At 45.4% G+C, this 288,358-nt stretch overlaps 1 pseudogene; it reads right to left on the bottom strand.

Annotated features, from left to right (window-relative positions):
• Positions 1-51,760: 51,760 nt before the first annotated feature.
• On the bottom strand, positions 51,761-51,870 carry LOC143934655 (U2 spliceosomal RNA; annotated as a pseudogene).
• Between the last annotated feature and the right edge of the window lie 236,488 nt (positions 51,871-288,358).

Here is a 288,358-nt window from a genome sequence, read left to right as displayed (position 1 = left end):
TGGCCTCTATTTTGCTGTGTATCATAGCCTGGGTGACCCTATTCCTAACTTCCGCAATATGCAGAAATGGGGACTTCCATGCCTTCGCAATTGTCTGCTTGCCAGCTGTAGTGAGTTGCAGAAAGAGACGCAGTTGTGATTTAGTAAAGTCTCGGGGTGGAAGATTAAGTAGGGCCAAAGACGGGTCGGGAGGGAGGGTCACATCAAATAAAGTTGAAACCATATGGAATATTGTCGCCCAGAAGCGTTGCACCACAGGACATGTCCACCAAATATGCAAGTGGGTGCCACCTGTGTCGCAACCACGAAAGCAATTGGGGGAGTACGATGGTAGATATTTAGCTATCCTGGTAGGAACCAGGTACCATCTCATGAGGACTTTATAACTGGCCTCTAGCGCAACAACATTCTGTGAGGAAAGCTTAGTAGTTGCCCATATCATTGACCAATCGCTATCATCCAGGTCCAAGGATAGGTCCTTGGACCAAGCAGAAACATACGAGGGAGGCAGGGGTGAGGGGGACGTGAGATACGCGTAGAGACTGGAGATTATGCCCGGGGCATGGGGATCTGAGTCACATATATTCTCAAAGAGAGACAATTTGTTCATCACCCTTTGGGAGCCCAAGAGGGTTTGGATAAAGTGGGAAATTTGGAGGTACCTAAAGCACTCCCGGGAGGGGAGGTGTGAATGGGCTTGTATAGATGGAAAGGGTTTCAGGACACCATTCGAGAGGAAGTCCTTCACGCGTTCCAGTCCGGCACGAGACCAGGCCAGGAAAGAGGCAGGCTGAGAAAATGCGGGAGGGAATAGTGGGTGGCCAAGAAGAGATAGTAGGGGTAGGTGTGGGGAAGTCAGTTTAAAAGGTCTGCGTAATTTGTCCCAGATTTTCATAGAATGTAGGGTTATAGGATTAGAAATAGGACCCCGGGCTGTGGGGGGGAGCCATAAAAGATTAGTGATATGTATGGGGTGTAGATCTATTGCCTCCAGAGCTACCCAGAGAGGGATCTCCGTTTTCGCGTGGTAAAGGGTCAACTGAGCAAGTTGAGCTGCATGAAAGTAACGGAGAAAATTGGGAACACCAAGACCCCCATTGAGCTTACTGCGGAGCAAGGTTGAACGTGAGACTCGGGGGGCCCGGGTGCCCCAAATATATTTGTATACCCGACTCTGGATCGCCCTGTGGAAATATGGCGGAATCGCGACCGGGAGGACTCTATACAGGTACAACAGCTTCGGCAACAATGACATCTTCACAGCCGCGATCCGCCCCAGCCATGAAACGTGTAAAGGTAGCCACGTGTCAAGCATGGAGGACAAGTGTTTAAACATTGGGAGATAATTGGAACGAAATAAATGGGCGGGGTCACTAGTTAGTTTGATACCCAAGTAGGAAATGGAGGAGGAGGACCATTGAAAGGGGAAATTACTTTTTATAAGGTCGAGGACCGCTGGAGGGAGTGACACGTTGAGAGCTTTGGATTTCTCTTGATTTACCTCTAATCCAGATATTCTTGCAAATTTAGACAGGAGTTGTAGAAGGTTGGGCAGGGAGACATGGGGAGATGTAACAAATAACAGGGCGTCATCTGCGAAAAGGCATATTTTGTGAGATGTAGAAGCGACCTCTATACCATGAATATTGGGATCAGATCTAATCAAGGCAGCAAGGGGTTCAATTACTAAGGCAAATATTAACGGGGATAAGGGACAGCCCTGCCTTGTCCCTCTACTAATTGGGAAACACTCTGAACTGAAGCCCGAGTACTTAACATATGCCTGTGGATGAGTATACAGGGCACTTACCCATTGCAAGAAGTTGGGGCCAAAACCCCAACGTCCCAAAATGTAGTGAAGATAGGGCCATGAGACCGTATCAAAAGCTTTCCTAATATCAAGGGATAAAAGATGCATGGGAATCTTACGAGACATAGCTATGTGTTGTAGAAGGACCACCCGACGGATGTTGTCGGCAGCCTGGCGGCGAGGAATGAATCCTACTTGATCCTTATGTATCAGGCCTCCAATGATCGGGTTGAGTCTTAGGGCAAGGATTTTGGCTAGTAGTTTCACATCTACGTTTAAAAGGGATATGGGCCTATAGTTGGACCAGAGGGTGTGGTCAGTATTGGGCTTAGGGATCATGGCAATAATGGCAGTCAGCGAGTCTCGGCCAAGGGATTGTTGCTTGAGCAGGGCGTTGAAGGATTTAGAAAGAAGTGGGGCAAGAGTGGATGCGAATTTCTTGTAATATACAGCAGGAAGACCATCCGGGCCAGGGCGTTTATGAGGTTTAAGTGATTTAATAGCGCCAAGGACCTCCTCAACCGAGACGAAGGTATAGGTAAATCTTGGAAGAGCATCTCCGCCTCAGAAGAGGGAAGAGACCCCCTCGATTCATACAGGTTAGCAAGACGCTTACGGAACTCAGAGAGTACCTTAACAGGGTTGCTAGTATGAGTGCCATTAGCCAGCCGGAGTCTAATAGGTTTATGTATACGGTCTGGTCGCCGAAGACTCAGCGCTAGTAAAGTGTCCGGCTTGTTGGCCTTAGTATAGATCTTGTGGCCGGACCGGCGGAGAGCTTTCTCCGCAGATTCAGCCAAGAGCAGATCCAGTTCCAACCTGGTCACCTCAAGCTGTTTCTTATTATCATTAGAAGGGGTCGCTTGAAATTGTAGAAACTGGCGTTGGAAGTCAGCCTCCAACCGTTGTAATTTGAGTCTTTTGTCTCGCTTCAGATAAGTGGCAACCGAGATACATGTACCTCTGATCACCGGTTTGTGCGCTTCCCAGAGGAGGGTCGGCGAAATGTCTGGACTAGCATTAAATTGAAGATAGTCATTAAGGGCAGTTTGAATATCGAGACAATAAGACTGGTTAGTAAGGAGGGCCTCATTCATACACCAGGATTTGTTGTCAGGGCGGGGTATTAATGACGAGATCGTAGTTACAACAGCGCAGTGATCTGACCACGAGATGGGTTGTATGGAGGATTTCAGCAAAATTGGGGAGGATGCGATTGGTACAAGGATATGGTCTATTCTAGAAAACGAATTATGCGGGGGGGAATAGTAAGTATAATTTTTCTTCAATGGGTTACACTCTCTCCAGGAATCTAAATGGGAGTGTTGTTGCAACAATCTGCGAAGTTGTGAGGCAGGGGAATAATGATCTGGGGAGTAGGGAGACTTATCCAGATGTGGATGAAGTACCAAGTTTGAATCGCCGCACATAAATAACGTGCCTTTGGTGTGTGTCTTAACTACCCGCAAGAGGTGGGTGAAAAAGGGGATCGGGTTGACGTTTGGGGCATAATAGGAGACAAACGTAGTTTCCACTTCCTGTAAAAGGCCCACCAATATAATATAGCGGCCTGAGGGGTCCTTGATCTCCGTTTGTAATGTGAAGGGCAGGGAGTGGCGGAAAGCAAGTAAAACACCTCTGTGTTTAGTATCTGCAGAGGCGGTATACACTAACGGGAGCTAAAATATTTGGGGGTGTTGCGGACAGTGAAATGAGTTTCCTGGAGGGCAACAATGTCGGCCCCCAAGGAAACAAAGGTGCGGAAGGCCTTTGTTCTCTTATGAGGGGAGTTAAGTCCCTTAACATTAAGGGAAATTATATTTAAAGGGGGCATCTATGCGAGCGGGGAAGGGTAAATATATATAAAAAAAGTGGGTGAAGAGAGGAGGGTGAGCCACCTGGCCAGAAAGGGAGAGAAAAAAGAAGGAAAGAAGCAAGAAGGAAGCGCAAAGGAGAAAAAGGACAGCAGGGGGAGAAGAAAAGAGGGGAAGTAGTGTACAAAACGTAGGGCATCACAATGATTTAAAAAAAACTGAACAAAGTATCTGTAGTGCCCAACCAAATAGTGCGCTAGCTCTTCAGCCAGAGAAGACCGACCGAAGAGGGAGAGCACTGGAGGTGGGGGAGCAGTGACAACTCCCCACTGCAAGCGGATCTAACAATGAAAACCATACAATTAAAGTTAGGACAACATCTTAAGCAAAAGTAACATAAACTAAACAGGAGATAAACGGCAGTGACCATAGCCTTCTAAATATAAGGGATTTGCAACTATCGCAGGTCGGAGGGGGGGATAAAGAAAGGATCAGAGGGAAGGGAGGCAAGGGGAATGGGCGGGTGTGGGGAAAGCAAGGGAAGGGTGAGGGGAGGAGGAGAAAGGGAGGGGGGGGGGGGATGAGGAAATAGGAGGAGAGGAAAAAGATGGGGAAGCAGGGGAGGGTAAAAGGAGGGGGAATAAGGGAGAGAAATAGCCAGCCCACGAGTAGCCTAAATGGAAGCAGGCTGAAAAACATACATCACTCTTGATTAAGTGGAGTGCTGGAGGAGGTGCGAAAGGAGATATCAAATGAAAAAGGGAGGGGCAGGGCGCCGGGACGAGAGGAGGGGAGACGAGCAAGTCACATCCCCAACTCCCGCCCAGCCCCCCCCCCCCTCGCCTCCCCCAGCAGACCAACCAAAAAAGAAACAAACATAAATAAAAACAGGAGAGAGAAAAAAAAGCACAAAAAAATATTCGTGGAAATGGTATGCATACAGATGAAGTCAATGAAGTATATAGCAATATACATATGTAAAATAGGAATAACTGAACCAGAGCTATATCCCCATTGGGGGACGTAGAGACCTCGTGTGACACCTAAGTAAGGGCGTCGCAAGCACACCCAGCTATTGTCACCCAGATAGCAGCACATTGTCAATTAAGAACAAAAGGAAAAAAACAAAAATGGAAAATAAAAATGAAAATGTGGAGAACGAAAAAATGAGAAAAAAGGGCAAAAATGGAGAAACAAAACAAAAAAGTATACAAAACACGAGGTGACAAACAGAAAAAAATTAACAATAAAGGAAGTGCTGCAACAGCAGGGCTACAATGGAGGTCCAGAGGTCGGGACCACAAGGAGGTACTCTGAGAGTACTGAGGGAAAAAAAGGGAGCACCCTCAGGTATATCAGCGAGGCGTGCGGGACTTTGGGCTGAGAAAGGCATCTTCCGGACGACGTGAAGGTGTCCCCTTACGGATAGATGTTGGGTCCAGCGGGTTGCGCTTCGGTGTAGCCGAATATGGATGAGCCGTGGATCGAGCCGGGGTGCGGGGTAGCGCAGTCTCCGAGACTTGAACCGGCAAGGTCAGACGAAGGGATTCCAGCAAATGTTGTAAGGATTCCGGAGTTGAGCACGAATGCTGCTGGCCCTGGTGTGTAAATTGCAAGGCGAAGGGGAACCTCCAAGTGTACTTGAGCTGGTGCTGCATTAAAACTTGAAGTTGAGGCTTCATGGCACGGCGTTTAGCTATAGTCAGCGGAGCCAGGTCGGAGAAAAGCTGATATTTATGTGTTTGGAAGAGCAGTTCTTCTTTCTTACGGGCATCATTCAGTAACTGCTCTTTCGTGCGAAAGAAATGTAGTTTCACAATAATGTCCCGAGGGGGACCGTCCGTTTGGCGGCGTGTGAGGGCACGATGAATCCTGTCGAACTCCAGCCGTTCGATTGGAATGGAAGGTGAGAGTTCCTGGAACAGTGCGGTCGTAAAAGATTGCACATCTTCCACAGATTCTGGGATGCCGCGTAAGCGCAGGTTGGACCTGCGGGAGCGATTTTCGGCATCCTCCAAACGGGAGAGTAAGGTGGCATTCTCCTCTTTCAACACAGAAAAGTTTTGAGAGTGTTCTTGAAGAGTGAGCTCCATGTCATCAACTCTTGTCTCCAGGTCAGCCGTACGCTGACCTATTTCACGGATTTCCCGTGATAGCCTGTCCGTTATTTGTTCCGATGTAGTCTTGAGAGCCTTTTGGAGCATAGTCTCCATGTGTTTCAAAAAGGCAGTTTGAGACATACCTGAGGAGGGTAGAGGTGGGGAACCACCAAGGTTAGAGTCCGATTCATCCTCATCGCCGCTGTCCGCTTGGTCGGAGGCCGCAGGAGAGGCAGCGTGGTGTTTAGCTAAGGCCTTAGCCGCCATTTTGGAGGAAGCCCGGGCCAGGGCTTCTTTAATGGGTTTCATGTTATTCTTGCCCTTCGGTCCCGTGAGTACCATCCCGAGAGACGCCAGTGTTGTCTCAAAGGTGATCCGGGTGATATCGTGGCGAAATGCGGGTTCAGACGGTTGATATTGATCCGATCTTGCAGCGAGGAGCGCGGAGCTCTAAGGGAGAGCGTCTGCCATGTCGAGCTTCGCGCATGCGCCCCCCCAACTGGTACATTTTTAAAGTGTAGCTCCAGTCAAAAAAACTATCTTTAAGCTTTTTGGAAAACATAGGGAAGGGTTATCACCCCTGTATAATTTGTTTTGTCGTCCATCTTTTTTCATCTCACTTGCTGCTGTCTGATGTTTGTAAGTTGGATGTTTAAAAGTAGGGGCCTGCCCTATATGCTCTGCAGAAATGGCGGAACAAGGTGTTGGTTTTGCCACAACATTGTAAGCCCTCAAAGTGACTCTTGGTGGCCGCTGGAGCGCCCTGCTGTGAACGATTATATCAAGAATTGTAATTACATGCCATTGTTGAACAGTGGTAGAAAAATTGACCTTTGGTGGTTGTGGTGCTGGTGCCACAACACTATAAGTCCTCACCGTTACTCTGGGTGGGCACAGGAAGGGGCCCTCCTGTGAAATATTATATCAAGAATTGTAATTACATGTCCCTGTTAAACAGGGGCAGAAAAATTTGGCCTTAGGCACTGCTGCTGGTGCCACCACACTGCAACCTCTTCCATATACTCTAGTTTTTTTGCTGGAATTAGCCCTGCTGCAAAGCATTGCATCAAAAATTGTACTTAAACGCCCCTGTTAAACAGGGGCAGAAAAATTGGGCCTTAGGCTGAGGTGAATATCGCGGTGTATACTGCGGTCAGGGCACGCAGACAATAACCAGAAAACAGCAGAGATAAAGGGGTATATACAGATGTATACTGTGCTGTGCTGTAGGCACACACAACTTCCAATAACTCCTGCAGATGGCAATTGGGCTCAAATAGAGAACAGCTATGTAGGTGGATTATAGCGGTATGTACTGGGTACAGAGCACGCAGACAGCACGCACTATCTCCTAACACTACTGACTGCAAGCTCTATTATTAAAGATAGATCACTAGCTATATAGGTGAGGTGAATATAGTGGTGTATACTGCGGTCAGGGCACAGACAATAACCACTACACAAGAGCAAAATAGGAAATCAGCCAAAAACGATCGGTGTGTACTGTGTTGAAGGTACACAGAACACCCACTGCTTCAGATGCCAACACACTACACGAGGCCGCTTCAAAGGCGGCCTTATATAGTGTGGGGCGTGCACTACACAGCCTGAGCTATGATTGGCCACAGGCATCCTGCCTGTGGCCAATCATGGCTCTCCTCGCTGCTGGCGCTGCGATTGGCCAAGCATGCGGGGTCACAGTGCATGCTTGGCCAATCATGAGCCAGCAATGCACTGCGTCATCGCAGTGCATTGTGGGCCGTGCGCGCCACACGAATTTTGACGCGAACGGACCAAGAGTTGGGATTTCGCCGAACGGACGAACAGCCAATGTTCGAGTCGAACGTACGTTCGACTCGAACACGAAGCTCATCCCTAATGCCAGGTATATCAAATTCTGATTCCACAGGATCCGGTGATGTGTCTGCTGGGCGCACTGGAGATCCCCTCTCTCTCGCCCAGTGGCCACACCGCAGTTCTACGGTTACTATATCTTTCACGCAAAGCGATTGCGTGGTTCTGGATAAAGTGCCAAAAGGGAAAGGATGGGTCGAATTGGTAAATACTATGCGGCACAAAGAGTAAACCGCGCTAGTCAAACAAAAAAATTATATAAATATCCTATAAGCAGCAACCCTAATCGTAATACTCCGATATCAAACTAAATAGGTGAACAAAGTGAGCTGCGCTAAAAACAAAAAATTATATTCCTAAAACCTAATCAAAAACCATATCAATAATCATGAGAAAAAAACAATTTTTTGTGACAAAAATACAAATAATAAAATTATATATGTGAATAATGTCGTGTCATCATATAAGTGAAAAAAGTGTATACTAAATCAGAACCAATAATGAAATTAGCATAAATAGTATTCAAAAACAACAAAGAATTTATATATATTGAAACAAGAATTGTCCAAAGAATAGTGTTGGTTCTTCCAAGGTGATGTTAAGGTGTAAACACCCACAAATTCATGTGTGAAAAACAATCCAAACAATCCTCCACCAGTGAGAAGAGGGGCCGCTTACCAGAGTTATAGATCCCAGTGTTAATGAGATCAGCAAAGCAACAGCACAGAAGTTCTGGATGAACCGTCACAGGCACCACACTGCTTCTATCTCCAATACGAAGCCTCCAGTCAGGAAACGAGGGTATCGTGGATCATATAAAAAAATTCAAAAGGCACTCGCATAGCGTAAAACCACTTAGTTTAATCGTATCGTATAAATCGTATAAATCGTATAAAAAAACGAGCCGGCCGGACTTGTGTGCCGCCCGCACTTCCTAGTTGGGCGTAGAACGCGGAGACGTCAGAACGCCTACCTCCCTATGCGTGTTTCGTCACGAACGGACGTGTTCACGGGATGCGGGACGGCGTTCTGACGCACCGCCTATATACCAAATCATAAACAGACAGCCTCGGTCTGAGCTCCATGTTGTCTCTCAATCCACCATATTAGGTGAGGGAAAAAGGACTGGAATGCCCATATTGTCACCTAGTCCACCATTTTACATGAGGGAAAAAGGATGAAAATTGCCCTACTACTACATAGAGCCAGACCTATACCCATAACCATCGAAGTTATCTGAGAACCATGGATTAAAAACACAAAAATATCATAAAAATTCATTGAATATGAAAATTCAATGAATATATAAAAAAGAGGGGGAAAAAAACAAAAAGGAGGGGAAAGGGGAGTAGAAAGACCAAAAAAAGGGGGGAGAAAAAAAGGGGGTAGGAAGACCATCCCCAAAAAATGTATATTAAAAAAATAATATTAATTAAAATAATATTTAATAGAATAATAAAATAATATTAAATGTGAGTCGACACAGGCAGAACAATCCAAGTGAATAGACAAGGGGGCTTATATGGCAAGGATATATAATGTTTTGTATGTCCGAATATTGATACATTATTAATTTTAAAAAAATGCCAGCACCATAAAGAAAATATATAATGGTACCCCAAATACAGAAACAATAAAGGTAAAAATCCCTTATCGGAGACTCATGGAACTTACACCAAGTTTACAGTATGTAGGGCGGACCAAACGTGCCTTACATGTGCGTTTGAATGAACATATTGGGAATATCCGTAGAGGGTATACCCAACATTCGGTCTCCAAACATTACCTGTTGGCACATAACAAAGACCCTACCAACACAATTTTTTGGGGAATTGACAAGTTCAATCCCCATTGGAGGGGAACCCATTTGGTGAGAAGCATTTCAAAGCTTGAAATGATGTGGATACACAAATTAAAAAGCTACATCCCTCATGGCCTTAATATTGAAGTAGACGTAAATGCGTTTATTGACAATGCTTGAACAATATATAATTGGTTGGAATAGCTTATATAGCTTAGACTTCCTGTTGTTTTTTAGGATTGTAAACCGTTTCAGATTCCCTAGAGAGGTTTTCTGATCTCCCTCCAGAACAAATTGATTTTATTATGAGACTCTTAGACTATGCGGCTACGCATAATTTTTTCTGGTTTGGAGGGGACTATTTTCGCCAGATCAAGGGAGTTGCCATGGGGGCGAAATATGCCCCCAGTTTGGCGAACCTTTTTATGGCGAGATGGGAGGAGGATGTTGTCTATGCCCGGGTCAGGCCGCAGCTGACCTTCTGGGCTAGGTACATAGACGACATCCTCCTCCTATGGGATGGTAGTGAATCAGACCTTTCCCTGTTCATGAGTGAGCTTAACTCTAACACCAGGGGTATACACCTGACTTATGAAGCTAGTCCTACTAAGATTAATTTCTTAGATCTTACCATCACGATTAAAGGAGAGCGTTTTATCACATCAACTTTCTTTAAAACCACCGATAGGAACTCCTTTATACCTACCACTAGCTGCCACCACCCATCTTGGCTCAAATCAGTACCTAGAAGCCAACTTTTGAGGTTGAGACGCAACTGTACAGAACAGGATGTTTTTATACAACAGGCCCGTGTTCTTACCCAGAGGTTCATCGATAAAGGTTACCCGTCTGAACCCTTGACACATTTGGTAGATGAGATCAGCCATGTTGAAAGATCTGAGTTATTAAAGGAACGAGAAGGGGGTCGCCAAAACAATTTTCGCCACCCCTTCATTACTAATTATTCTTGCCAACACACCAGGATCAAACATATACTTAAAAAACATTGGCATATACTTAGGAATGACTCAGTATTGGGAACTATTTTGCCTGATAGACCCCAAGTAGTTTATAGAGGCGTGACATCTCTGAGGGATAGGGTGGCTCCTAATGCCTTAGACCCACCCACTAACCGCCCGCATTTCTTCTCAAACCTTACTGGGTATTATCAATGCAGGAAGTGCCCGGTATGTAGCATAAATGGCTGTCGGTCTAGGAGAAGTACCACCTTTAGATCTACTGTTACTTCTAAGTCTTACACCATAGAGCCTTTCATCACCTGTTGTTCGGAGGCGGTGGTCTACATGCTGGAGTGCCCTTGTGGCCTCCAGTATGTAGGGCGGACCAAACGTGCCTTACATGTGCGTTTGAATGAACATATTGGGAATATCCGTAGAGGGTATACCCAACATTCGGTCTCCAAACATTACCTGTTGGCACATAACAGAGACCCTACCAACACAATTTTTTTGGGAATTGACAAGTTCAATCTCCATTGGAGGGGAACCCATTTGGTGAGAAGCATTTCAAAGCTTGAAATGATGTGGATACACAAATTAAAAAGCTACATCCCTCATGGCCTTAATATTGAAGTAGACGTAAATGCGTTTATTGACAATGCTTGAACAATATATAATTGGTTGGAATAGCTTATATAGCTTAGACTTCCTGTTGTTTTTTAGGATTGTAAACTTGGTGTGAGTTCCATGAGTCTCTGATAAGGGATTTTTACCTTTATTGTTTCTGTATTTGGGGTACCATTATATATTTTCTTCATGGTGCTGGCATTTTTTTAAAATTAATAATGTATCAATATTCGGACATACAAAACATTATATATCCTTGCCATATAAGCCCCCTTGTCTATTCACTTGGATTGTTCTGCCTGTGTCGACTCACATTTAATATTATTTTATTATTCTATTAAATATTATTTTAATTAATATTATTTTTTTAATATAAATTTTTTGGGGATGGTCTTCCTACCCCCTTTTTTTCTCCCCCCTTTTTTTGGTCTTTCTACTCCCCTTTCCCCTCCTTTTTGTTTTTTTCCCCCTCTTTTTTATATATTCATTGAATTTTCATATTCAATGAATTTTTATGATATTTTTGTGTTTTTAATCCATGGTTCTCAGATAACTTCGATGGTTATGGGTATAGGTCTGGCTCTATGTAGTAGTAGGGCAATTTTCATCCTTTTTCCCTCATGTAAAATGGTGGACTAGGTGACAATATGGGCATTCCAGTCCTTTTTCCCTCACCTAATATGGTGGATTGAGAGACAACATGGAGCTCAGACCGAGGCTGTCTGTTTATGATTTGGTATATAGGCGGTGCGTCAGAACGCCGTCCCGCATCCCGTGAACACGTCTGTTCGTGACGAAACGCGCGTAGGGAGGTAGGCGTTCTGACGTCTCCGCGTTCTACGCCCAACTAGGAAGTGCGGGCGGCACACGAGTCCGGCCGGCTCGTTTTTTTATACAATCGTTTTCTTCTATACACATGTGAGTGCAACAATTTACATTTTATTCCATTAAACTAAGTGGTTTTACGCTATGCGAGTGCCTTTTGAATTTTTTATATGATCCACGATACCCTCGTTTCCTGACTAGAGGCTTCGTATTGGAGATAGAAGCAGTGTGGTGCCTGTGACGGTTCATCCAGAACTTCTGTGCTGTTGCTTTGCTGATCTCATTAACACTGGGATCTATAACTCTGGTAAGCGGCCCCTCTTCTCACTGGTGGAGGATTGTTTGGATTGTTTTTCACACATGAATTTGTGGGTGTTTACACCTTAACATCACCTTGGAAGAACCAACACTATTCTTTGGACAATTCTTGTTTCAATATATATAAATTCTTTGTTGTTTTTGAATACTATTTATGCTAATTTCATTATTGGTTCTGATTTAGTATACACTTTTTTCACTTATATGATGACACGACATTATTCACATATATAATTTTATTATTTGTATTTTTGTCACAAAAAATTGTTTTTTTCTCATGATTATTGATATGGTTTTTGATTAGGTTTTAGGAATATAATTTTTTGTTTTTAGCGCAGCTCACTTTGTTCACCTATTTGGTAAATACTATGCTTATATGTGAAAAATGTACTTACCAACATAGAAACGTTCTTAAAATTTTTTATGCGATGTGGCAACCCTGGTTGGACACACCTGGATTGGCTCCCGCTCAACTAATTATGGATAGGCTTCTGCAGATATGATGGGCCGGTGAATAGGCTATGTGAGGGTAATCCGCTTATTTAAGAAATAGCTGTACCTATGTCTAGAGGATCATGGCATACAACTATAAATGCATAACGAGTACGATGAGGAAGTTAATTTCTTTTATTTTTCTTTGTTTAATGTGGTTTGTTTGGTTTGACCATTATATGCACCCTGAGATTTTTATGCTCTTTTAAAATAAATGCAGACCTAGAGGAAGAGACCTCCTGCAGGTCACGTTAGCCCTGATAGGGAAAGGTATAAAAATCTGCTAACCCATTGGTTTTCGGTACATACGGCAACATTACTACTATACCTACGCATACACTATGCATATAAAAGTTAATCCTGTAGACACGATAGCAGGTTACATGTTATATGCTATATGTAGTGATTACTCCCCATCCTGTACTTGTAACAACATGAATATGCCTATGTATGTAATGCTATCAGGTTTGCCAATAAACTTCTTTTCTGATTTAAAAAAAAAAAACAACAAAATGTGTCCACTCCCTCCAGGAGAGATGGAAACCTAACCTAGGGAAAAGGTGAAACCAAATCCATGGAGTAGGGAGAGGCATGGCAAAACTGCCATGGTCTCGCATGCAAAATAACAACTGCAAAAGATCGCTAAGGTATGGGGGACCATTTGGTCCGAGGCACATGGTCCAGGGGGGCTCGTCTCTTCTGCCAATTGGGGAAGAATCCAAACCCCCCCCGGGGAGGTGTCCCAGAAATTCAGGATCCCAGCACAGAGTGGATCAATGGGTTTACCCAAACAGAGTAATAAAAAAGAAGTGTTCAGGCAACAAAGTTCTAATTTGTGAAAAGTCAAAAACAGCTGAGATAAGCTAGGAACTAGGGAGTAGTAAAAGTAAAGTAGAAGAAGAAGTAAAAAGGTCTACCTGCCCTGTGACCTCCTGGTCTTGGCAAGAAAAAAAATGGCATTGGTGTCAGGGTTGGGTTTGGGGCCTGGGACATCAGAGGGGTTTAGTTTCCTTGGAGCGTTTAGGTTTAGGTTTGTTCCAGACATTCATCAGGGTGCTCGTGGGAGAAGGGCGCTTGGCTGATCCGGAGCTGGAATTAGCAAAGTCCATTTCCGCTTATTGCGAAATGAGACATAGGTCCAGGAGGAGACGTTCACCATCCTGGAAGCTGTGGAAGGAATGGCTTTGAAGTCGAACTTTATAGCAAAGGGGAAGGCCCATCTGTACTTGATGCCACGTTGAGATAACACTGTTAGAAGGGGTTTCAAAGTTCTCAGTTTTTGAATTGTGGTCGGCGAGATGTGAGCAAAAAACTTTATGGCATGCATTCGGCAAGTTAGGGGAGATTGGAAGTGACACAGCTTCATCAGTTCTTCCTTGATGAAGAAGAAATGGGGTTTCACCACTATGTCTCTGGGGGAGCCATCTTTTCTTGGAGGGCCCAGGGTCCTGTGGGCCCAGTCTATCTCCAATTTGTGTAGAGGGATGTTGGGAAACAATTGTTTGAGGAAATCTTGCATGCCAGACATAGTGTCAGTGATCGATTCAGGGAGGCCTCTGATATGGAAATTATGTCTCCTGGACCTATTTTCCAGGTTGTCAATCCTGGATAAGGCTGTATCCAGTTGATCCTGGAGAACCTGAATGTGGTCAGAGTTCTGTATAATTTAAGCGACAGTTATGTCCAGCTTATTTTCTATATCTTCCATCCTGGATCCCAGGTTCTGGAAGTCCTTCTGGATATTACCTGTGATTTGGCTGCTGTTTTGCTAGTCCCCTGTCCAGCAGGTCTGACAGTTTCATGAGAGGGTCAGGAGCTGTGAAAATGGAATTAGGGGACAGGTCAGATGGAGAAGGCATATCTGTTGACCAAACAGGGTGAGGCTCCAGAGGATAGTCCAGGAGATCCTCCATAGAGTGTTCAATGAGGGCCACAGTCTAGTGGTTACTCAAGTGGGTCCCCGTGGTGAAGATTAGGGTAGCTGGAGCCAGGGTTTGCCTGAGTCTGGAAAGCTCCTCTGTGCCTGGAATGTGTGGCTGCGCAACACCTGCCATCTTGGATTTGCCAAGCGGCTGTGGTGTTGAATGGCGGCCCCAGGTTTCTCTGGACCAAGCCCACTGACATGTGTCCCTTCCCGGGGCTTTACGCCATTGGATGGTGCAACTGTGGTGGATCCCGGGACCCTGTGTCCCCTGCTAGGTGTGTCGTATGGCCTTGGCAGTGCGGAGCTCCTGGCTTAAGTAGCTATCTTGGAGATTTCCATGCATGCGCCTCCTTCTTTTAAAATAAAGGAATTGTCAAAAACTGTCTTTTGTGGTTTTTACCTTTTGACACTTTTTTGGTGAATGGGCAGAGGTACAATGTACCTGATACCCATTCACATGGGGGGGCGGGATCTAGGGGCCCCCTTGTTAAAGGGGGCTTCCAGATTCTGATAAGCCCTCCTGCCCACAGATCCTGACAACCAATGGCTAGAGTTGTCGGGAAGAGGCTCTTGTCCCCATCAACATGGGGACAAGGTACTTTGGGGGAACCCCAAGCACCCTCCCCATGTTGATGGAAAGCAGCCTGACATGGTTCAGGAAGAGGGGGGGGGCACTCGCTCATCCCCCCTTTCCTGGCCTAACAAGCTGCTTGCTCAGATAAGGGTCTGCCATTTTTTTTTATTTTAGCATGGAGTTTCCCTTAATATCTATGCCAGACCCAAAGTGCCTGGTATGGATTTTTGGGGGGACCCTACGCTGTTTTTTTTTAAAAAGTTGGCATGGAGTTCCCCTTGAAATCTATGACAGACCCAAAGGGCTTGGTATGGATTTTTGGGGGGACTCCATGCTGTTTTTTCCTTAATTCTGTCATAGGGTTCCCCTAACCACTTCAATGCACTGTATTATATACTGTACACTGCCTGCACGGTATATATAGTCTACACTGGATGCACTGAATATGTATATATATATATATATATATATATATATATATATATATATATATATATATATAGATATACTAAACTGCCCGCACACCACTAACTAACCTGCCTCAATCTCCTCCACGTATTTCAATACATACGGCCGCTAGGGATGAGCTTCGTGTTCGAGTCGAACATACGTTCGACTCGAACATCGGCTGTTCGCCCGTTCGGTGAATTACGAAAGTTATGGGCCGTTCGCGCCAAATTCGTGTGGCGCTCACGGCCCACAATGCACTGCGTCATTGCAGTGCATTGCTGGCTCATGATTGGCCAAGCATGCACTGTGACCCCACATGCTTTGCCAATCACAGCGCCAGCAGCGAGGAGAGCCATGATTGGCCACAGGCAGGATGCCTGTGGCCAATCATAGCTCAGGCTGTGTAGTACACGCCCCACACTATATAAGGCCGCCAGCGCGGCGGCCTAGTGTAGTGTGTTGGCGTCTGAAGCAGTTAGTGGGTGTTCTGTGTACCTTCAACACAGTACACACCGATCGTTATCGGCCGATTTTCGATCTTGCTCTTCTGTAGTGGTTGTTGTCTGCTTGCCCTGACCGCAGTATACACCGCTATATTCACCTCACCTATATAGCTAGTGATCTATCTTTTATAATAGAGCTTGCAGTCAGTAGTGTTAGGAGCTTGTGCGTGCTGTCTGCGTGCTCTGTACCCAGTACACACCGCTATATCCACCTACATAGCTCTTCTCTATTTGAGCCCACTTGCCATCTGCAGGAGTTATTGGAAGTTGTGTGTGCCTCCAGCACAGCACAGTATACATCTGTATATACCCCTTTATCTCTGGTGTTCTATAAAAAAGGCATCTGCAGGAGTTAGTGGGTTTTTTGTGCCTCCAGCACAATATACACCTGTATCTACCCTTTATTGCTGTTCTCTAATAGAGGCATCTGCAGGGCTTAGTGGGTGTTGTGTGACTCAATTACAGTATACCCCTTTATCTCTGGTGTTCTATAATAAAGGCATCTGCAGGAGTTAGTGGGTGTTGTGTGACTCCAGCACAATATACACCTGTATCTACCGTTTATTGTTGTTCTCTAATAGAGCCATCTGCAGGGCTTACTGGGTGTTGTGTGACTCCATTACACTGTTGTTTTACCCAACTCCCTTCAGGCCATTACCATGTCTGGAAGGCCAGCAAGGAGAGGCAGACAGGCGCGAGCCGATAAAAGAGGGCAAGCAGGCTCTGTGTCTAGAGACAACAGTGCTGGTCGTGGACGCGGTGCATTGTCATCAGCACGTGGCCATGGGACACGCTTGTCCTTCTTTTCGGCAGCTGGACATGTTGAACCGCAACATGCCAACGACTTGGTAGAGTGGATGACCAAGCCCTCTTCATCCTCCTCATCCTCTCTCACCCAGTCTCAGGGTACTAGCAAAGCAGCTGCCAACGCATCGTCTTCCCTCCTCTCAATGTCATCATCAGTGACTCCTTCCCTAGACCCACCACGTCCTCCTGAGGAGTCTCCTGAACTCTTTGAGCACAGTGTTGGGTACATGCTCCAGGAGGATGCCCAGTGTTTTGTATGCTCTGATGATGACACTCAGCTAGAGGAAGGCAGTAGCGTGAGTGCAGAGAGAGGGGATGATCAAGAAGGGCAGCAATCTGGCAGTCATGTTCCACAAGCTGCAGCATACTGCCAGGTTTGCTACAGCGATGAAGAGGGAGGGGATGATGAGGGCACTGACTCCACGTGGGTGCCTGGCAGGAGAGAGGAGGAGGAGGAGGAGGAGGTGCATGTCCAATGAGGCAGGATGCCCTCCGGGGGCCAGCATAGGGGCAGAACACCGACTGAATCACACCGCAGAGCTCCGCCTGTGCAGGGCGCTGCCTCTGCGCGTTATTCTAAAAGTTCTTTGGTGTGGGCCTTTTTTGAGACGAGTGCATCAGATCGCACCGCTGCTATTTGCAACATATGTCTCAAGCGTATCTCGCGTGGCGAAAACATCAGCCGCTTGGGCACCACATGCTTGACCAGACATATGTTGACCTGCCATGCAGCTCGTTGGCAAGCGTACCTCAAAGACCCACACCAAAGAACAAAGCGGACCTCTCCTTGCTCCTCATCAGCTGGCATCTCCAACCCCACTAGACCTTCAGTCCTCTCTGAAACCTGCTCTGAGAGGAATGAAGGTGTAGAATTAGGTGTGTCACAGCCAAGTGCTTCCGGGCACTCTGCTAGCAGTACACCCACGTCCGATTATAGCAGGCAAATGTCCCTGCCCCAGCTGCTGGACCGGCGAAAGAAGTTCACTCAAAGCCATCCACATGCCCAGCGGTTGAATGCTAGCTTGGCTAAATTGCTAGCACTTCAACTGCTGCCTTTTCAGTTGGTAGACTCGGCCCCCTTCCGTGAGTTTGTACAATGTGCAGTTCCTCAGTGGCAGGTCCCCAAACGCCACTTTTTCTCACGGAAGGCGATTCCGGCTCTCTACCGGCATGTGGAAGGCAATGTCCTTGCCTCGCTGGACAGGGCGGTCAGCGGTAAGGGGCATATTACCGCTGACTCATGGTCCAGCAGGCATGGACGGGGACGTTACCTGTCTTTCACGGCCCATTGGGTCACTCTTCTGGCAGCTGGGAAGGATGCAGGACCAGGTGCAGTAGTGTTGGAGGTTGTTCCGCCACCACGCCTCCAAAATGCTACTATTGGTTGTGACACACCTCTCTCCTCCACCCCCTCCTTTTCTTCTTCCTCCATGGCCTCTTCCAGTGCTCTGTCCTCAGAACCAGCGGTGCTCCGTAGGCGTTCCAGGGGCTACGCAAGTATGCAGGCAAAACAATGCCATGCCGTGCTTGCGCTGGTTTGTTTGGGGGACAGGAGCCACACTGGGGCGGATGTTTTGTCAGCTCTGCAGGGGCAGGCCAAGAAGTGGTTGACGCCACGCCAGCTTAAGCCAGGAATGGTGGTTTGTGACAATGGCACCAACCTCCTCTCCGCCCTCTGACAGGGACAACTGACCCATGTGCCCTGTGTAGCTCACGTCCTTAACCTGGTGGTGCAGCAGTTCTTGGGCAGTTACCCCAGCTTACAGGATGTCCTGAAGCAGGCCAGGAAAGTCTGTGTGCATTTCCGCCGATCATTTAATGCCTGTGCTCGGCTGGCTGAGCTCCAAAAGGAGTTGAACCTGCCCAAGAACTGCCTTATATATGACATGCCCACCAGGTGGAACTCAACGTTGGCCATGCTGCAGCGGCTGCACACGCAGCAGAGGGCCATCAATGAGTACCTGTGCGACTACGGCACCAGGACAGGGTCAGGGGAGCTCTGTATTTTCTCACCACACCAGTGGGGCATGATCAGGGATGCATGCACTGTCCTGTCACCGTTTGAGGAGGCCACAAGGATGGTGAGCAGTGACAGTGCATGCATCAGTGACACTGTACCTCTTGTCCACCTGTTGGAGCATACGCTGCGTGGAATAATGGACAGGGCACTTGAGGCAGAACAGAGGCAGGAAGAGGAGGACTTCCTTGCCTCTCAAGGCCCCCTTTATCCATACAGTGTTCCTGCTGTGCCACCCATCACACAGGAAGAGGATGAGGAGGAGGAAGAGGAGGAGGAGGATGATTGTGTCAGCATGGAGGTGGAGGCTTCAGCATCAGCAGCAGCAGTCTTGTAGGGATGATTTACAGTCCCAAGAAACACGTGGACTTGTACGTGGCTGGGAGGAGGTAGCTGCGGATCATGTTGCCCTTAGTGACCCAGAGGACTCCGGACCGAATGCCTCAGCTAACCTACGCTGCATGGCCTCCCTGATCCTGCAAAGCCTGCGGAAGGATCCTCGTATTCTTCGGATCAAGGAGAGGGACCATTACTGGCTGGCCACTCTCCTTGATCCACGGTACAAGGGTAAGGTTGCCGACCTTATCTTGCCATCGCAGAGGGAGCAGAGGATGAGACATCTCCGGGAGGCCTTGCAGAAAGGTCTGTGCAACGCGTTCCCAGAGACTGGGAGGTTACAAACTCCTGGTCCTGGACAACGTGTTGCTGAGGCATCGGTCAGAAGGAGCGGTGGAGAAGGTGGCCGTCTGACTGATGCTTTCAGACAATTTTTTAGTCCGCAGCCCCAAGGTATGATCGGTTCCAGCAACCATCGCCAGCGTCTGATTTACATGGTGCAGGAATACCTAGGGGCAAGGTCAGACTTGGACACCTTTCCCACCGAAAATCCTCTGGCTTACTGGGTCTTGAGGATGGATCACTGGCCAGAGCTTGCACAGTATGCAATTGAGCTACTGGCCTGTCCTGCATCCAGCGTTCTTTTCGGAACGCACCTTCAGTGCTGCTGGTGGCTTTGTTACCGATCACAGGGTGCGCCTGTCCACCGAATCAGTTGATCGACTGACCTTCATCAAGATGAATCTTTCTTGGATCACCCACAGCTACCAAGCACCTGAAGCTGATGTAACCGAATAATTTTTTTTGAAATATCACATCCCTTCAAGACTGCCTATGCTGATGCTGAGTGACTGTCCTGTTATGGTGATTGTCTATCCTCTTCCTCCTCTGCTGATATGTTGGAAGAACATTTCTGGTTCTGGGTGATGCCATCAGCTCAATTTTTCTGCCCCTGTCTAACAGGGGCGTTTAAGTACAATTTTTGATGCAATGCTTTGCAGCAGGGCTAATTCCTGCAATAAAACTAGAGAATATGGGAGAGGTTGCAGTGTGGTGGCACCAGCACCAGTGCCTAAGGCCCAATTTTTCTGCCCCTGTTTAACAGGGGCGTTTAAGTACAATTTTTGATGCAATGCTTTGCAGCAGGGCTAATTCCTGCAATAAAACTAGAGTATATGGGAGAGGTTGCAGTGTGGTGGCACCAGCACCAGTGCCTAAGGCCCAATTTTTCTGCCCCTGTTTAACAGGGACATGTAATTACAATTCTTGATATAATATTTCACTGTGAGGACTTATAGTGTTGTGGCACCAGCACCACAACCACCAAAGGTCAATTTTTCTACCACTGTTCAACAATGGCATGTAATTACAATTCTTGATATAATCGTTCACAGCAGGGCGCTCCAGCGCCCAGCAAGAGTCACTTTGAGGGCTTACAATGTTGTGGCAAAACCAACACCTTGTTCCACCATTTCTGCAGAGCATATAGGGCAGGCCCCTACTTTCAAACATCCAACTTACAAACATCTCCTACTTGCAAACGGAAGGAGACAACAGCAAGTGAGATGAAAAAAGATGGACGACAAAACAAATTATACAGGGGTGATAATCCTTCCCTATGTTTTCCAAAAAGCTTAAAAATAGTTTTTTTGACTGGAGCTACACTTTAAAAATGTACCAGTTGAAAATTACAAACAGATTCAACTGAACACAACAAACCTACACAGTCCCTGTCTTGTTTGCACCGCCTGTATACTGCTGTTCTGAGTATATAGGGCCTGGGGGCCACACGCATTTCCTTTTTTTTAATATGGGTACAGGGTTCGCCTTGATATGCGTACAAGACCCAAAGGGGCTGGTAATGGGCAGGGAGGGCTACCCATGCCATTTTTCTCAATGGTTTTCAACCATATTGCAGGAACCAGATATAACATTAAAACCGCAAGCAGTTTTCAATGATGTTATTTCTGTTTAAAGTCATTTTGTGCAGGGAGTGTTCTAAACACAGGAAACACGTGGCACTTCACAGGCATACTACAGACACCCCCCAGGCACCATATTTAAAGGAATATTTCAATTTTTTTCACTTTAATCATCATTAAAATCAGTGCTCCCGCCAAAACGGCCATTTTTAAAAACATTTTAGGCATTGACCCATGTCCCCTGGGGCAGGAGCCAGGTCCCCAAACCCTTTTTAGGACAGTATCTTGCATATTAGCCGTTAAAATTAGCACTTTTAATTTAGAACGTTCGAGTCCCATAGACTTCAATGGGGTTCTAAAGTTCGTTCGAATTTGGGGTCCGTTCGAAAGTTCTGGTGCGAACCGAACCGGGGGGTGTTCGGCTCATCCCTAACGGCCGCCATGCAAGCAGCCTTATATAGTGTGGGGCATGGACCCCCTGAGCATGGCCCCTTACTCCGATCTGTGATCAGCCGAGACTCATTGACTCGCTGATCATGGATCGAGCCTCACATGCCCCGCAGGGGATTGCGCAGGCAGCTCATGCATGAGAGGCCATACATGGATGCCCTCCCAGCAATTTAGGCCCATGCTGTAGCTATCTTTCAGCTGTAGCACGGGCAGGAAGAGGTTAAGTCATGTGTGGTTTCATTATAATTCATTCACCTGCTGTTGCTAAAATATACTTCACTCACCCTTTTAATATTCTCTGAGGAACCAAGGTTAATTGTCTCCTAGTAGCTAGGACTTGTAAAGACTGGGCTTACATCTATAAAGGGTTAGATTTTGGATCATTGTGTTGTAGTAGAAAGTAATATTTTTCTGTGTTTTAGTCACTGAAGTCTCTGAAGTGAGAGAAGAAATAGACAAAGGTTTAGATCACAGGACATCGGGTACACACAAAGCAGTCACAACAATATGTTTCTTTTTCTAAAATGCTGCTTGACTGAGGCTGTGGGGCCTCCTGGAAGCTTCTATTTTTCATCTGACTGTAGGATAGCTTTCCAGTAATTAAAGTGGCAAAAAATGTACATCTACAAGGCAGAGCAGTCACTTTTGTGCCAACCAATAACTGGAGAGAACGGACATAACACATGCTGCTTTCAATGTCCTCCTTCAAAAATGTCCTCCAGTATCTTAGTCCAGGGTCCAGGGCTGTCTTAATGCATGGGCACCGCAGGGGTCCCAGGTGCATGGGGAGCCATGATAATCTTATATTGGGCTCTGCCACTTAAAGCTAACAGGAGATGTCATTTACTACTCCTGTCAGCAGGAGCAATAACAGCAACAGTAGCACCTAGTCTTGAAAAGTGCGGACAGGCAGAGGAAGGCAGATGCTATTTTTTTTGTAGTATTCTAGTACAGCCTTGACAGCTAACTGTCTTTAATAAACACTGAACTGCAGAACAGGAGAAGGCAGTGATGGGCAGAGCTGTGCATTGGGAAAGCTGCTTCCTGAGTCCTGACCTGCCCCGGCTTCCTACCATGCAGTACTGTGTACACATCTTACTCTGTGGTGCAGGCGCCGAACTCTGGTTAGCAAAATTTAGTAAGCTGTGGTTTTGTGGCTATGTATGTACTGTATGTATGTGAGTGCATATGTATGTTTGTAATCGGAGTCTTCAAGTGGGAAATGCAATATTATTTAAGAAACAAGGCCTGAGGTGTGCCATGGCCTGGATGGTCAGTATGTATGAAAAGAGGGCATACCCTGAATGTAAGAATAAGAAAAATACTATGAGTATGAGTGAATAACCTGGGGGAAACGGGTGGGTGGGCACCTAGAAAACCCCAACCCTGGCCCTGACAGAGGAGGAGGGTTATATAGTCTCCGACTCCTCCCACAAATACAGGCTGGCCTACAGCCAGCCTTCTAACTTGTAATCGGAGTCTTCAAGTGGGAAATGCAATATTATTTAAGAAACAAGGCCTGAGGTGTGCCATGGCCTGGATGGTCAGTATGCCTGAAAAGAGGGCAAAAAGACACCAGTTTAGGTGGGAGAGGGAAGGTAGAGATCCCATCCCTAAAATGACGTATGCCCAAACGCCAACCGTAAGTAACCGGTAAGTATCCGCTGTGAGAGTAGAACCCATCGACTCCAGACCTGGAGATGAGAAGGAACCTCCTTAGAGCCTGCAAGCTACACAAACCAAATTGAACGTCCCGTGAAGGATAGGATGAGCCTGATGCCCAAGGTGACCCGGACATGAGAATGAACTGCTATGAATGAGAGGATACGTGGGGAAAAGAGAGCAAGGGCTGACCCGAAGAACCCCTACAACACACACCAGAAGAAGCACCGTGAAAACACCCCTTCCCATACCTGGTAAGAGGATGTGAGAGGGTGAGTGGCAAAAATACCAGTGATAGGAGAGGAAAACCTGGCTGCCTGATGGATGTGATGGAGTAGATGCCATGGCAAGCATCATCAACATGGCGACACCAAGACAAACTGGTCCCACCGGATGTGAGCAGGTCATGCTACTGCCCGAGACCTCCCAACCGAGACCGAATCCTGAACCGAGGAAGGAGAAACAGACTCCAACCCAGGGGAATAAGTCCCATAGCATGAACCAGCCATGCCCAAAGTGACTAAAGCACCCCCCTCCCCACCTGGAACAAACCGGGGAGGAGCAAAGATGACTGGACCGACGTCCCTGAGCAGTACTCCAGGCAACCTCCTAGACAAGAGATCGGAGCGGAGAGTGGAATCCAGAATGGTGATGACGTCGCCCAACCTACCACCTAAGGACCGTGGCTTGGACACACCCTGAGAGTATGAATCCCAGGGCGGTAACCAGGGCCTCTATGCAACAGGATGTCCACTAAAGAAAATTGTTGTCTGCTTCCAACCTGAGGGTGCGCCCAGTGGCGAAAAGACATCTGTACGTGAGTGCAGGCATGGTTGATATTGGTATGGATGCCAAGACGGCCCAACCTGAAAACGTAACTAGAAGGAAAGACAGACAACCAGACATGAGAACAACAAAAACGCCCCTCTGCCTACCTAAGAATGAGAACATGGCAGGAAAGTCAAGACCACAGCGCATGAATGAACCTAATGATGAACCCCCCGTGTGTGAGTTGAGAAATAGTGAGTTAACCCGAGTAACCTGCAGCGCAGAGACAGGTAATTAACAGAAACTCAGGCCTAGAGTACCCACAGACCGTGGTGGGTAGACGTACAGGTGTGGTGAATGAACATGCATCGTATGACGTATGGTATACAGGCGAGAAGATTGTGGTCAACAATCATTAATAACGAAACCTCAGCCCGTATGGATCTGTAGACGTGACAGATCCCGATGTGCGAGCCCTAGCTAACTGACCCCGGTACAAACATGAACACAGATACGATAAGACATGACAATGAATGCAGACAACCTAACCAGAATATGTCATAAGTGAACGCCCTTCTGCGAACTCTGAAGCCAAACACAGAGGTTGAAACACCATGACAGAACCACTGAACAGAAACACTCTGACAGAAATACTGACAGAAAAATGTCACGACAATGCCATGACAGAAATGCTAAAAGTTAACCTAGGTAGAACAATGACTGAAATCCCGGGGCAGAACGCTATGACAGACATGCTGGCAGGACGCTATGACAGAACTCCAGGGGCAGAACACTGACAGATAACCTGGGGCGGAACACTATGACAGACATGCCGGGCAGAATGATATGACAGGAACCCAGGGGCAAACCACTATGACCGCCATGCTGGACAGGGCGCTTATGACGGAAATACTGGACCGAACGCTATGACGGAAATACTGGACCGAACGCTATGACGGAAATACTGGACTAAATGCTGTGACCGAACCTGGACAGAACGCTATGACAGGAAAGCTAGAAAGAATGCTATGACCGAGAATGCTGGACCAATCGCTATGACAGAATTGCTGGGCCGAACATTATGACAGAAAATGCTGGGCCGAACGTATGACAGAAAATGCTGGGCCGAACGTATGACAGAAAATGCTGGGCCGAACGTATGACAGAAAATGCTGGGCCGAACGTATGACAGAAAATGCTGGGCCGAACGTATGACAGAAAATGCTGGGCCGAACGTATGACAGAAAATGCTGGGCCGAACGTATGACAGAAAATGCTGGGCCGAACGTATGACAGAAAATGCTGGGCCGAACGTATGACAGAAAATGCTGGGCCGAACGTATGACAGAAAACGCTGGGCCGAACGTATGACAGAAAACGCTGGGCCGAACGTATGACAGAAAACGATGGGCCGAACGTATGACAGAAAACGATGGGCCGAACGTATGACAGAAAATGCTGGGCCGAACGTATGACAGAAAACGCTGGGCCGAACGTATGACAGAAAATGCTGGGCCGAACGTATGACAGAAAATGCTGGGCCGAACGTAATGACAGAAAATGCTGGGCCGAACGTAATGACAGAAAATGCTGAGCCGAACGTAATGACAGAAGATGCTGAACAGAACGCTGTGACAGAAAACTGGACTAAATGCTATAACCAAAACCTGGACAGAACGCTATGACAGAAATGCTGGACTGAACGCTGTGACAGAAATGCTGGACAGAACGCTATGACAGAAAATGCTGGGCAGAACGCTATGACAGAAAATGCTGAACAGAACGCTGTGACAGAAAACTGGACCGAATGCTATGACCGAAACCTGGACAGAACGCTGTGACAGAAATGCTGGACAGAACGCTATGACAGGAAAGCTAGATAGGATGCCGTGACAGAAAAAGCGGGGCCGAATGTTGTGACAGAAAATGCTGGGCTGAATGTTGTGACAGAAAATGCTGGGCAGAACGCTGCGACAGAAAATGCTGGGCAGAACGCTGCGACAGAAAATGCTGGGCAGAACGCTGCGACAGAAAATACTGGGCAGAACGCTGCGACAGAAAATGCTGGGCAGAACGCTGCGACAGAAAATGCTGGGCAGAACGCTGTGACAGAAAATGCTGGGCAGAAAATGCAGGACAGAACGTTGTGACAGAAATGCTGGATAGCCCGTTGTGACAGAAATGCTGGATGGAACGTTGTGACAGAAATGCTGGATGGAACGTTGTGACAGAAAATGCTGGGCCGAACGCTCTGACAGAAAATGCTGGGCCGAACGCTCTGACAGAAAATGCTGGGCCGAACGCTCTGACAGAAAATGCTGGGCCGAACGCTCTGACAGAAAATGCTGGGCCGAACGCTCTGACAGAAAATGCTGGGCCGAACGCTCTGACAGAAAATGCTGGGCCGAACGCTCTGACAGAAAATGCTGGGCCGAGCGCTGTGACAGCAAAAAGCTGAGCCGAGCGCTGTGACAGAAAATGCTGGGCAGAACGCTGTGACAGAAATGCTGGGCAGAACGCTGTGACAGAAATGCTGGGCCGAACGTTGTGACAGGAATGCTGAGCCGAACGCTATGACAGAAATGCTGGGTCGAACGTTATGACAGAAAATGCTGGGCCCAACGCTGTGACAGAAAATCGCAGGCAGAGCGCTGTGACAGAAAATCGCAGGCAGAGCGCTGTGACAGAAAATCGCAGGCAGAGCGATGTGACAGAAAATCGCAGGCAGAACGCTGTGACAGAAAATCGCAGGCAGAACGCTGTGACAGAAAATCGCAGGCAGAACGCTGTGACAGAAAATCGCAGGCAGAACGCTGTGACAGAAAAAACGCAGGCAGAACATCGCAAGCAGAACGCTATGACAGAAATACGCAGGCAGAAAAACGCTGGCAGAATGCTATGACAGAAACAAGCTGGCAGAACGCTATGGAGGAAAACGCTGGCAGCACGCTATGACAGAAAAGCAATGACTAAAGCAGCATCAATGAAAACATAATGCAGCTTGTGTGCCTTAGTGTCACACGTATCCCCAGATACTGTACACTGTGTGTAGGATGCCTATGGTTTTCATTCTGCTACAGTCTCCACAAAGATAAGAAAAAGCTGCAGCTTTTTTATAAAGCAAGGAGTATTTGGAACGAAAATGCCCATGCGAGGGGACGGGGGGGGGGGCACAAGCCGGCGGCGGCCGATTACCTCCCCCCCCTCGCCAGGAGAATCGGCGAGTGCACTGCATATGTGGGGGGGGGGGGGGGGCGGCGCCAGCCGACTACCCCCCCCTCCCCCGCAAGGAGAATCGGCGGGTGTACTGCATATGTGGGGGGGGGGGGCGGCGGCAGCCGACTACCCCCCCTCCCCCGCAAGGAGAATCGGCGGGTGTACTGCATATGTGGGGGGGGGGGTGGCCTCTACCACCACACTCTCCTGCCCCCCCCCAGTGCTCTCCTCCACCACCGCACTCTCCTGCCCCCCCCCCAGTGCTCTCCTCCACCACCGCACTCTCCTGCCCCCCCAGTGCTCTCCTCCACCACCACACTCTCCTGCCCCCCCCCCCAGTGCTCTCTTCCACCACCACACTCTCCTGCCCCCCCAGTGCTCTCCTCCACCACCACACTCTCCTGCCCCCCAGTGCTCTCCTCCACCACCGCACTCTCCTCCCCCCAGTGCTCTCCTCCACCACCGCACTCTCCCCCCCCAGTGCTCTCCTCCACCACCACACTCTCCTGCCCCCCCCAGTGCTCTCCTCCACCACCGCACTCTCCTGCCCCCCCCCCAGTGCTCTCCTCCACCACTACACTCTCCTGCCCCCCCCAGTGCTCTCTTCCACCACCACACTCTCCTGCCCCCCCCCAGTGCTCTCCTCCACCACCACACTCTCCTGTCCCCCAGTGCTCTCCTCCACCACCGCACTCTCCTCCCCCCCCCAGTGCTCTCCTCCACCACCACACTCTCCTGCCCCCCAGTGCTCTCCTCCACCACCGCACTCTCCTCCCCCCCAGTGCTCTCCTCCACCACCGCACTCTCCCCCCCCAGTGCTCTCCTCCACCACCACACTCTCCTGCCCCCCCAGTGCTCTCCTCCACCACTGCACTCACCTGCCCCCCCCAGTGCTCTCCTCCACCACCACACTCTCCTGCCCCCCCCCCCCCCAGTGCTCTCCTCCACCACCACACTCTCCTGCCCCCCAGTGCTCTCCTCCACCACCACACTCTCCTGCCACCCCCTCCAGTGCTCTCCTTCACCACACTCTCCTGCCCCCCTCCCACAGTGCTCTCCTCCACCACCACACTCTCCTGCCACCCCCCCCCCCCCCAGTTTTCTCCTCCCCTGTTCTTGCTGCTCTCCAGCTCTCCCCATCCTTCTCTAGCCACCATCCCAGTGCTCTCCCCCCCAGTGCTCTCCCCCCTGTTCTCCCCCCTGTTCCCCCCAGTGCTCTCCACTCCGCCCAGTGCTCCCCCCTGTTCTCCCCCCCCCCCCACAGTGCTCTCCACTCCCCCCAGTCCTCTCCCCTCCGTGCTCTCCTCCCGTTCTCCTCCCCAGTGCTCTCCCCCCTGTTCTCCCCCCAGTGCTCCCCCCCTGTTCTTCCCCCCCCCCCAGTGCTCTTCACTCCCTCCAGTGCTCTCCCCCCCCCTAGTGCCCTCCACTCCCCCCAGTGCTCTCCCCCAGTGCTTTCCCCCCACGCTCTCCTCTCTCCCCCTGTTCTTTCCCCCCCCAGTGCTCTCCCCTCAGTGCTCTCCACTCCCCCCAGTGCTCTCCCCCCTGTTCTTTCTGCTCCCCCCAGTGCTCTTCAGCTCTCCCCATCACTCTCCAGCCCCCACCCCGTGCTCTCCAGCCCCCCATTCTCCCCACCCCTGTTCTTTCTGCCCCCCTGGTGCTCTCCAGCCCCCCCCCCAGTGCTCTCTACCCTCCGTGCTCTCCACCCCTGTTCTTTTTGGCTCCCCCCCCAGCACTCTCCACTCCCCATCCCTGTACTCTCCACTCCCCCTGCATTTTGCCCCCACCCATGTGTTCTCCACCCCCCATAGTGCTCTCCAGTCCCCCGTGCTTTCCACCCCTGTTCTTTCTGGCCCCCACTGGTGCTCTCAAGCTCCCCCCATTGCTCTCCACTCCCCCTGCTCTTTGTACCCCCCCAGTACTCTCCAGCCTCCATGCTCTCCACCCCTGTTTTTCTTCCCCCCCCAGTGCTCTTCACCACCCCACACTCTTAGCCCCCCCCCAGTGCTCTCCACCACCCCACACTCTTAGCCCCCCCAGTGCTCTCAGCCTACCGTGCTCTCTACCCCTGTTCTTGTTGGCCCCCCAGTACTCTCAAGTTCCCCCCCAGCGCTCTCCGCTCCCCACCCCTGTGATCTCCACCCCCCCTCGCTCTTTGCCCCCACCCATGTGTTCTCCAACCCCGCCAGTACTCTTTGCACCCCCTTCTCTCCAACTCCCACTCAGTGCTCTCCACTTCCCCAGGACCAGAGGGCAGGCTGATTGGGGCCTGAAAATGAGGACAGCTAAAGGTGCAGGTGGCCAAGGACCACTCCATCTCACAGCAGACAGATCCTCTGGAAGGAGCACCGTCCCCATCCAAAGCGAGAACAGACCCTGCCTGCTGCTGGCCGTCATGGATATCCTGCTGGCATGCAAGGTTCCGTACCAAGCATCAACAACACACCTTCCCACAGACAGGGCCTGCAGACTGGGACATGGGGCACAGGAGGGGCTGCAATGATGGGCACAGTGAGACTGTATTCACTTCACAGTAAAGCTGCATTTGATGGACATGGTGAGGCTGCATTTGATGGACACGGTGAGGCTGCATTTGATGGACACGGTGAGGCTGCATTTGATGGACACGGTGAGGCTGAATTTTGCAGTCTCTGACCATCTCCTGTAGCATGTCTGCAGTCTCTGAGGGAGTCTGGAGAGGAATCAAGAGTGGGAGCACCGCCAGGATGGGTGTCATGGGAGAAGTCAGACTTGTGTGGACTGATACTATAGGATAAAACCAGAGCCACCAAGCACAGTAAAGCTGCATTTGATGGGCACAGTGAGGCTGCATTTGATGGGCACAGTGAGGCCCAGTGCATAAAGTCTGCAGTCTCTGTCCATCTCCTGTAGCATGTCTGCAGTCTCTGAGGGAGTCTGGAGAGGAGTCAAGAGTGGGAGCAACGCCGGGATGGGGGTCATGGGAGAAGTCAGACTTGTGTGGACTGTGGACAGGAGACTATAGGATAAAACCTCCAAGCTGGAGCCGACTGACTGAGCCCTGCACAGTGCACCTGAGAGGAGGGCAGTGCAAGCACCGCCAGGCCAGTCGGGGGTCACTGATGTAAGGGGGGAGTGAATACGATAATGTAAGGGGCACTGATATAAAGGGTTTCCTCCTTATATTAGTAACCCACCCCCCTTACCTTAGAGTATTCTTTCTGCTGAAGGTGGTCCCCCCCCACGTTCTGAGTTTCTGGGGCCCCCCTTGATGATTGATCACTTACCACTATTAACTGGAATTTGAAATATATATATATATATATATATATATATATATATATATATATATATATAGAGCCCTATGTGATTTCATATCTATATCTAATACTCTCTTCATCAAATGTGCTTTAAAATGCATGGTTTTTCCCTTTCATGAACAAGAAAATAATGACATTCTGCTGTTGGGCTGGTATAATAATGCTGTGAGGCTGGTATGAAATTTTTTGAAAGCATGGGCGTCCACAAGGTTACTCAGGTGGCTGGGTACCATGCCCATATACAGTGGTGTGAAAAAGTGTTTGCCCCTTCCTCATTTCCTGTTCCTTTGCATGTTTGTCACACTTAAGTGTTTCGGAACATCAAACCAATTTAAACAATAGTCAAGGACAACACAAGTAAACACAAAATGCAATTTGTAAATGAAGGTGTTTATTATTAAAGGTGAAAAAAAATCCAAACCATCATGGCCCTGTGTGAAAAAGTGATTGCCCCCCTTGTTAAAACATACTATAACTGTGGTTGTCCACACCTGAGTTCAATTTCTCTAGCCACACCCAGGCCTGATTATTGCCACACCTGTTCACAATCAAGGCATCACTTAAATAGGAGCTGCTTGACACAGTAAGGTCCACCAGAAGATCCTTAAAAGCTACACATCATGCCGAGACCCAAAGAAATTCAGGAACAATTGAGAAAGAAAGTAATTGAGATCTATCAGTCTGGAAAGGGTTATAAAGCCATTTCCAAAGCTTTGGGAATCCAGCGAACCACAGTGAGAGCCATTATCCACAAATGGCGAAGACATGGAACAGTGGTGAACCTTCCCAGGAGTGGCCGGCCGCCCAAAATTACCCCAAGAGCGCAGCGATGACTCATCCAAGAGGTCACAAAAGACCCCACAACAACGTCCAAGGAACTGCAGGCCTCACTTGCCTCAGTTAAGGTCAGCCTTCATGCCTCCACCATCAGGAAAAGACTGGGCAAAAATGGCCTGCATGGCAGAGTTCCAAGGAGAAAACCACTGCTGAGCAAAAAGAACATCAAAGCTCGTCTCAATTTCTCCACAACACATCTTGATGATCCCCAAGACTTTTGGGACAACATTCTGTGGACCGATGAGACAAAAGTGGAACTCTTTGGAAGGTGTGTGTCCAAGTATATCTGGCGTAGAAGGAACACTGCATTTCATAAAAAGAACATTATACCAACAGTAAAATATGGTTGTGGTAGTGTGATGGTCTGGGGCTGTTTTGCTGCTTCAGGACCTGGAAGACTTGCCGTGATAAAAGGAACTATGAATTCTGCTGTCTACCAAGAGATCCTGAAGGAGAATGTCCGACCATCTGTTCGTGTACTCAAGCTGAAACGAACTTGGGTTCTGCAGCAGGACAATGATCCTAAACACACCAGCAAGTCCACCACCGAATGGCTGAAGAAAAACAAAATGAAGACTTTGGAGTGGCCTAGCCAAAGTCCTGACCTGAATCCTATTGAGATGTTGTGGTATGACCTTAAAAAGGCCGTTCATGCTCGAAAACCCTCTAATGTAACTGAATTAGGACAATTCTGCAAAGATGAGTGGGCCAAAATTCCTCCAGGACGCTGTAAAAGCCTCATTGCACGTTATCGCAAACGCTTGGTTGCAGTTGTTGCTGCTAAGGGTGGCCCAACCAGTTATTAGGTTTAGGGGGCAATCACTTTTTCACACAGGGCCATGATGGTTTGGATTTTTTTTCACCTTTAATAATAAACACCTTCATTTACAAATTGCATTTTGTGTTTACTTGTGTTGTCCTTGACTTTTGTTTAAATTGGTTTGATGTTCCGAAACACTTAAGTGTGACAAACATGCAAAGGAACAGGAAATGAGGAAGGGGGCAAACACTTTTTCACACCACTGTAGCCTAGAGAATGTACATCTTTTTACATTGCAATACATCTGTTGTGGCCATATTTTTATCTTGATGAAAACAGCCAATACAGTGACAGTATGAGATCAAAATATGGCCACAACAGCAGTGGCGGCTGGTGATAAAAAATGTTGGGGGGGCGCAAACCCCTCCAGGTCCCTATCTACCCATCCTCTGCTGTCATGGCTCCGAATACCCGAATACATACACAGAGCGCACAGTACATACAGAGCACACAATGCATACACAACAGATACAATACACACAGTACATACACAACACATACAATACACACGGTATATTCACAGAACGCACAGTGCATACACAGAACACACAGTACATACAGAACATACAATACACACACAGTACATACAATACATACACAGAACACACACAGGACGCACAGTACACACAATACATACACGAAACACACAGTACATACACAGTACATACAATACACACACACAGAACACACAGTACATACAGAACATACAATACACACACAGTACATACAGTACATACACAGAACACACACAGGACGCACAGTACACACAGTACACACAATACACAGCACATACAATACATATGATACACACACACAGAACACACAGTACATACAATACACACACAGTACATACACAGAACACACATAGTACATTACACACACACCACACAGTACATACAATACATACACAGAACACACACAGGACGCACAGTACACACAATACATACACAGAACACACACTACATACGATACACACACACAGAACACACAGTACATACAACACACACACACACAGAACACACACAGGACGCACAGTACACACAATACATACACAGAACACACACTACATACGATACACACACACAGAACACACAGTACATACAGCACACACACACACAGAACACACAGTACATATAATACACACACAGTACATAATATACACACAGTACATACACAGAACACACACAGTACATACAATACACACACATACACAGAACACACTTCTTCCCAGCCTGAATGTTCGTTTTGAGTTTTCCACATTTTAAAACAACCTGTTGCTGTGAAGCTTCCCCATCTTATCACAGAGTCCCACAAAGTAGCTGGCAGCTGCCATGTAGTGATGGGAAGTCCGGATCTTTTAACTGAATCGGTTCATTTCGAACTACTCAGTGAAATGAACCGATTCAATGAACCGATTCTTCGGTTCTTCGGTTCACTTGCTGAGTCTACTGACAAGCAAGTGAACCGAAGCTCTGACTCAGCCTTCTTAAATGATTAGAATCAAAAGAATGATTCTTCTCAGAAGGCTGGCAGGTCCTGGGAGGTTTATTTGCATTTAGTTCCTTGCTAGTAGCACAATCCTATTATTCTGTCAGATCAGCCGCGTCATCAATTTTGGTGACACATAAAGCTGTGAAAATGAAAAGCGGATTTTTGTGCATATGATGGGCTAACTACACAGTTAACATTGCTAGACATATTTTTCCGTTCTCTTTACAGCGCATTCACAGGAAAAATGATTGTATTTTACTTCCGCGTGCAGGCGAAGTGTCCACGGTAGTAAAATCCAATCGTTAGGCTCCTTTCACACTTGTGCGACTTGAAAGTCATGCAATTTTTGCCACGATTTTTACCGTGACTTTGATGCGATTTTGATGTGACTTGAAGGAATACTTATGTAATCTTGAGGTCTCTGCCTCAAGTCGCATCAAAATCGTACCAAAGTAGTGCAGTAACTACTTTGAAGTCGCTGTGACTGGAAGACCCACAGATATGAACGGTACTCATTGGAAATCTTGGGGTACGACTTGTCATGCGACTTTGTAGTCCCAAGTTGCATGAAAAGTCACACAAGTGTAAAAGGAGCCTCATTATGCACTGTAAAGACTATGGACAAATCTGATAGCTAGCAATCTTACCTGTGAAGTTGGCCCATCAGAATGCAGAAAATACACACAAAAACACGCTTTTCATTTACACGACTGTTTGTGCATCACCGAAAGTCGCAATATTGGCTGCTCCTATAGATCGCTTGATCTGACAGAACACCTGCTACCCAGGTCACTGAGCACAATCCTATACTCATATAATCATATACCAGACCCCATATGCAATAAAGAGAACCTGTCACTTCAACAAACGATCACATAGGGGCTTGTTAAGTGAAAAATTTATAAAATAAAAACTAAAACCATCCCCACCAACCCCGATATCTGCATGTGAATAAATGTTTTTTTTTATCGTAATTATTCCAGTACTTTCAAATAGTTTTATATTGTTCTATTAAAAACTGTTGATTTTTTTCCTATTTTGTCTGTTATTTTTTATACCACTATTTAAAAAATGGTCATGGTTGGAGGAATTAAAAAAAAAAAATAATAATCTAAGGATCCAGGGGGCATAGAAATCTCAGGACCAGAACGCAGAAAAATATTACCATAAAGCAGGATAAAATGTATTTTTGTGTTATAAAAATTAGACAGCTCTCTCATTCAGTTATATAGCTACTAAATTAGACACATGTCCCAGAAGGCATTCCTGTCCTTCTTAACATGAATATCTTCTTTAGCATAAACCAACTAAATATTAAAGGGTTAAATAATTAATCTGAATGAGGATATCTTCTTATCCTGACTCTGTCCTCTCTGTCTATAAAGCAGTCTGTAAGTGTACTACTGCTAGCTGATCATTGATTTAGTGTAGTGTTCTCTACTGGTGGTGACTCATGGTTCTTTTAGTGTACTGTGTTCTAAAAACTGATATGATTCTTTCACTCGGTAACTCGGTAACTTGTACGATTCTTTAACTCGGTGTACTGTTCGATTCTTTAACTCGGTAACAAGTACGATTCTTTAACTCGGTGTACTGTTCGATTCTTTAACTCGGTGTACTGTGTACTCCTGGCTCTTGTTTTAAGTTTGTATCCAGTTCCTGAGTGTCACTGTGCTTAGAGTCAGCTAATTGGTTGCAGGGAGGGGCCGAGCTCTCTCACTCTAGGATCATATTACCACTGCCAGCTCTGCTGCTCTGCTATGTACTGAGTGCAGAGTGAACTGTTTCAAACGAATCAGTTCACTGAAAAGAATCGATTCATCCAGTTCACTAAAAAGAACCGGTTCAAAAGAACGATTCGTTCATGAACTGGACATCACTACTGCCATGCCATGAGTTACTGTATCCGGAGCAGTCTACCTGAAGGGGGGTGAAGAGCAGAGTGACATACAGAGTTCTGATGATATCAGCCGATTTGTGAGCAAAATTTAGTGGAGTAAATGCAGGAGGGTTATAATCACACTTGGATTCAATTTTTTGGAATGTGTAGTGAAAAGGGGGGGGGGGGGGGATCTAATCTGGCTTCACCAACAGCTGAATAGATGAAAAGTAAAAGCAATCCTCGGGTGACATAAAAATGTGATATTTCCACACAAGCAGGCTTACAGGCAAAACACTCACTTGCCTTTGCATGGACAGGAATCTCCACAATAAAATTCTCCTGGTGGGAGTGAGGACAGCTTCGTAAAGAAGTATAAGAATTGAAGGCATAATTAGCAGGGTCAGACAAGAATGCAAGGGCAGTAAACTAAGGCACTACAATTACACATCAGCTAGGCAGCTGAGCATGCAAATGTTCCTCAGCACACAGTACTAACAAAATGCCTCAGGGCTGGCTGCAAGGCACTTACCTTGCTTCCAGCTCCGCTCGGGCCATGCAAAGAATGGAGCTCTGAGGTCACTTCCGGTTTTCGTAAAACCCGGAAGTAACCTCTAAATTAAACAACAATGCTCCTGCCCATAGTGATTCTATGGGCGGAAGCGAATTGGCACTTTCATTTGCGCCACAAGGCGGGTTAAAATCCCGCAAATGAAGCTCCACGTCTGAAATCTCATGATTGCATTGACATGGTGTTTCCCATACTGCACTGCGCCCGGCGCCCGGACACAGTGCACTTAAGGACCTTCTTTCAATTTTTTTTTTTTTTTTTTTAAAGGGCCAGTTTTAAAAAAAAAAAAATTTTTTTTCATTTTTTTTTCTTTGATGACTGGGGGGGGGGCGGCGCCCAGGCGCCCCCTATGGACGGGCCGCCACTGCACAACAGATGTATTGCAATGTAAAAAGATGTACATTCTCTAGGCTATATGGGCATGGAACACAGCTGCCAGAGCAACTTCCAATACAAGGTGAAGATGAATTATCTGTTATATAACACATATGTATTACCAGTGGAAAGATTTTCATGAGATTGTCGAAAAGGGGCGGAGCATGAGTGGCCTTGAAATTATACCCCCCCCTTGGAAAAAGTTCTGCGGACGCCCATGGTGGTGGCAGCATCATGTTGTGGGGATGCTTTTCTTTATCAGGGACAGGAAAGCTGGTCATAGTTGATGGGAAGATGGATAGAGCCAAATACAGGGCAATCTTCGAAGAAAACCTGTTAGAGTCTGCAAAAGACTTGAGACTGGGATGGAGGTTCAGTTTAAAAGAAGTGGGTAATGAGGGGAGTGGCTTAGCAATGGGGGCGTGAGTACGCTTAGTCTGGAGCTCTGCACGGACCTGAACCGAGAGTAGACAGACAGCCAGTACAGACGAGCCGCTTCCTAATGTAAAGATTAAGGATGAGCCAAACACCCCCCCGGTTCGGTTCACACCAGAACCTGCGAACAGACCTAAACTTCGTGTGAACTTTAGAACCCTATTAAAGTCTATGGGACTCGAATGTTCAAAATCTAAAGTGCTAATTTTAAAGGCTCATATGCAACTTATTGTCCTCAAAAGTGTTTGGGGACCTGGGTCCTGCCCAATGCAAAAAAAAGTTTTAAAAACGGCCATTTTTTTCGGGGACCAGCGATTTTAATAATGTTTAAAGTGAAACAATAAAAGTGTAATATTCCTTTAAATTACGTACCTGGGGATGTCTATAGTATGCCTGTAAAGGGACGCATGTTTCCCGTGCTTAGAACTGCCCCTGCACAAAGTGTCATTTCTGCAGGAAAAACAGTCATTTAAAATCACTCGCGGCTATAAGGAATTATCGGCTCCCGTAATACAGAGAACAGTCATTGAAAGTCATTGATAAAAACAAAAAGCGTGGGGTTCCCCCAAATTCAATTACCAGGCCCTTCAGGTCTGGAATGGATATTAAGGGGAACCCCGCATCAAATTTAAAAAAAAATAACGTGGGGTTCCCCCTAAAGTTCCATACCAGACCCTTCAGGTCTGGTATGGATTTTAAGGGGCACTCCACGCCAAATTTAAAAAGACAATGGCGTGGAGTTCCCCCTAAAAATCCATACTAGACCCTTTATCTGAGCACGCAACCTGGCAGGCCGCAGGAAAAGAGGGGGGGACGAGAGAGCGCCCCCCCCGAACTGTACCAGGCCACATGCTCTCAACATTGGGAGGATGCTTTGGGGGTCTGTGACCCCTCAAAGTACCTTGTCCCCATGTTGATGAGGATAAGGGCCTCATCCCCACAACCCTGGCTGGTGGTTGTGGGGGTCTGCGGGCTTATCAGAATCTGGAAGCCCCCTTTAACAAGGGGACCCTCAGATCCCAGCCCCCCCTGTTTGAAATGGTAAGGGGGTACAAAAGTACCCCTACCATTTCACAAAGAAAGTGTAAAAGAATGTTAAAAAAGACACACACCGTTGAAAAAGTCCTTTATTAAAAAAAATGTTTTCTTTTAAAAAGATTCCAGCAGGTGGTAATCCACTCTTGCTATCCAGCGACGGATGATCATTTCTCTGGGGTCCAGCGATGGCTGATCTGATCCAGTGACGGGTGATCTCTCCATCTAGCGCAGCGCAGTCCATCCATCCTCTGTCTCCACTAGCGGAGACACTGCGGAGATCCCAGCAGCCTGACTTTTCTTATATGAGGAGGGCGGAGCCACCTGTCACCTGACCCCGCCCCCCTCTGATGCACGTGGGGAAGCCTGGCTTCCCCAATTACGTGTGAGGGACCCCGCCCCCTCTGATGTAACGCAGGTTTCTGTTATATCAGAGGGGGTGGGATCACCCACATATCATTAGGGAAAGTCAGGCTTCCCCACTTGCGTCAGAGGGGGTCGGGGTCAGGTGACGGGTGTCCTCCTCATATAAGAAATGTCAGTCTGCCAGGATGCCCGCAGTGTCTCCGCCAGTGGAGGCAGAGGATGGATGGACTGCGCTGCGCTGGACGGAGAGATCACCCGTCACTGGATCATATCAGCCATCGCTGGACCCCGGAGAGATGATCATCAGTTGCTGGATAGCAAGAGTGGATTACCACCACTGGAATATTTTTAAATTTTTTATTTTTTTAATAAAGGACTTTTTCCAACGGTGTGTGTGTCTGTCTTTTTTAACATTCTTTTACACTTTCTTTGTGAAATGGTAGGGGTACAAAAGTACCCTCTTACCATTTCAAACAGGGAGGGGGATCTGGGGGTCCCCTTGTTAAAGGGGCTTCCAGATTCTGATAAGCCCCCCGCCCGCAGACCCCCACAACCACCGGCCAGGGTTGTGGGGATGAGGCCCTTGTCCTCATCAACATGGGGACAAGGTGCTTTGAGGGGTCACAAACCCCCAAAGCATCCTCCCAACCAGTGGCCTGGTAAGGTTCAGGAGGGGGGGTGCTCTCTCGTCCCCCCCTCTTTTCCTGCAGCCTGCCAGGTTGCGTGTTCAGTTAAAGGATCTGGTATGGATTTTTAGGGGGAACTCCATGCCATTTTTTAAAAAAAAATTGCCATGGAGTTCCCCTTAAAATCCATACCAGACTTGAAGGGTCTGGTATGGATATTTAGGGGGAACCCCACGTCATTTATTTTTTATTTGACGTGGAGTTCCCCTTAATATCCATAACAGACCTGAAGGGCCTGGTAATTGAATTTGGGGGAACCCCACCCTTTTTTTTATTTATTTTTTATCAATGACTTTCAATGACTGTTCTCAATTCATTATAGCCACGAGTGATTTTAAATGACTTTTTTTCCTGCAGAAATTACACTTTGTGCAGGGACAGTTTTAAGCACGGGAAACATGCACCCCTTCACAGGCATACTATAGACACCCTCCCGGGTAGGAAATTTAAAGGAATATTACACTTTTATTGCTTTACTTTAAACATTATTAAAATCACTGCTTCCGAAAAAACTGTCGTTTTTAAAACTTTTTTTTGCATTGATACATGTCCCCTGGGGCAGGACCCAGGTCCGCAAACACTTTTTAGGACAATAACGTGCATATTAGCCTTTAAAATGAGCACTTTATATTTCTTCCATAGACTTATACAGGGTGTTCTGCGGCTCTTCGAATTTGCCACGAACACCCCAAATTGTTCACTGTTCGCCGAACAGGCGAGCAGGCAATGATTGAGTCGAACATGAGTTTGTCTCAAACTAGAAGCTCATCCCTAGTAAAGAGATTGCAGATACCCGCCAGGTTCTGGGGACCCAAGGGGAGCCGAGATAACCCACTATTTTTTCTGGCAGTGGGCCACTCCATCTCCCACAACCCTGACTAAGATGGCACCCCTGCTACTACAAGTAAGAACACCACAAAGTAGGAGGCCCAGGTTGCAGGGGACTCAGCTGACCTCAAGCTTGACAGGGTCTATCATGTGCTAGGCCTCAGAGCGCCTTCTTTATCTCAACAAGGCCAGGCTTTCCTAGCTATGCCATGGGGTGTCCTTTGCAGGGTTAATTTTTTTACTATCAAGGAGGAGATTCTACACCTAGCTTGGCCAAAGGGCCCTATAGACTTTGATGGTGCCTCTATTCAGATTTACCCTGTTGTATCCAGACAAACGCGAGCAATGCGGGGGCTTACACGCCCACTTCTCAACATCATCCTTGAGGCTGAGGCAACATACAGATGGGACCACCCTTTTCATTTAATCGTGAGGAAACAGGGAACTGAATTTTACCTATGCTCCTCAGACCAACTCACCGATCTCTTCAGCTTTCTGGATAAGCCCGCTGTTAGTGTCACTGACTGGTTTGATCATATCCTCACTCAGGAGACCTTTGGCCCACCAGTAAAACGGCTTCAGCGAGTCAGACGACCTTGATCGCGCGCCTCTAGTCGGAAGGCTCCCAGATCTGCCCTGGATGCTCCTGAGACCTGACTGTATAATGCACCAGGAAACTGACCTCTGCGGAACCTATTAGTGCAGGGGGTTTCTACAGGAATCTTCAGCTGTTTCTGCACGTTATACTCAAGTGTTATATTTCTGCTTCTGAGTCCTCCTGGAGTTTGGTTATTGGCACACACCTGATGGATAAACTCAGCATCTCTCCCTGTGTGCCTATAGGGAAGGGCGACTGACTACAGGGTCCTGCCTCCAGTCCTCCTTGGCTTTTGGAATCACTGTGTTCTGCCAAGGATGTTACCCCCCCCCCCCCCTCCATAACAGACCTGAAGGGCCTGGTAATTGAATTTGGGGGAACCCCACCCTTTTTTTTATTTTTTTTTATCAATGACTTTCAATGACTGTTCTCAATTCATTATAGCCGCGAGTGATTTTAAATGACTTTTTTTCCTGCAGAAATTACACTTTGTGCAGGGACAGTTTTAAGCACGGGAAACATGCACCCCTTCACAGGCATACTATAGACACCCCCCCGGGTAGGAAATTTAAAGGAATATTACACTTTTATTGCTTCACTTTAAACATTATTAAAATCACTGCTTGCGAAAAAACTGTCGTTTTTAAAACTTTTTTTTGCATTGATACATGTCCCCTGGGGCAGGACCCAGGTCCGCAAACACTTTTTAGGACAATAACGTGCATATTAGCCTTTAAAATGAGCACTTTATATTTCTTCCATAGACTTATACAGGGTGTTCTGCGGCTCTTCGAATTTGCCACGAACACCCCAAATTGTTCACTGTTCGCCGAACAGGCGAGCAGGCAATGATTGAGTCGAACATGAGTTTGTCTCAAACTAGAAGCTCATCCCTAGTAAAGGAGTTGCAGATACCCGTCAGGTTCTGGGGACCCAAGGGGAGCCGAGATAACCCACTATTTTTTCTGGCAGTGGGCCACTCCATCTCCCACAACCGTGACTAAGATGGCACCCCTGCTACTACAAGTAAGAACACCACAAAGTAGGAGGCCCAGGTTGCAGGGGACTCAGCTGACCTCAAGCTTGACAGGGTCTATCATGTGCTAGGCCTCAGAGCGCCTTCTTTATCTCAACAAGGCCAGGCTTTCCTAGCTATGCCGTGGGGTGTCCTTTGCAGGGTTCATTTTTTTACTATCAAGGAGGAGATTCTACACCTAGCTTGGCCAAAGGGCCCTATAGACTTTGATGGTGCCTCTATTCAGATTTACCCTGTTGTATCCAGACAAACGCGAGCAATGCGGGGGCTTACACGCCCACTTCTCAACATCATCCTTGAGGCTGAGGCAACATACCGATGGGACCACCCTTTTCATTTAATCGTGAGGAAACAGGGAACTGAATTTTACCTATGCTCCTCAGACCAACTCACCGATCTCTTCAGCTTTCTGGATAAGCCCGCTGTTAGTGTCACTGACTGGTTTGATCATATCCTCACTCAGGAGACCTTTGACCAACCAGTAAAACGGCTTCAGCGAGTCAGACGACCTTGATCGCGCGCCTCTAGTCGGAAGGCTCCCAGATCTGCCCTGGATGCTCCTGAGACCTGACTGTATAATGCACCAGGAAACTGACCTCTGCAGAACCTATTAGTGCAGGGGGTTTCTACAGGAATCTTCAGCTGTTTCTGCACGTTATACTCAAGTGTTATATTTCTGCTTCTGAGTCCTCCTGGAGTTTGGTTATTGGCACACACCTGATGGATAAACTCAGCATCTCTCCCTGTGTGCCTATAGGGAAGGGCGACTGACTACAGGGCCCTGCCTCCAGTCCTCCTTGGCTTTTGGAATCACTGTGTTCTGCCAAGGATGTTACCCCCCCCCCCCCCGCTTGTTGACATCCTCCTTTTCAGCATGCTGATGGGCGAACGTTTGTTCTGACGGTTCCTAGTCTGTGGAGATAGACTCCATGCCCCTCCATCCACATTTTACTTAAGCCACTCTTGGCCTCTATTCACCTCATGGAGGTCTTCCAAAATAGAGACCCCACAGATGGAGCGTGATCTGTAGTTTACGGCCATTCTCCCTTTACATGAGCTGTTACCCCTCACTTGCGGTGGGGCTATGGGGCCTGTCCTCTGACCATTTTAATGTAAGACATTACATGACCCGGAACCCTGTAGACCTTTTGGTCCATTGCTGTGACTTTATGGATTAAGTGTCCTTGGCTTTAAATTTAGATTAGCATGTGCTCTACCGCCATGGTGTCCCGGGGCTGGATTTGGAGGATATACATATATTTTCCCTCCCCTCTATGTATAATGTTGTTGGGACTCTGTCAAAAGATACGCCCACCTTGGCATACCATGGCAGCTCTGCTTATGATCTGTTGTTTATTTTAATATAGGTGGCTGTTCTTAGTTATTTTGTTTCTCACTGCTACCACTCCGTGCATCTCCAACCATGTTGTATTATTGAATTGTGCTGCTTGTTTTAGGCCGCTAATTAGCGACCCCAGTTAGGGCGGACCCTTGTGTGAGTGCTATTTTGGTGCTCTACCAAGGTCTTTAGAGTAACGGTATTGTAGACTGATCATTCCTTATTCTCCTCCTGTTCCTTTCCACCCTTCTCTCCTCTTACCTCCCCCAACTTTATTTCCCCTCTCCCTCTCTCTCTCCCTCCTTTCCGCCCAGGGAATATTAGTGGAGAATCTACCCCTCACCTCTGCGTGACCACCTGTAGGTCACCATGGGTCTCCTTAAGATCCCCTCCCTCAATGTGAAAAGTCTAAGTGCCCCTGAGAAGCGCTCTCGGCTGCTGGCCGATTTGAGGAAATGCAAAACCCAAGTTGCCTTTCTGCAGGAAACGCATTTCCAAGGTGATTGGATCCCTGAATTGACTAATAAGGCATTTCTGACAGCGTACCATGGCCCCTTCTCGATCTCCAAGTCTAAGAGGGTTAGCATCCTGATAGCCAAGTTGGTTCCATGGACATTTGAGGCATTACGTGCAGACACTCAGGGTCACTTTCTCCTCCTGAAGGGGAGGTTGGGAAACATACAGGTCACCTTTGCCAACGTTTACTTCCCGAATGTGGATCACCCGCAGTTTCTGCGGACACTCCTCCAAGTGCTCATGGAGTTCATGGAGGGGCTTCTTGTCTTTGAGGGTGGCCTACATTTTGATATGGATCTTGCCATCGCGAGGCTCTTCTCACTTCTCTTTCTCCCGCCTCAAATGTTTGGTGTAGTGGTTAGCACTCTCACCTAGCAGTAAAAAGTGTCGCTTGTTCGGATCCCAAACACTGGAGTTTGCATGTTCTCCCTATGCCTGTGTGGGTTTCCTCCCACACTCCAAAGACATGCTAGTAGGTTAATTGGCTTTTGCCCAAAAGTGGCCCTAGTATATGAATGGGGACCTTGGATTGTGGGCTACCTTGAGGGTAGGGACCGATGTGAGTGTGAAATGTACAGGGATAGGGACAATTGTAGACACTCACTCATGTTGAACTGGATGGCTTGCTGTCTTTATTCAACCCTACTAAATATGTAACTGTGTAACTATAGGCACTCGCCTCAAAAGGGAGGAGTCCCATCGTATGGATGAACTCCTGTCCAAACTGCATAGCTTGGAATGCTCTCATAAAGCTAGCCTGGCGCATTCCATGTACCAGGAGCTCCTTGGAGTCCATGAGGAGCTCCGCTCTCTTCTGTTTCACAAAATGAAAAAAAAAGCTGGCATGGGTACATCGTACTATGTAATCAAATATGTGTATTTGGACACATCGTACTATGTACTCAAATAAACTGGGTACATTGCTGGCCCAAGCCCTGCATGTTCTTGTACTAAAACCTACATTTCTCACATCATTGACTCCTCTGGCCAAAAGCTAACTACCTCGTCTATGATGGTGGTGGAGTTTAGATCCTTCTATGAGGATTACAACTTACAACCTTGCCCCCCCCCCCCCCCTTCATTGGGCTCCACTTCAGATGTAAACTCACCCATACAGTCATATCTTGCCTCCTCTGGTATGTCGTCACTTCCAGCTGGGGTTAGAGAGGAGTTGAGGAACATTGGCCCATTCTAAGCCAAAAAAATGCCCTCGGCCCAGATGGCTTTACTACGGCTTACTACAAAGCTTTCTATGAGATGTTATCAGCCCCCTTGGTCTCCGCTTTAAACTCCATCACAGAGGGGCAGTCCTTTCCAATGGAAACCCTTAGGGCATACATTTCCCTTATTCCAAAGGAGGGGAAGGACCCCTTGCAATGTGGGAATTATCGCCCAATTGCTCTCCTGAATACAGACTTGAAATGATTTGCTTGTCAGGGCTGGGCTCAGCCCTTCCTTCTCTGAGCTGGCCATTCAGCTGTTGGCTAATTGCCAGCTCCTAGCTCTCCACAATGACTCACCTGTTGATGATATCCTGCTCATCAGTGCGGCCTACTTAAGCCATCCAGCCCAGATGATCTCTGGCTTCGTCTTGGTCAACATCACAGAGATCTCCTTCATTCCTGTTAAAGAGTTGCTTGGCCGACATTTCTTCTGGCTCCAGATCCGGCTCGCTGTTCCACTATGCTGTTTCCTTGCTTCCTGACTTTCTTGCTTGTCTGACTATTAGTTCCGGTTACTGAACTTTGGCTATGTTTTGACTACGTTTGTTCTATTTACTTTTATTATTAAACAAGTGTGATTTACCTGTACTTTTGTCTCTGTCTGATTCATGGTTTCTGACATTGCCAAAATTCTGCCCATATGGTTGCTCTCTCATATCCCAAGTCTTATTCACAAAGATCAGGCAGGGTTTGTACCGCTCCGAGAGCCTCAGGATAACACAGTTTGGGTGGGGAACCTGATCCATGCAGCCAGGACATCAAAACAGCCCCTTCTCTTGTTCTCAATGGACGCAGAGAAAGCCTTTGATCAGGTGAATTGGACATTCATGCGGGCCACCCTAGAACACATCGGACTCAGATCCCCCATGTGAGGTAGATTCTATCCCTTTATTCCAACCACCCCTCAGCCGCAGTCAAAGTCAACGAGACAAGATCTGACTTTTTTAACATTCACAATGGCACAAGGCATGGTTGCCCCTTATCTCCCTGATCTTCATACTCTCCTTGTTTTTTGAAATTTTTGTGCATGATAAGGGCAGACCTTGGCATTGCTGGATGTTGAAAGGCATTAGGGTCAAATAAAGTAGCCGCTTTTGTGGACATTCTGATTTTCTTCCTCACAGACCCGCTTGCGTCTCTTCCAAAATGACTTCAGTCTTTACAGGATTATGGCACCCTCTCCTTCTTCCAATTTAAGTTGTCCAAATCATATGTTCTGGACATCATGATAGACGATGTAATGGCTTCGTCCTTGCGATCTTCGTTCTCTCTGTGGTGGGCGGCTGCCTCCATCCATTATCTGGGAGTCGACATTACTCCTGACCCCTCTGCTCTCTATCTGGCCAACTTTGCTCCTCTGCTCTTCTGTCTTAAAACTGATTTTCTTCACTGGCATTTACTCACTCTGACCTGGTGTGGGAGCTGTAATGCCCTTAAAATTACCATGTTGCCTAGGGTGTTGTATCTGTTGCAGGAATTGCCTATCTGCCTTCCCCTGTTTTTTTTTTTAAGCGGATGAGCTCTATGTTCAGAAAATTTGTATGGTTCCACCGGAGACCTTGCCTCTAGCTTCAACTCCTTCATCTCCCGAGGCATTGGGGGGAGTTGGTCTCCCAGACGTAGGGGCTTATTACAAGTTGTTACATCTTACCAGGATAGTGGACTGGCATTGCCATGCTGAAGCGATATAAAAGAGCATGGATCACCTTACCCCTGCCGAGAGCCCTTAGGGACCACCCCACTCTTAACAGCATGCTGTTGGTTGTGAGGGATGCTTTCAGGCACTCTTAAATATCACCAATATCTTCCCCCATGGTGCCTATACTGGGCAATCTGGAATTGGTACCAGGTCTCCAACACTCCCTTTTTCAGCAACTGGATTCCAATGGCCGCCTCCATTTTTGTGATTATCTGGGGCCAGGTGGACAACTATCCCCCTCTGCCTCAGCAACGGCTGTGGACCCCGCTTTGGATTTCTGGAGCTGTGCAATTTCCTCCGTAAGTGCCTATGCTCATCAGGCATTTCTCACCAGCTCACAGAAATAGAGCACATCTGCCACAGGCAGGAGCCCACCCGTCACTGTCTCTCGCTGATTTATGCCTCCCTGATCCAACCAGAGACTGGGCATATTCCCAGGCTCCTTTCTAAATGAGAAGCAGATCTTGAAACCCAATTCACGGACCAGCAGAGGGAAAAGATTCTTCACTTTGCCCAGAAGTCGTCATTGGCCACTAGAATACAAGAGACTGGCTACAAAATTCTAACCCGCTGGTACAGTGGGCCCTCTACTCTGCACCGCTTTTTTCACCAAGTCCCTAGTTGATGTTGGCAGTGTGACACTGCAGAGGGAATGATGCTCCATATCTTTTGGGATTGTCCCAAACTTAGACCCTTCTGGCGGGGGGTGATTGATACTGTCAAACACCTGACCAATGTTCACCTGGAGGGAAATCCTGCGGCCTGCCTGTTGCATCTCTCAAACTGTCCCATTAATAAAAATACGTCTTCCCTCAGTATTCAGTTTCTGAATGCGACAAAGGCTTGCATCCCCCTGTGCTGGAGATCTGAGAATCCTCTGTCAAAATCCTTGTGGTTTTCTAAAGTGAATGAATGTAGGGACATGGAGGACAGAGCTACTTTGCACAACCAAGAGGAGACCTTCCGTGACACATAGAGACCATGGCAACACTTTGTGTACACGGATGCTTATCTGCAAGAGGTTTCATGACCTGGCTGACCTCCTGGATTTAGTCCTCTTCCCTGGGCGAGAGGCTATATCTTTCTCTTCTTAAAACCTGTTCTTCTCCTTCTATACAAAGGACGTTTGATCCAGTACTTGTACCCTTCATGACTAGCTCCTTTTCTCCCTCCTCCCCCTCCCTCTTCTCTCCACTTCCCACCTCATTTACCTAACTCAGTTTGAGGCTCTATTTTTTGTACAGATTTGTGAATATCCTGATATGCATTAGCTCAATCTCTCTGCTCTTGTTCTGGGTCTAATTGGCCACCCGGAGGCATTCCTCCTGGTACAAAAGTATAATTTTGATTAAATATAGTTGAATAGCTTCAAGCATATGGGTCTGTTACTGGTTTCTCTTACTTCTACTCTACCTACCAAACAGCTGTGTACATTGCATCCATTTCCATATTCAGTTTGCCTTATTTGACCATTTATACTATACTATGGCCGATTGACATGTGTTATTCAGCACATTATACATACAGCGTTGGACGCAAGTGCATTAGGATCTTCACATCAAGCATGGTGGTGGATAGCCTCGGATGTGCTGCCAGGATATGGGCAGCTAGGTTGAACGTCCATGGCTCCCCCTTCCCCTGTCAGGATCTTGAGGTGAATATAGGAGTGCAGTCACAGTGGAATCCTTATGCTGTAGGATGGTTAGTGTTTGGCTGAAGCAATTTATTATCTATCAAGTATGTTTACTCTTTTTAAATCATAAGGGCAACAGAAACTACCAAATTACCCTGATCAAAAGTGTACATACTCTGGTGATTTCAGCAGATAACATGCACACAAGTTAACACAAAGAAAGTTTAAATGGCTATTAAAGGTAACCATTTTCACCTGTGATCTGTTTGCTTGTAATTATCATGTGTGTATAAAAGGTTAATGAGTTTTTGGACTCCTGACAGACCCTTGCATCTTTCATCTAGTGCTGCACTGAGATTTCTGGATTCTGAGTCATGGGGAAAGCAAAATAATTGTCAAAGGATCTGTGGGAAAAGGTAGTTGAACCATATAGAACAGGAAAGGGATATAAGAGGATATCCAAGTAATTGAGAATGCCTTACAATATGCCAAACAGCACAGAGACAAGCCTCAAACCTTCTGGCACAAAGTCATTTGGAGCTATGAGACCAAAATGGAGCTTTTTGGCCACAACCATAATGGCTACATTTGGAGAGGAGTCAACAAGGCTTATGATGAAAGGTACGGAGGTGGATGGCTGATGTATTGGGGATGTGGGAGCTACAAAGGCTACAAAGGCACAGGAAATTTGGTCAAAATTGTTGGCAAGATGAACGCAGTATTTTATAAAAAAATACTGGAGGAAAATTTGCACTTGGACATTCCAACATGACAATGATCCAAAACAAAAAAGGCCAAGTCGACCTGTCATTGGCTACAGCAGAGTAAAATGAAGGTTCTGGAGTGGCCATCTCAGTCTGCGTTGAGTTGCACTTTATTGCTTGTAATGTAATCATGCTAAATTGAAAACAGTTTGGACTTAAGATCCAAGGTTTGCTGGCAAATATATTCTTTGTGGCACTGGCATTCAAGATCCAGTCTCCAGCTGGCGGTTTCTACAGCACCCATTATCATAAAGCTTTCCCCAGGTATGTGTGTGATGGGAATATGGACTATTGCTTATGTTTTTACAGCATCCTGAAGATCGCTGAGTCTGAGGAGGGCTGCATCTTGGAAACAATTGGCTGCCATAGTCTTTTTGGGAAGTGCTTTGGACTGAGCTCTAGATTTTTTAAAATTTATTTGCCATGTACATACATTACATAGTTACATAGTAGGTGAGGTTGAAAAAAGACACAAGTCCATCAAGTCCAACCTATGTGTGTGATTATATGTCAGTATTACATTGTATATCCCTGTATGTTGTGATCGTTCTGGTGCTTATCTAATTTTTTTTTTTTAAACTATCGATGCTACCCGATGAGACCACCGCCTGTGGAATGGGATTTTACATCCTTGCCACTCTTACAGTAAATCATTTTTTACAGGAAGGATTTTTTTCCCTTGCTGTAACAAATTGGATCATGCTTTGCTGGGGTTTTTTGCCTTCCTCTGGATCAACTGTGGGTGAAAGATTGTGTATATGGGATTTTATGATTTTATTTTTTCATTGATTGTACTGGATGGACTTGCATCTTTTTTCAACCTAACTATGTAACTATGTCCTAGGATGAGAACACTGGGCAAACAACCACCCACCCCAGTTTGGCCTATGGCAGTGCTCTGCTCCCCTGAGCCCACCCTTTTTTGAAGCCTATTAGAGCCCCTGGCTCTAATCACGTGCCTAAAAAAAAAAAAACACCCCATTAGAATCCATGGTCCGGCACCCTATATGTTGATTAGGGGGCTGGACACATGGATGGGGGGTGCCATTGCCTGCCACGGCTGTCAATCAAAGTCAGTTAGCCAATCGGGGGAGAGAGGGGGTGTGGCCAGGCTCCTTGTCTGACTATATACACAGAGCTCTGACTCGGCTCGGGTGCCCCCATAGCAAGCTGCTGGTCTATGGGGGCACTAGTCAGGAGGGAGGGGCCAGGAGCAGTGAAGAGGAGGATATGAGCTGCTCTGTGCTAATCCACTACAACAGAGCAGGTAAGTATAACATGTTTGTTATTTATTTTTATTTTTTTAAACCAAGACTTAACAATCAGTTTAAATTTTATTTGCCAGATCAATATGTAGCAAAACAAAAGAAGTCCTTTATTAGGGTTTAATAATTTGAAAATGTTTCCCAGATCTGTGACAGATTACCATTACAATATGTTTAGATATAGTTTCTAATTTTCTCTTTAAAAATAATTTTGATTTATTTGGCAATAAATATTCCAAAATTACCAATCGTATTGTAACAATGGTTGTAAGCACATTGTGTCTTAAATACCCTATTCCCTATGCAGTCAAATGTCGATTTAATGTAGCTATATTATTTGAAAAGCTGAAGCAATCAGAGATGACCCAAGGGAGAGATTCAGTGAGATGTGGCAACCAAGGATCTTTAAATCGATCTCTAAAGTGATTGTCTGCTTCTCAGATGCATTGTAATATGGAAACTGCTTTCATGTACTATATGGTACTGTGTATGAATATGTTCTTTATGTATCTTTCCCATTTAATTATACATTTCCAGTTACTTTTAGCATTTTTAACCTTCCTGTTATTTCTGCTTATTATGTCCTGTACTCATTTGCCTTAAAGGAGACGTATGGGGGGGGTTTGTATTTTTTTGGAATCATACTTACCTAGCTGGATGCAACATTGATCCAGTGCTGCATCTGTCCCCCCGTAACCTCTAAGACTGAGAACACAGTGATCAAACAACAGCAATCGCTCTGTCCTTAGAGCTCCATGAGCATAGAACTAGTGACTGTCAGATTGTTTTTTTTTAAAGCTCATGGCGTATGAAACACACTCAAAAACTTCACCCGTTGTCAAAAAAATGTTTACACACATAAAGAGTGAAACACAAAAAAGTGCAATGGGTACACAAGCCTGAAGTCAGAGGGCCTTGCCCTGAATCCCCCTGGGCGTTAGGCTCCTGACAGGGACAAGGGTACTTGTAAAATATGGTCTATCTGGCCGAAACAAGACAGACCCCTTTCTCTGGAAGGTCTGCGGAAACAGACCCACGAGTACTAGGAAGGGCTCCCCTGAAGGGAGACCCTATGAGAGAGGATGAACTAAGCCAGAAGGCCATGTTCACCCCCTCCCTAGACTTTCAGGGTAGGCCCAAGGACCTGCTACCCTACTCATCACACAGTGCAAAACAGTGTACATAACATAAAAATACAAGTGGGGGAGAAGGAAATAGAGGAGGGGGAAAAGGTGGCCATTGTGCAATACAATGGCCAGCCCCTCTGGACAGAAGTACAAAAATTTCCTCCAGTCCTAGCCAAATGGCCCGGCCTAAGAGGCAGGTGCTAAAAAAGCTTGTATATGGCGCAGTGACCGTGGTGCCTCAAATCAAAGTGACCCTCACTCACAGTGATTTTTTCGGCATCCCTGGACAGCCACTCCAGGGGCATATACACCATAGGCTTTCAGGACCAAATCTGGCCAACAACCCAGACCACAGCAGCCCCCACTCTGGTCAGGAAGGCATGGAGTTCAGGGAGCTTGGTGAGAGACCGTACCTCAACAAGCTCAACCCTCGTTCCCATCACTCCTACCTAATTACATTCAGAGATACTAAGCGTTCCTCCCCTGCATGCAGAAGAGGACCCAGTGTTCTCTCATGAAAAACTGTCCAGAGATAGAGCTACCCCAATCTAGGCCAGAAGGCCAGGGATTCGACCCTCTGGGGTCAGACCGCATGCAGCACCCATCCCCATCAGAAGCACCCTTCCAGTTGGCTCGGACTCGGCTCCGTTGACACCATCATGAGTGCCCAGACAAAGGCACTGCCAAACCGGCCTTCCAGGTCCAGTGACACTATTGGATTTGCATGTGTCCTACCCACACTCAGGAGTAACACAGCACCTCCTCTGGAAACTGATAAGAACAGATACTACACTTGATCTTAGCCAAAAGGCCGAGAAGTGACTGGTGACTGTCAGATAACGCTGTCAGCTCTGCTCCCCCCCATGCTCAATGGAGCACTGAGTTGTGGAGGGTCGCAGGAGCGGTCGACTCAGGCTCTCGGTAGCTTGTTGAGAGGCTGAGCCAGGTGCCGGTCCAGGAATATGGGTAGATCCCAACCATATGGTCGTGATCTTTCCTGAACCTGGACCGGCTCTGTGACCTCAGCGGTCAGCCTACTGTCAGCTGAACATGGGTCACAGGAGTGAACTGCACTCCTGTGATCCACAGGAGAAGTACAGTCAAACCAGCTTTGGCTGTATTTCTCCTGTAAAGAGTTTTTCCACTTTTGCGTCCACCAAACACCCAAATTTTCAGAGCAATTGCCAGGATGTTTGTCCTTTGAGCACACAGTGAATAGTTGCTGGTTGTTAAGGAACAGGCTGGAAAGCTAGCCACCACATCCTTAACAATGGATGAGTCATCAGTTGTCAGTGGGCTTCCCTCCACCAGGTGACATTGCCAGGTGCCCCCCCTGCCCATTAAGAACTGTCAGATGGCAGAACAGGCAGTCGGCAAATAGCCTTCGTCATGGATGGAGGCTTTTTTTTTTCAGGGTGGGAGGTGCAGCCAGCATCTTGATTGACATTAGATCCGCATCGGGGGGCCCCATGTTGAGGCCTTGTGCCCCCCCCCCAGCCTGCCAGGCTGCATGTTCAAATAAGGGTCTGGTGTGTAACCTAAGGGTCTGGTTTGGATTATGGGGAGGACCCCATGCCATTAAAATAAATAAATAATTGGCATGGATTAAGGTTTTTTTCAATTTTTTTATTGCCGGCAATGTATTTTTGTCATTCAGCTGTCAGCGGGGAAGCCTGGAAAATCTATTTAAATGTCTTTTTTTTTCTTCATAAATGTCATTTTTTACTGCAGCAGGTTCAATACATGGTACAGATGTGCCACTTTACAGACAGACTAAGGGACCCCCCCCCCCCCCCTACAGTCAGTATAATTAAAGGAATTGTTCTTTTTGTTTTTGCTTAATTTTAAGCTTTATTAAAATCACTGCTCTGAAAAATGTTTACATTGATACATGTCCCCCAGAGCCATGACCAGTCCCCATACCTTGTTTATGGCCAATAACTTGCGTATAAGCATTCAAAATAGGGACTTTTGATTTCTCAAGTTCTAGTCCCATAGACTTTAATAGGTTTGTGGTTCAGGTCCAAACTTTTTCCATGTTTGGGAGTTCTGGTGCGAACCGAACTGGGGGTGTTTGGCCCATCACTACCCACAAGTTGCTTGTTAAAGTGTTTGTTAAGGCTGAGGGTGTTTTCCCTTCATGCATTCTATGTATGAAGGTAAACAAACTTTCTCTATGTAGCAGCCTCCAAAGACCTCCCTAATACTTACCTGCATGAGAGCCTTGGCTCTCCAGGGGTCTCTCCCTCCTTATTGGCTAAGACAACAACAAGAGCCAATGGCTTCCGCTACTGTCAATCACAGCCAGTGAGCCAATGAGGAGAGAGAGGGGCCTGGGGCCGAGCCATGGGCACCTACTTGGGCCCCGCCACAAACTGATTGCTTTTGGAGCACTTGGCAGGAGAAAGAGGCCAGGCAGGGGACCTGAGAAGAGGAGGATTAGGTCTGCTCTGTACAAAACCACTGGACAGGGCAGCTAAGTATGATTTTAATATCACTTTAATACTATACAGGCATTGTCAAGCTTTAATGCACTGTTTTAAACATCTGTATGCAGAAACCCTGGCAGAGAAAAGGGGTGTCACCCTCTGAGATTGCTGTCAGGAAGAGCTCTATGAATCACAAAAAGTGACTGAACATAATTACAAATCATTTTACAGATAAGTAAAGCTCTCATATATTTGTTCAATGTGTATTTAGCTGGTGTTCTATTTTATGTTCATGGGGACCTCCAAATACCATTGCATACATACAAAACATCCTCGAAAGGTGGTTGTGAAAGATAAAGAAATGGTACAGGAATGGTTGCAGAGCTTTAGCCAATAATCATAACTAACAGGTGCACTAATAATGAATTTCCCATCAGGCAAGTAATCATAAATAATTTTCTTTGGTTCATTTTTACTGACACTTCCTTGCAAACTAGCTCTAAACCTAATAATTCTGAAAAGGGGGAGGAAGGGGAACTGAAAACAAATTAGCGATGATTCTAATTAATGGCTAGTATAATGGCTTATTGACGACAAAATTGAGCTCACTGTCTCTTCAGGAATGCACAAATTAGATTGCAGAGCATGAACCAGCAACAATTTGACAAATCTATTTGTTCAATTCTAATTACAATGAATTGATAATGTTAATTTTTATTCTATGGTACTGCATCATACTAGCTGCACAAATGCTACATTCATGTTCTGTTTCGTGCTTGCAAAGAAAGACTTTAAATTCTCTTTCATATTGGTGCAAGTAAAATGTATGTAAGAATTCTAAACATTATATTGAGGCTGATTTTGGTTGTATTCGAATTTCTCACACTTTAAAAAATGGAAATAATCATGTGCAAGGTTTAGTAGCCTATAGTAAGACCTTTCATAGCGGTAATTGACTGTACACACTTGTACTTGTGTAAACACTGATGCTCTTGTGCATCTGATTTTACCTATATGCATGGCCATCCGCAGGTAGGGGCAAGGGGGTTAAGTGCCCCCCCCCCCTCAGAATCAGATCTTAAATTAAGCAGAGTTGGGTTGCTATCAGGGTGTGGGTGGCCTGCACCTGGGTGCCACCCGCCAGTGGGGTGACACCATTAAGGTGCTGTCAAGCTCCCCCATCAGTGTAGTGTGACTTGGGCTCTTTTCCCTGCTCAGTCCAGCAGGGAACTCGGCAGAGCTGTGACAGGAGAAAGGTGAGCTGCAGGCTATCAGAGGTTTCACCCCGCTCGCCCCACCCATTCTTCTGTCAGGGAGAAGAGACGGTGGCTCTCACCAGGTTCCCCACCAAGCTTCCTGCCCACTCCGTTCCCTCCCTAATGGCCATAACTGAGGGCCAATCAAAGGAGACTAGGAGAGGAGAGCACCATGAGACAGGTAGTCCCAAAGATTGGTGGCCCCATTTTCCACAGCTCGATCAAGAGAGAGATTGCGAGACTGCAGCCTGGAAAAAAGCTGAGGGAGAGAGTGCTACAGGAAAAAGAATGAGGAGTGTGCTGGGCAGAAGCCAGAGAGAGAGCCAAACTGCCCAGCGCCACCAGAGAGCGAAAGACTGAGCCTCTACCAGGGTACAGATATGATACACTACTGATCAGCGTCGCCCCCGGCGAACCCAGAGTGACCGATCATCCAGCCAGAGGAATCACTGCTGTAGTTTCTCTGGATCTGGCAAGAGGGCCTGTTGACCATTATCCGTTACTTATCCTAGGGACTGTACTACCTCAGCAGTATCTGAGCATGATAATGTCGGTGCATGGGTGACCCTAAAATTATGCCCCCCCCCGAAAAAAGTTCTGTGGACACCCATGCCTATACGTGTGTGTATGATGTATTTCCCAAACTCAAAACGTCTATGTTCAGGAAATACATCACACACACATGTACATGTAAACACGGCTGTAAAAGGGCAGTGGTGGGTACAAGCCTGTACGGTCATTAATTTCTATGGCTGGTTCTACATGCCTTCTGCACTAGAGGACATTTTCTCTTGCAAACATCAGTGTGCAAAGCATTTTTTTCTAGATGAAGGTTAAATCCTCCATCAGATTATTTTTTGCTGCAAGCAAAAATTATATATTTTTTTCTCATCTATTGCTCTATTGATGAAATACTTTTTTGGCAAAAATGGTTGTGATTAGAGATGGCGTTCATTTACATTGTGAAGAACTTTGACTCATGACACATCCATCATGGGGTACAGGACAGTCAATTGAGACATTTCAGCACATGGACATACCCCCTAGACCTGATCTGACGGCCATTTTACATTCTGTCTTTTGTCAGTGTAGGAAAAGGACGCTGTGTGGAGCAGGGACAGTCAGTCTGTTACTATTAGGTCCACGGAAGTCCTTTTAAGGACTGGTATAGGTGTACAGTATATAGGGTTGTAATACACTTATAATCTACTTTCTTTCAAATATAGAAAGCATATTATAGTGCATTGCAGTGCTGCTGACCGATTCTGTAGCTGTCGTTTCTCAGTGTAGGGACAGTTTGGTGTTTGGAGCAGGGACAGTCTGCAATTCATTAGCTACTAGCTAGCTACTATTAGGTCCACAAAGGTCCTTTTAAGGACTGGTATAGGTGTACTATTTGGTGTGCAGTATATAGGGGTGTAATATACGTATAAAATACTTATAGAATATAGAAAGCATAGTATAGTGCATTTCCACTGTGCAGCATTGTGACTGCTGAGCGGTTCTGCAGCAATACTACAAAGAGTGACAAACGCAATTAGAAAAAAGTATTATAACTGGTGTGATAGACCAGTGGCCCCCCAAAACGACAAATTGAAGCGGGTGTTATATACCTTCTTCCACATATACTGCACTTCTCTAGAGACTTTTGTTATAAGGTCACTTAAAAAATGACAGGCAGAGGAAGAGGCAGGCCCTTCCACAGGGGTGGTAGGGGTAGGGCAGGAGCAACAGGCTTGAGCCAAAGTGGCAAATTGCAGAAGGTGCGTTCGATTACGTCAAAGGATGCACCAGACTTGGTTGAGTGGCTCACTCAGCCTTACTCTTCTGCACCCTCCTCATCCTCTCGATCTGCACCCTCTTCACTCTCTGCTGTGTGCACCCCCAAAGACACTACCACCAACACCACCACCACCATATACCCTCCACTTGAGTCACAGGAATTATTTTCCGATCCATCACAAGACATTGCCGATGAGCAGTCATTCTTGGCATTGGATCAGGAAGAGGAGGTAGCAACAACTGCCACTCAGCAGTCTGACGACAGTACCTGGATCAGCCCAAGGAGGTTGGTCCCCGGTGTTGCTGCCTACTCCGAGATCTCTAATTATAGCGGTGGGGAAGATGATGTCGATGATGACGTGTCTAGTGATGTCATGTGCGTGCCCACAAGAGAGGAAGAGGAGGGGAGTTCAGAGGGAGATATGGAGGAAGAGAAGCAGGCAAAACTTACATTGCACAGGAGGGACAAACCAGACTGCTAATGTATCAGGAGCGAGGCATCAACCATGTACGGTAACATCTGGCTCTCCCGGGACGCAAATGGCTCCGCAGTGTGGGCTTTTTTTAACATGTCCGCTGCTGACTATAGTGTTACCATCTGCAGCCTTTGCAGTCAACGCATAAGTCGAGGTAAGCCCAACACTCACCTAGGGACGACCGCCTTAAGAAGGCACATGAGCTGCCATCACTGAGCCCAGTGGGAGCAACGGAACCCATAAAGCCACACTCCAGGCTCTCACCATCCAGCCTCTTCTACTTCTCCTTCTCCTCTCTCCTCAGAATTGTCCTCCACTCCACCTTCCATCATGCCATCCTCACATTTTTCTGGAAAAAGGCAGGCTTCCGTGGGCCAAATGTTAGAGCGTAAAAAAATGATGATGCCGGATAACCCTCTTGCCCAACGGTTGACCGCTGGCTTGTCAGAACTGTTAGCCCGCCAACCACTGCCATATAAACTGGTGGACTCGGAGGCCTTTCGAAAATTTGTGGCCAATGGAACACCACAATGGAAGGTCCCAGTAAGGAAGTATTTCTCCCAGAAGGGCATCCCAGAGCTATATGACCATGTTCAGCGGCAAGTGAATGTATCTCTGGCACACAGTGTTGGTGCCAAGATACATGTGACCACAGACACGTGGTCTAGCAAACACGGGTAGGGAAGGTATATAACTTTTACTGCCCACTGGGTGAACCTTCTGACGGCCTTCAAGCATGTAACCCCTGGCACCCGTGTAGATTTGGTCTTACCGCCACGTATTGCATGTAGGCCTGGCTCTTCTTCTCCTCCTTCTACTCCATCCTCCCTCTCCTCCTCGGCTGACTCCTCCTTTTCCACTGCTAGCATCTCTTCCGCTGAACCACCCAAGATCCACAGAATCTATTTGACATGCCAGGTGAGACATTGCCATGCTGTGCTGCGTCTGTTGTGCCTGGAAGCCAAGAGCCACGCTGGCCCTGCACTCCTTTCAGCTTTGCGTTCACAGGCAGATCAGTGGCTAACACTGCTCAATTTGACAGTTGCTAAAGTGGTGTGTGACAACGGTGCCAATCTGCTTAGCGCATTGAAACAGGGCAAAATTACACACGTGCTATGCATGGCACACGTCTTAAACTTGGTCGTGCAGTGATTTGTTGTCAAATACACTGGGGTCCAGGACATCTTGCGGCAGGCAAGGAAAATCTCGGCCCATTTCAGAAGATCTTACACGGCCATGGCTCGCCTTGCTGACATTCAGCGGCGACACAATCTGCCAGTCAGACGTCTTATTTGCGATTGCCCGACACGATGGAACTCAACCTTCTATATGCTTGATAGGCTGCTCCAGCAGAAACGTGCAGTTAAAGACTACCTGTACGAACTCTGCGGCAGAACAGGTTCTGGGGAGCTTTTTCACCGCGCCGGTGGCTGCTCATGTGCGACGAATGCAGACTTAAGCGGCCATTTGATGAGATCACCAAACTGGTCAGTCGCAGCCATGGCACCATCAGTGATATCGTACCTTATGCCTTCTTTATGGAGTGTGCATTGCGTCGTGTCATTGATCAAGCCGTGGAGGAGCAGGAGCAGGAAGATGAGGAATGCTGGAAGAATTCCCAGGGGGGGCTACTCTATCTGAGACAAGTAAACAACAGGAGTCTAAAGAGGAGTCTGTCATGAAAAGGTCCACCCGTTGGTGGCGCTGTTGATCTTTTGGATTGCAGTACCAGTGTCCACCAGCGGGTGTCTTCTAACACCCAGGGCCTGTAATAAGAGGACCTACCTCTTGGTGGCACTATTTGATCCCTGGACTGTAGTATCGGCGCTCACCAGCGGGTGTACTCCGGCAGTGTGGAGCAGACAGCATCTGCTCCGATCAGCTGTTACATGAGGGTAATCATCAGTCTTATATATACCCGGCAAGCGCTAACATGCTTTGCCTTGGTATCTCTCTCTGCAAGTGCCCTGACCGCTGGAACCCGAACCCGAACCCGAACCCGAACCCGAACCCGAACCCGAACCCTGTACCTTGTACCCTGTACCCTGTATCTACCTGACCTGTCCCTTTCCAATCCTGAGCCCATCCATCCGTCCTTACCCATCGACTGATTCCCCGGTGTATGACCTCGGCCTGGCTTTCATTAACGTCTCCGGTAGTTCCTATTTATTGTATATATATTTCTTGCTGTTGTGGTTGGTTGTGCACTGTATGTTTTCACTTTCCTTTTATTTATAATAAACACTTGTTATTTTCACGCACATTCGTTCTGGGTTTCCTCTGTGCAGTCCACACAGTCTGGTCTAATAATTCCCTGACAGTATACCAAGGCCATCCCTGACCAGACGTGGCTGCATTGAGGAACCATCCCGACCTGTTAGTCGGCCAATATGGATTTCAATGAAATCTCGTATTATTCTCTGCTGGCAGAAGAGGATGGTGAATATTGTCGCCAGCTTCTAAAAGGGTGGACTAGTGACCAGCTGATGGAAACCATCCGATCAGCTCATTCCCTGGTGGATCAGGGCTACATGTCATTTGAGGATGTACAGCCCTTGATCCAGTTATGTGCAAAGCCAGCCCTGTCATGTTTTCCCGAAGGAAGTGATGATTTTTCTCCCCCCTTCAATTTGGGCCAAGTTGAATCTCTGGTATGGTTGTTAGAGGATGATCCAGCCTATTTCATGGAATGTTATTCCTCTTGTCCATGGCAGGTGTTGTCTGATTGCATCTATTCAGTGCAATCTCTGGTTAGTCAGGCTGTGTGTGAATCAGTGTTTGTTCAACCTGTACTACAAGCATGGTCAGATCTCCTGCGTTTAGCCAAGCCACAACCTTCCAGCCCTGTCATTAACCACCTGCCTTCCCAAGTAACTATCTCCCCATTGCCTACGGCAACCTCAGCTACAGCCCAGTCTACTCCACTTCCTACCAAATACTATTATCCTGTCACCAAGTGTTGCACCTATCCTGCCTTCAATCCACCTGCCTCTTCTCCTCCACCTGTAACAATCCCACAGAACCCTCCTCCTGCCACTGTTCCTTGGTCTTCCTTTTGCCCAGATACTTTCTTTTCTTACAGCCCTGCACCTACCTACAAAGCTGCAGTGGCTAAGTCAAAAAAGAAACGAAAGTTCTTTCCGACCCGCACAATCCTGCCAGTAACCCAACCTGCCTCCGCACCAACCAACCCAGTCCCAGCCACCCAGCCTGACGTCCCAGTTTCTGCTACCCAGCCTGACGTCCCAGTTTCTGCTACCCAGCCTGATGTCCCGGCTACCCAGCCTGATGTCCCGGCTACCCAGCCTGACGTCCCGGCTACCCTGCCTGACGTCTCGGCTACCCAGCCTGACGTCCTGCTGCCTACCTTCCAGTCCAACGTGACAGCCTTCCAGTCTGATGTTGTGCCGCCTGCCTTCCAGTCTGATGTTATGCCGCCTGCCTTCCAGTCTGATGTTGTGCCGCCTGCCTTTCAGTCTGATGTCTTGCCACCTGCCTTTCAGTCTGATGTCGTGCCACCTGCCTTTCAACCTGATGTCGTGCCACCTGCCTTTCAGTCTGATGTCGTGCCACCTGCCTTTCAGTCTGATGTCGTGCCACCTGCCTTTCAGTCTGATGTCGTGCCACCTGCCTTTCAGTCTGATGTCGTGCCACCTGCCTTTCAGTCTGATGTCGTGCCACCTGCCTTTCAGTCTGATGTCGTGCCACCTGCCTTTCAGTCTGATGTCGTGCCACCTGCCTTTCAGTCTGATGTCGTGCCACCTGCCTTCCAGTCTGATGTCGTGCCACCTGCCTTCCAGCCTGATGTCCCGGCCTTCCAGCCTGACGCCCTCCAGCCTGATGTCCCGGCCTTCCAGCCTGACGCCCTCCAGCCTGATGTCCCGGCCTTCCAGCCTGACGCCCTCCAGCCTGATGTCCCGGCCTTCCAGCCTGACGCCCTCCAGCCTGATGTCCCGGCCTTCCAGCCTGACGCCCTCCAGCCTGATGTCCCGGCCTTCCAGCCTGATGTCCCGGCCTTGCAGCCTGATGTCCCGGCCTTGCAGCCTGATGTCCTGGCCTTGCAGCCTGATGTCCCGGCCTTGCAGCCTGATGCCTTGAAGCCTGATGTCCCGGCCTTGCAGCCTGATGCCTTGCAGCCCGATGTCCCGGCCTTGCAGCCTGATGCCTTGCAGCCCAATGTCCCGGCCTTGCAGCCTGATGCCTTGCAGCCTGATGTCCCGGCCTTGCAGCCTGATGCCTTGCAGCCTGATGTCCCGGCCTTGCAGCCTGATGCCTTGCAGCCTGATGTCCCGGCCTTGCAGCCTGATGCCTTGCAGCCTGATGTCCCGGCCTTGCAGCCTGATGCCTTGCAGCCTGATGTCCCGGCCTTGCAGCCTGATGCCTTGCAGCCTGATGTCCCGGCCTTGCAGCCTGATGCCTTGCAGCCTGATGTCCCGGCCTTTCAGTCTGATGTCTTGCAGTCTGATGTCCCGGCCTTCCAGCCTGACGCCTTGCAGTCTGATGTCCCGGCCTTGCAGTCTGATGTCCCGGCCTTGCAGCCTGATGTCTTGCAGCCTGATGTCTTGCAGTCTGATGTCCCGGCCTTCCAGTCTGATGTCTTGCAGTCTGATGTCCCGGCCTTCCAGTCTGATGCTTTGCAGTCTGATGTCCCGGCCTTCCAGTCTGATATCTTGCAGTCTGATGTCCCGGTCTTCCAGTCTGATGCCTTCCAGCCTGATGTCCTGGCCTTCCAGCCTGATGTCCCGGCCTTGCAGCCTGATGTCCCGGCCTTCCAGCCTGACGCCTTGCAGTCTGATGTCCCGGCCTTGCAGTCTGATGTCTTGCAGTCTAATGTCTTGCAGTCTGATGTCCCGGCCTCCCAGTCTGATGTCTTGCAGTCTGATGTCTCGGCCTTCCAGTCTGATGCTTTGCAGTCTGATGTCCCGGCCTTCCAGTCTGATGTCTTGCAGTCTGATGTCCCGGCCTTCCAGTCTGATGTCTTGCAGTCTGATGTCCCGGCCTTGCAGTCTGATGTCCCGGCCTTCCAGTCTGATGCCTTGCAGTCTGATGTCCCGGCCTTCCAGTCTGATGCCTTGCAGTCTGATGTCCCGGCCTTCCAGTCTGATGCCTTGCAGTCTGATGTCCCGGCCTTCCAGTCTGATGCCTTGCAGTCTGATGTCCCGGCCTTCCAGTCTGATGCCTTGCAGTCTGATGTCCCGGCCTTCCAGTCTGATGTCCTGGCCTTCCAGTCTGATGCCTTCCAGCCTGATGTTCCAGCTTGCCAGCCTGATGTTCCAGCTTGCCAGCCTGATGTTCCAGCTTGCCAGCCTGATGCTCCAGCTTGCCAGCCTGATGTCTTTGCTTCCCAGCCTGATGTTCCAGCTTGCCAGCCTGATGTCCTTGCTTGCCAGCCTGATGTCCTTGCTTGCCAGCCTGATGTCTTTGCTTGCCAGCCTGATGTCTTTGCTTGCCAGCCTGATGTCTTTGCTTTCCAGCCTGATGTTCCAGCTTTCCAGCCTGATGTTCCAGCTTTCCAGCCTGATGTCTTTGCTTGCCAGCCTGATGTCTTTGCTTGCCAGCCTGATGTCTTTGCTTTCCAGCCTGATGTTCCAGCTTTCCAGCCTGATGTTCCAGCTTTCCAGCCTGATGTCTTTGCTTGCCAGCCTGATGTCTTTGCTTGCCAGTCTGATGTTTCTGCTTGCCAGCCTGATGTTCCAGCTTGCCAGCCTGATGTCTTTGCTTGCCAGCCTGATGTTTCTGCTTCCCAGTCTGATGTGCCCGCTGTCTGCCCTGACGTGCCCGCTGTCTGCCCTGACGTGCCCGCTGTCTGCCCTGACGTGCCCGCTGTCCGATTTGAAGTGCCCGGTACCCAGCTTGACGTGCCCTCATCCATGGTGTGGTTTGAGGCCATTAACCTGGGACAATTACACCTGGTTGGAGCGTCCGGAGGCCGCTCCTTTGAGGGGGGGTACTGTCATGAAAAGGTCCACCCGTTGGTGGCGCTGTTGATCTTTTGGATTGCAGTACCAGTGTCCACCAGCGGGTGTCTTCTAACACCCAGGGCCTGTAATAAGAGGACCTACCTCTTGGTGGCACTATTTGATCCCTGGACTGTAGTACCGGCGCTCACCAGCGGGTGTACTCCGGCAGTGTGGAGCAGACAGCATCTGCTCCGATCAGCTGTTACGTGAGGGTAATCATCAGTCTTATATATACCCGGCAAGCGCTAACATGCTTTGCCTTGGTATCTCTCTCTGCAAGTGCCTTGACCGCTGGAACCCGAACCCGAACCCGAACCCTGTACCTTGTACCCTGTACCCTGTATCTACCTGACCTGTCCCTTTTCAATCCTGAGCCCATCCATCCGTCCTTACCCATCGACTGATTCCCCGGTGTATGACCTCGGCCTGGCTTTCATTAACGTCTCCGGTAGTTCCTATTTATTGTATATATATTTCTTGCTGTTGTGGTTGGTTGTGCACTGTATGTTTTCACTTTCCTTTTATTTATAATAAACACTTGTTATTTTCACGCACATTCGTTCTGGGTTTCCTCTGTGCAGTCCACACAGTCTGGTCTAATAATTCCCTGACAGAGTCAGAGGAGGATGGTGCCGGGGCGGATGAGGAGGAGCAAGAAGAGCATGCTTTAAACATTTCTGGGATCCCTCTCAGAGGAATTCAACACATGTAACCAGTAGACCATGTATATGCATAACTCTATAAACGATTTATATAATCTAGCACACTGACTTTTTTTCTACCTTTGGCTCACTTGTACAAAAAAAGCACACTGTACAATATGCCCGTACCCTCCTGTTTGAAGAGGTTGAGCGGTGTCATATTTTTGGGTCCGGCAGCGAGTTTCTGGTATTAGTGCTGGTGTCAGTGGTCTCTATCACGGTGCTGGTGGGGTATAAGTGCTCTCTATATTGGTGCTGGTGTCAGTGATCTCTATCATGGTGCTGGTGTGGTGTCAGTGCTCTCTATCTCGGTGCTGGTGTCAGTGCTCTCTATCTCGGTGCTGGTGTGGTGTCAGTGCTCTCTATCACGGCGCTGGTGTCAGTGCTCTCTATCACGGTGCTGGTGTCAGTGCTTTCTATCCTGGTGCTGGTGTCAGTGCTCTCTTTCACGGTGCTGGTGTCAGTGCTCTCTATCTTGGTGCTGGTGTCAGTGCTCTCGATCTCAGTGCTGGTGTGGTGTCAATGCTCTCTATCACGGTGCTGGTGTCAGTGCTCTCTATCACGGTGCTGGTGTCAGTGCTTTCTATATCGGTGCTGGTGTGGTTTCAGTGCTCTCTATCACGGTGCTGGTGTCAGTGCTCTCTATCAAGGTGCTGGTGCCGGTGCTCTCTATCTCGGTGCTGGTGTGGTGTCAGTGCTCTCTATCATGGTGCTGGTATCTGTGCTATCACAGTGCTGGTGTCAGTGCTTTCTATCTCGGTGCTGGTGTCAGTGCTCTCTATCACAGTGCTGGTGTCAGTGCTCTCTATCACGGTGCTGGTGTCAGTGCTCTCTATCTTGGTGCTGGTGTGGTTTCAGTGCTCTCTATCACGGTGCTGGGGTCGGTGTTCTCTATCTCAGTGCTGGTGTGGTGCCAGTGCTCTCTATCATGGTGCTGGTGTCAGTGATCTATATCACGGTGCTGGTATCAGTGCTATCACAGTGCTGGTATCAGTGCTCTATATCACGGTGCTGGTGTCAGTGCTCTCTATATCGGTGCTGGTGTGGTGTCAGTGCTCTCTATCATGGTGCTGGTGTCAGTGCTCTCTATCTCGGTGCTGGTGTCAGTGCTCTCCATCACGGTGCTGGTGTCAGTGCTCTCTATCTCTGTGCTGGTGTCAGTGCTCTCTATCACGGTGCTGGTGTCAGTGCTCTCTATCACGGTGCTGGTGTCAGTGCTCTCTAACTTGGTGCTGGTGTCAGTGCTTTCTATCTCAGTGCTGGTGTGGTTTCAGTGCTCTCTATCATGGTGCTGGTGTCAGTGCTCTCTATCTCGGTGCTGGTGTGGTGTCAGTGATCTCTATCACGGTGCTGGTATCAGTGCTATCACAGTGCTGATGTCAGTGCTCTCTATCTCGGTGCTGGTGCTGGTGTCAGTGCTCTCTATCACGGTGCTGGTGTCAGTGCTCTCTATCACGGTGCTGGTGTCAGTGCTCTCTATCTCGGTGATGGTGTCAGTGCTCTCCATCACGGTGCTGGTGTCAGTGCTCTCCATCACGGTGCTGGTGTCAGTGCTCTCCATCACGGTGCTGGTGTCAGTGCTCTCCATCACGGTGCTGGTGTCAGTGCTCTCCATCACGGTGCTGGTGTCAGTGCTCTCTATCTCGGTGCTGGTGTCAGTGCTCTCTATCTCGGTGCTGGTGTCAGTGCTCTCTATCTCGGTGCTGGTGTGGTGTCAGTGCTCTCTATCACGGTGCTGGTGTCAGTGCTCTCTATCTCGGTGCTGGTGTGGTGTCAGTGCTCTGTATCAGGGTGCTGGTGTCAGTGCTCTGTATCAGGGTGCTGGTGTCAGTGCTCTCTATCTCGGTGCTGGTGTCAGTGCTCTCTATCTCGGTGCTGGTGTCAGTGCTCTCTATCTCGGTGCTGGTGTCAGTGCTCTCTATCTTGGTGCTGGTGTCAGTGCTCTCTATCTCAGTACTGGTGTTAGTGCTCTCTATCACGGTGTTAGTGTCAGTGCTCTCTATCTCTGTGCTGGTGTCATTGCTCTCTATCATGGTGCGGGTGTCATTGCTCTCTATCATGGTGCGGGTGTCATTGCTCTCTATCATGGTGCTGGTGTCAGTGCTCTCTATCTCGGTGCTGGTGTCAGTGATCTCTATCACGGTGCTGGTATCAGTGCTATCACAGTGCTGGTGTCAGTGCTCTCTATCATGGTGCTGGTGTCAGTGATCTATCTCGGTGCTGGTGTGGTGTCAGTGCTTTCTATCACGGTGCTGGTGTCAGTGCTCTCTATCACGGTGCTGGTGTCAGTGCTCTCTATCACGGTGCTGGTGTCAGTGCTCTCTATCTCAGTACTGGTGTTAGTGCTCTCTATCACGGTGTTAGTGTCAGTGCTCTCTATTTCGGTGCTGGTGTCATTGCTCTCTATCATGGTGCTGGTGTCATTGCTCTCTATCATGGTGCTGGTGTCATTGCTCTCTATCATGGTGCTGGTGTCAGTTCTCTCTATCTCGGTGCTGGTGTCAGTGATCTCTATCACGGTGCTGGTATCAGTGCTATCACAGTGCTGGTGTCAGTGCTCTCTATCATGGTGCTGGTGTCAGTGATCTATCTCAGTGCTGGTGTGGTGTCAGTGCTTTCTATCACGGTGCTGGTGTCAGTGGTCTCTATCACTGTGCTGGTGTCAGTGCTCTCTATCACGGTGCTGGTGTCAGTGGTCTCTATCACGGTGCTGGTGTCAGTGCTCGCCATCACGGTGCTGGTGTCAGTGCTCTCTATCTTGGTGCCGGGGTCAGTGCTCTCTATCTCGGTGCTGGTGTGGTGTCAGTGCTCTCTATCACGATGCTGGTGTCAGTGCTCTCTATCACGATGCTGGTGTCAGTGCTCTCTATCACGATGCTGGTGTCAGTGCTCTCTATCACGGTGCTGGTGTCAGTGCTCTCTATCTCGGTGCTGGTGTGGTGTCAGTGCTCTGTATCACGGTGCTGGTGTCAGTGCTCTCTATCACAGTGCTGGTGTCATTGCTTTCTATCTCGTTGCTGGTGTCAGTGCTCTCTATCACGTTGCGGGTGTCAGTGCTCTCTATCTTGGTGCTGGTGTCAGTGCTCTCTATCTCGATATACAGTTGTTCGGTGTGATAGTTCTTATTAAACAACACCCACTGGAGGCACACAACACCCACTAACTCCTGCAGATGCCTTTATTATAGAACACCAGAGATAAAGGGGTATACTGTACTGGAGGCACACAACACCCACTAAGCCCTGCAGATGGCTCTATTAGAGAACAGCAATAAAGGGTAGATACAGGTGTATATTGTGCTGGAGGCACACAACACCCACTAACTCCTGCAGATGCCTTTATTATAGAACACCAGAGATAAAGGGGTATACTGTACTGGAGGCACACAACACCCACTAAGCCCTGCAGATGGCTCTATTAGAGAACAGCAATAAAGGGTAGATACAGGTGTATATTGTGCTGGAGGCACACAACACCCACTAACTCCTGCAGATGCCTTTATTATAGAACACCAGAGATAAAGGGGTATACTGTACTGGAGGCACACAACACCCACTAAGCCCTGCAGATGCCTCTATTAGAGAACAGCAATAAAGGCTAGATACAGGTGTATATTGTGCTGGAGGCACAAAACACCCACTAACTCCTGCAGATGCCTTTATTATAGAACACCAGAGATAAAGGGGTATATACAGATGTATACTGTGCTGTGCTGGAGGCACACACAACTTCCAATAACTCCTGCAGATGGCAGATGGCTCAAATAGAGAAGAGCTATGTAGGTGGATATAGCGGTGTGTACTGGGTACAGAGCACGCAGGCAGCACGCAGGCAGCACGCACAAGCTCCTAACACTACTGACTGCAAGCTCTATTATAAAAGATAGATCACTAGCTATATAGGTGAGGTGAATATAGCGGTGTATACTGCGGTCAGGGCACGCAGACAACAACCACTACAGAAGAGCAAGATCGAAAATCGGCCGATAACGATCGGTGTGTACTGTGTTGAAGGTACACAGAACACCCACTAACTGCTTCAGACGCCAACACACTACACAAGGCCGCCGCGCTGGCGGCCTTATATAGTGTGGGGCGTGTACTACACAGCCTGAGCTATGATTGGCCACAGGCATCCTGCCTGTGGCCAATCATGGCTCTCCTCGCTGCTGGCGCTGTGATTGGCCAAGCATGCGGGGTCACAGTGCATGCTTGGCCAATCATGAGCCAGCAATGCACTGCGATGACGCAGTGCATTGTGGGCCGTGAGCTCCACGCGAATTTGGCGCGAACGGCCCATAACGTTCGGAATTCGCCGAACGGGCGAACAGCCAATGTTCGAGTCGAACGTATGTTCGACTCGAACGCGAAGCTCATCCCTACCCACAAGTAGAGCTTTCTTTTGGTGCTATTTGATCACCTCTGTGATTTTTATTTTTTGCGCTACAAACAACATTTTTGAAAAAAATATAATATCTGCTCTTAAATAGATTCAATAAAAATATAATACATCTAATTTCTTCAGCAATTTAGACCAATATTTATTCTACTACATATTTTTGGTAAAAAAGAATCCCTATATGTGTATTGATTGGTTTGCGCAAAAGTTATAGTGTCTACAAACTATGGGATATTTTTATATATTTATTTTACTAGTATTGGTGGCGATAAACGACTTATAGTGGTACTGCAATATTGTGGCAAACAAATACGGACACCTAACTGACACTTTTGACACTTTTTTGGGGACCAGTGACATTATTACAGTGATCAGTGCTACAAATATGACTAATGTCACTGGCAAGGAAGGGGTTAACATCAGGGGTGATCAATGGGTTAACTGTGAGCCTAGCTAGTTAAAGGCATTGATCCGTGTTCCTGCTTTACAGAAACACAGGAATCATGCCTTCTGTACTGGCAGAATAGTAATCTGCTTTGTTTACATAGCCAGATTGCTGTTCTGCCAGTGTACAGAACGATCAAAAATCACCGCGGGAGCGAGCAGCCGGCAGCACACACTCATGCCCAAAACCCAGAAGTGCAGAAGGTGATTCTGCACAGTGTGGCCACCCTGTATTAGTAAATGTGTTATGAAGGTGTTGGCAAGTGGTCAAAAGAGAAGTATGGGTTTCCTTTTTTTTGCTTAACCACTTGCTTACTGCTGGGCACTTAAACCCCCCTCCTGCCCAGACCAATTTTCAGCTTTCGGCGCTGATGCACTTTGAATGGCAATTGCACAGTCATACAACACTGTACCCAATTGAAATTTTTATCATTTGTTTCCCACAAATAGAGTTTTCTTTCGGTGGTATTTAATCACAGTTGGGGTTTTTATTTTTTGCTAAACAAACAAAAAGATATGGAACATTTTGAAAAAAAAAACATGTTCAGGGGGCATGCAGGCCGCTCGTGCATGGGACAACGTCAATAGACATTGTCCCGGGAATGCAGGTCCGCGCTGTAGCCATCATTCAACTATAGCGCAGATCCCTAGAGCTTAAAGCGGGGTTCCACCCTAAAGTGGAACTTCCGCTGATTGGAACCCTCCCCCCCTCCGGTGTCACAATTGGCACACACACGGGTCCCAGAGACAGCGCGGACAATTCCTATTGCGCTGCGCGACTCGCGCATGCGCAGTAAGGAACGGGGAAGTGAAGCCGATTCGCTTCACTTCCTGATTCCCTCACCTAGAATGGTGGCGGCAGCAGCCGAGAGCCGAGCGATCGATCCGCCTCGGCTGCCGGCATCGCTGGACCCTGGGACAGGTGAGTGTCCATTTATTAAAAGTCAGCAGCTGTAGTATTTGTAGCTGCTGGCTTTTAATATTTTTTTGTAGGTGGAATCCCTCTTTAATCCTAATCCTTTTGAGCTGCTAGTATCTACAAATTTTTCCTGCCCTCTGAGAAGTCCCCCCTTTTCTGTTAAAATAGAGTTAATTACCTGTTGGAGGGTCTAAAGACTAGTGATGGCCGAACGGTTCGCCCGGCGGTCGTTTCGCGGCGAATTTCCGACTTTCGCCGTCCGCGGGTTCGAACGCCTTTTTCCGTCGTTCGCCCCGGCGGACTTACGTGTTTAATGTATACAAGAACTTTAACCTTTCGTGACACGTTTATCATGTGTTACAGGACAACCAATTGAGACATGACAGCTCATGGACACTTGGACATTCCCCCTAACCTATAAATACACCCGATCCGGTGGCCATTTTACATTCTTTCTTCTGTCACTGTAGGGAAAGGATCCTGTGTGGAGTAGGGACAGAGAAAACGCTAGCTATTTGGTACACAAAAGTTCTTTTCAGGACTGGTATAGGTGTTAGGTCAGCAGCCTGAGTTTCTTTTGTCAGTTTAGATAAAGGGACAGAGCGCTGTATGCTGCTATTTTAGGGACAGCTCAGCCAGATTAGTCTTTCTTCATCATCATCATCATCATCATCATTAGCTGTTACTATCAGGTCCACAAAAGAGCTGTTCCAGCTAATCGTTCCAGCCTACTCTTTTTTGCCAATTTGTATAGGGACAGGCAGGAAGCAGTGTGTCAGGCAGTGAGGATAATTTTAAAGACTTGCTGTTACTATTAGTTCCACAAAGGTTCTTTTCAGGACTGGTATCAGTGGTACGGTAATAGGCTTGTACACGTATAATATTCTTTCTTCCAAATATAGAAAGAATATTATACTTGACTGCTGCCCTTCTGCTGCAGTCTGCTAATCATTCACAACTCACTTGTTCCACAAAGCTCTTTATCAGGACTGGTAACTTGGTCTGTCTAGGGTGCTACGGTACATAGGCTTGGGTGCGGTACAGTCTGCTGTTCTGTAAGGACCGCTATCGGTCCACAATACATAGGGTTGCCGTGCACTACTGCTGACCGCTGCCCTATACTGCAGCAGTCCTTCATTGGTATAGGGACTGACGTACAGTCTGCTAATCACTAACACACAACCTGCTTGGTCCACAAAAGTTCTTATAAGGACTGGTAACTTGGTATAGGGTGCTACGGTACATAGGCCTGAGTGCGTTACAGTCTGCTGTTCTGTAAGGACCGCTATCGGTCCACAATACATAGGGTTGCCGTGCACTACTGCTGACCGCTGCCCTATACTGCAGCAGTCCTTCAGCGGTATAGGGACTGACGCACAGTCTGCTAAACACTAACACACAACCTGCTTGGTCCACAAAAGTTTTTATAAGGACTGGTAACTTGGTATAGGGTGCTACGGTACATAGGCCTGAGTGCAGTACAGTCTGCTGTTCTGTAAGGACCGCTATCGGTCCACAATACATAGGGTTGCCGTGCACTACTGCTGACCGCTGCCCTATACTGCAGCAGTCCTTCATTGGTATAGGGACTGACGTACAGTCTGCTAATCACTAACACACAACCTGCTTGGTCCACAAAAGTTCTTATAAGGACTGGTAACTTGGTATAGGGTGCTACGGTACATAGGCCTGAGTGCGTTACAGTCTGCTGTTCTGTAAGGACCGCTATCGGTCCACAATACATAGGGTTGCCGTGCACTACTGCTGACCGCTGCCCTATACTGCAGCAGTCCTTCATTGGTATAGGGACTGACGTACAGTCTGCTAATCACTAACACACAACCTGCTTGTTCCACAAAAGTTCTTATAAGGACTGGTAACTTGGTATAGGGTGCTACGGTACATAGGCCTGAGTGCGTTACAGTCTGCTGTTCTGTAAGGACCGCTATCGGTCCACAATACATAGGGTTGCCGTGCACTACTGCTGACCGCTGCCCTATACTGCAGCAGTCCTTCATTGGTATAGGGACTGACGTACAGTCTGCTAATCACTAACACACAACCTGCTTGGTCCACAAAAGTTCTTATAAGGACTGGTAACTTGGTATAGGGTGCTACGGTACATAGGCCTGAGTGCGTTACAGTCTGCTGTTCTGTAAGGACCGCTATCGGTCCACAATACATAGGGTTGCCGTGCACTACTGCTGACCGCTGCCCTATACTGCAGCAGTCCTTCAGCGGTATAGGGACTGACGCACAGTCTGCTAAACACTAACACACAACCTGCTTGGTCCACAAAAGTTTTTATAAGGACTGGTAACTTGGTATAGGGTGCTACGGTACATAGGCCTGAGTGCGTTACAGTCTGCTGTTCTGTAAGGACCGCTATCGGTCCACAATACATAGGGTTGCCGTGCACTACTGCTGACCGCTGCCCTATACTGCAGCAGTCCTTCATTGGTATAGGGACTGACGTACAGTCTGCTAATCACTAACACACAACCTGCTTGGTCCACAAAAGTTCTTATAAGGACTGGTAACTTGGTATAGGGTGCTACGGTACATAGGCCTGAGTGCGTTACAGTCTGCTGTTCTGTAAGGACCGCTATCGGTCCACAATACATAGGGTTGCCGTGCACTACTGCTGACCGCTGCCCTATACTGCAGCAGTCCTTCAGCGGTATAGGGACTGACGCACAGTCTGCTAAACACTAACACACAACCTGCTTGGTCCACAAAAGTTTTTATAAGGACTGGTAACTTGGTATAGGGTGCTACGGTACATAGGCCTGAGTGCAGTACAGTCTGCTGTTCTGTAAGGACCGCTATCGGTCCACAATACATAGGGTTGCCGTGCACTACTGCTGACCGCTGCCCTATACTGCAGCAGTCCTTCATTGGTATAGGGACTGACGTACAGTCTGCTAATCACTAACACACAACCTGCTTGTTCCACAAAAGTTCTTATAAGGACTGGTAACTTGGTATAGGGTGCTACGGTACATAGGCTTGAGTGCGGTACAGTCTGCTGTTCTGTAAGGACCGCTATCGGTCCACAATAGATAGGGTTGACGTGCACCACTGCTGACCGCTGCCCTATACTGCAGCAGTCCTTCAGCGGTATAGGGACTGACGCACAGTCTGCTAAACACTAACACACAACCTGCTTGGTCCACAAAAGTTTTTATAAGGACTGGTAACTTGGTATAGGGTGCTACGGTACATAGGCCTGAGTGCGTTACAGTCTGCTGTTCTGTAAGGACCGCTATCGGTCCACAATACATAGGGTTGCCGTGCACTACTGCTGACCGCTGCCCTATACTGCAGCAGTCCTTCATTGGTATAGGGACTGACGTACAGTCTGCTAATCACTAACACACAACCTGCTTGGTCCACAAAAGTTCTTATAAGGACTGGTAACTTGGTATAGGGTGCTACGGTACATAGGCCTGAGTGCGTTACAGTCTGCTGTTCTGTAAGGACCGCTATCGGTCCACAATACATAGGGTTGCCGTGCACTACTGCTGACCGCTGCCCTATACTGCAGCAGTCCTTCAGCGGTATAGGGACTGACGCACAGTCTGCTAAACACTAACACACAACCTGCTTGGTCCACAAAAGTTCTTATAAGGACTGGTAACTTGGTATAGGGTGCTACGGTACATAGGCTTGAGTGCGGTACAGTCTGCTGTTCTGTAAGGACCGCTATCGGTCCACAATAGATAGGGTTGACGTGCACCACTGCTGACCGCTGCCCTATACTGCAGCAGTCCTTCAGCGGTATAGGGACTGACGTACAGTCTGCTAAACACTAATACACAACCTGCTTGGTCCACAAAAGTTCTTATAAGGACTGGTAACTTGGTATAGGGTGCTACGGTACATAGGCTTGAGTGCGGTACAGTCTGCTGTTCTGTAAGGACCGCTATAGGTCCACAATAGATAGGGTTGACGTGCACCACTGCTGACCGCTCACCTATACTGCAGCAGTCCTTCAGCGGTATAGGGACTAAGAGTTTTGTCACAGGGTCATTTAAAAAATGACATGCAGAGGAAGAGGCAGGCCCTTCCGCAGGGGTGGTAGGGGTAGGGCAGGAGCAACAGGCTTGAGCCAAAGTGGGAAGTTGCAGAAGGTGCGTTCAATTACTTTAAAGGATGCACCAGACTTGGTTGAGTGGCTCGCTCAGCCTTACTCTTCTGCACCCTCCTCATCCTCTCGATCTGCACCCTCTTCTTCACTCTCTGCTATGTGCACCCCCAAAGACACTACCACCAACAACACGACCACCACCACCACCACCACATACCTTCCGCTTGAGTCACTGGAATTATTTTCCGATCCATATCAAGAGGACATTTCTGATGCGCAGCCACTCTTGGTATTGGATCAGGAAGAGGAGGTAGCAACAAGCGCTACTCAGCAGTCTGACGCCAGTACCCAGATCAGCCCAAGGAGGAGGTTGGTCCCCGGTGTTGCTGCCTACTCTACTTATAGCGGTGGGGAAGGTGACGTTGATGATGACGTGTCTAGTGATGTCACGTGGGTGCCCACAAGAGAGGAAGAGGAGGGGAGTTCAGAGGGAGATATGGACCAGCAGATAGGGAGGAGAAGCAGCAATGACTTACATTGCACAGCAGGGACAAAGCAGACTGCAAATGTATCAGGAGCGAGTCATCGACCATGTACGGTCACATCTGGCGCTCCCAGGACACCGGCACATGGCTCCGCAGTGTGGGCTTTTTTTAACGTGTCCGCTGCTGACAATAGCGTTGCCATCTGCAATCTTTGCAGTCAACGCGTTAGTCGCGGTAAGCCCAATACTCACCTAGGGACGACCGCCTTAAGAAGGCACATGAGCAGCCATCACCGAGCCCAGTGGGAGCAACGGAACACACAAAGCCACACTGCAGGCTCTCACCGTCCAGCCTCGTCTTCTACTTCTCCTTCTCCTCTCTCCTCACAATTGTCCTCCACTCCACCTTCCATCACGCCAAGCTCACATTTTTCTGCAAAAAGGCAGGCTTCCGTGGGCCTAATGTTTGAGCGTAAAAAAATGATGACGCCGGATAACCCTCTTGCCCAACGGTTGGCGGCTGGCTTGTCAGAACTCATAGCCCGCCAACTACTGCCATATAAACTGGTGGACTCGGAGGCCTTTCGCAAATTTGTGGCCATTGGAACACCACAATGGAAGGTCCCAGGAAGGAAGTATTTCTCAGAGAAGGGCATCCCAGAGCTATATGGCCATGTTCAGCGGCAAGTGAATGTATCTCTGGCACACAGTGTCGGTGCCAAGATACATCTGACCACAGACACGTGGTCTAGCAAACACGGGCAGGGAAGGTATATCAGTTTTACTGCCCACTGGGTGAACCTTCTGACGGCCGTCAAGCATGTAACCCGTGGCACCCGTGTAGATTTGGTTTTACCGCCACGGATTGCATGCAGGCCTGACTCTTCTTCTCCTCCTCCTACTCCATCCTCCTCCCTCTCCTCCTCAGCTGCCTCCTCCTTTTCCGCTGCTAGCGTCTCTTCCACTGCACCGCCCAAGCTCCCCAGAACCTATTCCACATGCCAGGTGAGACGTTGCCATGCCGTGCTGCGTCTGTTGTGCCTGGAAGCAAAGAGCCACACTGGCCCGGCACTCCTTTCAGCTTTGCGTTCACAGGCAGATGAGTGGCTAACACCGCTCAATTTGACAGTTGGTAAAGTGGTGTGTGACAACGGTGCCAATCTGCTTAGCGCATTGAAACAGGGCAAAATCACGCACGTGCCGTGCATGGCACACGTCTTAAACTTGGTCGTGCAGCGATTCCTTGTCAAATACCCTGGGGTCCAGGACATCTTGCGGCAGGCAAGGAAAATCTCGGCCCATTTCAGAAGATCTTACACGGCCATGGCTCGCCTTGCTGACATTCAGCGGCGACACCATCTGCCGGTCAGACGTCTTATTTGCGATTGCCCGACGCGATGGAACTCAACCTTCTATATGCTTGATAGGCTGCTCCAGCAGAAACGTGCAGTTAACGTCTACCTGTATGAACTCTGCGAAAGAAACGGTTCTGGGGAGCTGGGTTTTTTTTCACCGCGCCAGTGGCTGCTCATGCGCGACACATGCAGACTTCTGCGGCCATTTGAGGAGATCACCAAACTGGTCAGTCGCAGCCATGGCGCCATCAGTGACATGGTACCTTATGCCTTCTTTCTGGAGCGTGCATTGCGTCGTGTCATTGATCAGGCTGTGGAGGAGCAGGAGCGGGAAGATGAGGAAGTCGCAATGCTGGATGAATTCCCAGGGGGGGCTACTCTATCTGAGACAAGTCAACAACAGGAGTCTGATGAGGAGTCAGAGGAGGATGGTGCCGGGGCGGATGAGCAGGAGCAAGAAGAGCATGCTTTAAACCTTTCTGGGATCCCTGTTGTGCGAGGATGGGGAGAGGAGAATGAAGAGGACGACATTATCCTGGATGATGAGCAGGAGCCAGGCCACCACACCGCTTCCACTTTAGTGCAAATGGGGGCCTTCATGCTCCAGTGTTTTAATAGGGACCCCCGTATAAAAAGCATGAGGGTCAAGGACCAGTACTGGGTGGCAACGTACTTAGACCCCCGGTACAAACACAAAATGGCGGAAATGTTACCGCCGTCGCAGAGGGCTGTCAGAATGCAGCACTTCCAGGCCTTGCTTCGAGAAATGCTGCATTCTGCTTTTGCGTGCGCTGGCAGAGGAGCAATTCCCACTCCCAGAGAAGGATTTGCGGGTACCAATCCAACAGCGCCTGCAAGAAGAGGCCGGTTTGAAGATGTGTTGGTGACTTCGGATATGAGGTCATTCTTTCAGCCGACCCATCGACAGGTGTCATCCGGATCCAGCATCAGGGAACGCCTAGACCGTCAGGTGTCCGACTACATTGGGTTAACGGCCGATGTGGACGCTCTGAGGAGTGATGAACCCCTAGACTACTGGGTGGGCAGGCTTGACCTCTGGCCAGAGCTTGCCCAATTTGCAATCGAACTGTTGGCTTGCCCCTCATCCAGTGTCCTGTCCGAAAGGACGTTCAGCGCAGCAGGGGGGATTGTGACCGATAAGCGTACTCGCCTAGCTCACCACAGTGTTAACTACCTCACATTTCTAAAAATGAATGAGGCATGGATCTCGGAGGAATTCAACACATGTGATCAGTAGACCATGTATATGTCTATAAACAATTTTTGGAATCAAGCACACAGACCTTCTTAATTCATTTGGCTCACTTCCCTGACCCAAAAAAGCACACCGTACTATATGCCCCTACCCTCCTCTTTGAAGAGGTTGAGCGGTGTCATATTTCTACTGGGGCTGCTTATTATGAGGGGTTCCCACCATCCCTGTGCTGTGCTGACTTCCTCCTGGGTGTTCTTATTATGAGGGGCTCCCACCATCCCTGTGCTGTGCTGACTTCCTCCTGGGGGTTCTTATTATGAGGGGATCACACCATCCCTGTGCTGTGCTGACTTCCTCCTGGGGCTGCTTACGGTGCTGCTGTCAGCGCTGTATGTCACGGAGCTGCTGTCAGCGCTGTATGTCACGGAGCTGCTGTCAGCGCTGTATGTCACGGAGCTGCTGTCAGCGCTGTATGTCACGGAGCTGCTGTCAGCGCTGTATGTCACGGAGCTGCTGTCAGCGCTGTATGTCACGGAGCTGCTGTCAGCGCTGTATGTCACGGAGCTGCTGTCAGCGCTGTATGTCACGGAGCTGCTGTCAGCGCTGTATGTCACGGAGCTGCTGTCAGCGCTGTATGTCACGGAGCTGCTGTCAGCGCTGTATGTCACGGTGCTGCTGTCAGCGCTGTATGTCACGGAGCTGCTGTCAGCGCTGTATGTCACGGAGCTGCTGTCAGTGCTGTATGTCACGGAGCTGCTGTCAGCGCTGTATGTCACGGAGCTGCTGTCAGCGCTGTATGTCACGGAGCTGCTGTCAGCGCTGTATGTCACGGTGCTGCTGTCAGCGCTGTATGTCACGGAGCTGCTGTCAGCGCTGTATGTCACGGAGCTGCTGTCAGCGCTGTATGTCACGGAGCTGCTGTCAGCGCTGTATGTCACGGAGCTGCTGTCAGCGCTGTATGTCACGGAGCTGCTGTCAGCGCTGTATGTCACGGTGCTGATGTCAGTGCTCTGTATTACGGTGCTGCTGTCAGTGCTCTGTATCTCCTGCACCCTCTTGTTTGCCTACCCTGGTCCCTGACCTTCCCTCTCCTCCATTGCCTTCATTAGCTCCATAGTCCTGAATTGTCAGAACAATTTCCCAAATAAAAAAAAAATGCTTGTAGTTATCGATCCCAAATTCACCTCATACATGTATTATGCTATTGTCCAGGTGGTGGGACTACGTGCTACCCCCTAATAATTACCCCGTGGCCGCAAATTCGACCTAAAGGTTTGCGAAATTCGCCTCCCATTGAAGTCAATGGAGCCCGCGGCGAACGGTCGTTTTCGCGAACGTTTGTGTCCGTTCGCGTTTCGCGTTCGCGAAACGTCCCGTCGGAAGTTCGTCCATCACTACTAAAGACTTTCTTGACGCATCATACCGACAATCGGGAGTCTGGATCCACCCCTACCTGTCATCTTGCTTGATTGATGTTGACTCTCTGCTGGTTCCCAAGACATCACCCAACACACAGAGCTGCTCTCCTCCTCCCTTCTCCTTCCTCCCTGTTGCAGACAGAACTATCTCAGCACACATTCAGGAAAGCAGCAGGCATTAGTGACTGTAGAAGTCAGGGATAGTGCTCTGTACAGTGTATTATATTCTACTTTCCTGCTAAAATTATAATTAAAAGAATACATTTTTAAAGTAAAATACAACACTGGCTTTTGTCAGCATTGCCTGCATTCATTGTAAAACAATTAGATCTAATATTGTGATTTCATATTTTTTTACTGGCTATTCAGATTGTCCTATGTGATTGAGGTCATGGAGCCTTCCATATACATATGCTGGTTTTACACTGCTAGGAGTACAGAGGGTGGGCATTATGGGACTGTATAGAAGTACAGGGGATGGGGATGATGGGACTGTATAGGAGTACAGGGGATGGAGATGATGGAACTGTATAGGAGTACAGGGGGTGATGGGACTGCATAGGAGTTTATTATATAATATGATTATGGGGACATTTGGCAATCATATGCACTAATATATGCATTAACATATATTACAGCACAAGCATATTGCGTACACAGTGTTTTTCTACAATAGGTTATACTATTACAAAAAAACTCTAGTGGAAACATTCAGGGTATAAACTAACATATATGCCCACACTATAGGTAGCGCCACTGACCCCATTAGTAGCATAATCTGAGCATGAGAAGTGTTCAGTGCCTCTCCCCTCTCCCCTATCGGCTGGAAGAGATGCTGACATGAGCTTTGAATGAGTGAGGGGAGAGGGAATTCAGAGGACACAGGAAGGAACATATAGCCCAGGGGAGAGGTGTTAGAGTCTCGCAGAGGAGAACATGCAGATACAGCCAGAGAAAGGTCACGACTTCACTACTTGTATCACACTGTCTCTGCTTTCAGGTTTTAGCTGGAGACATGCTGCCATGGAAACAGAGGCACGTGAAGAATGTGCTCGTTCTAGATAGCAGCCTGGGTGTGCACCTCTTCACCAAACAAACCCACATATCCTCCAGAGGGAGGGAGTGAAGGAGGTACTGGATTGTGGAGCTTTATCCATTGCCTACAAACTTTTGAACTGAGAAAAAAAACGTTAGAGGCTGATTCTGTGTGAAAGGGATTTCAGTGCGAAAGCGCTCGGGCTTTCACATTGGGATTGCAGATGAAGCTTCTTTCAGGCACCTTACAGGCACTTTTTTTTAACGCTAAAGCACCTGAAAAACGCCTGAAAAATGCCCCAGTGTGAAAGGGGTCTTAATGCTCTACTTGCTGACCGCCCTATAGCCGTTCCACTGCTACAGGGTGGCAGCTGTGCACAGGATCACATATACATTGTATATGTGATCCTGCACTTCCTCCTGTAGGGAGCTGCTTCTACTGTGATAATTCACAGCAGAAGCTGATCGTCTGGCACCAGCACTCAGTGTCCACCAACACCTGCCTGTCATCAGAAGCAAAACAAGGAGTAAACAAGGCATAGTTCCGGTCTGACAGAGGAAACGGGATGGATTCTATCTTACAAAGCAGGGTCTCAAATCCATATCCTCCGCTTGTAAAAGCAGCACACATAGTAAACACAAACACTAGCTAGGCACACATTTAATCCTTTTATTGCCCTAGACGTTTAACCCTTTCTCAGCCAATGTCATAAGTACAGTTACAGTGCATATTTTAAGCACTGATCACTATATTAGTGTCACTGGTGCCCACAAAGTGTCAGTTATTGTCCAATTGTCTGGCGCAATATCGCAGTCCCACAATAAATCCCTGATCCACCACTATTACCAGTATAAAAAAATAAAAAAATAACAATTCCAGTATATATCCTATAGTTTGTAGACGTTATAACATTCACGTAAACCAATCAATATACACTTATTGTGTCAAATACCACCAAAAGAATGGTCTATTTGTGGGGAAAAAAAGACAAATCTTATATGGGTACAGCATTGTATAACCGTGCAATTGTCAGTTAAAGTAACGCAATGCCATATCGCAAAAAGTGGCTTGGTCATGGGCTCATGCACACAGGACATTTTTACAGATGCTGTTAGGGGCATCTGATTTTTTTTTTAACTGACTCTAAATGCCCCATCCATGTTAGCCTATGTGTCCATGCACACATAAACTGTCAGAAGCATTTGGAGACATGAGCGTTTATTGGCAATAGAAAAAAAGACAGCATGTGCTTCCAGGAGAACTAAAAACAAGCTGTAAAACAGAAAAAAGCTCAAAATCGCCCCTAAACACTGGAAAACTATGTAACAAGCTGGCGTTTATACATTATATGGAATGTTTTTACTGAAAAAAAGGCAAAAAACAATAACGCCAAAAAAGGCCAAAAAAAAAGAAAACAGCAATAAACACCCATAAACTTTATTCAAATTGCAGCTAACAGCGCATTTTTAACGCTGCTTTTTCCTGGCAGCAGCTCTGGCGTTTTTAAATGTCCTGTGTACATGGAGGCCTAAATCTTCTGGAGGTAAAGTGGTTAAATGACAAATGAAAAGTGAACATGAAAATGAATGAGCTCTGTCTCTGATTTATTTATTTATTTATTTTTATTCTAGAAAGATATAAGGACCTGAATTACAAAAACATTAAAAGAAAAAAAAAAAAAGGAAAATATGCCAAGGCATTCAAAATAACTTTTTTTCACATTACAAGCTAGTCCTATGGTACTTATTTATAGGAGGGTTTGAGAATTTCTGTTTAAAGCTGAACTCTAGGTATAATTTTTCTGCATAGATACATCTGATTGGACAAGGTGGAGAGGCAGAGTGTTTCTCACTGAAAAAAATGTAAGGTGTTTTGTGGATAAAGGTATTAGTAAGTGAATGACCCTCTGCGGTTATTGTTCAGCACAGGAACCAAAAGATCATTGCTATCACTGTAATAGCAGAAACTACTACATTGAGTTTCAGCTACCACAGTGATCAGTGATCATTCACATAATGTATGAATATATACACTAGATTACCAAAAGTATTGGCACACCCGCCTTTAAACACAAATTAACTTTAATGGCATCCCAGTCTTAGTCCGTAGGGTTCAATATTGAGTTAGCTCAACCTTTGCAATTATAACAGCTTCAACTCTTCTGGGAAGGCTGTCCACAAAGTTTCGGTGTGTGTCTATGGGAATGTTTGCCGCTTCTTCCAGAAGCGCATTTGTAAGGTCAGGTATTGATGTTGGACGAGAAGGCCTGTCTCACAGTCTCCGCTCTAATTCATCCCAGAGGTCTTCTATCAGTTTGAGGTCATGACTCAACAGGCCAGTCAAGTTCCTCCACCTCAAACTCGCTCGTCTATGTCTTTATGGACCTTGCTTTGTGCACTGGTGGAACAGGAAGGGGCCATCCCTAAGCTTTTCCCACAAATTGGGAGCATGAAATTATCCAAAATTTCCTGGTATGCTGATCCCTTAAGAGTTTCCTTCACTGGAGCTAAGGGGCCAAGCCCAAACCATGAAAAAAAACAACCCCACACTATAACCCCCCCCTCCACCAAATGATTTGGACCAGTGAAGCTAGGTCTATAAAGACATAGAAAAAGCAAGCTTGGGGTGAAGGAACTTGACTGACCTGCACAGAGTTCTGATCTCAACATGATGGAACACCTTTGGGATGAATAAGAGTGGAGACTGCGACCCAGTGCCTGACCTCACAAATGAGCTTCAGGAAGAATGGGCAAACATTCCCATAGACACACTCCTAAACCTTGTGGACGGCCTTCCCAGAAGAATTGAAGCTGTTATAGCTGCAAAAGGTGGGCCAACTCAATATTGAACCCTACGGACTAAGATTGGGATACCATTAAAGTTCATGTGTGTGTAAGGGCAGGCGTCCCAATACTTTTAGAAATATAGTGCCTAGATTAGCTCTAAAGTTACTTTTTCCTTGCCAAGCTAGCAAGTCTATGTAAAGTTGTAGTTTCATATTTATTAATGTGCAGCTCCTCTCAGTAACCAAGTGAGCACAATAAAATATTTGCAGGCATTGTAAGGGTACAGAGCTTCATTGTAACATTCAATACTTTATCCTAGGAACCAGGCGATTTATTACAGCTCTATAACGAGTGGAAAAGGTTTCTCTTCTTCATCAGGCATCTTCCTCATAAAAGATGTGTTCTTAATTTAGCTTTGTGTAATTCGACTGCTGTATAATGAAGGCAGTGATGAAGGCAGAGTATAATAAATAACTGGGTTAATCTGTGTTGAGAAATTAACAAGGTAAGAGGGACATTTTTTTAAATCTCATCCTATGCATCTCTTGAGAATGGACCAACTTTCACTTATCATTTCATTTTTGCAGATGTATTAGTTTTAAAAATATTATCAAGCAGTGAGGAATTACTGAAGCAATAAATGAGATTCTTTTTTGAAGATCATTAATTGCAGTATTTCCCCTGTAGGACAGAAATAAAAGTTAAGGTGGTAATGGCCAAGTGAGTCAAACATATACAGTATATTTATATATAAAATAAACCAAAGCAGGGCAAGGCAATAACATGCAAATCAGGGAATAAAATCCAGCACATCCCATAGTAAAAGCTGCACACTGTCTACACAAAAACACTGGTTAGGCATACACTTAACCTTTTGATCGGCCTAGACCCCTTGCCAACTAGTGCCATTAGTGCAGTGACAGTTCATACTTTTAACTCTGATCACTGTATGAACATCATTGGTTCCCACAAAGTATCAGTGTCAGTTAGCGCAAGATCGCAGTCCCGCTATAAGTCGCTGACCGCTATAACTTTTGAGCAAACCAATCAATATATGATTTTTGAGATTTTTACCAAAAATATGTAGCAGAATACATATTGGCCTAAAAATATGAAGAGATTAGATTTTTTTTTTTTTAAACTTAATATTTATTGAATTTTTTGAAATAGAAAGACATAGACATCACCAAAATGGGCATAACCCGGCATGATTATGTAGACAGAGATGATAACAAAAGTAAGGTATTCAAACACTTAAAAAAGAGAAAAGAAAAAGGGGGAAGGGGGGGAGGAAAGGCAGAGGGGCATAGTTATACATGTAACTAAAGTTAGTCAGTGATTGCTATTTGTAAAAGAGCATATGAGTCTTATATGGGAGATGATCGATGGGGATGATCATAGTAGAGGTGCGCTTCTAGGGTTTGTAATCCAGAGCTCCCAAGATCTGTGAAAACGACTTGTGGAATGGTTAGCTTTAGCGAAATAATATTCCATCTGAAAGTTCTGGTTAAGAATTTGAATGACTTCTTCCAGTGTGGGGGGGAGGGCTGTTTTCCATCTTCTTGCAATTGCAAGTCTAGCTGCAATAATTATATGGGTAACCGGAGTACGGAGATGGTTAGGTCAACTAGGGATGTTAAGTCCCAATAGTAGATCCAGTGGGGATAAAGGAAGGGTTACTCCAGAAATTGAAAGGATGAGGCTCTTAACTTTGTCCCAGTAGTTTCTCAACAAAGGGCATTCCCACCAAATATGTAGCAGGGAACCTATTTTGTCGCAGTTCCTCCAACACTTGGGCGAGGTGCTTAAGTATATTTTAGCCAGTCTTTCTGGGGTGAAATACCATTTATGAAATAGCTTCTGGATGGATTCCCAGTGAGTGATGCAGTGGGGTAATCGTAGTGGCAGTAAGAGGGCTTTTTGCCATTGTAGCTGTGTCGATGGCTGATCTGTTAGAGGAGACCAATATTGTATACTGGGGGAGAGAAGATCCGAGTGAGGCACAGTAAGGAGCTTGTATATCACGGAGATCCCTTTGCATTTGGGAGTTTCAAGATTATAGTGTGTAAGTAAGGGGAGTGACAGACAGTCCGAGGTTGAGTATCGCATTTTGGAGAGCATGGATCTGATCCTTAGGTAGAGGAAAAAGGTTTGTTTAGGCAGTTCGTATTGCTCCACGAGACACGTAAAAGGTTTCAGGGTCGATCCCGCAAAGAGCGAGCCAAGGTTAGTGAGGCCTCGTTTAGTCCATTCTGAAAGGGGTAGATCTGGGGAGATAAGCTGGAGCGCATCAGTGGGTAGTTTAGCCAAGGTCTCCAGCGAGATCCCATCTGTCGACTGTATTAATGCTGTCCATGTTTTTTTTGAGGCCGTGATGGTGTCGAGTGGGTAATGAAGGGGAGGGAGCTTAAGCCAGGTGGCTGCTAGTAGAAGTTTAGGGTTTGTGCACAGTATGGTGGATTCGATCTGTTTCCAATTTGAATGACGATTGTCCGACCACCAAGTTTTCAGTTGGTCTAGAATGGAGGCTCGGTAGTAAGCCTGGACATTTGGTGCTCCTAGTCCTCCAGAGTGAACTGGAGTCAGCACTATAGACTTCTTCACTCTAGGACGTTTCTGCTGCCAGATGAAATCGTTAATAAGCCCCTGAAGTTTTTTGAGTTGGTGTTGCATCATTGGAAGGGGTATGGTTCGAAAAAAGTATAGGACATGCGGGAGCAGATACATTTTAGCCTGGGCTATCCTTCCAGCCCAAGAGGCCGGAATTCGGCTCAGGTCCTTAATTAGGTTAGTAAGTTTGCCCACGAGGTCTTCGAGATTGGTTCTAATCAGCAGTCGGCTAGGGGATGTCAAATGAATTCCCAAGTAGGGAAGAAACGAGTTCGGGGCCCAGGCAAAGGGGAAGGTAGAGGAAATTGATTTTGATGTTTGCGTGTCTAGACCAAGGTTCAGCATGAGGGATTTACTATGGTTCAGTTTATACATGGATATTCTGCTAAACTGTTCCAAGACTGTGTGTACAGCTGCAAGCGAGAAAAGGGGGTCAGTCAGGGCTATAATCACATCATCGGCGTAGAGGCCAATTTTGTGATCAACATCTCCGATTTTTATTCCAGAGATCTTTGGATCCGATCTTATCGTCTGTGCTAACGGCTCCATCACTAGGGCGAAAATCAGTGGGGATAGCGGGCACCCTTGTCTGGTGCCATTGGTGATTTGGAAAGGTTGGGAGACTACTCCCGAGGTCCAGATACATGCTGATGGATGGGAGTACAAGCCCATTATGGCTTTATGAAATGTGCCAGACACTCCAAATTTGTGGAGGACTGCCTCCATATAGGGCCAATACACTCTGTCGAAACGCCTTCTCTGCATCCAATGCTAGGAGCAGAGAAGGCATTCCAGTATGTTTCGTCCACTGGATTAGGTCGATAAATCTTCTAGTACCGTCGGACGTTTGTCTGCCGGGCACAAATCCGACTTGGTCAGGGTGTATAAGTTGGGGAATGACAGAAGACAGTTGTTTAGCGTACAGTTTTGTGTCTGTGTTTAGGAGGGAGATAGGGCGGTAGTTGGCTGGATTGTCTGGGGGTTTACCTGGTTTAGGGATGGTAACTACTAAGGCATCAAGGGATTCCTTCAGCAGTACTCCTGTGGTGGCGAACTGATTGTACATGTCACATAAATGGGGGACTAACAGGTGGGAAAATCGCTTGTAGTATTCGCTAGGTAGTCCGTCAGGGCCTGGAGCTTTATGCAGAGGAAGGTTTTGAATTAGTTTGTGGATCTCGGAGTGCGTAAAAGGATTTTCCAATTGTTCAAGTTGTGTCGGGGAGAGGGAAAGGAGGGAGATGGAAGATAAGAAATTGGCAATGTCTTGTTGGGAAGGGGGTGGAAGCGGGTCTGATCCTGACAGGTTGTACAGTTTCGTATAAAAATTTCCAAATTCATTTGCAATATCGAGCGGGTTAGTCATGCGTTTACCCTGGGAGTTAGTGAGGTGTGTGATTTTTTTGTTAGCTAGGTGCTTCTTAAATTGTCTAGCCATATAGGCCCCTGGTTTATTGGCTGCTGAGTAGGTCAGCAGTCGCAGTCTTTTAATGTAGTAATCAAAGTTTTTACGAAGGTGGTCACTGAGCTGGAGCCGGAGGGTTTTAAGTTCTGAGGAGACGACCTTCGAGGGGGATTTCTTATTGGTGGATTCTAGTGATCTGATTTTAGTCAATAGGGTTTCCGTCTTGCGTGAGTGTTTTTTCTTTGCCTGGGATCCAAGTTTAATAAAAAGACCTCGTAGGCAAGCCTTATGTGCGTGCCATACAATGGAATGATCAGACACAGAGTTGACATTTTGTCGGAAATAAGTCTCAATCTCGGATCGTATTGCGGTTTCAAAATTGGGATCATTAAGGAGGGAGGTGTTAAGCCTCCAGACCGTGTGTCTTGGCGTTTGAGATGGGGAAACCAATTTAATTGTGACCGGAGCGTGGTCAGACCACGATATTGTGCCTATGTGGGAGGTTTCAATAGACTGGAGTAAATGTTTGTCTGTGACAAATAAGTCAATACGAGAGTAAGACTGGTGGGGAGGAGAAAAGAAGGTGTAATCTCTCTCTAAATCATGCATGCATCTCCAAGCGTCATATAAGTCCTCACGCTGGAGGAGAGAAGCCAATGCTGAGGGCCTGCATCTAGAAGGACTAGTGGTATCCAGCGTGTGGTCAATAATTTCATTAAAGTCTCCGCAAATTATCAGAGGGGAAGATCTATAGGGTGCTATTTTGGCGAGGAGGGTGGAGTAAAACTTCTTTTGGGCGCCATTAGGGGCATAGATATTGACCAGGGTGAGTGGGCGGCCGTCAAAGGTGGCTGAGAGGATGATGAACCTGCCATCCTCATTGCATTCACAGTGGTGTAGCGTGAATTTAACGTTAGCGTTCACAGCGATCATAACTCCCCTCTTCTTCTTCGGGGCGTTAGCGAAGAAGCAGTGGGGGTATTTCTTGTTGCTACACTGGGGTGGCTTAAGTTTAGAGAAATGTGTCTCTTGGACGCAAAGGATATCTGCATGAAGGCCCAGTGCTTCTTTCCATAGTAGGTTGCGTTTAAAGGGAGAATTGAGGCCTTTAACATTTAGTGAGGTGATCATGAGGGACATGATAAGTGTTTTGCGAGGGAGATGCAAGCAGGCAGAGAGAGATCACACCAACCAATGAATAACGAGCTAAGAGTACAGAGAGGTTGAAAAAGCAAAAACAACACAAAAAAAAGAAAAAAACGTTAATGAACTGGTATATAACAAGATATAACAATATATAACAGTGAGAAGTGTCACAAAGAGTGTGTGCGCAGCACACTAATAACCTGGGGGTTGGAGAGAAGAAACAAAAGGTATACCGCCCAGGCTGGATATGGTAGCTCTGGGGGAACTGGGGTATTAGCACAGTCAGGTTTTTTCCGCCAGTTTGGTCGCGGTACGTCTGGTGGGTTCAGATGCTGAGCCAGAAGAGTTAGATTGACCCGTGTCTCTCGGGGGAAGAGGGAGGAAGCCCCAATTGGTTAATTTTTTATATCCATCTTTCGGGGTGAGGATTGGAACGATTTTCTGCTGGTGGGTGACCAGTAGTTTGGTAGGGAAGCCCCATTTGTATGTTATGTTTTTCTGCTGGAGGATAGAGGTTACCGGGGAGAAGGCCCTGCGCATCTCCATTGTGGCCGGCGACAGGTCAGTGAAGAGCTTAATGGAAGCGTAGGGGGCCGGTAGGGACTTCAGGTTTCGTGCGGAGGAAAGTATTTGTTCCTTGAACTGGAAGAAATGTATACGGGCCAGAACATCTCTGGGGATGCCATCTGGGAGACGTGACGGTTTTGCAATTCTATGGGCACGATCTATGAGCATGTCTCGTGCGGTCAGGCGAGGAAGTAAGGTCAAGATGAGTTGTTGCAAGTATGGGGTCAGGTCGCTTGACATGACCGATTCGGGAATGCCTCTAAATTTTATATTATTTCGTCTGGAACGGTCTTCTAAATCGGCCAATTTCATTTTTATGTGTCGGAGTTCTTCCGTATTATGGTCTTGCACATCTAGCATTTCGTTGTGTGCTTTAGAGTAATCTTGAAGATTTTCTTCAAGAGCGTCAGTGCGTTCCTCAATGCAATCAATGCGATCATGCATCTGGGAAATGAAGATCTGTAGCTCCCTGTGTAGGTCTTGCTGCAAAGTAAGTAGCATGTTTTTCAGTGTGGTTTCAGATACTGTGCTATCCGAGGCAGGCATGGCAAGCAGAGAGGGGGTAGTGTGAGAACCATGAGTCCCGGCCACAACTGCAGACCAAAGCTGCTTTTTGGCATGTGGAGCTTTATTTGGGGAGTGTGCTGGGGAGGTAGCCAGTCTCTTACCTCTGTCAGCCATGAGGTCTCCTGGGGAATCCACCGGAGGAGGGAGAGTGTCCATGGTGTCTCTGAAAGCATCCGGAGCGTCCTCCTGTGCTGTGTGCAGTGCTGTGTGATGGCCCAGCGAAGCTGCGGAGACAGCGTGCAGCGGGTTGTGAGATTCGGTGCCATCTTGGGCCCGCTACATGGCGGCGGCCGTCGGATAAAAATCCGTTAAGCGGTGGGGTTTGGGCGGATTATACCGCTGTTTCGACATGCCCCGTTCGTCCCTGCTCCTTCCCCGCTCTGTTGGTAAGAGCTGGGGAGAGGAACGTCGCTGTGTGTTGCCGGTATCCAGGCCGTGGAGCGGAGCTCGGATCTCAGGCAGCCATCCCGGTCCGCAGCAGGCCACGCCCCCGAGATTTGATTTTTTACATATGTTTTATAACAGAAAGATATATTTTATAGCAGAAAGTAAAAAATATATATTTTTTTCAAAATTTGTCAATATTTTTTTGTTTATAGTGCACAAAAGGAAAAAAAAAAAAGAAGCAAATACCACCAAAAGAAAGCTATATTTGTGGGGAAAAATGATAAAAAATTTAATTTATGTACAGGCATACCCCACTATTCAGTACACTATAGGGTTTATTTACTAAAGTTGGAAAGTGCAAAATCAGGCTCACTTCTGCATAGAAACCAATGAGCTTCTAACCCCAGCTTGTTCAATTAAGCTTTGGTAATAAAACCTGGAAGCTCATTGGTTTCTATGCAGAAGTGAGCCTGATTCACACTTTCCAGCTTTAGTAAATAAACCCCATTGCGTACTTAAAAGTAGGGTATGCCTGTACAGTGTTGTATGACGTATGACTGCGCAATTGTCATTTTAAGTAAGGCAGTGTCGTAATGCAAAAAATAGCCTGGTCATGAAGGGGAGTTAATCTTCCGGAAGTCAAGTGGCTAAAGTGGAATTTCGCTTTTATTTTTAATGTCTGCTTTAACTGTATTCAAGCACCACAAACCAAAAATTCTAATAAATACATCAATTTATAATCAGAGCAAACTCCCCCATTCATCCATGTCTCCATTCTTTATTTTTGTTGAGATATCACTTAGTAAAACATCTCCCTAGCATTTATACCCATGGCCATCTTGAGTAAGGGCAGATGATTAATGCAGTTGGCTCCTGTTACTGTCAATCAAATGTGGTGAGAAAGAATCAGGGGGTGGGGCCAAGCCACATTGTGTGAGTCAATAGACACATAGAGCCTGGCTCAGGAGCAAGCCCACAGGCGCGCCACCATAGGTAGCAGCTTCCTATGGTGGCACACTGAGAAGAGGAGGAGCCGAGTGCACCAGCAGAGGGACCCTAGAAAAGGAGGTTCAGGTCCACTTTGCAGAATACCATTTCTCAGAGCAGGTGAATATAATGTGTTTGTTGTTAATATAGAAAAAAAAAATAATACCTCTATATCTGTATCTCTCTCTCTCTCTCTCTCTCTCTCTCTCTCTCTCTCTATATATATATATATATATATATATATATATATATATATATATATATATATATATAGTTACATAGTTAGTCAGGTTGAAAAAAGACACAAGTCCATCCAGTTCAACCTTAAAAACAAATAAATAAAATAAAAAATAATCGTACAATCCAGATACCCAATTTTATGCCCACAATTGATCCAGAGAAAGGCGGAAAAAAAAACCCCAGCAGAGCATGCTCCAATTTGCTACAGCAGGGGAAAACAATTCCTTCCTGATCCCACAAGAGGCAATCAGATTTTCCCTGGATCAACTTTACCTATGTTAGTACCCAGTTATATTATGTACATTCAGGAAAGTATCCAGGCCTTTCTTAAAGCAATCTACTGAGCTGGCCAGAACCACCTCTGGCGGGACTCTATTCCACATTTTCACAGCTCTAACTGTGAAGAAACCTTTCCATACTTGAAGATGAAATCTCTTTTCCTCTAGACGTAAAGAGTGCCCCCTTGTCCTCTGGGTTGACCGTACAGAGAAAAACTCAACACCAATTTCACTATATGGACCCCTAATATATTTGAACATGTTGATCATATCCCCCCTTATTCTCCTCTTCTCAAGAGTGAATAAATTCAGTTCCTCTAATCTTTCCTCATAGCTGAGTTCCTTCATGCATCTTATCAGTTTGGTTGCCCTTCTCTGCACTTTCTCCAGTTCCCCGATATACTTTTTGAGAACTGGTGCCCAAAACTGAACTGCATATTCCAGGTGAGGTCTTACTAATGATTTGAACAGGGGCAAAATGATATCTCTCTCTCTGGAGTCCATACCTCTCTTAATACAAGACAGGACTTTGCTCGCTTTGGAAACAGCAGCTTGGTATTGCATGCTATTATTGAGCTTATGATCTACCAAAACCCCCAGATCCTTCTCCACTATGGATCCCCCCAGTTGTACTCCCCCTAGCATGTATGATGCATATTCTTAGCCCCCAAGTGCATAACTTTACATTTATCAACATTAAACCTCATCTGCCACATAGTCGCCCAATTGTAATATATATGTAGCACTGGCCCCCAAAGGAGTGGCTGGTTTTGTTTGGGCTTACTGTTACCTTCTCCACCTTGTGCTTGTCTAGGGGTACCCGAGGTTAATGGCCCAATAAACTGTAGACACTTGCATCCCTTTAGGAATTTTTATTTGCAAAGAACGTTGGACAGAACACAGTCTCTCAGTCGGGAATAGAGGGTATGGGTAGTAAAGCTCAGGTACTCTTGGAACTGCTGACACTTGAAATGTCTCTCTACCCCAAACACTTTTTATGACAATACCATGCATATAAGACTTTAAAATTAGCATGTTTGATTTCTCCCATAGACTTTTAAAGGATGTCCGCGGCTTTAGAATTTGCCACGAACACCCAACATTCACTGTTCGGTGAACTGGCGAACAGCCAATGTTCGTGTCGAACATGAGTTTGACTGGAACATAAAGCTCACCCCTGCTCTCTATTAACCCAAATAATATCTGGTCTGATATAAAATGTCAATTATAGTATATGGTTAACAGTACTTATGACTTAAAAGAGAATTTATTTTTTATTTTTTTTTTTATTTTTTTTTAGATTCATACTTACCTTGGTGGATACAGCATCAGACTAATGCTGCATCTGTCCCCCGGCGTCTCTGCAACCAAACACCGCCAATTGGCTCTGTTCTAACAGATCCCCGAGAGGAGAGCTTCTACCTATCAATCAGCATCTCTCCTCTCTGCTTCTCCATGCTCACTGGAGCACTGAACTGTGGAGGGACAGAGAGCGGCAATCTCAGGCTCTCAGTGGCTTGCTGAGGCTGCCATCAGTCAAGGCAGCTGGTGGATCCAGAGTTGGGAAGTCGGAATGATATGGTGCCTGGACCGATGGCAGTGACATCAGTGGAGAGCGGACTTCAGACCGCTCTCCGCTGAAAATGGGTCACAGGAGTGCAAAACAAATTGCACTTCTGTGACCCAGAGGAGAAGCCCAGCCTAAAAAGCTCAGGCTGGACTTCTCCTTTAAAGTAGAACTATAGTTCCTCTATGATACACTGTGAACAGGCAGACATTTCATTGCAATATAACACACCTACCTGTCTGCTCACAGTGATGACTGAACTGTAAACCGAGCTTCACATGTGCAGCTTGGCTCACCATGGCTAGGTCAATCCTGTGTGCCGGAATGACTAGCTCCTGTGCATGCACAGGAGTGACATGATCCCATGCCGGCAAATGAAGCTATCCATATCCTAGCACACAGGAAAAGATGCCAGTGTCCGCAAGGGAGTGCTAGGACGTCGACCATTCCTTACTTTAGTTCAACTTTAAAGTGGAAGATAGGGCTAACTGTAACTATTCTAAAACATTTTTCCTTCTTCCATTTTTATAACTATCCCACATACCCTGTATTAAAAAGATCTGTGTACTTACCTATTTTTAATCTGGTCTGGTCCATTCACATGATCCAGCAGCTAGAGCTACGAGGACAAACAACAACCAAAATGGCACGTGTCAGGCTAATAGAAAATTTCACGCCAAATTACTGTGTAGGTGTGGTCTCTGCAGCTGACGCAAAATTTAAAAAAAAATTGGGGAAACCAAGCTAAGATGAGTGTGGCCCTAACTATCGGAAACAATTCTTGCGTTTTCTACTATATTATGCTAGGAAGACTGTCCTATTACATTGGACGCAAACCACACTGGTCTCCTTGAACAGATGGAAAGCTTTGATTAATCAGGACATACCAATATATAAAATAACATACGAGACAAGGGGTAGGCCAGGAAAATTTCTCAAAATATGGGGAGACTGGGTGGATAAGATAGAAACGTGTGGATCTGCTGAATCATGACCTGCCGTGATATGAGAACGTTGCCATGGGATTATTGTGACCTCGGAGGAATGGTTTGATGTTTTGACCTCATGGCCACCTGGCTGTCTTACTTATGCGTGCATCTGTTATTTGCGGGTTTTGTTACTGGGGGGGGGGGGGGGAATAAAAGCAAAACCAGTACACACTTTCTGTATAACTGAAGCACAGGGAAATTACTGCTGTAAGACTTCCTACTGTTTATAATGTCTTGTCTGTACTGCACAAAGATGTATGCTGTATATTTTATTTTACCTGTCTGTGCCAACTATTACTAATAAAAAAAGAAGTTTTAAAAAAAAAAGATGAGTGTGGCCCAGTGTTGCCAACCCACCAGATTTACTGACATGACACTCACAATTTACTGGCACAGCCACGTTTTTAGTGGCATTTCCAAAAGTTATAAAATTAAAGTTTTAACTGAAACTTTTAGTATTTAGGCTACACACAGTGACACTGACAGCAGTGTGCAGCAGCACAGATGGTGATGATGACACCTTACTGCCATGTCCCCTCTTGAGTCACAATGACAGTCTCTCTCCACACCAGGTGATCCTTTTAGTCCACTCCAGTCCAAACAGAACTGACAGTCCTGCAGATCCACACATGAGCCTCCAGCCACTCCGTTTGGCTCCCTTGCACCGTGATATCACACGACATGCTCATGCACTGCCTCCGCCAGGCCCGCCCCCTGCCGAAACCGCTTGAACACACTGTAGTAGGCACTTATGGTCTCGGTTGGCTCAGAGCATCACAGCAATATTTTTTACTGGGAACCATTTCCTGTCACTGGCATTTACTGGCAGGAAAAAAAGTGTCTATTTTTTATGTGGTGCCAGTAAAAATACTGACAGTTGGTGTGGCTCTGCGTCCGTGAACAGCTACCGCAGGGGAAAAGAGGGAGTAATAACAACAGAAATGTAAACCTATGGGTGACGTCAGAATAATTATAATTGCCTTTTATCAACACTTTCAAGCTTACCTGCAACCAAAATATTTTAAATTTTGGATAGCATGGGGTAGGGTTTTTGTGGGCTACAGAAGGTATACCATATAGTAATGTTGTAGAGATTAGTGGGTGGTCCTACAAGATATTGTTTATTGTGACACACCTGTTCAAATCTTCCAATATCAGCTTCCTTTGCAGCATTTGGTTGCATGACTTCTTGAAATCACAAATTAATTTAATGTTTGAAGACTTCTCTCTACCAGACACCGTGATCGCCGGTTTAAAGTCCCATTCTGACTGATGTCTGTATGGTAAAACATCTCCACTCAGCCACTCAGAGTCACCTTACTCGAATTGTCTAAAACAAAACAAAAAAAATGCTGGAAATGGGCTTTGAGTCTAAATTTATAGCCGTAATGAAAAACAAATTAGGTTAGCTTGAATAGTGTTTTTTTACCAAATGTCCTTAAGTGAATTGCTAACATTTGTCTAGTTTAAATTTGGAGGAAAAAACAGCCCCGAGCCAAGCTGCCCACCTTCAAAAATGAGGTTTAGGCTCCGGCACCGAGAAAGGATCTGGGCAGTTCACACTGTAAACACTTCACACTATAATTTACACCCAATTCAAGATCAGATAATTTTTTATTTTTTTTGTCTGCGGTTGTATAGTGCAAACTAATAGGCTCTCCACCATAGAGTCAGGGCCGTCTTTAAGGCAGGGCAAAAGGGGCAGCTTCCCTGGGCCCTGTCATTGTAGTGGGGCCCAAAGAAGCTGCCTCATACTTGCCAACTAGCTCAGTTTAAATTCCCTTGTGCCTTGAAGTTTTAGTCCTGGGATATCTCAGTGTGAAGTGCTGTTACTAATTCTGCCCAGCTCTGCCCTATTGTGTACAGATGACTAACCTGCAGACCCTGTGTTTACATGTAAATAACCAGCATTCATATGTAAATAGCGGCAGCATTACTAAGTAAATGGCTGCGGCCGGCAGCATTGATATGTAAATAAAGGCAGCATTCATATGTGTATCATGCTCCCCTGCAGTGAGGAGAGGATGTGCTGTAACCTCCAGCAACCAATCAGTTAGCAGTATTACTGTACAGTAATCTCTAGCAACCAATCAACAAGCAGCAATAAATTTCTGTAACCTCTAGCAACTAATCAGTGAGCCATAATGTGTGCTGTAACCTCTAGAAACCAGTCAGTAAACAGTAATGATAACCTGTAGCCACTGGCAATGAATCATAATTGCTGCCTGATCGGATACAGTAAACTGATTTTATGTCTAGTTGCTATTTATTGTATGTCTCAGAGCAGGTGGAGAGTGAAATTGCATGGGGGGGGCCTAAGAAAATTTTTGCCCAGGGTCCAGTCAATATTAAAGATGGCCCTGCATAGAATAGACCTAGGCATCACCCTGCTGCCTTGCATTCCCTAAGTACATTAAGGTTGTGATCTTTTACATATACCTAGTGAAGTGACTGGCCTCAGGTGATATACAGAGATAAAAGAAATCCTCCTACATAAGTTGTATCTGTTTATCTGGGGTATTCCCTTCTCTTCATCCATTCAAAGTACAGAATTTATAACGCTTGTCTGACATGTAAAAAAAAGGGGGAAGGAGCGCTGAAATTACACTCTGTAGAGCTCTGATAACTGATTGGAGAAAAAGGTAACATGCCCCCTGACCCAGAACACAGGCACTAGGGATGAGCCGAACACCCCCCTGTTCGGTTCGCACCAGAACCTGCGAACAGACCTAAACTTCGTGTGAACTTTAGAACCCTATTAAAGTCTATGGGACTCGAACGTTCACAATCTAAAGTGCTCATTTTAAAGGGTAATATGCAAGTTACTGTCCTAAAAAAGTGTTTGGGGACCTGGGTCCTGCCCCAGGGGACATGGATCAATGCAAAAAAAAGTTTTAAAAACGTCCGTTTTTTCAGGAGCAGTGATTTTAATAATGATTAAAGTGAAACAATAAAAGTGTAATATTCCTTTAAATTTCGTAGCTGGGGGGTATCTATAGTATGCCTGTGAAGGGGCGCATGTTTCTGGTGCTTAGAACTGTCCCTGCACGAAGTGTCATTTGTGCAGGAAAAAAAGTCTTTTAAAATCACTTGCGGCTAAATTGTCGGCTCCCCGTAATACAGAGAACACTCAATGAGTGTTCTCTGTATTAGCCGACAATTCATTCATTCATTGATAAAAAAAAAAAGCGTGGGGGTTCCCCTAAATTCAATTACCAGGCCCTTCAGGTCTGACATGGATATTAAGGGGAACCCCGTGTCAAATTTAAAAAAAAATTGACGTGGGGGTCCCCCTAATTATCCATACCAGACCCTTCAGGTCTGCTATGGATATTAAGGGGAACCCCGCATCAAATTAAAAAAAAAATTGATGTGGGGGTCCCCCTAAAAATCCATACCAGACCCTTTATCCGAGCACCCAACCTGGCAGGCCGCAGGAAAAGAGGGGGGGACGAGAGAGCGCCCCCCTCTCCCTCCTGAACCGTACCAGGCCACATACCCTCAACATTGGGAGAATGCTTTGGGGGTCTGTGACCCCTCAAAGCACCTTGTCCCCATGTTGATGAGGACAAGGGCCTCATCCTCACAACCCTGGCCGGTGGTTGTGAGGGTCTGCAGGCGGGGGGGCTTATCAGAATCTGGAAGCTCCCTTTAACAAGGGGACCCCCAGATCCCGCCCCCCCCTGTTTGAAATGGTAAGGGGGTACAAAAGTACCCCTACCATTTCACAAAGAAAGTGTCAAAATGGTTAAATAAGACAAACACACTTTTGAAAAATTCCTTTATTAAAAATAAAAAAAATTAAAAAAAGATTCCAGCGGTGCTAATCCACTCTTGCTATCCAGCTACGGATCTCCGGGGTCCAGCGATGGATGATCATATCCAGCGACGGGGGATCTCTCAGTCCAGCGCTGTCCATACATCCTTCTTCTGTCTCCATTGCGGAGACACTGCGGAGATCCCAGCGCTGACGTTTCTTATATTAGGAGGGCGGGGCCACTCGTCACCTGACCCCGCCCCCTCTGACGCTGGTGAAGGGAGCCAGGGGTTTCCCAGTGACGTATGGGTGACCCCGCCCCCTCTGATGTAACGGAAACCTGCATTACATCAGAGGGGGCGGGTCACCCACACGTCACTGGGGAACCCCTGGCTTCCCTCTCCAGCATCAGAGGGGTGGGGTCAGGTGACGGGTGGCCCCACCCTCCTAATATAAGAAACGTCAGTGCTGGGATCTTCGCAGTCTCCACAGTGGAGACAGAAGAAGGATGTATGGACAGCGCTGGACTGAGAGATCCCCCGTCGCTGGATATGATCATCCATCGCTGGACCCTGGAGATCCATCGCTGGATAGCAAGAGTGGATTAGCACCGCTGGAATCTTTTTTTTATTTTTTTTATTTTTAATAAAGGAATTTTTCAAAAGTGTGTTTGTCTTATTTAACCATTTTGACACTTTCTTTGTGAAATGGTAGGGGTACTTTTGTACCCCCTTACCATTTCAAACAGGGGGGGCCGGGATCTGGGGGTCCCCTTGTTAAAGGGGGCTTTCAGATTCTGATAAGCCCCCCGCCCGCAGACCCTCACAACCACCGGCCAGGGTTGTGAGGATGAGGCCCTTGTCCTCATCAACATGGGGACAAGGTGCTTTGAGGGGTCACAGACCCCCAAAGCATTCTCCCAATGTTGAGGGTATGTGGCCTGGTACGGTTCAGGAGGGAGGGGGGGCGCTCTCTCGTCCCCCCCTCTTTTCCTGTGGCCTGCCAGGTTGCGTGCTCGGATAAAGGGTCTGGTATGGATTTTTAGGGGGACCCCCACGTCAATTTTTTTTTTAATTTGATGTGGGGTTCCCCTTAATATCCATATCAGACCTGAAGGGTCTGGTATGGATATTTAGGGGGACCCCCACGTCAATTTTTTTTAAAATTTGACACGGGGTTCCCCTTAATATCCATGTCAGACCTGAAGGGCCTGATAATTGAATTTAGGGGAACCCCCACGCTTTTTTTTTTTTATCAATGAATGAATGAATTGTCGGCTAATACAGAGAACACTCATTGAGTGTTCTCTGTATTACGGGGAGCCGACAATTTAGCCGCAAGTGATTTTAAAAGACTTTTTTTCCTGCACAAATGACACTTTGTGCAGGGACAGTTCTAAGCACCAGAAACATGCGCCCCTTCACAGGCATACTATAGATACCCTCCAGCTACGAAATTTAAAGGAATATTACACTTTTATTGTTTCACTTTAATCATTATTAAAATCACTGCTCCTGAAAAAACGGCCGTTTTTAAAACTTTTTTTTGCATTGATCCATATCCCCTGGGGCAGGACCCGGGTCCCCAAACACTTTTTAGGACAGTAACCTGCATATTACCCTTTAAAATGAGCACTTTAGATTTCTCCCATAGACTTGTATAGGGTGTTCCGGCTTTTCGAATTTGCTGCGAACAGCCCAAATTGTTCACTGTTCGCTGAACAGGCGAACAGGCAATGTTCGAGTAGAACATGAGTTCGACTCAAACTCGAAGCTCATCCCTAACAGGCACAGACCTGAGGCTGTCAATCAACTGGAGCCCCCTCCACTATCACCATTTTTCGCTTTGTGTCATGCTGATATCAGAGGAACGAAGCAACGTACAGAAATCAAACTTATTGCTCAATTGAGATAAAGATGCAGTACAGAAGGATATGCTTTGTTCATATTTCATGTCTGAGGTTTACAACCACTTTAAAGGAGAAGTAAAAGCTTTTGAGGCTGTACTTCTCATATGGATCACAGTTCATTCTGCACTCCTGTAACCTGATGGCGGGCTAAAGCTGATGTCACAGAGCCAGTACAGGCTTTGAAAAAATCTCAACCATATGTTTGGGATCCACCCAGAAGCCTGGACTCGCATCTGGCTCAGCCTCTCAGCAATACACTGAGAGCTTGAGCCAGCCTCTCCCACCCCCTCCACAGGCCAATGCTTCAGAGAGCACTGAAGGGGTAGAGCAGAGAGCCTGACACTCTCTGCTCACAGCAGAGAGGGAGAACTGAGCGATCAGCTGTGTTTGATTGAACAGTTCTCACTGCAGTATTGATGGGAGACAGATGCAGCATCGGATTGATGCTGCATCCATCTAGGTGAGTATCATTTGTTTGTTTTTTTGCAAAGCCCATACTCCTCTTTTAACCACTTGACCACTGGGCACTTAAACACCCTTAATAACCAGACCAATTTTCAGCTTTCGGTGCTCTCACATTTTGAATGACAATTACTCAGTCATGCAACACTGGACCTATATGAAATTTTTGTCCCTTTTTTCACACAAATGGAGCTTTCTTTTGGTGGTATTTAATCACCGCTGGGTTTTTTATTTTTTGTGCTATAAAAGAAAAAATACAGAAAATTCTGTAAAAAAATGAATTTTTCTTCGTTTCTGTTATAAAATTTAGCAGATTAGTAATTTTTTCTTCATAAATTTTGGCCAAAATTTATACCACATGGTGCCAATATCTGAAAATTGATCACACCTGAAGTACTGACGGCCTATTTCAATTCTTGAGACCCTAACATGCCAGAAAAGTACAAATACCCCCCAAATGACCCCTTTTTGGAAAGAAGACATTCCAAGGTATTTAGTAAGAGGCATGATGAGTTTTTTGAAGTTGTCATTTCTTCCCACAATTCTTTGCAAAATCAAGATTTTTTTTACTTTTTTTTTATTTTTTCACAAAATTGTCATATTATCAGTGTATTTCTCACACAGCATATGCATACCACAAATTACACCCCAAAACACATTCTACTATTACTCCCGAGTACGGTGATACCACATGTGTGAGACTTTTACACAGTGTGGCCACATACAGAGGCCCAACATGCATGGAGCGCCATCAGGCGTTCTGGATCACACAGGACAATTCTGACATTTCTCTCCTACATGTAAAAATCATCATTTATTTGCTAGAAAATTACATCGAATCCCAAAGCATTATATATTTTTTTTTAGCAAACACCCTGGAGAATACAATGGTGGTCGTTGCAACTTTTTATCTCGCACGGTATTTGCGCAGCAATTTTTCAAATGCTTTTTTTTGGAAAAAAAACAGTTTTGTGCTTAAAAAAAAAACACAGTAAAGTTAGCCCAATTTTTGCATAATGTGAAAGATGAAGTTACACCGAGTAAATCGATACCTAACATGTCACTCTTCAAAATTGCACAGGCTCGTGGAATGGCGCCAAACGTCGCTACTTAAAAATCCCCATAGGCGACGATTACATTTTTTTTTTACTGGTTATATGTTTTGAGTTACAGAGGAGGTCTATGGCTAGAATTATTGCTCTCGCTCTAACGTTCGCAGCGATACCTCACATGTGTGGTTTGAACACCGTTTTCATATGTGGGCGGGACTTACGTATGCGTTCGCTTCTGCATGCGAGCACATGGGGACAGGGGCGCTTTAAAAAAAAAAAAATATTGTTCATTTTACTTTATTTATTTTAGTTTGACATTTTTTTCCCCAAAAATAAATTTTTTGATCACTTTTATTCCTATTACAAGGAATGTAAACATCCCTTGTAATAGGAATATGGCATGACAGGTCCTCTTTACAGTGAGATATGGGGTCAATAAGATCCTGCATCTCATCTCTAAGCTGGGAAGCCTGAAAAAAAAAAAAGATTCTGGATTTGATCGTATTGGCGAGTCGGTAGAAGCACCGGAGGGCTGGCGGGAGGGGGTGTCTATGGCTGGGTATTGCAGGGTATCACCGACTATGGCTGGGTATGGCTGGGTATCTCAGAGTATGGCTGGGTATCTCAGAGTATGGCGTTGCAGAGTATTGCGTTGCAGAGCATTGCAGGATATTGAAGGGTGTTGCAGAGCATTGCAGAGTGTTGCACGGTATTGGCGGGTGTTGCAGAGAATTGCAGAGTGTTGCAGGGTATTGGTGGGTGTTGCAGAGCATTGCAGAGTGTTGCAGAGTGTTGCAGGGTATTGCAGAGTATTGCAGGGTATTGCAGAGTATTGCAGAGTAATGCAGAGTAATGCAGAGTATTGCAGTGTAATGCAGAGTATTGCAGAGTATTGCATGATATTGCAGAGTAATGCAGAGTATTGCAGAGTATTGCAGAGTAATGCAGAGTATTGCAGAGTATTGCAGAGTAATGCAGAGTATTGCAGAGTATTGCAGAGTAATGCAGAGTAATGCAGGGTATTGCAGAGTAATGCAGGGTATTGCAGAGTAATGCAGAGTAATGGCAGGGTATTGCAGAGCATTTGCAGGGAATTGAGGGGTTAATTTTCAGTGAGCAGCGATGTGGGCACTGCAGATGCAGCCCACATCGCTGCTGACACCGATCTCTTCCCCCTCCGCTGTTCCGATCGGTACAGAGAGGGGGAGGGAGGAACCGCTGTCATAACATGACGCCGGTTTGTTTACAAGTGATCACTCCGTCATTTGACGGAGCGATCACGTGGTAAACGGCCACTATGAGCGGCCGTTTACCGGGATCCGTGATGCGCCGGGTCCACGGATGCTCTCGAGTGCGCGCCCCAGGGGGTGCGAGAGCGGAATTCTGGGAGGACGTCATATGATGGCCTCCCAGAGTTAAGAAACCGCCCTGTAGCCGTCATTCGGCTATAGGGCGGTTATTAAGTGGTTAATCAATTACGTAAGTAAAGTGATGATAGGTGATATTTGTATTACACCCTCACATTTTTCTAAATGTTTTATTATATAATTTCATGTGACAACACTGAAGAAATGACACTGTCAATATTTTGTGTGGCCACCATTTTTTTACAGCACTGACTTAACCCTTGTGGGCATGGAGTTCACCAGAGCTTCACAGGTTGCCACTGGAGTCCTCTTCCACATCTCCATGCCGACATCACATAGCTGGTGGATGTTAGAGACCTTGCACTCCTCTACCTTCCATTTAAGGATGCTCCACAGATGCTCAATATGGTTTAGGTTTGGAAACATGCTTCGCCAGTCCATCACCTTTATCCTCAGCTTATTTAACAAGGCAGTGGTCATCTTGGAGGTGTGTTTGGGGTCGTTATCATGTTGGAATACTGCCCTTCTGCCCATTCTCCAAAAGGAGCAGATCATGCTCTGTTTCAGTGTATCACAGTACATGTTGACCTTCATGGTTCCCTCAATGAACTTCCCAGTTCTGTCTGCACTCATGCAGCCCCGGACCATGACACTCCAACCCCCATGCTTGACTATAGGCAAGACACACTTGTCTTTGTACTCCTCACCTGGTTGCCACCACACATGCTTGACACCATCTAAACCAAATAAGTTTATCTTGGTCTCATCAGACCACAGTACATGGTTCCAGTAATTCATGTCCTTGGTCTGCTTGTCTTTAGGAAACTGTTTGTGGGCTTTTCTGTGCATCATCTTCAAAAGAGGCTTCCTATTGGGACAACAGGCACGCAGACCAATTTGATACGTGTACGGCATATGGTCTGAGCACTGGCAGGCTGATCCCCCACCCCTTCAACCTCTGCAGCAATGCTGGCAGCACTCATACAACTATTTCCCAAAGATAACCTTTGGATATGACACTGAGCATGTGCACTCAACTGCTTTGGTTGACGATGGTGAGGCCTGTTCTGAGTGGAACCTGTCCTGTTTGCAGTCTTTCTTGTGCAACATAATGTGCATTCTAATTCACAATATCAGTCTTCAGTGAATTACTCCACCACCGTGCCTTCACCTTCACTCACAAAAAGCTCACCACAAAAAATGACTCCCCTGTTAAGAATCGGTCAATTTGCGCCGTATCCCTTCAAGGATCAATCATCCAAGATTGCTTTCCTCCAATATCCCCAGGGGTATGTGGATCAAGTAAAACCAGGAGAAACAAGAAAGTTTTATTAGTATAAAACTCTTTATTAAAACCTTTCACACCATAAAGCCAACAATTTATATGCTTGAAAATAAATATTTAGTTAAGAACTCAAAATTGAAGATACACAGTTCTTTAGCAAACTAATTATGCTTCAGTTGGTTTACATCCACTCTACAGGTTTATTATTTAACGTTAGAAAGCATATACAATAAGTGGTTTAATGTAAAAATCATTTTTTTGTGTTCTTTTAAATTATACAAACAATACAAAACAGATATCTTCAGTTATTTAATAATATTTTGTCAAGCAGACATTGGCTGATTAATTTTTAGGTTTATATTCGTATATTGATTTCTGCATTTTATTATGGGTTAGTTTTGAAATAAATGCAATGGAACATTCAAGTGGCCTTTTGGCTGGTCAATGAGCCACACAAACAAATTTTCAATGAAATAAGTGTCATAGAAGAGCAGAGAGATAGTAAGGGATAAAATAAAATCTTGCAACTGAATAAGAAAGGGATAAAGCAGACCTTAGGAAATGGGATTGCAAGTGAAATAAAATGGTTTGAGAAAATCCAATTTCCAGACGGGTTTCTTTCCTGATCATAGCCTACATTCTGCAGTAGGGATGTGTCTACAAAATTAATTTTGGACAGAAGCCTTACTTGAAAAAAATTAACTCTTTCTTTTTTTTTGCCATGCATGCAGAGATCAAATTCCTTCTTGTCATTTATCTGATGAATATTGTGTCATTTATTGCAGCACATATAACCTATTAAAAAATGTCTTTACCATGATTGGCATCAGATAATAGCTATGATATCTTAAAGTGTACCTGTCATTTTGTATAAAAGGATATCTTTAAAGGGGATACACAATTTGCTCTTGCTGACCTCTTTCTAAAAATGCAAGTGGAGTGGTAAATGGCCCTATAGGAAAATCCAATCCAAAGTACAAATGAAAAACACAAAGCCACTCAAAAAAAGAGAAGAAAGGGAGGAAAGCATCTTGAATTCAAAGTGACAACAAATACCACAAAATAATATAAATATATATAAAACACCTTTATTCAAATTCCTGTATCCCAAAATCCTAACCCAAAATTAAAACCAATAAAATACCATACTTAGAATAATTTTTTCTTTGTTATTATTTCTATGAAATGCGACCTTGCTCAGCACAAGTGCCTATGTTGAGTGTTTACTATACAGAATAGATGTGATGTGTTCATTTAGGCCGCGTACACACGCGCGGACTGTTCGCCCAACCTTGTCCGCTGAACAGTGTTTGGGCGGACAGTCCGCTCGTGTGTGGGCTTTCAGCGGACAGTTTCAGCGGACAGTTGGCCGAACAAGGTCTTACGGAAATTCCGAAAAACTGTCCGCTGAAACAAGGTTTCAGCGGACTGTTCGCTCGTGTGTAGGCTTGTTCGGCCAACTAAGTCTCGCGCATGCTCAGAAAGGATTTCCACGTCGGAAGGTTGCATTGCAGTGTATAGGACGTCGTATTTTTCGTCCCGTCGTACGTGCCGTTCACGTCATCGCGCACGGTTTCAGCAAACTGTTCGTCCGTCGTGTGTGGCCATGTCCGTCCATGCTAAGTTTGAGCGGACTGTTCGCTCAAACTGTTGGACGGACAAAGTTGGGCCAACAGTCCGCGCGTGTGTACGCGGCCTTAGACTGCTTTTTCTAGTACAATTTAAAGACGAATTCCAAATATGACAGCCTGGACCAATGTAACTATGCATATACTATATCTTTGTGATTCATCTAGAAGATTCCACTACTCCAGTGATCTCACCTAGCTCCTGGTTCCTGGGTCAAAGAAGGTCCCATTAATGCCGTGTACACACGACCGGACTTTTCGAGGGACTAGGTCCGACGGACTTTCGGCAGAGTTCTGATGGAGTTCTGACGGAGTTCTGACGGACTTTCCGAATGAACGGACTTGGCCACACACAATCACACCAAAGTCCGATGGATTTGAACGTGATGACGTACGACCAGACTAGAATAAGGAAGTTCATAGCCAGTAGCCAATAGCTGCCCTAGCGTCGGTTTTTGTCCGTCGGACTAGCATACACACGAGCGGATTTCTCGGTAGGAACTGGGTCCGGTGGAGTTCCGGCAGAAAAATTTGAAACATGTTCCATTTCTAAAGTCTGTCGGATTTTTGCAAATCAAAAGTCCGCTGCAGCCCACACACGACCGAATGGTCCGCCGGAATCGTTCCATCAGACCTTTGATGTCAAAAAGTCCGGTCGTGTGTACGCGGCATTAGAGATCACTTTGCATTTTCTCAATGAATGTAGAGGGTTTTATGATTGGACGAGGTGGCGCATCTCTGAATGATGCCTGTGCCATGCAGCTAACCTCCTGTGTTCACAATGGAGCTGGGCAGCTACTTGGTACAGGACCTGGAAGTAAGTGGAAATTGTCAGCTTCCAGGAGGATAAGCCACGTATGGTATGGTATATACATACCATACCATAAGCATGGTATATGCATACTGTAGTCCAAGCAATACCATTGTAACTGAGTTAACCACTACCTACCTGTACATCCTACCAGAATGGAACTTGTCCTGTCCAGCCATATGTATATAGAGATGCTGCAGGACAAGTACTATTCTGGGAGGATGTACAGGTATGTCCTCCCACTCACATGCCTTGTGCATGCACTCGTAGAGTCCTGCTGCAAGATCTGTAACTGCTGTCATTGGCCCTGTACAGTGTGATTGCTGTGAGCAATCACAGAATTTACAGTCAGCACGGTCACAACACTCTCCTGGTAAAAAAAAGTTGTAAAAAAAAGTGTAAACTTTTTTTCTTACCAGTTGTCACCAGAGCAGGGTGCAATGTTACTATGGTGACATTGTACTGCTGTGGCAGTGATCATGCTGGCTACTCTAATAGCACTCTATGTCATTTCTGCCAGACATTGTCTCTGATTACTGCTCAGCAGTAACATGTTATCAGACCAGTGCGGCCAATCACTGCAGTGTCCCTAATCCCCAACACACCAGCCACAGCATCCCTAAATACCCCTGCACCAGTCACAGTGTCCTTGTTCTCCTTCACACTAGTCCCAGTGTCCCTGATCAATGCCGTACCAATCATAGTGTCCTCCATCACGTAACACCAGTCCCAATGTCCCTGATCACCTCCACACCAGTGTCTGCACCAATCTTAGTTTCCCTGATCATCGCCACACCAGATATAGTGTCGCCATAGGGACCAATCCTTTGCCAGTTTGAAAACCATATCTCTGTTTGCCTTCTGAACTAACTCATCTGCACATCCTACTAACTATGTTCCTGCAAGATACCATTCCCACCCCTTGTGGACAACTTCACTCTTAGTACCACAGAACCCATTTGTTCTTCCTTTCCTCAGACTCCTGTATATCCTGGCCATTGGACTTGGCATTTCTGGGGCAGCCACATACCAGTAGGCTAGGGTTGCTTGACTGGGTACTGGGTACTGCTCAGTGTGACACTACACTAAGATATCTTCCCTGACAGCTTGTACAGACGCAACTATTACAGTACATTGCTTTCTATACAGTGTTAGCTGATTTTTGTGATACACACAATCATGGGCGTCCGCAGAACTTTTGACAAGGGGGGGCATCATTTCAAGGCCACTCATGCTCCGCCCCTTTTCGACAATCTCATGAAAATCCTTCCACTGGTAATACATATGTGTTATATAACAGATAATTTATCTTCACTTTGTATTGGAAGTTACTCTGGCGTCTGTGTTCCATGCCCATATAGCCTAGAGAATGTACATCTTTTTACATTGCAATACATCTGTTGTGGCCATATTTTGATCTCATACTGTTAATGTATAGGCTGTTTTCATCAAGATAAAAAGTAAGGGGGGGGCAGGAGAGTGTGGTGGTGGAGGAGAGCACTGGGGGGGGCAGGAGAGTGTGGTGGTGGAGGAGAGCACTGGGGAGGGGGGTCAGGAGAGTGCGGTGGTGGAGGAGAGCACTGGGGGGGGGCAGGAGAGTGTGGTGGTGGAGGAGAGCACTGGGGAGGGGGGTCAGGAGAGTGCGGTGGTGGAGGAGAGCACTGGGGGGGGGGCAGGAGAGTGTGGTGGTGGAGGAGAGCACTGGGGAGGAGGGGAGAAGGAGAGTGCGGTGGTGGAGGAGAGCACTGCAGCCCCCCCCCGATCCTCCTATCCAGGCACTGTGGCACGGATAGGCATCTACTCCACTAGATCACAGCGCTGGATGGCTGTGTTCGGCGGCCGCTCTGTAACACAGTCCCATGCCCCCAGACCGGCTCATGTGATAGGCGGAACGTGATTCTCTCTACTATCACACAAGCTGGTCTGGAGGGGCGGGACTGTGTTACAGAACGGCCGCCGAACACAGCCATCCAGCGCTGTGATCCAGAGGAGAGAGCGAAGGATGCAGCATGGCGGCGGCGGGAACACCTTGGGGATTCCAGGGGGGGGCACTTGACCCCCCTTGCCCCCTGCTGCAGACGCCCATGCACGCAATAGAGGGGGGGGGATTTACTAAAACTGGAGAGTGCACAATCTGGCGCAGCTCTGCATAGAAACCAACCAGCTTCCAGGGTCTATTGACAAAGCTTAATTGAACTAACTGAAGTTAGAATCTGATTGGCTACCATACACAGCTGCACCAGATTTTGCACTCTCCAGTTTTAGTAAATTAATCCTGGTACATAATCAGTTGAAACATTGAAAAGTCTCACATGTGTTTTTGCCATACCCAAGTGGCAGAATGTGTTTTGGGGTGAAATTCAAGTGTGCAAGTTTGCCCATGCTGTGTGTCAGAAATACCTTATAAAATTTAAAACTTTGTGTACAAAAATTAATTTGTATTTTCTTTCTGTATTTTCCAAAAACTTGAGGCAAAATTAGACTTAAAAAGACTTACCATGCCTCTTAGAAACTACCTTGGGGTGTTTGCTCTCCAAAATTTGGTCATGTTGTGGGTGTTTCTACTGTCCTGGTGCTCCAGGGTCTCCAAAAATGTGATAGATAGTCAGGAAATGATATGTGTAATTTATGGCTCTAGAAAGTCTGAAGGTGCTCTTTGGATTTTGTGTCTCTCTGGTTAGGTGAAAAAGTCTCACACATGTGGTATCCCCACATTCACGAGGAGCAGAAGAATGTGTTTTGGGATGTAATTCTAATGCCCCGTACACACGAGAGGGATTAAGTCTGACAGACCTCCAAAGGAGTTCCGCCGGAGTTCCGCCGGAGTTCCGACGGAGTTCTGGCGGACTTTTCGACCGAACGGACTTGACCACACACCATCACACCAAACTCCAACGGAGTCGAACGTGATGACGTACGACTGGATTCGACGTAGGAAGTTCCTAGACAGTAGCCAATAGCTGCCCTAGCGTCGGTTTTAGTCCGTCGGAATAGCACACACACGAGCGGATTTTTCAAAGGGGACCGGGTCCGGCGGAGTTCCGTCGGGAAAATTTAAAGCATGCTTCATTTCTAAAGTCCGTCAGACTTTAGCTTCGCTAAAGTCCGTTGCAGCCCACACACGATCGGATAGTCCGCCGGACTCAGTCCGTCGGAGTTTGGATGTCGAAAAGTCCGCTCGTGTGTACGGGGCATTAGTATGCCTAAGATGTGTGTTAGAAATATCTTATTTATTGACAACTTTTGTGTAAAAAAATACATTTTTATTTTCTTCCCTACATTTTAAAATCTTGTGGAAAAAAATGAAATTTTCAAAATACTCATTACACCTTTCAGAAAATATCTTGAGGTGTTTGCTTTACAAATGGGGTTATTTTGTGGGTATTTCTACTGTTCTCTCATTTCAGGGACTATGATAAGTACTGCTGGGCAAATGGTTCAGCCTGAGCATGAGTTTGGGCCAAACATTGGCTGTTCGCCCCATTTGTCCAATACCCAAATTTGCAGGGTGTTCAGCAGGTGTTTACGCCACCGAACACCCTGCAATGCACTGCATGCTGCACAGTAAATTTTTTCCAAAGCTTTACCCAATCAGGGAGCAGTATTGTCATAAACAGGTGTGACCAGAACTGTGTGGACTGCAACAGAGTGAACTAAAATGTATGTAAGGTGACAAATTAATGTAGTTTATTAAGGTAAGTGAACACAGATATAAATGCACCTCCAATACCAGTGTAAAACAAATCAAACAACCAAACAGTGACCCACAAAGAACAACAATCTAAACTAGTATATACAGCAGATAGGGAATACCAGAATCTTAATTGTAGCCAGGTCAAGGTCATATACAGGAGATCAGCAGATGGGGCAAGGTGCAAGACAGGACAGGGAGAAGGTGGAAGGGATCAGGCTGCAGGGCAGGGGTACAGGATCACAGGAGGGACAGGAACAGGTTCAGGTTCACAGGATTACAGGTCAGGGCTCAAGGACAATACCAAGACAAGTGTGTGAATGTTTGCCAGGTATAGATATGCATCTCCTGCAATCAGTCTCATGTGACCCCTGATTGCCGGAGATGATGCCGGCTCCAGATTGCTAGGAGATACCCACTGGTGGGCACCAGTACTGCGGCCCAAAGATCAGACAGTGCCACCAGCAGGTGAAACCTTTCCTGACAGCTCCAAACTGCTAGGAGACATCCACTGGTGGACACCAGTACTGCGGCCCAAAGATCTGTCAGTGCCACCAGCAGGTGAAACCTTTCCTGACAAGTATAAGCTGGTTGTTAAGAAGCGGGGCCAGGAAGCCTGCTTCCTTAACAACTGATGTGTCATCATCAGCTGTCAATGTTTAGAAAGTAAAAAACAGTTGTGGTAGGGAGCTGCATGTTGTAAAGTGTGTTAAACACCTGCAATATGTGTAAGGTCAAGATAACCGTGCTCCTATTAGTGTATAAATCATTGATTAATCATCACCACTGTGAACAAACAAATACATCTAAATAACTTCAAAATTATGAAAGGTGAATGTGTATTATAGAGTCCATGGTGAATCCAAAATAAGTCCCAAGAGTGAATAGCATCCATCGTGAGTGTAGAGGAGTCTCCTCTCCACCAGCATGCAGACACACTACACACTCACCAGACTCAGTTGACCCCTATTACAGCGAGACAAAATGCACATAAGGGGACAAGGGTCTCTTCTCCACAATTCTCAGCTGTGGTTGTGGGGGTCTGGGGGCTGGGGGGCTTACCAGAATCTGGAAACCTCCTTTAATAAGGGGGCCCCCATATCCTGCCCCCTATGTGAATGGGTAAGGGGTACTATGCACCCCTACCCATTCACCAAAAAGTGCCCAAAGTTAATAAAGACAGTAGACAGGGTTTTTGACAAATCCTTTATTAAAAAAATAAGAAAAAAATGTCCCCTGATGTAAATCATCGTCAAAATTTTTTTAAACAGCTATGGGGTGAGGCCACCCAGTGACATCACCCGATGGCACCGCCCCCCTGTGACATTAGTGGCCCAGCATGCAGTGGTCCAGGACGTCACAAGAGGGGCAGTGCCACCAGGTAATGTCACTAGTGGCATTATAGTGGCCCCGCCCTTACCTATATAAGAACTGTCAAACAGCAGAGGAGGCATTCGTCAGTCAGCTGTCCATGAGGGCGGATTGTTTAGTTTTGTTCTTTTTTGGATGCCGTGGGCAGCATGATTGATAATGGATTTACATTGGGGGCCACTGTTTTTTTATTTTTTAATAGAGGAATTGTCAAAAACTGTTACTATTACTTTTTGACACTTTTTTGGTGAATGGGTAGAAGTATGTAGTACCCCATACTCATTCACATAGGGGAGGACTGAATCTGGGGGCCCCCTTGTTAAAGGTGGCTTCCAGATTCCAATAAGCGTCTGCCTGTACATCCCCACAACCACAGCCCAGGCTTGTGGGAAAGAGACCCACAGGAAACCGACAAAGACCACAGGCGAACGGGCTGGTTAAATACCCCTCCGGGCTCCTCCCATAAATTCAGGCCACCATACTGCCTTCTTATTTATGGTTGGAGCCCTATGGCCCGATATGGATAACATTCAGAGTTAACATAAAACTTACCACATGAAATGGACCTGAAAGTGTGCCTTGGTCTAACGTATGGTATACCAAAATAAGGGGGCAAAAACATTCAGGTAGGGGATAATTCTTTATTAATTTGAGTTTGATCATTGAGTGAGTTTAGTAAATGCCTGAGCCATTTCCACTTGCGGATTGGGGATGTACTGGGCGAAGCAGACAGACTTCCTAGTCTTTTAATGACATGGTCTGGGACCCCGTGATGGGATTCTGCTGAGGCTGCCCCAATGCAGAAGGAGTGACCGAAGTACTGGCTATGGTTCAGGTGAAAGTTGTGGAGAAGTACCCTCATGTGTTTCATGAACCGACAGGTACTCAAGGGCTTGACAGGAAAGGAAGAAGGAGACTGGAGTCCGGCTGTCCGGGCAGTAGTGTCCACAGTTGATTAAGTGTGGCAACTGGACACCCACTATTATTGGTTCTGTAAAGGTGGATGTCTATCCCAGAGTCTACTTGCTGGGCTTTTAGAAACCGCTTGGTGAAGGATGAAGTGATCTTTGTAGCGGACTAAGTGGTGTCTACGTAGCACTTGGCCTGCTTGATTGCAGCAGGTGAACTTTCCAGGTTGCAAGAACCCGTAGTAGGCCAAATACCTGGCTTCTTGTAGGACCATACTGGAGGGGAGACCAAATGGAGAGGTAGTCAGGATGGTCGACATACCCCTAAGGATGTCACCCGTTTGGGTAAGCGTTTGGCGCTGACCACCGGTTGGAGTTTCTGGACGCCACATAGCATGGCTCAAATTGCATGGAACGTGAATAAGGAAGTTTGCGGGGTCCCGTAAGGACAAGAAATGTTGGATGCCAGCTAGGTATAGCCGAATAGTGTTGTGGGATAGGGCCAGCTGGGTATTATAGTATGAGATAAAGGCCAGTATCTGCTTGCAGTTTGAAGTTTCCTAGGAGTGGTGTGTCAGGAATTTGTTGAAGGCCCTCCAGGCTGTCTGGTAGGCTTTGAGGGTGTTGCGAAACAGTGAGACGTTGATGAGCTGGGTCGCTGTTTGCAGACGTTGTGCCAATCGAGGGTCAGCTGAGACCAAGCAAGGATAGTGGTTGACACTGGATCGGCTCCAGGCACCTGTTCAAAAGGAGGTGTAGTTAAAACGTGACAGAGCATCAGCTGCGAGGTTGCGCTTTCCCAGGAACAAATGTACAGTAAACGTTGAACTGAATTTTTACTGACAATTGTACCAGCCTACGCAGGAAGACATGACTGCGAGAGCTTTGGACCTGCCTTTATTAATGATCTCTGCTGTGCCCTGGCAGTGTGACGGAGCTGGAGGTATCTGAAGAACATCTATCCCGGCAGGGAGAAAGCCTGGCGCAGCTGCTCATATGTCAGCAGCGTTCCGTGCAGCAATATATCACGTAGTGTTTTTATACCAAACCTGGCCCAAATGTGGGTGTCCGGAATCAATTTAAAATGAGCCAGACTTCCCCAAAGAGGCTGTACCAGGTCCACCTATTCTCCTAATAAAAATGCTTCCTAGCTGCCACCCAGACCCGGTTTGTAGTTTTGGTCGGGATTGTCTTATAAGCTCCTCAACCACTATAGGCTAAGTTGCGCAGGTCCATCAGTGAGCCTAGGAAGGCTGCCTCAAGGCAGATAGCAGCGTTGATGCGAGCTCCCACAAACCACCAGTATATTGAGACCAAAACAGCCGCCCAATAATATACTTGAAGATCTGGCAGAGCAAGTCCCCCAAGTTGTATAGGCAACCGAAGAGTGGACTTAGCCAACTTTGGTACAGCCCCATTCCAGGTAAATGTATGAATGCACCTATCCATGTACGGCCCCATTTCAAATAAATGTATGAATGCACCTATCCACCTCCTTGAAGAAGGAAACTGGGACCCACACCGGGCAGTTTCTAAACAGATAATTGAACTTCAGGAGCAGAACCATTTTGAAGATATTAACCGACCGAGGAGATTCAGAGGGAGTCCCGACCACGTCAAGCACTTTTCCGTAAGAAGAGTTAGTAGTGGGAGGATATTGCGGGTAAAGAATAGTGTTATATCCCTAGTCACCACCACCCCCAGATATTTAAACTCTGATACCCAGCGTAAGTAACAACTCTAATAGCCATCCCTCTCAGTGCATGTAGCAGCTCAGTCCCATGTAGCGCCTGAGGGTAACAATACTGTGATCAATTTACTGCAAATTCTGCAACTTTGTGACCTTTCTAAATTAAAACCTGAGAACTTGTAGGGTCACCAGGTATTTTTTAAAAGAACAACTTAGGTTTGGTAAGTGCAGTTTTGCACTTATACTGTATGTATTGTTTTTTCAAGGAATATATGGGAATTTTTGAAATTTGGGTACAATTGTAATTTAGCTACCTGACTTTCTCTGCTATCTATACTTTCATTGAACAAATATACAGGCAGTGGAGACAAAGTGAAATCAGAAGTCATGATCTGTATTATCGATGTCCATAAGTGACTTAGAACACATTAAAACCATAGGATCAGCATGATGGCAGGCAACCAGAATTTTCAGAAGAAGGATTAAAGCGGAGGTCCACCCTAAAGTGGAGCTTCCGCTCATTGGAACCCTCCCCCCCTCCGGCGCCACAATTGCCACCTTTCAGGGGGGAGGGGGGTGCAGGTACCTGTACAGTACAGGTATCTGCACCCACTTCCGGCGTAGATTCTGCAGAAGATACGCCCCTTTCCGCAGAATCTACGCCCCTTTCCGAAGGTCCCCCGCTGCCTGCTGGGAAACACACGGATCTCAGAGACAGTGGGGACCATCCTTATTGCGCAGCGCGACTCGCGCATGCGCAGTAGGGAACCGGGAAATAAAGCCGAAAGGCTCCACTTCCTGATTCCCATACCCAAGATGGCGGCGGCAGCACCCGAGAGACGATCGAGAGATCGGCTTTGGGTGCCGACATCGCGGGCGCGCCGGGCGAGTAAGTGTCATTATTTTAAAAGTCAGCAGCTGCAGTATTTGTAGCTGCTGGCTTTTAAAAAAAAAAAACGGCGGACTCCCGCTTTAAGCAGTGGTAGCCTACACATTTCTCCCAGTACAGAGGGAACACAAGCTTCATTTTATAGCATGGAAGTAAAAGAGTTACCTGAAAATGACATGACAATATACCTGCTTTTAACTTTATTATCCAGAAAAGCTCTCTGATTTAGTTTTACTTTCTTACTGTGGCCTTACTTTCTCTGAATTTATGGATAACCACTGTCAACTGCAATTTCAGTTTCCACTGAGGCTGTCTCAATGGGCAGTAAAGGTACTTTCACTGGGTGGGTAGATAGCAGCAAATGGAACTTGATCATCATTTCAGGGAAAGTCAGGCCCATGGAAAAAATTAGGTTGCATTAAGGAAAGCACAGAACAGGCTATTTAGGGAGCTTATGCTCTCTGCTAATTGGAGATCTATAGCTCAGAATAAGCTGGGGGTATTAATAATCTCTGCAGAGAGATCACTGCTTCCACACAGAAAACAAGTTTCTTTCTTTGTCACATGCTGGCAAGGGATAGGCTTTTCTACTTTGACTCCATCTGCTATAGGAAACAAATAGTAAGGGGGCCCTAACATGGTGTCCTTTATTTGTAGTGTATTAAAGCCAAGAGGAGCACTGACATCATCTTGTCAGTGATGCTCTCTTTATACCAGGAGAGAACCGTGCCAGGTCAGTGAAAAAGGTAAAAGCCCACCATGTTGTCTCACTAGCCCAAAGACATCTTAAGAAAAAAAAAACTAAAGAAAAAAACAAATATAAAAAAACACAGAATTGGGAGCCTCCATGAGGGAGGGGGTGATTGTTGGGGGGGGGGGTTATTTTTATTTATAATGTGTTTTGGGATATGCAAAAGTTTTACATAAGATGACACTTAGCATTTCCTCTGCTTTTCCACATGCTCTGTCTTCAAGGAAATCTAGTTCATTGCCTCAAGCTGTTGCTACTTCTGGATTGCTCACATGCAGCTCTTGACATGTTAAAGCTGCAAACTTTTCAGCCAGTACAGTAACTTTTCTTGCCTCCCTTGCTGTCTCTAAATTTTCCTCTAAGTATTTCCAAATTATCATCAAATCCTCATTTTATGTTTCTCTTGGCAGAAATAGACTCTCACACTGTTCTTTCTGACTCACTCTTGAGAGTGTTTTGTTTGCTTTCATGCTAAATCATTCTGTCGTGCATTAAATCTTTAAAATCGCCATATTTATTGGCAGAAATCCATGCATATTATTTTTTATGCATTGATTTTTTTTCTTCCTTTTGACCTAAATGTTGATGAGAATTCAAGGACTCTAGAGCTTACAATTATTAATTTATAGCAATAAATGTCACCAAGTTTCCTTCTTGTTGAAATTAACCTCTTTATAGTTTTGTGCAATGCAGTATATCCGAGGAAATGAATAAACAACTTGATTTAATTTCAGTAACACATCTCGACTCCAGCATGACATGATATGCAGCTGTGGGAACATTTAACCCAAATTCAGTGCTTCAGCAAAATATACCATCAGTTTGTAGGCAATCTCTGCAACTGCAACAAAGTACGTCTAGGTCAAAAAAGAACTTAAAGGCTAAGCCCATCTTTAGAAGCATGTTACATGTTCTCCCATATTTAGGATGTAACATGCATAGCTCTCAACTGTCCCTGATTTCGAGGGACTGTCCCATGGTTGCCAACAATGTAAAAAAAAAACTTTAGGGACACTTTTTAGCTGTGAACGGAGTCACAATGTAATTAGGGGGCGTGGTATGCATTTGTAGGTGTGGCATAGAAAATATAAAAAAGCGTGCCACGCCGAAGGATATGCATGGTTTATGCGAAGCGGTGGTCATGGCTTAAATGGGCGTGGCTCAAAGGGGTGTGGTTAGCTTCTGAGATGAATGAGGGATGGAAAGGGAAAAGGGAGAAGGGGGGACAGCAGGTCCAGGTTCTACACAATAGAAATATGTGTTTTCTAGAGTTTAACAATCAGCAGATAAAGATACTCCAAATACCTGGAGTTAGCACTTCAACAATCTTGGCACCACAGTTGTTGTGGTGTCAGGATGTTTGAAGTGCATTATTTCTATTATTACATTGTAATATAGAATGAAATCATTCAACTCACCATAATGCTGAATCAGTGGGAGCTCTGAGCGTGTCACCTGCCACCATCACCTGCAACCAGATGCCATCGGGTGTCCCCAGCAGAGTCCGTCCTTACATCAGGTTCCCCCATCAGCGGAGCACCTCCTTACATCTGTGTCCCTATCAGTGGAGCACCTCCTTACATCTGTGTCCCCATCAGTCCTCCTTACATCTATGTCCCCATAAGCGGAGTCCCTCCTTACATCTGTGTCCCCATTAGTCCTCCTTACATCTGTGTCCCCATCAGCGGAGCCCCTCCTTACATTTGTGTCCCCATCAGTCCTCCTTACATCTATGTGCCCATCAGTGGAGCCCCTCCTTACATCTGTGTCCCCATCAGTCCTCCTTACATCTATGTCCCCACCAGTGGAGCCCCTCCTTACATCTGTGTCTCTATCAGTCCTCTTTACATCTGTTTCCCCATCATTGGAGCCCCACCTTACATCTGTGTCCCCATCAGTCCTCCTTACATCTGTGTCCCCATCATTGGAGCCCCTCCTTACATCTATGTCCCTATCAATGGAGCCCCAGCTTACATCTGTGTCCCCATCAGTTCTCGTTACATCTGTGTCCCCATCATTGGAGCCCCTCCTTACATCTGTGTCCCCATCAGTCCTCTTTACATCTGTGTCCCCATCATTGGAGCACCTCCTTACATCTGTGTCCCCATCAGTCTTCCTTACATCTGTGTCCCCATCAGTGGAGCCCCTCCTTACATCTGTGTCCCCATCAGCAGAGCCCTTCCTTAAATCTGTGTCCCCATCCGTCCTCCTTACATCTGTGTCCCCTCAGTCCTCCTTACATCTGTGTCCCCATCAGTGGAACTCCTCCTTACATCTGTGTCCCCTCAACTTAGATCTGTGTCCCCATCAGTCATCCTTACATCTGTGTCCCCATCATTCCTCCTTACATCTGTGTCCCCATCAGTCCTCCTTACATCTGTGTCCCCATCAGCAAAGCCCTTCCTTACATCTTGTCCCCATCAGCAAAGCCTCTCCTTACATCTGTGTTCCCATCAGCAAAGCCCCTTATTACATCTGTGTCCCCATCAGCAGAGTCTCTCCTTACATCTTTGTCCCCATCAGCAGAGTCTATCCTTACATCTGTGCCCTCATCAGCAGAGTCCCTCCTTACATCTGTGTTCCCTTCAGCAGAGTTCCTCCTTACATATGTGCCCCCATCAGCAGAGTCCCTCCTTACATCTGTGTTCCCATCAGCAGAGTTCCTCCTTACATCTGTGTCCCCATCAGCAGAGCCCCTCCTTACATCTGTGTCCCCATCAGCAGATCCCCTCCTTACATCTGTATCCCCATCAGTCCTCCTTACATTTGTGTCCCCATCAGTCCTCCTTACATCTGTGTTCCCATCAGTCCTCCTTATATCTGTGTCCCCATCAGTCCTCCTTACATCTGTAGCCCCATCAACGGAGCCTCACCTTACATCTATGTTCCCATCAGTCCTCCTTACATCTGTTTCCCCATCAGTGGACCCCCACCTTACATCTGTGCCCCATCAGTCCACCTTACATCTGTGTTCCCATCAGTTCTCCTTACATCTGAGTCCCCATCAGCGGACCCCCTTCTTACATCTGTGTCCCCATCAGTGGAGCCCCTCCTTACATCTGTGTCCCCATCAGTCCTCCTTACATCTGTGTGCCCAACAGCAGAGCCCCTCCTTACATCTGTGTCCCCATCAGCGGTGCCTCACCTTACATCTGTGTCTCCATCAGTCCTCCTTACATCTGTGTCCCCATCAGTCCTCCTTACATCTGTGTCCCCATCAGCAAAGCCTTTCCTTACATCTGTGTCCCCATCAGCAAAGCCTCTCCTTACATCTGTGTCCCCATCAGCAGAGTCCCTCCTTACATCTTTGTCCCCATCAGCAGAGTCTCTCCTTACATCTTTGTCCCCATCAGCAGAGTCCTTCCTTACATCTGTGTACCCATCAGCAGAGCCCCTCCTTACATCTGTATCCCCATCAGTCCTCCTTACATTTGTGTCCCCATCGGTCCTCCTCACATTTGTGTCCCCATCAGTCCTCCTTACATCTGCGTCCCCATCAGTCCTCCTTATATCTGTGTCCCCATCAGTCCTCCTTACATCTGTGTCCCCATCAGCAAAGCCTTTCCTTACATCTGTGTCCCCATCAGCAAAGCCTCTCTTTACATCTGTGTTCCCATCAGCAAAGCCCCTTCTTACATCTGTGTCCCCATCAGCAGAGTCCCTCCTTACATCTTTGTCCCCATCAGCAGAGTCTCTCCTTAAATCTGTGTCCCCATCAGCAGAGTCCATCCTTACATCTGTGTCCCCATCAGCAGAGCCCCTCCTTACATCTGTGTCCCCATCAGCAGAGCCCCTCCTTACATCTGTATCCTCATCAGTCCTCCTTACATTTGTGTCCCCATCGGTCCTCCTTACATTTGTGTCCCCATCAGTCCTCCTTACATCTGTGTCCCCATCAGTCCTCCTTATATCTGTTTCCCCATCAGTCCTCCTTACATCTGTAGCCCCACCAGCAGAGCCTCACCTTACATCTGTGTCCCCATCAGTCCTCCTTACATCTGTGTCCCCATCAGTCCTCCTTACATCTGTGTCCCCATCAGTCCTCCTTACATCTGTGTCCCCATCAGCAAAGCCCTTCCTTACATCTGTGTCCCCATCAGCAAAGCCTCTCCTTACATTTGTGTTCCCATCAGCAAAGCCCCTTCTTACATCTGTGTCCCCATCAGCAGAATCCCTCCTCACATCTTTGTCCCCATCAGTCCTCCTTACATTTGTATCCCCATCGGTCCTCCTTACCTTTGTGTCCCCATCAGTCCTCCTTACATCTGTGTCCCCATCAGTCCTCCTTATATCTGTGTCCCCATCAGTCCTCCTTACATCTGTAGCCCCATCAACGGAGCCTCACCTTACATCTGTGTTCCCATCAGTCCTCCTTACATCTGTGTCCCCATCAGTGGACCCCCACCTTACATCTGTGCCCCATCAGTCCACCTTACATCTGTGTTCCCATCGGTTCTCCTTACATCTGAGTCCCCATCAGCGGACCCCCTTCTTACATCTGTGTCCCCATCAGTGGAGCCCCTCCTTACATCTGTGTCCCCATCAGTCCTCCTTACATCTGTGTGCCCAACAGCAGAGCCCCTCCTTACATCTGTGTCCCCATCAGCGGTGCCTCACCTTACATCTGTGTCTCCATCAGTCCTCCTTACATCTGTGTCCCCATCAGTCCTCCTTACATCTGTGTCCCCATCAGCAAAGCCTTTCCTTACATCTGTGTCCCCATCAGCAAAGCCTCTCCTTACATCTGTGTCCCCATCAGCAGAGTCCCTCCTTACATCTTTGTCCCCATCAGCAGAGTCTCTCCTTACATCTTTGTCCCCATCAGCAGAGTCCTTCCTTACATCTGTGTACCCATCAGCAGAGCCCCTCCTTACATCTGTATCCCCATCAGTCCTCCTTACATTTGTGTCCCCATCGGTCCTCCTCACATTTGTGTTTCCATCAGTCCTCCTTACATCTGCGTCCCCATCAGTCCTCCTTATATCTGTGTCCCCATCAGTCCTCCTTACATCTGTGTCCCCATCAGCAAAGCCTTTCCTTACATCTGTGTCCCCATCAGCAAAGCCTCTCTTTACATCTGTGTTCCCATCAGCAAAGCCCCTTCTTACATCTGTGTCCCCATCAGCAGAGTCCCTAATTACATCTTTGTCCCCATCAGCAGAGTCTCTCCTTAAATCTGTGTCCCCATCAGCAGAGTCCATCCTTACATCTGTGTCCCCATCAGCAGAGCCCCTCCTTACATCTGTGTCCCCATCAGCAGAGCCCCTCCTTACATCTGTATCCTCATCAGTCCTCCTTACATTTGTGTCCCCATCGGTCCTCCTTACATTTGTGTCCCCATCAGTCCTCCTTACATCTGTGTCCCCATCAGTCCTCCTTATATCTGTGTCCCCATCAGTCCTCCTTACATCTGTGTCCCCATCAGCGGAGCCTCACCTTACATCTGTGTCCCCATCAGTCCTCCTTACATCTGTGTCCCCATCAGTCCTCCTTACATCTGTGTCCCCATCAGCAAAGCCCTTCCTTACATCTGTGTCCCCATCAGCAAAGCCTCTCCTTACATCTGTGTCTCCATCAGCAAAGCCTCTCCTTACATTTGTGTTCCCATCAGCAAAGCCCCTTCTTACATCTGTGTCCCCATCATCAGAGTCCCTCCTCACATCTTTGTCCCCATCAGCAGAGTCCCTCCTTACATCTGTGTCCCCATCAGCAGAGCCCCTCCTTACATCTGTGTCCCCATCAGCAGAGCCCCTCCTTCCATCTGTGTCCCCATCAGCAGAGCCCCTCCTTACATCTGTGTCCCCATCAGCAGAGCCCTTTCTTTCATCTGTGTCCCCATCAGTCCTCCTTACATCTGTGTCCCCATCAGTCCTCCTTACATCTGTGTCCCCATCAGCGGACCCCCTCCTTACATCTGTGTCCCCATCAGTCCACCTTACATCTGTGTCCCCATCGATTCTCCTTACATCTGAGTCCCCATCAGCGGAGCCCCTTCTTACATCTGTGTCCCCATCAGTGGAGCCCCTCCTTACATCTGTGTCCCCATCAGTCCTCCTTACATCTGTGTCCCCATCAGCAGAGCCCCTCCTTACATCTGTGTCCCCATCAGCGGTGCCTCACCTTACATCTGTGTCCCCATCAGTCTTTCTTACATCTGTGTCCCCATCAGTCCTCCTTACATCTGTGTCCCCATCAGTCCTACTTACATCTGTGTCCCCATCAGAAAAGACTTTCCTTACATCTGTGTCCCCATAAGCAAAGCCTCTCCTTACATCTGTGTCCCCTTCAGCAGAGTCCCTCCTTACATCTTTGTCCCCATCAGCAGAGTCTCTCCTTACATCTTTGTCCCCATCAGCAGAGTCCCTCCTTACATCTGTGTCCCCATCAGCAGAGCCCCTCCTTACATCTGTATCCCCATCAGTCCTCCTTACATTTGTGTGCCCATCGGTCCTCCTTACATCTGTGTCCCCATCAGTCCTCCTTATATCTATGTCCCCATCAGTCCTCCTTACATCTGTGTCCCCATCAGCGGAGCCTCACCTTACATCTGTGTCCCCATCAGTCTTCCTTACATCTGTGTCCCCATCAGTCCTCCTTACATCTGTGTCCCCATCAGCAAAGCCTTTCCTTACATCTGTGTCCCCATCAGCAAAGCCTCTCCTTACATCTGTGTTCCCATCAGCAAAGCCCCTTCTTACATCTGTGTCCCCATCAGCAGAGTCCCTCCTTACATCTTTGTCCCCATCAGCAGCGTCCCTCCTTACATCTGTGTCCCCATCAGCAGAGCCCCTCCTTACATCTGTATCCCCATCAGTCCTCCTTACATTTGTATCTCCATCGGTCCTCCTTACATTTGTGTCCCCATCAGTCCTCCTTACATCTGTGTCCCCATCAGTCCTCCTTATATCTGTTTCCCCATCAGTCCTCCTTACATCTGTAGCCCCACCAGCAGAGCCTCACCTTACATCTGTGTCCCCATCAGTCCTCCTTACATCTGTGTCCCCATCAGTCCTCCTTACATCTGTGTCCCCATCAGTCCTCCTTACATCTGTGTCCCCATCAGCAAAGCCCTTCCTTACATCTGTGTCCCCATCAGCAAAGCCTCTCCTTACATTTGTGTTCCCATCAGCAAAGCCCCTTCTTACATCTGTGTCCCCATCAGCAGAATCCCTCCTCACATCTTTGTCCCCATCAGTCCTCCTTACATTTGTATCCCCATCGGTCCTCCTTACCTTTGTGTCCCCATCAGTCCTCCTTACATCTGTGTCCCCATCAGTCCTCCTTATATCTGTGTCCCCATCAGTCCTCCTTACACCTGTAGCCCCATCAACGGAGCCTCACCTTACATCTGTGTCCCCATCAGTCCTCCTTACATCTGTGTCCCCATCAGTCCTCCTTACATCTGTGTCCCCATCAGCAAAGCCCTTCCTTACATCTGTGTTCCCATCAGCAAATCTACGCCCCTTTCCGAAGGTCCTCCGCTGTCTGCTGGGAAACACACGGATCCCAGAGACAGCAGGGACAATCCTTATTGCGCAGCGCGACTCGTGCATGCGCAGTAGGGAACCGGGAAATGAAGCCGCAAGGCTCCACTTCCTGATTCCCATACCCAATATGGCAGCGGCAGCACCCAAGAGACGATCGAGAGATCGTCTTCGGGTGCTGACATCGCGGGCGCGCTGGTCGGGTAAGGGTCATTATTTTAAAAGTCAGCAGCTGCAGTATTTGTAGCTGCTGGCTTTTAAAAAAAAAAAACGGCGGACTCTCGCTTTAAGTGTTTTCCTCTTGGGCACATTGGAGTTGCCCCCCACCTCTGCTGCTCCTCCTGACATATTTCATCTGCTTCTTTCTGGGCACCTCCTCTGCTCTCCTGTCGTGCCCCTTTATGAAGATGCCAGGCTCTCTTGGTTGGACTTTAAGCAGCAGATCAGCCTGTGGCCAGGGCTGTCTTCTGAGCTCAGCCATGAAGTGGGTGCAGAGGAAAAATTGCCAGGCACAGGATCAGGAGGCGCAGGGTGCAGGTTCTCCATCGCAGTCTCACCCCCCTGGCCAGCATAGTCCTCTTCCTGCTGCCAGGTCAATGCATGCAGGTAGCACACAGAACCCCACAATATTAAATCAGAGTCCCCAGGGCCAGCAGAGGATTGGCTGCAGTGCAGCTACATCTCCTCTCGTTCCTTGTGTTCAGTGGAGAGGGGGGGGGGGCGATTCATTGGCTGCACGGACTGGCCCCTCCCCTCTACACTGAACACAAGGAATGAGAGGAGATGTAGCTGAACACAAGTTGAAAAAGCTCTTGCAGCAGTGCCGGCGGCCATTTTGTTGAAGCCAGGAGCCAGAGCTGCTGCAGAGCCAAACATTCCCGTTTTTCCATGGACAAAAGGCAAAACCTTGAATCAGGACGGCCTCCGATTGGGACGAGGGTCCCAAAATCAGGATTGTCCTGGGAAAATCGGGACTGTTGGCAATTATGCTGTCCCTGATTTGGAGCAATGTCCCTCTGTCCCTCATTCCTCCTCATTTGTCCCTCATCCATATAGATATATATAAAATGCACTTTTCATCTATCAAAAGTGTTTCCAGGAGCTAAACCTTTCATCTGATTTCTAAATTGCTGCATCTGTAAATTCCAAAAGTCAATATAAAGGAATATTAGTCTTGTTCTTTTGTACAATTCTCCTTTAAGGGGGTGTGACAAGGGTTGTATCCTATGCCTGTACACTGTTGCCGATAGGTGTCCCTCATTCCCATCTCAAAAAGTTTGAAGGTATGTAACATGCAGTGCTGGGGCAAGGTCATCCAGCACCCAGGGCGAACATGCAAAACTGCCCCCCCCCCCCCCCCCCGGGTTGTGCATGGGTTAAATGCTCATTAATGCCTAGTACACATGATGAAAACATTGGACGAAAACAAGTGCATTTGGAGCGATTGTTTGATAACACCTTCTGCAATTTGCCACTTTGGCTCAAGCCTGTTGCTCCTGCCCTACCCCTACCACCCCTGCGGAAAGGCCTGCCTCTTCCTCTGCCTGTCATTTTTTAAATGACCCTGTGACAAAAGTCTCTAGAGAAGTGCAGTATGTATGTGGAAGAAGGTATATAACACCCCGCTTCAATCTGTCGTTTTTGGGGGCCACTGGTCTATCACACCAGTTATAATACTTTTTTCTTAATTGCGTTTGTCACTCTTTGTAGTATCACTTTAGAACCGCTCAGCAGCCACAATGCTGCACAGTGGAAATGCACTATACTATGCTTTCTATATGTGCAAGTATTTTATACGTGTATTACACACCTATATACTGCACACCAAATAGTACACCTATACCAGTCCTTACAAGGACTTTTGTGGACCTAGTAGCTAGTGATTTGCAGACTGTACCCCAGTCTCTACACTGATAAAAGACTGCTGCAGAAACCAGCAGTAATCTGCAGTACAGCCCTGCACCACAACCCTATACATTGTACACCTATACCAGTCCTTACAAGGACCTTTGTGGACCTAGTAGCTAGTGATTTGCAGACTGTACCTCAGTCCCTACACTGATAAAAGACTGCTGCAGAAACCAGCAGTAATCTGCAGAACAGCCCTGCACCAGCACCCTATATATTGTACATTTATACCAGTCCTTAAAAGGACCTTTGTGCACCTAGTAGCTAGTGATTTGCAGACTGTCCCTCAGTCCCTACACTGAGAAAAGACTGCTGCAGAATAGGGCAGCAGTCAGCAGCAGTTCAGCACAACCCTATATATTGTACACCTATACCAGTCCTTACAAGGACCTTTGTGGACCTAGTAGCTAGTGATTTGCAGACTGTACCTCAGTCCCTACACTGATAAAAGACTGCTGCAGAAACCAGCAGCAATCTGCAGCACAGCCCTGCACCAGCACCCTATATATTGTACACCTATACCAGTCCTTAAAAGTACCTTTGTGGACCTAGTAGCTAGTGATTTGCAGATTGTCCCTCAGTCCCTACACTGATAAAAGACTGCTGCAGTATAGGGCTGCAGTCAGCAGCAGTGCACCACAACCCTATATATTGTACGCCTATACCAGTCCTTACAAGGACCTTTGTGGACCTAGTAGCTAGTGATTTGCAGACTATACCTCAGTCCCTACACTGATAAAAGACTGCTGCAGAAACCAGCAGTAATCTGCAGCACAGCCCTGCACCAGCACCCTATATATTGTACACCTATACCAGTCGTTAAAAGGACCTTTGTGGACCTAATAGTAATAGCTAGCTAGTGATTAAACTGACTGTCCCTGCTGCACACAGCGTCCTGTCCCTACACTGACAAAAGACAGCTGCAATCACCAGCACAGCAGTGCACTGAACCCTATATACTGTACTACATCTATACCAGTCCTTAAAAGGACTTTTGTAGACCTAATAGCTAGCGATTTGTGTCACTACAATCTGTCCCTGTCCACACAGCAACCTCTCCCTACACTGACATAAGACAGAATGTAAAATGGTCGCCAGATTACGTCTATTTATAAGGTAGGGGATATGTCCAATTGTCCATGTGCTGAAATGTCTCAATTGGCTGTCCTGTACCCCATGATGGATGTGTCATCATGGGTCAAAGTTCTTTCACACTGTAAACACATATGTCCGCCGGGCGAACAGCAGCAATAGTCCGCCGATCGGGCGAATCGCGAACACGCAAAATTTGTCGCGAACCGACCGCCGGGCGAACAGTTCGGCCATCCCTATTGCTGTCACAAGGAATGTAAACAGTGACAGTAATAGGTGGTGACAGGTACTCTTTATGGAGGGATCGGGGGTCTAAAAGACCCCAAATCCCTCCTTTGCACTTAAAAGTATTCAGGTGGCCAAAATTGAAGATTCTGAATACTGCCATTTTTTTTAAATCGGTGCCATTGGCAGCAAAGTAAATTGAAAGTTACGTTGTGACATTGCTTCTGGCATTTTACATCAGAGACCCGGTCAGAGCCAAATCTGGCTTTGTTCAGGTCTCAGCCTAGCCGGTGGATGTGCCGGCTGGTGGCTTGGGTCTCTCAGTGGGACGGGAGGCCTAGGAAGAGCTGTGGAGGGTGGCGGAAGGGGGGTCGCTCTGAAAAACGGAACTGGGGTGATGCCGCAGCTGCAGACATCACACTGGTATAACCCCTTTAATCCATGAATGCAAATTTGCGTAGGTCAACGTGAAGGGGTATCGTTAAGATACAATGTGTGTGTGGAATACATCTATTTAGAGCCTGAAGAGTCCCAGTATATTTCTAACCTATTTAAAAACATTTTAATTTCTCTTTAGTATACCTGCAGTGCACGGGTCAGCACAGGATTACAGCACATTATTGCACAGTCTGAAAGGCAGGACAGGTCGGGACTCACAGGAGGAGAGAAAGCAGTCTTATCTGTCATCTGTTATCTTCAGTCTGCCTGAGGAGAGAGGAAAGCTCCGATGTCTGCAGGGCAGAAAGACGTGATCAGGGCTGCAGTGTACTGCTGTCTGCCTGCTCCACCCTCCTGTACAAGAACTCTCACTGTCTCGATAAAGCCACCCAGCCTGTCAGAAACCTGTGCTTGGGAGAGTGTTTCTCTCCTTTCCAGCAAGGGGCGGGGAAGCCTGGAGGAGGTTTAAGCACATTCCAGGCTCTGCCTTTGGACAGGCTTTAGCAACACAAAGGGTGAAACTCTAGTGTTTTGGCGCCCCTTCCCACACTCCGCCCAGGGCAGTGACCCCTCCCGCACCCCCCTTGTACCAGCCGCAGTAACATGTCACATGCTTCTATGCAGCAATCTCCCACCGCCAGCACTGGGGGATCTTATCATGGCCACAACTTGAAAACAGTGCAGCTATGCAGGGCTCTACCCATGCAGGCTCATCATTCAATCAATTCCTGTAAATGAATTAAACTACAAGTACTGTCGGCCATTGTGGCTGATGGCTTGTATTTCTCAATGAACTACAGTAGTGCTGGTGAGCGCTGCCATAGTACATTGAATCTTCCTACCATTCAGTAACTGCCTGTCTGTATCAGAGGTATGGGCAGACAATGTACTGAGAGTCTGCAGAATTCTGGCATTGCACCCGTAATATCCTGATTATGGGTGCAATGCTTTACTGGTTGCAGAGTAAAAAATATTAACCACTTAAGCCCTGGACCAGAGCGTTTTTGTGATTCGGCACTGCGCCGCTTTAACTGACAATGGCACGGTCGTGCGACGTGGCTTACAAACAAAATTGACCTTTTTTTTCCCACAAATAGAGCTTTCTTTTGGTGGTATTTGATCACCTCTGCAGTTTTTATTTTTTGTGCTATAAACAAAACAATAGCGGCAATTTTGAAAAAAAAAATGCATTATTATTTACTTTTTGCTATAATAAATATCCCCAAAAAATATTTAAAAAAACATTTTTTTTCCTCGTTCACATTTATACAGCGATCAGTGCATTTAAAAATGCATTGATTACTGTGTAAATGGGACTGGCAGTGAAGGGGTTAACCACTAGGTGGTGCTGTAGGGGTTAAGTGTGTCCTAGGGAGTGTTTCTCACTGTGGGGGGAGGGGCTGTGTGTGACACAACACTGATCAGGTAAACAAGGTTTACTATGCAACAGTTAAGAATGAACACATTAGCAATCGGTATAGATCACTCACTGTATTCATTTCATCCTGAAACATCCCCCAAAGCAACCAGTGATAGAGGAGAGGGAGAAGCTGGCAGCACTGCAGGGACGAGACCAGAAGCACCAGGGAACAGGGGAAATCAGCACTCCAAAGGGTGATTAGGGTGTACCCAGTCACACCCAGCACACCCTGTGCACATGCCTATGTTAATGCTCCAAGTGACCCCTTGGGCTTGAGAATACCATCCATGTTTTATGGTTATCACAGGCTATAAACTCTTTCTATTTGGGAGTTTTTGTTCCATTATCTACATATTTATTTTACTGTTTTAGAACATGAAGCAGCGGGACACTAAGGGTATGTATAAATAATAACATCTGTTTTTGTTTTAGCCATTCTTATACCATGGCAATGCAAAGAAAGATTCTATTTTAAGTCCATTGCCTCCCAACATACATTACTAGTAGCTGGCTGCACATTCGGACCATGTTACACTGCATAATCTTGAAACAGATTTTACAATAAATGTGAACAACACAAGAGGCATGTTGGAAATGCCACAAATGGTTATCTTTTAAAGCTGTGCATTACCTCGGCATGCTAATGAGCTTGGGTAATATAGATTATTCTAGTAGTTCTGATATATGTGTCTTTTAAGTTATGTTGGAGAAGAGTTTCAAGGTATTGATATTCTAAAGGGAAGAAGATCTCATTAGCAGTAGTGTATCTGATCACCAGTAAACCTCCCAGTATTTTTATTGCATTTCAAAGCATTAAAATCTACTCTGTAGCATAGGTTTCTGCAATAAAAATTGGGAGCTCTACAAATCCCCTTAATTCAAGAGTATTCAGCACCCTTTTCTTTTGTTTGCTTTTTATTTATTTTTTTCTTTTCTTTAAGTTTTTTTAAAGATTGCATAATACATAGGGGAACTATAACATGAATACAGCATATACCAACAAAATTGTAAAAGTTCCAGTCTCTGAGGGGGGAAAGGTTATTATTCTGAAATGGAAAGCTTCTGATTTCACCAAATACAACTAATAAACACATGTTGCAATGTGAATAAAGCTTAAGGCCAGGTTCACACTGGTACGTCAAATGCTTCGACTTTGGGAGCTCATGACGCATGCCATGTGAAAAAATGTTTCCCTATGAGAGTCGTCTTAACTCTGAACTTTGAAAATGCTCCCTGCACTACTTTGGTCCGACTTTGATCCTACTTCAGCCCATTGAATATCACTGAAGTTGGATCAAAATTGGATTTCAGTCTTAACTGATCCGACTTTGGCATGCGACTTGTGCTCTGGTAATCTTGAAGGGTAACTACACGCCAAAAATGTATAAAAAAAAAACTGATTTTAAGGGGACCCCCCACCGAAAAAAATGCATGGGGTCCCCCCAAAATCCATACTAGACCCTTAGTGAATGGATATAGGGTACATTGTACCCCTACTCATTCAGCTAAAAAAAAAAAGTGTCAAAAATAAAACACAGTTTTTAAAGTAATTTATTAAGGCAGCTCTGGCGTCTCTTCTGACTTCTTCCCCCTCTCCGGCTCTTCTGCTCCCTTCGCTGTTGTCGTCTGCCTCTGTCGGTTCTTCTCCCCTCTCCGGGTCTTCTCCGCTTTCTGCTGATGTCTTCTAGCCCTCTCCGTTTCTTCTCCCTCTGCTGTGTCCGCTGTCTTCTGCCTTTGCCGGGTCTTCTCTGGTGTCTTCTCATTATTTTGCTGGGTCTTCTCCACTGTCTTCTGCGTCTGTTCCTCTTCCGATGTTGACTCAACACTCTCTCCCACTCTAATGCTGGGTGCGCAGTGTGGCACTACTTATACATCAGCAGAAAAGACCCGGAGAGGAGAGAAGAAGACAACAGTGGAGGAGGCAGAAGAGCTGGAGAGGGAAGAAGAAGTCAGAAGAGACGCCAGAGCTGCCTTAATAAATTACTTTAAAAACCTGTGTTGGCCACGCAGCAACGATAGCAGCGGAGCGTGGCTTCCAGGCTCCCTACCGATAATGGGAGACGACAGGGGAGATATCAGAGACCACTTTCATGCTGGATGGACAGGCTAGAAGAGCGTTGGGTCCCAAGTTCGAGTCCGCAGACGGCTGCGCCATTACCAAGATGGCGGCCACAACAGCCACAAGACCAGGCCGCAGAGGACTCCTCCATTACTGCCAGGCAAGTGATGAAAAAAGCCACCCTCCCATATACCCCATTGATGCCAGGACAAGCCCCATCAGGGGAAACCCCCTCTCCAGCCTCCACAGTTTCTCTGTTAGAGCGCTATATAGGGCCATATGGATTGTCCTCATTTGCAGCCTCTCCTAATCAGCCTGACTCAATTACAGCCCAAACCGTGCAGGGTCTTGATGTTACTTTTAATGCATCTGAACTTTTTGCTAAAATCTCAGAGATGCTGGACAGAGGTTTATCTCAGAATGCAGAGAGGATTACAGGAGAAATTAGAGCAGATTTCCAGAATCTGGGCTCTAGAATTGAACATATTGAGCATAAGCTGTACATTACTATTTCCAGGGCAAACCAGAACACTGACCAACTGCACTTTGTACAAGGGAAGCTTGAAGCAGTTGAGGCCCGGATTGACGATCTCGAGAATCGCTCCAGGAGGGATAATTTTAGGATAAGAGGGATCCCTGAAACAGTTACTGATATTCCGTTGGCTGTGCAGGAAGTTATTAAACACCTGATTCCCTCTGTCCCTTCTCACAAATCACAGATCCCTTGGCCCCCCAAGGAAAGATGGATCCCCGAGAGACATTGTGGTGAAACCACACTATTATTCCATTAAGGAGGAGGTAATGGAAAGCTCCCACCAAGGGGATCACAATCAGTTCCACGACCAGGAAATTTTTGCTGACATTTCCCCCGTTCACCATTCAAAAAACTTTGAGCTTTGAAGCCTCTTCTGTTACCCCCTACCAAGAAGGATATTAAATATCGCTGGGCATTCCCTTTTGCCCTCAAGTTCTCCTACAAGGGTAAACAGCACGCAATACATAACTTCCATGAGGGCAAAGGGTTACTCTTAGATCTCAAGCTTATTTCCCTGGACTCAGTAATGGACATGTCAAATTCTCAACAGGGGTCTGCAAAACGACCAAAACCCCAGAGCCCTACGTCACCCTTATGGGAGAAGAACAACTCCAAGAGAGCCAAGGATAACCTCCCCCCATGACATTGCCCCATGTGTACCTGTTAACAAATTCCTCTCTTCTTTAACCACTTTTCGTTTCAGGATGGAAGTCTCACTTGTGAACTTTATCCAGGACTGAATAGAACCTATATACCCAATCCTCTGATGTTACGCGGCCTTAGGGCCCTGTGCCAGACACCCTCACGGACAACTCAAAAACCCTTTTTTCTTTTTTTGCCCCAATTTGTATAGTCCTCTCTCCCCTGGACATGCTCCCCCAAGTTGGACAATTTAGTCTACATCATCACATAGGGAGACTGTTGGCTGTTTCTGCTTTATAGCAAGTTTTAATGTTTTGTTACTATGTTGCATAGGGCCAGGGCTGATGCCTTGTGCTCCATCCTACTACCCAGACAGGGATCTTTCCGTCTCTGGGTGGTGGGACATTAGCTCTACATACAGGCTATATAAAATTGTCTGTATTGATTGAGCGGAGGAAGATCCTCTCCTCCCCTTAATCTGGGCCTGTCATGGGCTTTACATCTTTTAAATTGTTGGCAGATTTTTCATCTTCCTTTCCCTCTCTGATTTCTCTTTTATGTCTTTCAGGCTATTTCCTGTTATATTTCCTCTGCAAGGGGTCCCCGAGGTTTTCACAAGCTGGAGCATTGTTCCATTTTTCCCTGGTCTCTACGCAGGATGGGGTAAGTGACGGTAAAACAAGTGACATTTCTTCCCTTGAGCTCCATGGCTAATGACAATAATACTTTACATCCTTTACAGATAATTTCACACAATACTCAGGGGCTCCATTCCCCAATTAAGAGACGAAAGGCCTTTCAGGTCTATCGTTCCCGCCACGCAAATGTACTCCTATTGCAGGAAACTCACTTTCCGGTGCGGTACTCCCCATCTTTTCTTCATGCACAATTTCCACTGTTTTTCTTGGCCAATGCCGAGGATAAGACGAAGGGGGTTGCGATCTTGTTCGCTAAACAATGTAAATTTTCTATACAAGATGAACACAGAGACCTGGAGGGGAGATTCCTCCTGGTAAAAGGTACCATTGACGATCAACTATATTCATTCATTTCATATTATGCCCCAAATAAAGGTCAGACGAGGTTCTTTCAGCAAATGTTCAATTCCCTATGACCTATGTTATAAGGTATCACAATTATGGGAGGGGACTCTAATATGGCTTTTGATTCTGGGATTGACAAGTCCAAACCTAGCCATTTGCAAACGATTAGACCTATTAAACATAGTGTTCAAATAGCACGACTGATTTTTCAGTATCACTTAGCTGACATCTGGAGGGGATTGAACCCTTCTTCTCGTGACTTCACCCACTTCTCGAGTCCACATCAATCCTATTCACACAGCGATCACATTTTATTATCCACTCGCCATATCCCTCTAGCCCTCAAGTCAAAAATTTTAGATGTAACTTGGTCGGATCACTCTATGGTCCTCCTAGAGCTGGGCAGGGATGCTCCCAGACAAAATATTTCCCATTGGACCCTAAATCAGTCCATGCTGAATGATCCTATAAGAGTCACCAAGATACACGAGGCTCTTCGAGAATATTTCCGACTCAATGATGTTGGGGATGTTTCAGCGAGGACTCTCTGGGCAGTGTATAAGGTGACGATTAGGGTAAGCTGATCCAAATTGCAGTACAACAAAAAAAAGATAGGATGTGCGACAATGAAAAACTTGAGAGGGAGTTCTGCGATCTTCGTAAGCAACACAAAAAATACCCTTCCAGAGTCCCTGGGCATACTTTGGATGCAGCCCAAGCAGCCCTTAACCTGGCCCTTATAGCTAAGGCTGAGAAATCCATTAGATGGACTGGGGCTAAATTTGACATGAAAACGGAACAAAATAGGACCCTTGCTTGCATTCAAACTATCCCCTAGATTCTTCTACCACTCACTGCTCAAAATCAGAAAGGCAGATGGCACCATCATTCTCAACCCACAGAGTATTATGAAAGCTTTTCAGGACTTTTACAAAGAGCTTTACAAAGCAGATAAACATTCTAATATTAACCGAGTAGAGGAATTTCTCAGGGAGCTGAAACTACAAAGACTCTCTGAAGATCACAGAGCAGAGATGAAGGCTCCTGTGTTGGTTTCGGAGGTAGCGGAGGTGATCAAAACCTTAAAAGGGAAAACGGCACCGGGGCCCGATGGATTCTCTGCCCACTTATTACAAAACATTCTCAGATACCTTGACCCCATACCTCACTAGATTTTTTAATTCAATGATCAAAGGTACCCCCATCGGCAATCAACTCAACATGGTCTATATATTTGTAATTCCTAAACCAGGTAAAGACACAAGCCAAATAGGGAACTATAGACCCATCTCATTGATTAACAACGACCTCAAGATTTTTACTAAAGTTATGGCAAATCGTCTGGCGTCATTTATAGGCCTTTATATCCACAAAGATCAGGTCGGTTTTATCCCTGGCAGACAAGGCCCAGACCAAGTTAGAAGGACGGTTGACCTTATCTCAGTTTTACAATCAAATTGGATGGGTGAGCACAAACAAGAGGGCATTCTACTATCATTGAACCTTCAAAAGGCCTTTGATTCTGTCTCGTGGCCATGCCTTTTTGCAGTGTTAAAACAATGGGGCTTTGGACCAAACTTTAAGGGGGCCTTGGAGGCTCTTTACTCAAAGCTGGAGGCCAGGGTTAGACTCCAGGGACTTTATTCTGAGCCGATAATGATTGCTAAGGGTACTCGTCAGGGCTGTCCGTTATCCCCCCTAATTTTTGCCATGATGATTGAATCGCTGGCTATCACAATTTGCGGTCATCCAGACATCAAAGGGGTCCAATGTGATCAAACAACGCATAAATGCGCCCTTTTTGCCAATGACCTCATGCTTTTTGTCACCTCTCCAGCCTCCCCTCTCTCTGTGATCTGTATGTTACTGAATACGTTTGTAGTTGTCTCAGGCCTACACGTAAATATGTCTAAATCTCAAGCTCTCAATGTGTCTCTTCCTAGCTAGCTGGTTTCTATCCTTAAGATCACATACCAATTTGAATGGAGTGATTCCTCTATTATATACTTTGGGCTTAATATCACACCAAAAATCGAAAATCTTTATCAAGCAAATTATCCCCCAATGTATCATAAATTGGAGGCGGATCTCAGGAGCTGGGAATCTCATGACATTTTGTGGATAGGTAAAATTAAGTCTGTCAAGATGACCCTTCTACCCAGACTATTATATCTTTTCCGCTCCCTCCCTATCCAGATTAGGAGGGACCATCTTAAGGTGTTTCAGGGCAAAATCACTAAATTTATTTGGAACAAGGACCTTGTCTTTCCCACTGTACTCTGTTCAATCTCTCCTCTCAAGTGGGACTGGGGATTCAAAAATTTCTATGGTACTACCAAGCTGCATGTTTAGCACAATTGTTCACCATCTATCTCAAGGTCGAGAAACATGACTGGATAGCCATTGAACGATGGGCGATGCCTACGTTTACTCTGTACTTTCTGCTATGGTGTCCCTCTAAAAGTAGACCTCCCATTTTAGCACCAACCTTATCACACTCATTTTCCCAGTGGGACTCGGTAAGGAAGCTTCCCTCTCTAGTCTCTCGGTTCCAACCATTGGCTCACTTGTTTTACAACCCTCTATTCTAACCTGGCATGGACATAAGAGCCTTCAAATTGTGGCTCGATAAGAGGGTATACTGCATCAGACACTTTTTCTCAAACATAGGTCTTTTACCTCTTAAGCATTTTGTGAAGGAGCATGGTTTCCCCACTACTGCGAAATTTAGGTTCCACCAAATCTCCGGATTCATTCATTTCCTATGGTCAAACAATCCTAATCCTCCAGGGTTCACGAAATACAAATCCTGGTGTGGTCAAACCATGGAGCAGAGGGGAGGAATCTCTGTAATCTACAAGTCACTTTCCACTAATCCACACAAATTGCCATACATGATGGCCTGGGAAAGGGATCTCCAGATCTCCTGGGATGTTGAGGATTGGTACGACTCCTACTCTAGATCCCTCAAAGGCATCTACAACACCTCTCGCATAGAGGCCAATATCAAACTCTTGACAAGGTGGTACCTAGTCCCTACCAGATTAGCTCTTATGTTTCCCTCCTCATCTCCTGTATGTTTCAGAGGATGCCAAGGACTAGGTACCATGCTCCACATTTGGTGGGAATGCCCTAGGATCAGAGGTTTCTGGAACAAGGTCTTCCATCTTATCGGTAAGGTAACGGGATGTACTCTCGCCCAGACTCCAGCAATAGCATTACTTAATGGCCTTGCACTAGGCATTCCTAAACTTACTCGCAGATTAATACTTTTTATTTTGACAGGTGCTAAATTACCCATTGCCAAGGCATGGAAATCACCCACAGTCTCGCTATCATCCATGAAGATGAAGGTCCCATGGGTGATGGCACAAGAAAAACTGGTGAGATCCCCGTTAGACACAAACAAGCAGTTTACAGCAATATAGACTCCCTGGGCTCAGTACCTTGGTATTTCACTGATTCCTGGCATCGGTAACAAGTAGCCACTCTGGCTTTAGAGCCATGCATCAGGTAGAAAGACACCTTACCTATTCTCTCTTTCTTCTCTTTTCCCTTCTCTCTCTTTCTTTTCTCAGCCCTTTCTTTTTCTTCCCATTTTTCTTTGATCTTTTGTTTGTTTTTGGTGGTTCGTTTTAGGGAGTTTCTTTCTCTCCCTCCTTTAATATTATCCAAGATGGTCTAATTATTTTAAAGATGAGTCCTCACAGTGCATCCTAGGACTGGTTGTCCCTGGCACCAAACTGGAGCCAACCCTCAAACGCACAATACTCCGGTTATAAGTTCAGGTTTTGGTACGAAATATCTACAAGCCTTTTTTCCACAGAAGCTGTCGATCACTCCCCACATGAGGGGTAGACCTCTCTTAGGAGGGGCTCAGCTGGGGGGCCGGGTCCGGGTTCCTTGCCTGACACAGTGTGTTCCTTTTAGGGGTGTCTGGCGGGGATGCGGTCCTCGGAGATCTCCAGCATAGAGGACTCCTTTATGTTTTCCAATAACACACACAATGTGTGCTACATTCCACAGGGGTGATCCCAGTCTTAGATGTTCTCATATTGTAAGTCTTGTGTATATTTCTCATGTAACTTCTAATCCGCCTCTTATGAATGCCATAACAGGACTCAAATGTTATCCTGGATAATACTTTGTATTTCTTTGTATTGATGCAAAATAAAAACTTTTTATTGAAAAACCTGTTTACTGTGTTTTATTTTTGACACTTTTATTTTACATTAATGGGTAGGGGTACAATTTACCCCATACTCATTCACATAGGGTGGGGGCCTGAGATCTGGGGGCCTCCTTATTAAATGGGGCTTCCAGATTCCGATAAGACACCCACCCACAGACTGCAACAACCAATGGCCAGAGTCAGTCAGACCAGAGACCCTTGTCATCAACATGGGGACAAGGTGCTTTGGGGTGGGGGTGCAGGGCCCCCTTGCCCCAAAACACCCACCCCCATGTTGAGGGCATACAGCCTGGTACAGTTCAGGAGGGGGGCATTCGCTGGTCCCCACCCCTTTGCCTGACCTGCCGGGCTGCATGCTCAGATAAGGGTCTGGTATGGATTTTGGGGGGACCCCACTCCATTTTTTTGAAGTGGCGTTCCCCTTTAAATACATGCCAGACCAAGAGCCTGGTATGCCTCTGGAGGGGAAACCCATGTCGTTTTTTGGCTATTTGGTGTAGAGTTCCTCCTAAAGATTCATTCCAGATGCAGTGCCTGGTATTGTCGGGGATCAAAGTCAGATCCCTGTTCACTGAAGTCGGAAGCATATTGGATTTTAAGTCACAGGGCAAATTCGGATCCAAAGTGGTATGACTGTCGTGTCCTACCAGTGTGAACCCAGCCTCAAAGGAATTTATGTCACTCTGGGATTGTTTTGATTGGTCAAAGGACAAGTCAGACTGTATCAAAGTTGGAGCAAAATCTTATCTTGTTCATTCAAGTCGGATGGAAGTAGGACCGAAGTAGACTGATGTAGGACAGATGTAGCAGGGCAATGCAGGATGATAGTCGTACAACAGTCGTGTCATACTAGTGTTAACCCAGCCTAAAACTTTTTATTTCTATGCCAGACTCCTGAACCACATCAATTTGATTACCTGCACAGTAGCAGGAATATCAGGATTACAACATTGGCTGAACAAATTTACAACTCCTTTGGAAAGAATGTCAAGGATGTGTTTAGTAGACTTGTACGCCGTCAATAAATTTGTTTTGTTTCGTTCCGTTCCGTTTCATATTAGCCATTAATTCGTATTTCGTAATTCACGTCCGAAATTCAATTTGGATTTGTACGGAATACAACATTTTGTTATTTTTCGTTAACTTTTCTTTACAATTGCGAATGTTCGTTATGATGAATTTTTCATTATGAGGGGCTCCCACCATCCCTGTGCTGTGCTCATTATGAGGGGCTCCCACCATCCCTGTGCTGTGCTGACTTCCTGGGTTTCATCATAACGAATAATCCTAATTAACGAAAAGTCTTATTTTGTCCGATTCTGAATCTCCCATCGACTACCAGTACCAGTCTCCCACTCTCATATTAAAAAAGGTAATTTTCCCAATCCTCACTCAGCAGCAGAAGAAAACCTCTGATTGGTCAACAAAACACCAGTCACATTTCCATTGTAATGGAATTTGGATCCAAAATTTGTAAACGAAATTTTGTATTTCGTACAAAATTCGGAAGCATAGCAATACGTATTTCGGATCCTCCTGAATGTACAAATTTACGGAAATTTGTACGAATTTTCAATTCATACGAAACTAATCGCACATGTCTAGTGTTTAGATGGTTGCTTAGAATTTAGCTTTAAAACCTCAGCAGATAATGGCTTCTCATACAGGCTTGCCATCTGAAAAAGTGTTATAGCATACAGTATATATTATAGCAGATATATTAGATCATCGGGCACTCTTCTGTCTTCTGTAGCCAATCATACTGAAAGGTAAAATTGGTGACAGATAGCTAAAATAATTAAAACAATACATTTATGAAAATGGCCTGTCCACATGAACTCTGTTTTGTTTTTTTTCACTCTATGGCCACTAGTATTTTATGCTAGCTGTCCCACTATTCGCATTATAAAGTGTCTTAAGCCCCATACACACTATCAGTTTATCAGTTTTTCTGCTGAGTGTAAATATGAGGTCAAACCTTAGGAGTTTCAATTTGTATGCAATCGGGCAGGCCCTTGAACTACATGGTTTTGGTAAACCTGTAGGAAAAAATCAGCAGAAAATCTGATAGTGTGTATGGGGCATAAGTGGGGTGTCCAAAGAATCAGGATGATTCCTCTGCTCTTAGCTGTGCAGTATATTCTGTATTCCTCCCCCAAACTGACAGCCTAAATTGCTCAGAGTGAAGATTGACGCACAATTTATACTTATGGTTAGTTGACATGTTTTTATACTGTTCATTTGTGCTATTTGCTTCATTGATCTTCCACTGGATTTCCGTAACACATTTCAGTTATTTCAAGTATTCTAATTCTTTCAAATGTCCTCTGTGCACAAGTGTATTTTTATTTGTCATGCCCTTCATGAATTTAAATACAATATAATTTCTAAAGCTTTTTATTGAAAAGCACATTTAAAACGTCTTCTTACATTTCAATATTCAGCCAGGTAGTATTATTTAGAACAGAAAAAAGTACAATATGCTAATATTCTTGCAAAGTATATAGATCACTTGGACTGGACTCTTTTCAAAAATGCTGGAATTTCACTTTAAAAGAAAAGGTGTACAGATAGAGAACATCTAGGACAGAGAGAGGAGCCAATGTATCACTTGCAGAAACCCTGAAAGCTGATCTGTGTTCTAAAAATAAGGGGTCATAAATAAAACTAAATACTATGCAATACATCTCTGGTGTGGAAATGTAGTTATTCACTTGTCATATTTAGCAAACCAGTGGTCAAAACAAGTAGAAATGCTTCTCTGGAACCTTTTCCCCAAGAGTATTCTCTTCACTGCAGATTAATACTTAAAGCCACACTCCGAGTCACACTCCATTGCAGCAGTATTGTGCCATAGCTGTTTCATGAGGAATAAGATATTAAAACTCATATCATCCAACACCCAGTTTAAAGCTATAATTACACACAAATGTTAAAATTTGAATATGACACTGAACTACTGACCATGCAATCAGGGATATCAATAGCTTCCAGTGTACTCAATTTCACTACACGGTGTCACTTGGGGTCACAATGTTGGGCATTGCTTTTTTTATTAATGTCCTGCTAGCCCCTTTCAGTACATGTATCCAATAACAATGCCTTTAATTTTTTGATATCTGCACTTAGAGTGTTGTTGGTGACCAACTGACCCAAACATGACAAGGCAAGAGTTTCTTTTTTTTAAAGATTCCATTAAATTTTTGTTTTAGTTTTGGATAGCATAGTGAAGAAATAGACATTTCTATTGTTGTCTGAACTCCTGGACATGACTTCCCTTACTTCCTGTGAAAAAAGGAAGTGGTGAGAAATCTTTTCTGTGGGAACACAGACTGCAAAAAAGCAGATTTTTATTAAAAAGAAAAATTGTGAAGCATGCCCAACTTCTATTACATGAGGAAGCATCTTCCATCTTCCAGAAGCTCCTTCATGCAATCTCTTATGCTTCTAATTATGACTCCATCCATGGTCCATTCCATGGTCACAATAGGTCAGAATGCATTGAAATCTTCAGCTTACAAACTTGTTCCATTCATCTAAGATGTGGCCCAAAATCGTACGCAACCAGCTCCAGACCGGAAAACAAAGGATCCTACCACTCACATCGCTGAAGAGATTCCAGCTCCTTCATATGCCTCCCCTAAATTTCTTACACATCAAAAATAAAAACAAGTTCCATCCACATCCTTTCCCCTGCATCTGCTGCTGGACCACATCAGCATTCTAGTGAGCCATCGCTCACACAAATCATGGCAGCCATTCAGCACTATTGAAAAACAAACACAAGAGGGTGCCTCCACCTAGGTGTAGTTATTTAATTAAAAAGGCATAAAAAACTATTAAAATGCACTCACTAGTTAAAAGTAGATCAAGGCTTGTCATAGACCCATATAGACTTTCATAGGATCACCGTGTGGTTGTAGATCTTAGCAGACAGGTGGCTGGTTGAAGCAGAGTTTTGAAGGCAGTGCAGCCACCAGGCTTCAGGCTGGAACAAAAGCAATAGCAGCTTCCAGAAGCAGCTCCAAAACAGCACCTCTCTCAGCTGGGTGAGGACAGAAAGTAGAGGGGATGTGGCTACACGTTTCAGGGCTGGAAGGAGGGCCCCTTTATCAAACATAGGAAGGCACTATTGAACCTCACTGATTGCACAAGTTGACTCTCTGAGAACAGGCCTTTTATTCTGAAAACAGGATATGCAAAATCTGTGTCAGAGCACTATGGCTGCACAAAAAGTTAATCATAATGAGGAGGATGCTTTCGACACTTTTGGTCCTGTATCTTTTGATCTTAAGGGAGCTTTAAAGGAACTGGCAGACCAAAAGACCAAACTAGGCTACCAAGAAGACAAAATGTGGAGAAAACAAATCAGACACCTTTGTTTCTCTGCTTGCTTGGAGGGTACTTTTTCCAAATGATTACTGGATGTTTGAATTTACACTAATATTGCACCATAGCACCTGAACATCCACAATAGAAAAGGCGCACTGTATACCATCTAGACCATCTCCTCATGGTGCACTGCCTCAATTGCCAAACTTCTGCAATATCAGGACGAGTATTCTAATGTCAACTCCATATCCATATACTCTGTCTTCTCAGTGGCTACTCAGAAACATAAAGCAACCTTCCTTTAAATATAAATAAACACGCTGTGAGAACAAATTACCTTGCAGCTTGATGTACCCAGCCAAACCTTAGATTGCTGGTAAGCCTTTGTTTATTGGACCTAACACGGAGGTGAAAATTGTTTTGGGTGCTCAAAGCTCCCTATTTATCAGGGCTGAGAAGCAAAAAGTATAAAGAATAAATAAAATCTGTAAAATTCATGTACATCAACAAAAATGTTTATCTAAAAAAGCATAGAAATGCACAAAATATGGTTTCAAACCAATACATAGCAAGGATATAGGGATCATAAAATATAGTAATAGTATCAAGGGATATTGATATAAGTCTATAGTATATGTTGATAGATAAGGACCATTATTCAAAGACTATAGGATATATAAAATCTATGAAATGCTCATATCAGAACAAGTGTAAGCAATACATAACTGATATTGCAGTGTCACATTTTTGCATCTTAAACGTCGTATTTAGGATACAGATCATATTTTAAGCAGCAAAATTGTGCATTGTCATCCCAGAAACACATAATCTAGTACCCAATGTTGTAAGGATCAGTCCTTTGTTGGTGTTGTACTATGTACCCTTCATACAGCCTGAACCCTGTTGTTAGTGTAGTAGGATCTGATTCATACCAGGCTGCAGATGTGGAAAAAATAAGTTTCTTCTCTGGGGTTTAAAGTAAACTGGGGAAGTCTAATATTTTATCGATATTTCTGCTGACTTGTATCCATCCGTAGGTAAACTTAAAGTGGTTCTAAAGCCACCTTGAAATTTATTAGATTTATTAGATTCATAAGATACACTAACAGAACTGTTTTCTCAATAAAATATGGAAGAACCCCCCCAAAAAGGAAACGGGCGTACTCTCCTTCAATCTGGCACCAGGTCCATAGATGTCAAAGATCCTACTACTAAAAGAACACGTTCCTCACCATTATCCTCCTTTCTAAACTCTAATGACATATACCAGGGCTCAAAATGTAAAGTCCTGAGCTACTAGCCAGGCCTTAAGGGTTACTCGCCACCAGCTGTCCCACTCAACCCCTACCCTGCTCTGCCCATAATTCTGACCCTAAACACACCCTAATAAATTATCTTGTGAAATGACACTTAAATGTTTTATGCAGAATTAAGTTACAAAAATAAATATTAACAGTGCCCATCAGTGCAGCCTCACCTGTGCCCAACAATGGAGCCTACCTGTGTCCATCAATGCCACTTCACCTGTGCCCAAAAATTCAGCCTACCTGTGCACGATATTGCAGCCTACCTGTGCCCATCAATGCAGCCTACCTGTGCCCAACAATGCAGCTTACCCATGCCCATCAATGCAGCCTACCTGTGTCCAACAATGCAGCCTACCTGTGTCCAAAAATGTAGCCTACCTGTATCCATCAATGAAGCCTACCTGTGTCCAACAATGCAGCTTACCAGTGTCCATCAACGCAGCCTACCTGTGTCCATCAATGCAGCCTACCTGTGCTCAACCGTGCAGCTAACCTGTGGCCATCAATCTAGCCAACCTGCGCCCATCAATGCAGCCTCACCTATGCAGTGGAAGAGAGGAGAGAAAAAGGATTGCCAGCCGGATCATCAGACAGTGGGGAACATCACTGTAACAGCTTTCATTTGAATTCGTGTTCTTTCTATCAAAGTACCTGAGCCAGGAGGCGGGGCTGTATGCGACAGCGAGTGACGGGAACACACGGCAATGCAAATGAAAGCTGTTACAGTGATGTTCCGGGTTGCCAGCCACCTGCTCTCCTCTGTGATCACTGGGAGAATGGCTCCTATTCAACCCCACCTGTTGGCGGTGCTCGCCCCCCCCCCCCCCCCGCTCCCATCATTTTCCACTCGCAAAATACAAGTAGGTGAGTGAAAAATGTGAGGGCTGACACATATGATATATGGAGATATATAAATGGACCTTTTTTCCAAACCCTATTGTACATATTCTAGAATCAACTTATAGAGGACAAAGTGCTTCTTTAGTAAACCTCTACATCAGGGATACATACCATCACGTGGTCTGACCAGGCACCTATTTCCATCCAAATTGAAGGGAAAGTCGATTCTCCAACCATGTTCATGTGGAGAAACAACCTCACACTAATGGCTTCCTTCCCTAACTCTGGATATATTAGCACACAGCTCCGGGACTTTTTGAATGAAATGCCTCTTCTACCTCCTGTCCTTTTCTCCTATGGGCCACCCACAAAGCTTACATTGCAGAATTCTAATCAAACTCAGTTCTCAGGTTAAATTCAGAGAACACAGCAGCTAGACAACCTTTTAACTACCATAACAAACCAAGAAACTGAAAACAAAAAAATATCCATCACCCACTAATAGTAATCAATTGTTCTAAGGCAGGAACGTCTGTGCATTTCTTACTGCCAAACACGCTAAACTACTAAAAAAATGACAAAAAAATATTGTCAGGCAATAAATCTGGCAAACTCCTTACCTAAAATATTTAAAAAATGTCCTATATTCTTCACCCTTCCACCAAGAAGGGAAACTTTATAATCCTGAGCATATAGCTAATGCTTATTGTTCTTACTATAGTGTCTTATATAACCTAAAAAATGACACCTCCACACCACAAACTTCTACTTCAGAGATTTCTAAATTTTTGTATTCAATATGCTTACCACAACGAGTATCCTCCCAACTTGATCTTCCCAATGCCAAGTTAATCCATCTCTTCCAAATAACAAAGCGCCAGGCCCAGATGGGTTTTCAGCTGAATATTATAAATTTTTCTCTTCTACTCTGACCCCATATTTGAAAAAAACCTTCAATGCTGCTGTATCCTCTGGCCACTTGCCAGATGAAATGCTATTAGCAAATATAATAGCATTGCTAAAACCAGGGAAAGAGCCGGTATCTTCCCAAAACTTCTGTTTGATTTCCCTGTTGAATACAGACTTAAAGTTGTGGGCAAAAATGATGGCACAATGTCTAGCCCCATTATGCCTCATTTAATCCATACAGACCAAGTACCTTGGGACGTTAAGCTCCCGACGCTACCTGTAAAATAGTCAACCTGTTACACTACTCTGAATCTGCCAAGCTTCCTACCCTATTCTTAGCACTCAACATCAAAAAAGCCTTCAATAGAATCCACTGGGCATACCTTCAACACATGCTATTAAAGTTTGGATTCGGTGGTAACATTCTACCACCATATTATGGCCCTGTATACGACCCCATCAGCTTGAGTCTTTGCAGATGGAATACTTCCATACAGGTTCAACATCACAAATGGTATGAGGCAAGGGTGTCCCTTATCCCCACTGATTTTTACCCTACTAATGAATCCACTAGCCCAAAAAATATAGCCCAAAGTTTCCATATCAGGTATATCCATTTCAAACAAAACCTACAAAATGATCCTGTTCACAGATGATATTAACTCTGAAAGATCCGGCTGCTTCCCTGCCAGAGGTATATGAAATGTTAAAACTATTTAATGCTGTTTTTTACTATAAGATAAACAAATCTAAATCCTATATTCTTAGTGTAATGGTGAACAAATCTACGAAAGATTACATACAAGCAAATTTCCCTTTTCAGTGGGTTTCTTCCTTAATGCCATACCTAGGACTTTCACTAACATCTCTCACAAAGAATTTATACTCTCAAAATGGCATTCCATTCCTGGCTTCATGTAAGCAAGATCTTCAAAAGATCAGTAAGCACTAACTTTTCTGGGAAGAAAGAACAGCTGCCCTTAAAATGAAAGTCCTATCTAAGCTTCTATACATCATCAGAGCCCTACCTATTCATGTCCCTCCCCTGTTTGTTACCTCTTTCAAGTGCTTATTTAGCTCTAATGTATGGGCTTTTAAAAAAGCAAGATGTCCCTATGCCACTTTGATCCACCACAAGCATGCAAGAGGAATGGGTTTCCCAGACACAAAAGATTATTATGCAGCAGTGGACCTGGACCAATACAGACATTGGTTCAATATTGTAACTACCAAGCAATGGAAGATATTGTGCAATGCTTTTTGGGAAGAGAGACCAAAGTACCCTTCTATATGCCTACTTTATATTTATATTATCTCACTTTTATGGCACCTCTGGGAAATCAATTAAACATCCTCCCCTTGTAGCTCTATTACAACATAATATACGGTATATATTTTTTTAGCAGACCTCCAGAAAACCTATGCTGTACCCCTGCAAGGATTATTCGATGAAAAAAATCTATCTCCACTCTATACATACAAACAAAAGCCTGATCCTTCTAGATGTCTGATAAACTTACCACAAAAGGTATCACGTTATTTTATGACCTTGTACAGTCCAAAGATACATTTGCAAAGGGACCTGCTCTCCAGAAATAGGAACAAGACCTAAACAACTCATTCACAGGCAGTCTATTTACAATTATACATCCACTAAATGTACCAACTATTGGGAGCTAGCCCAAAAAATACATCACAGATGGTATCTTTCTCCTGTGCATCTAGTAAAATTTTCTAATCTAGAAGATAACAAATGTTGGTGTGGCTGTGACCAAATTGGGTCCCTATTACATGTCCTACGGGAGTACTCATACATACAAAGCTTTTGAAATAAAGTATTTACCCTAATCTTAGACACCACAGGATGCCTAATGGCCCCATCCCCGACCATTGCTTTCCCTACTTTAGGAATTGATAAATTCCTACACAAAGCCAGAAACATAGTTTTGCATATACTTTCTGTGGCTAGACTAATGATTATGCAGAAATGGAGACAGAATTTAGCGCCTAATGTTACAGATGTCAAACTTAAAGTAAATTTAGTAAAAGGTTATGAAGAGTGCTTAGCAATTCAATCTAATTCCTTTAGAAAATTCCAGGATACTTGTAATAATTGACCTACTGTACATCCTAACGATACATTATATCTGGCAACTACGTTCTGATTGAACAGTAAGTACCCTTTTGTTGTTTCTGATATTGTTTCTGATTGATTCTTCTTCAATTTTATAGCGTTACCTAACTGACCCTTCGATATATATGTTTGGTCATGTATTGCATGCTCTTAAACAGTGTAACACATCATTTGTAAACCTTTTTTAAAACTTAATAAAGATGATTTTTTAAATGCATGCTGGAAATTCTTTAACCAATCAGAAACACTCTAGTGTATGCGTATGGAAACAATTGAAATCTATTGTATACATTCTTTCACAAATTAAAATTTCACTTGATGCATCCATATACTTGCTGGGTCCTCCTCATTATAAAGTGTTTATAGATGTTTGATTGTGTCTCATTAAAAGCGGACACTCAGCCTAACATCACTGAATCTATAAGCTCACATTTGAGAAGTCAAACTCATGGAAGAGCTTACAGCAAGAATGACAACACCTTCACTGCTTCTGAAAAGGTATGGGACCCCTGGGATCACTTTGATGTCTCTTTGCAGAATATACTGCATATGGGAGTTATCCTCCAAAACGGACCCCAGTCAGCCATCCTGCTCATTCTCATCTCCTATGCTACCATCTCCCCTTCTTATGCTGCATACAAACGACCGGACTTTTCGATAGCAAAGGACCGACAGAACGAATCTGCCAGACAATTCGATCATGTGTGGACTCCATCAGACCTTTGCTGTCCAAAAATCTGACGGACTTTAGAAATAGGACATGTTTCAAATTTTTCTGCCGGAACTCTGTTGGACCCAGTTCCTATGGAGAAATCCGCTCATTGTTATGCTAGTCCAAAGGATGAAAACTGACACTTGGGCAGCTATTGGCTACTGGCCATGAACTTCCTTATTCTAGTCCGTTCGTACTCTGTCGGTGTTATGATCTTCAGATAGTGAGTCTGACTTAGTGGAAGGGGACCTCTCTTACGGCTCTGGTTCTGGTCTCACTGGAATGGGAACAGGGAGACCGGAGCGCAGCGGGGTAGGAGAGTCCAGCCAGGTGCAGCAGCAGATGCCTGGTAGATGAGGATCCTCTTGGAGCGGGAGCTCTCTGTAGCAAGAAGGCAGCTGGGAGAAGACCACGGACCGTGGAATCAGGATGGCTGGATCTCAGGATGAGGAAGTAGCAGACACAGGAGCAAGCAGGAGCCAGAGGAATCAGGTAACAAGCAGAGGTTCGGCAACAAGAATCAGTCCAAGAAGGGTCAAACAAGCCGGGGTCGGAGCAGGAGAGATCAGCAAGGTCAGACGGAGCCGGGTCAGGTATCAGATAAGGTTCAGGCAGAATAGCAGGTAACTTCGGGTACAAGCTGCAGACGAGACAGCACAGAACCCCTGCAGCTGTGCCTTTAAAAAGGGCCACTGGCGCCAATCGTGCTAACGCTCGCCCGTGCGTGCGTGTACCGCGCGCACATACGAACGACGTGCACCCGCGCGCGTCGGAAGACGCTCGTGCCCACGACGACCCGCGGCACGAACGCGCGTGCGCGTACGGAGAGCCGATCGCACGGAACGGGCGGATTCCTGACATTGCCCCCCCACAAGGGGCAACCTCCGGGTGCCCCTAGTGGCTCTTTTCTCCGGGTGTGCAGCAAAGAAGGCCTGGATTAGTCTATTAGCATGTACGTTAGAAGCAGGTTCCCAAGAATTATTCTCCGGGCCATAGCCCTTCCATTTAATTAGAAACTGACCTTGTCCCCGTAGTCTTCTGAAATCCAGAATGGCTTCCACTTCAAATTCCTCACTGCCATCAATCAGCACAGGGTCAGGTGGCCTTGTTTCTCTACCAGGGAAGGGATCAGGTACAGCAGGCTTAAGTAAAGCTACATGAAAGACTGAATGTATTCTCATGGAATCAGGTAGGGACAATTCATAAGACACCTCGTTAATTTTCCTCTTAACAGGAAACGGGCCCAGAAACTTGGGTGCCAACTTCCTGGAGGGACATGCTAATTTTAAATTAGAAGAAGACAGCCATACCTAGTCCCCGACTTGAAGGATCAATTCTCCTCTTCTTCCTCGATCGAAGCTCCTCTTGCTGTCAGCCTGAGCCTTGGTTATGACCTCCTGCAGGGTCCGGTTATTCTGCTGGAGAAAGGATACCGTGTCCTGTACTGCTGGAACATGAGATTCTGTAAGGATATCGGGAAGAAAAGGTTAAAACCGTAATTGGCGAAAAACGGGGACTGCCCAGTGGTAGCATGGCTGGCATTGTTGTAGGCGAATTCCGCCAGCGGTAACAGGGAGACCCAATCGTCTTGGACAAAGGAAGAAAAACATCTAATATATTGCTCGAGGGTTTGGTTGGTGCGTTCCGTTTGCCCATTGGTCTGTGGGTGGTAGGCAGAGGACAGGGCCAATTCTATTTTCAAAGCTTCACATAGGGCTCGCCAGAAACGGGAGGTGAACTGAACCCCTCTATCAGATACAATATTGGTGGGTACCCCGTGGAGCCTGATTATTTCTTTGATAAAAATATGGGCAGTCTCGGTCGCGGAAGGGGTTCTCTTTAAGGGTAGGAAGTGGGCCATCTTAGACAGACGGTCACAAACTGCAAAGATGGCAGTGCAGTTCTCAGAAGGGGGAAGTTCCACAATGAAATCCATAGTAATCATCCGCCAAGGGCGGTCGGGTGCGGGAAGAGGTTTAAGCAGCCCCCAAGCCCGATTTCTGGGGACCTTATTCCGACTACATACAGGGCAAGAATTTACATACTGCTTGCAGAACTCCCTCATGCCTGGCCACCAGAAGGAGCGCTGTACCAGTTCCAAAGTCTTGCAGACACCAAAGTGCCCAGCGAGCGGATGGTCATGGAGGAGACCCAAGACCTTAACTCTCACATCTTCAGGGACGAAGATCAGGTTGTCCTTCCAAAGCAGGCCTTCCCTGGATGCTAATGAGATTCCCGGGGGACAGGAAGATGTGGAGGAAGCACTCTTTAGCAGAGACACTAGGTCTGGTTGGATGAGTAGAAAGGTGTTAGCAGGGAGGATGGTATCCGGGGGTGCGGTGTTCTTGGGGCTGTCAAACATACGGGAGAGTGCATCTGGCTTAACGTTTCTTGATCCAGGGCGATAGGTTATGTGAAAACAGAACCGGGAGAAAAAGAGGGCCCAGCGAGCCTGCCGAGGTTTTAGGCGTTTAGCGGTACGGAGGTACTCGAGGTTTTTGTGATCCGTGTAGATGAGCACGGGGTGTACCGCCCCCTCGAGTAAGTATCTCCACTCCTCCAAAGCAGACTTAATGGCAAGTAATTCCCGGTCGCCCACATCATAATTCCTCTCCGCCGGAGACAGTTTTCGGGAAAAGAACCCCACGGGGTGCATCAGGTCGTCTTTACCTAAGCGCTGGGAGACCACCGCCCCTACTGCTATCTCAGAGGCATCTACCTCCAGAATATAAGGTCTAGATGGATCCGGGTGACTGAGGATAGGAGCAGAGGTGAACAAGTCCTTGAGTCTCCTGAAGGCGGCCTGGGCTTCAGGACCCCAAAGGAAGCGCGTATTTTGCTTGGTGAGCTGGGTGATGGGAGAGATAATGGCTGAGAATCCTTTAATGAATTTTCTATAAAAGTTGGCGAAGCCCACAAAGCATTGGATGCCTTTCTTGTCAGTGGGGGCTGGCCATTCAAGGACAGCAGCGACTTTTTGCGGGTCCATCCTGATGCCTGCTGGAGAGATTTCAAGGCCGAGGAATTGGATCTCCTGTTGCTCGAATTTACATTTCTCGGCTTTAGCGTAGAGTCCATGTGGCCGAAGCAGTACTCTGCCGACGTGTCCCCGGTGCTGTTCCAGGGACCTGGAGAAGATCAGGATGTCATCAAGATATACGATGACGAAGATATCCAAGAAGTCCCGGAAGACATCATTAATTAAGTGCTGGAAGGTGGCTGGGGCGTTACACAACCCGAAAGGCATCACCAGGTACTCGTAGTGCCCAAAGCGAGTTCGGAACGCAGTTTTCTACTCGTCACCTGCTCGTATGCGGACCAAGTTATAGGCTCCTCTCAAATCTAACTTAGTAAAAATAGTAGCCGACCTCAGTTTTTGGAAGAGTTCTGGAATCAGGGGTAGGGGATAGCGGTTTTTAATCGTGACTCTGTTCAGCTCCCGATAGTCCACACAAGGTCGAAGGGTCTGGTCTTTTTTAGTAACGAAAAATATTCCAGCCCCGGCAGGAGACGTGGAGTGACGGATGAACCCCTTCTTGAGGTTCTCGGAGATGTACGCCTTCAGAGCCTCTTGTTCCTTCACGGATAAAGGGTAGACACGTCCAAACGGGATCTCTGCCCCAGGAAGGAGCTCAATGGGACAGTCGTAGGGGCGATGCGGGGGTAAGGAATCAGCCCCCCGTTTACTGAAAACATCCAGAAACTCATGGTAAGGCTCGGGGACTGATTGACATAAGTCCAGGTCTGGGTCTAGGCAGAGAAGTGTTCCGGATTGTACAGAAGCCCCAGGAAGACAGTGGTCCTGGCAGTAAGGGGAGAGGAACCTCACCTCCCCAGAAGTCCAGTCAATGGAGGGATTGTGGGCCTGCAGCCATGGGATGCCCAGAATCACAGGAAAGAGTGGGGATGAAATTACATCAAGAATTAACAGTTCCGTATGTCGGCAGGAGGTGGAGGTGGGTAGTGGAAGGGTCTCCTGGGTGACTCGACCGGACTTAATCTGGGAACCATCGGCCAAAAAGATAGAGAGTCCATGAGGTTTTTTCTGGAGTGGAATGGAATGTTGGTTGGTGAAGGCAGCGTCAATGAAGCAACCGCAGGCTCTGGAGTCAAGGATGGCGTTGACGCGGATCGTTCTTTCCGGAAGCTGAAACGAGAGCAGAAGGGCAACATGGAGAGAGTTGGAAGGCAGGTTTAAGGAATTGCGAGACACTGAAGAGAGGCACTTACTTGACTTAACGGGACAGTTGGCCACATAATGTCCGGAGCCGCCACAGTATAGACACAAGTTCATCTGTCGGCGGCGGGCTCGCTCTTCCGGAGACAGGGTAGGTCGAAGTAATCCAAGCTGCATAGGTTCCTCAGGAGCAGGAGAAACGCTGGCAGGCCCCCTTTGAGGGAGAGGAGAGAAGAAAGGTGTGGAAGACGGGGTTCTGGCGGTCATCCAGGCAGGTCTCAGAGGTTGGGAAGAGCGTTCGGCCCTGCGCTCGCGAAGCCTTCGGTCAATTTGAATGGCCAGAGCAATTAAGTCCTCTAAGGCGTCAGGGGTTCCAACACGGGCCAACTCGTCCTTGAGGGCCTCAGACAGGCCCATGCGAAATTGGTGTCTTAGGGCCGACTCGTTCCACTAGGTATCTGCGCTCCAGCGTCTAAAGTCCGAGACATAGTCCTCGGCCGTCCTACGGCCCTGCTGGAGCGCAATTAATGCGGATTCGGCGGTGGCAGCCCGCTGGGGATCGTCGTAGAGTTGCGCCATCCCTTCGAAGAAGGTGGAGAGAGTCTGAGTAAGGGGACTGTCATTCTCCAGAAGGTGGTGGGCCCAGGATTGAGGTTCCTCTTGCAGGAGAGAGACAACAAACCCCACCTTGGTTGCCTCCAGAGAGAAGGTCCTGGGCTGGAGGGCAAAGTATAGCTGGCAGGCGTTGCGGAAAGCCCGGAACTTGGAGCGGTCCCCCGAAAACCTCTCTGGAATGGGAACCCTAGGCTCAGGTGGAAGCATCATGATTGCCGAATGGGCGGCTGGCTGAACAGGAGAAGGCTGAGGTGTGGTGTCTGGTGAACCCGGGGTAGAGAGATGCTGGACACGCTCCTCCAACCTGGTGTAGCCATCCTGCAGAGACTTCATGGCCTGGGTGAGGGCCGCAAGGTGGGAGCAGATCTCCTTCATGGCGGAGGCCCCTTCCGCAGACTCAGACATGGCTGTCTCGTACTGTTATGATCTTCAGATAGTGAGTCTGACTTAGTGGAAGGGGACCTCTCTTACGGCTCTGGTTCTGGTCTCACTGGAATGGGAACAGGGAGACCGGAGCGCAGCGGGGTAGGAGAGTCCAGCCAGGTGCAGCAGCAGATGCCAGGTAGATGAGGATCCTCTTGGAGCGGGAGCTCTCTGTAGCAAGAAGGCAGCTGGGAGAAGACCACGGACCGTGGAATCAGGATGGCTGGATCTCAGGATGAGGAAGTAGCAGACACAGGAGCAAGCAGGAGCCAGCAAAGGAATCAGGTAACAAGCAGAGGTTCAGCAACAAGAATCAGTCCAAGAAGGGTCAAACAAGCCGGGGTCGGAGCAGGAGAGATCAGCAAGGTCAGACGGAGCCGGGTCAGGTATCAGATAAGGTTCAGGCAGAATAGCAGGTAACTTCGGGTACAAGCTGCAGACGAGACAGCACAGAACCCCTGCAGCTGTGCCTTTAAAAAGGGCCACTGGCGCCAATCGTGCTAACGCTCGCCCGTGCGTGCGTGTACCGCGCGCACATACGAACGACGTGCACCCGCGCGCGTCGGAAGACGCTCGTGCCCACGACGACCCGCGGCACGAACGCGCGTGCGCGTACGGAGAGCCGATCGCACGGAACGGGCGGATTCCTGACAGTCGGACTTTGATGTGATTGTGTGTGGCCAAGTCCGTTCATTCAGAAAGTGTCAGAAACCATGAAACAGACTGAGACAGAAGTACAATCAAATCACACTTGTTTATTATATAAATCAATGTGATCGACCTGATAGCATCAAGGCAAACACTAACAGCGCTTATACTGCTTACTGGTGGAACTGCCAGTCTCCTGTTTCCACCATGCAGTTAAATTAGGTTAAATAAAATATTATTTTACAAATAATCATTAATAACCAATATAAAAACTTTAAGAACTTGCAAACATAAAAGAAAGAATAAATGAAACACTTTCCCATAATAATCAGTCCAACACCAAAAAGTGACGGAGTCCTTTACACCTTTCTGCGTGATTGCAGCACATATCATAGAGTCTGTCTTCCCATGTGTGTGGATATATACTGAGTAAGTGAAGCCCCTCGCCTGTAAAGAGTATGGTATAAAAGACTACTGCGTACATCGCGTGACCACGCCCTCTGAAGACGTAATCACGAAACGCGTCAGTGCGTGGTCACGCGAGTAGTGAGGGTGAACAGCAACGGACGAGGACCCGGGTCTCCACACACAGGCTGTTACGGATGAGGATACCAGCCTGGTGGTGAGAAGCTCGTCCATTATAGCTGACATCCATGATGTACATGCTTTTAATTGAAATTTTAAAGTAAGCGCATTTTTGTAAGGGGGGAGACGGGTATTATTAATAAAGGATACTACGCTATATTAGACCCCTTGCATTTCTTACATGTCCGCATACAACGAGTGTGATCTAAACGGAGGACACAGGAACACACAGCACAATTCTATGCAGCAGAGATAGGCTTAAAAGCTACTAACATCTGGTAAGCAGCCATTTGAGTGGACACACAGAGAGGTGAAAATCTGGTGAAGGTGTAGGATTCCTCTCACGCATACATCCACACACATGGGAAGACAGACTCTATGATATGTGCTGCAATCACGCAGAAAGGTGTAAAGGACTCCGTCACTTTTTGGTGTTGGACTGATTATTATGGGACAGTGTTTCATTTATTTTTTCTTTTATATGTTTGCAAGTTCTTAAAGTTTTTATATTGGTTATTAATGATTATTTGTAAAATAATATTTTATTTAACCTAATTTAACTGCATGGTGGAAACAGGAGACTGGCAGTTCCACCAGTAAGCAGTATAAGCGCTGTTAGTGTTTGCCTTGATGCTATCAGGTCGTTCACATTGATTTATATGATATTGTCTTTATTTTTATAATAGCTGCTGAATTACTGAGTATTTACCCCAGGTGGGAATTTTGGTCGCATACATGAGCACTGGGGACAGGTGCATGCACACTAATAGTTGAGTGGATACTCCTGTTCAATACCTACACACTTGTTTATTAATAAAAATAAAAAGGTAAAAAGAAAAAGGCATAGTGAAGCATAGCCAGGGTCCTGTAGCCAGATCGAGTAGTCAGCCAGTCCAAAGTTCATTAACCAGATCGGGTAATCAGCCAGTCCAGACGTCAGGGATCCACGGAGAGCCACCGCAAGCAGGATAAGAAGCCAGGTGGGATGTCAGCAAGCCAGTCTTGAAACAAACAGCAGGAGATGGTTCCCTGTGATGTGACCAACGCGAAGGCAAATGAAAAAGTGAGCAGGAAGGCTTTAAATAGGCAGGTCAGACGAGCATCATTGGGAACAGCTGGTAACTGTGGAAAGAGAAGAGAGCTGGCAATTAGCCGACAGCTGAGCGGCCAGTCCACAGGAGGAAGGGCTAAGCCAGCCCTGACAGAAAGTCAGTCAGAACTACGCCGAAAGTCCTTCAGGAAGACCGGCGGACCTAGTCTGCTGGAAAGTCTGGGCGTGTGTGACATCCCACCTACATACCAGGATGTTACTGCCTCTTTCTCTTCCCTTACTACCCTTCCCGGTTGATTTCATTTGTTGGTAACTATCCACTCAACATGCTGTCAGGAACTAATTGTGAAATGTATTTTGACATAATATGCATGTTATGTAGATATCACTTCTTAGGAGAAACAATGACAATGCTAAATTGCATTTGTGCAAGCTAAAAGTAAGACATTTGTCATATTTTTATCAATATATTGCTCTATGTCATACTTTGTTATAAATTGTGATTGCTTTTCAATAAAAAAAAACAATAAGTAAAAACAAATGCCAGATAGCTTGATGTGGTCACAATATGGGATAAAGTTGTAACACAAACTAAATAATAACACTTTCCAGGAGTTTTCATGTGGATCTGATACTGTATATTACCATCTATACTGTATCAGACCCACATAATGGATAAGGGTCTGATACAGATGAAGGAGATGAAGGCTATGCCCAGCTATTTGTGTACAAACAGTAGTAAAGAGGCAGAAGCTGTCATTTGCCAATTTAACCACTTGCTTACTGGGCACTTAAACACCCTTCCTGCCCAGACCAATTTTCAGCTTTTGGTGCTCTCACACTTTGAATGACAATTACTCAGTCATGCAACACTGTACCCAAATGAATTTTGTGTCCTTTTTTTCCAACAAATAGAGCTTTATTTTGGTGGTATTTGATCACCTCTGCGGTTTTTATTTTTTGCGCTATAAATGAAAAAAGACCAAAAATTTTGAAAAAAAAATGCATATTTCTTTGTTTCTGTGATAAAATTTTGCAAATTATAATTTTGTTTTCATAAATTTTGGCCACAATTTATACTGCTACATATCTTTGGCAAAAATAACCTTAAATTAGTGGATATTATTTGGTCTTTGTGAAAGTTAGAGAGTCTACAAGCTGTGGTGCGAATCATAAAAAATTGATCACACCTGATGTACTGGTGGCCTATCTCATTTCTTGCGACCAGAACAAGTCAAGAAAGTACAAATACCCCCCAAATGACCCCTTTTTTGAAAGTAGACATTCCAAGGTATTTACTAAGATGCATGGTGAGGTTTTTGATGTTGTCATCTTTTTCCCACAATTCTTTGCAAAATGAAGATTTTTTTTTTTTTTCTCACAAAATTTTCAATGTAATAGGTTATTTCTCTCACATGGCATGTGTATACCACAAATGACACCCCAAAATATGTTCTGGTACTCCTTCTGAGTATTACAATACCAAATGTGTGAGACTTTTACACAGCCTGGCCACATACAGAGGCCCAATATTGAAATAGCACCATCAGGCGTTCTAGGAGCATAAATTACACATTTCATTTCTCAACCACCTATTACACTTTTGAAGGCCCTGGAGCACCAGGATAATGGAAATGCCCACAAAGTGACCCCATTTTGGAAAGCTAACACCCCAACGTATAATCTATGAGGCATAATGAGTCGTTTGAAAGGTTCATTTTTTTTCCAGAAGATTTGGGAAAATGTGGAAAAAAAATGAAAACACATTTTTTTTACGTAAAGTTGTCCATTTATAAGATATTTCCAACACATAGCATGTACATAGCAAAAATGACACCCCAAAATACGTTCTACTACTCCTCCTGAGTATAACTATACCAAATGTGTGAGACTTTTACACAGCCTGGCCACATACAGAGGCCCAATATTAAAATAGCACCATCAGGCGTTCTAGGAGCATAAATTACACATCTTATTTCTCAACCACCTATTACAGTTTTGAAGGCCCTGGAGCACCAGGACAATGGAAATGCCCACAAAGTGACCCCATTTTGGAAAGCTAACACCCCAACGTATAATCTATGAGGCATATTGAGTCGTTTGAATGGTTCATTTTTTTTCCAGAAGTTTTGGGAAAATGTGGAAAAAAAATGAAAACGCATTTTTTTTACACAAAGTTGTCCATTTATAAGATATTTCCAACACATAGCATGTACATAGCAAAAATGACACCCCAAAATACGTTCTACTACTCCTCCTGAGTATAACAATACCAAATGTGTGAGACTTTTACACAGCCTGGCCACATACAGAGGCCCAATATTGAAATAGCACCATCAGGCGTTCTAGGAGCATAAATTACACATTTCATTTCTCAACCACCTATTACACTTTTGAAGGCCCTGAAGCACCAGGACAATGGAAATGCCCACAAAGTGACCCCATTTTGGAAAGCTAACACCTCAACGTATAATCTATGAGGCATAATGAGTCGTTTGAATGGTTCATTTTTTTCCCAGAAGTTTTGGGAAAATGTGGAAAAAAAATGAAAACACATTTTTTTTACGTAAAGTTGTCCATTTATAAGATATTTCCAACACATAGCATGTACATAGCAAAAATGACACCCCAAAATACGTTCTACTACTCCTCCTGAGTATAACTATACCAAATGTGTGAGACTTTTACACAGCCTGGCCACATACAGAGGCCCAATATTAAAATAGCACCATCAGGCGTTCTAGGAGCATAAATTACACATCTTATTTCTCAACCACCTATTACAGTTTTGAAGGCCCTGGAGCACCAGGACAATGGAAATGCCCACAAAGTGACCCCATTTTGGAAAGCTAACACCCCAACGTATAATCTATGAGGCATATTGAGTCGTTTGAATGGTTCATTTTTTTTCCAGAAGTTTTGGGAAAATGTGGAAAAAAAATGAAAACGCATTTTTTTTACACAAAGTTGTCCATTTATAAGATATTTCCAACACATAGCATGTACATAGCAAAAATGACACCCCAAAATACGTTCTACTACTCCTCCTGAGTATAACAATACCAAATGTGTGAGACTTTTACACAGCCTGGCCACATACAGAGGCCCAATATTGAAATAGCACCATCAGGCGTTCTAGGAGCATAAATTACACATTTCATTTCTCAACCACCTATTACACTTTTGAAGGCCCTGAAGCACCAGGACAATGGAAATGCCCACAAAGTGACCCCATTTTGGAAAGCTAACACCTCAACGTATAATCTATGAGGCATAATGAGTCGTTTGAATGGTTCATTTTTTTCCCAGAAGTTTTGGGAAAATGTGGAAAAAAAATGAAAACACATTTTTTTTACGTAAAGTTGTCCATTTATAAGATATTTCCAACACATAGCATGTACATAGCAAAAATGACACCCCAAAATACGTTCTACTACTCCTCCTGAGTATAACTATACCAAATGTGTGAGACTTTTACACAGCCTGGCCACATACAGAGGCCCAATATTAAAATAGCACCATCAGGCGTTCTAGGAGCATAAATTACACATTTCATTTCTCAACCACCTATTACACTTTTGAAGGCCCTGAAGCACCAGGACAATGGAAATGCCCACAAAGTGACCCCATTTTGGAAAGCTAACACCTCAACGTATAATCTATGAGGCATAATGAGTCGTTTGAATGGTTCATTTTTTTCCCAGAAGTTTTGGGAAAATGTGGAAAAAAAATGAAAACACATTTTTTTTACGTAAAGTTGTCCATTTATAAGATATTTCCAACACATAGCATGTACATAGCAAAAATGACACCCCAAAATACGTTCTACTACTCCTCCTGAGTATAACTATACCAAATGTGTGAGACTTTTACACAGCCTGGCCACATACAGAGGCCCAATATTAAAATAGCACCATCAGGCGTTCTAGGAGCATAAATTACACATCTTATTTCTCAACCACCTATTACAGTTTTGAAGGCCCTGGAGCACCAGGACAATGGAAATGCCCACAAAGTGACCCCATTTTGGAAAGCTAACACCCCAACGTATAATCTATGAGGCATATTGAGTCGTTTGAATGGTTCATTTTTTTTCCAGAAGTTTTGGGAAAATGTGGAAAAAAAATGAAAACGCATTTTTTTTACACAAAGTTGTCCATTTATAAGATATTTCCAACACATAGCATGTACATAGCAAAAATGACACCCCAAAATACGTTCTACTACTCCTCCTGAGTATAACAATACCAAATGTGTGAGACTTTTACACAGCCTGGCCACATACAGAGGCCCAATATTGAAATAGCACCATCAGGCGTTCTAGGAGCATAAATTACACATTTCATTTCTCAACCACCTATTACACTTTTGAAGGCCCTGAAGCACCAGGACAATGGAAATGCCCACAAAGTGACCCCATTTTGGAAAGCTAACACCTCAACGTATAATCTATGAGGCATAATGAGTCGTTTGAATGGTTCATTTTTTTCCCAGAAGTTTTGGGAAAATGTGGAAAAAAAATGAAAACACATTTTTTTTACGTAAAGTTGTCCATTTATAAGATATTTCCAACACATAGCATGTACATAGCAAAAATGACACCCCAAAATACGTTCTACTACTCCTCCTGAGTATAACTATACCAAATGTGTGAGACTTTTACACAGCCTGGCCACATACAGAGGCCCAATATTAAAATAGCACCATCAGGCGTTCTAGGAGCATAAATTACACATCTTATTTCTCAACCACCTATTACAGTTTTGAAGGCCCTGGAGCACCAGGACAATGGAAATGCCCACAAAGTGACCCCATTTTGGAAAGCTAACACCCCAACGTATAATCTATGAGGCATATTGAGTCGTTTGAATGGTTCATTTTTTTTCCAGAAGTTTTGGGAAAATGTGGAAAAAAAATGAAAACACATTTTTTTTACACAAAGTTGTCCATTTATAAGATATTTCCAACACATAGCATGTACATAGCAAAAATGACACCCCAAAATACGTTCTACTACTCCTCCTGAGTATAACTATACCAAATGTGTGAGACTTTTACACAGCCTGGCCACATACAGAGGCCCAATATTAAAATAGCACCATCAGGCGTTCTAGGAGCATAAATTACACATTTCATTTCTCAACCACCTATTACACTTTTGAAGGCCCTGAAGCACCAGGACAATGGAAATGCCCACAAAGTGACCCCATTTTGGAAAGCTAACACCTCAACGTATAATCTATGAGGCATAATGAGTCGTTTGAATGGTTCATTTTTTTCCCAGAAGTTTTGGGAAAATGTGGAAAAAAAATGAAAACACATTTTTTTTACGTAAAGTTGTCCATTTATAAGATATTTCCAACACATAGCATGTACATAGCAAAAATGACACCCCAAAATACGTTCTACTACTCCTCCTGAGTATAACTATACCAAATGTGTGAGACTTTTACACAGCCTGGCCACATACAGAGGCCCAATATTAAAATAGCACCATCAGGCGTTCTAGGAGCATAAATTACACATCTTATTTCTCAACCACCTATTACAGTTTTGAAGGCCCTGGAGCACCAGGACAATGGAAATGCCCACAAAGTGACCCCATTTTGGAAAGCTAACACCCCAACGTATAATCTATGAGGCATATTGAGTCGTTTGAATGGTTCATTTTTTTTCCAGAAGTTTTGGGAAAATGTGGAAAAAAAATGAAAACGCATTTTTTTTACACAAAGTTGTCCATTTATAAGATATTTCCAACACATAGCATGTACATAGCAAAAATGACACCCCAAAATACGTTCTACTACTCCTCCTGAGTATAACAATACCAAATGTGTGAGACTTTTACACAGCCTGGCCACATACAGAGGCCCAATATTGAAATAGCACCATCAGGCGTTCTAGGAGCATAAATTACACATTTCATTTCTCAACCACCTATTACACTTTTGAAGGCCCTGAAGCACCAGGACAATGGAAATGCCCACAAAGTGACCCCATTTTGGAAAGCTAACACCTCAACGTATAATCTATGAGGCATAATGAGTCGTTTGAATGGTTCATTTTTTTCCCAGAAGTTTTGGGAAAATGTGGAAAAAAAATGAAAACACATTTTTTTACGTAAAGTTGTCCATTTATAAGATATTTCCAACACATAGCATGTACATAGCAAAAATGACACCCCAAAATACGTTCTACTACTCCTCCTGAGTATAACTATACCAAATGTGTGAGACTTTTACACAGCCTGGCCACATACAGAGGCCCAATATTAAAATAGCACCATCAGGCGTTCTAGGAGCATAAATTACACATCTTATTTCTCAACCACCTATTACAGTTTTGAAGGCCCTGGAGCACCAGGACAATGGAAATGCCCACAAAGTGACCCCATTTTGGAAAGCTAACACCCCAACGTATAATCTATGAGGCATATTGAGTCGTTTGAATGGTTCATTTTTTTTCCAGAAGTTTTGGGAAAATGTGGAAAAAAAATGAAAACGCATTTTTTTTACACAAAGTTGTCCATTTATAAGATATTTCCAACACATAGCATGTACATAGCAAAAATGACACCCCAAAATACGTTCTACTACTCCTCCTGAGTATAACAATACCAAATGTGTGAGACTTTTACACAGCCTGGCCACATACAGAGGCCCAATATTGAAATAGCACCATCAGGCGTTCTAGGAGCATAAATTACACATTTCATTTATCAACCACCTATTACACTTTTGAAGGCCCTGGAGCACCAGGACAATGGAAATGCCCACAAAGTGACCCCATTTTGGAAAGCTAACACCCCAACGTATAATCTATGAGGCATAATGGTTTTGTTTGAATGGTTCATTTTTTTCCCAGAAGTTTTGGGAAAATGTGGAAAAAAAATGAAAACACATTTTTTTTACGTAAAGTTGTCCATTTATAAGATATTTCCAACACATAGCATGTACATAGCAAAAATGACACCCCAAAATACGTTCTACTACTCCTCCTGAGTATAACTATACCAAATGTGTGAGACTTTTACACAGCCTGGCCACATACAGAGGCCCAATATTAAAATAGCACCATCAGGCGTTCTAGGAGCATAAATTACACATCTTATTTCTCAACCACCTATTACAGTTTTGAAGGCCCTGGAGCACCAGGACAATGGAAATGCCCACAAAGTGACCCCATTTTGGAAAGCTAACACCCCAACGTATAATCTATGAGGCATATTGAGTCGTTTGAATGGTTCATTTTTTTTCCAGAAGTTTTGGGAAAATGTGGAAAAAAAATGAAAACACATTTTTTTTACACAAAGTTGTCCATTTATAAGATATTTCCAACACATAGCATGTACATAGCAAAAATGACACCCCAAAATACGTTCTACTAATCCTCCTGAGTATAACAATACCAAATGTGTGAGACTTTTACACAGCCTGGCCACATACAGAGGCCCAATATTGAAATAGCACCATCAGGCGTTCTAGGAGCATAAATTACACATCTTATTTCTCAACCACCTATTACAGTTTTGAAGGCCCTGGAGCACCAGGACAATGGAAATGCCCACAAAGTGACCCCATTTTGGAAAGCTAACACCCCAATGTATAATCTATGAGGCATATTGAGTCTTTTGAATGGTTTATTTTTTTCCAGAAGTTTCGGGAAAATGTGGAAAAAAATTAAAACGCATTTTTTTTTACGCAAAGTTGTCCATTTATAAGATATTTCCAACACATAGCATGTACATAGCAAAAATGACACCCCAAAATACGTTCTGCTACTCCTCCTGAGTATGGCAATACCAAATGTGTGAGACTTTTACACAGCTTGGCCACATACAGAGGCCCAAGATGCAAGGAACACCATCAGGTGTTCCAGGGACACATAGCGTGCACATACCAAGAATTACATCCCAAAATACATTCTGCTGAGAAAAGAGTAAACAAAAGATTACCTGTGGTTTTAGCAGCGCAGTTGTCCACAGGATGATAACACTGGTCCAGGCAGCAGGCAGGGACTTGGTCAGCAAAAGCAAAAACAATTTTCCAGGCAACAGGCAGGTATACTGTCCATAGTCAATATTGGCAGCAGGCAGGGATACTGTCCATATACAGTCCAAGGTCAGTGCAGGCAGAGATCGTCAGCATTGCCAAAATATTGGTCCTGGTAGTAGGCAGGAACATGGTCCATCCATGTGGTGTGGTCAGTTCATCCGACAGGCAGAGGCATGATGGTATAGGTCCTACAGGCAGCAGGCAGAAGTAGGGCCTTGTTCAGGACAGAATGGGGATAGGGGTAGAGGCTTCTCCCACCCAAATCTCTTTGAAGCCTCCGAGTCTCCAGACCCTAATCTAGGAATGAGAAAACAAAGGAAATTGTCTTCTTCATCCAAAAAAACTATTCTGGAGCCCCTCACATATGTGAGACCCCTGTTATGAATCCCACTAGTCCACAGAGGGTACAAGATCAGTCCAAGAGGCAGGCAAAAGGCATGGTCAAACAGTCCAGGGTCAGTTCCAGATCAGGCAGAGGTATGTACAGAATCAGTAGGCAGAAGCGTGGTCGAATAACAGTCCAGGGTCAGTTCCAGATCAGGCAGAGGCATAAACAGAATCAGTAGGCAGAAGTGTGGTCGAATAACAAGCCAGGGTCAGTTACAGAGCAAGCAGAGGCATAAGGGGTTTGAAGGTAAATGGCAGGAAGTGAGGGTTATGGTTACCATACTTCACTAATAACTCACTGAAGTATGGTAACGGCGGAAACAGTCACCTATGCAGATGCCTGGTTGGGAAGGGCATTGGGCACAATGATAAGTGGTGTCTCTTCTCAATCCTTGTTTGCTGCACACCCGACATTTTTTCTGATGGCTTCGGCCTGTTGGTCTGGGAGGGATTTTATCAGGAAAGTGGCGTTCAGAGAGTCTGCTAATTACATCGGATCGAATGTTTTGTGGTGGGCCGTTGGGGTATATAAGGGTAGTGGTGATTTCCTCCTGGTAGCCAAGGAAGGGTATGGCTCTTTCTGTGGATTTACGATAAATTACATACGTGTTGTATATGGCCAAATTAAAGTAATAAATTGAATTTTTTTTATACCACTTGTATGTTCTTCTTGTGGCAAGGTAGGGTTCGAGCATCTGGTCGTTCAAGTCGACACCCCCCATGAACATGTTGTACTCATGGATACAAGTGGGTTTTTGTATTGGGCCATCCCTCCTGGTGATCTCAACAAAAGTGTTGTTGTGGATCGAATAAAGCATGTACACATCCCTTCTGTCCCTCCACTTCACAGCCAAAATTTCCTCGTTCCGTAAACTCGCCTTTTCTTAGCCTTTTGTTGACGAGGCTTTGAGGAAAGCCCTTCCGGTTCGTTCTTACGGTGCCACATGCTGGAGTTTGCTTTCTATAGAGGTTGCGGAACAGGGATAAACTTGTATAAAAATTATCCACATAAAGATGGTAGCCTTTCTCCAGGAGTGGGTTTATGAGTTCCCAAACAACTTTCCCACTCGATCCGATGTATTCGGGGCAATTAGGGGGATGTAGCTGGGTGTCCTTCCCTTCGTATACCATGAAGGAATATGTATACCCTGTGGCTCGGTCACACAATTTATACATCTTCACCCCATAGCGGGCCCTTTTGGAGGGAATAAATTGCTTTAGGCCCAGCCTGCCAGAAAATTTGATCAGGGACTCATCCACACATATGTGTTGGTCTGGGGTAAACAACTGGGGGAAGATCTCAGAAAAATAATTTATTAGCGGCCGAATTTTGTAAAGTTTATCAAAATTTGGGTCATTCCGGGGAAGGCACTGGGTATTGTCGTTAAAGTGTAAGAATCTCATTATCATTAGATATCTGGTCCGGGACATTATTGAGGAAAAGATGGGCATGTGATAGATGGGGCGAGATGACCAATATGCACGTATTTCATTTTTATTGTTTAGTCCCATACAAAATGTGAGGCCCAAAAAAATTTTAAACTCCTCCACTGTTAGGGCTCTCCACTCGTAGGGACGGGCATAAGAGGACGTTGGGTTGCTTTCAATAAATTGTTGGGCATATAGGTTGGACTGGACCACAATGGATTCAAGCATGTCCTCTGTAAAAATTAGGTGGAAAAAGTCCATCAGGGAAAAATTGTGTGTGTCCACCTGGACTCCTGGGTTGGCAGTGAAAGGGGGAACGTTAGCTTCTCCTGAGTTAGGAGGAAGCCACAAGGGGTTCTGGAGGGAATAGGGACCTAACCCTTTGGGGCCGAGTTGACACCCCACTGGTACGTGGCCTTTGCCGAGGTACTGTGGTGCCGGTGGATGGCACTAGGTTGCCGGTGGATGGCTCTGCGGTGCTGGTGGGTGGTACCGCCTCCTCACCAGTGCACCTTCGTCTGACGGGCGGACTATCATCTTCCTCCTCTGAGGCTGTCATGGTACCGCTGCTGAGGACAGGCTCGTAGTCCACGTCAGACTCACAATCTGAATATGAGGAGGAATCCGAAGCGGAAACCTCCCTGTTGCTCTCGTCGGCTGCAAGAATATCATATGCCTCCTCAGCTGAATATAATCTTTGTGACATTTTTATTGATCACAAATGGCACTGACAGGTGACGCTGATCTGGCAGATGACACTGACAGGTGAAGCTGATCTGGCAGATGACACTGACAGGTGACGCTGATGTGGCAGGTGACACTGACAGCACTGATCACAGGTGACACTGACGTGGCAGGTGGCACTGACGACACGTGGCACTGACAACACGTGGCACTGACGACACGTGGCACTGACAAATGGCACTGGAGGCAGATGGCACTGGAGGCAGATGGCACTGGAGGCAGATGGGGCTGACAGATGGGGCTGACAGATGGGGCTGACAGATGTCGCTCACAGATGTCGCTGACAGATGTCGCTGGCAGATGTCGCTGACAGATGTCGCTGGCAGATGTCGCTGACAGATGGCACTGGGGCTGGCACTGGCAGATGGCACTGACACTGGCAGATGGTGCTGACTATTTGCTCTGGCTAATTGCTCTGGCAAATGGGGCTGGCAGATGGCACTGCGGCTGGCAGATGGCACTGGCAGGTGGCACTGGCACTGGCAGGTAGCACTGGCAGGTGGCACTGGCACTGGCAGGTGGCACTGGCACTGGCAGCACTGGCACTGAGGGCACTGGGGCTGACAGCACTGGGGCTGATGGATGGCACTGGCGCTGGCAGGTGGCACTGGCACTGGCACGTGGCACTGGCACTAGCGGTACTGGCACTGGGGCTGACGGCACTGGGGCTGATGGATGGCACTGGCGCTGGCAGGTGGCACTGGTGCTGGCAGGTGGCACTGGCGCTGGCAGGTGGCACTGGCACTGGCAGCACTGGCACTGGCGGCGCTGGGGCTGATGGCACTGGGGCTGACGGATGGCACTGGCGCTGGCAGGTGGCACTGGCGCTGGCAGGTGGCACTGGCGGCACTGGCACTACTGGCAGATGGCACTACTGGCAGATGGCACTGGGCTGACAGATGGCACTGGCACTGGGGCTGACAGATGGCACTGGGGCTGACAGTTGGCACTGGGGCTGACAGATTTTAGTCACAGTATGCAATATACAATATGTCACTCACAGATCCTCTCTCTCCTCACACGCTGTCTCTGTGTGAGGAGGGAGAGACACGGCAATGGGAGATGATCTCATGTGTTTACATTTGAGATCATCTCCCATTGGCAGCTGCGATCGCGCTGTGAAAGACCGCTTTGATTGGCCGTTCACGGCGATCTATGTTTGCCTGTCTCCGGGAGACACGGCGAGTACAAAACTTCCCCCGGCGGCGCGCATTGCGGAAGTAAACACAAGGACGTCCAGGGACGACCGCCCGGACGAACCCACCTGCTCTACGGCCGTCATTCAGCTATAGGGCGGGCGGGAGGTGGTTAAACTGCATTTTTTTCTTTCTAAATATCAGTTTTGCTGTAGTGAGTTGTATACATTGTACAGAAGCATCACTTCACAGGCAGGTTAAAGTAATATAATAATAATAAAAGTATTTTCTTTTTTTTTTGTTAAAAAAACAAACAAACATGTTAGTTATACTTACCTGCTCTGAGCAGTGGTTTTGCACAGAGCAGCCCCAATCTTTCACTTCTCGAGTCCCTAGCAGATGCTCCTGGTCCTTCCTTCCTGTCCAGTGTGCCCACAGCAAGCAGCTTGCTATGTGGCCCCCGAGCTGAGCCGCTTCTCTGTGTGTCCATTCAGACATGGAACCGTGGCTCAGCCCCATCCCCTCTCTCTCCTAATTGACTCACAGACTTTGATTGACAGCAGTGGGAGCCAATGGCGCCTGCTGCTGTGTCTCAGCCGATCAGGAGGGGGAGCCCGGACAGTCTAGGCTCTCGTGCAACATCGGTGGATTGAGATGAAGCTCAGGTAAGTATTAGGGGGACTGCTGCACACTGAAGGTTTAAAACATTAAGATAAAAAGCCTTCTGCCTTTTACAACCACTTTGTGGGCATCTCCCAGTCATGTTATTTAAAGGATTTTTGCATTTCCAATTGCCCTTAAGGCATTATTAAAATTGCTGCCAACCACCAAACTAAATGATTTGTGCTTTGTTTCACAAAGAAGTACCCAGCACCCATGCAATTTGTTTCACAATGCCTTGTCTATTAGTCTAAACAATTAGTTTTTTAACATTTAGCTCCCATTGACTTTGATAGGTAAAGTTTGGATGCCAAATCCAAACCCTATGTTTTGTAAAGAATGTAGAACCTGGTGGTGCAGCGGTTCTTGGGCAGGTACCCGGGCTTACAGGATGTCCTGAAGCAGGCCAGGAAAGTCTGTGTGCATTTCCGCCAATCATTTAATGCCTGTGCTCGGCTGGCTGAGCTCCAAAAGGAGTGGAACCTGCCCAAGAACCGCCTTATATGTGACATGCCCACCAGGTGGAACTCAACGTTGGCCATGCTGCAGCGGCTGCACACACAGCAGAGGGCCATCAATGAGTACCTGTGCGACTACGGCACCAGGACAGGGTCAGGGGAGCTTGGTTTTTTCTCACCACGCCAGTGGGGCATGATCAGGGATGCATGCACTGTCCTGTCACCGTTTGAGGAGGCCACAAGGATGGTGAGCAGTGACAGTGCATGCATCAGTGACACTGTACCTCTTGTCCACCTCTTGGAGCATACGCTGCGTGGAATAATGGACAGGGCACTTTAGGCAGAACAGAGGCAGGAAGAGGAGGACTTCCTTGCCTCTCAAGGCCCCCTTTATCCAGACAGTGTTCCTGCTGTGCCACCCATCACACAGGAAGAGGATGAGGAGGAGGAAGAGGAGGAGGAGGATGATTGTGTCAGCATGGAGATGAAGGCTGGCACTCAGCATCAGCAGCAGCAGCAGTCTTGTAGGGATGATTTACAGTCCCAAGAAACACGTGGACTTGTACGTGGCTGGGAGGAGGTAGCTGTGGATCATGTTGTCCTTAGTGACCCAGAGGACTCCGGACCGAATGCCTCAGCTAACCTACGCTGCATGGCCTCCCTGATCCTGCAAAGCCTGCGTAAGGATCCTCATATTCTTCAGGTCAAGGAGATGGACCATTACTGGCTGGCCACTCTCCTTGATCCACGGTACAAGGGTAAGGTTGCCGACCTTATCTTGCCATCGCAGAGGGAGCAGAGGATGAGACATCTCTGGGAGGCCTTGCAGAAAGGTCTGTGCAATGCGTTCCCAGAGACTGGGAGGTTACAAACTCCTGGTCCTGGACAACATGTTGCTGAGGCATCGGTCAGAAGGAGCGGTGGAGAAGGTGGCCGTCTGACTGATGCTTTCAGAGAATTTTTTAGTCCACAGCCCCAAGGTATGATCGGTTCCAGCAACCATCGCCAGCGTCTGATTTACATGGTGCAGGAATACCTAGGGGCAAGGTCAGACTTGGACACCTTTCCCACCGAAAATCCTCTGGCTTACTGGGTCTTGAGGATGGATCACTGGCCAGAGCTTGCATCCAGCATTCTTTTGGAATGCACCTTCAGTGCTGCTGGTGGCTTTGTTACCGATCACAGGGTGCGCCTTGTCACCGAATCAGTTGATCGACTGACCTTCATCAAGATGAATCAGTCTTGGATCACCCACAGCTACCAAGCACCTGAAGCTGATGTAACCGAATATTTTTTTTTAAATATCACATCCCTTCAAGACTGCCTATGCTGATGCTGAGTGACTGTCCTTTATGTTGATTGTCTATCCTCTTCCTCCTCCGCTGATATGTTGGAAGAACATTTCTGGTTCTGGGGGATGCCATCAGCCCAATTTTTTTGCCCCTGTTTAACAGGGGCGTTTAATTACAATTTTTGATGCAATGCTTTGCAGCAGGGCTAATTCCTGCTATAAAACTAGAGTATATGGGAGAGGTTGCAGTGTGGTGGCACCAGCACCAGTGTCTAAGGCCCAATTTTTCTGCCCCTGTTTAACAGGGGCGTTTAATTACAATTTTTGATGCAAATCTTTGCAGCAGGGCTAATTCCTGCAATAAAACTAGAGTATATGGGAGAGGTTGCAGTGTCGTGGCACCAGCACCAGTGCCTAAGGCCCAATTTTTCTGCCCCTGTTTAACAGGGACATGTAATTACAATTCTTGATATAATATTTCACAGGAGGGCCCGTTCCTGTGCCCACCCAGAGTAACTCTGAGGACTTATAGTGTTGTGGCACCAGCACCACAACCACCAAAGGTCAATTTTTCTACCACTGTTCAACAATGGCATGTAATTACAATTCTTGATATAATCGTTCACAGCAGGGCACTCCAGCACCCACCAAGAGTCACTTTGAGGGCTTACAATGTTGTGGCAAAACCAACACCTTGTTCCGCCATTTCTGCAGAGCATATAGGGCAGGCCCCTACTTTCAAACATCCAACTTACAAACATCTCCTACTTGCAAATGGAAGGAGACAACAGCAAGTGAGATGAAAAAAGATGGACGACAAAACAAATTATACAGGGGTGATAACCCTTCCCTATGTTTTCCAAAAAGCTTAAAAATCGTTTTTTGGACTGGAGCTACACTTTAACCACCTCACGCCCGCCCTATAGCCGAATGACAGCCGTAGAGCAGGTGCGTTCGTCCAGGAGGCCGTCCCTGGACGTCCTAATGTTTACTTCCACAATACGCGCCGCCGCGGGTGCACATCGCGGAAGTTCTGTGTTCGCCGTGTCCCCCGGGGACAGCCAAACACAGATCGCTGTAAACGGCCAATCACAGCGGCCGTTTACAGCGTGATCGGCGCGTCCAATGGGAGATGATCTCATATGTAAACATATGAGATCATCTCTCAGCGCCGCTCTCCCTCCTCACACAGACAGTGTAAGAGGGGAGAGATGAACGGCTGCAGCGGCAGCCGTTCTGCCTGGAGTTGATAAGAAAAAAAAGTTAAAAAAAAAAAGTAAAAAAAAAAAGTGCCATCCTCCCCCAGCAGTGCCATCCTCCCCCAGCAGTGCCATCCTCCCCCAGCAGTGCCATCCGCCCCAGTGCCATCCGCCCCAGTGCCATCCACCCCAGTGCTACCTGCCCCCAGTGCCATCCACCCCAGTGCTACCTGCCCCCAGTGCCACCTGCCCCCAGTGCCACCTGCCCCGAGTGCTACCTGTTGTCAGTGCCATTTGTCCCCAGTGCCATCTGTCATCAGTGCCATCTGTCATCAGTGCCACATAGTGCCATCTGTCATCAGTGCCACGTATTAGTGCCATCTGTCATCAGTGCCACGTATCAGTGCCATTTGTCATTAGTGCCACCTGTCAGTGTCACGTGCCATCTGTTGTCAGTGTCACGTGTCATCAATGCCACTTATCAGTGCCATCTGTCATCAGTGTCACGCGTCATTGGTGCCATGTATTAGTGCCATCTGTCATCAGTGCCACGTATTAGTGCCACGTGTCTTCAGTGCCATGTATTAGTGCCACGTGTCATCAGTGCCACATATTAGTGCCATCTGTCATTGCCACATATTAGTGCCATCTGTCATCAGTGCCACGTGTCATCAGTGCCACGTATAAGTGTCATCATTGCCACGTATCAGTGCCATCTGTCATCAGTGTCACGTGTCATTGTCCTGGTGCTTCAAAAGTGTAATAAATAGTCAACAAGTTAGATGTGTAATTTATGTTCCTAGAACACATGATGGCACTACCTGCATGTTGGGCCTCTCTATGTGGCCAGGCTGTGAAAAAGTCCCACACATGTGGTATTGTAATACTCAGGAGGAGTAGCAGAATTTTTGGGGGGTGTCATTTGTGGTATACGCATGCCACGTGAGAGAAATAACCTATTACAATGACAATTTTGTGGAGAAAAAAAATGAAAAATCTTAATTTTGCAAAGAATTGTGGGAAAAAAATGACAACATCAAAAAGCTCACTATGCCTCTTACTAAATACCTTGGAATGTCTACTTTCCAAAAAGGGGTCATTTGGGGGGTATTTGTACTTTCCTGACTTGTTCGGGTCACAAGAAGCGAGATAGGCCACCAGTACATCAGATGTGATAAATTTTGTGTGATTCGCACCACAGCTTGTAGACTCTCTAACTTTCACAAAGACCAAATAATATCCACTAATTTGGGTTATTTTTACCAAAGATATGTAGCAGTATAAATTGTGGCCAAAATTTATGAAGAAAAATTAATAATTTGCATAATTCTGTTACAGAAACAAAGAAATATGCGTTTTTTTTCAAAATTTTCGGTCTTTTTTCATTTATAGCACAAAAAATAAAAACCCCAGAGGTGATCAAATACCACCAAAAGAAAGCTCTATTTGTGGGAAAAAAAAGACAAAAAATTCATTTAGGTACAGTGTTGCATGAGTAATTGTCATTCAAAGTGTGAGAGCACCGAAAGCTGAATATTGGTCTGGGCAGGAAGGGTGTTTAAGTGCCCAGTAAGCAAGTGGTTAAAAATGTACCAGTTGAAAATTGCAAACAGATTCAACTTAAGGCCGGGTTCACACCGCTGCGATGCGGGAACGCCGCGAATCCGCGGCGTTTTCCCGCATCGCATTACTCCCGCCGGCAGTTCACACTGCCCTATGCGGACAGCTGGGAGTGTCAATGATATGTTAATGACACCCCCAGATCCGTCCGCATATCGCAGTGCGATCTGCCGACTCGCACAGGAATCGGATCGCATGGTGTGAACCCCCATGCGATCCGATTCTGTTGCGGACCAAAAAAAGGGTCCCGTGCGAGTTTGCTGCGGGACCGATGCGAATTCAGCCATACTATCTGTATGGCTGAACTCGCATCGCTACGGAGATCGGATGTGATTTGCGGTGCGAATCACATCCGGATCTCCCCCCGCAGCAGTGTGAACCCAGCCTAACACAACAAACCTACACAGTCCCTGTCTTGTTTGCACAGCCTGTATACTGCTGTTCTGAGTATATAGGGCTTGGGGACCACACGCATTTCCTTTTCTTAATATGGGTACGGGGTTTCCCTTAATATGCGTACAAGACCCAAAGGGGCTGGTAATGGGCAGGGAGGGCTACCCATGCCATTTTTCTCAATGATTTTCAACCATATTGCAGGAACCAGATATAACATTAAAACCGCAAGCAGTTTTAAATTATGTTATTTCTGTTTAATGTCATTTTGTGCAGGGACTGTTCTAAACACGGGTAACACGTGGCACTTCACAGGCATACTACAGACACCCCCCAGGCACGATATTTAAAGTAATATTTCACTTTTTTTTCACTTTAATCGTCATTAAAATCAGTGCTCCCGCCAAAACGGCCATTTTAAAAAACATTTTAGGCATTGACCCATGTCCCCTGGGGCAGGAGCCAGGTCCCCAAACCCTTTTTAGGACAGTATCTTGCATATTAGCCGTTAAAATTAGCACTTTTAATTTCGAACGTTCGAGTCCCATAGACTTCAATGGGGTTCTAAAGTTCGTACGAATTTGGGGACCGTTCGAAAGTTCTGGTGCGAACCGAACCGGGGGGGGGGGGGTGTTCGGCTCATCCCTAGTTGGTAGTTGCTTAAAATTAAATCTAGGGATTGGCAAACCTGCCTGGGTTCAATTTACCAAGGTTTGTCAGTGTGTTTAAAATTTGGTGAATCCAAACTTAGCAGCAAAACTCATATACATCTGAGGGGGAGGTGAATCTCATTAAAGTTTAGGAATGAAAATACTTTATATAAAACCAACTATAGGTGCCAGTGAGAAACAATAAAAAGACCAATAGGGTTAGTCATTATAAAGGTGAGGGAAGTGCATATGCTGTGATTTTGTTGAAAAAACAGTGGGTGATAGGCTCGATCAGAAGGAGGTTTCCAAAATGTCATGGAAAATCAGACAATTTTTGGAGATAATATGAAAACTGCTGTTCAAAAAAGGTGCAGGAAGCTGGATATTGCCATGGGGGTGATGTACCAATGCAAAAAAATGTTTTTAAAACTATACAATTGGGAGAGGGACTTTTCATGTGGCTTTGTGTGCAATATTGAAAAACTTAAATCTTTAACTGCTTGCTGCCCACCCACCGTCATATGACGGTGGAGCGGTGCGGCTCTTGTTTTGGGCCGGCGTCATATGATGGCGGCCCAGAACGGCAGCTCCTGCACGCCCGCGGGGGTGCACAGTGCGGCGATCGTGGCCACGCCATGTTGCTAGGATCTGTGGAAGGAGCCGAGTCCTCAGCTCTTTAAACATGTGATCGGCTGTGTCCAATCACAGCTGGACACATGTAAACAAGGAAGTGTCGGTAATCGGCGCTCCTTGCCTCACACTGACAGAGTGTGTGGCGAGGAGAGACAATCAGTGGCATCTCCTCACAGGGGAACATTTAGGAATGTAATCAAGGCACTGATCATCAGTGCCCTGATTACAATAGTAAAAAAAAGTTTAAAAAACATTGCCCACCAATGCCAACGATCAGTGCCCACCAGTGGCAGCAATCAGTGCCCACCACTGCCCACAAGTGCCACCAATCAGTGCCCATTAGCAATGCCAGTCAATGCTGGCAATCAATGCTGCCTATCAGTGCTGCCCATCAATGCCCATTACTGCAGTCAATCAATGCCCATCAGTGTCACCCATCAGTGCCACCCATCAATGCCCATCAGTTTTCATCAGTACCACCTATCCATGCTGCCTATCAGTGTCCACCAGTGCCACCTATTAGTGCCCACTAATGCCACCTATTAGTGCCCACCAGTGTCACCTATCAGTGCCCATCAGTGCCACCTATCAGTGCTCATCAGTGCCACCTATCAGTGCTCATCGGTGCCACATATCAATGCCACCTGTCAGTGCCCATAAGTGGGGCATATTAGTGCCTCCTCATCAGTGCCACCTAATCAGTGACAGTAAGTGCCGCCTCATCAGTGCCCATAAGTGCTACCTCATCAATGCCCACCAGTTCAGCCTATCAGTGCCCATCAGTGCCGCCTCATCAGTGGACATCAGTGAAGGTGAAAAATGACTTACTAGTTACAAAATGTACTGACAGAAAAAAAGTGAAAATCCTTTTTTTTTCAAAATGTTTGTTCTTTTTTTTTGTCAAAAATAAAAAACCCAGCAGTGATTAAATACAACCAAAAGAAAGCTCTGTTTGTGTGAAGAAAATGATAAAAAATGTGTTTGGGTACAGTGTAGCATGACCGCACAATTGTCATTCAAAATGTGACAACCCTGAAAGCTGAAAAATGGCTTGGGTAGGAAGAGGGTGAAAGTGCCCTGTAGGCAAGTGGTTAAAGGAAATATTGGCAAATCTACCCGCATCTTGTGTTTTTCACCTTGTTGCCTAGGTTCTGTGATTATGTGCATACACCTCAATCATTGTAGTAGTATGGACATATACATATCTAGATCTGAGAGATTACATAAAAGGGGTAGTTCCATCTGCAATAGACATTTATTTGATAGGGTTACATAATATATTCAAATTACACACCAGACTGTATTTAACGACACAATGTACAGTGTAGGTCCCCTGGCTTACATGATATTTACAAAAACAATAAGAAGATGCAAGTAGAGCATTAGATTACCTGTTAACTTCCGGTCAGCCCACAGTGACTGCTCTCTGTCCCCACACCAAAAAAAAAGTTAGCTTGGTCACAAAGCCTTATATCCCCCACTCCTTTCTGTACTGTGGCTAATATAATTCTCCCTAACTAGTCACTGTACCTAGGAAATGTATATTGGGCACAGCCTGATTGGATGAGTCAATCTACTATCCAGGTGAGATGTTATCAGGGAAAACAAAAGGCCAACCATTGAAGTTGAACTAATTACCATAACACCAACACAACACTCAATACTTTAAATGTATTTCCTTCTAACTGAAATATATTTCTAATTGCAATATTATTTATAGCTGGTAATGGACTATTCACATAAACCCATTATGTAACAACCTGCATAAAATGTACATTGATCATGTAGTTTTATGGCGTCATTGTGATGATGTTGTTGTTGACTAGGCACCCCAAAAGGCTGTGTGAGGGGACTTAAGGCAGCCACGTTGTTTAAAATTTCTAAGACAACCATGACATTTTAACAGTATACAGTAGTGATTCCCTTTCCACAATCCCAGGACGTGCATCTCCTATAATAACAACCTTTTAGCTGCATTCCAAACATCCTTATCAGCATGTTGATAGACACAGCAAACCCTCTTAACCACATTAGCCAATGTGAAATACTGGACAATCAAAACTTCAGTGTATCATAGTGTGAGATAATAATGGTAGTGTCAATAAAAAGACATATTTATTAATTAGCAGCATTTTAAGCTAAAAAAAACACTATCCTAAGAGGAATGGTGGATTAGGCCTCTCCTAAGTGAAACAGCCATCTGATTACCATCATATTTGTATTCATGCAAATGGTAATTTCATGCTGAACAATAATATACAAGTTACCAGAATGGGTTTACCAAGATATTAATAAATAAAGATAACTGTATCTGAGTGGCAGCTACCTGGTCATAAACACTGTGATGCACAATTGGCCACTCCTCAGACCTTCTCAGTGGTCAGATCATTTCTGTCTATAACCTCCTCAGAAATCAGAAAAAAAGAAAACACTTCAGCAGTCTAGGTTCTCTTTTACCATCAAACAAGGAACATCAGCCAAGATCCATGAGAGTCTCTCACCCATCTTACTTGTTGACTGATCTCTGCCGAACTCACAGAACCAGGACTTTGTTAAGTATTTTCACTTTTAGTCTTGGTTTACATTGGTGCGTTTTGACATGCAATATGACATGCCAAATCAACGACAATGGCACCATCCTAATTGGTGCGATGCCGCATTTGCGGCGCCCCACCCAATTTCCAAAAGTAGTTTTTGTACTATTTTAGCGATTTTGGGGTGCGATTTCCATTGATATCTGTGTAGAAACCCACACAGATGTCTCTGAAATCATCCCTGAAATCAGGACGGGCATGTGGTAATGAAATAATGCGAGTTCAGCTGAACTTGCACAATTTCATTCCCGCACTCAGTGTGAACCTAGGCTGAAATCCTTTTTGTTTTTCTGTTACTTTACTCTCTCTTTTTCCCTTGTAATACTCTTTTTATGTACATATTTTATTTGCACAATGTTACCTTTTCTATTTATTAAACAGTATTTTGAAAAGTGATAGTATTGTCTATAATATTCTCTAATGCACTAATGCAGAACTGTCAAAAATTCCTGTCTCTTTGAAGAGCGCTATTATATGGTAAATCTCTGGATATACCTGTCTGTGGTGACATTGGTATTACACATATTTATTATGAATCATAATAATTAGTGTGACTGATTGAAAGTTCATGATAAAAATATCTTGTGGCAGTGATTGATTTGCGGTATAAAGGGTTAACTGTGTATTTAACAAAATGCAGCAATGATCACTCTCAGTTGGCTGTCACTTAGATGGTAGTCTCGAAAGTTGGAAAATCTTTATGCAGGGTGAGGCTGAGAGTGCCATCATTGCGTATAAGTGACAGCACAAGGTAAGTTTGACCAGCCATTTGTCATAAGTTGGTGAAGGTGACCAAGGTCTAACACCACATCTGTCTCAATAATTTGTTGCCCCATCTCCATGAGAGGCTCAACCCACTATGGTCAGAGCTGTCCGCTGCCGAGGACATCCTTCCGATACAGCAGTCAGTCCACTGAAGCCAGTCCACTAGCTACCCACGGCACAACTACATACATGGAATAGATGTATTTCTTGATCTAATTATATTCATTGCTTGCTAAAACTATGCTTAGATGACTCAATTGTATTGACTTAAAGAGGAGGGCCGGTTATACAAAAAAAAAAAAAAAAGTCAGCAGCTGCAAACACTGCAGCTGCTGACTTAATCAACACACTCACCTGTCCAGGGTGCCCGTGATGTCGGCCGCCCGAGGCCGACCCGTCCCTCGGCTCTCGGGTCCCGGTGCTGCCATTCCTTGTAAGGGAAACAGGCAGTGGAGTCTTACGGCTTCACTGCCCGTTTCCTACTGCGCATGCGCGAGTCCCGCAGCTACTGCGCATGCGCGAGTCCTGCAGCGCTTTCTGAATGGGACGCGCTGTGTTCTGGAACACACAGTTCCCAGAACACAGCGAGACTCATTACCCAGAAGACGCCGCGACTAAGACAGAAGACAGAAGATCTCCGCGGAGGAGGAAGAGGAAGATTAGGAGAAAGTGCCTAGCAACAGGCATTTCTGGTAAGTAAAAAAAAAAATATTTTTTTTTATATTTTTTTGTAATTTTTAATATTTTTTTTGTTTTCAGGGTGGCCCTCCACTTTAAATTCACAGGCTTGATTATACTTTATGTGCTGAGGGTTGCCTTGCCTATCTTTGCCCGTACCCAGCTTGTTGTTTTAATGTGAGCGCAAGCAATTTTTGTTTCTTTTCTGGCATTGTTGCCCTGTATGTATGGTGTATGGTAGAGTAAATCTTGACATCCCTGTGTCAGAAGTTTCTGTTTGTGTAGAAACAAGAGGCATGATGGCACTACACATGACCTCTGTCTGTATTCTGAGAAGTAACATTTCCAGTGAAATGAAGAAACAACATATCTGACAAACCCTGGGTTTCTAAGGCTAGTGTTAGTGCAGGTGAGAGCTAATTAGATCTGACAGACACAAGCAGGCACATTCACAGATACACAGAGAGCCTGAACGTTTTTATTTTTTATTATTATTACATTAGCACTCCCATAGTTGTGATGTGACAAAGAGTAGATGGAAATACAAACAAGTGGCCACTGCTCCCACCTATAACTGGCTTTTGCAGCAAGGAGCTCTGGAAGGACGAGGTATGTCAAAGAAATACAAAGATTTCTAAGCTCAAACTTACCAACCAGTCAGTGACCAGTGAAATTGACCTGTCTAACAATATGCATTAAAGTTGTTGTAAACACTTACAAACCACTTTGACCTACACTTTGGTCCAAGAAATATCTCCTAAACCCACACGGTTTAGGAGATATTTACTAAAAGACAGTCACAGCTGTCTATGGCGCATGCGCCGTAGACAGCGGCATGCAGGCGCACTATCGCCATTAGCAGCATGCCGCTGCTAACTGCGATATGCCGTTAGTGGTGGCTCCCGTGCCCATGCGTGGGAGTGACGTCATCGCTGCTCTGGCGCTGTGAGTGGCCAGAGCAGCGATACCCGGAAGAAGGTGGACACTCCGGACTACAGGGGACAGCGGTGACATCACTGCCTCCTGTGTCAGGTAAGTAACACATAATGGGCTACAAAGCGATGAATAGCAGCCCATTATGCTTTACCTTTGCAGGGTTTACTTCCTCTTTAAGAATAGGGGTTTAGTCTGCATACATTTGCAAATGCATGCATAAGCTGCAGGCCCTGCCAAGGCACCCTAGAGTAGATGGAAACGCATACATTGGACTATGTGTGACCCAGAAAAAGTAAGTTGTTTTGTCTATTTGGTGATAAGGGACAGGCTAGCTGAAACAAACCATGGACATTGGGACATTGATCATCCATGACACTACAAACTGCAGCCATGACATGTAAAACCATCATTAGAAGGAAAGGCAAATAAACAACACATGGTATATGGTTACACTAATACTAAAACAATGTAAACATTTGAAAATATATAATACCTTCAAATAGCCTTCTTGGGAGAAATTTTAAAGGAGTTGTAAAGGCAAAAGTTTTTTTTTTTTTTATCTTAATGCATTCTATGCATAAAGATAAAAAAAACTTTTGTGTGTAGCAGGCCCCCTAGCAACCCCTAATACTTACCCTGAGCCCCTTCTCTATCCAGCGATGTCCATGATTCCAGTCCAGGACTCTCCTTCTGATTGGCTGGGCCACAGCCGAAGTTCCATTGGCTCTCACTGCTGTCAATCAAAGTTAGTTAGCAATCAGTGGAGAGAGGGGGCAGGGCAGAGTCGGGGCTCCATGTCTGAATGGATACACAGATTTCTGGCTCGGGTGCCCCAATAGCAAGTTGCTGGTCTATGGGGGAACGCGTCAGGAGGAGGGGGGGCAGGAGCAGCAAAGAGGGAGGATCTGGGCTGCTCTGTGAAAAAACAGTGCAACAGGTCAGGTAAGTATAACATGTTTTTTATTTTTTTTAAAGCAAGATTTTACAATCACTTTAAAGCTGTATGTGGTGCTACAGAACAGTACAATTTTCAAGAACACTGGCATATTTACCAGTGGAACAATTTTTTTTTCTTTTACAAGCTCAGCTTATATAGCAGATGCCAGTCTGATTTGTTTCAGGTTTGAAAAAAAAAAAGTTTTTTTTTAGATAGTTATAGCACTGATACATGCTTTGATCAGCAGATAGACATTGGTCAATAGAAGAATTTAGAAACCAGATATATTACAACAGAATAAAATTAGTTGGCAGCGGGACATTTTCAATGAGGGATGATTTCCTGAAATGTAATACAGAGAATGAGTAGAGTACAGGTATTTTACTAGAAGAATAAAGAAACCCATTTGACATACCAGTGTAACACAGGCCAGCAACAGGACAATACTATTCAGCAAGGCTAGGCCCAACTTTACTAGCTACAAAGAGCACAGGATGGATCTTCACTACAGGAATTAAAATACTGCAGGAGACCAGCAGCAGGATAGTTTTGATCAGTTGTATGCCTAACCTTTGTTTAATCCATGGGGATGTGGGAGGGAGTGCAATAAATACGAATGACATACTGTGTAGTGATTTTGGTGCATATGTCATTAATTGCACATTTTTTTCTTTGAAATGATGTAGCACCTTGCTGCAAATGAAAGGCAGCTCCAAGAACTGATGGTGAGTAAAAAATGTTTTGCTTTGTGCACCCCCAAACATAAAGGAAGGCTCTATCAGCATTAAAAAGGAGAACATTTATGAAAACCTTAAAGTACCACCCCGAAACAAAAGGCTTCTATCTATTAAAGGGAATCATTGCGTCAAAAAAAGCAGTTTTACCTAAAAAAGGCTCTCTCAACATGCTTCCTGAGGACGTGAAAACGAAACGTATGTCGAGGCGGTACCTGGTCACGTTCGTATACGCACAGTTCCGGACGTTTTGGTTGTTTGCTGTTTTCGGTGGAACGCACGCCGTACACAACGAGGAACTACGAACCTACCACAAAACGATTGGTTTAAGCAAGCAGCCCCAGTGCCAGGTCGGGCACCGGGAAATGTAAGCAACCATTTGGCTTTATGTTTTTAATTTTTTTAATTAAAATGGTGTTACACTATGGATATTGTTTGCTCTCCTTTTTTATGACCTGTCTGAGTCTATGAGGAGGAAGGTTTTTTCCATAAGAGATCCATCTTATTCCATGTGAGCAGGGAATCACCTGCATAAGCTCAGCTGACTATCTTTTTAATTAAAGTAGTCAACACCATCTGGTAAGAAGACAACTATATCTTCACGGTTTGGGTGTTGTCTGTGTCCAAATCTTGGTGAAGGGACGTTTCACAATTCTTTAGAAGATTTCAGTCTTTTTTTGGCAAATGGATATAGACGGAGTTTATCACTAAATGAATCACTGTATGGACTGTGGATATATGTTGTTCTCTAGCATCTAATTGGGACTTCATTATTTATTAATTTTTTGCAATTGTCTTATGATTATTATTGTATGGTGATAGGTTGTCTATCACTCTAGTTGTTTATGATTAATACGTTTTACACTTGTTTGTAATTAATGTTTACATTTTAGCGCCCCTATTATTACCATATTTTCAGCATGACAAGTTTTTTTCTCTTGTTTCTAGGGAGCAGCTATTAGTGTTTCACTTAGCTAGTATTGAATTACTGATTATTTAATATTTTTTTCACATACTATTTTATTAAGTGGCGCGGAGTTTATTTGCTGCTGTTTTTCAGTCGTATGTACACAATAAAAACAATATACTAACAAAATTAATAAAACCCCCAAATAGTACTCCATGAAACAAAAGGCTGTATCAACATGCAATAAAAATATACCCCCCCCCCCAAAAAAAAAAATCTTAATTATTACTGAAACAAAAGCCTTTTTAAGGAAAGCCTTGCTGCAGAAAAAAAAAAGTTGTTTTGTCAAAATAAATGAAATACCCAAAATACTACCCCCTAAAACAAAAGACCATTTTTATTTAAAGGGACACATTGTAGCAAAAAATGTGGGCTATGGACTGGGCATAATCTAAAAGTAGTCACTGACCTCAAATCAATCACAAAATAAAATAAAGACAAAAAAAAAATATACCCTGATAATAAAAAACAAAAAGGCAGCAAAAAGGTTGATTGCCCCATGAACTAGCATTCAGAATTATGAAGTGCTACTAAATCCAGGACTCTGCATTCACTATATCTTTTCTCCCACAGTACACAGAACAAGGAAATGCAGTCATTTTAGTAAATAAAAATTGCTAAATACCTTTTCTCATCAGCAGTATATAGCAGTCTTGGGAATTCCTTTCAGTGCCTGGTTAAAGCTTATAGGAGAAGTTTTCACACTGCACTGGCTGTCCTATCAGGATCCAGGACCCCAGACCCTCTGCCTGGACAGTGTTGATTGGCCCTGTGCTGTTCACATGCACTCTCCCAAGAAAAAAAAAACTCTCTAGCAATACACACCAAACTGAGCATGTGTAGCCTGACTCCAATAACTGTCTTTTCTGGACCTGTTTTGGAGTTAGTGGAAGAAGAGGAGGATCTGTGCATGCAGGATCAAACAGCCTTTTTACACAATGCTTTACTGCATATACAGACTGATTTTACTGTTGTGGGTTTAGTAACAGCTTCCTAACTGACTGTGATTCCTCCCTATGCAGTTTGCAAGCTTTCATTGTCCTTTCTCCACAGCAGCTCCACAGCAGCTTTCAGTATTGACCTTATGGTTGTCCATAGTAAGGAGGCTGGTTAATCAAAAAGGCCTCTTATTGGCCCTTCTAAATTTGGTGACCATAGTTCAGTCTAGCCGTGCATTGCGTTTTTTTTTTTTAAATTGTCCTGTGACAATCTGGGTCAACAAATCTTAAACTTGCAAGGTCCTCATGAACCCATGGCAGCAGAAAATTCAAGCCTCATGCATAATGATATCACATATAACCAACTAAAACTCAAAGGCTCGCTATTAAAATATTCCCGGAATTTTATCTTATAGCAATGCCAATTACGCACTGGAAGTCAAAAACCTGTTTTCACAGTACAGTGGAAGTAGGAATACAGAATAACTAGAGACAGACAATAGATACTGAAATGAAAGAAAACTTAGCTTGGCAGTGCCCATGGGAAGAAGAAAGACTCCTGTGTTTCAGTCATAAGTCATACATTTTATTACTTATTATACAGCCATCTATGTTCTGCAGAGTAGGAAATATAGTCACCTCGGCTTCTCTCTCTGCTGGCCTTGCTACCCTCTGTGCTTTAGAAAAAGAGAGGCACGAACAGCAGAATATTGGACCTGAACTGAGGCACCCAGTTTTAGGTTTGTTGTTTTATTGGCACAGGTTTTAACAGACAAAACTGAAAATTCTAACATATACAGTAGACTAGACTATTTGTTCATTCATGTTCATTTATAGAATTACTTCCTTTTCCAACATCCAAAACCAGACAATCATGGGAGCTGCAAGAGAAAATGGAGGGTAAGTGGGGAAAGAGGGTAAGAGGGTAAAGGGGAAAAACGTGCCTTATTACAAGGGCTAGCATAGATAGATTTGTAATATTACCAGTACCTAAATGGTTTCTTTTAGAATGTACTGTGTCAGATACTTTCAATATACTGGAGTAAAATCCTAGGAGTTCTTCTATACTGGCTCCAAGGACCTCTGCACTCTCTAAAGTGATTGCCAATATAAATACATCACTACACTGCCCTTATCAGGGATACATTTGGTGCACACTATTTATTAAAGCAGAACCCCAGGCAAAAATAACACAATATAATTTATTAGCCCATTAAATGATAAAATAAAAAAACAGCTTTTGTTTTTGAATTTACACATTCAGTCTGGAGTTCTTCCCTACGGTAATTCTTTTTTTTTTAATCACAAGGTGCCTTCAGTCTGATGACCAGCATCATTCAATCTTTTTCCTTTTAGACCAGGTTGTCCTGAACCTGCCCTACCCTGAGATTGGACAGTGAAAGCAGAAGCAGCACAGTGATTCGTCCATTTCTCTTTCACTTTATTCTCTCTTCCTATCAACATGCTCATTGTCAGCACATCAGCTTATTTCCCTGTTGCATTCCTCTCTTGTTATCTTCAGGGCTGTCTTTTCACATGGGCATGCTGGGCAGTTGCCCGGGGGCCCCACTTCCCGGGGGGCCCACCTGCCCAGCGACCGCAGCCAATGCCAGACTGGCCTACTGGGATACCAGGAAATTTCCAGGTAGGCCGCCTGCCCTGGTCCCGCTTTGAGTTGCGGCTGCAGCGCTCCACTCTTTCCCTCTCTCTTCCTCCTCCTGTGTATCACAGAGCTGTCTGGGTCTGTGTTCGGCAGCCGCGCTGTAACAAAGTCCTGCCCCCCTAGACCTGCTCGTGTAATAGTAGATTGAATCAGTGTTCCGCCTATCACACGAGCCAGTCTAAGGGGACGGGACCTTGTTACAGTGTAGCTGCTGAACACAGACCCAGCCAGCTCCGTCATACACAGGAGGAGATGCCTGCTGTGTGTGTGTGTTACCAGGCGATGGTGAGTCTATATTAATTGGCACATTGATGCTGCATTCATGGGCAGAGTGAGGGTGCAATTGTGGGCACAGTGAGACTGCATTCATGGGCACAGTGAGTCTGTAAGGGTGGGCACAGTGAGGGTGCAATGATAAACACAGTGAAGCTGCAATGGTGTGCACAGTGAGACTGCATTCACAGGTACAGTGCAGCTGCAATTGTGGGCACAGTAAGGCTGCATTCATGGGCACAGTGAGGCTGAAATGGTGGGCTCAGTGAAGCTGCATTCACGAGCACAGTGAAGCTGCAATAGTGGGCACAGTGAGGCTGCATTCATGGGCACAGTGAGGCTGCAATGGTGGGTACAGTGAGGCTGCAATGGTGGGCACAGTGAGGCTGCACTCATGGGCGCAGTGAGGGTACAATGGTGGGCACAGTGAGGCTGCAATTGTGGGCTCAATAAGGCTACATTCACGGGCACAGTGAGGCTTCAATGGTGGGCGCAGTGAGTCTGCATTCATGGACACAGTGAGGTTGCAATGGTGGGCAGAGTGAGGCTGCATTTATGGACACAGTGAGACTGCATTTGATGTGCACAGTGAGGCTGCATTTGATGGGCAGTGTGCATTATTGTGTAGACAGGGCCCCAGTGCACTGTACTGCCCAGGGGCCTATAATGCTCTTAAGATGGCACTGGTTATCTTGCTGCACATTTTCACTGGCAAGTTGTACACTTGCAGAGCACTTGAAGAACAAGTTCTAGTTCACACTTTTCCAATTTGTAGCAAATGTGTTTGGAAAGTCTCTAGGAAATTCAGCCAGTGTCCCCTGTGGTGGGGAGAATATTGCACCACATACCTGAACCAGAACTTGTAGCAGACTTGCAGAATGTTTGCAAAGGAAGTTGATTTGGAGTCATACAATGTGGACTTGCTGCAATTGTGCAACAAACTTGTGAAGCCTGGCAAGTCTAGTAATAGCTTAGCACATAATTTTGCAGCTCAATTGCTTGCTATCTGGGTATAAGATGTAACAATGATCTGTAAAGAAGTGTTCGTTTCATGTGTAACTTCCACACCAAATTGAGATTTATCGTTGTGAATATAATATTTTTCAGAGGACTTTATCATGCAATGAAAATAGTCAATGAGGTTGAAGTAACTTGTGAATCTTGGTGATTTGACCCTAATATGTAATTGCCACATAACCATGCCATGTTGCACCGCATAGCATATAATACTGTATCTTATCATATCATATACAGTAAAATGTACAAATCACACTGTAAATTCCATTACCCAGCAAGAATTTACACTAAAATAGTATGTTAAATCACTCTTCAAGAATGCAGACTGCAATATTATATTGTTATATCCAGCCAAACTATGTTTTGCTGCAAAACTGATTTCTTTTAACTAAGAAAGTTTTCAGCCAGTGCCATCCCCTCCAATATGAGGTCCCTGATATTCATCCACCACTGTGCCCTCTATTTGAGGTCCCTGATATTCAGCCCCACCATCCCCTCTAAAATGAGTTCTCTCATATTCAGTCAATACCAGTCCCTTAATACGAGGTACCTTTATATTCTTAACCCTAACCCCCCTCCCCCCCCTCCAAATGGAAGCTCCTTCAAATTTTTACAGCAAATACAGAGCCCTACCCCAATAAAGGTCCCATTATATAGGGTATTTACACCGACCACTATTATGAAAGGGTATTTTCAATGATCACCTATGTAAAATGTCCATCAATTTCCTCATTACAATGGTGGTCAGTGAAAACTCCTATATAATATTGGTGGTCAGTGTAAACTCCTCCGTAACATTGGTTTAAACATTAGTTTAAATTCTTCCATAACATTGGTGGTCAGTGTAGACAAGCAAACAGAGCAATGTTCACCTAGAGATATTTCCAGTCTCTGAGAAGTGCTGTATAAGGCCGGGTTCACACTATTGCAAATTGGAATAGCAGGAGATTGAGACTGGCTCTCTATGGAGCTGGTTCACATATCTCCGTTGCGGCTCGGGTGCGAATTTGCACAGGAGCCCTGTGCATCTTTTGGTCTGTTTCAGGTCTGACTTCAGCCCAAAATTTGGGGTTCAATCGGACCTTAAATGGAGAACCAGGACACACAGGACCCCTACTGGGAGCTGCATCAGCATGCGGTGTGAACCAAGCCTTAAGTGTGCTGGCTTTGGATCCATTACCAGTCAAAGGACCCCTTTTGTGGAATATCCATTCAAACTGTCCTCCCAGTTGACTTAGTTTTATCCATCACAGTGTACACCTATTTAGCACCATATTGACATCCTTTCACATTTGTGGTCAGTGTGATGCCTTCATGACATTGGTGGCCATTGTGAATTATGTGAATGTTACATTGGTAGTCAGTTTAAATGTAATTGTATCCTTGGTGATCAGAGTAACTCTCCTCCAACTCCTCGGCTCTTACCCAGCACCTAACCCCACACACTGTGCCCTGGCACCTCGTCCCAGACTTTAGCTTTGCTCCAGCACCACCTCAACTTCATTTAGACTTCAAGACCCCAGTCTCCAGACCCTACTGCACTCTAATGTGCCCTCCCACCATCTCTTTCCAGCACTTCTTCCACTTCCTCCCATAGGCAAAGAGGCTAATTGAGCTGCTCAGGGCCAGAGCTTTGACTCTTGCTCAGAGAATTAAGCCATGTGGAGGAGAGAAGAGCTCCCAGAACTGCATGACTCAGCAGCAAGGGACACTTGTGTTGGAGTATAACCCTATATGTACAAGCTGTATGCCACCCTTCTCCCATCTCTGTACAACATCTCTCCTGTCACCTTGCACCCCTTCCTATCACTATGTTTCTCTGTGTACCCCCTTCCTCTACAATCTAGTGGAAGCAATTGCCTTCAGAAGTCACCTAATTAGTAAATAGAGTCCACCTGTGTATAATTTAATCTCAGTATAAACGCAGCTGCTCTGTGAAACCCTCAGAGGTTTGTTAGAGAACCTTAGTGAACAAACAGCATCATTAAGGCCAAGGAACACACCAGACAGGTCAGGGATAAAGTTGTAGAGAAGTTTAAAGCAGAGCTAGGTTATAAAAAAATACCCCAAGCTTTGAACATCTCAGTGAGCACTGTTCAATCCATTATCAGAAAATGGGAAGAGTATAGCACAACTGCAAACCTACCAAGACATGGCTGTCCACCTAAACTGACAGACCGGGCAAGGAGAGCATTAATCAGAGAAGCAGCCAAGAGGTGCATGGTAACTCTGGAGGAGTTGCAGAGATCCACAGTTTAGGTGGGAAAATCTGTCCACAGGACAGCTATTAGTCGTGCACTCCACAAATCTGGCCTTTATGGAAGAGTGGCAAGAAGAAAGGCATTGTTGAAAGAAAGTCATAAGAAGTCCCATTTGCAGTTTACAAGAAGCCATGTGGGGGACATAGCAAATGTGTGGAAGAAGGTGCTCTAGTCAGATGAGACTAAAATTAAATGTGTGTGGTGTAAAACTAACACTGCGCATCACTCAGAACACACAATCCCCACCGTGGAATATGGTGGTGGCAGCATCATGGTGTGGGGATACTTTTCTTCAGCAGAGACAGGGAAGCTGGCCAGAGTTAATTTTAAAAATGGATTTAGCCAAATACATGGCAATCTTAGAAGAAAACCTGTTAGAGTCTGCAAAAGACTTGAGACTGGGGCAAAGGTTCACCTTCCAGCAGGATAACAACCCTAAACTTACAGTCAGAGCTACAAATTTAGAATGGGAAGGTGGATGGATCCAAATATAGGACAATCTTAGAAGAAAACCTGTTAGAGGCTGCAAAAGACTCGAGACTGGGGCGGAGATTCACCTTCCAGGGGGACAACAACCCTAAACATACAGCTAGAGCTACAATGGAATGGTTTAGATCAAAGCATATTCATGTGTTAGAATGACCCAGTCAAAGTCCAGACCTAAATCCAATTAACAATCTGTGGCAAGACTTGAAAATTGCATACGCTCTCCATCTAATCTGACAGAGCTTGAGCTATTTTGCAAAGAAGAATGGGCAAAAATGCCACTCTCTAGATGTGCAAAGCTGGTAGAGACATATACAAAAAAACTTGCAGCTGTAATTGCAGAGAAAGGTGGTTCTACAAAGTATTGATTCAAGGGGGCTGAATACAAATGGACAATACACTTTTCACATATTCATTTGTAAAAAAAATTGAAAACCATTCATAATGTTCCTTTCACTTCACAATTATGTGCCACTTTGTGTTGGTCTATCACATAAAATCCCAATAAAATAAATTTACATTTTTGGTTGTAACATGACAAAATGTGGAACATTTCAAGGGGTCTGAATACTTTTTCAAGGCACTGTATATCTTTTTCCACACCACAGTTAGCAAAATGTTTTGCTCATGTAAGAAAATTCATTGCCTTTTCTTATTTCATAAAACCTGCTGGACTGTATTAACCAATCACATTTCAGTCTTCACCAAAAAAAGGCAATTACAGAAATAAAGGACGATTTTGATTGTTCTGTCAGGTTAATATATAACACCTTCTCCGTGCTTCAGAAACGGAAAAAAAAAATGGGAAAAAAAGTAAAATAAAATGTGAAAAAATCCCAAAAATCACTGCTGATATTTTTTGAATCCTCTTTTATCAAATATCATAAAGTAATCAAATAATATAGTGCTCATAAAACTAGCAACACTGTGAAAAAACATATAAACCACTAAACAACAAAAAAAATATATGTGAAAATCTATATATCGTTTACTGTAGTATTATTTAATATAGTGGACTTTATTTTATATATAGTTTTCCACATAAACATATTTTTTTGTCCATTTTTAGTGGCTTCTGAGCTGCTAGTGATATGAGCACTATATTGTTTTATTATTTATGATATATATATATGATATATATATATATATATATATATATATATATATATATATATATATATATATATATATATATATATATATATGATATAAATGTTCAGAACACAGACAGGGAATATGGTGCCCACATCCTCCTCCTCACTGGGCCCTCAACAACTGTTTGCCGGGCGCAAGAGGGACTACTCATACCGAGCCTACACTACCAACTGGACCCTCTAATGGGGAAATTGTGCTCACCCTTCATCAACAACCCAGCCTACAAGATCTTCGATCCATAGCAGCTGACATCAAGGATAGACTGATGGCCACCACCACCGATCTGAGGATAGACATTCTAACACTTACAGGCAGAGTCCAAGCAGTGGAGAAAATGTCAACTCAACACTCTGAAGCTATCCATAAAAATCACTTAACTCTGGATACCCATACCTGTAAACTCCGGGAAGTAAACCACCACCTAGAAGACCTAGACAACCATGGCAGATGCCACAATATTTGGTCCGAGGGGCCTCCCGGAGACCATTTCACCAGACCGTCTCCAAGCAGAGGTAAAAAGACATCTTGGGGGGGCGTGGCCTGGACGGAGACCGAGATGGCTGCCTAACTTGGGAGCTCCCGCATTCCGGGGACGTTTTAGCTGCACATACGGGAGCCTACCACCCTTCCCTGCTATGCACAGATCCACCAGAAGCTCGTCCGTCTCCCGCACCCCTAAGGATCCCCAGACCCCACAAGGGAGGCACATTCCGGAGATCTTTCGGTCCCAGAAACACCAGGCCCGCGCGCTTCTGCAGGCCCAGTCCCCGGCCTCGCCTGACGAACTATCACCTGCTACCATGCCTGGAGCATCCCTATCTGCGGCCGGAGGGACTCATCCGCCGAGCCTCCTGGATCTGGAGAAGGTGGCACAGGACATTAAATGTACAGTGACAGCGGCGATTGCAGATCTTAAGGCCGACATCCTTGCGGTGGCTCACCGCATGGACAGCGTGGAACAGACCACACAGACGCACGCTGCTGCCATTCGCCAGGTACAGTCTGCCTATGACTCCCAACTTGCCCAAGTTTTTGAGCTTCACAGGCACGTCGAGGACCTCGACAATCGGGGCCGCCGGCACAATATTCGGGTGCGAGGGATCCCCGAATCCGTCGAAGCTGACGCCATCCAGCCAACACTATGCGCCATTTTTAACGACCTCATGGAGCGGCCGGCGGACTCCCCCATTGACATGGAAAGGGCGCACCGTGCCCTCCGTCCTCCACCCAGAGACTCTGAGCCCCCCAGAGACATAATTTGTTTCCTTGTGAATTTCCCCCTCAAGGAAGAAATACTCCGCAAGGCACGTATGAGAGGCCGTATACTGTTTAATGGAACTGAGGTGAAGCTGTTCCAGGACCTTTCGCAAATTACCCTCCAGAACAGGAAGGCATTGCGACCATTACTGGAAGCCCTGCGCACCAGGAACATCCAATATCGTTGGAGATTCCCCTTTGGCCTATCCGCATCCTCCAGGGGGCGCTCGGCTCTCCTCCGTACACCTGAAGACCTGCCGGCTTTTTGTGCTCAACTTGATCTCCCCTTTGTTGAACTTCCGGACTGGTATTCCATCTTCTTCCCAGCTGAACCTTGGAGGCCGGTGACGCTCAATCCTTCACCGAAAGCGGTTCGTCAGCGATCCCGTCATCGTAGGCCTGGACCGATGTCACCGAATGCCCGCCCGGTACGCCGCGACTCACGTCAACGCAGCCCCTCTCCTCCGTCAACGAGAGGGGAAGATTTGGTGGAATGAGGAACTCTGTTGCTGCCGAAGATCTGCCGTCCGTGAGTACCACACCAGCCTCTCCACCCCTCCTCCCCCGGGACCTGCCTTGCTTCTCCCTCTACCCCCCCTTCCGTTCTCACTGACGGCCCGGGTTGTTTGTTTTACCCACAAGATCCCTTCATTCTCTGACCTGATGCCTATCCTCGAAGTTGCCCCTCAGCCCCTCCGGACGACTCCACCCGCACGGACCACCGTTCTAGTTACCATGTGCCCGCTGCTTGCCACTACTGCCGACCCGTTCTGACCCTTCGTTTCGACCCTTCGGAAGTCGGAAGGGGAGAATGGATTGACCTATAGCATAAATGTCGCTGGGGACGGCGTTCCCTTCGTATAGTGCGCAGTGGAGACCTTACCTGAATTGACTTCATCGTGCCTCCGCCTCCTCTCCACGCGCAGCTTCCGGCAATAGACTTAATGCACAATGTTCCTGCGATGGATTCGTTCGCTGTTCTCTGCCGCTCACTCCCCTTCCAAGAACCTGTGACACGAAGCCTCTCACGTCTCCCGAGGAACTGCAACATGCGCCTTCCTACCTACTAGCCACTGGCTGTCCCGCGATCTTTTCATTTGCACCCATCAACATACCTGGAAGTATGTGGACCCTGAACGCCCCCATCTGCTGAGCTCTCTCTGGAGAAGATCTCTAATGGATATATCCTGGCATACACCTTACCCTCTGGATGGGGCTACTGCACCGAGGGGGGGGTGAGTTGTTGGGGGTTTCCCCCCCCCCTCCCCCCCCTTTTTTTTTTTTTGTTGTTCTTTTTCTTCTTCCCGCATCCCCTTGAACTGGCTGGTGCACGGACTTCCTTCTCCTTGGCCGGCTTCCGGCTTTTCCCCTTTTTTTTTTTTTTTGTGCTCAATTTGTACGGCGATCTAGGCTGTTTGAATGTTAGCTAAACTCTCTTTCATGTTTTGTTCGCAATTACTGCCTGATATTATGTTCACAGTTTGTTCCTGTTGTTTCCATACGTGGTCCTCCCTTAGGATCCCCCCTTTCCCTTTTTTTTTTTTTTTTTGGTAGGCTCCCCACTACGCTCGGGCCCACCTTGCAATAGGTGGAGTTCCCCTCACCTCCACTTTCCCCCCCGGGACGCGGCCATCCTGCGATCCCCGCCAGTTTTACAGTCCCCACACAGCGGTCTCTCTGAAGACCAAGCTGACATACCGGAATCCCCCCTCCACCCCTTTAGGTGGGTAGCTGGTCTAACCCTACCTCTGGTTATCCCCCCTCCGGATCCCCACCCTTGTCTCCTTTTTCTCTCTTTCTCTCGCCTCTTTTCCGACTCTTCCTTCCCCTCTCTACCCTCCTTGTCTTCTCTTCTGTCCCTTCCCGGCCCTCTCTCTCGATCCCGCCTTTCTAAACCCCCTCCCTTCCCCTTCTCTTTCCTCCCCCTTTTTGCCCTTTTTATCCCCTTTCTTTTTGGGGTGTAGCCCCCCCTCTATCCCTACCCCGTCTAGATCCCTACTCCTACTGACCCCGGGTACGGGTCTTGCTTCCGTTTGCCTCTGATGATGCGGCCCTCTCCCCCGATTAGTAGCCCTCTACAGTTGAAATGTGTATCCCTTAACGTGAAGGGTCTAAACTTACCGGAAAAGAGGTCCCAGGTGCTCTCATCTTTAACCAAATTTAAGGCTCACTTTATTTTTTTGCAGGAGACGCATTTCCGCTCTGATGCCATTCCGAAACTGTCTAACCACGTATACCGGTCTGCCTTCCATGCCACCAATCCTGTTGCGAAATCAAAGGGCGTCTCTGTTCTTATTTCCGAGCATGCCAATTTCCATTTGACTGACTCCCTGGTGGACCCTGAGGGCAGGTATGTCTTTCTCAAAGGTACTTATGCATCCACGCCAATCACGTTGGCCAATATCTATTGCCCCAACGAACACCAGGTCACCTTTTTCCGCAAAACTTGTGCCCTTCTGTCCTCCTTCCAAAACGGAATGCTCCTTCTGGCGGGGGATTTTAATGTACCCCTAAACCCTCTTCTAGATACGTCCACCGGAACCTCATCGTTGCCCTACAAGGCCTTACGCCAGATCAAAGCCCAACTGCAAGCCCTGTCCCTCCACGACGCGTGGCGCACCCTCTATCCCTCGACTAAAGACTACACTTACTTCTCGGCCCCCCACCAAAAATATTCCAGGATTGACTTTTTCTTCCTGTCCCAAGCTGACCTCCCCTTCCTGCACCATTCCTCCATTGAACCCATGTTCCTCTCTGACCACCATCCTATTACGCTCACACTATCTTTCCCCGAATCTAGCCCTAGGACAAAAATCTGGCGGTTCAACCCGTCCACTGTTAAAGACTCTCTCGCCCTGGAACGCATCCGCACTCGTCTGCAGCTTTACTTTCAGGAGAACTCAGACTCGGTGATCTCCCCGATCTCCCTCTGGGAGGCGCACAAATGCGTGATCAGGGGAGAGCTGTTGGCCTTGTCCTCGCAGGCCAAAAAACTTCACCAGGAACGTATATCTTCCCTTATGCAACGGCTGAACTTGCTCGAACTCGCCCACAAACAATCTCAGGCCCAATCCACCCTTCAGGACCTGATCCAAACTCGCACTCTAATCGCGGAGGAGTTGGGCAGACGTGCTAAGAGACGATACATACTTGGACAACGAATCTTCTATGAACATGGCAACAAGTGTGGCCGCCTCTTGGCGCGCTCTGTTCAGTCCGCCAAATTGTCCCCCACTGTACACAACCTACGGTCCTCTAAGGGTCCCCTATTGACTAAGAATGCTGACATCGCAAAGGAATTTGAAACCTTTTATACCAAACTTTACAACCTCCGACCGCCCCGACAGTCCCAGATTACACGTGACACACACAATGCCCTTATTACGGAATTTCTTTCCCTCTATGGCCCTAAATCTATCCCCCCCCCAATGTGTACAGTCTCTAGAGGCGCGGTTTTCGCCCCTTGAGCTAGATACTGCCCTTAAACAAATGAAAGTTGGTAAAAGCCCGGGTCCTGATGGGTTTTCCCTTCAATACTATAAGACTTTCCAAGATGTCCTTTCCCCTAAACTTCTCCACACGTTCGATGCCTTAGCTGATTCGTCTGCGCAACCAGGTGAGATGTTGAGAGCTCACATTTCGGTAATACCGAAGGAAGGCAAGGACCCCCTTCTACCGTCTAGCTATAGACCGATCTCGCTACTAAACGTAGACATAAAAATCTATGCGAAGATTCTTGCCAACAGACTGCTGCCCCTGATTCCTGACCTCATCCCTAACGACCAGGTGGGTTTTGTCCCGGGTAGGGAAGCCAGAGACGGCACCACCCGTGCTTTAAATCTACACCACTGGCTCACCTCGTCCAAGACCCAGGGCTTTCTGCTTTCCCTTGATGCCGAGAAGGCGTTCGATAGAGTGGCCTGGGACTACATGCAAGCAGTCCTGATATCCATGGGACTGGGGGACCGCATGCTAGCTTCCATCATGGCACTGTATTCCGCCCCCACTGCGGCGGTGAGAGTAAATGGCCACCTATCGAGCGCCTTCCCCATCACCAATGGCACCCGCCAAGGCTGCCCCCTCTCCCCCCTAATTTATATCCTTACTCTGGAACCCCTCTTGAATAAACTGAGGACAAACCCTGATATCAGGGGGGTGGCGGTGGGGGACAGGGAATACAAGGTCTCCGCGTTCGCTGATGACGTTTTGCTCTCCCTGACGTCCCCGCGTACCTCCCTGCCCTCTCTACTCCAAGACCTTGAGGCCTTTGGGAGAATTTCCAACCTCAAAATTAATTATACCAAGTCACAGGCGTTAAATGTCACCCTGCCCCCTTCCGAAGTCACCCATTGCCAGGACGCCTTTCCCTTCAAGTGGGAACGGACCGCGATCTCCTACCTAGGTATTAAACTCCCGCAGCACCTCCCGGACCTTTACTCTCTCAACTTTCATGCTACTTTGATCCAAACCCAAAACTATCTTAAAGATTGGCAACATTTAAACGTGTCATGGTTTGGCCGGGCGGCCTTGCTTAAAATGATTGTACTACCTCGCTTCCTTTATCTATTCCAAACCATCCCTATAGCCCTGCCCCATTCTTTTTTCTTATCTTATCAGCAGATGTGCTCTACCTTCTTATGGAAAAGTTCGCCCCCGAGGATCAAATATGCCCGTCTCACGTTACCCAAATCAAAAGGTGGTATTGCCCTCCCGGACCTTTACAAATACTATGTAGCCTGCCATCTCACTAGAATAGCAGACTGGAACATCCACTCCCGCGATAAACTTTGGGTCCTTTTAGAAAATGCCTTTTCTCCTATACCTATCCACCTTCTTCCCTGGTTGCTCCAGTCACAATGGCCCCCGGCGCTGGCCAAGCACCCATTTATCCACACCTCCCTGTTACTTTTCAAGAAACTCCCAGCTGGATTAGATTTTGCTCCGACCCCGGGCCCCTTGACCACGCTACGAGGCAATCCGGATTTCCCCCCTGGCAATTCACCCACATTTCTTCGGCGAGAATGGCCCTTCGAGGACGTTCTGGCCTCTCACTTCTACCCAGGGGGTAAGGTTGCCTCCCATGCCACTCTCGAGAGCCTCTCCAAGTCCTCCTCCTTTCCATTCTGGACATATCGGCAAATTCGCCACTTTCTTTCCACCCGAGATGCGCCTAACTGCTGGACGAGACGACTCACCCCCTTCGAGGACTTGTGTAATCGCAAGACACCTCAGAAGCACCTTATCTCCCTCCTGTATGCTCTCATCTCGGACCCAGGTGTCCTAGACCTCTCCCCATCACAATCCTCCTGGCATAGGGAACTAGATACCTCCCTGTCACCCGGAGATTGGACGAGAATTCACGAATATGCACACGGTGGCTCGATGAATGTTGCTGTCCAGGAGAATGGATATAAAATCCTCACGCGATGGTATAGGACCCCCTCTCGCCTCCACAAGTTTTCCCCCGCCGTCCCAAATACCTGTTGGAGATGCAATGCTGATGTTGGGACGATGATTCACGTCTGGTGGACTTGCCCAAACCTCCAACTATTTTGGAGGGAAGTCCACAGACTTATCTTGGCAGTTACCACCTATAACCTAGACTTCACACCGGAGCAGTTTCTTCTCCATCACACGTCCCTGTCCAAAAAAACCTACTTTAAATCCCTAGCTATGCACATGGTCAACGCCGCAAGATTGTGCATCCCCAGACATTGGCGGACCACACACACCCCAACTTTGGGTGAGTGGTTTGCCACTATCTCCAGGATTGGTGACATGGAAGAGCTGATTCATATTGCGCAGGAAAAGACGGAGAAATTTTCGATCACCTGGGCCTGTTGGTCACACTTTACCACTACCGCAGATTTCAAGCAACACGTTCCCTCCTCTAGTGCCTAAACCCATTCCCGGGCTTCTGGAACCTTCCCCTGCTCCCCCCCCCCCCGATTGACTCTGGACGTGGGGCTGCACCCCCCCCTTTCTTTTTCCTCTCCCCTCTCCTTTTCCTCTTCCTCTTTATTTCCCTTCCTGCCATGTCTTTCCCTTTCTTTCCTTCCCCTTTCTTCTCTTTTTTCTCTCCCCCTCTCGTCACCCCCCCCCCCCCCCTGCCTTTTCTTCTCTTTCTCCCTCTCCCTCATACCCGGCTGTGCCGTCTCCGCCATAACTGACCCTTCCTCTCCGCACATATATCACTGGGAGGTTTGGACGTGTGCTGGTCGCCGTCCGGCCTCCCTCTCCTATCGCCTGTACTCACGAGTTGTGACACTTGCACTTACCATAAAAGAATGTTGGAACGGACTCCTTTCCCCCTACCTATTACTGGGTTTACCCAGGAAATATTTTCTGCCCTTTCGTAAGTCTTGCCTTGACCTGTATTGTAAGCTAAGCCTGTTTTGCTTATGCATGTTTGTACCTGCCTGTGTTATAACCTTAATAAAATCTTTATGGGAAAAAAAAAAAAAAGACATCTTCAATGCCTTACTGAAAAGACCAAGAGAAGCCCCATTTATCCTGGAGCAGATACAGCGAGCACTGAAACCAAGATGATGACCCACCAAGAGATGTCATATGCTGCACTGTGGATTACTGCCTCAAAGAAGAGATCCTGAGGAGAGCTAGTATAATGGCGCTGGTTTGACATAATGGTGCTGAGATCCGCCTCTTTCAGGATCTCTCCAGTATCACACTACAACGCCAGAGGGAACTGTGACCTTTTCTTGAGGTACTCCGAACTAAGAGTATCACCTATCATTGGAAATTCCCCTTCAGTCTCTCGGCATCCTCACAGGGACGCACCACACTACTCAGGGTGGGGATCCCGCTCAAGGAGGTATCCGGGTGGTATGTGGAGTACTGCGCACCACTGCCATTCCAAGCATCAGCGCGACCTGAACGATGGAGACTCATGAAGTTCAATACCGCAGGAACCACTCATCCACTGAAGAGAGAACACAGCACCCAGAACCGCATCCACTTGCTGATGACAACCTGACGAAACCTCCACACACGCGCAGAGCCAGGAGAGATTGTTAACAGATCGTCCTCCATTCAAGACCTCTGGGAGACAGTCAGCACCTGTTCTAGTTTCTTTTCTTTTTACACCATTGCCTGTTTGAATTTTCAAGAGTACAGACTGTTAAATATGCAATCTCCAGCCTTTAATGATTGTGCCTTTTCACTTTGCTCCCTCAATATAGGCTGACTGATACATGATCTCTGTATCCAAGCAGGGAATCTAATTGCACTCTCGTGCTCCCACGTACCCCCACAGACTATCCCCCACGCAGGATCTGGTAAGTACTCTGCTCTTTGTTATGAAGACTGCATTTGTCCACACACAACATGGACAAACATGCCTGGCGGGATCTCCCCATCTCCTCAATCTGAGATATGTCCCTGCACTCGCCACATCTGAAATGACTATTGACTCTGAGGCACCAATATCCTTTTACCATTCACTGATCTAATTTTACTATTCCTTCTTGGCATTAAGGGACTAATGTTTCCATGGTTATGTTTCTAGAGGGATGTTTTAGAGGGAGGAGCTCAGATGTCATATTACAAGTCCCCGAGGGCCAATGTTAATCACAACATTACCTCCCTCCCACTCCACAAAAGATGGATTTTATATCAGCATGTGCAAATCAGTATGAATCATACAAGAGATGCATGCTATTACACATAACGCTTCCATCATGGAATGAATGAGGGTCACTCCGAGCCCACCCCTTTATACCAAGTAGAATGTTTACTTTCCAGTGCCTTGCGAAATTATTCGGCCCCCTTGAACTTTTCAACCTTTTGCCACACTTCAGGCTTCAAACATAAAGATATAAACATTTTATTTTTCGTGAAGAATCACCAACAAGTGGGACACAATTGTGAAGTGGAACGAAATCTATTGGATTTTTGAAACTTTTTTAACTAATACAAAAATGAAAAGTGGGGCATGCAAAATTATTCGGCCCCCTTGCGTTAATACTTTGTAGAGCCACCTTTTGCTGCCATTACAGCTGCAAATCGCTTGGGGTATGTCTCTATCAGTTTTGCACATTGAGAGACTGAAATTCTTGCCCATTCTTCCTTGCAAAACAGCTCGAGCTCAGTGAGGTTGGATGGAGAGCGTTTGTGAACAGCAGTTTTCAGCTCTTTCCACAGATTCTCGATTGGATTCCGGTCTGGACTTTGACTTGGCCATTCTAACACCTGGATACGTTTATTTGTGAACCATTCCTTTGTAGATTTTGCTGTATGTTTGGGATCATTGTCTTGTTGGAAGATAAATCTCCGTCCCAGTTTCAGGACGTTTGCAGACTCCAACAGGTTTTCATCCAGAATGGTCCTGTATTTGGCTGCATCCATCTTCCCCTCAATTTTAACCATCTTCCCTGTCCCTGCGGAAGAAAAGAAGGCCCAAACCATGATGCTGCCACCACCATGTTTGACAGTGGGGATGGTGTGTTGAGGGTGATGAGCTGTGTTGCTTTTACGCCAAACATATTGTTTTGCATTGTGGGCAAAAAGTTCGATTTTGGTTTCATCTGACCAGAGCACCTTCTTCCACATGTTTGGTGTGTCTCCCAGGTGGCTTGTGGCAAACTTTAGACAAGACTTTTTATGGATATCTTTGAGAAATGGCTTTCTTCTTGCCACTCTTCCATAAAGGCCAGATTTGTGCAGTGTACGACTGATTGTTGTCCTATGGCCAGACTCTCCCACCTCAGCTATAGTTCTCTGCAGTTCATCCAGAGTGATCATGGGCCTCTTGGCTGCATCTCTGATCAGTCTTCTCCTTGTCTGAGCTGAAAGTTTAGAGGGACGGCCAGGCCTTGGTAGATTTGCAGTGGTCTGATACTCCTTCCATTTCAAAATGATCTCTTGCACAGTGCTCCTTGGGATGTTTAAAGCTTGGGAAATCTTTTTGTATCCAAATCCGGCTTTAAACTTCTCCACAATAGTATTACGGACCTGCCTGGTGTGTTCCTTGGTCTTCTTGATGCTCTCTGCGCTTTCAACAGAACCCTGAGACTACCGCAGAGCAGGTGCATTTATACAGAGACTTGATTACACACAGGTGGATTCTATTTATCATCATCAGTCATTTAGGACAACATTGGATCATTCAGAGATCCTCGCTGAACTTCTGGAGTGAGTTTGCTGCACTGAAAGTAAAGGGGCCGAATAATTTTGCACGCACCACTTTTTCAGTTTTTTATTTGCTAAAAAAGTTTAAAATATCCAAAAGATTTCGTTCCACTTCACAATTGTGTCCCACTTGTTGGTGATTCTTAACAAAAAATAAAAATTTTATATCTTAATGTTTGAAGCCTGAAATGTGGCAAAAGGTTGAAAAGTTCAAGGGGGCGGAATACTTTCGCAAGGCACTGTATGTACAAAAAACAGAATAGATGTACTTGACCAGACATGCTTGATCTAACTCCAAATGAAATATATCCATCCTCAAGTTAGAGACTTCAAGACATTTGAAGGCCACTATTCTATGTAGGATCTGGTGGACCACGAGATCAAGCATAGCTTAGGGAGTAGTTATAATAGGTAACTTTTCCCCTATCTCCCAGAGAACTAAGATAGTCTCTAAGATATACCCAGATAATTACCTTGATGATCCCTACACTAACATACTACCAATTCTACTCAGTTTTACACTATCTGATCCTACTTGTCCCATCACAAAACCTTATTCACAAAGGCGCGGTGATTCTTCTTAGTTAATCACACTTAAGTATGAAAAGACTACCCGCCCCACAGTGGTGCGACAAACATTATACACCATGTCTTCCTTAACCTAAAACTTGTTCTCTCCCCTGTCAGTGGGTCCTGATATTCACTAACTAGTTACATCCTCTACTAGTTTCAACCTCTCTCCCCACACAGTGGTATATACCTACAAGGATACTGTGTTTACGCACATAGGTCGGTAAATCACTGACCCACTCCAGCGTCACCTGTAGTCAGGTGTACACTCACTTTGGATTTGCGAGCAGGCTCGCGATTCCCCCAGATATATTGAAGGCAGCATTAGCTTTGAACACTTGAACTTTATCAACACTAGCCAGACTAACTCTTGTGCCCTGACCCCATTCAGGGTTTTCTCCTACAACACATTTCCCCTCCTAACTACTATGTTCCAAACCCCCCTTCTTAAGGATCCGGACCCGGTAATAATATCCCAGAGTAAAACTCACCCTCACAACTGGGAAACAGATCCTCCTCACGCTTACGATACATAAACTAACTTCTGTACTCTATCTGATTCATACGCTCAAATCCTCAACATGTCGATATCCAAAATGGTTTTAAGGCCATACACACAAAAAACTTGGCAAAAATAATATCCTTTAATGCCAGGGGCCTCAACACACCTGAAAAACGCTCACAAATTCTACTCTCCATGCACAAACTCAAGGCAGATATAATATTTATTCAAGAAACGCACTTTACAGATATGGGAAGCATTCAAGATACACGCCAGAATGACTCTTAAGACCCAAATTAATAAAGTGAGATTCTCCTCCACAACTAACATATACACAGTGACATATAACTTACAGACTTCAGAGAGGAAATTGCTTACCAACCCCACAGCAGAAAAGGGAGCTTCAAACTATGCTCTAGAACATTACATCAACTGATATACGAAAAGTCCAAAACAAAAACTCTTTTTCCTCAGGCAGAGGTCATTTGAGCATGGTGAAAGAGCGGAGTAGTTACTAGCCTATCTAGTCCATAGTGAGGAGAGACCCCCGGTGGTGATCTCCCTCCGCTCCACGTATGACACACTCGAGACTCAACCTGTTCTGGAGACAACGATGTTTCGAGACTTCTTCACCACTCTATACACAACCACTGTCTCGGATGACCTCTCCCAGATGGAGTCCTTTTTGGCAGAAATACAAATTCCGCAACTGACTGAGGACCAAACCCAAGAACTAGAGGAGCCCCTGACACAAGAAAAGATCTCTAAAGCCATAGCCAAATTCCCATTGTCTAAAGCCCCAGGCTCAGATGGCCTACCAGTGAAATTTTACTCCACGTACTTAGCAGGGCCGGATTAACATAGGGGCTATTGGAGCTGCAGCTCCAGGCCCCTTTCTCAAGATAGGCCCATTTGCCCAAAAAAAAAAAAAAAGGATCGACTTTGAGGATTGTAGCTCGGCGATCAGGAGTCACAGAGACCCCACATTTGTGGGGTAGGTATCTAAAGACCCACTCCAGCACTGGTTATAATATGGGACTGCTATCATCTATGGTTCCGGAGATACGGGGCTCCTTGCACAGCCTGTCAGAAGCTACATACAGAGCGGCCAGTTTAAATACAAGCTGGAACGGGGGGCGTGTCCAGCGCGTGACCAGTATGGCCACTTGAGAACAGAGCTCCTCACTCTACGGCCTTTCCGAGCGACTTCCAGCCTTCCCCGGTGTTTTTTTTCGCTCCGGTGGAGCACCGCAGATACCCGTCCATCACAGAGGAGATGTCCCTCAAGCGGAAAGAGGATCGCATCCCTCGCAAGCTAACGGCTTATATGTATCAGCCGTCCGCGCGGCGCGGCCAAGATGGCGCCGCGGCTTCAGGCTTACATACACTGACGGAGGCCGCAGCTTCTCCTCGCCGAGACAAAAACATCCCTGCTCGAGACAACGCACTGGTAAGTGCAAACGGAGGGGGAAGCCCCTGCACATCACCCCCGGGAACGCCAATCTCCCATAGCCCAGCCAAATCTAAAATGCGCCTAGATACTACAGGGGGATCCCAGGATGATATACAGCCTGCCACCATGCCCTACATCCTCCCCCAGCAGAACCCTCAGCCTGACGCCATAGCAGCGTTTCCTACAGCGGGACAAGCAGTTATGGACACCACCCTTAAGGACATGTTAATGTCCCTCAGAAGCTCCTTACAAGCAGACATGTTCTCCCTTATGCACAGCTTTGGGAACAGCATCCATGCACTGGAGAACAGGGCCTCACATATAGAGGCTAATGTGGGAGACATTACCATTACAGTGAATGATATTATTGATGCTCAGGAAACTCAGGCCCACGACATCAACTGGATTAACCACTTGCTTACTGGGCACTTAAACCCCCCTCAGTCCCAGACCAATTTTCAGCTTTCAGCGCTGATGCACTTTGAATGACAATTGCGCGGGCATACAACACTGTACCCAAATGAAATTTTTATCATTTTTTTCCCACAAATAGAGCTTTCTTTTGGTGGTATTTAGTTACAGCTCGGAGTTTTATTTTTTGCTAAACAAACAAAAAAAGATGCAAAAAAAAAAAAATCATGTTTTAATAGTTTGTTATAAAATTTTGCAAACGGGTCATTTTTCTCCTTCATTGAAGTGCGCTGATTAGGCGGCACTGATAGGCTGCATTGGTGGGCACTGATGGGCTGCATTGGTGGGCACTGATGGGCTGCATTGGTGGGCACTGATAGGCTGCACTGGTGGGCACTGATAGGCATAGTTAAGGCGGCACTAATAGGCACAGATAAGGCGGCACCGATGGGCACAGATAAGGCGGCACTGATGGGCAAAGATGGGCACAGATAAGATGGCACGGATGGGTGGCACGGATAAGTGGCACGGATGGGTGGCACGGATGGGCACTGATAGGTACCACAGATAGATGGGACTGATGGGCACTGATAGGTGGCACTAATAGGTGGCTCTGATAGGTGGCACTGCTGGGCACTGATGGGTGGCACTGCTGGGCACTGATGGGCGGCACTGCTGGGCACTGATGGGCGGCACTGGGGTGCAGCACCTTTGAGGCAATTTTGGGTGGCACTGTGGGTGGCACTGCTGGGTGGCACTGTGGGCACTGCTGGGTGGCACTGTGGGCACTGCTGGGTGGCACTGTGGGCACTATGGGCACTGCTGGGTGGCACTGACAGGGGGGCACTTACTTTATTTCAGGATGGCACTGCGGGTGGCAGGTGGGCACTGGCAGGGGGCAGGTGTCCGTTTAAATTGCTGGCCGTGATCGGGACTGATGTCCCGAACACGGCCGCCGGCGATCGGCTTTTTTTTTTCTCCTCGCGCTGTCAGCGCGAGGAGGAATACTAGCCGATTACCGGCTCCGTTTTATCACATGATCAGCTGTCATTGGCTGACAGCTGATCACGTGATAAGGGGTCGGGATCGACCCCTTACACGGATCGGTGATCAGGCGAGTCTCACGGACTCGCCGATCACAGAGCGCGCCGCGCGCGCCCCTCAGGGGGCGCGCAGGCCGCTCGTAACCGGGACTACGTCAATAGACGTAGTCCCGGAAATGTGGGTCCGCGCTATTGCCGTCATTTTGCAATAGCGCGGTACCCAAGTGGTTAAGGACAAAATGGCGGATTTAGAGGACAGAGCAAGACGAAACAATTTTAAAATCCGTGGAGTCCCTGAATCCGTCCAAAATACTGAACTGCCCTCGTTCGCAAAAAATCTACTCAAAGCTGTGCTTCCTGATGCAAAAAATATTGAGCTCATTGTTGACTGCATTCACAGGTTACCTAAGCCCGCTTTCCTCCCAGACGCCGTGCCCCGAGACGTCATCCTCAGAGTGCACTTTTACCATATTAAAGAGCAATTTATTCATAAGGTGAGAGCACTGGACACTCTCCCTGAACCGTACAATCAATTACAAATCTACGCTGACTTGTCCCAACACACCTTGAGCAGGCGCAGGCAACTTAACACGATTACCAAGGCGCTGCGTAATAACCAGATCCAATACCAGTGGATTGCACCCTCCAAAATATCCATCCACCATGGCGGTTCGAAACACCTGATCACTTCACTCCAACAAGGACTGAAACTCCTACAAGACTGGAATATCATTCCTACTGATGTGACCCCCATGGACCACAACAATATGGGAGATGTACACGCACGTCCTCTTCCACCGAGACCCCAGAAACCTTACTCTCCTCCACAGTAATCCGGGGAACATGATTGCTCACGCCGTATGAGTGTATCTCCTGTCACGCTCGGTCTACAGAGACTACTTACCCTCACCTAGTGTTTCTGGCACGGTTGTGCCCAGGACTTTATTTGTGGAAACACTCTCCAATTAACCCCTACCTTTTGTTCCTCCTAGGGAACCCATCCCAAGTTTCTGACTGCGACACAAGTACCCCTTCATTCATCTGAATAATTCCGATCCTCTGCCACTTGATTCCTGCTGAAAGGAGCTGCTCCTGATCTACCTGATCTGTTCCCCACCCCCCCTTTTTTTTTTTTTTTTCCTTTCCTCTCTTTCTTCTTACAGGTCGCACCTCCCACGCAACACTCTTCTCAGCGTCAAGTCTGCACAACTCTGGTACAGCTTTATTGAAGACTTCTTCGAACACCACGTTGGACTCCTACTCCTCCTAGTCAATTTCAAGGTAACACTCATCCTTGCTGCTGCTCTTTTCATATTCCTACGACACCATGACTATCAAAATTGTATCTGTAAACGTCAAAGGCCTCAATCACCCTGCTAAAAGGGCTTCCCTCTGGTCACTGGCCAAGCAAACCAAATGTGACATCATCTGCGCTCAAGAGACACATTTTTTAGCTAGCCACCCCCCTACCTGCACCAACAAATGGTTTAACACTATCTATCTTGCTAATGCAAAGTCAAAAAAAAAAGGAGTTCTAATTGCCATTCGCAATTCTTTAGCGTTCCAATCCACCTTGTGTATCCAAGATCCAGAAGGCCGCTACATCATTCTGACTTGCATGATCAATGGTGCTCCCTATACCATAGTCTCTCTGTACGCCCCTAATGTTCACCAAACTCGCTTTCTACGAAAACTCCATAAGAAAGTTGCAGAGATTCAGCAAGGAGCGGTAATCTGGTGCGGAGACTTTAACTGCACCCCTGACTCTGAATTGGACTCTTCTGCCCACACTAAGCGACATAGATAAGCCCTAAACCCTCTTTTGTCAACATTTCGACTGTACGATGTTTGGAGATGCCAGCATGCAGATGAAAAATACTTCACCTTTTTTTCTCCCTGTCACAACTCGTATTCGCGCATCGATTTTTTTTTGACAGACCCCTGGACCTTACAAAAAATCTCATCTTCGGAGATACATCCCACCACTTGGTCTGATCACTCACCAATAAGCATCACTGTGGAAGATTCAACTAACAATCCTCCTGCTTATCTATGGAAACTCAACACCAAGATTTTACAATCAGAACCATATTCTAAACTGCTCCATGACAACCTGAAAGCTTTTTTCTTACAGAACAAAGACTCTGTTGCGGATCCACACATCTTGTGGGCATCGCACAAAGCGTATATGAGGGGGCTCTTTATTCAATATGGAGCGAGAGACAGGAGGCAAAGGAGGCAGCGGATAGACAGCATTCTCACTAACATTCAAAATACTGATCTCCTTAATAAGCAGCACCCCAACCCGGCACTTAAATCTAAATTAATATCTCTTAGGCTAGAACTTAGAACCCTACTGCTAGAATACCATGACAAAGCTCAAAAACGCTTTAGAATGAAGTTTTATTCTGAAGGCAATAAGCCCGGTAAACTGCTTTCCCACCAGATTAAAGGTTATATACCGAAATCGCCCATTCCCTTTTTGCATCATCTCACTACCAATGCTAGGTTATCCAACCCGCAAGATATTGCGAACGCCTTTAGTGTTTATTACAGTAGCCTTTACAATCTGAATAATGACACGACTTTACCCAAGCCCCAACTCTCCCAGATTCATGCTTTTTTACAGTCAATAAACCTGCCCCAACTAACCCCACAACAACTAGAACTGCTAAACTCCCCATTTACGCAGAACGAAATCATGACTGCCATCCAATCACTACCGAATAACAAAGCTCCAGGCCCAGATGGATTTGTTGGGGAGTACTATAAACAATTTTCTTCCGAATTGACCGAACATTTGCTCCCGGTATTTAATTCTGCTGCCTCCTCCGCCTCCTTTCCTCCAGAAATGCTTAAAGCCTTAATTGTTACCATACCGAAGCCAGGGAAGGAACCCACCCTACCACAGAACTTTCGCCCCATTTCCCTTCTTAACCACGATGTGAAGCTTTATGCAAAAGTCATTGCTTATAGACTTAATGATATCCTGCCTCTGCTAATACATACTGATCAGTCAGGTTTCGTCAAAGGACGTCAGACGTCAGACGCTACAAGGCGTATGATCAACATTATCCATCATGCAGTGACCCATCGGATGCCTTCTCTGCTTCTCTCGTTGGATGCGGAGAAGGCATTCGATAGGGTTCACTGGCCATACCTTAGATTGACCCTAGAGAAATTCGGTTTCCATGGCTTTATACTCACTGCAATTTTAGCCTTGTACTCTTCTCCTTCAGCCCAAGTCTATTGTCTATCCATGCTATCAACAACCTTTTCTATAACAAATGGCACCAGGCAAGGATGTCCCCTATCGCCTCTGATATTTGACCTTATGATTGAACCCTTAGCGGCAAAAATTAGATCCCAACACAACATTTCCGGTTTCCACATAGGTAATTCTGAGCATAAGATCAGCCTCTTTGCTGATGACATTATCCTTTCCCTGACTAACCCTGCTACTTCCCTGGCTTCGGTGCAACTAACTCTTGACGAATTTAGCAATGTTTCATACTATAAGGTAAATACCTCTAAATCTTATGTTCTTCCCTTAGCGATGCCAACGCAACAACAGGCACACTTACAAAGCAGCCATCAATATGCATGGTCTACGCATTCTCTCCAATACCTAGGTATTAAGCTAACTAGCGACACGAGCGATCTTTACAATGTCAACTTTCTCCCCTTCTTGAATAATCTCCCCATGGAACTAGACAAGATTTCTAAAATAACACTTTCTGCTTCAGGCAGGCTAGCGGCATTCAAAATGATCATTCTCCCTCAGCTACTATACCTTTTTAGAACACTTCCCATCTCGCTACCCACATCTTACTTCACGAAACTTCAATCCCTTCTTAGTAAAATGGTTTGGCAAGGAAAAAGAAACAGAGTTTCTCAAAAAATACTGGTGAAACACCAATCGGTGGGTGGCATAGGGTACATCAATATACAAGACTATCATAATGCAACAATCTTAGCACAGTTGAGAGCATGGTTTATGCCCGAACCCACTGTCCACTGGAGCTCTATGGAAGCTTCCCAAATCCCTGGCAAGAACCTCAAAAATTGGATACTCAGTTTTCCCAAACTGAGGAAAGCGGACCGCAATATATCTCCGACTATACATGCATCAGTTGAGGCATTTGAGTACCTTCTTAAAAATTTACCTGCATCCGCTTGTACTTACCAAGCCCCTATCCCAATAGAGGTTTTCAATCTAAAAATTCCTAACATGCAGGTATCTTCTTGGACGGATAGAGGCATACAGCATATTGCAGATCTATATAATGTAGACTTTGTGCACTCATTCCCTTCGCTACAGCACACTTTTTCACTCCCCTCGACAGAATACTACAAGTACATCCAAATCTCACACTGTCTAATCCGCAACCCACATCTCCAACTACACCTTCCCTTGAAAATCTGGCAATATTTTACTAATCACACTTCCCCATCAAAAGGCATTTCTATTTTTTACGCTGTGATCAAAGGTAAGAACACCTTCGAGATCCTTCCTCCCATGCAGAAATGGGAAAAAGATCTTGGAATTCTCATATCTCCCCACCAATGGCAATGTGCGTTACGTTTTAATCATATAGTTACAAAATCTGCTAACCTGTGGGAACTTACCTACAAGATTACTCTTAGATGGTACTTATCGCCGCATCAATTACACACATATGACACCGCGATAGATGCCTCCTGCTGGAGACAATGCCACTCCCCAGGGACCCTCTATCACATATTGTGGGAATGCCCCAACATTGTGCCGCTGTGGACAGATGTATTCCACCTGTTATCTGAGCTCACACATATCTCTATAAGCCCATCGCCTGCACTGGCAATCTTGAACGTTGGCATAGACAATTACCCTTATAGGCTTCGCTATATAATTACACACGTCCTCTTAGCGACCAGACTGACGATAGCCCGTCACTGGAAGTCCTCAGAACAGATTTCTTGTGCAGAAATTGTGCGTTTGGTGCACCTACATGGAACATATGAACGTATGTTCGCTACATCTGAAGGACGTTTAGCTAACATTGCGAATTTCTGGGAGGATTGGGACTGGTATGCTCGACCATAATTGTACTTTATCTGATTACTTCTAACCGCTCCACCTGTTCCTACACCTGCAGTATAACGCATGTTCTACCTACCCTTTTCTCTCCCCCCCCTCTTTTTTTTTTTTCTTCTCTCTCTGCTGTCCTCGTAAGCTCCCCCTATCTCTGTGCGCCGCTGTGGTGCATCACACTGACCCACCTTCAACTGGTTTTATCCTACGCATTGGTATCCTCAGATGGGGTACTTGTTCATTGTTAGTTCACTGTTTATTGTTTCCTTACTGTTTTTTTGTTCACAGTTTATGGACTAGCTCATTATCAATCGCAACTTTATGCAGCTAATGATAACATGTTACAGTAATTGTTTCCAGTCTATTATAGAATTCTATAATGATACCTGTAAGCACTGGAGTGGGGGAGGCGGATCCCTCGTCTATGGGCACAGTGTGCTCCCATTAGGGGTGCCTGCAGACGAGACCCTCCATCCCCGTTTTTTTTTTTTTTTTCTTCCTCATTTTCCTGTTCCTCGTTTTTAACTTATCCTACCACTCCTTCTGTACTTGCTTATGGAAACATTCGGATTTATAAGTTGCAGTCCCACTAGGACTAGAGATTGCTTATGATATATTATGCTGTTGAACGAGCTTTATGAGCTGTATTCTTGCTACTTTGTATGCTTTGTTATGTATAACCCAATAAAAATTTATTGAATCTAAATACAAGCTGGAACACTCTGCAGCAGACTGAGAGGATGACCTCACAGTGCTTATAATAATTATTTGTATATTACTTATGATAATTAACCCCTTGCCACCCAGGCCCATTCTGACACTTCTCTCCTCCATGTAAAAATCATCATTTTTTTTATGCTAGAAAATGACTCAGAACCCTCAAGCATTATATATTGTTTTAGCCGACACCCTATGGAATAAAATGGTGGTCTTTGCAATTTTTTATGTTACACAATATTTGCGCAGCAATTTTTCAAACTTTTTTTTTGGAAAGAAACTTTCATTCATAAAAATCACTAAAGTTAGCACGATTTTTTGTTGTGTACTAAGCGATGCTTTACATTTTTTTTACAGATTACATGTTTAGAGTTACAGAGGAGGTCTAGTGCTAGAATTATTATTCTCACTCTAACGATCGTGGTGTATGTAACCTGTGTGTATCTGGCTCTGATACTAACCAGTGCCTACCCAGGGACTGACTAGTATCTCTCCCCAGCCTGTCCCCACACACCCTCTCACCTGCTGATCTGTGAATGGGGCGATCACTCCCGCAGTGTTATTGTGTTCTGCCAGTCAATACAATAATTAGTGTTGCTAACTATAGCTGTCAGCAGTGATTGTTTTGGGGAAAACCTGACAGGCTGGTTGTACTCAAGTCGGGTAATAGGTTGACTTGTGTAAAACCAGCTAGCCCATACATAGATCGACTATGGCTGGTCTCTGCTTAATTGCTGTAATTTCAATCCATGAATGGCCCGTTTAACCACTACGCAGTCCTTAAACATCCTTCCACAAACCTTTACATTTTTCCTTCCCAGATTACTACATCCTCCTCTCCTATACATAGTGCCCACTGTCATACCCTCCACACTTCTCTCCTATATATAGTGCCCACTGTCATACTCTCCACACTTCACTCCTATATATAGTGCCCACTGTCATACCCTCCACACTCCTCTCCTTTACATACTACTCACTGTCATGCCCTCCATACTCCTCTCCTATACATAGTGCCCACTGTCATACCCTCCACACTTCTCTCCTATATATAGTGCCCACTGTCATACCCTCCACACTCCTCTCCTGTACATACTACTCACTGTCATACCCTCCATACTCCTCTCCTATACATAGTGCCCACTGTCATACCCTCCACACTTCTCTCCTATATATAGTGCCCACTGTCATACCCTCCACACTCCTCTCCTGTACATACTACTCACTGTCATACCCTCCATACTCCTCTCCTATACATAGTGCCCACCGTCATACCCTCCCTCCACACTCCTCTCCTGTAATTACTGCTTACTGTCCTACTCTCCACATGTCTCTCCTGTACATAGTGCCCACTGTCATACCCTCCATACTCCTGTACATATTGCTCACTGTCATACCCTCCACACTCTTCTCTTATACATAGTGCCCAATGTCATACCCTCTAAACTCCTCTGCTGTGCATACTGCCCACTGTCATACCCTTCACACTCCTCTCCTGTACATACATAGTGCCCAATGTCATACCCTCTGCACTCCAATCATGTACATAGTGCCCACTGTTAGACCCTCTACATTCCTCTCCCTCGCCTGCACATACTTCCCACTTTTATACCATTCATAGTCCTCCTCTATGCCTTTTACCCACAAAAACTGTTCTTTAAAATTATACTGAATATCCTCAATGTTACCAGCTCTAGAATAGGCACACTTATGTTAGTTCAACTAAAGGAAATCTCACAGTCCTCATATTTGTTCTGCCCCATTATTAGTACTTATTTAATTTTGTAATTACTATTGTGATGTATAGAGGAACACGGGGGATGTCAGCTACTCTAAATATAGCACTTGTAAAAAAAGCGTCCCTGAAAATATTTTTGAAATGTTGACAACTATGCACTTAGGCACTTCCCAAGGGCCACAGGGTCAGTAGGGGGCCCTATGAGAGGCTCCTGTGATATTAAAGTGGTAGTAAACGTTTCTAACATTACTACTTTTTAGAGGCCCTGAGGTAGGTTATGCCATAATATACAAGTATGCCCAGCATATTAGCACATTAGGGTACACTTAAATTTGAGTTTGAGACTGAGCCCTCCAGTGCTGTGCTGTGATCAGTCCGGCGGGGCCCGGGCACTTCCATCTTCACCCGGACTTCCTTCTGGGTTCTGTGCCTTCGTTCACTTGCCTTGGTCAGGCTGCGTTGATGTCATTCCCACACATGCTCACGTGCATCGTCTCTCTCCCATCCCCCCCTTTCTCTCTCATCCTCCCTCCCTTACCCCTCACACCTCTTTCATCCCCTTTCTCTCTCTCTCTCTCTTTTTCTCTCTCATCCTCCCTCTCTCTCTTTAATTTAATTTGTTATAACAAAAAATAGTTTGCATTTTTATTTATTTATTGTTTATAAAAGGCCCCACCAAAATCCTCAGCACCAGGCCCATGATGTTCTTAATCTGGCCCTGGTACTTAGATATACTAGCCCCCAGGCTGCTATAATTATACAACTCTATCTTTGAACATTCAGAACTCCTGTCACTGTTGGAGCTTGACTGGGCACACCCCGTGAACCGATTGCCTTCTCCCTTTCCCCTCCCTCCCTTCTTTGGCTTCCCTTTCTTCTCTCTTGACTCTCACTACTCCTCCTCTACTTTCCACTCTAAAAACTCTTCTAATCTAGTCTTGGCCTTTCGTACAACTCCATCTTTCCTTCTCCTCTCTTCTTCTAACCAATTTTCTGAAAATGATTACTATGGGCTTTCTGTATGTTGAACGACATGCTTGTGTTGCAGTTATGTAAAAACCTGGGTCCGCCAGGATCCAGGAACTGTGTACATTGCTAGGCAACAGCCTGCTCGAATTTGTACTATACTGTGAAACACCTGTATTGAAATCTGAATGTAAGCCTATTGTATTGGAACATAAATCTATAAGTTTATAATAAAAATCTTTGTTAAAGAACATTCAGAACTCCCGGAATCCATGAGGGAAGCAACCATAGTGCTCATTTCCAAACCCGGTAAGGACTCATACCTCCCAGAGTCTTATCGCCCCATCTCTTTGTTGCAGGTGGATGTCAAGATAATTGCAAAAGTCCTGGCCATCCGCCTTAACAGGGTGATCCTCTCCCTGATCCATGGAGATCAAGCAGGCTTTATGCCAGGCAGGAATACGTCCTTAAATCTCCAGAGACTATTTATCAACCTTCAGACCCCCCATGACAGCCCGGGTTCTAGGATAATAGTCGCCTTGGACACCGCCAAGGCATTCGATTCTGTTGAGTGGCAATATTTATGGACCTATCTGACCAAATTTGGACTAGGGCCAAGATTTATAAAATGGGTCCAGCTGATCGATCAGAATCCAGTGCCTAGAGTACTGGCAAATGGCTGAACAATTTCCCCTTTCTAGGGGCACCAGACGGGGGTGCCCCCTGTTGCCACTGCTTTACGCCTTTGTGGCAGAGCCACTTGCCATACACATGCGGGGATAGTGGGTTTGTGCAGGGGTAGGGTCACAGAAAAGATCAGCACATACGCAGATGACACACTTCTATACTTAGATGACTCAGACAACTCACTACCAACAGCCCTAGCCCTAATCAAAAAATTTGGCACATTTTCTGGCCTAAAGATTAACTGGGACAAGTCCCAAATGCTCCCTTTGGACAGCTTCCCACCACCCAGAGATAGATCCCTGCTTCCTCTACAGAGGGTAGACAGAATTAAATATTTAGGAATCTGGACCACCAAAACCCCATTAGATTATGTCTTACTTAACATAATTACACTGTTCAACATGATTAAGAAGCAGACGCAGACATGGACACACCTCCCACTGGGTGTCATGGGCCGCATTAACCTTATTAAAATGGTCCTACTCCCAAAAATGTTGTATATAATCTGACATTCCCCTGTGTACTTGGTGCTTAAACATTTTAAGGTAATGGAGGCCCTTCTAAAACCATTTGTCTGGGGCAACAATAGACACAAACTTCCATGGCACAAACTCAAAAAACCTACTGACCTCGCAGGACTGGCCCTACCAGACTTCAACCTATACTACCTTGCAAGTCAGATATCGCAAATTTTTCATATAGATAAAATGGATAAAGATAGGTTCTTAAATTTCTTATGTCCACAATGGATCAGACCAACCCTAGACTCCATGGTAGCGATTACTGGGGGAACAGAGAATGAGGGTAGAACAGCAGACCACGAGACTCTCGTTTACCACTATAGGAAAATATGGAATATAGCCTCTGAAAAGCTACACCTTCCGCCCCTGCATGTATACACCCCTTTGTAGCATAACAGGACCCTCCCCGAATTTCAACAGCTCCCGGACAGCGGAGTATGGAGTAAAAGGGGCATTTTCTACTTATCCCATATTACCTCTGGTGGAAAATTAAAGTCCTTCCACAGCTTGCAATCTGAATTTTCACTTCTCAATAGTCAATACTATAGATACCTACAGCTTCGTCACGCATTTCGTGCACAATTTCTCCTAGATGACCTCTCTCTAGGTAACAATCCATTGATGGAAGCCATAAAAACTGTGGTGCTCTACGCACTAAAGAATAGGTGGGAGGGGGAGATAGGGCCCAATCGAAGATGATGAGTGGAGTGATGCCCTAGACACATGTAAAATGGTGTCTCCTAAACTTTCGGACTGATTAACCTAAATCTTTATAACACACAGGGCATATCTCACACCACTTAAAATTTTAAAGTATAAAAGTAATTATTCTAATACCTGCCCTTTGTGTACCCAAGAAACTGGCACCTTTTTTCATCTCCTGTGGAAATGCCCCAAAATCCAAATGTTTTGGTCACAAGTGGTAGGATTCCTGCATGACACGATGGGCTCCCCCATAACACTTCAGTCAAAACCGTGTCTTCTGGGAATCTTCCCATACCCTGACTCCAATAAATTTACTAAATTATTTTTACATGAAACACTGTTCTCTGCGTGGAAAGTTATTGCTAGAGTGTGGATGAGACCAGGTCCCCTCAATATCTCACACTGGATCACAGAGGTTAATGCTGTACTGCCATATAAAAAAACTCATATACACCCATAGAGGATGCCCCTCCAAATATGAAAACATTTAGGACAAATGGCTTAAGAATTCTGCAACATGTATGTAGCCAGACAGACTCTTGGTAGGCACCGATATGTGTCCTGGGGGGGGCCTGGAAGGATGGACTGAGATGATTAGAAGGGAGGCCATAAACTACACAACAGGTGGTCATACAGGAATGTTTGTATATGACTGGTACCAACCGCGATATATCTCATTTATATGTATATGTTTGAAAATGTTAACAAATAATCTCAGGAAAGGAAAAGTATGTAACACACATTTGTCACAGATTTGATACCCTTTATATTTGTATATGCCATCATTTTTTCAATAAGAAACTTTGTTGTAAAAAAAAGAAACACACTTCAAAGCAGGTGCTATTCCTAAACTATCAAATCCCTATTTCCCTATGGCAATACATGCAATGTACCATGGATCTAAAACCAAAGGAATGCCCATCCTTTTCAAAAAAAAATTGCACATTCAAGATCACAGATTCACTCCCAGACAAAAACGGCAGATTCCTTTTCATGAAGGGATCATTGTACGCTAAACGCCTCACCCTAGCCAATCCTTATGCTCCCAATGTTAAGCAAGTACCTTTCTTCAAAAATACTCTACAAAAATATGTGGAATTCCTGGAAGGCTCACTAATACTGGGTGGAGACTTCAATGTCCCATTAAACCCCTTGATCGACACGTCATCTGGCACATCAAAATTGCCTTACAGAGCACTTTGTGCTATTAAAAAACTTCTGCAGGAATTCTCATTACACGACTCATGGCCAACTCAAAATTCCAGTGTTAGAGATTACACATTTTATTCAAACCCACATGACCAATACTCCAGACTAGATTACTTGCTCTTATACAAAATAGATCTACCCATGCTCGACGACTATTGAACCAATGACCACAATCCTATTACAATGTCCATCGAATTTCCATCCAAACAGACACAATCTTCAATATGGCAACTAGATCCATCTTTGCTTACGAACACACTCTCTGCCCACAAAATTCAAGGCTCACACAATACTTTAAAGAAAATGACTCTCCTGACAATTCCCCATTGATAAACTGGGAAGCTCACAAATGTTCTATCAGGGGAGAATTCATGGCCATAGCAGCAAAAAAAACGAAAGGAGAAACAAGCTCACATTTCACAACTTACCACATGCATTCATTACTTGGAAAGGTTACACACAAAGGACCCACGCAATATCCACCCTACAAGAACTGACTCAAGCTAGGACAGAGTTAATAGATGAGCTACATAAAAATACAAAACATAACTATATCCTATTGCGAAAACTATTGTATGAATACGGAATACGGAAATAAAGTAGGTAAACTCCTAGCACGGGCACTGCAAACCAAAAAAGCTACCATGACAATCCACTGTATTCCTGACTTGACTGGGAAAAAACAAACATCCAATGACCAAATAGCAGACCAATTTGTCCAATATTACACACAACTCTACAATCTCAAGACAAATACACCCCAAACTGACATTGAACGGAGAAGAAGTACAATTAGAGAGATTCTTGCCCAACATTGTCCGACTCATCTTACAGTGGCAGAAGCCACAGACTTAGAACAACCGCTATCCATAACGGAACTGGATACAGTGATCAAACAACTAAAACCAGGCAAAAGCCCAGGACACGATGGTCTGACGGTAGGGTACTACAAAGCATTCATAGACACGCTAAAGCCACATTTTATCAAGGCTTTTAACAATGTGTCCTCAGATATACCGCCTCCCCGGGATCTTTTAACAGCGCATATCACTGTAATTCCAAAACCTAACAAAGACCCTACCTTAGTTACCAATTACAGACCAATTTCATTATTAAACATGGACCTCAAAATATATGAAAAAATCCTAGCTAACAGACTTTTGCCTCTCCTACTCAACTTGATTTCGCTGGATCAAGTGGGCTTTATCCCAGGGAGAGAGGCAAGAGACAACACCCTCAAAGCACTTAATATTCCCAAATGGCTAACTTCAACACAACACATTTTTTTCCTCTCCTTAGATGCGGAGAAGGCATTTGACAGGGTGGCTTGGAACTATATGACAGAAGTGCTTCCAAAAATTGGCATAAGAGATCGTATGCTACAATTCATTATGGCTTTATACTCTAATCCGGCGGTGAGATTTAGAGTTAATGACCACTTGTCAAATGCCTTCTCCATCTCCAACAATACACGGCAAGGATGCCCGCTAATATTTGTTCTCACTCTTGAACCTCTACATTAAGGAAAACCTGGACATGACAGGTATCACGATTACTCAGACCGAATACAAACTGACAGCATTTGTGGATGGAATTTTACTATTTTTACAAAAGCCACACACCACGATACCCAACCTTCTTAAAGACCTATCCTTATTTGACACTTTAGCGAACTTACGAATAAACTACGCTAAGTCAGAAGCACTAAATGTATCCTTCACAAAAGAGACACAAGTACAATCTCAAGCGAACCCATTTTTATGGAATAAAAAATCAATTACTTATCTCGGAATCCAAATCCCAACCCACTTGTCGGATTTATACAACCTGGACTATCTCTGATTATTCAAAACATTCAAAAAGACCTTAAATTATGTTCGATAGGACTATTCTTGTGGTTTGGCTAAACAGTGATTGTAAAAATGCACGTCCTACTGAAAATCTTATACGCCCTGCAGACGGTCCCTATCACAATCCCACAAACCTTCTTTGATTTGTTCCGCAAATCCTGCACAGAATTTATTTGGGGCAAACAACAACCCAGACTAAGCTTTGACAGATTAACCCTTCCTAAATCAAAGGGCGGTCTAGGACTAACAGACGTCAGCAAATATTTTTAGGCTAGTTAACTAATGAGAGTTGTTGATTGGAATGTACACGCGAGTTTCAAAGCATGGATCCAAATTGCACATGCCTTCTCACCCATACCGCTTAAACAACTACCTTGGATGGCTAACTCCCACACCCCAAAACAGTGCAAACGACATCCACTAATTGATAACACATTACGAACCTTTAAAAAAAATGTGCCACCACTTCAACATCTCCTTCACACCGAGCCCACTGACTCCGGCATGTGACAACCCAAAATTTGCCCCCGGCATGGGCCACATCTTTCTTAACATTATAAAAGCCCAATCTGATGTAAGAGCAGGCCACTTTTTTTCAGAAGGTAAGATCTGTCCCACATCCACATTTGTAAACCAGACAGACGACAGACAAGACCTGTAGATGGATGTACACACAACTTCGGCACCTCTTTAATCATCCCAAGATATGCACAGCACATTCGAGAATACACTCACCTTTTGAAAAGCTCTGCACCAGCATGGAACCACAGCGACACTTGATCTCCGTCATCTATACCCTCTTATTTGAAGTACACACTACTAAATCAAACATTGCCACAATAAAATAGGAATCGAAACTCTTTATAGACTTCTCTGAAGAGGACTGGGCAAAAATGTATTCCTATATACACAAGGGTTCGGTGAATATTTCAGTACAGGAAAATTCATTTAAAATCTTTTCAAGATAGCATAATACCCCACTCAAACTACACAAACTTAACCCCTTGATCCCACCCATATGGTGGAGATGCCAGTCCCAAAATGGCTCACATCTACACATTTGGTGGGAATGCCCCATTATCTAAAAATATTGGACAGGCATACACCACCTCATAACACAAATTACCATACTTACATTAGATTTCTCGCTGGCTCAAATACTTTTTCACTGTTCCACCCTCCCTAAAAAATTATATCACCGATCACTGGCTCTACATTTACTGAATGCTGTCAAAATGTGTATTCCAGTACATTGGAAATCTCCCATCACACCTACTCTAAAGGAATGGATTACACCAGGCTCATGACTCCTCTAAAAAAAATTCCGGAACACATTGGCTTGTTGGCACCATTTTCAATCTACAACAGAATATACCAACCTCTTAAACTGATTTGCTGTATCAAGTTGCAAAAAGGGGGTTACCAAATAGTTTACCGAATATAATAATGTTCCACAAGACTGCAACACGCTATCCCCTCCCTCCTCTCACCTCACCTCTAAAGTCTAGACCATACCACTAATCCACACAGCACTGGAGTTCACGGGACTCCTCAAGATTCGAGCAGGACCCGAATTACGTACCCAAAGATCTGCAAATTAGACAATTTATAGAGACTTGCACACAGCATTCCGCTTCCCACCCCGCAATCCCCACAAGGGAGATAACTGACGAGGAAGATAACCCAATCTCATAACAGGCCCAGGAGGCCTCTCCTACACATCCCTTCAAGATATTCCCTATTATACAGAGAGGCCTTGGATTAAGCTCCAGTTGTCCTACAGGATTGTTAGAGGTCCAAAGACCACAATACAGCAGGCCTGACCTATAACAGCGTGTTGTACCCCATGACACCTGAAGAATTATACAATACTCTAATGGGTTCGCTCAAGAAGTCTAACCTCCACTTAAGGTCTACCCGCTACAAAATAGAAGATACTCCCCCTCAGGATTATGCTGATATTTTAACGTCATAACCAGGTCTGTTTATCCAACAAAGCTAAATATCATAGTAGTTAGGCAATTTCAGAAATTATAGCATAGAAGTCACAGACGAAATAATATGACCCACAAAATAATAAGCCTAGCTAGCCCCTGCTACCCTTGAGTGAACCTATGGGAAAATAAAAATAACTATTGTTTTTACCTGATTTACTTTGCTTGTTCCTTGTCCTTACGTTTGAAACACTATGCTCTAATGTGTTTACTGTATTCATTTCGCGCTGATGTTCATGTACATTATTATTCTGTTTCAATAAACTTCTTTTGAAAAAGAAAAACTAGCAATAAAACCTAATACCAGAGCAAAACTTCTACGAGGTTGTAAAAGCTTTCCTTGTTCCTCTTGAGAAAATGTTTTGCCAAGTGTTACTAAACCCACACCAAATAAATCAGTCTGTATATGCAGTAAAGCATGCTTGTTATACTCACTGTGGGACCTAAGGGGCTAATCCTGTACATTGTGTAAAAAGTCTGTTTGGTCCTGCCTTCTCTAATCCTCCCCTTCCTCCACAGTTCCCAATCCATCTCACGATTAGGGATGAGCTTCGTGTTCGAGTCGAACGTTACGTTCGACTCGAACATTGGCTGTTCGTCCGTTCCGCGAAATCCGAACACTTTGGTCCGTTCGCGTCAAATTCGCGTGGCGCTCACGGCCCACAATGCACTGCTATGGCGCAGTGCATTGCTGGCTCATGATTGGCCAAGCATGCACTGTGACCCCGCATGCTTGGCCAATCGCAGCGCCAGCAGCGAGGAGAGCCATGATTGGCCACAGGCAGGATGCCTGTGGCCAATCATAGCTCAGGCTGTGTAGTGCACGCCCCACACTATATAAGGCCGCCATTGCGGCGGCCTCGTGTAGTGTGTTGGCGTCTGAAGCAGTGGGTATTCTGTGTACCTTCAACACAGTACACACCGATCGTTTTCGGCTGATTTTCTATCTTGCTGTTGTGTAGTGGTTATTGTCTGCGTGCCCTGACCGCAGTATACACCACTATATTCACGTCACCTATATAGCTAGTGATCTATCTTTAATTCACGTCACCTATATAGCTAGTGATCTATCTCTGCGTGCTCTGTACCCAGTACATACCGCTATATCCACCTACATAGCTGTTCTCTATTTGAGCCCAATTGCCATCTGCAGGAGTTATTGGAAGTTGTGTGTGCCTCCAGCACAGCACAGTATACATCTGTATATACCCCTTTATCTCTGCTGTTTTCTGTTTGTTGTCTGCGTGCCCTGACCGCAGTATACACCGCGATATTCACCTCGCCTATATAGCTAGTGATCTATCTTTAATAATAGAGCTTGCAGTCAGTAGTGTTAGGAGATAGTGCGTGCTGTCTGCGTGCTCTGTACCCAGTACATACCGCTATATCCACCTACATAGCTGTTCTCTATTTGAGCCCAATTGCCATCTGCAGGAGTTATTGGAAGTTGTGTGTGCCTCCAGCACAGCACAGTATACATCTGTATATACCCCTTTATCTCTGCTGTTTTCTGGTTGTTGTCTGCGTGCCCTGACCGCAGTATACACCGCGATATTCACCTCGCCTATATAGCTAGTGATCTATCTTTAATAATAGAGCTTGCAGTCAGTAGTGTTAGGAGATAGTGCGTGCTGTCTGCGTGCTCTGTACCCAGTACATACCGCTATATCCACCTACATAGCTGTTCTCTATTTGAGCCCAATTGCCATCTGCAGGAGTTATTGGAAGTTGTGTGTGCCTCCAGCACAGCACAGTATACATCTGTATATACCCCTTTATCTCTGCTGTTTTCTGGTTGTTGTCTGCGTGCCCTGACCGCAGTATACACCGCGATATTCACCTCGCCTATATAGCTAGTGATCTATCTTTAATAATAGAGCTTGCAGTCAGTAGTGTTAGGAGATAGTGCGTGCTGTCTGCGTGCTCTGTACCCAGTACATACCGTTATATCCACCTACATAGCTGTTCTCTATTTGAGCCCAATTGCCATCTGCAGGAGTTATTGGAAGTTGTGTGTGCCTCCAGCACAGCACAGTATACATCTGTATATACCCCTTTATCTCTGCTGTTTTCTGTTTGTTGTCTGCGTGCCCTGACCGCAGTATACACCGCGATATTCACCTCGCCTATATAGCTAGTGATCTATCTTTAATAATAGAGCTTGCAGTCAGTAGTGTTAGGAGATAGTGCGTGCTGTCTGCGTGCTCTGTACCCAGTACATACCGCTATATCCACCTACATAGCTGTTCTCTATTTGAGCCCAATTGCCATCTGCAGGAGTTATTGGAAGTTGTGTGTGCTTCCAGCACAGCACAGTATACATCTGTATATACCCCTTTATCTCTGGTGTTCTATAATAAAGGCATCTGCAGGAGTTAGTGGGTGTTGTGTGCCTCTAGCACAATATACACTACCCAACTGCTTTTTTACCCAACTCCCTTCAGGCCATTACCATGTCTGGAAGGCCAGCAAGGAGAGGCAGACAGGCGCGAGCCGATAAAAGAGGGCAAGCAGGCTCTCTGTCTAGAGACAACAGTGCTGGTCGTGGACGCGGTGCATTGTCATCAGCACGTGGCCATGGGACATGCTTGTCCTTCTTTTCGGCAGCTGGACATGTTGAACCGCAACATGCCAACGACTTGGTAGAGTGGATGACCAAGCCCTCTTCATCCTCCTCATCCTCTCTCACCCAGTCTCAGGGTAGTAGCAAAGCAGCTGCCAACGCATCACCTTCCCTCCTCTCAATGTCATCATAAGTGACTCCTTCCCTAGACCCACCACGTCCCCCTTAGGAGTCTCCTGAACTCTTTGAGCACAGTGTTGGGTACATGCTCCAGGAGGATGCCCAGTGTTTTGTGGGCTCTGATGATGACACTGAGCTAGAGGAAGGCAGTAGCGTGAGCGCAGAGAGAGGGGATGCTCAAGAAGGACAGCAATCTGGCAGTCATGTTCCACAAGCTGCAGCATACTGCCAGGTTTGCTACAGCGATGAAGAGGGAGGGGATGATGAGGGCACTGACTCCACGTGGGTGCCTGGAAGGAGGGAGGAGGAGGAGGAGGAGGCACATGTCCAACGAGGCAGGATGCCCTCCGAGGCCAGCTTAGGGGCAGCACACCGACTGAATCACACCACAGAGCTCCGCCTGTGTAGAGCGCTGCCTCTGCGCGTTATTCTAAAAGTTCTTTGGTGTGGGCCTTTTTTGAGACGGGTGCATCAGATCGCACCGCTGCTATTTGCAACATATGTCTCAAGCGTATCTCACGTGGCCAAAACATCAGCCGCTTGGGCACCACATGCTTGACCAGACATATGTTGACCTGCCATGCAGCTCGTTAGCAAGCGTACCTCAAAGACCCACACCAAAGAACAAAGCGGACCTCTCCTTGCTCCTCATCAGCTGGCATCTCCAACCCCACTAGACCTTCAGTCCTCTCTGAAACCTGCTCTGAGAGGAATGAAGGTGTAGAATTAGGTGTGTCACAGCCAAGTGCTTCCGGGAACTCTGCTAGCGGTACACCCACGTCCGATTATAGCAGGCAAATGTCCCTGCCCCAGCTGCTGGACCGGCGGAAGAAGTTCACTCCCAGCCATCCACATGCCCAGCGGTTGAATGCTAGCTTGGCTAAATTGCTAGCACTTCAACTGCTGCCTTTTCAGTTGGTAGACTCGGCCCCCTTCCGTGAGTTTGTACAATGTGCGATTCCTCAGTGGCAGGTCCCCAAACGCCACTTTTTCTCACGGAAGGCGATTCCGGCTCTCTACCGGCATGTGGAAGGCAATGTCCTTGCCTCGCTGGACAGGGCGGTCAGCGGTAAGGTGCATATTACCGCTGACTCATGGTCCAGCAGGCATGGACAGGGACGTTACCTGTCTTTCACGGCCCATTGGGTCACTCTTCTGGCAGCTGGGAAGGATGCAGGACAAGGTGCAATAGTGTTGGAGGTTGTTCCGCCACCACGCCTCCAAAATGCTACTATTGGTTGTGACACACCTCTCTCCTCCACCCCCTCCTCTTCTTCTTCCTCCATGGCCTCTTCCAGTGCTCTGTCCTCAGAACCAGCGGTGCTCCGTAGGCATTCCAGGGGCTACGCAAGTACGCAGGCAAAACGATGCCATGCCGTGCTTGCGCTGGTTTGTTTGGGGGACAGGAGCCACACTGGGGCGGATGTTTTGTCAGCTCTGCAGGGGCAGGCCGAGAGGTGGTTGACGCCACGCCAGCTTAAGCCAGGAATGGTGGTTTGCGACAATGGCACCAACCTCCTCTCCGCCCTCCGACAGGGACAACTGACCCATGTGCCCTGTGTAGCTCACGTCCTTAACCTGGTGGTGCAGCGGTTCTTGGGCAGGTACCCCGGCTTACAGGATGTCCTGAAGCAGGCCAGGAAAGTCTGTGTGCATTTCCGCCGATCATTTAATGCCTGTGCTCGGCTGGCTGAGCTCCAAAAGGAGTTGAACCTGCCCAAGAACCGCCTTATATGTGACATGCCCACCAGATGGAACTCAACATTGGCCATGCTGCAGCGGCTGCACACGCAGAAGAGGGCCATCAATGAGTACCTGGGCGACTACGGCACCAGGACAGGGTCAGGGGAGCTTGGTTTTTTCTCACCACGCCAGTGGGGCATGATCAGGGATGCATGCACTGTCCTGTCACCATTTGAGGAGGCCACAAGGATGGTGAGCAGTGACAGTGCATGCATCAGTGACACTGTACCTCTTGTCCACCTCTTGGAGCATACGCTGCGTGGAATAATGGACAGGGCACTTGAGGCAGAACAGAGGCAGGAAGAGGAGGACTTCCTTGCCTCTCAAGGCCCCCTTTATCCAGACAGTGTTCCTGCTGTGCCACCCATCACACAGGAAGAGGATGAGGAGGAGGAAGAGGAGGAGGAGGATGATTGTGTCAGCATGGAGGTGGAGGCTGGCACTCAGCATCAGCATCAGCAGCAGCAGCAGCAGTCTTGTAGGGATGATTTACAGTCCCAAGAAACACGTGGACTTGTGCGTGGCTGGGAGGAGGTAGCTGCGGATCATGTTGTCCTTAGTGACCCAGAGGACTCCGGACCAAATGCCTCAGCTAACCTACGCTGCATGGCCTCCCTGATCCTGCAAAGCCTGCGGAAGGATCCTCGTATTCTTCGGATCAAGGAGAGTGACCATTACTGGCTGGCCACTCTCCTTGATCCACGGTACAAGGGTAAGGTTGCCGACCTTATCTTGCCATCGCAGAGGGAGCAGAGGATGAGACATCTCCGGGAGGCCTTGCAGAAAGGTCTGTGCAACGCGTTCCCAGAGACTGGGAGGTTACAAACTCCTGGTCCTGGACAACGTGTTGCTGAGGCATCGGTCAGAAGGAGCGGTGGAGAAGGTGGCCGTCTGACTGATGCTTTCAGACAATTTTTTAGTCCGCAGCCCCAAGGTATGATCGGTTCCAGCACCCATCGCCAGCGTCTGATTTACATGGTGCAGGAATACCTAGGGACAAGGTCAGACTTGGATACCTTTCCCACCGAAAATCCTCTGGCTTACTGGGTCTTGAGGATGGATCACTGGCCAGAGCTTGCACAGTATGCAATTGAGCTACTGGCCTGTCCTGCATCAAGCGTTCTTTCGGAACTCACCTTCAGTGCTGCTGGTGGCTTTGTTACCGATCACAGGGTGTGCCTGTCCACCGAATCAGTTGATCGACTGACCTTCATCAAGATGAATCAGTCTTGGATCACCCAAAGCTACCAAGCACCTGAAGCTGATGTAACCGAATAATTTTTTTTTAAAATACCACATCCCTTCAAGACTGCCTATGCTGATGCTGAGTGACTGTCCTGTTATGTTGATTGTCTATCCTCTTCCTCCTCCGCTGATATGTTGGAAGAACATTTCTGGTTCTGGTTGATGCCATCAGCCCAATTTTTCTGCCCCTGTTTAACAGGGGCGTTTAAGTACAATTTTTGATGCAATGCTTTGCAGCAGGGCTAATTCCTACATTAAAACTAGAGTATATGGCAGAGGTTGCAGTGTGGTTGCACCAGCACCAGTGCCTAAGGCCCAATTTTTCTGCCCCTGTTTAACAGGGGCGTTTAATTACAATTTTTGATGCAATGCTTTGCAGCAGGGCTAATTCCTGCAATAAAACTAGAGTATATGGCAGAGGTTGCAGTTTGGTGGCACCAGCACCAGTGCCTAAGGCCCAATTTTTCTGCCCCTGTTTAACAGGGGCGTTTAATTACAATTTTTGATGCAATGCTTTGCAGCAGGGCTAATTCCTGCAATAAAACTAGAGTATATGGAAGAGGTTGCAGTGTGGTGGCACCAGCACCAGTGCCTAAGGCCCAATTTTTCTGCTCCTGTTTAACAGGGGCGTTTAATTACAATTTTTGATGCAATGCTTTGCAGCAGGGCTAATTCCTGCAATAAAACTAGAGTATATGGAAGAGGTTGCAGTGTGGTGGCACCAGCACCAGTGCCTAAGGCCCAATTTTTCTGCCCCTGTTTAACAGGGACATGTAATTACAATTCTTGATATAATATTTCACAGGAGGGCCCCTTCCTGTGCCCACCCAGAGTAATGGTGAGGACTTATAGTGTTGTGGCACCAGCACCACAACCACCAAAGGTCAATTTTTCTACCACTGTTCAACAATGGCATGTAATTACAATTCTTGATATAATCGTTCACAGCAGGGCGCTCCAGCGCCCACCAAGAGTCACTTTGAGGGCTTACATTGTTGTGGCAAAACCAACACCTTGTTCCGCCATTTCTGCAGAGCATATAGGGCAGGCCCCTACTTTCAAACATCCAATTTACAAACATCTCCTACTTGCAAACGGAAGGAGACAACAGCAAGTGAGATGAAAAAAGATGTACGACAAAACAAATTATATAGGGGTGATAACCCTTCCCTATGTTTTCCAAAAAGCTTAAAAAATATTTTTTTTGACTGGAGCTACACTTTAAAAATGTACCAGTTGAAAATTACAAACAGATTCAACTTAACACAACAAACCTACATAGTCCCTGTCTTGTTTGCACCGCCTGTATACTGCTGTTCTGAGTATATAGGGCCTGGGGGCCACACGCATTTCCTTTTTTTAATATGGGTACGGGGTTCCCCTTAATATGCGTACAAGACCTAAAGGGGCTGGTAATGGGCAGGGAGGGCTACCCATGCCATTTTTCTCAATGATTTTCAACCATATTGCAGGAACCAGATATAAGATTAAAACCGCAAGCAGTTTTAAATGGTGTTATTTCCGTTTAATGTCATTTTGTGCAGGGACTGTTCTAAATACGGGAAACACGTGGCACTTCACAGGCATCCTACAGACACCCCCCAGGCACCATATTTAAAGGAATATTTCACTTTTTTTTTCACTTTAGGCTGGGTTCACACTGCTGCGGGGGGAGAGCCGGATGTGATTCGCACCGCAAATCACATCCGATCTCCGTAGCGATGCGAGTTCAGCCATACAGATAGTATGGCTGAATTCGCATCGCTCCCGCAGCAAACTCGCACGGGACCCTTTTTTTGGTCCGCAACAGAATCGGATCGCATGGGGGTTCACACCATGCGATCCGATTCCTGTGCGAGTCGGCAGATCGCACTGCGATATGCGGACGGATCTGGGGGTGTCATTAACATATCATTGACACTCCCAGCCGTCCGCATAGGGCAGTGTGAACTGCCGGCGGGAGTAATGCGATGTGGGAAAACGCCGTGGATTTGCGGCGTTCCCGCATCGCAGCGGTGTGAACCCGGCCTTAATCGTCATTAAAATCAGTGCTCCCGCCAAAACGGCTGTTTTTAAAACTTTTTTTTGCATTGACCCATGTCCCCTGAGGCAGGAGCCAGGTGCCCAAACCCTTTTTAGGACAGTATCTTGCATATTAGCCATTAAAATTAGCACTTTTCATTTCGAACGTTCGAGTCCCATAGACTTCAATGGGGTTCTAACGTTCGTTCGAATTTGCGGTCCGTTCGAAAGTTCTGGTGCGAACCGAACCGGGGGGTGTTCGGCTCATCCCTACTCACGATAGTACAGTGCCTTTGGGGCATGCTGCACATGCTTGGTTTGGTGAGTGTTGCTAGAGAGTTGTTGTTTTTTTCTTTGGGGGAGTGCATGTGATCAGCACAGGGCAAATCAGCCCTGTCCAGGCAGAGGGTCAGGAGTCATGCAGCCTCATAGGATAGTCAGAGGAGAATGAAGACCCCTAGTACAAGCTTTAAGCAGTGCTCAGCAGGACGCTGATATAAGTCACAAGACTCCTATATACTGCTGAAGAGAAAAAGCATTTACTAAAATAATTGCATTTCCCTGCTCTGCACACTGTGGGAGTCCAGATATTGTGAATGCAGGGTCATGGGTTTAGTAACACTTTAAGTCTGATGCTCTTCACCTGGGTAGGTAACGATGAAGTGATATCTCTTATGTATCATAGATTGCAATACAAATTTGGACAAAGGTACTGTATTAAGCCTTCCTCATTCAAATAGTGCTTGTATAGAGGTCTTCCCCTAATTGGGGATTTTCCCTCAATTTCTTTTCTGTCCTACACCAGTCAAAGAGGAAGGGGGGAGAATATCACTTTCTGTTCTGTCAAACAGACAGGAAGTAAGGACAGGAAGTAATGAAAAATCGTCCAAAAGCACAAATAAACAAGCAAAACGTTTAAAGAAGCTCTAAATTTTCCTCACTTTATCCAAAATTTAAAAAAGGCAGAAGATAGTACTTGCCAGTTTCTTAGAGAAGCATTATGTCTCTACAGGGAAATTTTCTCTACAAGATTTTCCAACCCTGCTATTTTCAGACAAAGAGCAAGAAGCCAGTTCATTTTCCTAAAAAACACAGGAAAAAACTGTTTATTTTCTGCAATGACTGAAGGTTAACAAAAAAATGGATTTAAATCTTTAAAGATCTTTTGTTTTAAAATGTACCTATATTCTTCTTAACTTTTTAGCCACTTGACCTGACTTGAAGATTTACTGTACCTCCCTCTATGACCAGGCCATTTTTTGCGATATGGCACTGTGTTAATTTAACTGACAATTGCATGGTCGTGCAATGCTGTACCCAAATTAAATTTATGTAATTTATGTCACAAATAGAGCTTTTTTTAGTGGTATTTGATCACCACCGTGATTTTCATTTTTTGCACTATAAATAAAAAAAGCCAATTTTGAAAAAAACAAAACAATATTTTTTACTTTCTGCTATAAAACATATACAATAAAAAAATAAAAAAATCTAATTTCTTCATCAATTTAGGCCAATATTTATTCTGCTACATGTTTTTGGTAAAAAAAAAAAAAAAATCCCAATAAGCGTATATTGATTGGTTTAAGTGAACGTTATAGCATCTGCAAACTATTGGATATATTTATGAATTTTTTTTATATACTTGTAATGGTGGCAATCAGCGGGACTGTGATATTGCGGTGAACACTAACTGACACTTTGAGGGAACCAGTGACACTAATGCAGTGATCAGTGCTAAAAATATACACTGTCACTGTACTAATGACACTGTCTGTCAGGAAGATCCTGCCAGTAACAGGCGTTCCAGACTTTCTGGTGCATTCGTGGGCTCCAATGCGTATGCACAAGCGCGCACTTGCACGCATGCATGCCCATTAACGCCGGGCGGGCTATTTAAAATGATCTGACACACAAATACTTTGCTGTCTGCTCTACAGCATTCTGTGTGTTCCTGATATCTGAAATCTGTTCCTGTGTTTTACTCAGCTTGCCCTTTTACCATCCCTGCCATCTGCCTGCACCTGACTCCAGCCTGTCTGACGCCTCTTCTGCCTACTCCTTTTGTCCTGCTACTGGCCACCTGATAACTGGCTTACCGGCTTGCCTGACCTTCCTGAGTTCTTGAAGGAATCTTCCTTCAGTCTGCTGCACCTGTCTGCAGATCCAGCCTGTTCCAGGTTCCAGTCTGTTGTCTAGCTCCAAGCCAGCTGTTCCAGTTCCAGCCTGTTACACCTGTCCACTGATCCAGCCTGTGCCATGTCCGGTCCTCTACTCCAGTTCAAGTCTGCTGTCATCCTGTGCAGAGCTTCCTGACATGCTTTGTACTGTTGATCTTGCCAGGCGCATGTGACCCTCCTTACTCCTGTGCCTCCTGTTTACTCTACCAGGGGACCCGATTCAGAGGTGCAAGGGAGGCCTGCTCTCTGGTGCTGCGGTTACAGGGTGGCTCCCTCTGGCGTTGCGAGTACAGGGTGGCTCCCTCTGGCGCTGCAGGTACAGGGTGGCTCCCTCTGGCGCTGCGGGTACAGGGTGGCTCTCTCTGGTGCTGCGGGTACAGGGTGGCTCTCTCTGGTGCTGCGAGTACAGGGTGGCTCTCTCTGGTGGTGCGGTGCAGCGTCGCTCTCTCTGGTGGTGCGGTGCAGCGTCGCTCTCTCTGGTGGTGCGGTGCAGCGTCTCTCTCTCAGGTGGTGCGGTGCAGCGTCGCTCTCTCTGGTGGTGCGGTGCAGCGTCGCTCTCTCTGGTGGTGCGGTGCAACGTCGCTCTCTCTGGTGGTGCGGTGCAGCGTCGCACTCTCTGGGGGTGCGGTGCAGCGTCGCTCTCTCTGGTGGTGCGGTGTAGCATCGCTCTCTCTGGTGGTGCGGTGCAGAGTCGCTCTCTCTCTCTGGTTGTGCTGGGGCTATTAGTGCCCCCAGCACAGTCCTCTGTTTCATTTGCCATGTCTCCTGTAGTAGCTGCTACAAGCACTCCTCAGCTTGTTTCTGGGTTTTCTCTTTCACCCCAGCAGAGTGCATGCTGGGGACTGTAATCTGCTCCCTGCTGAGACCAAGATGCCATGTATCTATGGGACTACATTTCCCATGATGCCCCTCTAGTTTCTTCTGATTGTCCCTCTGTGTTGGCCAATGGGGAGGGAAAACGACCATACAGGAACGCCTTCTCTTCCCCTGCTGCCGACGTGAGAAAGGGAGGGGGAGCGAGGGGGGGAATAGTGACAGCAGCCTGAAGCTTTCCCCACCGTGCGGACGCCCATGGCTGGAGGAGGAGAGCGGAACTGTCAGCGCGGCGCTGAGGCTGAGCTGTGTGTGAGAAAGACACACAGCACAGCCCATGCAGCCGCCAGTTCCGCATGACACAGGCACGGCCGTATGGCGGTAGGCGAGTGACGGCCGTGGCCTGTGTTATCCACGATCAGGTCGTGCCCCCCCGCTTACCTCCCGCTGTGCGGCCTGATCATCAACAGGCCATGGGCGGCCCCGGCCCACCGGGCAAATGCCCGGTCTGCCCTATGGCCAGTCCGGGCCTGAATACCACCTTGCACCATTCCAGAAATGGTCTACTATCTTTAATAACAACACCCAGAAAGGATCTTGGAGGCAGACTCTACTCAAGCACAATGCCCCTAGTGTTCACTGTTATATCCTACTCTACTCCACCACCTATGGGAATGCCCATCTATTGCCTGATATTTTGATACTCGTGCTAGCATACATTTTAAAAATCACAAGACCCGGCTACCCAACAATCTGTTATTGTGTATATTTGGATGCAAACCACTAGCTTCCACATCATCATCAGCAGGCTCACTAAACCTTACACAATGTACTCATATAACTCTCCTAGTTGTTTGTAGAACGATCATGTCCCATTGGAATCAAATCAACACCACCTAGCTTTAAAGCTGTGAAACGCTCAATGTTATTGAACCTAGAGACTAGACAATATTGTACTTAGCTTCCGTTCTACTACACGCTTCTTTGCAAGATGGCGTAAATATATGGTCGCGTTCACCCAAAAGGAGCTGCTGGATATTATTCAACCATTTAAATTCACGGACTGGTATCTAAAGCAAGACCTCTTGAACTCCATAGGTAAACCTAAAATATCCAACTTATCGGATCCCTCCATCTTTCTACTACCCTAAAAATGCCACGCCTTTGAAGCGCTTTGACAATTCAAAATCTTATATTACAAATAGGTTGATTTCTCTGTTGCTATTATTGTTGTCATGCCATTCCCTGAGATCACCACCCAGATGTACTTAACGTTTCTTTCACTCCTGAAAGTATTAATATCTACTGTGTTGTTTCACTTTGAAATACTATGCCACATTGTTGATTACGGGTAAATATACTTTCTCTGTCACCTTCCCTTTCCATCCTCCCTCCCATTCCCTTTTTAGTGTTCAACTTTTGGTTTTCTCTTTTATGTTCATAATTGTGAACTAGAGCTGCTGTACCCTGAAGTTATATACTTGCTCCTATACATATAATGTGAAATTGTCATTAAACATTTTTCAGAATTTTTTTTTTTACATTTCTAAAGGAAAAAAAATGTAATTTAAAACTGCTCACATCTGTAATGTTTTGACCGGTCCCGGCAATATAGATAAAAATCATTGAAAAAAACGCATTGGGTCCCCCCCAGTCCATTACCAGGCCCTTTGGGTCTGGTATGGATATTAGGGGAACCTGCACTCAAATGTAAAAAAAGGCGCAGGGCCCCCCAAAATCCATACCACACCCTTATCCGAGCATGCAACCTGGCAGGCCACAGGAAAACAGGGGAACGAGAGGGCGCCCCCCTCCTGAACCATACCAGACCACATGCCCTCAACATGGGGAGGATGCTTTGGGGTCCCCCAACTTCACTGGATGTTCCCGCCCTCAGCTATATAATAGCTGTCATCGCAAAGAGGCTTCAGTCAGCGGGAGCCTCCCATGGGGGGAGAGTTTTTTTCCATTTTTTTTATCAGGTCGTCGGACTCTGATTGAAGATGAATGGACATCACTGGACAGTTTTTATTTTTTAATAATTGTCTACTGCCATTTTTAACATTTTGACAATTTTTGGTGAATGGGTAGGTTTACAATATACCCGGTCGGGATCAGGGGGTCCCCTTATTAAAGGGGCTTCCAGATTCTGATAAGCCCCCTCCTGCAGACCCCTACAACCACCTGACAAGGATTGTGGGGATGAGGTCCTTGTCACCATGACCCCAAAGCATCCTTCCCATGTTGAGGACATGTGGTCTGGTACAGTAAAGGGGGGGCGACCGCCCCCCCTTTCCTGTGGCCTTTCATGTTGGGCGCTTAGATAAGGGTCTGATATGGATTTTGAGGGGGACCTACACCATTTTTTTTAAAGTTTGGCTTGGGGTTCCCCTTAAAATCCATACCAGACCTCAAGGTCCTGGTATAGATTTTGGGGGGACCCCAGGCACTTTTTTAAAATTTGGGTTTGGGGTTCCCCTTAATATCCATACCAGACCCAAAGGGTCTGGTAATGGATTGGGGTAGAGGAGGGGGAGGGACCCATGCCATTTTTTTAAAGGGGGGAGGGACCCATGCCATTTTTTTAAAATGATTTTTATCTTTATTGCTGGGACCCGACAATACATTACAGCCGCAAGTAATTTTTTCCTTTAGAAATGTAATTTTGCTGTTGTATTGTTCTAAACACGGAAGAAATGTGCTACTTTACAGGCATACTGAGGACACCCCCCCCCCCCCCCAGGCATGATATTTAAAGGAATATTTATTTTTTATTGTTTCACATCATTATTAAAATAACTGCTCCCCAAAAAAGTCAATTTTTAAAACTTTTTTTGCATTGACCAGGGTTTGGCAGGACCCGAGTCCCCAAATGCTTTTTTATGACAGTAACTTGCATATAAGCCTTTAAAATTTGCACTTTTGGTTTCTCATGTTAGTGTCTCATAGACTTTAATGGCATTCCGTGGCTTTGAAATTTGCTGCAAATGCCGCATATTGTTCACTGTTCGGCGAATGGGCGAACACCCGATGTTCGAGTCGAACTTAATTCAACTCGATCATCGGGCTCATCCCTATTTATAAGACTGTAACCTATCTATCCTGTGTGTTACTGAGTAGTGTGGCTGGGATAGAACTTTTTCGCTGAAGGGAGTTTACCAAGACATGTAGCCACTTATTAAAATTAGAAGAAAAGAGGTTTAACCTTAAAATACGTAGAGGGTTCTTTACTTTAAGAGTGGCAAGGATTTGGATTTCCCTTCCACAGGCGGTTGTCTCAGCGTGAAGCATTGATAGTTTCAAGAAACTTTTAGATAAGCACCTGAATGACCACAACATACAGGGATAAACAAGGTAATACTGACATATAATCAGACACATAGGTTGGACTTGATGGACTTGTGTCTTTTTTCAACCTCACCTACTATGTAACTATGTAACTAACAGCTCCTCCTTAGCAGAATACATACAGCATTTTTTGAACTACAGAGCTGACTTCCTGAAAATTTAATTTGACTTTTCTCTTTAATGGTAAAGAATTTCACAAATGTTGTTTTGTTTAAAAAGTTTAATGTTTTGTGTAGGAGGGTGAACTAATGGGGGATTTTTTGCCGAACCCGAAGTTCTGTTTTAAGCCCAGAAGAAGGGGAAGGCTTTTTCTTCCCAAAATGCGTTGGCTGTATTTGATGCTCTTAATCAATAAATGTTTCACAAATCCTTTAGGCTGGGTTCACAACATTGCCACATGCGGCTCCCAGCAGGAGTCTGGTGTGTGCTGGACTGGTTCACCGTTTCAGGTCCGATTTCAGCCCGATTTTGGGCTAAATTTGGACCTGAAATGGACCAAAAGATGCACAGGACTCCTGTGCAAATTCGCACTGGAGCCGCAGCCGAGATATGTGAACTGGCTCCATAGAGAGCCAGTCAAAATCTCCTGCTATTGCAAATTGGATGCGGGGAACCGGCATCCAATTCGCAGTGGTGTGAAACCCAGCCTCTAGTGAGATGAACTTTTGTACCAGGAGCTCCTCGGATCACATCCAAGAAAACTAATTTGCTGGAGAAAGCAAGATGGAGAAATCTTCCAGTGAACACTGCCCTGTAATTGTTATGTATGAAATTCACTTTTTCCTGTATAGATAGGCGAAGCACATACAATGATTATAATAGACTATGATTCAGGAGCATGAATTAAGTAGCACGTGCTTGATAACGAAGCATGGAACATTGGCGTAATAACTGTTGGATTGCCCTCTAGTGAATATTTGATGATATTATGTCATGTGTGTTTATAGTATTATGTCAAATTTTAAAGATATCATGACAAGTACAGCAGAGACTATATCTAATGTATGATGATGAAAGGTTTTGTGTGGGAAGAAAATATGTCTAAAGATAAATTATGTTTTGTGGGAAAGAAATCTATTATATTTTATATTTATTATTTCATTATATTTTGTCAAATATGGGAAAAGAATACTGTATATCTGAAGAATGTATCTGTTGAACAATGATGTTTTCGTCAGATGTGGGTAGAGAATTTATCTAACCAAAAAGTATGTGTTGTTGGAAGTGGAGAGGGAATTTATCTGATAAAAAATATATATTGTCAGATATGAAGAGAGAATGCATTTGATAAAAATATATTTTGTCAGATACGGAGAGAGAATTTATCTAATAAAAATAAATATACAGTATATATTGTCAGATGTGGGATTCAGCCAAAGCATCCAAGGTCTGATAAGCTACAATATAGAAAATTGTAATTTGAATCTAATAGACAATGATGTTTTGTCCATTGTGGGAAGGTAACTTATCTGATCAATGATGGTGTCATGTCTGTTGTAGAATGTGATTAATTCATACATTTGGCAAAGTATAATCAATAGTGCTGAGGACATATTGTACTCACAATCTTGCTTTTGAGATGCACAATAGGGAACACATGATAATATTGCGTCAGAAGTAGGAAGAGGTTGTGTGGGATGTCACAAGGGGTTCCCTCACATGTAGAATGATTTCCTACATTGTACACAGTTCTCAAACAAGTATATAAGTATCTTGACTTACCACATTCCATAACACTGCTTCTTTTAAGAGACACTATTACCATGACCATTCATAAAATAGTGATTGGGTTAATTTACTAAAATTGGTCCATGCACAACCTGGTGCAGCTTTGCACAGAAACCAATCAGCTTAATTTTTTTTTTTTTGTCAAAGCTGAAAAAGCTGATTTTCTGCCATGCCCAGCTGCATGAGATTTTGCACTCTCAAGTTTTGGTAAATCAATCAAATTGTGTCTGTGTAAAGCCCATCTTCCAAGAACAATACTCCTTCTTCAGAGCTCCCTTAGTTAATTTTTTTCTGTCAAAGACCCCACTAAACAACCTGGTGTCAACTGGTGTAGGAGATCAGAAGCTGTCGTGGATTTTCACCAGACATATTGTTTGGTTTTGAGACCAAAAAATTTAATTTTAGCCTCATATGACCATAACACCTTTTTCCATGTGGACTCAGAATCTTCAAGGTGCATTTAAAGGGGCTGTAAAAGAAGAAGTTTTTTTTTATCTTAAATCATTCTATGCATTAAGATAAAATCCCTTCTGTGTGCAGCAGCCCCCTTAACACTTACCTGAGGTCCCTCTCTGTCCAGCGATGTCCACAAGTGTCTCACCCATCTGAGATTCTCCTTCCTGATTGGCTGAGACACAGCAGTGGCACCATTGGCTCCCGCTGCTGGCAAAGTCAACTAGCCAGTCAAGGGGGAGAGAGGGCGTGGCTGTGTTCAGGGCTTGTGTCTGAATGGACACATTGAGCTGTAAATCAGCTCAGGTGCCACATAGCAAGCTGCTTGCTGTGGGGGCACTGAAAAAGAAGGAGGAGGCAGGATCACAGAAGAGGGACCTGAGAAGAGGAGGATCCAGGCTGTTCTGTGCAAATCTCCTGCAACAGAGCAGATAAGTACAATATATTTGTTATTTTTATAGGGAAAAAAATGAGCCTTTACAATCACTTTAAGCTCCCTGGTGGTATGATTATGTCAGATTTTTGGTCTTCAAAAATGTTATTGACAATAGGAGCATAGAGTACAGAGAAAACAACAATTTGTCTTGTACACAATGGGAAAAATAAGAACGAAATGTACTCCAAACCATGTCAGGTTACAATAAAGTAAAGCAATTTAACAATGCGAGATAGATCAGCCTGAAACCTAACTGATACTAGGCCTAGTCACTAAATCATACGAGCAGATGCGTGTAATACACATTGGGGCTAGGACACCATCACAGATAAGAAAGCAGAATAACTAGTTTTGCGTTTACAGAAAATTACAGAACATTCAAATCATAACTAGTGTTGCCATTAGTCACCACTAGGGTGAACATATACAACATATGGGTACACTTAGAGGGAAGAAGCTAAAGTGCAAGGCGAGAAAAGTAGAAAGAAAGAAAAGGGAGAGGGGGGGAAGAGCAGGAGAGAAAGAGATAAGAAAAAAGAAAGAAGGGAGGGGGAAGGGGGGAATAGAGGAGGGATTTTTAAGAGAGGGAAGGAGAAGGGGAAGAGATAGGATCGGTGGGTGGGTGGTCGGTCGGCTCGTATTAGGCACCCAAAGGCCAGCAGTCAACTGTTGACCGAGGGATGCTTGCAACTACGGTTCTAGCAGATGGCGATCAAAATTCAGAGGTAAATAATGGTCAACCCATGGTTGCCAGATTTTAGAGTGTCGGGGGACAGTGTCTCGAACAGTCGCTTCAATTCTGCTATGTATAATTGCCTGTGTGACCCTGTTCTTGACTTCAGTCAAGCGCAGGGTGGAAGTTTTCCAGGCCTTAGCGATCTTTTGTTTAGCCGCCGTAGTGACCTGCAAAGAGAGACGCATCTGCGCTTTGGTATAAAAATTTGGATAAAAATTTAGGAGGGCCAGAGCCGGATCACGGTCTAATGATTTGTTAATCAGGGTGGATAGAATTTGAAAGATTTCAGTCCAGAAGCATTGAACCACTGGGCAAGTCCACCAAATATGCAGGTGTGTGCCCCTTTCGTCACAGCCACGGAAACAATTTGGGGAGTAAGAAGGTAAAAATGTAGCAATTCAGTCTGGTACTAAGTACCAACGCATGAGGACTTTATAACTTGCTTCCAGGGCAACAATATTTTGTGAGGAGAGTTTAGTATGTAGCCAAACATCAGACCAATCATGTCCATCCAAATTCAGATTTAGGTCCCTGGACCAACATTGCGCATATGTCGGGAGCGTCGAAGGCTGGGAGGTAAGGTATTCGTAGATCTGGGATATGCTGCCCGGGGCATGCGGGTCAGAGTTGCATATTTTTTCAAATAATGATTCCCTAGTCAAGCCTATAGTCTGTTGCACAAAATGTGAAATTTGAAGATAACGAAAGCATATTTTTTTTTGGCAGTTGCGCCTGGGCTTGCAGGGAAGAGAACGGCTTGACTGTACCACCCGCTACAAGGTCACATATTCGGGTTAAGTCTGCACGCTTCCAGGCTTGGAAAGAGGAGGGTGAAGTGTAGGCAGGATAAAATTCAGGGTGACCTATGAAGGATAGTAGAGAGGAGTGTGGGGAAGTCAAGTGGAATGGCTTACGTAGCTTATCCCAAAGTTTTACAGAATGTGAGGTTAAGGGGTTGAGTATGGGGCCTCGGACAGCAGAGGGGAGCCAAAGAAGGTTAGTTAGAGGTATAGGGTGGAGATCTACTGCCTCTAGGCTCACCCATATAGGACTCACCCATATAGGGATTTCAGCCTTGGCGTGATAAAGTGTTATTTGGGTAAGCTGGGCAGCATGGTAGTAATGTTGGAAATTAGGTACGCCCAGACCACCGGCTCTGTGATGACGAAGTAGAACAGATCGTGAAATTCTGGGTTTCGCGAGACCCCATATATAATTGAATACTCGGCCCTGGATTATACAGTGGAAGTAAGGGGGCACTGGGATGGGGAGGACTCTGTATAGATAGAGAAGCTTAGGGAGTAGGGACATTTTGATAGCGGCAATGTGTCCCATCCAGGAGATGCAAAGGGGATGCCAATCATGGAGCAAAGACGAAAGGTGCTTTAGCATTGGGAGATAATTCGCGTGGAATAAATCTGCAGGATCACTGGTGAGTTTTATGCCTAAGTAAGGGATGGAGGAACTGGACCATTGAAATGGGAAATTATTCCGGAGAAGTGCAATGGTGTCTTCTGGCAATGACACATTAAGGGCTCTGGACTTTGCTTGATTGACTTCTAGGCCAGAAATCTTAGAGAACTTGTCAAGGAGGCTGATTAGGTAAACAGTAGAGCGTCGTCAGCGAATAAGCATAATTTATGTGCAGTAGAGGCAACCTCAAGGCCCCTGATATCGGGGTTTGCTCTGATCAACGCGGCCAGGGGTTCTATTGCTAAGGCAAAGAGCTGTGGAGACAGGGGACAACCCTGCCGTGTCCCTCTTCGTATTGGGAAACTTTGAGAGCTGAACCCGGAGTATTTCACTGAAGCTTGGGGGTCAGCATACAGTGACGTAATTCACTGAAGGAAGTGGGGACCAAAACCCCAGCGCTTCATGATGAAATGGAGATAAGGTCATGAGACAGTGTCAAACGCTTTTTTGATATATAGAGATAGGAGATGCATGGGGATTGAACGTGCTTTCGCAAGGTGTTGCAGTAGGATGACGCGGCGAATGTTATCGCTAGCCTGTCTACGGGGGATAAACCCTACCTGATCTTTGTGAATCAATTTACCTATGACCGGATTAAGGCGTAGCGCAAGGATTTTGGATAAAATTTTGATATCTACATTAAGTAGGGATATGGGACGAAAATTAGACCACAGGGTGTTGTCAGAATTAGGTTTGGGTATCATAGCTATCGTGGCCATTAGGGAGTCTCTGCCAAGGGTTTGCTGTCGTAACAGGGTGTTAAATGAGTTTGCCAGTAGGGGAGCCAATATGTCAGAGAATTTTTTATAATAATTACTGGGCAGACCGTCAGGGCGCTTATGGGGTTTGAGGGATTTTATGGCCAAGAGTACTTCCTCAACCGTAATCAGATTGTCAATGGACTCTCTAGCTGTATGGGATAATTCAGGGATAGACAGGTTCTGAAAGAGGGATTCTGCATGTTGAGGGGAGAACTGGGTTTTGTCTGAGTATAAGTCGGCCAACCTCTCACGGAATTCGGCTAGCACTTATGGGGTTACTGGTATGGGAGTTCTTAGCCAGCTTAAGTCTAATAGGTCTACGGATCCTGTCAGGCTGTCGGAGACGCAGGGCCATAAAGGTATCAGGTTTATTAGCTTTAGTATATATCGTATGACTAGATCTACGAAGAGCCTTATCTTCTGATTCGGCTAATAGAAGATCCAGTTCCAGTTTGGTTTTTTCAAAGATAAGCCTATGGGGTTCCGTAGGTGAATTTTGAAATTGGAGAAAGTGCGAGTGGTAATCTTCCTCCAGCCTTTGCTGCCTGATCTGTCGGTCTTTTTTAAGATGTGTGGCTAATGAGATGCAGCTACCCCGAATTACGGGTTTATGAGCCTCCCAGAGGAGAACTGGGGAAATTTCTGAAGTGGTATTATGGCGTAAGTAGTCCGTGAGAGCAAGACAAATGTCGAAACAGTAAGTTTGATTGGTAAGATGTGCTTCTTTCATGCACCAGGTCCCCTCCCTAGCTTTAGGGATCAACGAAGTGATAGTAGTGATAACGGCGCAGTGGTCAGACCAGGGAACCGGACATATATTGGATTGGAGCACGACTGGAAAGGAGGCCACTGGAGTTAGAATGTGGTCGATCCTAGAAAATGATTTGTGTGGGTATGAATAGAACGTGTAGTTCTTTTTCAGGGGATTACATTCTCTCCAGGTGTCTAGGAGAGATGCCGTATGTAACTGTTTCCGAAACTGAGCCGAAAGGGAATGGTTTTCGGGCGTATACGGTGATTTATCTAGGTGGGGGTGTAGGGTCAGATTAGAATCTCCACAAACAAAAAGCGCACCTCTACAGTGAGTTTTGATGACCTGCAGGAGGTGTGAAAAAAAAGGGTTAGGGTTGCCGTTCGGGGCATAATAGGAAACAAGCGTGGTTTCAGTATCTTGGAGCAGGCCTACTGAGATAATATAAGGACCTTCCAGGTCTTTAATTTCTGCAGTGAGAGTGAATGGTAAAGAGTGGTGAAACGCTATCAGTACACCCCTATGCTTAGTGGCTGCAGAGGCCGTAAAGACCTGGGGGTAGCGGGAATTAAAAAATTTGGGGGTTTGGGATGCTGCAAAATGCGTTTCCTGCAAGGCCACTATCCTGGCTTTCAGGGAGTGGAAGTTTCGGAAGGCCTTAACCCTCTTATTGGGAGAGTTAAGACCCTTAACGTTAAGAGATAATATATTCAGAGGAGCCATCTATTGAAAGTGGGGAGGATATTATAAAGTTGTAGTAGAAGTATAGGAGCTGACCGACCTAGTGAAGACAAAGGAAGTGAAAGAGAGGGGAGAAAGAGGGAATAGAGAAAGAAGAAGAAAGAAAAAATTCCATTTGCAGGGCAAACCATGGAGTGGTAGAAACATTTAGGGACCAGGCTGGTTTGCCCGGCTAAACAATGCTCAGTCCCCGGGGTCCAAGACAGGCGGCCCAGGAGAGAGTGCATTAAAAGAGGGGGGAGCAGTGACTGCTCTCCGCCGCCACAAGGACAACATTATGCATAAACAGTGTATTTCGCTAAACCGATAAAGAACAGAAAAAATATAGTTCATTTAACAGGGCTGCAAGAAAACATTAGAAATGCAAACATGATTGACGAATGATACCTCACTTCGACAGTACTGTAAGGGCCTTTGGATGATCATGAGGACAAGGAGGGGGAAGAAAAGGAAGAAGAAGAGGGTAGGCCAGGGCAGATAAAAATAGGGCGGGGGGGGAGGAGAGGGGGAAAGGGAGGAGGATAGGGTAGGGGGAGTGGGGGGGAGTAAGGAGAAGGGGAAGGGAAAAGGGGAAGAGGGAAGGGTAAGGGGAGGACAAGGGGGGGTAAGGGAAGGGTTAGGGAAGGGTAGGGGAAGGATAAGGAAAAGGTAAGGGAAGGGTAAGGACGAGGTAAGGGAAGGGTAAGGGAAAGATAAGGGCAGGGGGGGCGGGAAAAAATAGGAAGGGGGCGGGAAAGAATGGGAAGGGGGGTATCAGAAGGGGTGGGAAGGGGGTGGGAGTCAAAGAGAGAAAAAAGGGGGGGCAGGGGGTAGTGGGAGACAAGGTGGTATATACAGAGGCCATTAAGAAAACTGCTAACACATATAATCACAGTAGTGGAACCGTGAAGACACATCCAGACATCTCTGATCAGTTATGCCGCAAGCATGAGGTGTCAGCATACCAGCACAAAAAATAAATCAAAATTCAAAGAAGGGTTAAGGGAGCCAAACTGTAGAGGAGCCTAGAGTCCAAAGTCCAAACAGAATGATTCGGGTTAGGAGCCAACGGGACATAAGAACTAGGGAAAATAAAAAATAAAAAAGAGAGTACATACTGAACAGCAGGTAAGGAGGTTTCGGTGGAAGATACCCTCTGGAGTAGAGGTCAGTGTTCTTCTTCTGCACAGATGTCCGAAACCTAGAGATCGCACAAAGAAACATAAAAGATTAAGAAAAAAGAAAGAAAACACCTGAGCAGTTGTTTCAACGCGGTGGGCGAGACTTGGGAGTAGAGACAATGCCGTCTGATAGCCTGGATGGAGTTCCTTTGCGGACGGACACAGGACCCGGTAGATTACGGAGCGGTGTAGCCGAATAAGGATGGGCTGCTGAACGAGCTGGGGTGCGAGGCAAGCTGGTCTCTGGGAGTTGTTCAGGGTGAACAAGATGAAGGGCTTCCAGCAGGCGTTGTAGTGATTCCGGAGATGAACAGGTGTGTTGTTGGCCTTGGTAAGTAAATTGAATGGCGAACGGGAATCTCCAAGTGTACTTCAGATGGTGTTGAAGTAGGATTTGCAGCTGTGGCTTTATGGCCCGGCATTTGGTGATGGTAAGGGGAGCCAGATCTGAAAAAAGCTGGTATGTGTGTCCCTGGAATAGCAGGGATTCCTTATTGCGGGCTGCACTGAGGAGCTGTTCTTTTGTACGGAAGAAATGCAGCCTAACTATGATATCTCTTGGTGGGCCGTCCGCTTGTCGTCGAGTGAGGGCTCTGTGGATCCTGTCAAATTCTAAACGTTCAATCGGTATGCCAGGGGCCAGCTCTTGAAACATGGCAGTTACAAAGGACTGAATGTCGTATATTGATTCGGGAATACCTCTTATTCTCAAGTTGGCTCTGCGCGAGCGATTCTCAGCATCTTCCCATCGTGAGAGTAGGGTTACATTCTCTTCTCGGAGGGCAGCTTGTTCCTGGGCCTGCTCCTGCAGAGCGAGTTTGATGTCATCAACTCTAGACTCTAAGGCAGCAGTGCGCTGGCCAATGTCCCGTATCTCTCTCGAGAGTCTGTCGGTGATTTGCTCTGAGGTAGCTTTCAGGGCTTTCTGGAGCATGGTCTCCATGTGTTTGAGGAAATCGCTCGGAATCATCCCCGACGGTAGCGGGGAGGAATCAATGGGGTTAGGCATGCCATCCTCACGATCTTCCTCGCTATCTGAGGTTTCCCGGCTGGGAGCGGAGGCTGTTCTCTGGCTGGCAAGGGCCTTCGCCGCCATTTTAGACGAGGCGCGGGCGAGGGCTTCCTTGATTGGTTTCGGTTTGTTCTTACCTCGGTGGCCCGTCAGCACCATTCCACTAGATGCCATGGCTTGTGAGGCTGAGATACAGCTCAGTACGGGGGTTATATCGGGTTTGGTTCAGCGTATAAGTCCCGAAGCGGCGGCGGGGAGTGCGGAGCCTTAGCAGGATGCGCCCGCCATGCTAGACCTCGCGCATGCGCCCCCCCTATGTCAGATTTTTGATGCTGAAAGTGGTACATTGTTTTGCATTGAAATTGTTGTTTTATATTGCAGGCCTGTGATTCTAAGGAATAACTCTGTCCAAACAAGAGTCTAGTAGACATCCCGGGTATAATAGAGTTTGAAACACAAAATCATAAATATAATATAATAAATAACTATAAATAATTATAGCAAATAATATAATAATAATAAAATGTATTCAATAATGCAATCAAATTAAAAACACAGAAATTTGCTGAGTTGCAGAATTGTCACTGTTGTCACTTTCAGTGTTTTTGATGACTAGTATCACTATCACAAATTACTATCGCTCAATTCTGCAAGTGTTCTAATTTTTTAGCACTATTTTCTAGCTGGTCTAAAACTGCTTTTGACATAAAGGGACACTTTTTGGTTGCTATGGCCAATCTCCAATTTACAGGCAGAAAGAACAGTATGTATAATATAAAAGTGCATGCCTGGCACTGGACAAAGCATTAAGGACAAAAGGGATGTGAAATAATTTGATACAGTAATGTAATCTGTAAGATTACAGTGTACTGTATGCGTTATGTGTTTTTTACTTCTTGAAATTGCCGCCGGGCTCCATCCCCATGCATCATGAGACTCGCAGGTAACGGAGCTTGGCACTGTGATAGATCGAGCGGAGAAGACAGCTCGCACACACAGCGGGGAGACATCGCAGGATCCTGGGAACAAGGTAAGTAAGCTTTACATGGATCCTGCGATGCAATCCCGAGTGTGGCTTGGGGTTACCACTTTTAGTAATGAAAATTCACCCCAAGCCACACTCTGGAATACCACCAGGGAGGTTAAGGTGGTCATATGAAACTAAAATGTAATTATTTGGCCTCAACACCAAATAATATGTCTGGCGGAAATCCAATACAGCTCACCATGCAAAAAACACCTTTCCTATAGTAAAGAATGGATGTGGTAATATCCTGTTATGGGGGTGTTTTTCTGCAGCAGGGACTGGAGCACTTGTTGGCGTTGGCCTTGTTGGCCTAGGCCTAGGCCAGGATACAGCCTTGCCCGCGGTGTATACTTGAGGCAATCAAAGATAAGTATTTATCTAATGTGGTGCGAGGTATCCTGAACCCCGTATTAGGACAGTCGGACATATGTTTTAATTGAGTTCACAGGGCTCTGCGACCACGCAATGTCTCAACGTAGCAACCTCATGATGTCATATGCAAGCTTCATTAATATGAGGGAAAAAAATTCTATTATGATGAAACTTGTGAGGATCACCAGTAGGGATGAGCCAAACACCTCCCGGTTCGGTTCACACCAGAACTTTCGAAAGGACTCAAAATTCATACGAATTTTAGAACCCCATTGAAGTCTATGGGACTCGAACGTTTGAAATTAAAAGTGCTAATTTTAATGGCTAATATGCAAGATACTGTCCTAAAAAGGGTTTGGGGACCTGGCTCCTGCCCCAGGGGACATGGGTCAATGCCTAAAATGTTTTTAAAAATGGCGAGAGCACATATAACAGTGTATTCTGCGGTCAGGGCACGCAGACAGCATGCACAATCTCCTACAGCTGACTGCAAGCTCTATTTAAAAAGAGCAATATAGCTAGCTATATAGGTGGATATAACGGTGTATTCTGCGGTCAGGGCATGCAGACAGCACGCACAATCTCCTATAGCTGACTGCAAGCTCTATTTAAAAAGAGCAATATAGCTAGCTATATAGGTGGATATAACGGGGTATTCTGCGGTCAGGGCACGCAGACAGCACGCACAATCTCCTACAACTGACTGCAAGCTCTATTTAAAAAGAGCAAGATAGCTAGCTATATAGGTGGATATAACGGTGTATTCTGCGGTCAGAGCACGCAGACAGCACGCACAATCTCCTACAGCTGACTGCAAGCTCTATTTAAAAAGAGCAAGATAGCTAGCTATATAGGTGAATATAACGGTGTATTCTGTGGTCAGGGCACGCAGACAGCACGCACAATCTCCTACAACTGACTGCAAGCTCTATTTAAAAAGAGCAAGATAGCTAGCTATATAGGTGAATATAATGGTGTATTCTGCGGTCAGGGCACGCAGACAGCACGCACAATCTCCTACAACTGACTGCAAGCTCTATTTAAAAAGAGCAAGATAGCTAGCTATATAGGTGGATATAACGGTGTATTCTGCAGTCAGGGCATGCAGACAGCACGTACAATCTCCTACAGCTGACTGCAAACTCTATTTAAAAAGAGCAAGATAGCTAGCTATATAGGTGGATATAATGGTGTATACTGCACTACAGAAGAGCAAGAACGCAAAATCGGCCGATAACGAACGGTGTATACTGTGTTGAAGGTACACAGAACACCCACTAACTCCTACAGACGCCAACACACTACACAAGGCCGCCACGCTGGTGACCTTATATAGTGTGGGGCGTGTACTACACAGCCTGAGCTATGATTGGTCACAGGCATCCTGCCTGTGGCCAATCATGGCTCTCCTCGCTGCCGGCGCTGTGATTGGCCAAGCATGCAGGGTCACAGTGCATGCTTGGCCAATCATGAGCCAGCAATGCACTGCGATGGCACAGTGCATTGTGGGCCGTGAGCGCCACACGAATTTGGCGCGAACGGGCCATAACGTTCGGTATTCGCCGAACGGGCGAACAGCCGATGTTCGAGTCGAACGTATGTTCGACTCGAACACGAAGCTCATCCCTAATCACCAGCTATCAACTTTGATGGTGCCTCTATAACCATCTTCCCAGACTTGTCTAAAGAGACGCTTGTGAACGCCAGTGTTCTTTGAGACCTCTCCTTGACAAATTACGCTCTGAAGACATTCAGTATCATTGGGGTTTTCCCTTATGTCTGGTAGCAATCAAAAATAGATTTCTGGAAGATTTGGTAAATTTTTGTTTGATCTTAGTATGGATCCACCGGAGCTTCCGATTGGCATGTATCCCAACCTTTTCTATAAATCTTGACTCAGCTTGGAGGAAGAAAGCATCATCATGGAAGAAAGGCTAATGCCGCGTACACACGATCAAACAAGCGGGTGGAAAAGTCCGGCAAACTCAAGTCCGCCGGACAATCCCCCCGTGTGTAGCCTCCAGCATACTTTTTTGACCCGAAAGTACGGCAGACTTAGAATGCCGTGTTGCACTCCAATCTTCCCGCAGGACTCGCATTTTGGCGGACAATCCGGCCGTGTGTATGCCAGTCCGCCGTACTTTTGAAATGAGCGGACTTTTCCCGCCCGGAGAAAAGTCCGCTCATTTCGAGCGCGTCTCCAGGTAGGCGGGGCCCGCGAAGGAGACGTCGCTGGCCCCACCACCTGGTATGGACTTAAAGGGGAACCCCAACACCGAAAAAAAATCGGCGTGGGGGTCCCCCCCCAAGTCCACAACAGACCCTTGTCCGAGCACGCTACCCGGCCGGCCAGTAAGGGGGGGCGTGCGGCCCCCCCACTCCAAAGCACTTTGTCCCCATGTTGATGAGGACAAGGGCCTCTTCCCGACAACCCTGGCCATTGGTTGTCGGGGTCTGCAGGCGGGGGGCTTATCGGAATCCCTATACCGGCCCCCCACCCTATGTGAATGAGTATGGGGTACAATGTACCCCTACCCATTCACCTGTAAAATAAAAGTACAAAAAAACACAACACACGAGATAAAAATACTTTATTGCACAGCTCCGGGGGTCTTCCGTCTTCGGGGGTCTTCTCGCCGGACTCAGCTATCTTCTTGTAGCTCTTTTGCTAGCGGAGGAGCCCGGCTTTCTTCCTCGCCGCCGGCCTCTTCTTCCTACTTCGGGGGTCTTGTCCCCCTCTTCGGTTCTTCTGCCGGGCCACCGCGCCTTCTTCTAGCTCTTTTACAGGCGGTGGCCCGGTCTTCTGTCGCCGCCGCTGCCTTCCGTTCTTCTGTTCTTCTCTTCTTCTTCTTCAGATGTTGCCTCACCGAGTCCCCCGCTCCCTTTAAGTCCATACCAGGTGGTGGGGTCAGCAACGTCTCCTTCGCGGGCCCCGCCTACCTGGAGACGCGCTCGAAATGAGCGGACTTTCCTCTGCGTGTGTGGGCGAGTCCGTTCATTTCAAAAGTAGGGCGGATAGTACGGCGGACTTAGTACGCCGTATTAGTCCGCTGAAAAAGTGCCGTGTGTGGGCAAGTAGCCCGTTCGGAAAGTCCGACGGACAGTCTGGCGGGAAGTCAGCCAGACTAAGTACGTCGGACAGACGGCTACGTGTATACGCGGCTTAAGGAATATAAGAGTTTTTCCTCTCTTTCCTCTTTCTTTTCCTTTCTCGTTTTTCTTCTACCCCAGAGGAGTTTTTTTGGTCTTGCTTGGGGCTATAAGAAAAAATAAATAAATGCAGTTATCCAATCATCGCTATATACCAGTCTTTATTCTTATCTGTCTCTTTCTTAATAGCCCCTTTTTAGATCTAAGTTATTTAAATCTGTTAACTGAGTTATAGGACTGCTGTATCATTTTTATTCTCTTCCAGTAAATTATCTTTTATATATGAGTCTTTGACTGGGGCCTCAATGCCTCTCATTGCATATTTTATGTACCTTTTTCCTAGGAGACCCACCCCAAATGGGACTCTGGAGTCTGGATGTCCTATTGCCCGTCTGAGTTTGGTTACCTGGATGCGCCTGAGCACACCGGGCTCCTGACCCCCATAGGGCCCACTGGAGTTTTCTGCGTGGGGTAGCTAGGCTACATATGTAGTTTGTTTTTTGTTTTTTTATCTTGCCTGCAAAATTGCTTATTTGCCTAAAGGCCATGTTCCTGTATTTCAATCACAACACTATATCTGACCTCTTATGCCCTGTACACATGGTCAGACATTCCAACCCCAAAATCCATCTGATTGCTTCCGACAGATTTTGCCCGAAACTGGTGTTGCATACACACGGTCAGACAAAGTTGTCAGAAAATCTGATCGTTCGGAACGTAGTGACATTCATTGCGTACGACGGGACTACATAGAGGCTAGTAGCCAATAGCTTTGGTCTTATAATTTGATCTGAGCATGCGTGGCACTGTCTGTCGGAATTCTCTACAAATGATCGGAAAAAGTTTGATAGGATTTTTTGTCTGAAAATTTTAGATCCTGCACTTAAATTTTTTCTGTCGGAATTTTCCGATGGAAAAAGTCAGATAGAGCCCACATGATTGGATTTTCCGACAATATAATCCGATCGGACCTTTTCCATCGGAATTTTCGACTGTGTGTACAGGGCATTATAATGTTAGGGGCCTGAACACCACAGGTAAACAACATAAGCTTTTTAGAGAATTGCAACACATCTCCTGTTCTATTGTTTTTTTTGCAGGAAAGGCATATAACGCATTCTACTCGCTTAAATTCCACTTACTATCCTACCTGCTATTATAGTTTATCTTATTCTAATAACGTCAAAGGTGCCACCATAGGTTTTCACAAGAACATCCCCTTTGTATTATACAAAATCATGGCAGATGATTATGGGAGATTTTTATTTATCCGAGGCTCAGTAGATAATATGCAGTGTACTTTAGCAGATATCTATTGTCCAAATACTTAACAAGCAACTTTTTTCATTGGTATGATAGCTAAATTGAAAGATTTTGTCTTTGGGATTACCCTTCTAGCCGGGGATATTATTATGTCTTTAGGCCCTTAGTTAGACACTTCTCGAGTGTATGCTACTATCTCTTGTAGACACCTTTCTCATGTTAGGAATAGCCTACATGCAGCTCAGCTGGTTGATGGTTGGAAGATTGTATATCCTAAAGAGTGTGACTTTTCCTATTATTCTAATATTAATGACTCCTATTCTAGGATAGATAATATTTTCATTGATGACTATCATCTTATACTCGTACATTTAACCTCCATGGGGACTTGCACCCTCTCAGATCATGCCCCAGTTTCAATCTGTCTGACTTTTCCTAAACAACTTAAACAACAGTGTAACTGGAAGTTAAATGACTTTCTTCTTTGTGACCCATCAGATTTTGCAGATGTTTCTACCTTCCTGGCTCAGTATTGTGCAGAGAATACTTTCTCTGAATTCTCAAAATCTGTCTTGAGGGATGTCCATAAGGCATATATGTGGGGTTAATTGAGCTGGGAGCTAGAAAGAAAAAGGAACAGCGTCAAAAACCTGCGGACTTATTGAGGCAGGTGGCTGATCTTGAGAGGGTGAATAAACTTTCTCTTTGAGAGCTGTCCTGGTAAATTTTATGTGGAAAAAGGAGGAGCTTAAATCCTTACTTGATTTGGATTTCAAAAAGTCCTCTCAGTTTATTTCCCAGAGACAGTATGAATGGGGAGATAAGGCAAGTAAGATGCTGGTTGTTCACTACAAGAAAAAGAAAGCAACCACTTTTATTTCTAAGATAAGGTCCCCTGCGGGTGATCTCATGTATACTACCCCTCATATTGTGCAGTTTTTTTTGTAACTTTTATGTGGAGCTGTAAAATGTGAGGGGAAAATTAGCCACCGTTACTACCAAGGAAAAACATAGGAATAGTTTACACTATTTGCAGCTGGCACATCTCCCTAAACTTTCTACTGGGTTTCATGGAGGAGGAATTCCATGCAGCTCTAAAATCAATGCCCACAGGCAAATCTCCTGGACCAGATGAATACACCATTCTTTATTAAAAAAAGATTTAAAGAAATTCTCATTCCATATTTGACTTCTTATGGTAATTCTATTGCGCGGTTAGAGGGTTTTTCGATCTAAGTCACTCGTCGCACATATATCTTTACTACCAAAACCAGGGAAGGGCTTAACTTGTTGCGGAAGTTACCATCCTATTGCATTACTTAAAGCAGATATAAAGCTGTATGCAAATGTTTTGGCTACCAGATCACTCCCTCTGATCCCACAATAGATAAGACCAGATCAGTCAGGCTTTGTCCCAGGCCATGAGGTTAGGGATAATTCCTTATGAACTTTGTCCATCATTTCGTTTGCTAGGGGAAGTTCCCAGCTCATCCCGTTGCATTCTAAGCATTCAACAGGGTGGATTGGGACTACTTGCTGACAACCTTAACGTTTTTGGGAATAGGCCTTAAAATGTTTCACCGTATTGCATCTGTATATATGCAACCGACTACAGATACTCCTCATTTAACGTCTTACCTGTTTAACGACCGCTCTGACTTACTACCAGCTCCTCCCACCCAAATGATGAGCTATACAATATTGTATTGTACAGTACAGTACAGAATTTTTTTTTGTGTTCTGTACTTATGCAAATTAGAACAATGTTATTGGGTAAGAGTTTTGTGTTTAGACCTTTTTTCGCAATACAGTACAGTACAGTAGTTAAGAATGCTTAAAATATTGAATACTTGTGTCTCCTCATTTAACGACCAATTTGTTTGGAATGGAACGGAACCTGGTCCTTAAGTGAGGAGAGCCTGTACTCAGATTAAGGTCAATGGCTCTCATAGTGATGCATTTATACTTAAAAATGCTGCACGACAAGGGTGTCCTTTGTCACAGATTTTATTTGCTATCTCTTTGGAACTTTTTCTTTCTATGGTACGGCTTAACCCTAATGCCCCGTACACACGAGCGGACTTTTCAACATCCAAAGTCCGAAGGACCGAGTCCGTCAGACTATCCGATCGTGTGTGGGCTGCAACGGACTTTTGATTCGCCAAAGTCTGACGGACTTTAGAAATGAAGAATGCTTCAAATTTTCCCGAAGGAACTCCGCCGGACCCGGTCCCCTTCGAAAACTCCGCTCTTGTGTATGCTACTCCGACGGACTAAAACCGACGCTAGGGCAGCTATTGGCTACTAGCTATGAACTTCCTTATTCGAGTCGGGTCGTACGTCATCACGTACGAATCCGTCGGAGTTTAGTGTGATCGTGTGTGGCCAAGTCCGTTCGGCCGAAAAGTCTGTCAGAACTCTTTCGGAACTCCGGCGGAACTCCAGGGGAACTCCTTTGGAAGTCTGTCGGACATAAGTCCTCTTGTGTGTACGGGGCATAACATACATGGTGTAAAAGTGAAGGTCATAGAACACATATTTTCCGCATATTCAGATGGCATTTTATTGTACGTCCAACATCCAAGGATTACTCTGCCAGAATTTGTTGATGCTATTACGGGGATTTCAATCTATATCCAATGTTAAATTGATATATCTGTAATATTAAATATATCAGTACCCCCCTCTGAGCTTGCGATCCTCAAACCGTTATTCCCTTTCTCCTGTCAACCAGCTAACTTAAAGTATTTAGGTATTTACCTTACACTTATGCCAGGTACACACAATCTGACTTTCTGGCGGACCAGAGTCCGTCGGACAATTCGATCGTGTGGGCTCCAGCGGACTTTTTCTTCCCAAAACTCCAGCGGACCTAGAAATAAGACCATTATGGTCCTTGTGTGGACTAACAAAATCTACTTTCATGGACCAGTAGCGCTATGCCCAACTGTCTCAATTTGTTGAATGAATGAATTGACCCTTATTGAAGCCATCCTGCAGTTTAAAGATACACCGCAGCATTGAGTTTCTCAATTTTACAAAGCCCAGAGTATCCAGATTATATAGGTCGCTGGGATTCAGTTTTGCAATCTAGTCTTATGGATAAATAAAAAGATAGGGTCATACAACTTTCTTATATGTCTGCCACTTCCTCCAGCATAAAAGAGGTAAATTGTAAACTTCATACTCAATAGCATACTACACCAGTTAAACTTCACGCTATGTATATGTCAAATTCAACCTTGCGTTGGAGAGGTTGTGGAAGCCGAACCACAGATGGTTATATATGATGGTCTTGCCCTTTTATACGACCATTATGGCAGGAGGTGGCAGATATGATCCCTTTGATACAGGGTGAAGTAATCATATTTGAACCATGAACGTTCTTGTTTCATTGTATGACAGAACCAATATGTCAATATAGAAAGTCTGTGACTCCATATCTATTCAATGTTGCTAAATCTTTGATTCTAATGCCGTGTACACACGGTCGGACATTCCGACAACAAAATCCATCAGATTTTTTCCGATGGATGTTGGCTCAAACTTGTCTTGCATACACATGGTCGGAAAAACTGATCGTTCTGAAAGCGGTGACGTAGAATGCGTACGACAGGACTGTAAATGGGCCAGTAGCCAATAGCTCTCATCTGGTAATTTATTCTGAGTATGCATGGCACTTTGTCCATCAGAACTGTCTACACACGATTGAAATTTAAACAAGTGGATTTTGTTGTCGGAAAATTTTTATATCCTGCTCTCAAACTTTGTGTGTCGGAAATTCCGATGGAAAAAGTCTGATGGAGCCCACACACAGTCAGATTTTCCGACAACACGATCCGATCAAACATTTTCCATCGGAAAGTCTGACCGTGTGTACAGGGAATAACTCTTTGGGGATAATGACCTACACTCAGTGGTTAGGTAAGGTCAATGGCCTTTGTTTAATGGAGGATTTAAAACGTATGAATAGGGGATTCAATTGATAAATATTTTAAGATATGGCCATGCTGGTTTGAATTTAAAGCTACTACACTGTATTATGAAATAATGTCAGACCCTTAATGGGCTATTTTCACTAATGGGTCATATCTTGAATGTTAGTTGCTTACTAAACATGTTCTATCTTTATATCTTTTTTTATTGAAAGGCTTAAATGATACAAAAATCATCAGACAATCAATCGTATGACAAATAAAGTTATACAGTGGGTTTTAGTCTATAACATAACAATAATGGTTTGTATACCCATCCTCTGTGTAACATAGGGATTTCAAGCCTCACGTTTTTTTTTTCGTTTTTTTAGGTTACATATAGATTCAGCCAAATAACATTGTTCCTACAACAAAATAACCAATAAGACAGGTAATTAGTTCAACTGCTCAAACAATTTTCCTGGTATCGATCCAAGGTGACCATTGTGCATATAAACTTGAAGACTTTCCTTCCATTGTGGCTAGTATCTGCTCATATTTAAAGGCCTCGTCTACTCTTTTAATTAGTTCTCCCATATTTGGGGGACAAGAGGTTTTCCACTTCTTGGCTATCAAAAGTCTAGCCGCTGACAGTATCTGGACGACTATCATTCTGAGGGGTGGCGGGTATTGGTCTATATGCAAACTCAATATTGCTAGTTCAGGGGATCCTAACTTAAGGATGCCAGTAACTTTGGAAATCAATGTAAATACCCCCCTCCAGAAACTCCTGAGGTGGGGGCATTCCCAGAGCATGTGCAGAAGAGTTCCAACTTTTCCACAACCACGCCAACAGTCATTGGTGGTGCTCTGCAAAAATTTCACTGTGATGAATGGGGTATAATACCCCCTAAGCAGTATTTTCTGTGAAACTTCCCAGTGCGTTACCGAACTGATGTATCTACAATTACTTTTTATAGCCGTTTTCCACTGATCGTCCATAAACGTCACAGAAAAATCTTTCTCCCATTTATGGAAGGGGGATGTTTTCACAAATTGGCTCTTGCCTTGTAGTAAGTTGTAGAAAAGTGAAATGCCCCCTTTAACTTTAGATACGTCAGACCAGAACACCCATGCTTGATGTGGAATTTTAATGGAGGTGCCACGATGTTGTTTTAAGAAAGACACGATTCTTAGATATGTATAGTAGTCTGACCTGGGAAGGCAGAATTTATGCACTAAGGATTCAAATGGAATAAACTTATCATGCTCCATTAAATCTGAAACCACTGAGATACTTTTTTGTTCCCATGCCAACAGATCTAGATTCTCGATATATGTACCCATGGATGAAATAGGAGTAGAAATATCAGATAGGGTATGAGATACTTCTAGAGTATTGAGAAAATTTCTCCATGTGTCCACTACCAATTGTATAATGGGGTGTTCAGATTTGAAGGTCGTGTTGGCAAAAGAAGACGCTAACAGAGTAGAATATGGCGAGTTAGGTAGAAGCCATGAGCCCTCAATCAGAGCCCACTGCTTCTCCGCTGGAGGGCAAAGCCAGTACTTCATTTGGTCTAATAAGCTCGCCATATAGTAATCCCTCAAGATAGGCAACCCCATACCACCAATTTCTCTTTTCCTATATAGAAGGGATTGGGAGCATCTTGGCTTTTTATCACCCCATACAAATTTTATTGAGTTGAGCTTGAGCTGATTTAAAGAACGACTTAGGAATGGCAATTGGTAAGGCCCTAAAATAATATAAAAACTTTGGGAGGATTATCATTTTGTAGGCTGCCAGTCTTCCCATTCAAGACAAGTAAAACTTCTTTAGCCTATTTAACTCCTGCTGCAGGGAGGAAAGAAGAGGCAGAAAGTTGATTTTGAAAAGATTGGAACTTGGTGACATTAGATGAATACCCAAATATTGAATGGGCCGGTTCGACCATGGGTATGGGAATTGTGTGGCCAATATCGATTGTGTTTTTTCTTTTACATTGATCGCAAGTAGATTAGATTTGGAAGAATTTACTTTATAGTAAGATATCTTATTAAAATTTTCCAGGGTGTCATGTACTGCCGGTAGAGAGGAGGAAGGGTGCGTTAGGGTTAAGATTACATCATCTGCAAATAATGTGATAGAATAGGTGTGCTTAGGTGTTGAGATGCCTAAAATATGCGGGTGAGTACGGATCGTTTCCACTAGGGGTTCCATCACAAGGGCAAAAATCAAGGGAGATAACGGACACCCTTGACGAGTTCCATTAGTAATGTGAAAAGAGTCCGAAAACATGCCTTCCGTATATACCATGGCCGAAGGATTAGTGTATAAAGCTGATATAGCTGAGTTAATAGTCCCCAGTATTCCGAATTTGTTGAGTACTTGGCTTAGGTATCCCCAGTGGACCCTATCAAATGCCTTCTCTGCATCTAATGTAAGAAGCAGAGAAGGAGCTCCAGAGGCCTCTGCAGCATGAATCAGGTTAATAATCCTCCTAGTCGAATCCGGTGCCTGACGCCCCGGAATAAAGCCCACCTGATCATTTCTGATCAGTGATGGTAAAATGTTCGACAATCTGTTAGTCAGGATTTTCGCAAAAATCTTTAGGTCTACATTCAATAAAGAGATAGGCCTGAAGTTCTGGAGACTTCCCGGGTTTTGGTAGCGTTATAATTGTGGCGGTCAACATTTCTGAAGGGAAAGAGGAGTCTGCGGTAGCTTTCTCAAAAGTTTTGAGTAGATGTTGGCCTAAAATGGGGTAGAATGTACGGTAATATTCCAACGAGAAACCCTCAGGGCCAGGTGATTTGTTTAATGGCATGGCTAATATTGTTTTATATAGTTCGCTTAATGTTATGGGGTCATTTAGAGTGTCAAGTTGTGATTGATTAATTTTAGGAAGCGATATTTTCTCAAGAAACTCACGGATCAAATCCGGGGTCGGTTGTGGAGTTGATGAGTCATCTTTTAAATTATAAAGGGCATTATAATAATCCCTGAATGCGTTAGCGATATCTTTCGGGTTGGATAGTTTGGAACCATTAGTTGGGTGGTATATAAAGGGGATTTTCTGCTGAATTGTTCTTTCTTTAATTAGTCTAGCTAATGCCACGTACACACGAGCGGACTGTATAGCGTACTTAGTCCGTCGAAACACATTTCAGCGGACAATCCGCTCGTGTGTGGGCTTCAGCGGACTTTTTTAGCGTGCAGTCTGGCGTGCTAAGTATTTAGTTTTTTTTTTTAATTCTGTCCGTCGTACTTTGGTTTCAGCGGACAGTACGGTCGTCAGTATGCTAGTTCGACGGACTAAGAATGGCGCATGCCCAGAAAGGATTTACACGGCGGAAGGGTGCTTTGCTGTGTCTTGGACTTCCTATTTCTAGTCCCGTCGTACGTGCTGTACACGTCATCGCGCAAGCTTTCGACGGACTGTTTGTGCATCCGTGTGTGGTCAAGTCCATTCAGTTGAAAGTACGACGGACTGTCCGTCGGATTGTATGACGAACTAAGTATGCCATACAGTCCACTCGTGTGTACGCGGCATAAGAGTTTCCCTGCACGGTTGCCTTGCTGATAGAAGCGAGCTTTCCATTTTTTAAACGTTCTTTCTTGTTGTGCAATCAGTAATAATCTAAGCTCATGTCTTATGTTATCTAATTTAGAACTTCTAGTTGGGTCAGGAGCTTTTTTATTCATGGATTCCAAGTGCTCGATTTGTGAAATAACAGTTTGTACTTTCAGATTAGACTGTTTTTTGGCCGTACTGCTCATTTTTATGAGTATCCCTCTCATAAAGGCCTTATGAGAGTTCCAAAGGGTGAAGGGGTCCGACACAGACTGGGAATTAATCTCAAATACATTTTTCAGTTCAGCCATAATTACCTTATTGAATTTTGGATGTGAAAAGAGATAGGTATAATTTTTCCATCTATTGGCCCTAGTTTCTGTGCGCCACCCCTCCACCACAATGGAAAACGGAGCATGGTCCGACCACGTGATGTTGTGAATAGATGACATGCTGACTTTTTGAAGTAAAAATGTATCACCCAGAAAGATATTGATTCTAGAATATGTTTTGTGGACATTGGAGTAGTAGGAGTAATCACGTTCTGTTGAGTGCTGGCATCGCCACACATCGAACAAACTTTCTGAGGCCATGAAGCGCACAAGGGTGGTCCTGTCTCTGGCTTTAGAGGGTCTCAGTGATGCATCTAAGGATTGATTAGGTATAGCGTTAAAATCACCGCATAGTATCAGATACCCCTTGCGCACTGCATTTACCTTCTTCCACACCTTATGCAAAAAAGATAGTTGCTTGGCATTTGGCAAATAAACATTCACAATAGTGTATACTGTGTTGTTGAATTCTCCTATCAAAATAATATACCTTCCTGATTGGTCAGTTTCTACATGAGTACATTTAAATGAAATCGAGTTTCTAATCAGGATAGCCACTCCTCTATGTTTCTTCTGTGCATTTGAGCAATATACTGAAAGAAAGTGACTATTTTGCAATTGTGGATGTTTTGAGTCACGAAAATGCGTTTCCTGAAGGCACAGAATATCACTTTGCAATTTTTTCGCTTCTTTCCATAGTAAACTTCATTTATGAGGGCTATTCAGACCTCTGACATTGAATGAGGTAACCTTTAATCCCATCCTGGAGGGTAGAAAGGTTGGGCCTTGCCCAAGTCCTTGGAGCTATACCAGAAGCTATATATACTAGCTTGCACTAAACTGCTATGGGTGTAAGCAGAAATAATTTAAACGTAACAAAAACAGAACAGGAAAGAAAAAAAAAAATCTGATCACCAATTGTTGTGTGATTTGCAATTATACTGGTAGCCTGGTGGCTCACAGCTGAAGCACCACGAAGCAGCAACCAACAATAGGTGAACTTTAGAGTGTGCAAAAAAATAAAAACAGGTGATTCAAAAGAATCTGGAGGGAAATGAACCCTTAACTGACGGAGGGCTTAAAGAGAACTAGGGAATTTCCACCAAGTCCCGGAGCTCTAATTTCAAGTAGTGTAGTGAATACCTGGGCAGTCAGTCCGAAATGGGCCTCGGCCAGGCGGGGGATCCTGGACGCAGAGAGGAATCCATAGATTGCGCCTCTTCCTCCCTTTCAAGGATTCGCCATTCTCGCAGGAGGTGAATTCCTTCTTCCACCGACTTGATTGCATATGTTTTCCCATCCTTTGAAACCAGAAGTTTGGCTGGGTACGCCCATTTATATGGAATACGGTGGTTCCTCAGGGGTTTCGTAATAGTTGCCATATTCCTTCTCCTTTGCATCGTGAATGCAGATAAGTCTGGGAAAAAGGATAGGCCTTGTGCAGATGGTGGCAAGTTTTCTGGGTTTCTCACATATATAAGAAATTTTTCTTTGGTTTGAAAGAAGTGAATCCTTGCTATAGTATCTCTTGGCAAGTGATCTGGGATATGTCTGGGCTTAGGAAGCCTGTGGATCCTATCAATGGCAAGATCATTCATGGAGGCATCAGGTAATGCTTCCTGCAGGATTTTTTGGAAATGAGCCTGAAGGTCTGGTGGTTTGACCGATTCCGGTATCCCACGGATCTTAATATTATTTCTTCCCGAGCGGTCTTCGAGGTCGGCCAATTTTTCTTTTAATAAGGATAACTCATCTCCTCTCTCATTATGTGCGTCAATAACTTCATTAATGGTTCCTGCAAATTTGCTCATTTTATGCTCTATGTGAGAGACTCTGTTGCCCATTGCCTTAACCTCTTCTTTAAAGTGGTTTGTGAGGGACAGGATATCAGCATGTAATGTACTGCGGAGTGACACCAGCATGTCCTTTAAAGTGGTATCTATTACAGGCTGATTTTTAGTGGGGAATTCCAGTATGGAGTCCTGGAGTTCTCTAGTGTCATTAAGAGAAGCATTGCTGGATTCCTCCTCCTCCCTCCCCTGCATGTGTGGCTGTTTGGCTTTCACTGGGCTGGAAGTGGAGGATGCTAGGGGGGAGATTTGCCTGACCCCTAGAGAGGATTCTGACAGAGGATGTGTGTGTTGAGCAATAGGGGTGTATTCGCCAACATGCCTGCCACGTTCTCTGTCATCTTTCTTACCAGCGCCATCTTGGGCCTGTGCATTGCGGGGATGGCGGTAGAAGTCTGTCATTCTGCTCAGCTGCTTTGCTTCTTTGCTCCATCGGGACATGTTCCCCACGTCTGCCTGTCCTCGGGAGTGTAAAAACCGCTGTGATTCGCCGCCCAGGTATGCTGTAGGAAGCTCCAGTATCTTTGCAGTGGACGGAGCTCTCTTACTACAAGGCCATACTCCTCGGCTGCCGGCCACGCCCCCCTATCTTTATATCTTTATATTTTTATATTATTAACTAGCTATATTTGCTTGCCGCAATGCATTTGTTGTTTTCCCTCCACTGTGGTATGCTAATGCAATTATGTTTTGTAAGTAAGGCAGCATATTCAAAAACAATAAAATTATGAGAATACATATTTTTCATTCTAATAATGTTATTTATATTCATACAATAAAAGTAAGTTAATGCAAAATATGTCTTCACTTTTATTGTATGAGTATAAACTCTTTTGTCCTGCCTAGTGTCTGCTATGTAAATCTGCTAATATTCCTTGCAGTCGCGCAATCATTACATGACTGCAAGGGTAGATCAATAGACAGCCATAGCAAGCATGAGTCAGGCAACACATCTGCCATGTGCATGCAGTGCTATCTGAGTGTCATTTGGTGTCATCTGTGTTCATACTCCCCTGTGTGAACACAAACAGGAGTTAGGAGAAAAGGAGTCTTCTAGAATCTAACCTTTATTTAACGGTTTCCCAGAGTCTGTGGTTGTGGAATCAGTATTATTACTATTCAAGTCTGATTGACCCAGTGGGTATACACCCATCTGTGTCCAATCATTCCGGTAAGCCTTTTTAACATCTGTGGTGGAGGATCATCTACTATTTTCATCTACTGAACAACACTTGTCAGATTGCATGTTTGCTTCACTGTTTGATTCACCATCACGGTGTTGCAGCTGGATTTATATGGACTTTATTAATGGGACTTTGGTTATTTCTCTTTTGACACTTATGATGATTTATATTTATTATATTGTCACGATTTGTTTGTATATATAGCACTGGTGTATCAGCACTGTTTTTATTCATTTTATTGGTCACTATATATGTGTAGCACTGACCCCCGAAGGAGCTGCTGGTTTTATTTGGGCTTACCATTACTTCACCTGCTCACTTCTCCGTCACAAGGGTCCTGTTGGAAAGGAGCCCAAATGATGTTGAATCCGACACGTAGTTCTTTTTTTCTTTTCAAATATTTTTATTAAGATAACAAAAAAAAAGGGAGGATAACAGTACACAAGTACAGAAGGTCGCATAGTAAAGAGGTACTATAACATCAAGATGCAGGCAACACTTACAGTACAAGGTTAACAATTGAATCGTAATTACCGAACAGAAACATCTAGGATCCATTAGAACCCCATAAGAACTTTTTGGTTAGAAATAGGCACATTGGATCCAGGGTAAATCTTAATGGGGGTCTCACTATCAGGAGGTCCCCAAGCAGGGTTAATCACCCCCAAAACTGGGGAGCAGGAATCTTACCATAGAGAAATACCCTGCCACAGTGTAATCATAAAAGAAAACACAAAAAGACTGGTAAGGTCAACCAGCCATAAAGAAAGAGAAGGACAGAAAAGAGAACGGAAGTAAGTACAGAAGAGGTGTAGAAAAAATGCAAGAGAGCACAGAGGAAAAACAGGACAGAAAAGGACAGACAAAGAGCAGCCGACAGCCCGAGGTCCCCACGGGTCATGGTAAGGGATCAGAGATTACTATACGGGTTACAGTACTAAGAGCTGAGGGTCAAAATTTGGGGGTAAAAAGTGGTCTACCCATGGTTGCCAAATCTTACAATGGAGTGGGAGTCTATCTAAAATGATTGCTTCAATTTTACTATGAATCATGGCCTGGGTAACCCGGTTTTTAACTTCAGTAATGCTAAGGGTTGTGGATTTCCATGCTTTTGCAATGGTCTGTTTGGCGGCCGTGACAATCTGCAAAAAGAGCCGCACCCGATGTCGAGTAAACCTGCTAGGTATGAGATTCAAAAGGGCAATTGCTGGATCTGGCGATAAAGAATATTGGAAGAGTCTGGATAAAATGCTAAAAATGTGTTTCCAAAATTCTGCCACTACTGGGCAGTCCCACCAAATATGGAGATGTGTGCCAACCGCATCACACCCCCGGAAACAATTTGGGGAGTAGCCTGTCACAAATCTAGAAACCCTAGCCGGCACCAAGTACCAGCGCATTAAAACTTTATAATTGGCCTCAGCCGCAACTATGTTCAGGGTAGCGATTTTAGTATTATGCCAGACTCTGCCCCATTCCTCAAGATCGATATTAAGGGATAGATCATGGGACCAGGCATTAGCATATAGTAGGGGGGAGCTCAGACTAGAGGAAAGGTAAGAGTAGAGGCATGATATGATTCCTGGAGAGTGCGGATCTGCTTTACAAATTGACTCAAAGGGGGATAGGCGGCCTAAATCTGCGCATGACTTCGTATGCATTTGGACAAAATGAATTATTTGGAGGTAACGGAAACATTCCTTATGGGGGAGTTTTGTTTTGGCTTGAAGAACCGGAAACTTTATAATTGCGTTATTCGATACCAGGTCACATATTCTAGCTAAGCCCCTTTGGGACCAGGCATCGAACAAGGCAGGATCCGAATAGGCGGGCATGAACTGTGGATGGCCGAGAAAGGAGAGTAAGGGGGAATGAGATGATTGTAATTTATAGTCAGACTTCAGCCTATCCCACAACCCCAGTGAGAAACGGGTGACAGGATTACCAATCGACTTCCTAGCCTGGGGAGGTAACCAAAGCAGGTTGGATATAAGTAGGGGAGAAACATCAACAGCTTCAAGACTGACCCACAAGGGTGACTCAACTGTCGCATGATAAAGGGCCATTTGGGCCAATTGTGCTGCATAAAAATAAAATCGAAGATTGGGTACTCCCAACCCTCCCTGAGTTTTATGGCGAAACAGAGTCTGTCTAGAGACTCTGGGTCTTGTAGAACCCCAGATATATTTGAAAATACGACACTGCATAACGCGATGGAAATATGGGGGGATCGCGACCGGGAGTACCCTAAAAAGATACAGTAGTTTAGGCAATAGTGTCATTTTTACGGCCGCGATCCTCCCCATCCACGAAACACAGAGTGGTTGCCATGAGGACATAAGTGATGAAAGATTACGCAGTGCGGGAAGATAATTAGTCTGATATAATTGGGATGGGTCACTGGTTAGTTTAACACCCAGGTATGGAATAGAAGATGACGACCATTGGAAGGGGTAATTATCTTTTAAGTTTTGGAAGATTTCCGATGGCAGAGACACGTTGAGGGCTCGTGATTTAGACTGATTTACCTCTAGCCCCGTAATCAAAGCAAATTTATCTAAAAGGTGACAAAGATTAGGGAGCGAGGTGTGAGGTGAAGTAACAAACAATAGAGCATCATCAGCGAATAAGCAAAGTTTGTGCGGCACTGAAGCGACATCCAGCCCTTTGATATTGGGATCCGCTCTGATTAAAGCCGCTAAAGGCTCTATAGCAAGAGCAAAGATCAATGGGGAAAGAGGGCACCCCTGCCTAGTTCCACGTTGAATAGGGAATCTCTGAGATGTAAAGCCCGAGTATTTAACATATGCTTGTGGATGAGCATAAAGGGCCTGGACCCACTGTAAAAAATGCGGGCCAAAGCCCCACAACTGTAGCACATACTGCAAATATGACCAGGATAATGTATCAAAGGCTTTACGAATGTCCAGTGAGAGCAGGTGCATAGGTATTTTTCGAGTTCTGGCGACATGTTGCAACAGAACCACTCGTCGGATATTGTCACTCGCTTGCCGCCTAGGGATAAATCCCACTTGATCTTTGTGGATTAAATTACCAATAAATCTATTAAGGCGCAGAGCCAATACTTTTGCTAATAACTTTATGTCGGTATTTAGAAGAGATATGGGCCTGTAATTTGACCAAATCGTATTATCATTATTAGGTTTGGGGATCATTGAGATGATTGCGGTCAGCGTGTCTCTACCAAAGGAGCCATCTTTCAGGAGAGAATTAAATGCGTTAGCTAATAATGGGGCCAGAGTGTCCGCAAATTTTTTATAATAGGAATTAGAGAGGCCATCCGGGCCCGGTCGTTTATGTGGTTTCAATGTACGGATACCAGAAAGTATTTCCTGTGAGGTGATAGGGGCCTCCATTATTTCCCGATTAGGGTTAGATAGAGAGGGAATCTGTAGATTCCGAAAAAGAGAATCAGCAGCTTCTCTGGGACAGGGGGTATTAGCTTCATATAATTTAGCCAATTGTTTACCAAATTCAGACACTATTTTAACTGGATTACTAGTTAGGGAGTTTTTACCCACTCTTAACCGAACCGGTTTAAAGGAGCGTTCTGGATTCCTAAGACGTAAGGCTAAAAAGGTGTCAGGTTTGTTGGCCTTCATATAAATAGTATGCTTAGAGTTACGAATAGATTTATCGGCTGCTTCCGCCAGAAGCAGGTCCAGTTCTAATTTCGCATTCTCCATGGCCAACTTATTATCGGCTGTTGGCGAAGTTTGAAACTGAAAGAGACTCTTATTATAATTGGCCTCTAGACGTTGTGTTTGGAGAAGTTTATCTCTCTTAAGCTGTGTGGAAACGGAGATACATTTGCCTCGGATCACTGGTTTATGTGCCTCCCAAAGGAGGATGGGGGATATACCCGGGGTAGCGTTATATTGGATATATTCCGTTAGGGCCACTTGAATGTCCAGGCAAAATGACTGATTAGCCAGATGTTTATCGCTAATACACCAAGTCCTATCGGTTGATTGGGGGATCAAAGAGGTGATAGTGGTAACAACAGCACAGTGATCTGACCAAGATATCGGGTGTATGTGAGATTGTAACAGAACGGGAGAAGAGGACACGGGTAGGAATATATGATCTATCCTGGAAAATGAGTTATGGGGATAAGAGTAAAATGTAAAATTTTTCTTTGTCGGATTGCATTCTCTCCAGGAATCAAGCAGAGAGGCCTGTTGTAATAAAGTGCGAAATTGGGAGGAAACTGAAGAATGCTCCGGGGTATAAGGTGATCTATCCAAATGGGGGTGGATTACCAAATTAGAGTCACCACACACTAGCAGGGTACCCTTAGAGTGGGCCTTAATTGTTTGAAAAAGATGCGTAAAAAAGGGAACCGGGTTTCTATTTGGGGCATAATATGACACAAGAGTGACTTCCGTGTCTTGTAGAAGACCAACTAGAATAATATAGCGGCCTTCTGGGTCCTTAATTTCAGAAATAAGGGAAAAGGGTAGCGAGCGATGTAAAGCTAAAAGAACACCCCTTTGTTTAGTTGCCGCTGAGGCGGTAAAAACTTGTGGATATTTATAGCTGAATGACCTAGGGGTATTATGGGATGAAAAATGGGTCTCTTGAAGTGCAACTATGCTTGCCCGCAAAGCCGCAAAGGAGCGAAATGCTTTGACTCTCTTGTTAGGAGAGTTTAACCCTTTAACATTGAGTGACAAAACATTCAGGGGGGCCATGTTTGTTTCAATGGGGGGGAAGGCTGATATACCCACGGGGACGCACGGGCTGCCCAGCAAAGGGGATAAGAGGAAAAGAGAGAGAGAGAGAAAGCAAAGAAACAGACAGAGAAAGAAAAGAAGAAGAAGAAGAATACATGTAAGGCGTATACATGGACCATTATATTGTAACACGTCAGACTAAACACGCCCGACCGAAAATGTGCACCGTCTTCCTGGCCCCAATAGCAGATCAGGGAGAGGGTGTACTAAACTGTAGGGGGGAGCAGTGACAGCTCTCCGCCGAACACCGGGACATATGTAAAAGCATGTTTGAGATCGTTGTATCATGCTATCAAGTAACCGTAACATATAAATGGGTGCGATAATCAAATACAGTGGTGTGAAAAAGTGTTTGCCCCCTTCCTCATTTCCTGTTCCTTTGCATGTTTGTCACACTTAAGTTTTTCGGAACATCAAACCAATTTAAACAATAGTCAAGGACAACACAAGTAAACACAAAATGCATTTTGTAAATGAAGGTGTTTATTATTAAAGGTGAAAAAAAATCCAAACCATCATGGCCCTGTGTGAAAAAGTGATTGCCCCCCTTGTTAAAACATACTATAACTGTGGTTGTCCACACCTGAGTTCAATTTCTCTAGCCACACCCAGGCCTGATTATTGCCACACCTGTTCACAATCAAGGCATCACTTAAATAGGAGCTGCTTGACACAGTAAGGTCCACCAGAAGATCCTTAAAAGCTTCACATCATGCCAAGACCCAAAGAAATTCAGGAACAATTGAGAAAGAAAGTAATTGAGATCTATCAGTCTGGAAAGGGTTATAAAGCCATTTCCAAAGCTTTGGGAATCCAGCGAACCACAGTGAGAGCCATTATCCACAAATGGCGAAGACATGGAACAGTGGTGAACCTTCCCAGGAGTGGCCGGCCGCCCAAAATTACCCCAAGAGCGCAGCGACGACTCATCCAAGAGGTCACAAAAGACCCCACAACAACGTCCAAGGAACTGCAGGCCTCACTTGCCTCAGTTAAGGTCAGCGTTCATGCCTCCACCATCAGGAAAAGACTGGGCAAAAATGGCCTGCATGGCAGAGTTCCAAGGAGAAAACCACTGCTGAGCAAAAAGAACATCAAAGCTCGTCTCAATTTCTCCACAACACATCTTGATGATCCCCAAGACTTTTGGGACAACATTCTGTGGACCGATGAGACAAAAGTGGAACTCTTTGGAAGGTGTGTGTCCAAGTATAGCTGGCGTAGAAGGAACACTGCATTTCATAAAAAGAACATTATACCAACAGTAAAATATGGTGGTGGTAGTGTGATGGTCTGGGGCTGTTTTGCTGCTTCAGGACCTGGAAGACTTGCCGTGATAAAAGGAACTATGAATTCTGCTGTCTACCAAGAGATCCTGAAGGAGAATGTCCGACCATCTGTTCGTGTACTCAAGCTGAAACGAACTTGGGTTCTGCAGCAGGACAATGATCCTAAACACACCAGCAAGTCCACCACCGAATGGCTGAAGAAAAACAAAATGAAGACTTTGGAGTGGCCTAGCCAAAGTCCTGACCTGAATCCTATTGAGATGTTGTGGTATGACCTTAGAAAGGCCGTTCATGCTCGAAAACCCTCTAATGTAACTGAATTAGGACAATTCTGCAAAGATGAGTGGGCCAAAATTCCTCCAGGACGCTGTAAAAGCCTCATTGCACATTATCACAAACGCTTGGTTGCAGTTGTTGCTGCTAAGGGTGGTCCAACCAGTTATTAGGTTTAGGGGGCAATCACTTTTTCACACAGGGCCATGATGGTTTGGATTTTTTTCCCCTTTAATAATAAACACCTTCATTTACAAATTGCATTTTGTGTTTACTTGTGTTGTCCTTGACTATTGTTTAAATTGGTTTGATGTTCCGAAACACTTAAGTGTGACAAACATGCAAAGGAACAGGAAATGAGGAAGGGGCAAACACTTTTTCACACCACTGTAAATGTAAAAAGTAACATAGCATAACAAAAACAACCGCAATAAAGCTCCCCATAAGGGGTGAAAAGGAGTAAGGGGTGAAGGGGGAGGGAAGAAGGGGAAAAAGGGAAAAATGGGGGGGAAGGGGGGAAAAGGAAGGGGGGATTGGGGAAGAAGAGGGAAGGGGAAAGGAGCGGGGAGGGGAGGGAAGAGGAAATAGGCATGTGTGGTTACTATCTTAGGAATAGAGAACCATAAACAGATTACAATTCACTAGAGAACAACGGGGACATGTGTCAAGTTAGCTTCCTACATCAGGAGAAAGCAGAATACTGAAGCTCACCAAAGGACAGGTGAGGTGTCATGTCCAGATATAAACCACTCAACGGGGTACAAATACTTTAGGACTGACATAACTTGCAGCCTCAGGGCGTAAGGGGGTACCCTTACGAATTGCTGATGGGGTCGGAAAGTCACGTTGACTCCTCTTGGGAGTAGCCGCATAAGGATAGGGACCTGGCCGGGCTGGGGTACGTGGAAGGACTGTGTCCGAAGGTTGAACTGGAGGCGACAGATGTAGCGATTCCAATAAGTTCTGAAGAGCCTCTGGAGTTGAAGCAACGTGTTGCTGACCCTTATAAAAAAACTGTAAGGCGAAAGGGAAACGCCACGTATATTTAATTTGTTGCTGAGTGAGAATTAGCAAGTGCGGCTTCATGGCGCGACGTTTCGCGATAGTAAGGGGGGCCAAGTCAGTAAATAATTGGTAAGAATGACCCTGGAAGGTGAGGCTATCTTTATTGCGGGCAGAAGCAAGAAGTTGTTCTTTTGTTTTGAAAAAGTGGAATTTGATGATTATATCTCGCGGGGGTCCGTCCGTTTGACGACGGGTGAGGGCCCTGTGGATTCTGTCAAATTCCAACCGCTCCACCGGAATTGAGGGCGAAAGTTCTTGGAACAACGCTAGTGTGAATGCATGTAAGTCATCAACTGATTCTGGGATTCCCCGGAGGCGCAGATTCGACCTGCGGGAACGATTCTCTGTGTCCTCATAACGGGAAAGCAACATGGCGTTTTCTTCTCGGAGTGATGAAAGCTCTAGTGCATGTTCACGGAGTGTTAACTCCATATCATCAGCACGGGTCTCAAGATCAGCCGTCCTCTGTCCAAGTTCCCTAATCTCCCTTGTAAGTTTATTGGTAATCTGGTCAGAGGTCGATTTAAGAGCCTTTTTTAGCATTGTGTCCATATGCATTAAAAAGTCAGCCTGTGACATACCTGCTGAGGAGAGATTAGGAGAGTCATCCTGCGCTAGAGTATTTTCCTCGTCCTCATCGCTGTGCTGATCCTCTGAATGTGAGGGGCTGTCACACTGCTGCTGCTGCGCTCGTTGCTGTGCTTGAGCCTGAGCCTGAGCTTTCGCCGCCATCTTGGAGGAGGCCCGGGCGAGCGCCTCCTTGATCGGTTTGGGCTTTGTTTTGCCTCGATGGCCGGTGAGGACCATCGCCGGATGTGCCTGAGAGGAGCCTGCTGCGATCCCGGTCTATGCGAAGCTGGGATCTCGCTTTAGAAAGCAGAACGAGTCCCGGGAATACGACGGTGAGTGCGGAGCTCTAGTGAGGAACGTCCATCACGTTGAGCCTCGCGCATGCGCCCCCCTCGTAGTTCTTTTTTTAACATTTATTCAGGATAAGCAATAGACAGTCAAAGGATAAAGGGGGAGTTCAGGCACCTGGTAATTGCGGGTTAGAGGCATTGGTCAGATCCAGAGGACAAACAGCTCCACAGACTGGATCCAGCAACCATCAGATTGGCCCCTCTCACTTGACCTAGCAGCCGATGAGATGCTCAAAAAAAGTCTCTGCCACAGACTTGACAATTAAACTAAAGCATTCTTGAGAAATCCTGAGAGTTTTGAAGAACTACCATACGATACCAGTTTCTTTCAGCCGACCCGGCAATACTGTATGGGTGTTGATCCGGGATGCGTCCTCTAACTGAGTTTCCAGGCTCTTCCAGAGATACCAGCCTTACGCTCGGTCCTCTACTAGAAAAGTCCTCCCCTGGATCCTCCAGTTTTCTTGGCCTCTCCCCACAGGCGAGACAGCACAGGACCACCCCTGGATCAGTAGGCCTCTAGACTTTTCTGGGCCTACCCTCTCAGTTGCTGAGCCTTGGGCAAGCTGGCCCCGAGGTGCAGGATCATGTGACACAGACCCCAGGCCAGGAGGACCATGAGGTTGGGATAGCAGACCCCAGGAAAAAGACCACCAAAAATTGCATTGGTACCTTAAATACCCTCTCCCAGAATGCACAGCAGGGAAACCACTCCCACGGAGCTACTTCCAAGCAAGAGGTGGTATTCAATACATCCAGCCTGCTGCATTTCCACATTTACAGGCAATGACAGCGACACCTATGGTCAAGTGGGAAACAGTGCAACCCAGCTGGACTGGCACAGAAACCAGAACTTTTTTAGAAAAATTTGCCTGAGCCCAACTATGGCTTCAGACAACTAAATTTGAAAAATTTGAAAAATAATAGCATTTGTCACCAGGTAAATAGTTACCTGGTGACATGGTGCAGATACACGCTTGAAAACATGAAGTACATGTGTGAAAAGAAAAGCCAAAATGTGAACAACCCAGTGGGGGTATAAGTAGCACCAAACACACCCAGGGATACTCCCATAGGAAGCCAACACCCATTGTTTCCTGGAAAAGTAAAGGGAGAGATGAGTTCAAAGAGGAAGAAAACACACCACAGAGAGGAAAAGAATATAAAGGTGAAAAATTGCATGAGGGTCATACAATTTCATAAAAAAAGGAGAAAAGTGAGGAAAAGCAAGGACAGGTGTATGGGCATAAATAAACATGTTACCGGTCTCAAAATATAAATTAAGAGAGCCGATGATTGTAGACGCGATGAGGTAATGTGATCAGCTCGGCGGGGACTGCAAAGAATTACACAAACAGTATCAGATATGATCATTCTTCTTTATGGCTTGAAGTAGTTTCACTTTTACATAACAATACATATATTACATTTTTATAGTCACATGTTCATAACCATTAACAATATATAGTAGAGATTGTGACTGAAATACTTTAAAACATAGTTACAACCACGAACATTATTATATTTGAATAAACATATATTTTCTTTTTATTCAGTATTATAGATAATTATCTTTATCTCTCTGGTACACTTTAGCTGTGCAATAATAACACTTACATTGTATTGCTTTCCTTGTCAAACATTTTTATTAATTGTATGTTCAATGACATGAATAATAACAGTATATAGTATAGAATATCAACAACATAAGAAAGCTGATTAATATATACACTGTGAATATAAAGATATGTATGTAATAATTTTGCAAACATTTGATTATTCAAATAATTCTGGGGGTTTAGTATGGGTATACCAAAAAAAAAAATGCATACTGTAATATTGAGTAAAACCCTATATATATAGAAAATATATATATATATATATATTATAGTTATAGTATAATATACCATATTTATCAGCGTATAACACGCACCCCAAGTTTAGGAGGTAATTTTAAGGAAAAAAACTTTTAGGAGGGAAATTTAAATGCCCTTCAATGCAGCCTTGTCAGTGTCATTTGCAGCCTTGTCATGCAGCTTGTCCATCATTGCAGCCTTGTCATGCAGCCTGTCCATCATTGCAGCCTTGTCATGCAGCCTGTCTATCATTGCAGCCTTGTCATTGCAGCCTTGTCCATCATTGTAGCCTTGTCATTGCAGCCTTGTCATTGCAGCCTGTCCGTCATGCAGTTTGTCTGTCATTGCAGCCTTGTGCATCGTTGTCCCCTCAGCTTTTGTTTTTAAAAATGGCGTCGCCGAGATGTCCTTCGTATCTCGGCGGCGCCCGGAAGTTCTCGGAGGCTTTCGGCCGCCTCGGCCGTACTCGGAGGCTTTCAGCCCTCTTGCCGCTTCTCTGCAGTTTTCGGCCGCCTCGGCCGTACTCGGAGGCTTTCGGTCGCCTCGGCCATACACGGAGGCTTTCGGCCGATCTCGAAAACCACTGAGAAGGGCCGAAGGTGGCTGAAAGCCGCCCAGAGCCCAAAAATCGCTAGTAAATCGCGGCGGAACGGCATATAACATGCATCCACGATTTCCCCCTGATTTTAAGTGCGTGTTATATGCTGATAAATACGGTATATATTATAGTTTAATGGGAAATAATATTTATATTTGATAGAATAATGCATTTTAAAAGAAAGATAAAGTATGAAAAGTGAAGAAAGAAAGGGGAGAAAAAAGGTGAAGAAGTCCACAGGATCGACCAAAAAACCAGCTCATGTTACATTCTAGCTGTATGGATATTCAAGTATCTATAAATTCAAATATATTGTTTCCTAAGCATTTAGACACTAAATAACTAAGTATATGAGTATCTAATGCGTAAATCAGCTACCATGGCAGAAGAATGGATTCATTAAATGTTGGCGGGAAGTGATATTTTATCCAGGGGTACCATATTTTTTCAAATATGGGGAGTTGGTCTCTTTCAATCGCTATCATTTTAGCGTGAGACATGAAAGTGTTCAATCTGTTTTTTGTCTCAGCCATCACCAGGACAGGGGACCTCCATGCCCTTGTAATCATTTGTTTTGCAGCTGTGAGAAATTGAACAAATAGTTTGAATTGATTGTGTGTTATAAAATTTGGTTTCAGATTGAGTATTGCCGTGGTTGGATCTGGTTGTATTTTTTGTTTAAACATTCAAATTTTTATCCAATAGGTTTGAGCTATTGGACAGGACCACCATATGTGTAGATGTGTACCCGGATCAGAGCAACCTCGGAAGCATTGAGCTGAGGTGCGAATTTGGCTACTCTAGAGGGTACCAGGTACCAACGAGTTAAAATGTTATAGTTAGCTTCTATTGCTAGGACATTAGGTGAAGTTAATTTGGTTATAGACCAGATTTTCAACTAGTCGGCAATATCAAGAAATCGCCCTAGGTCTTCCTCCCATTTCTGTGCATAGGATGGTTTTTCCATTTCAAGATTGATAGAGTTGGGTGTATAGGGTTGAGATCATTCCTCTGGAGTGGGGATCTTTCATACATATAGATTCAATGTTGGTAAATAGGGACATAGAAGTATTGGTATTAGTAAAGGGTGTGTAGAAGTTTTTTTATTTGGAGATATCTAAACAATTCAGAATGTGGTAAGTTATATTTATCATATAAGGTTGGAAAAGGGAGAAAAAAGTTGGAAGTGACAAATTTATGTAACCTAAAAATGTCTAATGATATTGAGGCTTTGACTGATTTAGGGGCGACCCATGCTGGGTAAAAAGACGGATTTTTAAGGAATGATAGTAAAGGATTATGTGGAGATTGTAGGTTATGTTTACATTTAAGTTTATCCCATAACGCTATATGATATTTGGTGATAGGATTGCGCAAACCCCGTCTGTCTTTGGGGTGAAGCCATAACAGGTTTGAGATTGAGAGAGGGTCACACTCTGATGCCTCTATGATCACCCATAAAGGGATTTCCTATGCTGCGTGGTATTTGGCAAGACTGGCAATATGTGCTGCTTTATAGTAATTTGCATAGTTGGGGAAGCCAAGGCCTCCTTTTATTTTAGGGAGATATAAGTATTTAGGGGAATACGTGGTTTGGAGGAAGCCCAAACAAATGTTGTTCTTTTCTGGTTTATTCTTAGATAGTAGGAAGGAATTTGGATTGGCAGGACTCTAAACAGGTATAACAGTTTTGGTAAAATTGTCATTTTTATTGCATTAATTTTACCTAACCATGACCACTGTCCTTGTAAGGTTGTTATCTTTTTCAATATAGGGGAATAATTAGTCAAGAAGAGGTCAGAATAAGAGGCTGTCTGAAATTATTTCCATCTTAGAGAGGGATATATTAAGGGCCAGGCATTTCTTAGGATTGATTGAGAGGCCAGAAAATGTTGCAAATTTATTGAGAGTGGGAAAGAGATTAGGACCTGATACTTGTGGTGATGACAGGAATAACAAAATATCATCACATTGTATTGCTTTAATGCAGATATTATTCTTTCAGTAGTTCTCTTTTTTGACCACTTTTTTGACTTGTAAAATCACTATTGTAGAAGGAACAAATCAATATAAGTTTAACAATTATTCATTATCCAATAATATGCCTCATTCAAGGTCCCAATCTCTCTTCCATTACTTATAATGTGTGTCATTTTTGGGTAATGGAGTGGGTAGAGGAAATCAATTGAAAGAGAACAAATCTTTATTTAACCCACCACAACCAGCCAATCACCATGTATAAGTATTCAAGCAGCTAGTGTTAAAAGATCTGGAAGGAATTGAACCTATAAAGAATATTAACCCTAAATATATTCGAGAAAAGAAAAGAGGTGATAATACACCCTGTGGACAAGGGGGGGGGGGGGGGTGGTTATACTTGATAAAAACTTTTACCACTCCCAATTGTCTAGTATGTTAGCAGATACAGAGACATTCAAAGTTCTAAAAAAAAGATCCAACAGCTGATTTCAGAAATAATTTAAGCAATTTGGTTGAGTATGGCTACTATACATGGGTCATTACTAAGAAAAATTATACTTATCACAAGTTACAATAAGATACTGACAATATTCACATTGCCAAAAATCCAAAAAAGATTCTATGAATCCTCCAGCGAGAACAATTGTAAATAGTATTGGCTCAGTCTCTTCAAGAGTGGGTCAGTACCACTACCTGGACAATTTTCTCCAAAACCAGCATTTTAAACACTAAAGCCTACCTTAAAGACACAAATAATTTATTACTGTTGTTAGAAGAATTAAGAATACCCATACAACCTGATATATTTTTGGTAACCGCTGACGTGGCATTGCTGTATACGGTGATCAAGCACAATAATGCCATGTTAGCCCTGAATTGGGCATTTAGTAAGAGAGATGATTTGCCCTATGTACAGAAGAGGTTTTTAGGAATGGTCCTTGATTTCTGCCTCTCGCACAACTACTTTTGGTACAACAGAAAATTCTATACCCAGGTAAGAGGTGTGGCAATGGGCGCAAAGTTTGCGCCAAGCCTTGCCAACCTCTTTATGAGTGGGGGTAAACATATCTTTGGTAAGGAGACGAAGGAAATTATTTTTTACAAAAGATTTATAGACGATCTGATATTCATTTGCGCAGGGGCTGAACATTTGTTGAAAGATTTTATGGAGGAGTTGAATAACAACACTAACAATATAAGTTTAGATTTTCATTATAGCAGAGAACGTGTGAACTATCTTGATTTAACTATAATGTTACAGAATATGCTTTGACCACTAAAATTTTCTTCAAAGTAACTGATAGGAATAGCTATCTACCAGTAAGGATTGGACACCATCCTTTATGGCTAAGCAACATCCCGAAAAGTCAGTTTATGCGGGTCAGGAGAAATTGTACTGCAGACGTTGATTTTAGAGATCAAACACAAATTATAAAAAAAACATTTTCAAGAAAAAGGCTATGCCAGCTTAATGCTCAACAAAGCAATCAAAGAAGTAGGGAAGATATCGCAGGCTGTATGTTTAAAAGGCAAAGAGAGGCCCAATGACACAAAACAAGAATGGGGGTTCATTAGCAATTTCCACATGCAATATAGAGAAGCGGAAGAAATTTTTAAAAAGCATTGGAGGATATTAGGTATGGACAAAACTTTAAAACGAGTATTACCAGATAGTTTCACTTTTATTTCTCAAAAAGAACATTCTTTTGGGGATAGGATCGTAAAAAAAAAGTGTTGGATCCACCCACACGACCACAGATGTTCTGGCACACACCTGTTTTTTAAGCATGCAGAAAATGAAAGGCGTACTAGCAGGTTAATACTCATTAGAGGTCTTACTAAGTTCAGTTCATCATCTATGGGACACGAATTTGAAAACAAAGATTTTATTCCTTGCAATTTGACATACAGTATGTGGTCTATGCCCTGCAGTGCCCTTGTGGCTTAATGTATATTGGGCAAACTAAAAAGAAACTAGGTAAGCAAGTCTCAGAGCATATTTATATAAAGTATAAGGGTATAGAGATCACAGTGTATAATTACACTTTAGGCGTAAGCATAACACTGACCCTGCAGGCCTAACATTTTGGGGTATTGATAGGACCATACCTCTTTGACAAAGTGAAAAAAGGAGTCGGGGAACTGTCAAAATGCGAGACTAAATGGATTTTTTTGACTGACACTTTGAGCCCAAAAGGTATGAACATTGAGCTGGATTTAAACTGCTTAATTAGTGACTATTAATATAGATTTTTATTATTTTGGCTTTACATATACATTTATGGGGTTTGCAGTACATACATTTTTGAACATTTGGATGTTTTTAACATTTTTTTCATTTTTAATTATAAATTATGAATTATAGATGTTTTTCATTAGGTATTTTTTATGTTTTATTCTGTATTTATGTTTTGGATGGATTCATATAAGACATTTCGAATGAGATAATATATCAAATGGATTGTTGAAATTCATGGAGAGGGTGTATCCAGTTATATATTGTGGTGGTTTTGATGCGCTAAACATGAAGCACAAACTCATCCATGGATCAATCCAAAGACATTGGCACATATATAGTTTGCACATTTTATTATCAAAGTGGTATTTCACATTTGGTGGATGTAATAATGCAATGTATGGTGATCAAACTACACACATTAGGAGCATAGCGCAATTAGATAACTATGAAAGGCGATGAGAGCGATCTCTGCACTGATTGAAATTGGAGGCAGTCGAAGGGTTAAATTACCTGAAGACACCCCATAAATATAGTGAGTCCTGCCATGTAGCAATGCCCTCTGATGAAGTATACGATGATATACGTTAGGGTAAGACTACACGGCCACTCAGCTTCTCTACCCTCATGGAGATCAACCCGGGCATTGCCTCTATCCTTTCAATACTAGGAGCGGGTGAGTGACACCAGGCAGGTAAGCTACTGTTTACATGCTTGTTTTTAATCCTATATTTGTAAGCGCAATATGTAAGGGGGATTTGGGGTTTAATTAAAAACTGTTTAAAATGAAATTATGCTATGAGAGCTTTTTTATCCTTTGGGGATGATCGCGTATGAGCTTAGGATATAGTAGAAATATATTGGAGTGTGGCATTCCAGGATAGAACACAGCATGAACCCATACAGACCTAATACTGGTGAAATTACACTAGAAGCTAAAGAGGTAGTCCATGCCATGATCCGATGACCAGAGGAGGAAGTTTTCTTATTTGTGAAGTTTAAGGCTGATTTTCACCTGATTTCTGGTGAGTGTAAAAATTTTAAGAGATCGATGTCCCATGTGGTGTGGTGAGGGGATGAAGATTCTGAGGAATTAATTATGCTTAAAACATTTTTCCCCACGCACTGTTGGTTATTTTGTTACAGCTGATTACTCTACAGAGACTTTTTTTTATATTTTTTTATTCTTGTTTATAATGAGGACATCGTGCTGGTTTTATATATTATTGTTTGTTTAAAATTAATATTGTTCTGGGATTGATACAAGAGTTTAGCGCTGCTAATGCTTATATCTCCTTAGGTTGTGTAGACATCATTTTTACTTCCTGATTCACTTAATAGCAGCAGCTGAAGGGTCTGTGACCTGTTTATTTTCACAGATTCATGAGCACTGATGGAAAGTGGATGTTTGCTGTTAAGTGATTATTTACTTTTACTATTTTAAACACATACATTAGTTCAAATATTTTATTTTGAGGAAAATTAAATGTCCTGACATTAGAATCTAATACTAGAATCTAACAAGCTAAATGAATGATGTAAAGAGCTAAAAGCCCCCTTAGATTTTGCCAGAGGGTGCGTGCTATGGAACCAAGTGGTAAAATACTTGTTATGGAATTGGTTAATCTTGTCGATCTGAACCTGTCACAGTCCATCAGAGTACCTGTCACCATCAGAGTACCTGTCACCATCACAGTAACCGAGTACCTGTCTCCATTAGTGTACCCGAGTACCTGACACCATTAGAGTACCAGAGTACCTGTCTCCATCAGAGTACCTGAATACCTGTCACCATCAGAGTACCCAAGTACCTGATGCCATCAGAGTACATGAATACCTGTCATCATCAGAGTACCCGAGTACCTGCTGTCATCAGAGTACCCGAGCACCTGTCACCATCCCATCAGAGTACCTGAGTATCTGTAACCAGCCCATCAGAGTATCGGTCACCAGCCCATCAGAGTACCTGAGTAACTGTCACCAGCCCATCAGAGGATCTGTCACCAGCCCATCAGAGTACTCGTCACCAGCTCATCAGAGTACCCGAGTACCTGTCACCAGCCCATTAGAGTATCTGAGTACCTGTCACCAGCCCATCAGAGTACCCGAGTATCTGTCACCAGCCCATCAGAGTACCCAAATACCTTTCATCAGCCCATCAGAGTATCCGTGTACCTGTCACCAGCCCATCAGTGTCCCAGAGTACCTGTCACCATCCCATCAGAGTACCTGAGTATCTGTAACTAGCCCATCAGAGTATCGGTCACCAGCCCATCAGAGTACCTGAGTAACTGTCACCAGCCCATCAGAGGATCTGTCACCAGCCCATCAGAGTACTCGTCACCAGCTCATCAGAGTACCCGAGTACCTGTCTCCAGCCCATTAGAGTATCTGAGTACCTGTCACCAGCCCATCAGAGTACCCGAGTATCTGTCACCAGCCCATCAGAGTACCCAAATACCTTTCACCAGCCCATCAGAGTATCCGTGTACCTGTCACCAGCTCATCGGTGTTCCCAAGTACCTGTCACCAGCACATCAGAGTACCTGAGTACCTGTCACCAGCCCATGCCTCATAGATTATACATTAGGGTGTTTTCTTTTCAAAATTGAGTAATTTTGTGTGTGTTTCCATTGCCCTGGTGTAATAGGTAGCCAGGAAACTAAATGTGTAATTTATGCTCCCAGAATGCCTGATGGTGCTCCCTGCACATTGAGCCTCTATATGCGGCCAGGCTCTGTAAAAGTCTCACACATGAGGTATCGCTATACACGGGAGAAGTATCAGAATGTGTTTTGGGGGGTAGTTTTTGTTATGTACATGCTCTGTGTTAGACATATCTTATAAATTGTCAACTTTGTGTAAAAAAAAAAAAAAAAGGTTGTTATTTTCTTTCCACGTTTCCCAAAAACATTTGGAAAAAAAATGACATTGTCAAAAGACTCATTATGCCTCATGAAATATACATTGGGGTGTTTTCTTTCCAAAATGGGGTCCTTTTGTGGGTAATTGCATTGTTCTGGTGCTCCAGGGCCTTCAAAATTTGATAGGTAGTCAGGAAACTAAATGTGTAATTTATGCTCCTAGAATGCCTGATGGTGCCCCCTGCATGTTGGACCTCTCTATGTGGCCAGGCTGTGAAAAAGTCTCACACATGTGATATCGCCATACTCGATGAGTAGTAGAATGTATTTTGGTGTGTAATTGGAAGTATGCATATGCTGTGTGTGAGAAATAACTTGTTATTATGACAATTTTGTGTTAAAAATATAATAATAATAATTTCTTAATTTTCCCAAGAATTGTGAAAAAATTACAACTTCAAAAAACTTGCCATGCCTCTTACTAAATACCTTGGACTGTCTACTTTTCAAAAAGGGGTCATTTGGGGGGTATTTGTACTATCCTGACATTTCAGGGCCTCAAGAATTGAGATAGGCCATCAGTGCATCAGGTGTGATAAATGTTCAATGATTTGCACTACAGCTTTATAACTTTCACACAGAAATAATATCCACTAATTTGGGTTATTTTTACCAGAGACATATAGCAATATAAATTTTGGCCCAAATTTACGAACAAAAATTACTTATTTGAAAAATGTTATCACAGAAACTAAAGAGGTGTTTTTTTTTCCCAAATTTTTGCTTTTATTCACTTATGTCGCAAAACATAAAAAACCCAGTGGTGATTAAATACCACCAAAAGAAAGCTCTATTTGTGTGAAAAAAATTATAAAAAATTTGTTTGGGTACAGTGTTGCATGACTGATTAATTGGCCTGCTGACCTGGATTGCGGTGAGCTCCCCATTCTGAGCCCTGGTATTGCCGCCTCAGGGGTCTGGGGCTTAGAAATCCCCACAGCTGAATCTCCAAAACGTACCGCCGACCAATCAGAGCCCATGTACCCCATTCTGTCAGCGGGGAAGAAGACACATTAATGCCAAGGGGATTTCTAAGACCCCTGAGGCGGCTATACCGAGGCTCAGAACAGGAGATCGCCACACAACAGATCAGTGGGACTGTGGGGGGGGGTCTGTTGTGAGGAGGGGGTCCTGTGTACGTTCACCTTACAGGTTTTTCTGTAGAGGTGAACTTACATTTTAAAAATCACCCGTAACGTTAGACCTCAAGCCTAACTCTTACCTAATCCTTGACCACCAAACTATTCTTCACCTGAATTATTGGCTTATGCTTAACGTTCACATACCGTATTTTCCGGCGTATAAGACGACCTTTTACATGTAAAAAAATTGGCCAAAAAGCAGGGGTCATCTTATACGCCGGGTCAGCCCCTCGGATGGCTGCTTGGTGTTTGGTAATACTGTATGTAGCTTCAGCTACATATAGTATATACCGCTGAGCCAATCCTGGTGAGCGATGTATTCAAATGAATACAAAGCCTGCTCGGATTGGAGTAACGACCTCTGCCAATCCGAGCAGGCTACTCTGTAGCCTGCTCGGATTGGCTTGGAGAGTCAGAGAGGCGCGGGCTGATGATGTTACAGCCTCTGCCAATCCAAGCAGGCTTTGTATTCATTAATAGAATACATCGCCGTGATTGGCTCCAGCAAATGCAGAAAGAAGGAAGAAATATGAAGTCTCGGAAGCCTCGAAAGCTGGGTCGTCTTATACGGTAAGTACAGTTTTTAAAGCGTTTTTGTCCTGTAAGATTAGGGGGTCGTCTTATATGCCGGGTCGCCTTATACACTGGCAAATACGGTACGTTATTTTGTAAATACTCACCTAAGCCTGTGCCAGTTTGTACCAAATCGTTTCTGTGCTGAAATCACTGCACCAAAGACAACTGCACCACCTTCATTCACCAGTGGTATGCTCACATTACATTATGCTTTAGGTCATTTTCGTATTGCTGAGCCAGTTCAAAATGTTAAATTAAATCAGGTCCTGGATTGTTCTCTATGTCATCAAAGTAATAATATCCTGCAATATTTTGCAGTTGAATAGTTTAGAAAAAGTAATCTTGTACCTTTAGCAGGAATGAAATTGTGCAAAGTCAAATAGTTTAACACAATAAATCAGCACAGTTTTTTTTTTTAAATGTATTCCATAGCTGGTAAATGTATCCCAAAAGTATTGTAGCTAAAGTATTGTATATTTAGGTGTGCGGCCCTCGGTATAATCAGTATAATAAATTTAAGTTGGCTGTGCTTCCTGTACAGAGTAAACTAAAACTTTTTTTCTCACTTCATATCCCATTTTCTGTATGGATATCTGTTGTTTGAGCCTTAAGTTTATGATAAATTAATAGAGCAATCATTTTATTTTTAAATAAGTACCCAACTAAATTCTTTCAATCACAAAAATAATTAAATGTACAATTGGCAACATGAGCTGTTGGAACACCCCTTCCCTGTCTACCTCACTGTGTTCCCCTAGAGAACCCCTGTACATAATTATGTCAATATAAATATGTATATTATATTATATGATATTATATATGCAGTATTTGGTATAACATAGCATATGCCCCATGCGCAAGCCAAGGTTTGCTGATTGATCAATTAGCCCAGACTTTCTATTGCGGTATGGAGACAGGGCTGATTTGAGGGATTTTGTCATGCACAGAAAATAGCTGGGAAAATTATAATGTTATTTGAGATATTATTTCAGTGCCCAAGAGGTTAAAAGGACATCGGAATCCTGGCAAGATCAACAGGTATTTTTCTGTCCTTGCAAAAAATGTACTTCGTCTGAAAAAAGAAAACGAATGTAGCTACCACTTCTAAGGACTAGTACCGTAAGCTGCAATAATTTACATTTTTGTTCTTAGGTTTCGATATTCTTTGAGAGCTATACAGTACTAAAATGTGCATGAAATATGAAGTGTCTACATGTTTAACCACTAGAGATCCACGCAATAGCCGAATGACGGCTACAGCGTGGACCTGCTTTGCCGGGACGACGTCTATTGACGTCGTCCCGTGCACGAGCGGCCTGCGCGCCCCCTGAGGGGTGCGCGCGGCACGCTCTGTGATTAGCGAGTCTATGAGACTCGCTTGATCACGGTTGATCCCGACCCCTTACCACGTGATCAGCTGTCAGCCAAGGAAAGCTGATCATGTGACACAACAGAGCCGGTAATCGGTGGCCGTGAGAGGGACTTCAGTCCCGATCATGGCCAGCTCATCAGTGCCCACCTGCCCCCTGCTAGTGCCACCTACATATTAAAAAAGTGCCCCACATCAGTGCCACCCATCACTGCCCACAGTGCCACCCATCAGTGCCCACAGTGCCACCCATCAGTACCTACAGTGCCACCTATCAGTGCCCACAGTGCCACCTATCAGTGCCCACAATCTGCCTCAACAACAGTGCTGCACTCCAGTGCCACATATCCATGCCCATCAGTGTCATCTACCAGTGCCCATCAGTGCCCATCATTGCCGCCCATCAGTGCCACCTATCAGAGCCACCTATCAGTGCCACATATCAGTGCCCATCAGTCCCATCTATCAGTACTATCAGTGCCCCTTAGTGCCACCCATCCGTGCCACCCATCAGTGCCACCCATCAGTGCCATCTTATCTGTGCCCATCTTTGCCCATCAGTGCCGCCTTATCTGTGCCCATCAGTACTGCCTTATCTGTGCCTATCAGTGCCACCTTATCTGTGCCTATTAGTGCCGCCTTAACTGTGCCTATCAGTGCCCACCAGTGCAGCCTATCAGTGCCCACCAGTGCCGCCTCATCAGCGCATTTCAATGAAGCAGAAAAATGACCTGTTTGCAAAATTTTATAATAAACTATGAAACATGATTTTTTTATTTTTTTTATTTTGCATCTTTTTTTGTTTGTTTAGCAAAAAATAAAACTCCCAGCTGTAATTTAATACCACCAAAAGAAAGCTCTATTTGTGGGAAAAAAAATGATAAAAATTTCATTTGGGTACAGTGTTGTATGACCGCGCAATTGTCATTCAAAATGCATCAGCGCTGAAAGCTGAAAATTGGTCTGGGCAGGAGGGGGGTTTAAGTGCCCAGTAAGCAAGTGGTTAAAGTGGTTCAAAAGGTTCAAATTACAAAAAAGAACAAAAACAAACATACTTTCCTGACCTGTGCTATGGTTTTGCACAGAGCAGCCCTGATCGTCTTCTTGAGTCTCATGCTGGCAGCCCTGCCCCCCCCCCCCCCGCTGAATGCCCCCAATAGCAAGATGCTTCCCATGGGGGCACTCGAGCAGGCTCACTCACAAGCCACGCTCCTGTGAATGAACATTGTCTATTCACTCACGTGGCATGGCTAGGCCCCGCCCCCACTCTCTCCTCATTGGCTCACAGGTTGTAACTGACAGCAGCAGGAGCCAATGGCTCCTGCTGCTGTGTGAGCCAATGAACAGACATAGACTTGGGAGAGCTGCTGATCTCCTGCACATTGCAAGATCCAGATGCGGCTCAGGTAAGTGTAAGGGGGAGCTGGGAGGAAGAGCTGCGCCCAGAACCTTTTTTACCTTAATGCATAGAATGCATTAGGCCTCTTTCACACCAGAGGGCCAATCGGACCACCCATTGTTCGCTATGGGGTGATGGATGTCAGTGGATATGTGTCCAATGTCACCCTTTGACATCCAATCTGATCTGGTTCGCTAAAAACAGACGGATCAAGATCCACCTGGCGGATTGGATCAAATGACAATTGGATGGAAACAGACATGCAGTCCCTTTCCATCCGACCACCCCATAGAGAACAGCGGGCTACGTTTGTGTCCGCTCTGTATAGTGAAGCAGACACGGACCTGTCATCCGCCTGCTTAGCATAGATCAGTGGAGAGCGGGGATCAGCACAAAAGCAGGCAGCACACCTTATTGTCTCTCAATCCTGCCTCTCCCACTCTCTCTGAATGCTGCTTTATAGGGGATTGCAAGAGGGTAACGTAGCCCTATTTTGGATAGGCGGGAGGGTTATGAAATATGACTCTCCTCCAAAAAAATAGTGCACTAAACTTGTATGTAAATAAGAGAACTAGAACCTATGCTAAGTGCAAAGGTGGGTTTATCATGTTACACATGCATTGTTGTTTGCCTTTAAATCATTTTATCCCCTCCTGGCTCCGCAGCTAGGAGATGTTCTGTAGTACTGGTTCTCTAGTCCCACGGTATTTTCAATGTGTCTTTAGTTTCTATACTGAGAGCATGTAATTACTGGAGTTAGACATACTATGATTCAGCACTGTAAAACACTTTTTGAAAGATAAATGTTTCATTTTATTTTAGACATGTGCGATTCGTTTCGTACGAATCTCAAGTTCGGGAGGATCCGAAATACGAATTTCCGTGCGTCTGAATTCTGTATGGAATACGAACTTTTGTTTACAAATTCCGGATTTCAGACGACGACTCAGTCATTATGCTTATTATGACTTTTAAAAGACTGCCAAGAAAAGATCAAAGTGATACAATGTTTCTTCTTCAATGGGCTGAACTCCTGTGTAGAAGTTCTCAGTTTAACCATTTAAAGACTAAATCTTTTCTGACACTTGTTGTTTACAAGTAAAAATCCAGTATTTTCTGCTAGAAAATCACTCAGAAGCCCCAACAATTATATATATTTTTTTAGCAGAGACCCTAGGGAATAAAATAGCAGTTGTGCTGTATATCACGGCGCTGGTGCTGGTAATCATCTCCTGCACCCTCTTCTTTGCCTACCCTCACCTTCCCTCGCCTCCATTGTCTCAAGATTCCTGAATTTTCAGAATTTCACATATAAAAAAAGAATGCTTGTAGTTGTCGATCCCAGATTCACCTCATACATGTGTTATGTCACAGTGCTGGTGTCAGATCACTCTATCAAGGTGCAGGTGTCAGTGCTCTATATCACGGTGCTGGTGCTGGTGATCATCTCCTGCACCCTCTTCTTTGCCTACCCTCACCTTCCCTCGCCTCCATTGTCTCAAGATTCCTGAATTTTCAGAATTTCACATATAAAAAAAGAATGCTTGTAGTTGTCGATCCCAGATTCACCTCATACATGTGTTATGTCATGGTGCTGGTGTCAGATCACTCTATCACGGTGCAGGTGTCAGTGCTCTATGTCACGGTGCTGGTGATCATCTCCTGCACCCTCTTCTTTGCCTACCCTCACCTTCCCTCGCCTCCATTGTCTCAAGATTCCTGAATTTTCAGAATTTCACATATAAAAAAAGAATGCTTGTAGTTGTCGATCCCAGATTCACCTCATACATGTGTTATGTCACGGTGCTGGTGTCAGATCACTCTATCACAGTGCAGGTGTCAGTGCTCTATATCACGGTGCTGGTGCTGGTGATCATCTCCTGCACCCTCTTCTTTGCCTACCCTCACCTTCCCTCGCCTCCATTGTCTCAAGATTCCTGAATTTTCAGAATTTCACATATAAAAAAAGAATGCTTGTAGTTGTCGATCCCAGATTCACCTCATACATGTGTTATGTCATGGTGCTGGTGTCAGATCACTCTATCACGGTGCAGGTGTCAGTGCTCTATGTCACGGTGCTGGTGCTGGTGATCATCTCCTGCACCCTCTTCTTTGCCTACCCTCACCTTCCCTCGCCTCCATTGTCTCAAGATTCCTGAATTTTCTGAATTTCACATATAAAAAAAGAATGCTTGTAGTTGTCGATCCCAGATTCACCTCATACATGTGTTATGTCATTGGCCATGTGGTGGGACTATGTGTGCACAGCTAGTAATTATTTTGTGGCTGTAAATATCACCTGTAGGTTTGTAAAGTTCACCATCCCTGTGATGTGCTGACTTCTTCCTGGGGCTGCTTATTATGAGGGGCTCCCACCATCCCTGTGCTATGCTGACTTCCTCCTGGGGCTGCTTACGGTGCAGGTGTCAGTGCTGTATATCACGGTGCTCATGTCAGTGCTGTATATCACGGTGCTGGTGGCAGTGCTTTATGTCACGCTGCTGATGTCAGTGCTCTCTATCACGGTGCTGGTGTCAGATCACTCTATCACGGTGCAGGTGTCATTGCTGTATGTTACGCTGCTGATGTCAGTGCTCTCTATCACGGTGCTGGTGTCAGATCACTCTATCACGGTGCAGGTGTCATTGCTGTATGTCACGCTGCTGATGTCAGTGCTCTCTATCACGGTGCTGGTGTCAGATCACTCTATCACGGTGCAGGTGTCATTGCTGTATGTCACGCTGCTAATGTCAGTGCTCTCTAGAGTTCGACCGAAAAAAAAGGGCTAACTTGCGTTTGAAAGACCTCTGCGCAAATACCGCGTCACATAAAATATTGCAACAACCGATATTTTATTCCCTAGGGTCTCTGCTAAAAATATATATATAATTGTTGGGGCTTCTGAGTGATTTTCTAGCAGAAAATACAGGATTTTTACTTGTAAGCAACAAGTGTCAGAAAAGATTTAGTCTTTAAATAGTTAAACTGAGAACTTCTACACAAGGAGTTCAGCCCATTGAAGAAGAAACATTGTATCACTTTGATCTTTTCTTGGCAGCCTGCCCAGAGAGGAGGAAAGTCCTTCACTGATGTCTTCAGGCAACTTAAATTGACTTCTATTACAGAAGTCTTTTGCAAGTCATAATAAACGAACCTAACGACAATTCGTATTTCGTACGAAAGAGAACGGAATTTCGGACACGAAATATGAAGTACGAATTAATTTTATTACGAATCGAAACGGAACAGAACAAAACAAATTTATTGACGCCGCAAATGTCTATTTTATATACAGCATATAAATTTATAAATAACTACCACTAGAGGGACAGAGGGACTTGGTTCCAAATCAGGGACAGAGGGAGGTATGCGATATATACAGTATAAACTGCCTGCATTACTACATACCTTCTCATACAAGTGGGGCAGAAAGCAGCCATGGTTTCACAAAAACTAAAGTAAAGTAAATATCTCCTAAACAGTGCATGTTTAGGAGATATTTACACTACCTATAGGTAAGCCTTATTATAGGCTTACCTATAGGTAAAACTTAAGGATGGAACTTTACTTCCTCTTTATTCTAGAGTGGGACTGTTTAGCACTACAAGACAAAGGCAGACCCGCAGTGATCGGATTTGCTTCAGAACCAATCAGTCTCCAGGCCCAGGCCAATGATTCCTGACCTGGACCTGGTCATCGGTTCTGGTAAATGAGAGACTGTTCTCTGCCTGTAAGTGTAAACATAGGCAGAGGAAATAATGTAATTTTTATTCACTGTTTTTCACAGATCTCTATAGATGTATTGTGGACCAATGCAATTTGTATGCTGGTCAATTTGTATGCTGGTCAATTCATCTGCGCTAATTCCCAGTTGACCCTTACCAGAGATTGGAATCCTATTATGATTTCTGAATTTAAATCCTTCCTGGGCATGTCTCTCCTCATGAGCATAACTAAAAAGAGTGAGTTGAGGTCATATTGGTCCACTGACCCAATTCACCATATGCCCCTGTTCTCTGCCTCCATGACCAGGGCTAGATACAAGCACATCTTGCGATTTATGCACTTCAGCGACAATGAACTCTTCGGCCCTTCATAAACCACTTCAACCAACAGTTTGCAGCCTTATTTGCTCCCGATCAAGTTGTTTGCGTGGATGAGTCTCCGATTACGTTTTATGGCCGCTTGTCTTTAAAACAGTATCTTCCTAGCAAGCGTGCCAGATATGGGGTCAAGTTGTATAAGCTCTGTGACAGGGCAACAGGATATACATATAGTTTTATGGTTTATGAGGGAAAAGATAGGAGGAGATTGGAGCCCAAGAACTGCCCAGACTACATAGGGAGCGCTGGTAAGATTGTGTGGGACTTGGTGTTGGCCTTATTCAGAAAGGAGTACCACTTGTACAATTGTTACACACGCATGCCATGTTTTAGTCACCTTTTTGATTTTGGAATTGGTGCACGTGGCACCGTGCAATATAATTGCAGGGGCTTACCCCAGCAGCTTGTAGATTCCTGCCTTAGGCTGGGGGAGAGAGCCTGCTTGAGATGTAATAATTTGCTCACAGGGAAGTGGAGGGATTCAAGGATGTTTTCGTTCTGTCCTCCCTTCATGCATATATGACAGTCCAAATTTCAATGGTGACTGGTGTCTTTCTCCCCTCCTTCCCCCCTTTCCCCTTCCCCTTCCCCCCTCTCCTCCCCCCCCCCCCCTTTCTTTTCCAGCTTCTGGTTTGCCTTCTTTTCCTCTCTCTCTTTCTTTCCCTCTTTATGTTTCTATCCCTCCCTCTCCCTTTTTCTTTTTCTCCCTCTTTTTCTTTTTCTCTTTTTCGTCTTGATCATCCTCATTTCTTTCTCTTTTTCCTTTCCTCTCCTTCCTTCTCTTCCTTTACATTGTACATCCTCTTCCCCCTTATGTCTCACCTTTCCTCCTCTCTTCCCCTTTTTTCCTCTCTCCTTCTTCTGTACTTTTTTCTCCCTCCCCCCCTTTTTCCATTCTTCCCCTTCTTTCCTTTTACCCCCTTTTCTCTTTTCGCCATTCCTTCATATTTCTGATTTCCCTTTCCCCTTGTGAAAGCTTTGTATCGAAACCCACATGATATCCTTCCCAAAAAAAAAAAAAAATGTTACTAATAATAATAATTATCATATTATATATCATATTACCCCTATGCCAGTTTTTTTTGTTTTGGCGCAGGGTTCCCCTTAAAATCCATACCAGACCTGAGGGGTCTGGTATGAATTTTGAGGGGGACCCCTACTCCATTTTTAAAAAAATATTTGGCGAAGGGTTTCCCTTAATATCCATACCAGACCTGAAGGGCCTGGTATGGAATTTGGGGGGACCCCCATGCAATTTTTTTTAAATTTTGGTTCGGGGTTCCCCTTAATATTCATACCAGACCGAAAGGGCCTGGTATGGATTTTTGGGGGGACCCTCATGCCATTTTTTTCAATTACTTTTATCTGTATTGTCGAGACCCGAGAATTCATTATAGCCGCGAGTAGTTTTAAATTACTTTTTTTCCTTTAGAAATGTAATTTTTTGCAGGGACTATTCTAAACACAGGAAAAAATGTGCCACTTTGCAGGCATACAATAAACACCGCCCAGGTACAAAATTTAAAGGAACATTTCACTTTAAGCATTATTAAAATTAACTGCTCCCGAAAAAAAATGTTTTTAAAAAAGGCATACTATAGACACCCCCCAGGTACCAAATTTAAAGGAATATTACACTTTTATTGTTTCACTTTAACCAGTTGCCGACCGCCGCACGCCGATGTACGTCGGTACAATGGCACGGGCAGGCATAAGGACATACATGTACGTCCCTTGCCTCCTGCGGGTCGGGGGCCCGATCGGGCCCCCGCCCGGTGCCTGCGGCGGTCGGTATTCGTTCGGGAGCGATCCCGGACGAGGGGACGGCCATTCATTCATGGCCACCCCCTCGCGATCGCTCCCGACGAATAGAAATCCCCGGTGACATCACTTCCTCTCCTGTAATGTAAACACAGGAGAGGAAGTGATGTATTCTCTCCTCCGTGTCGGTATTTTTCGTTCCGACACGGAGGAGAGCGGATCAGTAAGTTGCACCAACACTCTACACACACAGTAGAACATGCCAGGCACACTCACACCCCCCCTTTACCCCCCGATCACCCCCCCCCAATTACCCCTGCCCCCCAGTCACAGTGACACCAATGTCATTTTTTTTTTTTTTTTTTTTTTTGCATTGGTGTCATTTGTGACTGTAATAACTGTTAGGGCAGTTAGAGTTAGCCCCCTTTAGTTCTAATGTACCCCCCTAACCCCCCCAATAAAGGTTTAACCCCGTGATCACCCCCCGTCGCCAGTGTCACTAAGGCTGGGTTCACATTGCAGCGGTTTATGAGAACGAATGTGATTCGCACCGCACTGCAGTGCAAATCACATCCGATCTCTGTGCGATTCGAGTTCAGCCATTCGCCGCACCCGCTGCACCCGCCACACCCGCCGCACCCGCCGCAAATTCGCACGGGACCCTTTTTTTGGCCCGCAGCAGAATCGGATCGCATGGGTGTTCACACCATGCGATCCGAGTTTGCAGATCGCACTGCGATATGCGAACTGATCTGGGGGCGTCAGTAACATTTCACTGACACTCCCAGCAGTTCGCATAGGGCAGTGTGAACTGCCGCCGGGAGGCATGCGATGCGGGAACCCGCCGCGGATTCGCGGCGTTTCCGCATCGCTCCAGTGTGAACCCAGCCTAATAAGCGATCATTTTTCTGATCGCCGTATTAGTGTCACAGGTGACGCTAGTTAGGCAGGTAGGTATTTAGGTTCGCCGCAGCTTTTTATAGCGCCAGGGACCCCCATATACTACCGCATAAAGCCCCCTGATTGCCCCCTAGTTAACCCTTTCACCAGTGATCACCATATAACTGTTACAGGTGACGCTGGTTGGTTAGTTATTTTTTTATAGTTTCAGGGCACCCGCCATTTATTACCTAATAAAGGTTTAACCCCCTGATCACCCGGCGGGTGTCATTTGTGACTAATAACTGTTAGGGCAGTTAGGGTTAGCCCCCTTTAGTTCTAAGGTACCCCCCTAACCCCCCCAATAAAGGTTTAACCCCGTGATCACCCACCGTCGCCAGTGTCACTAAGGCTGGGTTCACATTGCAGCGGTTTATGAGAACGGATGTGATTCGCACCGCACTGCAGTGCAAATCACATCCGATCTCTGTGCGATTCGAGTTCAGCCATTCGCCGCACCCGCCGCAAATTCGCACGGGACCCTTTTTTTGGCCCGCAGCAGAATCGGATCGCATGGGTGTTCACACCATGCGATCCGAGTTTGCAGATCGCACTGCGATATGCGAACTGATCTGGGGGTGTCAGTAACATTTCACTGACACTCCCAGCAGTTCGCATAGGGCAGTGTGAACTGCCGCCGGGAGGCATGCGATGCGGGAACCCGCCGCGCATTCGTGGCGTTCCCGCATCGCTCCAGTGTGAACCCAGCCTAATAAGCGATCGTTTTTCTGATCGCTGTATTAGTGTCACAGGTGACGCTAGTTAGGCAGGTAGGTATTTAGGTTCGCTGCAGCTTTTTATAGCGCCAGGGACCCCCATATACTACCGCATAAAGCCCCCTAATTGCCCCCTAGTTAACCCTTTCACCAGTGATCACCATATAACTGTTACAGGTGACGCTGGTTGGTTAGTTATTTTTTTATAGTTTCAGGGCACCCGCCATTTATTACCTAGTCTCACTAGTGTACCCCTAAATTTAGGGGTGTCTACTTTCCAAAATGGGGTCATTTGGGGGGGGTTTGTGCCATCTTGGCATTTTATGGCCTTCAAAACTGTAACGCCCTTAGAAAGCCTGAAGGCGGTGCTTGGTTTTCGGGGCCCCGTACGCGGCTAGGCTCCCAAAAAGTCCCACATATGTGGTATCCCCATACTCAGGAGAAGCAGCAGAATTTATTTTGGGGTGTCATTTCACATATGCCCATGGCATGCGTGAGCAATATATCATTTAGTGACAACTTTGTGAAAAAAAAAAAAAAAAAAAAAAAGTTTGTAATTTTCCCGCAACTTGTGGCAAAATATAAAGTATTCCATGGACTCAACATGCCTCTCAGCAAATAGCTTGGGGTGTCTACTTTCTAAAATGGGGTCATTTGTGGGGGTTTTGTGCCATCTTGGCATTTTATGGCCTTCAAAACTGTAATAGGTAGTGAGAAGTGAACTCAAAAATTTACGCCCTTAGAAAGCCTGAAGGCGGTGCTTGGTTTTCGGGGCCCCGTACGCGGCTAGGCTCCCAAAAAGTCCCACATATGTGGTATCCCCGTACTCAGGAGAAGCAGCAGAATTTATTTTGGGGTGTCATTTCACATATGCCCATGGCATGCATGAGCAATATATCATTTAGTGACAACTTTGTTAAAAAAAAAAAAAAAAAAAAAAAGTTTGTAATTTTCCCGCAACTTGTGGCAAAATATAAAATATTCCATGAACTCAACATGCCTCTCAGCAAATAGCTTGGGGTGTCTACTTTCTAAAATGGGGTCATTTGTGGGGGTTTTGTGCCATCTTGGCATTTTATGGCCTTCAAAACTGTAATAGGTAGTGAGAAGTGAACTCAAAAATTTACGCCCTTAGAAAGCCTGAAGGCGGTGCTTGGTTTTCGGGGCCCCGTACGCGGCTAGGCTCCCAAAAAGTCCCACATATGTGGTATCCCCATACTCAGGAGAAGCAGCAGAATTTATTTTGGGGTGTCATTTCACATACGCCCATAGCATGTGTGAGCAATATATCATTTAGTGACAACTTTGTGTAAAAAAAAAAAAAAAATTTTTTTTTTGTCATTATTCAATCGCTTGAGGCAAAAAAATAAAATATTCAATGGGCTCAACATGCCTCTTATCAATTTCCTTAGGGGGTCTACTTTCCAAAATGGGGTCATTTGGGGGGGTTTTGTACTGCCCTGCCATTTTAGCACCTCAAGAAATGAGATAGGCAGTCGTAAACTAAAAGCTGCGTAAATTCCAGAAAACGTACCTTAGTTTGTAGATGTGACAACTTTTGCGCAAACCAATAAATATACAATTATTGACTTTTTTTTTACCAAAGACATGTGGCTGAATACATTTTGGCCTAAATGTATGACTAAAATTGAGTTTATTG

This window comes from Lithobates pipiens, unplaced genomic scaffold, assembly GCF_037356315.1.
Source record: "Lithobates pipiens isolate NorthernLeopardFrog02 unplaced genomic scaffold, aLitPip1_a1.2 Scaffold_27, whole genome shotgun sequence".
Taxonomy (NCBI): Eukaryota; Metazoa; Chordata; class Amphibia; order Anura; family Ranidae; genus Lithobates; species Lithobates pipiens.
This window is presented reverse-complemented; position numbering and strand designations above follow the sequence as displayed.